Source organism: Chlorocebus sabaeus, chromosome 8, assembly GCF_047675955.1.
Source record: "Chlorocebus sabaeus isolate Y175 chromosome 8, mChlSab1.0.hap1, whole genome shotgun sequence".
Classification (NCBI taxonomy): Eukaryota; Metazoa; Chordata; class Mammalia; order Primates; family Cercopithecidae; genus Chlorocebus; species Chlorocebus sabaeus.
In genome coordinates, this window is record NC_132911.1 from 36,417,542 (window position 1) to 36,705,899 (window position 288,358).

General features: G+C 38.1%; 1 protein-coding gene, 1 long non-coding RNA gene and 1 pseudogene across 2 annotated transcripts; 2 read left to right on the top strand and 1 right to left on the bottom strand.

Moving 5' to 3' along the window:
* Nucleotides 1-32,676: 32,676 nt before the first annotated feature.
* LOC103215615 (uncharacterized) lies at nt 32,677-52,800 on the bottom strand. Its single transcript, XR_490225.3, has 3 exons — nt 52,665-52,800; nt 33,606-33,688; nt 32,677-32,911 (listed from the first exon to the last, which is right to left on the bottom strand). It is a non-coding gene; the product is annotated as an uncharacterized lncRNA (long non-coding RNA).
* Nucleotides 52,801-58,002: 5,202 nt separating this feature from the next.
* KCNU1 (potassium calcium-activated channel subfamily U member 1) lies at nt 58,003-219,905 on the top strand. The gene is made up of 27 exons (XM_073018637.1): nt 58,003-58,312; nt 61,294-61,413; nt 79,394-79,455; nt 80,563-80,653; nt 81,655-81,766; nt 82,728-82,803; nt 84,090-84,165; nt 89,545-89,715; nt 90,965-91,056; nt 93,315-93,425; nt 110,656-110,761; nt 111,888-111,970; nt 113,448-113,517; nt 113,940-114,092; nt 117,622-117,734; nt 118,091-118,162; nt 122,742-122,831; nt 122,967-123,064; nt 141,771-141,888; nt 184,257-184,353; nt 187,862-188,086; nt 189,400-189,589; nt 202,980-203,054; nt 206,574-206,713; nt 214,939-215,133; nt 216,900-217,018; nt 219,500-219,905. The coding sequence occupies exons 1-27, from the start codon at nt 58,118-58,120 to the stop codon at nt 219,903-219,905; spliced, it is 3,456 nt and encodes a 1,151-aa protein (XP_072874738.1). The 5' UTR covers nt 58,003-58,117.
* LOC140712142 (translationally-controlled tumor protein-like) lies at nt 149,653-167,733 on the top strand (annotated as a pseudogene).
* Nucleotides 219,906-288,358: the final 68,453 nt, after the last annotated feature.

The window sequence follows — 288,358 nt, forward strand, 5'->3', positions numbered from 1 at the left end:
ACATTTATAAACCTCCTCTCTCTGCCATTTTTGAGGACCACTGTGGTGTCAGCTCCTGTTATTGAGATGAGTACGGCCCAGTCCCAACGTCTATTAGAATGGAGAATAAAACACGAATCCTTATACTAACTGCAGCTATGCCTGACTTCCCTTTTCTGTTCAGTCTTATGAATCTCTGATAAAGGAGCATTAGTGCACTCTGTTGTCAACTAATCTTCCATATCCCTGCCTGAGATGTCTATCTTTACCCTGATTTTCCTACCTAAAAGACCCCAGTACTTTTGATCCATCCCTTTCTTTAGCAATGTGTTTCTCTTGAACTAATCTCTAATGCTATTATTTTAATCCCTATTTACCCAAAAAGAAAAATCATTTATTGAGAAATCAGGGATTTGTTTGATAAATGTGTGTCTTATTCATAGCACCTAAAAGTGGTGGACACATAGAGGCATTGCAGAGTGAATGCAAGAGTTTTAGGCTTAGAAGCTGCAGACCTTGGTTTAACCCTAAGAGCCAACATAGTCAAACTCATTTTCCTTATACCTAAAATAAGAACTATGGCACTCGCCTTTCAAGTACCAAAGAATAAAATTAAATCACAAAGTTTTTTAAAAAATAAACACAGCTATGAGTACGTCAATTTGCCAACAAGGAAACATGCCATTGAAGAAATTCACTTAGTTGTTTACTAGCGACAGAAAAAGAAATCAGGAGAGTTTAAGTGCTGGAAAGGAGGAGTTAATGGTAGTTATGCTAGTTAAGCTTTGAAGTCTGGCACTATGGATAGAATGAGTCCATGGGTCCAGAACAATTGGTTGAAATGAGTCCCATTGTTCATGGGTTAGAACAGCTTTTTCAGTTATGTCCAGTAAGAGTCTAGAGTACTGGGGTCATTCAAAGGTCATGTCTTCCATTTGCTTTAAGTAGATAGAGTAACTTATGAAATACAACACTGAATTTTAGTATCTCCTAGGAAAGCACCTACTTCAATGAAAAATGTCCTTTATAAAGGCTTATTTAAAAAAAATCTTAAAAGTCAAGTAATTAAAATGTATATTGTCCAGAATATAGTAAACATTTAATAAATTATATGTGGCATTCTTATTGAGTAATATTTGCTCATTAATTAATTCTTAGATTGGTTCCAAAAGGCATGCCCTTGAGTTCTGGTTATCTTTGGAAATAATTTTGAAAATGAGAAGTAAAATTATTTTAATAAATATTATGTTAGCAGCTGTATGGCTGAATTGTGTCCCCACTCCCACCCCCCAAATTCATATGTTTAAGTTTTAACTCCTAGTACTGCAGAACATGGCTTTTTTTTTTTTTTTTTTTTTTTTTTCAGGGCCTTTAAAGAAGAATTACAGTAAAATCCAGTCAAAGGAAGTGGGGGCTAATATAATATGTCTGATTTCCTTATAAGAAAAGGAGATTAGGACACAGACACGTAAGACAGATCTCAAGAACAATGTGAAGACACCAGTAGACAGCCATCTACAAGTCCAGGAGAAAGATCTCAGAAGAAACCAACCCTGTTGACACCTGTAGAGTAAATGTGCCTGACACCAATAATTTAAGCATACCCTTAGAATGACCCTGTATGGCAGACACACTTTAATGTGTGTTCTGAGCTATTGAATCTGGGAGTGGCCAACCTGAAGATTCATTCCTTGTCTATAATAAACATCCTAGCCCCACATCCTGTCCCATGGAACATAAGCCATACAGGGGATTGAGGGAGGCCCTGAGTTTGGGGTTAAGTGAGGTTCCCAGGTGGAGATCATTAGGGGAAGGGTGTTAAGTGAAAATGCTATATAAAGTGCATGACATTTGGAGGTGATTGTGTTTTCCTGTCCAGCTTGCTGCCACCGGGGCATGCGGTAATGTTGTTCAGCCTGCCACCAATGGACCATTTCTATAAGTAAGTTGGTTCTCCTGTCTGGCCTGCAGGCACTGGACTCCTCCGTATGTAAGACCCAGTAAAACCCCATGTCTTGTTTGCTGGATAATGGGTCTCTTCTTAGGCCTCTCAAACCTGGTTTCTTCCCAACTGAGGTTAGTGGGGTTTGGCGCAATACCACCTTGGTGTTGGCTTCTAGCTTCCAGAGCTGTAAGGAAATATATTTCTGTTTAAGCCAACCAGGCTGTCTATCGTTTATTATGGCAGCCCTAGCAAACTAATACAGGGGCTTTCATTTATGATATATATATTTTAACCATAACCCTGTGTAGTAGATAATATCCTCATTTTACAAATTCAGAAGCTGGGGTTAGAAAAATTAGGTACACTGGCTTGTATTTTTACAGTGTCCTAAATGCTGGAGATCTCATTGAATCTTTAGGATCAGGGTTCAGACCAAGTCAAGGCTGGTGAAGCACTTGCCTCAGGCTCAAATTTTAAGGGATGACAAAATATTCATCAATAAATGGGTCTGGTGTAGTGGCTCATGCCTGTAATCCCAACAGTTTGGGAGGCCGAGGCGGCCATCTACCTGAGGTCAGGAGTTTGAGACCAGCCTGACCAACATAGTGAAACTCCATGTCTACTAAAAATGCAAAAAAAAAAAAAAAAAAAAAGAAAAAAGAAAATTAGCTTTGCGTGATGGCACATGCCTGCAATCCCAGCTGCTTGGGAGGCTGAGGCAGGAGAATCGCTTGAACCCAGGAGGCAGAAGTTGCAGTGAGCTGAAATCATGCCATTGCACTTCAGCCTGGGCTACAAGAACAAAACTCCATCTCAAAACACAAAACAAAACCAAAATAATAAATGGCTCAATGCAATATATTTTATATTCGACTTGTTTTGGGGATAATTATAGATTCACATGCTGTTATAAGAAATATTACCCAGACCCTTCATGTACCCTATTCTCAGTTTTCCTGAAGGATAACATCTTCCAAAATTATAGTACAATATTATACCAGAGTATTAATCTTGATACAGTCAGATATAAAACATTTCCATCACCACAAAGACCCCTGGTGTTGCCCTTTTGTAGCCACAACCGCTTTCCCCATCCCCACTCCCTCACCGACTTCTGAAAAGCACTAACCTGTTCTCTATTTCTATGATTTTGTCATTTCAAGATTGTGAAACAAATGAAACCACATAGTAAGTAAGCTTTTGGGGTTGGCTTTTTTCATACAGCGTAATTCTCCGGAGAGTCAGCCAGGCTGTTGTGAGTCTCAGTGGTTTGTTCCTTTTTATTGCTGAGCAGTGCTTCATGGTATGGATCTACCACAGTTTAGCCACTCGCTCATTGAAGGATACCGAGATACTTTAGTTTAGGGTTTTTAAGAGTAAAGCTATTATAAACATTGTATACAGGATGGTTTGTTTCGTTTTGTTTGTCAGAAGATTCTGTTTTTATTTTCTTTTTAAAATTTTTTTCCTAGCTTTATTGAGATATAATTGACTAATAATATAGTGCAAGGCTTTGTGTCATAACTCCTCATTTCTCTGGGATAAATACCCAAGTATGATGGGAGTTGAATGTTTAGTTTGTTAAGAAACTACGGAACTGTTTTGTAGAATGGCTATATCATTTTACTTTCCTACAAGCAACGTGTACGCAATCCAGTTTCTTCACTTCCTAACCAGCATTTTTAATTTTAGCCATTCTGACATATTAAGGGATAGCTCATTGTTCTTTTAACTTGCACTTCCCCAATGGATAATGATGTTAAATAGCTTTTTGTATGCTCACTTGTCATCAGTTTATCCTCTTTAGCGAAATATCTGTTTATATATTTTGTCGTGTTCTAATTGGATTTTGTGTTTCTTTCTTTAATGCTGAATTTTAAGAATTTTTATTAGTCTAGATATTAGTCATTTGTCAGATTTGTGACTTGCAAATATTTTCATCCTCTTAAAAGATCATTTATTAAAAAGTTTTTAATTTTCACTAAGTCCAATTTATTAATCTTTTTCTTTTATAGACTGTGCTTTTGTGTTGAATTTAAGAACTTTTGCCTATTGCTAAATCCCAAAGAGTTTCTTTTACATTTTCTTTTCTAAAAGTTTTATATATTTTCTGTTTTACATTTAAGTCAGTAATCCATTTTGAGCTAATGTTTCTATAAGATGTGAGACAGGCTGAGATCAATTTTTTTGTCTATGGATGTCCACTTTCTCTGAAAGGCTATGTTTCCTCCATTAAATTATTTTTACATCTTTCTGAAAAATTAGTTGGGCATATTGAATGGGTCTCTTTGTTGGTTCTCTAGTTTGTTTCATTGATGCATGTATCCGTTCTTCTGCCAATCATCTACTGTCTTCATTACTATAGATACATAAATATTGAAATCAGTTTGCAAGGCAAGAAACACACTTGCCTTGTTCCTGATCTTAGGGGGAAACAATTTTGTCTTTCACCACTAACTTTGGGGTCCCCTGTAGGCTTTGGGTAGATGTTCTTTGTCAAGTTAAGAAGATACCCTCTATTTATATTTTGCTGAGAGATTTTTTTTTTAGTCAGTTGAATCATGTCAAATGCTTTTCCTACATTGATTGATATGATTATATGATTTTTGGTTTTAGCATTTTAATGTAGTGGATTGCATTAATTGACTTTTTTTTTTTTTTTTTTTTTTTTTGAGATGGAGTCTGGCTCTGTTGCCCAGGCTGGAGTGCAGTAGCGCGATCTCGGCTCACTGCAAGCTCCGCCTCCCGGGTTTACGCCATTCTCCTGCCTCAGCCTCCCGAGTAGCTGGGACTACAGGCACCCACCATTGTGCCCGACCAATTTTTTGATTTTTAGTACAGACGGGGTTTCACCGTGGTCTCGATCTCCTGACCTCGTGATCCACCCGCCTCAGCCTCCCAAAGTGCTGGGATTACAGGCGTGAGCCACCGCACCCGGCCTAATTGACTTTTGAATATTGAATCAGACTTCCATCCCTGAAATAAACCCCACTTGGTCATAGGTATAATTCCTATTATATGTTGCTGATTTATATTTGTTGATATTCATTTACAAATTGTACTAAGAACTATTTTGATCTGAGGGTTTTTTGTTTTTGTGCTGTTGTCAGATTGATGCTGGTTTCATAAAATGGAAAACGTTCCTTTCTCTTCAATTTTCTGGAAAAATGTCTTTTGAATTGGTGTTAATTTCTTTTTAAAAGTTCAGTAGAATTATCTGGTGAAACCATCCAGGTGTGGAGATTGCTTTTGGGGGAATTTTAAAATTATGAGATCAATTTTTTAACAGTTATAGAGCTATTAAAATGTTCTATTTCCCATTTGTGGAATTGTCATAATCTTTTCTGACAAATTGGTTCTTTTCATCTAAGTTGTTAAGTTTACATATATAGAGCTATTTGTAATATTCCCTTACTGTCATCCTAATGTCAGTGAGGTCTCTGACATCCCCTATTTAATTTCTGATTTTGGTAATTTATGTGTTTCTCTCTCTCTCTCATCAGTCTTGCTAGAGATCTTTGTGACTTTTATTGATATTTTCAAAGCGCCAGTTCTTTGTCTTATTTCTTGTTTTTCTCTATTGCTTTTCCATTTTAATTTTATTTCTGTTTTTATTGGTATTGTTTCTTTTGTTCTCCTTGTTTGGGGTTTATTTTGCTCTTCAGTATTTATATTCTTAAAGTGGGAACATAGATTATTGATAGGAAACTTTTTCTCCTTTCCTTTTATTTTATTTTATTTTATTTTATTTTATTTTTTGAGACAAGTCTTGCTCTATCATTCAGCCTGAAATGCAGTGCCAAAATCACAGCTCACTGCAGCCTTGACTTCCCAGGCTCAATTGATCCTCCCACCTCAGCCTCCCAAGTACCTGGGACTGCAGGCATGCACCACCACTCCTGCTTAATTTTAATTTTTATTTTTGTAGAGATGAGGTTTCTCCATGTTACCCAGGCTTGAGCTCCTGGGCTAGAATAATCCACCCACCTCAGTTTCCCAAAGTGCTGGGATTACAGGCATGAGCCGCCATGCCCAGCCCTTTGCCTCTTTTCTAATCAATGCATTTAGTGTTACAAATGTCCCTCTCAGCACTGCTTTAGCTGTGCCCCACATATTTCTTATATGCTGCATTTTCATGTAGTTTAATATATAGTTTGATTTCTTTTCAGACTTTTCTTTGGCCTGTGGATTACTTAAAAGTGTGTCATTCACTTTCCAAAAGTTTAAAGATTCTCCTGTTATCTTTGTTACTGATTTCTACTTGAATTCAGTTGTTGTTGGACAACAATTCAACATAAGCTCATTTTTCTATAAGTTTGTTGAGGTTGAATTTATGACCCAGTATGTGGTTTGTCTTCATACTATATATCCTTTGGGCACTTGGAAAAGAATGTGTATTCTGCTGTTGTTGGGTGGAATGTTCTATGAATGTAGATTAGATACTATTAGTTGATGGTGCTGTGAGTTCTCTTCCACATTCTTACTGATTTTCTGTTTAATTTTTCTATTAATTATTGAGAAAGGAGTGTTGATATCTCCAACTATAACTGTAGTTTTGTCTGTTTCTCCTTTTAGTTCTAGCAGTTTTTACTTCACATATTTTGCAATTCTGATGTTTGATATATATACATTTATATAACTTCTTGGTGAATTGATCTTTTTATTTTACAACATATCCCTCTCTGGTGATTTTTTCTTCTAAAGTCAAATTAATTTGTATACTTTATGCTTGTATCAAAATATCACATGTGCCCCCAAAATATGTACAACTATTATGTATCCATAATAATTTAAAAGTTTCTTAAGTGAAAAAAATAAATTCTAATTTATGTAATGTTAATATAGCTACTTTTGCTTTATTTTATTCATGTTTGCATAATAAATCTTTTTGCATTATTTTATTTTTAATCTGCATATGTCATGTCTAAAGTGAGTTTCTTGTAAACAGCATAAAGTTTGATTACATTTTTTAATCCATTATGCCAATCTCTATCTTATATTTATACCTCTTATATTTAGTGTAGTTATTGTACTATTTTATTTCATTTGCTGTTTTTTTTTTCTTTCTTTTTTTATCTGTTTTGCTTTTCCTGCCATGTTGGGGGGCTACTTTAACATTTTTTAGAATTACATTTGGATTTATTTTTAGTATATCTCTACGGATAGCTTTTTTTTAGTGGTTGCTCTAGGTATCACTTTATTTATATATAAATTACTGGTGTCCATCTAAGTGACACATAGAAAGCTTATATTCCTTTAAGTCCTTCTACCCTTCCTTATATATCATATAGTTTGATTAAATATTTCCTCCTATATGCATTTAGAATTACATCAGATAGTGTTATAATTTTTGCTTCGATCACCAAAAATAATTTAAAACACCGACAAAGAGAAGGAAAAACTATACTACTTAACTATATTTTTGTTTACTGTGTTCTTTCTCCCTTCCTGATATTCTAGGATTTCTTATTCTATCATTTTCATTCTGTTTGAGGAGTTTCTTGTAGACATTTCTTAAGGTAAATGTACTGGCAACAAATTATTTTAGTTTTCTTGTATTTGAGAATGGATTCATTTCCCCCTTATTTTTGAGTAATATTTTTGCTGACTATTGAATTCTGGCTTGATAGTTCTTTTCCTTCAGAACTTGAAAAATGTTGTGCTACTTTTTCCTGCACTCCGTGTTTTCTAATGAGAAATCTGTTGTCACTGAAATTGTTTTCTCCCATACGTAAGGGATCATTTACTTTGACTGCTTTCAAGATTTTATTCTGTCTTGATATTTCACAGCATTTGTTGTGATGTGTTAGTGGATTTATTTTAGTTTATTCTTTTTAGAGTACATTCAGATTTTTGAATGTGTAAGTTTATGTATTGTGCCAAATTAGGGAAGTTTTCAGTCATTTCTTCAAGTTCTTTTAAGCCCCTTTCTTTCTACTCTTCTTTTAAGAATTTTATAATATTTAAAAAGTTCATAAAGTTGCTGTCCATATTTAAATTCAGTTTATTTACTCTCTGCTGTTCCTATGGGTAATTTCCAGTATTCTACCTTCCAGTTTACTGATTCTTTATCTGTCCTCTTCATTCTGCTATTGAGAGTAAATACTGAGCTTTTATTTTGGTTATTGTAGTTTTCAGACAAATTTTATTTCTGAAATTTCCACTTGGTAATTCTATATATCTCTTATTTTTTTACTGAGACATTCTACTTTTTTGCTGAGGCTTTTTTATATTTTTGTTGTTTCAAGCATGTTTGTAATTGTGCACTGAATCATTTTATAATGGCTGCTTTAAAATTATTCTCAGAATTCTAATACCTCTGTAATCTTGATATTAGCATTCATTAGGTCTATTTTTATACACTTTGATGTTTTCCTGGTTCTTAGTATGATGAGAGGTGGTACCCTGGATAGCTTTGCATTATGTTATGGGATTCTGGATCTTACTTAAATCTTCTTTTTTAACTGGCTTTGATTGACACCACTGCAGCAAGAGAAGGGAGAACACTGTCTCATCACTGTTAATTGTAGGTAGAAGTCAAAGTTTCTTACTAGTATACCTTTGACACTGGAAGTTGAAAGGACTTTTTGTTACTGCTGATGAAGAGTATAGTGCTGGTTTATCATGTAGGCTCTACTGATCCCACATTTGTTGAGGATTCATTACTGTTGGGCAATAGTAAAACCCTGACCTCTTTAGCCCTCTTCTGACATTGCCCCAGGAGAGGAGAGAAAAACTGTGTTACTGTCAGTGGGGAATGGGAATTCAGGTTTCCATTATGGTCTTCAATGACACTATCATAGAATGAGACTCAATACTAATCAGTGGGAATAAGAATCCTGGCTTTGGGTAAATCTGACATTTAAGAAGCTTAGAAGACATCACTCTGTCCTAACAACAAATAAAAAACTGAACAAACTGAAAAATACCCAATTCCAGCTCACCCTCACCATCCTATTCCATCTATGAAGAGAGGAAGGGGCTACTGAGAAACACATGTGAAGTACACAGTCCAAAGGCATAGGCTCACTAAATGACTGAGACCTAATTTTAAAACTATAGAATGATTCCCAACACCCAGCCTTTACCACCACATTCCCAAAGGTCTATTTATTACATTTTCTTTTACCAAGTATCATATCCAACTATCAAGAATAAATCACAAGGCATACTAAAAGGCAAAAGCAAACACAGTTTAAAGAGACAGCACAAGCATCACACCACACTTGAATATGGCAAAGATGTTGAAGTTATTAGACCAGAAATGTAAAGCAACTGATTAATATGCTAAGAACTTTAATGAATAGAACAATATGCAAGAACAGACGGGCAATGTAATCAGAGAGATGGAAATTCTGAAATCAAAAAGAAATGCTAGAGATCAAAAATACAGTAAAAACATAAATAATACCTTGAATGAGCTTATTAGTTGACTGTACACAGCTGAGGAAAAACATCTGCACTTTGAACTATCTCAATAGAAACTTCCAAAACTGAAAGACAAAGAGATAAAAGACACATACACACCAGAAAAGACTTATAATGTCCAAGAACTGTGAATCAACTATAAAAGGTGTAACATTACCAGAGCAGAAGTAAGACAGAGATGCCATATTTGAAGCAATGATGACTGATAATTTTCTCAAATTAGTGTCAAATACCAAACAACAAATCCACAAGGTTCAGAAGACATCCATCAGGATAAAAGCCAAAGATAGCTATACCTGGGCATATTATATTCAAGTTACAGAAAATAAAAGATAAAGAAAAAACCTTGTAAGAAGCTTGAGAATAAAACACAAATAAATAAATCTTACCTAAAGAGAAGCAATGATAAGAATTATATCTGACATCTACTCAAAAGTAATAAAAGCAAGAAGAGGATGGATAAATTCTTTAAGGTTTTGAAAGAAAAAAAACACCAACCTAGAATTCTGTACCCTGAAAAAATTAACCTTAAAAAGTGAAGGAAATACAAATACATTTTTGGAAAACAAAAATTGGAGGAATTTGCTGTCAGTATACCTTTCTTGCAGAAATTTTAAAAGATGTTTTTAGAGGAGTAAAGTTATGTAAGCCAAAAGCTTAGACATGCATAAAGAACTCCAGAGTAGGAATAAGTAAAGGTAAAATATAAAATTTTATTTTTCTTATTATTAGTTGATCTATTTTTTGCCACTTTCTCCTAGAACTTATTCTTAATTGATCTGACATATAATAGGTTTCTTAAAAATTATAACAACCATATGTTTGAATACACACACACACACACAGAATTCTGTATGCTTATATATAAATGAAATCACTACAAACAATGACACAAGGAACAAGAGGAAAGAATTAGAATTATTTTGTTATTAAAAGACACTTTCATGACCCATAAAGTTGCATAATATTTAAAAGTGGACATGGATTACTTGTAAATGTGTATTGCATATTCTAGGGCAACCATCAACAAAGTAAAAGATGGCCAGGAGCGGTGGCTTACGCCTCTAATCCTAGCATTTTGGGAGGCCAAGGCAGGTGGACTGCCTGAGCTCAGGAGTTCAAGAACACCCTGAGGGCAACATGGTGAAACCCCATCTCTACTAAAATTCAAAAAATTAGCCAGACTTCATAGTACATGCCTGTAATCCCAGCTACTCCAAAGTCTGAGACAGGAGAATTCCTTGAATGCAGGAGGTGGAGGTTGCAGTGAGCTGAGATTCCACTGCTGCACTCCAGCCTGGGCCACAGAGCGAGACTCTGTCTCAAAAATAAATAAATAAATAAATAAATAAATAAATAAATAAATACTTAAAAGGAAGAATAATATTTCTAAGAAAGGTAGAAAATGAATCATATAAAATGTCCAGCTGAAACCACTGAAGGTAGAAAAAGTAGAAGACAAAAATAGAAACAAAAATCAAGAACAACAAATAGAAAACAGCAAAAAATATGGCAGATGTTAACTATATCAATAATTACTTTACACATAAATGGTTTAAGTACAACAATTAAAGACACAAATTTTAGAGTGGATAGAAAAATAAGACTCAACGATGTCATATGTAAGAAATATTTAAATATAAAGACTCAGGTAGATTAAAAGTAAAGGGAAGAAGAAACATGCTAACAAAAGAAATTATAAATAGCTATATTAATTTCAAACAGCAGACTGTAGAGAAAGCAAAGTCATCAGGGATAAAGAAAAGCATTACATAATGATAAAGGGTTTAATTCTCCAAGAAGACATAACAATTCCTAATGTTTATGCATCCAGCAACTATGCATCAAAATATATAAGACAAATACTAATAGAACAAGGAGAAATCGGTAAATTCACTCTTAGAGACTTCAACATCCCTGTATGAGAAATGAACAGACCCAGTGGGCAGAAAGTCACTAAGAACATAGTTGGACTCAACAGCACCATCAATCAAATGAATATAATTGACATCTATAGACTACTTCATCCAACAACAGCAGAATGTACATTCTTTTCAAGCCTACATGGAACAGTCACCAAAATAGATTACATTTATGTCCATAAAACACATATTAACAAATTTTAAAGAATAGAAATCAAGCAATGCCTACTCTCAGACCATAATATAAGTAAATTAAAAACCAGTAACAGAAGGACAGCTGGGAAATCTCAAAATAAATGGAGATTCAACAACATATATTTCAATAACACATGTCAAAGGAAAAATCTCAAGACACATAAAAAATATTTTGAACTAAATGAAAATGAAACTATAATATCAAAATTTATGGGATTCAGTAAAAGCAGTCATTAGATGGAAATGTATAGCACTGCATACATATATTAGGAAAAAGAAAGATCTAAGATAAATAATCTAAGCTTCTATTTTAACTAGGAAAAAATAGCAAGTGAAATCCAAAGTAAACATAAGAAAATAGAAATTAGAGCAAAAATCAATGAATTGAAAACAGGGAACTAATATAAAAATCAACAAAGCTAACAGTTGCTTTTTTAAAAAAAGACTAACAAAATCAATAAACCTCCAACTAGATTAACTAAGAAAAAAAAAGAAAGATGTAGTGGCTAATGCCTGTAATCCCAACACTTTGCGGGGGGGCCGAGGCAGGTGGATCACCTGAGGTCAGGAGTTCGAGACTAGCCTGAACAATATGGTGAAACCCCATCTCTACTAAAATTACAAAAATCAGCTGAGCGTGGTGGCAAGTGCCTGTAGTCCCAGCTAGGGTGGAAGAATCACTTGAACCCAGGAGGCGGAGGTTGCAGTGAGCTGAGATTGCACCACTGCACTCCAGCCTGGGCAACAGACAGAGACTCTTGTCTCCCACACGCCCCCACCCCGAAAAATAAGAAAAAAAAGAGAGAGGACATAAATTACAAATGTGAAAAATGAAAATGGAGGCATCACTACAGATACCATGGACATTAAAAGAAAAATAAATAAATACTATGAACAACTATATTCTCCCAAAATGGATAACTTAGATGAAATGGACCAACTTCTTGAAAGACAAAATCTTCCAAAGTTCACACAAGAGGAAGTAGACAATCACAATAGGCCTATATCTATTACAGAAATTAAATCAGTAATTAACAACCTTCCAAAAGAGAAAGCAACAGACACAGATGGGTTCACTGGTGAATTCTATTAAATACTTAATGAAGAAATTATACCAATTCTCTCTAATTTCTTTCAGAATACAGAAGCAGAGGAAATACATCCTAATTCATTCTATGAGGTCAGGATTACCTTAATATCAAAATCAAAGACATTACAAAAAGAGAAAACTACAGGCCAATAGCTCTCATGAACACAGATGTAAAACTTTTCAACAAAATATTAACAAATCAAATCAAACAATGTATAAAAAGAATTCTATGCCACAACAAGTGAGATATATCTCAGGTATGCAAGGCTGATACAACATTCAGAAAGTAATTAATGGAATCCATCACATCAAAACTCTAAAGAAGAAAAATCGCATTTTTATATCAGTAGATGCAGAAAAATGATTTAACAAAATTCAACAACCATTCATGATTAAAAAAAAAAAAACCCTTAGCAAACTATGAATAGAGAAAAACTTTATAAATTTGATTTTTTTAAAAATCTATACAAAACCTACAATTAACATAACCCATAATCATAAGAAACTAGAAGCCAGCCAGACGCAGTGGCTCACTCCTGTAATCTGTAATCACAGCACTGTGGGAGGCCAAGGCAGGCAGATCACGAGGTCAGGAGACTGAGACCAACCTGGAAAACATGGTGAAACCCGGTCTCTACTAAAAACACATACACACACACAAAAAATTAGCTGGGTATGGTGGCACAAACATGTATTCCGAGCTACTTGGGAGGTTGAGGCAGGAGAATTACTTGAACTAGGAAGACGGAAGTTGCAGTGAGCCCAGATTGCACCATTACACTCCAGCTTGGCAACAGGGCAAGACTCCATCTCAAAAAAAAAACCAAAATAAAACAAAACAAAAAAACTGGAAACCTTTCTGATAAGATTAGAAACAAGGCAAGGATATCTTCTCTCACCACTTCTTGTTGATATTACTCTGGAATTCCTAGCTAATGCAACTAAGAGAAGAAAAAAATTAAAAGGTACACAGATTAAGGAGGAAGAAATAAAATTGGCTTTGTTCACAAATGACCATTAAAGAACAGACAAAAACTTTGCTTGTAACCAATAAGTGTTTATAGCAAGGGACACAATAATACAAAGTTAATATTTATAAAACTCAGTTTCTTTTCTATATACCAGCAATGAATAAGTACAATTTGAAACTAAAAATACAAAACCATTTATATTAACTCCCACAAAAATGAAATACTTTGGTATAAATCAAATAAAATTTTTATAAGATATATACAAGGAATATCACAAAACTCTCATGAAAGAAATCAAAGAAATAAATAAATGGAGAAATAGTCTATGTTCATGGATAGGAAGACTAATATTGCATGATGTCAGTTTTTCTCAACTCTATCTATAGATTTAACACAGTCTCAATTTAAATCCCAGAAGGCTATTTTGTGGATATGAACAAACTGATTCCAATGTTTAGAGAGGGAGGCAGGTGACCTAGAATCGACAATGCAATATTGAAGGAGAAGAACAAAGTCAGAGGACTGATACTACCCTACTTTAGATCTACTAAAATGTTATGGTAGTCAAGGCAGCATGGTATTGGCCAAAAAAAAAAAAAAAAAAAGGCAGAAAAAGTATTCAATGGAACAGAAGACAAAGCCTAGAAATAGACCCACATAAATATAGGCAACTTGATCTTTGACAAATGAGCAAAGGCAATACAATAAAGCAAAAGATCTTTTCAATAAATGGTGTGAACAACTGGACATTTACATAAAAAGAATCTAGAAACAGAACTTATACCCTTACAAATATAAACAATAAATATCATGAACCTAAATGTAAATGTAAAATGCAAAACTAAAACTTTCCTAGAGAATAACATAGGAGAGAACCTAGATGACATTAGGTATGGTAATGACTTTTTAGATACAACACCAACAGCTTGATCTGTGAAAGAAATCATTCATAAATTTGACTTTGTTAAAATTAAAAATATCTTCTCTGTGAAAAACACTGTCAAAAGTATGAGAAGACAAGCCACAAACTGGGAAAAAGGATATTTGCAAATCACATATGGTAAAGTACTGTTAACCAAAATACACAAAGAATTCTTAAAACTCGACAATAAAAAAAATACAACCCAATTTAAAAAACAGCCAAAAGATCTGAACAGATACCTCACTAAAAAAGATACATGGATGGCAAAAAAAATAGTGTTTAAAAAGATACTCAATATCATATGACATTAGGGAATGGGAAATTAAAACAACATTAAGTATTCTCACACCACTATTAGAACGGTCAAAATCCAGAACACTGACAATGCCGAATGCTGGTTTGGATGTGGAGCAATGGACACTCCCATTCATTGCTGGTCAGAATGTAGAATGACATAGCCATTTTGGAAGACAGTTTGGCAGTTTCTTATAACCCTAAACATACTTTTACTATACAATTCGGCAATGGTGCTCTTTGGTGTTTATCCAAATGAGTTGAAAATTTACATCCACACAAAAACCTACACATCAATGTTTACAGCAGCTTTATTCACAATTGTCAAAACTTAAAAGCAACCAAGATGTTCATAACTGTTACATATATATATATATACACACACACACATATATATGTATATATCCATACAGTGGGATATTTAGTCCTGAATAATATTCCACTGTATGGAATATTATTCAGGACTGAATAGGAATGAGCTCTCAAGCCATAAAAAGACATACAGGAAACTGAAATTCACATTACTAAGTAGAAGAAGCCAATCTGGAAAGACTATATACTACATGTTTCCCACTATGACATTGTGAAAAAGGGCAAAACTATGAATACAGTAATAGAACTAGTGGTTACCAGGGATTAGGGGAAGGAAGAGAAGAATAGGGAGAACACAGAAGATTTTTAGGGCAGTGAAACTACTCTATGATACTAGAACGGTGGATCCAAGTCATTAGCATTTGTCAAACCCATAAAAGATACAACCTCACGAAAAAATCCTATTGTAAACTATGGGCTTTAGGTATCAATGATGTGTCAATGCAGGTTCATCAATGGTAACAAACGTACCACTCTGGTAGGGATGTAGGTAACAGGGGAGGCTGTGCTGTCTGTGGGGGCAGGAAGCATATGGGAACTCTGCGTACCTTGCAATAATTGTTGCTGTAAAACTACTGTAAGAAATGAAATCAATTTTTTTTTTAAACCTGACTCCATATTGGCCTTCTCTGATACAATTCCTGTGAGGGTCTTGGGCACCTTGTTTCATCTTCACAAGTGTCCCCACTCAGTTACCCATTTAATCTTTGCTGGCTTGGGTGGAGTGGAGCCACACTTTTTCTGTAGTATTTGGATAAAGCAGAGTAGCTATTTTCTAAGTTTCCTGTCTTAGTAGACTGCCCCTTTCTTGATCCTTTGACTAGTGAAAGCAACTGTTTGCTGCTGGGACTTGTTGTCTCTGCTCTAATTGGCATTTATGGGTTGCCTGCTTCTTCAGTTACATGTGCAAGTGACACGAGGTGAAAAGAAAATCAAGGGAGTTCACTGCTGTGTCACTCCTCTGGTCCTGAGGAAGCCTTCTGCCTTCTGCTGTCATCACATATAGAATGTATGTCCAAGATTTTTAGTTGTACTTAGTATGAGGAATAGGTGAAAGTATTTGTAATTTATCTTTTCAGGAGCACAAGTCCCAGTGCAATAATTTAAAAAATCAAAATTAATGCAAAAAAAAATGAATGATGAATAAAACATCAAAACTGTAAAGGCAGAATCAGTATTACTAAAGTTTCTTCTTCTCTGAGCCTCCAGTGTGGCCTTGTGCAGCACCGTTATTTTGCCTATATTTAACATTTAGAATTGGCCTTCCTTTAGCAAAGAAAACCACCACCAATGGCTTAAACAAGAGAGGAATGTTTTTTTGTTGTTGCTGTTGTTGCAGAGAGGAAGTCCTGAATCAGCAGCTTCGGGCTAGGAGATGCTCCATGGCTTTATCAGGAATTTGGGCTTCTTCCTGACTATTTCACCGTCTTTAGCCTATGGACTCTTTTTCAAGGTCACCTTGTGGTATTCACGGCTAGTCGAGGCCAGAAGCAGGAAGAATGGCTGGAGAGTATAGATGGACTTATGTTCAGCTGAGACAGCATTTTTCAAGTAGCCTTTCCACAAATTCTACACATTTCCATTCACATTTTCCTCGTAAAGACATTCTTTTGCCTCTTCTAGCTAAACACGAGGGTTGAACATATTCTTCATTTCTGAGCTGCAATATATCAGCTAAGAATCAGGGTTATCTATTCGAGGAAGAAGAGATCAAATGTTGGAGGAAGGGAATTAGCAATCTCTGCCATACATATGCCACTTGGTAAGTGTCCAAAGTCTGAAAGAGACTGGCCCAATTGCTGTATATCTCACGATGCTGTAAATGTTGGTAAATAGAAATAATTTTCTTTCAGGGGAAAAGCAAAGTCAAAAGCAGTAAGTATAAATGCAAGACCTCAAGGTACATGCACACTGAGCACTGCTGGAAAACATCAACACTCACAGTTCCTGTCCTCCCTCTTCCTGGGGCTGACTTGGAAGTTCTCACATATCCTCCTGGTCAATATGAATGGATGCTATTTTAGATCCAAAGGGCAATATGTCCTGTTCGCTGAAACAAAGTGTATGTTTTTATTTCCCAATATCAATCCCATCGCTCTGGACATTTAAGAGGCAAGTTCTCATCAGCATTCGGGATACTGTGGATGGTATCAATATGTTCACACTTCCTGCTGTTAAACTCTCTGTTTTCACTGCTGACAGCTTTATGGGGTGGATATAAAGTTTTCTTAGGCAGCTCATCAGTCCTAGAGCAGCATACCTATTCGAGAAGGAGGGACAGAGCCCCTTATTGTAGCAATTTTGAACAAGGTCAAGAGTTTTTCTGGCATGACCCAATCCAATGCAATAACAGGACAACAGCCCCAAGCCAAGGGCTGAAAGGCAGAATTTTATTAAATCTTCAAGGAAAAGGGCAAAAAAATGCCATGCATCTGCAACAGAAAAATGTGTGTTTTTTCAAAGGCTGAAAATAAACAAACAAATAAAATCACAGAAAAAATATAAAGCACACATGGAATAAAACATACCTGTTCGTCTTTTTAGTTTTCAATGCTTTCTTCATTGCTTTTCATATTTTAGTTTTCATTGTTTTATACATTTTATATAAATGTATGTGTATGTAAATTTTTATATTTACATACCTTTGATATATTTATACATTTATACACAAATATATTTCATTCACATGATTTACAGATTTTAATATAACATATCTTTTTGTAGGTTAATTCAGAAAATATTCTCATATACCTCAACTTGGAAGAGCACGTGAAAAAAAGAAAGACATAACACTTGAAATGACCTTGTCAACTGGAAAACACTAACTAGATATTAGGAAGAGGATTCTGGCATTACCACCATCCAAGAGCTGAGCGTGCAGTCTTACCTCTCAGAGAGATGAAAATATTCTCCAAAGGTTACACATTTAGGAGGAGTCAGAGTCGGGACTCAAACGGATATAAACTTCTACTTGCAAAATACATGCTACCGTCCAGATATAGGGACACAGTAGGCATGAATAGCAGTGACGCAAAGTGCAACAGCCAAGCCATACTAGAGAACAGCTGAGAGCAGGAGTGACCTGGTGCCGGGGTTCCCCAGGGTTCATGAATCCCGACATCACCTTCTGCCATCCACTTAGCTAAGGGTCCTCATGTTTCTCATTTTTTGAAAATGTGATATTCCTGTATTATCCCAGTTCATAACTCTCCAATTCTTTTCTACCCTTCAGCCACACCGAGTGCCTCTGGTGGTGAGTTAGGAGGAAACTGTGCAAAGGATTAAACAAAAATGACCACATCACTTGACCTTAGAGGAAAATGAAGTTAAAGGCCCTTTCCTCCCCTAGGCTGATGATTTCTTACTCTGATTTATGAGGTTAGCAGGAAAAAGCCATTCTGCACCCAACTCCACTTCATTTATTGTAAGACTGCATGCAATTGTACGAGAAGGCAACAATTGCCCAGTTGGTCATTGCAGAGTTTCTGTCTCTCCCTCTCTGACCTACTCACTTCTATTGGCCAAGTGCTCTCAGTATGAGGCCACTTGTCCCAGGGCACTCTTGAAATGGGGATGTGTGTTCCTCCATTCAGTACCCATTTCTCTCACTTGCTCTTTATCTCTCTTCTAGAATTCTCAGGAAAATAGTTTTTAATTCATTAGCAACTTGTTAGCACTGGGTTGCTGTATCAATTCTTAAGAGAGATGTTAAAGTTAACAGAGGAAACTGGAAAAGAAAATCTCCTAATGCTAAGGTAACACTTGCCTGTGAATACACCACTATGGAGAAAATAGGTAGGGATGTTGGAACGTTTGGTCAGTCCCTAGAGACTTCTGCCAGGATCAACCTGCTCCCAAGGGTCGAATTAGGAGCTTCCTGGCAGGCTTCTGACTTGAAGGAAATATGTAGGAGGTAGTCATATCCTTTGTCCTCTGAAGTGCCACTGGTTTCTGTGGGCACTGCAAAAATCCAGAGATTGAGAATGGTTTGAAAAAAAGGTGCTTTTGTAGTTGGGAGAAATGTCTACAGCTGTGACTTTCGCCTCATGGATTCTAGAAGATCTCTTTTATTTTGTAATTCAAGACTGCATGGGTAGCAAAAAAATTATGTGGCATATCAGAAGCATGAAGTAAAATTTAAAATACTAGAATAATGTATTCAGTCACATCACTGCATATAATCCTTTTTAAGAAATGGTTCTTTCCTCTGTTTAACTTAGTCTAAAATTCCATCAGATATCTGAGGCATCATTGTAAGATTTTAAACCAAGATTGGTTCAGTATGTTAAAGGGGAAGAAAATATTTCTCTTCAGAAATGTTAGTAAAAATGGGTTGAAGTGTTGAATATCATTCCTCTCAAATAAAGCTGACAGAATATAAATCACCCTTAATGTGTCTTATCCTCTTTAAAAAATGCACCAGGAGAAAATGGTCTCTGCTCTTCGTATACTTTGAAGGGTTTTAATCCTCATTTCGTTTTCTGACTTAGGTGCAAAACAAAGGACACTGAAGATCAAGGCAAGAGTTGGGTTTTCATACTAAATGAGATTTCTGGTTTATTTAAGATGTTGCCCAATCCAGAAGAAATCATAATCTCAGAACAGCTGCCAAATTAGGAGGCAGTTCTGGGTTTTCCTATCACCTGACATTTTCTGAGTCTGCTGTTTGTCCAGACCCAGAGTTCATTTTCATGTTAATCAAATTTGTCCAGTCACCAGGCAGGCGGGACCACCTGACCTTGTGAAGCTAGCTCATCTGTTTCTCAAATCATGAGCAGTCCATAGTAAGAGGTGATTCTTGTTAAGAAGTAGAAACCCCCATTCGTGACCAAAACAACTTTTAATCAGAAATACAAAAAAAGAGCATTTTCCGTAGATATTCTCTACTTATCAATTAAAACATTAAATATTTATGTTTTAAATTGAAAATAGATTTTAAAAAGCCTAGGACCCTACTGTATTGAAGCATATAATTTATAGGAATAATCCATATATGATTGCTTTCTCAAATTAGAAACACTAATTACCTCAGCAAGTTAGTCTCTGATTCATTTGGTATATAGACTTATACCTTTATGCATGAGTGTTGCTAAGCCAGGATGATCCAAGCAACCTTAAAAAATCTCCTTTATCCACAGGCCTAGGCTGTTTGGGCTCAATCAGTATTCATGAGAAGTGTCCTGGCAATTAGTCGTGAAAGAACAGAGAGAGTTTGATAAACTAAAGCTCAGAAAATCTTTAGCATTCAAAATGGTGAGATAGTTTAAGATAGAAATTGATCACATAGATTTCAGTTCTGGATTCCTAAAAACAGATGTAGCAGAGGATTTCAGGTACAGACTGATAAGCCCTTCTTTCCACGGGTTGCCCAGTAAAGCATGTTATTGAAAATCTGTGGTTAACTTTGACACAGAGAGGAATGATGTCATACAGTTTCGTAAGTGGTCAGCGATAGGCACTCTAGGTTAACATAGCCAAGGCTAAAGTTTTCTATAGAACACATAAGGATACTCTTGGCTAAATTAAGGCTGTATTAAGTTTAATTAGAGCTGTCACAACAGAATCTGTAACAAGGAATCCAGATTCTGAAAACATCTAGGTGTCAAGGTCATTCAGATTTTATTAACCTGAGGACTGAAAAAGGAACTGATCTATGGAGAGCATGGCCGCTGCAACAAGACAAGGTACTCGATGCTTTTGGCAGACATCATTTATTTTCATCTTAACACAGACCTTATGAAGTAGTAATTATGAATCTTTATGTTCACATAGTTTACTAGTTAAGTTATAGCACCAGGTTCAAGTCGAGGCCAGTGTGACTCCAAAGCCCATGCATTTCCCACTGCATTATACTGTTCATGTGGAGGAGGCAGTAGGCATTGGACAGTAAGTAAAATTAAGTCAGCTAAATTACAGATGCATCCATGCTTTCACCTAACCATTCTACCTGGAGTAATTTACTTTGAAAAGATACCTGCAGAAGTCCAAAACATAATTCACAAACTTATTGACTGCTGCATTATTCGTATTAGTAAAAGCCAGAAAAGAACACTAAATGTATCCTAATAAGGGAGAGGTTAAATAAGAAACAATGCAATTATACATTAAATTGCTATGTGGCCAGATAAAAAGGATGAAGAAAATATATACTTACATGGAATAATCTTTAGAAAAAGTTAATTTAAAAACTAAGATGAAGAACACTGTATAAAGGGTTAATATTTATGTGAGAAGCGAGAGGAAATAAGAACATATATGTATATGATTTTATATATTATACACACCCTTAAAATGAGAATCATCAGAAAAAATAACCAAACAGTTTTTAAATGTTCAGCTATAGATGGTAGAGAGCTATGAGGTGAGGAGACAGAGATAGAAATTAAATGTCTCTGAAATTGTTGTTTTGACTTTTAAACCATGTAAACATCATACAATGCCTAAAAGTAAATAATAATAAAACAGAAAAACAAAGGAATAAAAATTTTAAAGTGAAAACCATCTGAAACAAATGAACCTTATAATATTGGCCACATGGAGCAAATAATTATTTTAGTGTCATTAAAAACAGCACTGATGTAACACTGGGATATATTCTAAGACAAAAAAAAAAAATTACGAAAATAAATTTAAAACTTTATCCAGAAATTTTGTTTTGTTTTCCTCAGTGGTAATATTTATTTCCTTGTTTTGGATCATTTTTTTGAATATTGTATTATGCTACAAATAGATAGTTGTTTGTTATTATATTTCAAGATTTCATTTGTAAGGGAACAGAGATACAAATCTAAAGTTCAAGAAGTAAATCTCTTGTTCAAGTTAAAATAAAAACAAAATGATAAATTCATGAGTTTAAAAAATCTATCCATGAAAGGGCCGAAGAGCAATAAAACCTAAGTAGTATTGGGCACCACTTATGTCCAAAATTTGCTTTCTATACACCATTCGTCTCTAAAGGAGACTGTCTTTGTTTCTGAAAATAGTTGTTTCCGGATCTAATAGGGAAAATACAGTGTTGGGACATTTTTTGGTCCCAGAAAGCAAAAAGCATTCCAAGACCAATGGAGTTCTGTCAAAAGGACCCAGGGCCCAGTCAAAAGGGATTCTACCAATCAAAATTGAAACAATCTGAGTGACAAAATAAAGATAAAGGTATTTGATTTAAGCATATCGAATATAAACAATTTCAGACTACAATGATGCACACATACCCCTACACACTCACATAAATAAAAAAAAGCTTCCATTAGAGGTGACAATTATACCAAGTCCTTCTGTGGAAATTGGTAAATTAATGAATTAAACGATTATATTTTTATTTTATTGACCATAAAGTGTCACCAAATAGTCCTAATTGATGAGGAAAAACTTTTATTATAGAAAAACATCGACTAACAATTATAGATGGAATGACAGGGGAAATAACACCACCATTTAATAGCTCCTAATAGGTATTTGATTCCACAAGGATCAGGAATGAATGCTAAAATCATTAACTGACAAGTTGATGATGCTAAAAATACTGCCACACAGATAATCTCCTAATTGTAAAGGGAAAAAGATAACTTTACAATGGAGAAATCTGATTGCTACTATCATGAAAAATGAATCAACCAATCATTTTGTGCCTCCTGATATGATGGAACATGAAGTACCTACCATCACCAATAACTTACTTTGTTAAATTGTGGTTAAATATAAACAACATAAAATGTACTATTTGAACTGTTTTTAAGTGAACAGTTCAGCGGCATTAAGTGCATTCATATTGATATGCAAATATCACCACCATCTATCTCCAGAACTTTCTATCTTCCTAAACTAAACTTACCACCCATTAAACACTAACTTCTTACCTTCTCTTCAAAGTTGTGGTGACCATCATCCTACTTCCTGTCTCTATGAATTCGACTACTGTAGGTACCTTATATATGTGGAATTATACAATATTTGTTCTTTGTGACTGGCTTGTTTCACTTACCAATGCTTCAATGTTGTAGCATGTGTCAGAATTTTCTTCTTTGTAAGGATGAATAATATTACATTGTGTATATTATACTGACCGTTGTCTGAGCATTGGGCCTATTTATTCCTCCTAAAATGATCATTTATGAACCCTCAAAATGGCCACATTTCTCCAATATTCCCTTCCCCTATTAAGATGGATATACAACTATGTGTACCTCATTGGGTCATTGGATAACTACCCTGAAATTCTTCAGTGCTTATGCACATTAAATTTATTTGTATGCTTTTTTCTCCTGTTAATCTGCCTTATTATCAGTTCATTTTTAGTGAATTTTTAGAGGGGAGGGGAAGGATTTCCCTTGGCCCCTACATAACAATTCAATTTCTTAAATAGTTGCAAGAATATTCAACTACCTTTCTTATATTGGGTGATATATATATTATAAAAATTTGTTATATGTTATATAATAAATGTATATATATTATATAACAAATTTGTTTATTCATGTAACCATCGATGGACACTTAGGTAGTGTTCACCTTTTGGCTACCATAAATAATGGTGCTATGACCATGAGTGTATAAAGATCTGTTCTACTCACTGACTTCAATTTTTGGGGGTTTATAACCAGGAGTGGAACTGCTGAATTCTATGTTTAGTTCTTTGAGGAATTGCTTTACTGTTTCCCACAGCAATTGCATTATTTTACATTCTTATCAGCAAGACAAAAGGGTTCCAATCTCTCCACATTCTGGCCAAAAATTACTTTTTCTGGTTTTGTTCATTTGTTTGACAATAGCCATCCTAATGGGTGGTAATTGGAATCATATGATGTCTCTCCTGCTGTTATTGTAGATCTGCCTATTTGTCCCTTCAATTCTGTCAATATTTGCTTCATATATTTAGAGCTCTGATGTCTGGTGCATACAAATTTATATTTGTTATATCTTTGATTAACTGACACTTTTATTATTATACAAGGTCTTTCAATATATCTTGTAATGGGTTTTGACTTAAAGTCTATTTTATCTGATATTAGCGTAGGAACCTCTGCTTTCTTTTAGTTAATGTTTACATGGAATTTCCCACCCTTTATTTTTCACTTTCAACCTAGGCATATCCTTAGATCTAAAGTGACTATGTGGTAGATAGCACATAGCTAGATCCGTTAAAACAAAAATTCACTCCATCAATCTAAGCCTTTTGTTGGAGACTTTAACCCATTTATAATTAAAGTAATTACTGAAAGAGCAGCACTTACTTTTGACATTTTGTTATTTATTTTTCATACATCTTATTTAATTTTTTATAGTGACATTCTAACTACCTTCTCATTTTGTTTGTGTATATTGTACAGATATTTTCTTTTTGGTTAACATGAGGATTATATTTAACCTCCTGAAGTTATAATAATCTATCTTAAATGAATACCAACTCAATTTCAATTGCATACAAAAACCCTACTCCTTTGTAGCTGTGCCCCCTTTATGTTATTTATGTCATAAATTACCTCTTTATATATGTGTGCCTGTTAACAGATTTATAATCAATTTTATGCATTTGTCTTTTAAACCTTATCAAAAATAAAAGACTGAATTAAAACCAAAATTACAATAACAATTTTTAAAAATGTCTTTGTACTTCCTTTTATCAGAGAACTCTATATTTTTGTATGGCTTTTGAGCTACTATCCAGCATCCCTTCATTTCAACTTGAAGGACTACATTTGGAATTTTTTGTAGAGCAGAATCAGTGGTTATTAACTTTCACAGATTTTTGTTTATCTGAGAAAGTCTCAATTTCTCCCTGTTTTTGAAGAACAGTTTTGCCACATATAGAATTCTTGGTTGATGGTTTTGTTTTATTTATTTTTTTCAGCTTTGTATATGTATCAATCCACTGACTTCTGGCCTTCAATGTTTCTTCTGAGAAATCCACTGATAATCTGGCCCCACACTGATAATATAGGGAAATTCTGTGATTTACTCATGACATGAATAGTCATTCTGCTGTTGTTCTTTTCAAGATTCTTGCTTTGTCTTTGACTTAGCAATTTGATTATAATGTGTCTCACTGTGGGTCTCTTCAAGTGTGTAGATCGTTGAGCTTCTTCCACTTGTAGAACCATACCTTTCCTCAAATTTTGAAAGTTTACAGCAATTATGTTTTTCAAGTAGTCTCTGTACCCTTTTCTCTCTTTCTTCTCCTTCTGAACTCATATAGTGTATGTATTTGTCTGTTTAATGGTACCTCATAAGTTCCTTAGGTTCTGTTCACTTTTCTTAATTCTTTTTGTTCCTCACACTAGATAATTTCAAATGTCCTGTTTTCAAATTTTCTGATTCTTTCTTCTGTCTGCTTGAGTCTCTTGTTGTATACCTGTATTAAGTATTTTAATTCAATGATTACATCTTTCAGCTGTGGGACTTCTGTTTGGTTATTTTTATTAAATAACTTCTAGCCCTTTGTTGCTCTTCTCATAGTATTCATTTATTACTTTCCTACGTTTCTTTACTTATCTGTCATGTTTTTATTTAGCTCTGGGAATATTTAAGACAGTTATTTTAAAGTATTTTTCTAGTTAACATGATGCCTGTGTTTTTTAAGGATAACTTCGGGAGATGTATTTTCTTCCTTTGAATGTGCCATGATTATTTATATGACAAATATGGGAAAGTGTTCCAATTGTTTGATTTAGGTAGAGGATATATGGGTAGTAATTGTACTATTCTTCCTGCCTTAGAAGATATTTGAAACTATTAAAAATAAAATGCTCAAAATTTAAGAGGTCTAAGTAGAGTAGAACAGGATTAAACCACTTACAAGAGCAGAAACTTGTGGTGGAAACAAACAGGGAGCTGAAGTAGCTAAACACAGTTCACAATGGTTGGAATACTCCTCAGTCCCACTGATTTCTCTCACTCATATTTCTCTAGTACGTATGGGTTAGACAATAATAAGCTGGGGATGCTTGTACCTGTAGATCTCAGATGAGGTTGATACTTTCCTTCTCCATAGATTACAGGCAACATAAATATAGAAGCAGTATTTTTCGTTCCTTTTGTCACTCCTTATAGCATCTACCTGTACAGACACTGCCACGGTTATAAATTACCAAGAGGCTTATGAAAATTTTCAGAGGGGAGTGACAATGATAAACACTATCATAATTTTCTACTTCAACCTTTGTCCACACTTCTGTGCAATGTGACTTTACAGTACTTCCCATCAAAAGGTGGAATCTATTCCTTAATTGTTTGCATCTGGGCTGTGACTTGCTTTGACCAATAGAATGCAGCAGAAATGATATTTGTACCAGTTCCAAACCTACTCTTCAGGAGGCCTTGCGTGCCTTCACTCTCTCTCAGAATCCTCCCAGCCACCATGTGAACCAATACAGGCTAGCCTGTTGTGTATTAAAAGATACTTGCTCAGTTCTCCCCGATACCCCAGCTAACAGGTAGCCAACCTGGCTTACCATAAGCTGACAGATGCATAACTGACAACAGAGCAGAATAACTAGACAGTTGAGCCTAGCCCAAATTGCTGACTCACAGAACTGTGAGCTAAAAATAAAATTGTTATCTTTTAAGAGATGGGGTCTTGCTATGTTGCCCAGACTGGCTACAAACTTCTGTTCTCAAGCAATCCTCCCACCTCAGCCTCCCAGCTGAGACTACAGGTATATGCTGAAGCAAATGTCTCAAATGGTTGTTGTGTTAAGCCGCTCAGTTTGAGGTGGTGGTGCTTTGCATAGAGAAAGATAGATGATGCTAAAGATGAAGGGGGATGATTTTAAAAAGAAAGAGAGAAGGAAGAAAAAAATAAAAGAGCTCCTGAGCATATGTATGACTTCTTTTCATGGATCTCTTAAACCTACATTTTATTTAATCGTAGTTTCTGTTGCATTGGGAGCATTCAGCAAAAACACAAAAGTTATGTTGCGTTACTTCTATTTTCTCATGCATGGGATTTGAAATATTTTTACAGATAAAAGAACTCATTATAATTCAAGAGGGTTTATCTCATTTGCCATTAGTTCATATCTACAGAAGCAGCATCTGTCTTCCAGCAATGGGTAGCTACTTAGTCTCACCTATCAGTTTTTCCTTTGATCAATCCCACAAACCAGAACATTGTTGCTTTCCTGTGTCTGTTACGACTTTACCTTTTTAACTGCTATACTTTTTTAAAGCCGTTAATAGAGTGCTGAGTGAGGTGACACCTCAGACATTGACTAGATTCCAGAAGACACAAGGATTCTGGTCCCCAATTCGAAGCTCCTAATTTCTTCCTCTACCTCCACCATACACCACCTCTGAGTATAAGACAATATACTCGGAAATACGTGATGAATCTTATCCAGTAAAAAATACTGACAAAGACTTTAAAAAAAGATCAATATCAAAGTCTACACTAAAGATATTTATTTGAAATATTTATTCACAATCAAAATGTCAGTGTGCTGTCTTGATACTGTGTAAGGATCTCAAAGAATATCTGTGGACAGAGGAGATTAAAGAAAAAGTAGAAGTAAATTTAGAGAAATATCAAACTAAAGAATCACTCAAGTGCCTACCCTTCTCACTCCGCCTCACGTTTTCCCCCGCTCCATCAAAGGTTTTGAAAAATTGTAAGAAGTCTGGGGAATTTGGAGGCTGAGCAGCGCAGAGAAGCTTATGTTCATCAGAGAATAAGTTGGATTAAAATAGAAGAAGCAGAAGAGACATCTGATCCATTTCTGCTTCTGTAATATTGGCTTCAGCTACCTTTCTCTTGGGTCCTGACCTTCTAATTCAGTGAGATGCTCTGACAGATTGAAATAAAGTGATTAATGCCAATAAATTTAATTAATGGACCTGTCCAGCAGTTCAGCTGCAGTAGTTAATGTACTTCTGTGGCCCTCTCATCCCTCCCCACCTAGGGTGAGAAGGACAGGGAACCAATGGCTCCCAATACACTATGCAAGAGAATTGCCCAGATATTTTAGTGAAAAAGGTAGACAGGCTCTATCCCTGACCCACATTGAAATCAACGTATTTAAGGATGGGGGCCTACTAATTCAAATTCAGAAAACTATCCCAGTTAATTTTCTTGCAGCCATTCAGACGCTGGTTCATGGGTAAAATTTTGGAAATCACTGGAGAAGATGAAATTAAGATCAAGGTTTTATGATGTGATATTTATAGGGGTTTTAGTAGAGTTAGTTGACTTCTATATAATTACTTTGGACACCTCCATAAGTATGCCATTTGAGTGAGACTCTAAAGTAGACAACACAAATATAAATACCTACAGAATAAACAGGCAAGTAGAAAGTGCCAAAAGCTAGAGACTAAAGCCCTCTCCAAAAGTCATAACCGGCCGGGCGTGGTGGCTCAAGCCTGTAATCCCAGCACTTTGGGAGGCCGAGACGGGCGGATCACGAGGTCAGGAGATCGAGACTATCCTGGCTAACACAGTGAAAACCCCGTCTCTACTAAAAAATACAAAAAAACTAGCCGGGCGAGGTGGCGGGTGCCTGTAGTCCCAGCTACTCGGGAGGCTGAGGTAGGAGTATGGCCTGAACCCGGGAGGCGGAGCTTGCAGTGAGCTGAGATCCGGCCACTGCACTCCAGCCAGGGGGACAGAGTGAGACTCCGTCTAAAAAAAAAAAAAAAAAAAAAAAAAAGTCATAACCCATTACTGCCATTTAGAAACGAGGGAACAGTGTAATTGTTCAAATACATATGAACATTAATATATTTTAAAGTGAATTTTCTTAATTTTAAAATCACAACAACTTAGTTTTAAAAACTTAAAATACTGTTTTAATGCCTAACTGGATGCTTCTATGGGTCTGAATGTGATTGCCAGCTCCCTTTAGGTATCTGCAAATAAGTTGTTACCTTTGTATAACTCCAATCTATAATAAACATTCTGAAGTATTCCAAGTATCAAAAGATTTTAAGCACAACAAAAAATTACCCCAAATTGAGTAATGACTAATCTTTACCGAATATAATTTTTCCACTTGGCATGCATGAGGATAGACATCATTCTAAACACAAACTTGTATGGCGCTCAGCAGCACCCCCTCCCCAAATACAAACTCGAACACACACACATATTATCTACCAGGGTCTATCTGTATGATGTTATACACACCAGTTGTTTGTTTTAGGCTGGAGGAGGGCACCTTATTCAGGGATACTTGGGATAATGAGATAATGAAACAACTACTACTACTGTCAGTGCTTCCTGAGCTGTGGTTTTTGACTCCTTGTGGAGAAAGATGTTAAAACCACAGGATAAAATAGCTGTTTCCTTGAGTCTTTATGGGACTCTGAGTACAAGTGCTGCTTGGGGGCCTGGGTGAGAAAGTCAACACAAGCCAAGAGATTGGTATTCTCTACTTCTTTCTGGTTACTCTATAGCTCCAGCACCTGGAGGGCTGAAGGATAGTATAGCTTCATTTGGTGTCACTGGGATGCTGCAGCCTTTATGGAGGTGGAGTTAGGGCTTCAGCATCATTTGGAGTGGCAGCCCTGACCGTGCCAAATGATCGACTTTGAGTCACTTGTGAGCAGGCACCACCTACAAAGAGATGACAGTTGATATAAGCCAATTTGTTCCTGTATCTCAATGAAACTATGCAGGCAACTCCCAGAAAATTGATGCCTCCCCACCACACACCTACCACCATCACCAGCCATTGCTGTACTGAATGTCTTAGTCACCCTAATAATTTCTGTTAAGGATAGACCTAAGCCAATTTAGCCATTCAGAGTCATCAGGTTCTCCTTGGTAAATATTGGTTGCCTCCAGTGACTAGTGATGGCTGCAGTTAGTTGTTTTCTCTACAATGTTATTGCTAGATGCTATGTTAAAAAAATACAAATTCTGAAACAAGTACCAATATGTATTAATGAGCAGGCATCAAAACATGCAAACAATGAGGTCTTGCAAACTTGAGGAACTGCTAGCTCTCCACCCTTCCCACTCTTCTCTTTTGCACACCACAAGGCCACTAATAGCTCACACTGAGACAACCCTACAAATACTCTGATGGCAGAAAAGCAATGTTTCTAGTCTCATAGAGCAAATAATTCTCCATCAGGTGAGAAAGTTGGGAATAAGGGGAGTTTTAGAGCTGAGGTGTTACTCAAAAAATATTAGCCTGCTGGGATCATAGAGGATTGATCATGCAAGAGTAGATTTTTCTGTACGAACCTTTCCAGACAACATTTATTGAATGCTATTTATTTCTCCAACAATATATTTTTAATATTCCTTATGTCAGTTAATAAACCCTCTAGTACTGAATCAGACTGTGATATGTGAAACACATTGTGTGTAGCTACTTCTGTGAAGTGTGAACTGTGGTATAAAGTTTTCTAAATTCTAAACAACCATCTCTGAAGCATCCTGAAATGGAAATTACTGGGTAACATTCTTTACTTATGTGATCATCCCTGCAGTAGATTCATGTTAACTTGCACACACATCCACACCTCACACTCTCCAGATATATTTTAGATAATAAAATAATATCCCACAGAACACTATTTTTTGCACAAGGAACCTACTTTATAGTGAATTAACATTACAGTAAAGGAGATCAAGCTGGTGGGTTTCACTGATCTTACTCTCTATTCAATTGTCTAGAAGCAGCTGGCTCTGTAAAATAGAATGGTATATGAAAACTCTGGCACAATATTAATCAGGAGAAAATACCACATGAGACAGAGGTGTTGCTCACAGGCTTGATATCCCCTCTAAACAGCAACCAACAAGGGGCTCTTTCCCCCTGGATACACAGGCACAGAATACAACTGGTTGAAGTGAAAGGAGTCCCTCTCATTTTTATGCACATAATGGTCTTCTCACAAAATTTCACCTTGTGCATCAGCAAATATATACCTCCTTGATAAGCAAGATCACTTTTATTGGCCAATATCCCAATATATAAACCTCCTTTCCTCCTGTTGACTTAGTGGCTGGAGAAGCCCAGATTTATCAAGTGGATGTCTCAGCTTCATATACAATGGAAGCATTATTTATTCTCCTGCTGGAAGCACCAGTATTCTCCTGAAATATTAAAATCTTAAAACCATGGGAGCCTAAGGTTTATCTTGTATTGGACAATGAAAAGAGTGGTATATGGCAGTAGTAACACTTGTTGCTTGATCACTGAATATGGTTTGGCTGTGTCCCCACCCAAATCTCATCTTGAACTGTAGCTCCCATAATTCCCATGGGTTGTGGGAAGGACCGGGTCGGAGATAATTGAATCATGGAGGCGGTTTTCCCCATACTATTCTTGTGGTAGTAAATAAGTCCCACGAGACTTGATGATTTTATAAGCGGTTTCCCTTTTCGCTTGGCTCTCTCATTCTGCTGCCATGTTAAGACGTGCCTTTCCTCCACCATGATCGTGAGGCCTCTCCAGCCACATGCAACTGTGAGTCCATTAAACCTTTGTCTTTATAAATCACCCAGTCTCAGGCATGTCTTTACCAGCAGTGTGAAAATACCATTATTTGAATCTCCTTTCAATGTTTGGGGAATTATTGATGAGAAGCACAGCATACCCCACCCCGCCCCAACTATAGAAGCTGATTATTACAGGTAGCCATGTTCCAAGCCTCTTTTGTAGTTAGTGCATGGCACATGGTCTAAGCATAGCTAATAACAAGCACTCATTCTGGAATTTGAGTGAGAAACTGATGAAACAAAGAATTAAGATAGGAGGAAACTTCTCTGCAAGCAGATGAGAGGTGCATCTAGCTTCCCAGGTAACCAAGCCATGAAATGCCAGCAATAGCATCCAGTGATGAGTGTCACAATGAGCCCCATGCCCACTATGGTGCTCAGGGATCATACTAATTTTCTATTGCTATATAAAAAATTATCACCATCTTAGTCCTAAAAACAACACACACTGATTTTCTCACCATTCTGTATGGCAGAAGTCCAGGTGGGTATGACTGACTTCTCCATTCCAGGTTTTATAAGGAAGAAATCAAGGTAGTGGCCAGTCTGAGCTAATATCTACAGGCTCTGGGGAGAATCTGTGCAGAAGAGTAGCTCTTCCATGGTTTCCTGGTGACTTTTCATGTATTTGTGTAGCTCATGCATGCAAAGGCTTGAACCACAGCTTACCTGAGCCTTAGAAGAATGCTTTGTGATCCTTCCAGAACAGGAGAGGCTAGGAGCATGATGAGGAGCTTCTGTGAGACCATCTCCCACTGAACCTACCTCTCCCAAGAGGCTTTCATGAGATGATATGGTTTACTGCAGCTTCCCAGGTTGTGATGAGGGATGGGAATGTCTTCTCTGCTCCCCTGAAAATGGAACTGTAGGATATAAGACTGCTTAGCTATAGTGTAGAGTTAGCTCCCCAGGAACACCATAGCCCATAATCCATATTACAGCCCCCTTCTTTTTCTGTATAATTCTTTCTGGTGTGAGGGATGAGGACCATTGGGAACTGCAGCCCTTGGTTAATCTCCCTCTTGCTGTCTATGTAAGTAAATCAGCTGTTTGAATCTAAAAATCGCTTGTTGTATTTTTACTAGTTTATACAGTAAACGAGTCTTGCCTTGTCTTGGGTGGGCTTGGAGACCTGCTTCCAAGCTCATTCAAGTTGTTGGCAGAATTCATTTTTTTTGTGGATGTGGGCTGAGTCTCCCATTTTTGCTGACTGTCTGCTGGGAATGGCTCTCATCTCATTAGGCTCCAGTCAACCCTCATCATGTTGCCGCCTCCATTTTCACACCAGCAGTGGTGCAAATCTCATTCTTCAAATCTCTCCAACTTCTCCATCAGATCTCTTCTTTCTCCTTTCAGAAAAAGTTCTGTTTTAAGGTTCATATTATAACATTGGCCCCACCTGGGTAATATGGGATAGTTTCCCTATTTTAAGGTTCATAAACTTAATTATATTTGCAAAGTCCCTCTTGTCATGTAAAATAACAATGTCACAGGCTCTGGAATTACGGTGTGGATATCTTTTGGGATACATTCTGCCAATTAAAATTGGAAATGATGTTGGCATCTCATCAGACCAGATTTACGGCACAATTTTGAGTCTTGCTATGCCTAGATGGCTTTCAAGCTTGGTTCTACAGCACTTCCAGCTACTCAAGCTACTGTGAGCTACTCAATATCTCTCTATAAATCCCTCTCCTGCTTGTCAGAGTCAACTTTTATTTCTTGCAAGTAAAATTCTAATTGATACCGATCCACATCATTTTTAGCACTGTTGACAAATATTGGATGACATTTCTTAGGGCTTAAAAATTTTTGCCAAATGATCATAGCCCATAGACTGGGTTACAAATATATCCTTTACGACTTTCTAATAACAATGACATCTTGGCATAAAAAGCTTCCTTTTCTTTTTTGAGACAGTCCCCTCTGGGGCTTGTGGTATCAATGTCTGTTAACTGTCTTATGAAATAATTCCTTATTCTCGACTGACCATTATTAGAGAAAACAATTGAGAAAGTAGCCACCCAAAGACCAACACCTTACCTCTCACTCCCAGTAAGAATCTTCCATCCTACTCTCGCCTCCCTCAGTCTTATTCTCAGTCAAGGTTATTACACAGACATCATCTGAAATTGCAGAGGAAGCAATCACTCCATATCATTTAACTTCTTGCAACTGTACTTTGAACTAATTGTTCCCCTTCCTCTAGGAGCCATCAGAGGTAACCCCACAATGTCTTGCATCCCTGCTGACCTTAGGTACCACCTGCACTCTTGTCCCCTTCCTGCTTGGAACCCCTCATAGTCTGGTCCATTGCCTTCCCCTTCCTGCCCATGCAAAGTCTACACTATGCACATTAGATGGCCTCACCTGGAAACAACAAGTCCATCTTCAACAGTTGCTGATTGTGCCTTTACTGAAAGCTGGTTTTCCCATTTCTCCAAAACTCCCCCAGTTGGAGGCCTTTTATCTCCCTCTCTCATTTCCCCACACTGCAGGGCCATGAGGCAGCATAAGGGTTCTCTGTGCTCCCTCTTGCCTCTTCCATACCCTTTCTCCTTCCTCCTGCAATATCCCAGCTCCTCCGATACTGATGCCACCAGAATATACCAGAAATGCTGCTCCCTCCTTGCTATCATCTGCAGACATCTCGTTCTTTCTCATCTCTTAACTGAAGAGGTTACCAAGTAAAATGGCTTACTCCTAGATGCACAGGAAGCCAATATTATATCCCTGGGTTTTTGAGAAAAGAAAAGCATTTTTTATTGCAAGTCAACCAACAAGGAGACTAGAGTCTAGCTCAAATCTGTCTCCCTGTACTGGCTCTAAGGTAGTCATTTTATTAGAAAAGGTTTAGGGGGTGAATTCTGAGATTAGTGGGTGATTGGTGGGAGGAAAGAGGAGGACTAAAAAGTTCTCAGGCATGCACAGGTATCTCTTCACTGCCTTCTCATGAGTCAGTCACGTGTGCACATTTGATGGGCATTATTAGTATGAAACATGTGATCGAAATTTGGGCTGTGACATCAGCAAGCCCATTCTGCACAGACGCAGTTGGTCATATTTGTTCCAATCAATTGTAATCAATGTTTGGCAGTCTTTGAAATCTCATGAGTTGGGGGAGCTTCAGCATTTCAGAGAGTCTTTTGTTGTTGTTTAATCTGCCATCCTACAAACTCATGAATATCTTAGTCATTAGTTTCTTTAACTATTTTGGGCACAGTTTCAATTCAATATGGTTTGGCTGTATTCCACCCAACTCTCATCTTGATTTGTAACTCCCATAATCCCCACAGATTGTAGGAGGGACCTAGCAGGAGATCATTCAATCTTGGGGGCAGTTTCTCCCCTATGGTAGTGAATAAGCTTTGTGGTAGTGAATAAGTCTCACGAGATCTGATGGTTTTATAAGAGGTTTCCCTTTTTGCTTGGCTCTTATTCTTCTGCCTGCTGCCATGTAAGATGTGACTTTGCTCCTCCTTTGCCTTCTGAGACCTCCCCAGCCATGTGTAACTGTGAGTCCATTAAATCTCTTTTTCTTCTAAATTACCCAGTCTCGGTATGTCTTCATTAGCAGCATGAGAACAGACTAATACACAATTCTTGTGGTCTCTGCTGATTCCAACTTCTTAAAGGAGCCTTCCATGCCACCCCATCTGAAGTCACTTTACCTCCACCTCATTTCTTCTCTAGCCCATCAACCTGCTCATTTCCTTCAGAGCATGTATATTCTGAAGTTTTTAAAATTACTTTATTCATTTCTTTAGTGTATGTTTATCCTCATTAGAATAAGAAAGGTCCTCATCTTTCTATTTCACAGATATAACCTCAGTACCTAGAATAGTGTCTGACACTTTTAAGAAAAATTACCTACCTGAAATTAAGTCATAGTTACATGAAGTTCTACTTTCATGTTTTATCCAAAGAGCCAATTTTCCTACTGCTATTGATAGAATAGTATGCTTTGCTCCTGCTAACATGCAATGTTTTGTGATATATTACATAGCAATATTGGGTCTGTTTCATGATTTTCTACTCTGTCACTTGGATGCATTTGTCTGATTTTTCTGGCAAAGCCAAACTGTTTTAATTACTGTGACTTGATAAACTTGGTAATAACTAGTAGGACAAGTTTCTCCCCGCCACTTTTTTTTTTTTTTTTTTTTTTTGACAGAGTGTGGCTCTGTCGCCTAGGCTGGAGTGCAGTGGCACGATCTCAACTCACTGCAATCTCCACCTCCTGGGTTCACGTCATTCTCCTGCCTCAGGCTCCCAAATAGCTGGGACTACAGGTGCCCGCCACCACGCCCAGCTAATTCCTTTTTTTTTTTTTTTTTTTTTTTTTTTTTACTTTTAGTAGAGACAGGGTTTCGCTGTGTTAGCAAGGATGGTCCTGATCTCCTGACCTCGAGATCTGCCCGCCTCGACCTCCCAAAGTGCTGGGATTACAGGCTTGATCTTTTCCCCTTTTAAGCTTTTCAGAGGAAGTCTCTTTTATATGGACATTAGAGTTCAACTTATTAGGGTACTTTCAATGTACAATGACAATGGAGTAAATCATGAGTGAAAAAAAAATAACTTAATTTGATTATATAAAAATATAAACACTTTGGGAGGCCAAGACAGGCAGATCATCTGAAGTCGGGAGTTCAAGACCAGCCTGGCCAACAAGGTGAAACCCTGTCTCTACTAAAAATACAAAAATTAGCCAGGGGTGGTGGTGCACGTCTGTAATCCCAGCTACTCTGGAGGCTGAGGCAGGAGAATCACCTGAACCTGGGAGGCGAAGGTTGCAGTGAGCCAAGATTGTGCCACTGCATTCCAGCCTGGAAGACAGAGTGAGACTACCTAAAAATAAATAAATAAATAAATAAATAAATAAATAAATAAACAAACAAACAAAACAAAACACAGAAAGAACTTTAGCATGTTGCAAAACACCAGAACCAAACTTGGGAATAAACAATATGTAGTAGTATTTGTGTTGGGGTTAGACACAGGCTATGAGTCCTCTTAAGGAATCAGGTCATACCATCCTCAGGACCAGCCTCAACCTGCCATCAAGCTCCCAAAGGCCCCACCACCACAGAATGCTCAGGGACAGGGAAGGGATACTGCACACAGCCAATCACTTGGAAATATCTGGGAGCCAGTAAGAAAGAGAGAACAGCAACCCTCAGCATAATCAGGATTTAAATGTGTCCACAGATCTGACAGATGGACTGGACAGAGAGCAGGAAATGGAGGAGTGTGTCTGGAAGAAAGGGCTTGCTGCTTGATGCACTGGAAGCCAACATCATGGCCTTGGATTTCTGAGCAAAAAAAAAAGCTTTTTATTTTAGAGCAACCAACAAGGAGAGTGGAGTCAAGCTCCAACTCTCTCCCAGGGCTGGCCTGGTATTTTTATTAGAAAAGGTTTAGGGGGTGGATCTGGGGATTAGTAGGTGACTGGTGGAAGGAAAGGGAGGTCTGGAAAATCCTCGGACCTGTGTAGTTGTCTCTTCATGCCTACTCCTGGGTTGTATGCATAAATTCACAGGGAGTTAGTATGAAGCATGCAACCAACATTTGAACCAGATTGTTCTGTGCAAACTTCAGTTGGCCATATTGGTTCCAACCAATTTCAGCCAGTTTTGTTATTTTATAAGCAGAGAGAGTTTTAGCATTTCAGCAAGCTGATTTTATTTTTTATAATGTCATCATGTAAACTCAATAATTGGCCACTCGTTTCTTGACCTCTTTGGGGCACAGTTTCAAAAGTGTCAGAGCCTAAAGATCAGGGAAAAGGAGTGTGGGAAGCTGGCCTGGTCATGCCTGTTGCAGCCCCTCTATTCTTGGAGTCCTCTGCTATCTGATAAGGAAAAACCTAACGCAAGAAGGAGCAGATGGAATTCTGTTTCTAAGAACCCAGTGAACTGCTGCGGAAAGCCCTTTCTGAAGAGCTGGTCCTGCCAGTCAGTCACACAGACGATCCCCTTGTTGGTTCAGGAATGTGGAGAACAGCATCAGGCTGATGGCCAAGGATGATGAGACAGAAAGAGGAGCCATCACGGAAAGGAACAGATGCCTGATTTTCTTGCCAGTTCCTCCCCTTTCCCTAACTAAGTTCTAGGGAATAATGGGGTGAGGGGAACCCTAGTAGAGTTTGATTAGGAGGTGAAGACTCTAATTTGTGGAATTTGGAATTGCTAAATATTTGTAATCACTGGTAGGTGAGGTCAAGACACCTATGAGCTATAAATAAGAGAACCAAAGGGTTAATATTATCCTCAATGGAAAAGATGTTCTTAACTCAAATAAAGACAGGACTGGCTTTCCAATGGAAAAAAAAAGTCAAATATATACATACACACACACACACACACACACACACACACACACATATATATGTTTTGAGACAGAGTTTTGCTTTGTTGCCCAGGCCTCAGTGCAATGGCACAATCTTGGCTCACCACAACCTCCACCTCCTGGGTTCAAGCAATTCACCTGCCTCAGCCTCCCAAGTAGCTGGGATTACAGGCATGCGCCACCATGCCCAGCTAATTTTGTATTTTTAGTAGAGACAGGGTTTCTTCATGTTGGTCAGGCTGGTCTCGAACTCCTGAACTCAGGTGATCCACTGCCTCGGCCTCCCAAAGTGCTGGGATTACAGGCGAGAGCCACTGCACCCAGCCTATACTTTTTAAATATTAAATATAATAATATGGGCGAAATGGAAAAGACCTAGGAGTTCTAGTAGGCATAAAAATATTTCAAGCTTTCTAAGAAGAGATTTGGCAACAAATATCAAACACTTTAAAGGAGCTCATTGTCTTTAAAATAGTAATTTTATTTTTAGGACTCAACCCAAGGAGCTCACTGGAGATGGAGACAAATATTTACAAAGATGCTTATGCAGCATTTTTAATCATAAAAACATTGGAAAGAGCTTAAATATGTAGGAGATGGCTAAATAATTAAGATAATGTAATAAGCATTATGCAGTCATTCAAACGATGTCTTAAAGTAATGTTACTGACATGGAAAATACTCAATATATAATGTTCAATGGAAGAAAAAAAAGATGCAAAACGATATAGTATGATTACCTACAAGCCATAAAATCACTGAACTGTACCTCAGGCATTACCCAGGCCACTGCGATCATTTTATGGATGAAGGAATTAAGGTTCAGAAAAAAAATTAAAGATCGGAGAGGATAAACGACTTCCTCAAAGTCACAGAGTTAGTTTGGAGCAGAACCAGGACTAGAATTCTGAAGTCCCTGAAATCTCCACTGAATGTTTCTAAAACTGGCTCATAAAAATTTTTCTTAACCATAATATGCATTTATGCATTTTTTTTTAAAAGGGCTTCCAACCTCCTACCTATATCACTACATTTCTCTCTCTCTCTCTCTCTGCCTCCCACCCCCTTTTTTTTCCATTATTATTACTCTTATCAATCTATTATGACTCTGGCTACTAAAACTGCCTTATCTCCAAATCCTTATCTGACTAGGTAAAGGGAATTCTTTTTTGTTCTTTTCATCAGATCATTAACACTTTAAGAAACATACATTGATGTCTACAGCCATACCACACTGAACACACCCGATCTCATCGGACCTCAGAAGCCAAGCAGTACTTGGATGGGAGAAATATACATTCATGAGGGGAATGTCCCTAGGCCTTCTCAAATTTGCAAATCTGAAAATACCCCTATTACACATCATTTTTCCATAAAATGCTATATAAAGTATAACTTAAAATTTTAAGTGACCCCCTTAGACAATTAATGATTCTATAAATTCAATACTGAAGGCTTTACACAGCTATTAAAATAAATTCTGGCAGAAATAGTTCCACAGATTGCTCACTCTCGTTTCTCTGTAGAGTGCATGATAATTCTGAGTTGAACTCAGCATTTGACTCTATTTTTTTTTTTTTTTTCTTTTCTGTCTAAGAAGTATAACCTTCAGAACCACTTAACTTTTATCCCAAACTTAGCTATGGACTTCCTTTTCCAGGTCATTTTTTCAAAAGAAATAAATGTGTGTTTTCGTGTTTGGTTTTTTGTTGTTGTTGTTTTGTTTAATTCAATCACTACCTATAGCCAAGAGACAGTGCTGAGCAGAGAACAGAGTTACGTCTAGATTTAGATACAGGGAAGCCAGTTATGTTCCCACCTATTAAGATCACTCTAAAATACTAAATTCGAATTCATAACGCTGTTGTGGTATTGGGTGCCTATAATCCCAGCTACTCGGGAGGCTAGGCAGGGAGAACTGCTTGAACCCAGGAGGTGAAGGTTGCAGTGAGCCGAGATCAAGCCACTCTGTCTCAAAAAATAATAAACAACAACGACGACAAAAATTCACGATGCCCGCAAAATTATTAATTACTATGTTCCAAAATAATTGAAATCTTAAAGGTTATCCCAAATGCCAAGTTTTGTTTTCCTATAGCGTTTCATTCCTAGTAAGACACTTTATCACCTCGAGTTTATTTTTAAATATTTTCCTTTGCCTACCTATCCCGCTTCCAATTAGCTGAGGTGGCTATTGTGTGTTCCTAACCTCGTCTATAGCCCAGTGATAAACACTTTACCAGTTGCTCAGTACTTACCTGTTTGTCTGACAAAAGATCTGCAAACACTTCAGTCCCAGATTGTTGGTAGGATGGAAGCAGAAAAAGTCTAAAATGCATGCTCTTGGGATACCCCTATGGTCTCATACAGCCCAGTCTTTGATTCCTACATTATCCCAAAGCAAATGTTTTGCTCTATTAAAACAGATTAAAATCTGCCATGACCTATCAAGTCTTTTCTTTAATGAAAGTAGAATGAGAAATATATCAGCTAATACAGTAAATGAAAGGGGGAAACTGCATTGTAAAAGTATGGTTGAAGAATCAAATTTCACTGTCCCTTGCATGAAATAAAATACAGAAGGACATTCTAATAGTCATGTTCTTCTTTCCTTACCTAGAAAATATCAGCCATCTCAGAATTATTGGATAAGTGTGTCAAGACAAAGTCTGGCCTCATCCTGCTGACAACCATGAAGGGTCTAGAATGTGGCCTAACGTGCTGGAAGCCCAGACTTCTCACCGGTGACCTAGGGACAGGCCCTGTTCATTATTACATACATATTTGGGACTTTGAACAATTCAATTATTTTTTATTTATACTTAATCTTGGAATATCTTTCTGTTACAAATTCACTTTGGTTAAGGGAACATTATAAAGGGCGTTTTTCCCATAATTATGATAAAGCTCACCAGCTGTTAGCAACTCTTTGCATCTAGGAAATAAATCTCAATTAGATTTCACATGATAAATACTAGTGTGTCTTACGACCATTCCCATATGCAGTCATAAACAAGTCATCACTATTTTACTCATAAATATCTGTCAATTCCACCCACCCTCCTCTGTTTGACCCTCATCCACTTCCACGCTGTCCTATGATAGTGCACTGACCACGCTTTTTCATTCTGGTTCCCCAGCAATCTCTTCTTCTCATTGCAGAGAGAGGAAAGATTTAGAAAATGTAAATCTGTTGTCAAATCTAGGCTTAAATGCTTCAAAGGTTTTCCAGTGCTTTCAGGAAAATAAATGCACAGGTTAAAAATGCAGGACCCAGAAGCCTCGCACACTTTGTCTGACTCTAGCCATGTCCAGTTCCATTGTCTGCATCTTCTCCTCACCTCAGCCCAGTTGTGCTCCAACCACCGGGTTGAAGGGTATGTCACCTGGAGAGTAAGACCTGGGACGGAGGAGAGAAGGGTGGGGAGCAAGCTAGGGATTGTCGTCTGTTAAGTGTCCCAGGTGATTCCAATATCAGAGTTAAGAACTATTCCTGTCAAGTAGTTTGGAGCAGGTTACCTTACTCTGAATTCTTTTTTTTTTTTTTTTTTTTTTTTTTTGTGATGGAGTCTCACTCTGTCTCCCAAGCTGGAGTGCAGTGGCACAATCTTGGCTCACTGCAGCCTCTGCCTCCCGGTTTCAAGCGATTCTCCTACCTCAGCCTCCCAAGTAGCTGGGATTACAGGCATGTGCCACCATACCCAGCTAATTTTTGTATTTTTAGATGGCCAGGCTGGTCTCAAACTCCTCACATCAGGTGATCCACCGGCCTTAGCCTCCCAAAGTGCTGGGATTACAGTCGTGAGCCACTGTGCCCAGCCTCTGAATTCTTCTAGAAACATATCCTCTTCATTCATAATACTTATTTTCATTTGTAATTTTACACTGGATCATACACTTGAAAGTTCCTTGGGAGCAGGGACTCTGTGCAGCATAGTGGGCAAGTGCCTGCCACCACATAGAAGCTTCTCTGTAATGACTTGTTCAATGAATGAATGAATAAAGGAACAATGGCAAGCTAGTTGATTATTTTACTTAAAATATGTACCATAATACAGTGCATTTTCATTTTAAAGACAATAAAAAGTGTATTTTAACAATTTTTTTTACTTTTTTTTTTTCTTTTCTTTTTTGAGACAGGGTCTTACTCTCACCCAGGCTAGAGCTTACTAATATGCTCACAGCTCACTGTAGCCTCAAGAACTCCTGGGCTCAAGTGATCCTCCCACCTCCATCTCTGGAGTAGCTGGGACCACAGGCACACGCCACCATGTCTGGCTAATTTTTTTAGTTTTTGTATACAAGGGATTCCCATTATGTTGTCCAGGCTGGTCTCAAACTTTTGGGCTGAAGTAAATCTCTCACTTCAGCTTCCCAAAATAATGGAATTACTGGCATAAGCCACTGCGGCTCGCCAAAAATATATATATTTTTTAAATCCCTATATTTTCACACTAAAAGATAGGAAATGACCCTATATTACATTTCCTTCTGGTCTTTTTTCTAAGCATACAAATTTCAATATTATAAAGATAATATTGTACATTTAATGTTGCTACTTAAAAAAAAAATTTAATATTCTTTTGTCATAATTTTCCATACTATGAATGGCAAGATAATCCACCAATGGATGTCTTTATTTATTTTCTTTTCATTTAATAATTAGGTACTTGCTATTATTTTTCCATTAAAAACAAAAATTATTCTTTTGAAGTTTACTTTGAAGTTCTAATTACTTCTTGAGGATAGATACCTTAAAAATGAGTTACTAGGCCAAGCTCAGCGGCTCATCCATGTAATCTCAGCACTTTGAAAGGCCGAGGTGGGTGGATCACTTACAGTCAGAAGTTTGAGACCAGCCTGGCCAACATGGTGAAACCCTGTTTCTACTAAAAATGGAAAAAAATTAGCCAGGTGTGGTGGTGCATGCCTGTAATCCCAGCTACTCTGGAGGCTGAGACAGGAGAATCAATTGAACCCAGGAGACAGAGACTGCCATGAGCCAAGATTACACCACTGCACTCCAGACTCCAGTCTAGGCGACAGAGTGAGACTCCATCTCAAAAATAAATAAATAAATAAGTTCCTCAGTTAACAAAATAAATATTTTGATACTTCTGCAATATTTACATTTTTAACAGCTGTATATGAGGTAACATTTTTGTGCTCATGACAAAGAAGACTTTCTTTTATATGACTATTCACATCATTATCAAATATTAGCTGTAGTCTTCATCACTGAATGTTAATGTTTCTTTTCATTTTTCCAGTACTGTTCAGTATTGCTTACAAATTTTATGAGTTATTTATAAGAGGTACCAAATTTTGTACCAATTATTTGTTGTAAAAATGTATTGCTTGGCTTTAATTTTATGATGTTTATGAACTATAAAGAATTCAATTGTCATATAAGCAAAGAAATCTATTTTTGATTACTTTTTTCATTCTTTTTATGCTTAGAAAGTCCTTTCCCCTACCATATCATATAAATAGTAACTGGATTTTTTTTTTTCTGGTTTTAATTTTTTTTTCCTTTTGAAAGACATTTATTAGTAAATCACACTCTAAAATTAAGAGGAGACATCATATAAGGGAAAAAAATCCATGCTTTGGGATCACAAGATTGGGCCTTCTATTCCTAATTAAGTCTGTGATCTTAGGCACATCAACTCACATCCTAGAGTTAATTGGGTATCATAACACTCATTATCTAGGACTGTTATTGTAAAGGAAGTGTAAAATGGCTAGATCCCAAAAATGTTATTTCCTCCTCCTTCCCTTTTCACATACGTTCATTCTTACAGTTCCTGACATTTTCTCATCTGGAATGACTCTGTCTCCTTTATCCTCTAAATTCTACCTGGTCATTATTACCGTCTCTTCCTTAAAAACAGTACCAGATCTCACATCCCTCCTTCAGGTTGTACTCTTGAGGTTATAATAAAGTACTAAATTTATTTTTCATAGTTTTTCATTACGCGTGTGTGTTCACTCTCATTGCATAGCTCTCTCTTCCAGCAAGCTCATTGTTTAAAATATGAACAGATTTTGCAAGATGTTGTGGAGGCTGCAAAAGAAGATCTGAAACTCTCGGCTTCCTACCCTACCCAAACCAAGGAGATAGTACTTTTAAAATATTAAGAGAAGGGACAAACTAATCCCAGATATGTACACCAAGCAAGGAATGGCGAATGATGTATCATAGGTTATACCCTCTTCCTGATGCATTTCAGAACTCTGGAGCTATTCCCAGTCTCCATAGTTCAGACCTCAAACTGAAATACTTCTAGATGACCTTGGTTCCACCTGCTAGAGCCCACTTCTTCCTGTCTCCTAGGGGACAACATTTCCTGCAAAGAAACACACCCTCCTCATCTGGCTGCTCCTCAGGACAGCTCTTGTCTGTGCAGGCTGCAAATGCAGCTAATTAGGTGTGGTGACTGGCTTCAGCCTTCCCTGTATTTTTCCCTTTTCTCCCACTTCCACCCCCTTTTCTTTCTCGTTAGACTGAAGAGGTCTCCTTAGATAGAGCATGATTTCCAAATCAGAGTAGTGGAGGCAATCAGGAGTTACCTAAAGCCATTAAAGATCCTTCATTAACATGGAGTGCCCCTTTGTAATGACCCATGTGGTCAGAAAGAGGAAGGAGGTTTAACCTCTTTACAGAGAAGCAGTCTCAGATGCTGAAGGTTTCACTGTCCCAGATACAGACAGCAGCTTGCAACAGATCTGTCTGTAAAGCTTAATAGTGAGAGCAACGATTTTGAAGCCTGCTTGACTGAGCTGTGAGTCAAAACCACCACTTATTGGCTCAGAGACCGTGGGCAAATCAATGAGTGTCTCTGCCCCTGAAATTTTTAATCTCTAAAGTGGATCAATGTATGTCTACGGTGAACCCCAAATATCTAACTCAGGTCTCTGGTCAATTTAGGAAGTTTATTTTGCCAAAATTAAGGACGCGCATCTGTGACACAGCCTCAGAAGGTCCTGAGGACATGTGCCCAAGGTGGCCGGGGTACATCTTGGTTTTATACATTTTAGGGAGACAGGAGACCTCAATCGATATATGAGGATGTACATTAGTTTGGTCCAGAAAGGCAAGACAACTGGATGCAGAGAGGGAGCTTCCAGGTAACAGGTAAATAAGACACAAAAGGCTGCATTCTTTTGATTTCTCATTAGCCTTTCCAAAGGAAGTAATCAGATATGCATTTATCTCAGTGAACAGAGAGATGACTTTGAATAGAATGGGAGGCCAGTTTGCCCCAACAGTGCCCAGCTTGATTTTTCCCTTTAACTTAGTGATTTTGGGGTCCCAAGATTTGTTTTCCTTTCACACTACTATGCACTTACTGTTGAGATGATTTAGTGAGGCAGTCTGCAAAAACTGTTTAATATAGAACTCTGTGCTCAATAAATAATAGCTATTATTATAGTAGTCCCCCTTCACCCACAGGGCATATGTTCCAAGACTCTCAGTGGATGCCTGAAACCCAATACGTGCATACAGTACAACGATTTTTCCTACACATGCAGAGCTACAATAAAGTTTAATTTATCAGATATTAACGACAATAACTAATAACAAAATAGAACAATTATAGCAATATCTTGTTCACAATTTCACCGATATAAGATTTGCTCTTACTATATCTCCTAGCAACCTCAGCATACAATTTCTTTTCTTTCCTTATGGAGAATTTTCACTTTTTCACTTAAAAAAAGCACTTGATGGCTTCTCTTTGGCAGATCTGAATTGCCAGCATCACTAAGGTTGCATTTGGGGGCCATTATGAATAAGTGAAGCCGTGTCATTTGTCTGGGGTAATACCTGCGGTTGCTTGTCCCACAGTCATGGAAAACTAGGATTTGGATACACCAGGGTGAGGTTCAGAGCAGAAGTTCAATAGGCAAAAGAAAGAGAAAAGCTCTTTAACTGCAGAGAGGGGTCCCAAAGAAAATGAGTTGCCAGTTCCTTGGTGAAATGCACAGAGTTTTACAGACTACCTTGAGGAGGTGGTGTCTGATTTACATAGGGGACAAAGAATTGTTTGGACCAGATATGCCATTTACATAGTGTGCAAAGAGACTGACTGCCCTAGCCTAATGTGTTATTATGCAGACGGGTTCTCTACCTGGCGGGTGCCATGTTGCCTGCTTCTTTATTGTACACGTGGCAACAAAGAAAAGGGAAGATGGAGCCTCCATGTTGAACATAACTGGCTTTCAGGTAGCCCTTTTCTATTTGCACAGCTGCTGGCAGTCACCTGTGCAATCTTCCAGCTTGCTTATGTCTGTAGCTCCATTTTTCAGGCTGCTGTTTGTGAGAAAAGAAATAATTTGGGGACTGCTTTTTATTAAAAGGGAAATTCCACTGAGGACTCTCTTACCCTCACTATCTGCCTAAATAATTTCTTTTTAGCTTCTGTATCATAAGGGTGACTTGAACTCAAGCACTACAATTCCACGACAGTCGGTTTAATAACCAGGAGGGCTCCTAAGTGACTAGTGGGCCGGGAGTAGAGACAGTGTGGGTCCCCTGGTTAAAAGGATTCATGTCCTTCGTGGAGGTGGAGCAGGATAATGTAAAATTTTATCACACTACTCAGAATGGTGTACAATTTAAAACATAGACATCTTTTATTTCTGAAATTTCATGTTTAATATTTTCAGATTACAGTTGACTAGGGGTGGCTAAAACCATGGAAAGTGAAGCTGTGGATGATGGGACTACTGTATTATTATTGAGTGCCTGAGTGCTGTCACACAAAAGAGCTTTCTTCATGGTGCCTAACTTGACCTCATACTGTCTATGAGGCTTCAGGGTAGGGTAGGTATTTTATCTCCATGGATTCCACAGGTTTTTTTTTTTTTTTTTCTTTTTTTCCCCGGATCTGATAAGTAGCAAAGCCAGCACTCAAAGCCCTCCCTAGAGGATTCAGGGCACTTTTCCCCTGGCCACAGACCCTCTTGCCTTTCCGGTAGAGGAGCTCTAATTTGTAGACGCCATGATTCCCCTGTGAATAATGAGCTTCTAAACAATGAACAGGGGTTTGTTTGGGTTGTTTTCATTCCATCTACTGGAATCAGTCAGGTAGTATTGAAGCCCAGAAGCCTCACTACTGTGTGCTATCAATTTGTTCAACGATTATTCGAGGAGCAGGTGATTTCCATTAGATGATCCATTAAATGGGAATGTGTGTTTTTCAAACTGGAAACCCTCAGCAAACAGAGAAGCAGAGCCGGCTGATCTGCCTCCCTGGGAGCCACTGTCCTTAGGCTGAGCTTGGGCGGGAAGGATAACAGTGTGGTTATCTGGGTGTTGTGTGGTCAGGCCAGGTACTAGACTCTGAGTATATCCACTGCCAAGTGTTAACTTACCCAGCAGTGAGAAGGATATGAGATGGGTCAGGGAGGGAAAATGACAGCCAGTGTGTGACAGACAGGTTGAGAAGAAGACTCCAGAAACCAAAAGAGCTCTCAGAAGCTTATTTTCTAGCTGCAGAAGGGGTTAGGGATAACTCACAAAGCCAAGAAAGAAAGTCCTGGATGATCCTTCTAACATCCCCACGATCTTTCTGGGGAAAATTAGTTAATTACCTTCTACCTTTCTGTGTTTTTATTTTGTATGGGCACATTAAATGGGGAAAATGGTTAAGACTCTCCCACTTACATCTTGATTTCTGTGTTAGACCTTGATAATCTATGGCTGAGATCATCTTGTAACGTGGTCTTTACTGCAAGAAAAGTCCATGCTCAGGAAGACATTTTGAGTGGAGATGCAATAAACGAGTTTACTTTTTAGTTCTTTCACTAAGTTAACTAATCCAAGGATGGTGATCCAGGACAAGAATGAACTTTGCAAACCTAAATCCTCTCTGGATTTTCAGATGTTAATATACTTCTTAAATATAAGACTCAGAACAAGTTTCTTATGTTCCCTGAAGCATAGTTTTCTCATCAGTGTAAAGAAGAGTCTGAACTGATCTCTGAGATCCCTTCTGGCATTGACATACTACCAATCTTTTATTCTATAATCTTAGATTATTTCTGTAATAGACTGTAAATACCTTACCATATTTCTAGAATCTGACCTCATTCTCCAAATGGACTCTTTTAAAAAATGAACAGAGTTACCTGTGTTACATGCAACCACCCTGCCTAGTTATACTAGTGAGATTCACATCTATAGCCCCAAACATTTGTCCTTCCAGTTTCATCGAAGTGAGCACCAAGGTAATTGCCAGGAAAGTCGCCAAGGGCTCTCCTGTATCTCATTGTTAATCAGGACTGCATTTCTTTCCCCCCATTCTGATCAGGGACTGCAAAGATGTGATTTCTGAAGGGTCTATTTGGCATACTCCTGGGGAAAACACACACACACACACACACTTTTCCTTAAAAAGGGGGTGGAAGTTGTAGAAGTTGGTGGGGGTGTTGGCAGGTCCCTAAGAGCAAAAGTTAGACAGTGTTGCCCTCTGGTGGCAAAATTTCCCAACAGTGACCTTTGCTTTGAAGAAACTGCAATGACACTGGCTCGTCAGGGACTGGACACAGGGCGCTCAGGACACAGCATACATGCGGATAGGAAGGGGTCACTTGCTCAGAGATGGCCATTCCATAGAGAGTTGCTACCTTGACAAGCAAATAAAATCTTGCTACCAAATTGCTATGCTCTCTCCTTTCACTATCTCTCTTGGCCACAAAGGATTTGATCTTTATCTTATCTGTAGTACTCCCTTTTCTCCCATCAGTTCAATGCTTGTTAGAAATAAGATTAGAAGATATTTTAAAACTCAGAGGATTTGCCAAATCAAAGGTTTTGCCAAATAAGCTTATCATTAGTCCTTATGACTGCTTGACATCATAGGGTTTTCTTTTATTCTGCGAAATACTATGCGTGTGGATGAATTGGGGTAGCTCTGCATTCATAGTTTGAAGAACAAATTCTTCTGCCTGGGTATCAGTTTCCTCCTTTCTAAAAAGAATGAACAGGAATAAGTGCTAAACAGATTTAATGCTCACTGATTCTTGTACCCCAATATTTATCTATATAGTTTTTGCATTTTATATTCCAAAGACCGATACTTCGAGGACATGCTGAAAAAAGAAAATAAATGTATTAATGCAAACAGCTCCACATCAAGGGCATTGCATAGAAAGGCAGTTTTTAGACAAATGCAATTAAAATCACAATACTGATGAAGAAAGTCAGAAATACCAATAAGGAGGGCAACATGACCCTTTGATGGTAGAAAGAACAAAGCTGGGTGAATAAGTAAAGCTCTGCATAAGAATATGTTAATCAGTTTCAGGGTATTTCATTTGCCTCGTGCATGCATCTTATAGCATTTGTTTGTATTTTCTTGTAAATATGTGAATTAAAATAAATTTTATTATGGAGAGCTATTTTATCCATGGCGTTTTAGTTTCTCCCTTAATTGAAAAACTACTGGGCTATCCTCAAACCAAAGATGGATCTAATGGCCACTCCTTTCAACTCCTGCCAGAGCTTACAAGGAGACAGAAGGCTGTGGAAAGGAGTATTTTTGCATGAACGTGCCAATCCAACGAGATCTGATACAGAAAAGATGGCTTTCATCTCCTATGCTGTTGTGGGGTGACAACTGTTTTTTAACCTAAGCCTCATGTTGGGACTCAAACAAATACACAGTTCATTGTAATTAGGATTTCGGAAACACGTTCACACAGCACCCACGGAAATAATGCAACCAGCCACTGGGCCAATGCCTGGTGATTTGCTTTAGTCTTTTAATGACAGACCACTAATTCCAAACAGGAGTGGTGGAGAGGATGGGCAAAGGGCTGGCATCAGAAGCTTGGCCAGAGTTGCTAGTCAGAACTGCCAACAGTGAGCCTCCACTGCTGTCTCCTTCACTCCGCTTTGTGGTGGACATTAAGCATTCCAATAAAATCACCAGCTTGATGCTCAGCTGGCCTGATTGCTGAAGAGACTGATTGCATTATTCATTCTCATGAAAAGATTTTTAGGACTCTCAAGGATCTATAGAGATTACATTAAAAATAAAAAAAAAACTCCAGAGTTATCAACAGTTTAATTTATCCTCCTATTCTCTCAAAAGGAAAAAATCACAGAAGACAATAGACAGAGCCTGAACAGAAAACAGGTTTTTGCTGAGGTTGAATCAGTTTGGAAGCCCTGCATGTTATGGGATTGGGTGCCCCTCTCTTAGTCTTTTCTTTTTTCTTTTTCATTTCCCCTTTCCACTTTTATTCCAGACAGATTCCTCTAACTTTTTAAAAACATAAATAAACAGAAAGTAAACAACACCCCCTCCACCAAAAAAAAAAAAAAAACACCAAAAAAAGTCCCAAAACAACAAAAGCTTGCTGCTTGCTAATTCCCTGTGAAATACTTCCATCTACTGGCTGAATGGAGAAGACTCATGTTTTAACTTTTGTTGTTGAATTTGTACCACAATTTATGAACACCACTCTTCAAGTATTTAATACAAAAAAATAGGAATCGCAAATCCAAAAATTAAAGAAACTGAGCAATGTTTTACTTTATATTTAGCAATAGACCCAAGGAATACCCCCAAGTATTTGATATAGGCATGAACATTCAAATGCACTTTGCAAACACCCAAAATGAGGCACAGATCTGCAGTATTGCAGAAAGCAAATTGGTGAGAAAAAAGGAATTGAGAGACTAGGGAGAGCAAAGGTAAGAGATGATCTTTTAACAGATGATCTTTCTGTCAAGTTAGTCAGGATATTTTAAATCAGATCACATAGGGAACAAGGCCGTAGCATTAGAGATGAAATCAGAGACAGTGGCCAAGGTAACCACATTCTCTTTATGAAGAAAAGTAATTCTGTGAGATCTAAAAAGAAACCAAATTGGATTTCAAGTTATGTTATTAAAGAGGATGCCTTCAATAAAAAGCCATTCAGAAATGATGCTTCTTCCTCTGTGTTCATTTTTTAAAAGAGTCCATTTGGAGAATGAGGTCAGATTATAGAAATATGGTAAGGTGTTTACAGTCTATTACAGAAATAATCTAAGATTACAGAATAAAAGACTGGTAGTATGTCAATGTCAGAAGGGATCTCAGAGATCAGTTCAGACTCTTCTTTACACTGATGAGAAAACTATGCTTCAGGGAGCATAAGAAACTTGTTCTGAGTCTTATATTTCAGAAGTGTATTAACAAATTCAACAAAAAATACAAATAAAACTCAGGGTTTCCATATGGATGTTAAATGCATTATATTGTTTGTAATATTCTTTCAAGAGTTGTTAGTTTCTAAAAGCAGATCCATATGCACAACAGAGCATCACAGACATCCTGTTATTGGGTTAACATTCACATCACAGTGGAACGTCTTGCTGCGGTTTGTCCATTTAGAATACACAGGGAACAACAGACTGCAGAGAAAATACAGTGCCTTTTTCAAACGGTAAGTCTCAATAGGTCATGGGGCTAAATAAAATACGGATTGAATTATGTTCCCTCATTAGCTGGGCGTGGTGTTGTGTGCCTATAATCCCAGCTACTCAGGAGGCTGAAGCAGGAGAATCACTTGAACCTGGGAGGCGGAGGTTACAGTGAACTGAGATCGCACCACTGCACTCTAGCCTGGGTGACAGAGCAAGATTCTGTAGAGAAAAAAAAAAAATGTTCCCTTTGAGGGAACTTCTCTAAAAGTAATTAATATGTTATGTACCCTGTTGGTGAAATGTAAAAAGAGGGGTCAAACCAAAAATGAATCCTTAAGGAGGTTTAAGGTAAAGACGTGGTAACTTAAATAACTCCATATACACATCTTGAGAAACTGAAGCTCTAATCTTTAAGTCAATTTCCTTAGTGATATATATAAAAACTCAGCAAGGAGAGAGTTCCCCAGAAGTAGCTGGCTGTGATGGGCTTTCGCCATGACTCTAGTGCTCTGTGGCATTACAGCCATTTCCATCCCCAACTTCAGACCTGCTTCTGCCATTGACTGGCCACACGAATTGAGGATTGAGGCTTAGCATTTCTCAACATTGCAATTTCCCAATGGTATGAATGTGCTCTGAGGATATAAAAAGAAAAACTCTGCTTGTAGAAATAGAGAAATGTGGGGGTATAGCATTAAGTGCAATGGATAGGCACTTAAAAGGCAACATTACAATATAATTTATTACTTCCGGACGCATTGCAAACACACACACACACACATTCATGAGTGCTGTTATCTACACTTAAAAAATGTAATTCTTACTTTCCTTTCCCAGATATGGCATGTTTCTTAAGAGAGTAAATTTTTAAAATTAAACATTTATTCAATCCCATTACAAAGTATAATTTTCCAGAATATTTGAGTGCCCAGAGGCAAATTACAGAAATGTGTACAAAATGAAGCAATTTTTCTAATCAAATCACTGACATGTTAAAAAATTCATCTGAAATAAAAAAAAAAAGAAAAAAAAAAAAGAATAGATTCCGTAGCACAGTCTTCATTTCTTAGATTTACTATTAAAGGCATAGCAGTGAAAAGCCCCCGGAACCACCCAGAGGTATCACTCAGAGACCCAGGATCAGCTTTGATGCTTCCTGGCCCTCACGTCCCAAATGCTGACTTCCCCATACATCACTCAATCTGCGCACTTGTGTCTCTTCCCACCAGCCTCATCCCATCAGAACTAGCGTTCTGTCAGGGTCGGGACCAGCTGTCTCTGCATGGAAACCAGTGTGACGCTTTCACAATGGAAATGCAATCACTTACCTCCCTTCTTTAGAACCTATCAAATATTTCCTCTTGACCTTAGGATAAAGTTGTTCTTGGTTTTTAGCCTAAGCTGGAACACAAAGCCTTGCATAATCTGGTTCCCTTTGAGACAGCCAGGTTGGAAGCGGTCCCGGAAAACCGCCAACCAACCTGCGCACTAGGAGGAATGCGCACTGGGGTGGAGACACAGAAGTTCGTGCCCTTTGGAGCAGGGAGGAGCCTGGCCCCTCCTCTTCCTGTGTGGAACCTGGGATTCAAGCTGCAGGCGGGAAGCGCCCTAGCAGGTACTCGCCTTGCGAGAGTTCGTTTCCCCCTTTTCTTCCTCTTCACCCACTACAACTCTCTCCTACTCACCATTCAAACCACCTGCGAGCCTAAATTTTCATGGCCATGGGACGGACGAGGACCCCGTCTTTACCCGAACCAAGGAAAAGTCCTGCAACACGTTTATACACGCCCAGCCTTCTTTTGGGTCACTGCGTTTCATCTGGCCGATGATGAATGCCCTTCAGCACTTTGGGAGGCCGAGGCGGGCGGATCACGAGGTCAGGAAATCGAGACCCTACTGGCTAACACGGTGAAACCCCGTCTCTATTAAAAATACAAAAAATTAGCAGGGGGTTGTGGCGGGCGCCTGTAGTCCCAGCTACTGGGGAGGCTGAGGCAGGAGAATGGCGTGAACCCGGGAGGTGGAGCTTGCAGTGAGCCGAGATTGCGCCACTGCACTCCAGCCTGGGCAACAGAGCAAGACTCTGTCTCAAAAAAAAAAAAAAAAAATGGTGCATTCTCCTTCCCAGCCTAAACATGCTTTACCCCAGCCTCCTTAACCCCTTCTGTGGTCCTGGCCTGGGAAGCTTCTCATCCTCCAGACCTCAGCTTCAAACATGATGTATTTGAGGTAGCTTTCCTGACCCCCTCGCTCCTTACTAGATTAGTTTGTTTTCTAAACACTTTTTGCAGTTTGTCATTGTAAATATCTTCCTCAGTTGACTCTATCTTCTGTGAGGGAATGAACTAGATTTGTTTTGGTGACCCTGGTGCTGCCAGTCCTTGGTATAAGGTAGTTGTTCAATACACACAAACACACACACACTTAGACAACAAAGATTCTAGCTTGCAGTTGGTAGTCAAAAAAATAGTTATTGTGTTTTATTCTTATCAAACCATCAAGTACAAGGAGAATACTATCTTTCATTACTGTGAAGGGTATCATTGCTTCAAAGTTCTCTACCTTCCAAGTTCTGAACCCTGAACTGCTACCAAGCTATAAAGGGCTATGCCTAGTCACATGTCCACCCATCACCAAATAACTCACCGAGAATAATTACCAATTTTTTTTTTTTTTAATTTTGAGACGGAGTCTTGCTCTGTCGCCCAGGCTGGAGTGCAGCGGCACCATCTCGGCTCACTGCAACCTCCACCTCCCGGGTTCAAGTGATTCTCCTGCCTCAGCCTCCCGAGTAGCTGGGATTACAGGCATCCACCATCCCACATGGCTAATTTTTTTGGTATCTTTAGTAGAGGGGGGTTTTACCATGTTGGTCAGGCTGGTCTCAAACTCCTGACTTAAGGTGATCTGCCCGCCTTGGCCTCCTGAAGTGCTGGGATTACAGGCATGAGCCACCAAATCCGGCCATAATTACCAAATTTAAATTTGCAAAGATGGTGACACTTTGACACTTGATCCAAATCAGGTGCCCTTTTCACTACACACACACACGCACATACACACACAGTATGAACCATGCATTACACACTATGGGTGATGCTTTCGTCACAAGAACAGTTTGCAGTCAGAAGTGGAGAATATGGAGCAGAGAAGTCTGGATAACTTGGGTTAAGGTTGATGCAGATTCAGTATTTCATTCACCTAACAAATATTTTTGAGGATCAGCATGCATTCGTTCAATCGCCAAATATTTACAAAGTCCGTACATATTCCCAGGCACGTGCCAGGTACAACACTAGATACAGTAATCGGTGATGAGTAAAGCAGAAATGACATCCCGTGCTTGTGGAGCTTACAGTCTTGTGAAAAGAGACAGAAAATAAACCAGGCAACAAGTAAATCACATAACAACAAATCTTGAGTACTATGAAGTGCTATAAAAGAAAGGGTCAGAAAGCCGTAAGAGAGACCAAGGGAGATCTGAAGACCAACAAAATAGCAGCCACTACTGAAGTGAGTGCTCTGGGCAGAGGGAACAGAGGCATTGTGCTGTAAGGGCCTGGGCCAGGAAAAGGTTTGTATGTCCTCATAGCTAAGAGGAGGCAGCAGGATTGGAGCGCAGCATAGATGATGTGTTGTGGGATGCGGGGTGACTAGGTGCTGCAGTTTGCCAGGACAAGGCGGTTTCTCAAGACACTGGACTTTCAGTTTTGAACCTGGGACAGTTCTGAACAGGGACCATTCGTCACTCTAGGTTCAAGATGGGTTTGAAGAGACTGATTTTGAATCTCTCCTGTCCAGACCGACAACTGCTCCAGTCAGTAAGCAGGGCCTGGGCTCCAGCGCTGTCTGGTGTTCCCCCTCTGCAAGTCTTTGTCCAATAAATCTGTGTTGCTGTTGAGCAACCCTCCCCACCACTGTCTCTGTTTCTTTTCTCCATTCTAACAAATAGTAAATAGCAAAAGTGAAGAAAATGAGAAAATTAAAGTGATAATGATAGATTAATCATTACTTAAGAGAGAGAATACTAAGTAAAGGATGTGGATGAATTTTGGCTTAGAAACTCTGATCTTGTCCACATAGCTGTAAGTGTATGTGTGTGTGTGCATGCACACACACACATACGTGAAAGAGATAAACAAGTGATTTCTCCCTTTCTTCCTTCCTCCCTCTCTCCCTCCCTTCCTTCCTTCTTCCCTCCCTCCCTCTCTTCCTTCTTTCCTCCCTACCTCCCTTCCTTCCTCCCTCCCTCCCTCCCTCCCTCTCTCCCTTCTTTCCTTCCTCCTTCTCTTCCTTCCTTCCTCCCTCCCTCCCTTCTTTCTTTCCTTCCTCCCTCCCTTCCTTGTTTCCTTCCTCCCTCTCTCCCTTCTTTCCTTCCTTCCTTTCCCTCCTTCCTTCCTTCCTTCCTCCTTCCCTCCCTCCCTCCCTCCCTCTCTCCTTCCCTCCCTCCCTCCCTCTCTCCTTCCCTCTTTCTCTCCCTCCTTTCCTTTACTTTCTTCCTCCTCCTTTCTTTATAATTAGTGCCATTCAAAAAAGGAACTGAAATGGCTAATGGCATCTTATATTGAGTTTTATGCTTTTCAAAATATGTTCACACTACCTTCTTGAATCCCCACAATAATTCTGCCAAGTAGGTATTATCTTCCACATAAAATCAAAAGACTATGAAAATTAAAATGACTTGTTAGACATCACACAGTAACTTAACAAAAGGACTAGGCTGGAACGCAGGGCTCCTAACTCCTCGACCAGTGTTCTTTTAAACACTGCCCTTTTTATTATTAGCTAGCTCAATGACAGGATTTTGTAGAAATGAAATTTCTACAAAATCCTGTCAGGGGCCGGGCGCGGTGGCTCAAGCCTGTAATCCCAGCACTTTGGGAGGCCGAGACGGGCGGATCACGAGGTCAGGAGATCGAGACCATCCTGGCTAACACAGTGAAACCCCGTCTCTACTAAAAAATACAAAAAACTAGCTGGGCGCGGTGGCGGGCGCCTGTAGTCCCAGCTACTCGGGAGGCTGAGGCAGGAGAATGGCGTAAACCCGGGAGGCGGAGCTTGCAGTGAGCCGAGATCTGGCCACTGCACTCCAGCCTGGACGACAGAGCGAGACTCCGCCTCAAAAAAAAAAAAAAAAAAAAAAAAGGCAGGAAATGTAACTGTGGCAGCAGTTCTAGGAAATGCTACAGTTATCTTCTGAAGCAGCCTGCCAAACAGTGCGGAGTCATGGCGGGCTCCCAAGGACAGTGTGAAGATTTCTCTTGGGCCTCTTCACCTGGTGTTAGGTTATCTTCATAATAACTGGGGTGAACTAGGCCCTCCACTGGGCTCTGACATTTCACCTGCCACTTGTGCACACTGAAAGGCATGACATTTCTTACACCTTTGAAAACATCAGGGAAAATCAAAGAAATTTCTCTCATTCTGAACTTTACCTCTGCTGGGCCAAAAGGTTTGCTACCAGGGCAATAATAAAAGCAAGAGAGGAGAGAGTTCCATAAAGAAGAGAGAAGTGGAACAGATTTATGGGCTGAAATAACAATCAACCAATGACCACACTAGTTAAATTGCCTTCTTCAATACCTGCACTCTATACTATGCCTTTCTTATGTAAAGAATAAACAAAACCCTTTTTTTTCTGTTTCAAGACAATCTTGATTTTCATTGTGTGTACAATGTGATATTCTTTGGATTGATGCACAATAGATACACATATTTTCAAGTCACGTGGGATAATATGTTCACATAATTTGTACAGATCAAGTCAGTGTACTTGGGATATCAATCAACTTACATATTCGTATTTTCTTTATGCTAGAAACATTCAAATTTTTCTCTTCTAGCTATTTTTAAATGTACAATAGATTATCATAAGCTTTAGTCACCTCACTGATCTTTAGAAAATTATGTGTTATTTCTTCTATTAAACCAAATATTTGTACCCATTAATCAACTTCTCTTTATCCCACTTCTTTCTTCGGCCACCCTTCCCGACCTCTGGTAACCACGAATCTACTGTATCTTTATGAGATCCACTGTTTTAGCTTCCACATACGAGTATAAATGCAAAATGCTCTTTTAATATACTTATGCATAGTGAAACAGCGACTGTAGTCAAGCAAATTCACATATCTGTCATCTCACGGAGTTAATCTTTTTTTGTGTGCATGTAACAAGAGCCCTTAAAATCTACTCTTTTAGCAAAAATCCTGAATACAAAATAATTTTATTAAGTATGGTCTTTGTTCTGTAAACTGAATCTTCTAGACTTATTCATTCTGCATATCTGCTCCTTTGTATAAAGGATAAATAAAAACTTCAAAGTACTTCTCTCTTCTGTCCTTCCAAGCCTACTAAGCACATGGCATCCTCCCAGATGGAGAACCAACTCATTTACACACATAGTTGGCTATTGTTTCACTCAAAAAGAGTTGATTTGAAATTATCTGACTGTATTAACTGAACTGATAACCAGCTGATCATTGCTATAGATAATGGGATTTCTTCAAGGCATAGAAAAAGTCAGTAACAATCAGATGTAGAATTATGATTTTTTGACTATTCATATTGTAGGCCCCAGCCATCTCCAGTTGTGTATTCGTTCACAACCCATGAGCTGGCACCAGGGGATTGGCAGACCCTTGTTCCTGGAACCTCCCACTGGTTATCACACTTAACGTTGGAACACTGTGGTACAGTGAACTCTGATTCCTGGAATTGTTACCAGGTGACCACGACGTCATCAAATGGTCTGGCCATTCCTTCTACTGATGTCTCAAACATGTTTCAGACTAAGCTACGAAATGAAAGTTGGGAAGACTCGCAGAAAATGTCCTGCACAACTGAGATCCAAGTAGCATTCATTCTCTCCTCCTTTATGACCTTCATCAGTGGACTCGTCATCCTGCTGATCTTCAGGCTGATTTGGAGAACTGTTAAAAAATGGCAAATCATCAAGGGAACAGGAATTATCTTGGTCAGTTTCCTTATTAGGGATCCCTTTGTGTGAAGTTACAGATAAGTTTGGGGTAGTTTTGTGTTCAGCAAAAGATCTAAGCTTCATTCAGTTTTTCAGGCTAACACAGGCAGCTTCTCTGGCCTGGTGCCTCAGAAAGGGTAGTAAGCCAGACCTCAGGCCACATTCTGAAGCCTGAAGAGACAGGGTCAGGCCTCTTTTCTCTCCCATCTCTGGAAAAAGCAATGTCTTGTATGGATAATGATTAATGTTAGCTCTGGAAAGGGAGGTCACTGTTCTGAAAAAAAGGTTCATAAACATTATGTCCATGACTCTATCTTGAATTTTAACAAGACAATTGTGCTAGGTTGTAGAAAGGAGGTGAAAGGGAACAAGACATCAACGTCAACCTTGCTTTCATAAATTGTTCATGCATAATGCATATGTACCGACATGTGTACATTGTCTTTTGTATGCTATGTGAAGACAACACATTGAGTTGCACATACACAGAGAAGCTCATGCATACATGCCTGTGCTATCCAGGCATAGATGCAAGGACATTTCTTATAACCAAACAACCTTAGCAGGAGTTGATGTTGTTGAATAACAGCTGGCAAATGATGATGATGAGGATAAATGATGTATTATACAGATAAGGCATTGCTTAAGAGCTTGAAATAAAGCTCTCAAATGCTGTGTAATGGATGTTCTATTACCAGAGGTCAAAGACGAAGAGTTTTATTATACCCTGTGTAGTTTGTTTCCATTTTTGCTTCCCAAACTTTCTTTCTCTGATAGATTATAGCAATTTCCATAACACAACACATTTCACCTGTGCATTATAATATTGAAAATTTGCTTAAAACATTTCTTTTAGTGCTAAAACCTACAGAAATATAATTTATAAATTGATAATTTTTAAGATTATTGGTAATATGGAATTTTGTTTTCCATATTTGAAAATTAGCCAATATTGAAGCTTATAGATTTTGTTCCTAAACAAGTTTATTCTATTGATTATTTCTACATTATGGATTTTAGGCAGTGGCACAATAATTGGAGAAAGAATGCTGGGATACTGACATGGGTAAATAGCCTTGATGAATCTGCCTCCTGTTTTCTACCTTGTTTTGTTGTTGTTAATGCACAACTGAATTTGTAGGATTTTTAAATCTTAGTCTTCTGCTCCAGGCAGTGTTCTTCTCCATTATGTTCATTTTCTGTGATTACAAAAATGTGAGAATACATTTGTCAATTTCCTATATTTTTCATTTATTACTTTGGGTGTAATTTATGTCTACACTTCAATCCAGGTGTATCCTTTAATTACAAATATTTAGCAAATGTTACAAAATGTTAAGAAGTGAGCCTGAGCAACCAGAATGCTGTACCGTTCTGCTTTTGAATCTTGAGGAAAGAGTTTGATCAAGTTGAGTTAGTTTTCAATAATTTGTTTTGTTTCATCAAATTAAGAGTGACCTGTTTTTCTCTAAGCCTTTGGAGAAGTTGGACAAATGCAAAAAAAAAAGTCAGAAATCTAGGTGTACTGTGAAGAGTTATTTTAAAAATTATTTGGAGAGTTATAATTTCTCTCCTTAAATGTGCATTTAAAACATTTATTACATCTATAAATATGATTTTATTATATCTTAGGACCAATTTGTTTTTCCACAGAAGGTAGCTCCATTTTATGATGGAATTCAAATGAGTATTCTATATTAATGTCATACCTAGTATTTTTTTTTAATTAATTCTCAGACAACATTTAGAAACAGACATGAGTCGTGTGTATTAGAGGACAAATAATTGATCAGGATGTAAACTTTTATCAAAGAGTTTTTAAATGAGACTTCCCTTCTTATCATTCAGAAAATATGAGTAGAAACATTAACTGATTTTGGAAATCTTGGTTTCATATAAAATGAGCTTTTTTGAAAGTCAGAGGGAGTCATTTAGCTTGGTGTGGGTAGTCCTAGGTGGTTTGTGTATTTCTTTGTGGTGGTTCTAAAATATTATCAGCAAACAATGAATGCCAGCTCAGGCCCCAGCCTTTCCTCATTGCCTGATATTAGGAAAGTCATTTAATTTCTCTATACCTTGGTTTCCACATCAATATAAAATTTATTTAGTCATGCCTAACTTTATCATTGAGATTACTGTAACATTTAAATATAATAAGTGAAGACATTCTGGCCGGGCGTGGTGGCTCACGCCTGTAATCCCAGCACTTTGGGAGGCCGAGACGGGCGGATCACAAGGTCAGGAGATGGAGACCATCCTGGCTAACACGGTGAAACCCTGTCTCTACTAAAAAATACAAAAAAGTCCCAGCTACTCGGGAGGCTGAGGCAGGAGAATGGCGTAAACCCGGGAGGCGGAGCTTGCAGTGAGCTGAGATCCCGCCACTGCACTCCAGTCTGGGCGACAAAGCGAGACTCTATCTCAACAACAACAACAACAACAACAACAAAAAAGACATTCTATAAATGTGAGGAAGGATTATAATTTCAGAATATAATACCAGCCAAAAAAACTAAAAGCAACACAAAATTGCTGAAAACTTCTCCCTTCTCTCACAAAATGCAGACACTTAAGTAATCACCTAAAAAATCAATTTGTAATCTTTTTTCTTTGTCCACATATCTTGATGAAAACTGTTACACTTATACCCAGAGCAGAAGAAAGCATGATGCTGCCAATTCTGATCGTTGCAATGATGTCAGTATGAAGGGTCTGGGACTGAGTATACATGAGAAAGACATAGAGGAAGATTGCAGAATTTCAGCATAAAAAAAGCTGTGCAGAAAACCAGGAAAATGCAAATCCGGTAAAATCCATATTATGAAATATTGAATAAGCAACTTCAGGGTTCCCTGGTTTGGACAAGGTAGAGTGGTTTTCGACTGATACCATCACAAGAGGCTCTATCAACATAAGTAAAACAGATTTCTTTCTCTCAGATCCAGCTCACATTATCAATTTCTTTCTCTCGATTGTAGGAACTGTTCACATCAGGTAGCATTCCTAGGAACCATGTAAGAAGCCTCCACTTCCAGGGACGATTTCGTGATCGTATAGAAATGTTGCTTTCGGCCCAGACCTTTGTGGGGCAAGTGTTGGTAAGTACATTTTCAGTGTTAGCTTGCTAACAAACTTTAGCCATAGGTGTGATTATAGTCAGTATAAATCAATTGATTCTCTAGGTAAACAACTGATGTTCCTTTGGTCGTCTTATCTATAATATCACCACCTCCCCGTCCCCACCTCCCTGTGTCTACCACTCTTTACCCATTATCTTGCTTTATATCTGGAGTGAATATAATTACTAATAATTGTATTATATTATTATATATTAATGTAAATCATATATATTATTAATAATGTTATATAATTAATAGTATATAATACATTATCTGTAATAACATGTAATTATATGGAATAATTATATAATTATTAATAATTATAATCTTCCTAATTATAGTTAATTACTAATCATATTTATAAATAGTAATTGTAATATTATATATTTACTAATTAATGATATATATTTATAATTATATAATTACTAATTATGTATTATAATTATATTTTATATTTATTGTCAGTCTTTCCACAAGGAAGAAAGCTTTGTTAGGGCAATAGTTGTGAGCGTTTGGTTCTCCTTATATATGCAGATGGGTGTGCACATAGATATTTTCAAAAAATGTTTAGTAAACGAGTCAGACCTGAAATATATAGCTACTTTCCTCTCCTTTGATTTCAATAGACCTCTTTATATCATTATGCAAAGTAGCCTTTAGTGTCCCTCTATGATATTTATCCCTCTACTTCCTATTTTAATCTCGGTAATTTGAACATATTAAATCTCACTTTGGGCATCATCTCTTTGGGGCATCCTAAACTTACCTCTTTATTAAGTTAAGAGCTCCTCCTCTAGCTTCTTTAATATTTGTTGAGCATTGCTATTAAAATTATCTGTGCACATGCCTCTCTCTCTCAGAGTACAGTGAGCTCCTGTCCATACTATGTCATGGAACTGTTTATTTCCCATTATCTGGATATAGCAGATGCCCTGTAAATGAAGATTGCGCTGATCATCCTTTCAGTAGTGTGGTTTGATCTAAAATATGAAAAGATGAAATTCATAATTAGGGGTCTGCTGCCATCAGATGGTCTTATAATGGAAGTAGGTTCATGTGAGCTAAAGATTATCCTCTGTTTCTTATAACTAGCAAAAACATGGCCCTTTTCCAGTTACTGTTTAATTCCGATCTCATACATTGCTAACGCTTGGTTGGAAGTATTAAGTAAAACTGCTTTCATAAAAGCTGCAGGGAATGTTGAGTCATCTGGAAATGTGCCTCTCCTTTTTCTGTCTTCTAAAGTTTTTTATCTCTTTTCCTGAAATCTCTGTGGGTATGACCCATTGCAGAAGGATTTTGTAATTCTCTCTGATGATATCAAGGATTTCTTGGTTAGGATTCAATGTTCTTCAAATGTTCAAGTCATGTTTGTGTGAGAAACTTTGGGAATAATGTATTAAAGGTCACTAGGGTGAGGGAGAAGGGAACTTACAACATCCATCATATGAGCATTGCATATGGGAAGTGGGTGGGAAACGAATGATGAAAAATTACCATACCAATAAAAATTACTTATTTAACAAAGGGAAACTGTATTATTTTAACCTATAACAGCTGGTGATTATCTAGTTGGAACAGCAGGAGGCAAGGAGTAAAGCTTAGATTAGAATAAATACTTCAGGCCGGGTGTGGTGGCTCATGCCTGTAATCTAGCACTTTGAGAGGCAGAGCAGGAGGATTGCTTGAGCCCAGGAGATCAAGACCAGCCTGAGCAGCATAGCAAGACCTCACCTCCACAAGTAATTTAAAAGTTAACTCAGTATATTGGCCTGCACCTGTGGTCCCAGCTACTCAGGAGGCTGAGATAGGAGGATCGCTTGAGCCCGAGTGGTCAAGGCTGCAGTGCTGCAGTGAGCTGTGATCATGCCACTGCACTCTAGCCTGGGCAACAGAGAGAGACCCCATCTAAAAAAAAATACTCTAGCATTGAAAGCCAAAACTGAGCCTCTTAGAGATCCCAAGTACAGTTTTAAGAGAATAAAACGGCTTAAAAGGAAGGCTTCCTTCCTTCTATCCTTCTTTCCTTCCTTTGTAATTCTTTTACTTCTTTTTTTTTATTTTAATACTTTAAGTTCTAGGGTACATGTGTACAATGTGCAGGTTTGTTACATATATATATATACATGCCATGTTGGTGTGCTGCACCCATTAACTCGTCATTTATATTAGGTATATCTCCTAATGCTATCCGCCACCCCCACCCACTCCTCACAATAGGACCCGGTGTGTGATGTTCCCCTTCCTGTGTCCAAGTGATCTCAATGTTCAATTCCCACCTGTAAGTGAGGATATGCGGTATTTGGTTTTCTGTTCTTACGATAGTTTGCTGAGAATGATGGTTTCCAGCTGCATCTATGTCCCTACAAAGGACACAAACTCATCCTTTTTTATGGTTGCCTAGTATTCCATGGTATATATGTGCCACATATTCTTAATCCAGTCTGTCATTGATGGACATTTGGGTTGATTCCAAGTCTTTGCTATTGTGAATAGTGCTGCAATAAACATACATGTGCATGTGTCTTTATAGCAGCATGACTTATAATCCTTTCGGTATATCCCCAGTAATGGGATGGCTGGGTCAAATGGTATTTCTAGTTCCAAGACTAAACCAGAAAGAAGCTGAATCCCTGAATAGACCAATAGCAGGCTCTGAAATTGAGGCAATAATTAATAGCCTACCAACAAAAAACATCCAGGACCAGAAGAATTCACAGCCGAATTCTACCGGAGGTACAAGGAAGAGTTGGTACCATTCCTTCTGAAACTATTCCAATCAATAGAAAAGAGGGAATACTCCCTAACTCATTTTACGAGGCCAACATCATCCTGATACCAAAGCCTGACAGAGATACAACAAAAAAAGAGAATTTTAGACCAATATCCCTGATGAACATCGATGCAAAAATCCTCAATAAAATACTGGCAAACCGAATCCAGCAGCACATCAAAAAGCTTATCCACCATGATCAAGTGGGCTTCATCCCTGGAATGCAAGGCTGGTTCAACATACACAAATCAATAAACGTAATGTAGCATATAAACAGAACCAAAGACAAAAACCACATGATTATCTCAATAGATGCAGAAAAGGCCTTTGACAAAATTCAACAGCCCTTCATGCTAAAAACGCTCAACAAATTCGGTATTGATGGAACGTATCTCAAAATCATAAGAGCTATTTATGACAAACCCACAGCCAATATCATACTGAATGGGCAAAAGCTGGAAGCATTCCCTTTGAAAACTGGCACAAGACAGGGATGCCCTCTCTCACCACTCCTATTCAATATAGTGTTGGAAGTTCTTTTAGTTCTTTTACTTCTTTCAGCAAATATTTATTGTTTGCCAAGTACATGCTAGGCAAACACTCTAGGTATAGTGGAGAATTCAGGCAAGAAACTTGCATTTAAGAAACTTAAATTCTAGTGAGGGTAGATATGAAAATTACATACATATGTAAATAAGATAAATTCAGATAAGGAGTGCCATGAGGGAAATGTGAGTGAAGTGTTTGTGAGATATGGTTGTTACAGAGTTAGATCACAGTGATGATAGAAAAAATCTCTGAAAAGGTAAGATTTGAGCTGAAGCATGATGACAAAGAATAAAGCAATTGAAGAATTAAGGGAATAGAGTTCCAGATTGAGAGAATAGAATTGTGGAGTCAAAGAGTGCCACAAGAGTTTACTGCAAGTACCAGAAGGAGGCTCCTATGCTAGGGACTTGAAGGGCAGGGGACAGCGAGGTCTTACAAGAGACTGTAAAATGGCTCAATGTCTTAAGATTCATAGGGAGGAGCTAAAAGACTCAAAGGGAATCACTCTATTCTAAGGTAAAGGGATGTCTGAGATCTTAAAGCATGAGTTGACATGGTCTGATTATATTTTAAGGTTCGACAGGCACTAAAGGCTGAAAATAGAGGAATTGTCAAAAGTAAGCGGAAAATGATGGTAGAAATTAGGAGTACAATTTTAATATCACATAACTTAAAATTCAACAAAATTCAACCATAACCTTTGAAATGATAAATGTAACAAACCACAAAGAAGATATAACATCATTAACATCACTGCACCAAAAATATAACCCCAACATATGTAAAACATTAAAAAGTTATTTTGATAAATGAAAAAGTAATTAAAATAAGTGAACTAAGTATCAAATGCAAAAAGTTAGGGAATAAAAACATTAAATCTAACCAGAATAAATTTAAAAGATAGTTAGAAAATAATGAATTATAAAACAGTTGATTACTTCAAGCAATGAAATAGAGAAATCAATAGCTAGTCTATAAACAAGGAAAAAAAAGGAAAAAGAACAAATATATGAAATAAGACATTTAAATGAGAAAATAAGTACAGATAAAAAGGAAATTGAAAAATATATATATATGCAATTAATTTTGAAAACTAGATGATTTCTTATGATAATATGAATTGCCAAAACTGTCCATAAAAGGAGAAATTCAAACAGACCAGTATCTGGAAAAAACAAAGTTGTCAAAGACCCATAATCATCATCACCCTCCCTTTTTGCCCCTTTGAGGAGAGACTTGGATGATTTCAAGGACTAGTCTATAAAACCATCAAGGAGTAGATATCTCTAATGCTAATTAAACAGCTCCAGGTCATGGAAAAGAAAGCATTACATTTTCTTTTCCAATGAAGACACAGTACTTACATGAAAATCCCCCCAAATAGCAAATTTTATATACCCTAAAAACTAATGCCTTTAACACTGTAAGGGAGAATACATGGGCAACCACTCAATAGAAGTCTAAGAAAAGGAAGAAGGAGGAAGAGGAAACTAGGAAGATGGGAAAAAAAAAAAAGGAAAACGAGAAAGAGGAAAAGAGAAAGAAGGAACGTGAGAAGGAAACTCCAACAGTAAAATTAAAAAAATTCCCTTCAAAAAAGCATGCCCTCTAGAAGTCTTCCTATATTATTAATATTAATGGAATGACAAGGTGTTGATCAACTCTGTAGCATCTATGGGTTTGATGTTTAGTGCATTTATGGGTTAGGTGTGTTATATCAACTACCTGCAGAAAAAAATTTTTCTTCTAAATTTAGTTCCAAATATGATCCTATTCTCAAACAATTATCTTATTCCTTTTTGAGATTTTGTGTTGTGGTTAATTATGTAACTGACTGTAATTCTCTATTGCTTTGTGGCTAGAAAATGTAAAACCAAAATTACGGCTTATTTTTAGCAAGTGTATCTATTTTTAGCATCACCCTAAGCACTACTGTATGTTCACATTCTGTTTTTCTGGCTTCTCTGGCGTCTCTTTTTTTTTTTTTTTTTTTTTTCCAGGTAATCTAGCATTTGTGTTTTTATATTCTGCCTTAAATCCTTTCTGTAAATGCATAACTTTTTCTGTGAACATGTAATCCTCTCTGTAGATAAATTAAGCCCCTAGCAACAACAACAGTTGTCAACCTTAGTATAAAGAAGAACTAAATGCACAAATAAAGCATCATAATTCATTTCGAAATGGGAAAGAATATTTCAAAAATGGTGTTTGGAATGACTAAATAACTTATTTTGCTATTTTTGCTCATTTTCCTAATGTGATGCAACCTCTAGGGAAAAAAATAAGAAAAACATAAAACATATTGGAAAAGATCAGTTTCTTCATATTTTACATGCATTGTTTATGTGAAAATAAAATAAACCTTTTCCACCACCTTGAGATAAGCTGTATCTTTATCTTTGTTTTCTTCCTTTCCTTATTCCATATTTTATATTGAATATACCATCAAGCATCAAGAATGTACTTTGATATATATGATGAGAATACAGTTTAGAGATCGCTATCATATGAACAAAGAAAACACTGGCAGGAAACACTACACTACCTTCCTAGAAATGTTTTTGGCAGATGATTACCTTGTTTATGTTTTTTTCTGCACTGATCATTTATGGATATTATTGTTTATCTTTTCATGCACATGATACAGTATTTTAAAAGTAGAAAGTAAAAACTAAATTCCTTCCTTACCCCTATCCCCAGAAGCAAGTACCTACTGCCATGAGTTTCTTCCTTCAAAGCTCTGCAAATTCTCAGCAACATTGTCAGATTTATTTTATTTAGGTGTTCAGGCCACTTGGGATACTCTCGTCCTCCCATAATTGTATCTACAAATATAAATTTTGAAATAATGTGTTACTTCTTGTGGCACTTCTTTGTGGAGAGTAGTAAAGTGAATGGCCAGTGAAGCCAGTGGAGGTAAAATTAGATCTGAATTCAGGTTAGTCCATAGATCCTGTCTTCAAATAGGGATACACCCCGCGAGAAAGGGAGGGATGCCAACAGGTTTCTGAGGGGTCAGCAGGTGAAACGGTTCTCCAGCTTTCCTTGGTTCTACTTCCTAACATTGATGAAGCTGCGAACTCCACATGCTCACTTTCCTTTCCCCCACTACCATTTCACAATCCGTTTTTCAAGAGAGGCACTATCATTACCTCCTTTTTAAATGAGGAAATTGACACATATCTCATAGAAATATAATGTAAAAATTATACAGTGGGGATGAAAAATGCTATCTATAGATTTCAATAAACAAGCTAAAACATAAGAATGAGTTAACATTGTAATCATTACTGTAGTGTCGTCATTATTACATGAGTTAATAAGTGTAAAATATACATAGGTTGTGCATATAATAAGCATATATAGGTATTGTTATTAATATTTTTATAAAGAAAATATCTCAGGACTTATATCTATAAACATAAACAATGACTAATATTGATGTTGAACCCTGTCTCATTCTAACAATAAGTGATATCTATAAATACCTACATTAATTTGAAAAGTCCATCTCATGGGTGAATGTTTTATAAAATTTTACTTTTTATGTTTTGCAATGATCAGCTTATAATATGTTGTTTAATAAAAATTATCATGACAATTCAATACAGAAAAAAATATACAAAATAATATTTTGAGGCAGATGTCAGGAAATTTAGATTCCCTTTGAGTTTCTTGCACCTATCTTGAGATTTCAAACCTGCTGTCCCATTTTTCCATTTGTTTATTACTGGAAATAATATTTGTTAGAGGCATTAAGCAGTAATTACTAATCAACATGACATTTTATGTTGTAACTAGGATGATCATAAACACAGATTTCTGCTAGTTGTCCTAGTGTAATTGTTAATAGAGCCTCTTTTTTTCTTAAAAATCTATGTATGGCCAGGTGCAGTGGTTCATGCCTGTAATCCCAGCACTCTGGGAGGCCAAGGCAGGCGGATCATGAGGTCAGGAGTTTGAGACCAACATGGTGAAACCCCGTCTCTACTAAATATGCAAAAATTAGCCAGGCGTGGTAGCGCTCGCCTGTAATCCCAGCTACTCAGGAGACTGAGGCAGAAGTATCACTTCAACCTGGGAGGCAGAGGTTGCAGTGAGTTGAGATTGTGCCACTGTACTCCAGCCTGGGTGACAGAGCGAGACTCTGTCTCTTTAAAAAAAAAAAAAAAAAAGTCTATATATTTGGACAATAAATAATATAGTCACCTTGGTTTTAAATGAAAGCAAGTTACAGGTAATTTTCCAAAGAAGAGGAGCCAACAGAGAGAAGACAACTTTGTCTCCTTGACGGCCCCACAGATTAAATTACAGCTTTGATTAGAAAGAACCTTTTTTTTTGCTTTTGTTTGCTATGCCTCTTTTTCTCTAATTTGCACCCTTCTTCCCCTTTCCTCATGGGTCATGTTGCTTCCTTTTGGTCTCATTTAGCCTTTTTGGAGATGTATATGTTTCATTAGTCTCATGAAGAAAAGTAGCTTTATTCATTAATTCTACATAGATGTATGTGTGTATATATATATATACTTCAGTGTGTGTGTACAATTTATACACACACATATATGTGTAATTAATATCTTCCTTAGCCTTCTTAATTTTAATATGTTTTTTTCCAATTTACCTTAATTTTCCTTTTCTCCCCCTCTAGTCAGTTATATGAATGTATCACATGCTACACCACCAGTTCAGGATGAGCATTTTCTCATAAACTTTTTCTGATACCCAAACTGCTTCCTCTTACCATCCAAAAGTCCATCCTGTCCAGGCATGATGGTTCATTCCTATAATCCCAGGACTTTGGGAGGCTAAGGCAGTAGAATCACTTGAGCCCAGGAGCCTGAGACCAGCCTGGCAACATAGTGAGACCTCATTTGTACAAAAAATAAAAATATAATTACCCAGGCATGGTGACGCACACCTGTGGTCCCAGCTATTTAATTGAGAGGCTGAGGTAGGAGGATTATCTGAGCCCAGGAGGCTGGGGCTACAGTGAGCTGAGACTGCACCACCCACTCCAGCCTGGGCAACAGAGCAAAACCCTGTCTCAACAAAAACAAAACCATAAAAAACAAAAGTCCATCCCAAGCTGAGGAAAGGGAAGTCTGGTTGGGCCCTAAGTTTCTTGAGAGGAATCCCCAAATCCATGTTTCCTCTTTGCAAGGAGGTGGGGCAGGGAGAGCTAATTCTAGCCCACAGGGCAAAAAGGATTAATGGGTAATAAACACATTGCTCAACGGTTCTTGTGAAGCTTGCCGTTTAAAAATAACATCCTCAGCACAGGTTTTCAGTGGCAGTGGCTCACACTGTTGGCTTTGGCAGAGGGGCCTGGGCTCCTTCCCCCTGGAGCCTCTACCTGCCTCTGTTACCAGCAGTGACTAGTCTTGGATGTCTCATGTACTTGGCACTTACTCTTAATCACTGACCCTGATTGCAGATACCCAGCAGCTCTAGCAGTAACCCCCCTCACATCTGGCATCCACATTCATGCCTTGTCCATGCTGTCAGTAACCATCTACTTCAAAGCCAGGAAGTGGCTGGTCAATGAGGGGCACAGGGACTTGGTAGAAATGGCCCCCTGGAAGGTATGTACCTGATCCATCCCAGGCTGGCACTTCAGGAAAATTCCTCAGTGGTTGGTGGAAGGTGGTGTGGGGGTTGGGCTGGACACTTACCCCTTCCTTTGCAGAAGCAGCGTGATACTTTCCAAACTTATTCTGTCCATAGTTCCCTGAGTCTGTGTCCTAAAGGCTCTGGCTGTACTTGACTTCCTCCTTCCATGATGATGAATTCATCATCGTGTTGATGAATTCACTGGACCACTGGATCTTCCAACACAGCTTGTGTTCTTGACTGGGGCAGCTTTGATAAATGTCTTTCTGAGATCCAGCTCATCCTTTGCCCTCTGGATGAGCTTGGCCGTGGGCTTGGGTAATTTTCATTGTCAGTCTGGGTATCCCCGTATTCAGGACCAGAGATTCATCATCTCCCTCAACTTAGCCCAGAGGCGCAGGACAGCACCACAAGCCCAGGTTAGGTCCCACTATCTTGCACAGCCTTCACCGTGGAAACAGCCATCTGGGCTGGCCACATTTTCCAGTTTCTTGAGTTGAAATTAATTGTATCAGAATTTTTCTTTGGAGTACTTCTTTGGCTATATCTCAGAGACTCTGGCAAGTAATGCTTTTATTTTTATTGATGCATAATTCATCTTTTAAGTTGTTTAAATTTTAATTTTGATTTCTTGTTTGATTCATGATCTATTTAGAGAAATGTTGTGCTTTCACTTTCCTTGGATGGAGGGGTTTTCGATTGGGGATAGAGTGGCTATCTTTTCTACTTTGGTAGAAATTTATGGTCCAAGAATGTCAAAGCTTTTATGATTTCTACTTCACAGAATTTATGGAGAAATTCTTTGTTGCCTAGTACATGATCAATTTTTATTACCATGTAATGGAATTTTGAAAGACTATATATTATCTGTTTGATGTATAAGCAATACTAATTATGTTATATGTGTTTTCCATATCCTTAATTATTTGCTGAATGATTGAAAGGGACATGTCAGAAAGCTTCATTTATAATTTTTTAGTTTTATTGACAGTCATGTATTTCCAGCAGACTTTGAATGATATATTCTTAAATGATATCCACTGATATACAAAGTCACCTATTGCATCTTCTTGGTTGATAGTGCCTTTTATCAATATGAAATATCCATTTTTGCCAAATTTTGTATTATTTTTGGCTTTGTTTTGCTTTTGCTGGAATATTTTAGAATGCAATATTAGCATGTAACATTGATCCTCCTGTTTTCATTTTATTCCTACTGGGATATCTTTGCCCAGCTCTCTTTCAATCTTTCTTTCTTATTTCCTCTTAAGTATGTCTCTTGGAAGTGTCATATAGCTGGATTTTTGTTCTTGTGTTGATTTAAAAATACATTTATTTTTTAATTTGCCAGGAGAATGTGATCATTTTCCTTTATGGTGATCTATTTTATTGGTCTTTATATTATAATATTTAGAGATGAAATGTACTGCATAATAGAATATCTAAATATTAGTGGCTTAAACAAACAAATGGGAGATCTGTTAGCAAAGAAAGAGAGAACAGGTATTGGACACACACTAGGAGCTCTGCTAGGGTCTGAATTTCCTATCTCACCGGAGAGGCAGAACTGCATGGTGGTTGTGAATTTCAGGAGATTTCGGTTCTCACGCCTCCACTTCCTAGCATGTAATCTTGAATGAGTTAATTTTTCTAAATTGGAATTCATTCACATAATATGAATATAAAGAAGGTTATAATAACACCCATTAGAGTGTTGCAAGGAGAATTCTATCATAATACATGTAAACCACTCAAGGCAGAGTAAGCACTGACCATTGGCTGATATTTACATTTTTACTTTATTTTTTTATTACTTTAATTTATTTTTTGGCATCCTCTAATGTGGCTAATTTAATTTTAATAGACTGTTATACACATTATGTAAATCAAATGCAGAACAAACTATCTGCCCTATATTTCTCTGTGTATCTTTGTGTGTTTATTGTATCTATATGCTCCTTTTGTATGAGAATAATTGCAGGGGAGGCCAGGTAGCATTATACATGTAGTATGATTCCTTCTTAACGTTTACTTAAGTCTAAAATTACACTAAAACCTAATTTTATCAGTTTTATTATGCACCAGTTTTTCTTACATAACATACCATTTCTTTCTGAGTTTTTCTTCTTCTTTTTTTTTTTTTTTTTTTTTTTTTTTAAGAAGTGCCCATATTCATTTGCCATGGGGAAGTGTGGGTAGTATACTTTCTGAATCTTTGAGTGTCCAAAAATTTTTTTTTTTTTTTTTTTGCTCTTACAAGTAAACAACAATGTGGTTGAGTTTAGAATTCTTGGCTTGCAATCTGTTTTTCCTAAAACTCTGTAAAAGCTGCTCCAGTGTTTTCTAGCACTTAAGGCCACATGCCAGGTACTAAGCTATTGTCTAGCAGCTCCCAGTGTAGCCTCTCTCCTCTGTTTTGTGAGGCGGGGCCAGAACTCAGCACGTGTGTCTCTTCTGTAAGCTTGCTCCTAGACTCTGCCAATAGAGAGTACAAGACGAGGCAGGAAGCCTAGAGGTCAGAAAAGGGAGCTGTTTGTTGCTTCTGTGTTTTGTGTCTGTTCCTTTCAGTCCCACCTACTCAACAGATTTTTAATCCAGTTGTTGTACTTGATTCTTGTTTCCATTTTTTTTCTTCCAACATTGCCACAGGCAGCTCACAGCATCACTGCAGAGGCACAATTACCATCTGTGCTGGGATCCTTCCTCTTAGATCTTGAGGACTAAATTCTGATTATTTTATCTTGCCCAAATTCCTATCTAAGGGATGTAGGGAGTCATGCCCTACAAACCGTAAATTCTCATCGATAGGTTTTATTTAACCCTATATATTGTGAGTTACTTTCCAATCTGACTGGCATAACATTATGCCAGAAGAAGAAAGTCAAAATATTTTTACCCCAAAACATGTTTCTTTGCCATGTTTTGAATGGCCCTGCAAAGCTGTCCTTTGTGGGGGAATATTTGCATGTGTAAAGAATCTCTATTAACATAGCTAGATCTTTTTCTTCCAGGCCCTCCCAATCCTAAAGAGCTTAACTAAGAGTCCAGCAAGTTTTAAAGATCTGGATAGGAAACGTTTGTCATCTATTGTCTCTAAGGGCAGCTATCATAAGACTTCAGAAGAACCTTGGTCTCCACAGTCTTTTACCTTAACCTGAACATTTCCTTTCTATCAATCCCAGGTCTCCAGACAAACTCAACCAATTGTCAACCAGAAACTGTTTACATTTACCTATATCCTGGAAGCTCCCCACCACTGCTTTGAGTCCTGCCTTTCCGTACTAAACCAATGTATTTCTTAAATGTATTTGATTGCTGTCTCATGCCTCCCTAAAATGTATAAAACCAAGCTGCACGCTGACCACCTTGGGCACAGGTTCTCAGGATCCCCTGAGGGCTGTGTCATGGGCCATGGTCACACATATTTGGCTCAGAATAAATCACTTCAAATATTTTACAGAGTTTGACTCTTATCGTCGACAGTCTGAATCCCAACTCCAAAGAGCACCTCTTTTAAACTACTAAATTTTGAGAATTCCAATCTCTTTTTTGTTGATCCCCCAGGCACTGGGGTGCAGAAGCTCACAGTGAGTTACGCCCATATTCCTCTTTTTGCCTTTCTGATCCTCCAATCCTACTTAATAAACTTTTAAAATTCAATCCTCTTAAAATGACTGGTATGACTTCTGCTTTCCCTTCCGGATCCTGATTGATACAGATTAGAAAGGAGAATTACAAAGTCAGTCTTACTCTCTTTAGTTTGCAGATAACCTGTATTTTTATATTTTCCAATATAGAAAAGTATAGACTATCTTCAAAATCTGAAATTTCCCCATGATATGGCTGTGTGTGTGTCTTCTTTCAATGTTTCCTCCCTGACAAGTTTTGGTGGGCCTTTTCAATCTAGACTCAGGTTAGTTTTCAGTTCAGGGAATCACCTTTTGCTTTTTTCTTTAGCTATTCTTTTTTTTTTTTTTTTTTCCTTGGGGGGGGTGGGTAGAAGTGTTTGTCTTATCCTTCTAGAATGCCCATTATAGTTGTTTCTCTTGCATTTAACCTCCCTGCCTTTTATTTTTATTTATTTATTTATTTATTTTATGGCGTATCACTCTGTCACCCAGGCTGTAGTGCAGTGGTGCAATCTCGGCTCATTGCAACCTCCGCCTCCCGGGTTCAAGCAATTCTCCTGTTTCAGCCTTCTGAGTAGCTGGGACTATAAGCGCATGCCACCACACTTGGTTATTTTTTTTTATTTTTTATTTTTTTAGTGGAGATGGGGTTTCACCATATTGGTCAGGCCTGTCTTGAACCCCTGACCTCAGGGGATCCTCCCACCTTGGCCTCCCAAACTGCTGGGATTACAGGCATGAGCCACTGTGCCAGGCACCTGCCCTTTTAATTATAATTTTTATCTCGGTTTTTTTGCTTGGTGGTTTTGGAGAATTCCTTTATTCTAGTTCACTTTCATCAGTAGCCATTCTGCTATTCAGTACCTCTATTGAGATATCAATTTTGTCAGTCACATTCCCTCCTGCCCTAAGACTTCTCTCATTCTTTTATTGTTCCTTCTGATTGTAGGCTGCATTTATTTCATCAGTATAATATCCTCTCAAGTCTCACTAGAAACTCTAATTGTAACTTTAAAATGTTAAATCGTAACAGATTCTGTGTTAACTCTTTCATGAAAGTCATTCCATGTACTTTCTTTGCCTGATCCTCCTGTTTTCCTATACTTCTCATAAAACAGGCACTTCTCCATGGTATGTTACTATTCTCAAGGTTTAGAGTACTCCTGGTGCCCTTTTTAAAAAGCATTGCATTTTGTTTCTTATCTGAAGACCCCCACAACTATCCGCTAACTAAACAGGGTTTTTTAGATCCAGTTGTGAAAATCAAAGTCCCAGGTTTCTATGTGTTTCTTCATAAAGATAAGCGTGGGAAATAAGGCTGAGGCCAGCAGCTCTACAAACAAGGCTCTGTCTGGATGAGGTCTCCACTCTTTCAGTTAATTTTTCTTTGATTTCTTTCTAATGTGCTTCCTAGAAAAAGAACTGTTGCCACTAGCCAAGAGGTTCCTCCTCCGGGACTGCTCAGCCTCAGGGTGTCTCCTCTCTGCCACTTTCAGCTGGGTTGCCCATCTCCAATCCATGGCCTCTATGGCTCAGGTAGAGGGCCTTCTACCTGTCTCTGAACAGTCAGCTCTTCCAGATTTTGCTCCTCCAACCCAGTGAAAAATTTACAGCTCTTCTCAGAATTATCTATCACTTCTACCCGACTCACTGAACAGTGTCAGTCAGAGCCCTAGCATCGGAAAGTACTCATCTTGAGAGTTGGTAAGAATGACTGACAACAGTATAACAGGTTTGAAAAAGGAAAGTGTTATTGGAAGGAAAGAAAACTGCAGTAGAGTTCAGCAATGTTCTTCAGCAAAACAGGACTGAGTGTGCAGCAGGGTGCTTCAGCAAAAGAGGACTGAGTATGCTGAGATGGATTTTTCCTTAGGGGTGTTTTGGACCTTAAAGCAGGAGCTTAAGGGAAATTTGAACCATATTAGCCCATAGGTCTGCATAAATGATTACATTTGTAGACATCGTGGTGCCTTGATGTCAACAAGGGTTGCGCAATAAGTTTTGACATGCATGCAATCCAGAGATGTATAGAAATTCTGGTTACTTGTAAATTTGGGGGAAAGAAACACGGAACCAGATGCCTGCTTTTGGTAATAGGAAAGCCCAGTTACTTGTAATTCCTCAGATAAGGAGTTTTGTCTCTGGATGGTCTGCTTGATGGGCATCAGGTGATCTTTCCTCTCCTTAGGGTCCACAAAGCTGTCAGCTCCCAGTGCCTTCTTTTGGTTTTAATATACATTTTGCTGTTGGTTTCCTATGATTTCTGGGTAATGTTCTTTGGGTTTGTGGTATTCAATTCTTAGTTTTGACAATTTTTTTTTTCTTTTTAAATTCACTTACATGTTTTTGTTCATTTCCATGGGTTGGGGGGATTGTAAAAGTAAGGCATGTATGCCATCATCTTTCCCATCATCTTTCCAGAAATCTGTCAATATATGATTTTTACTTGAACATTCTATGGGATTTCATAAGAGAAAAAATGTACATAATCATATGTAAAGAAAAGTAAAAGGATTTCATTAAAATTATTAATAATTATCAATATGCTGCTGTTAAACGTATATATGTGTGTATAAATACACACAAACACATATATATCTCCACTCTCAACAACTTTTCTGAGCTTCAGACCACAGTTGCAACTGAATATCTGCATGAGACCGTCAAACTTAGTACTATCTTCATCAACATTTAACCTAGATTTTTTTAAATGGAACTTACAGGGTCAAGCGCCGTGGCTCACGCCTGTAATCCCAGCACCTGGGAGGCCAAGGCAGGCAGATCACTTGAGGTCAGAAGTTTAAGACCAGCCTAGCCAACATGGTGAAACCCCATCTCTACTACAAATACAAAAATTAACTAGGTGTGGTGGCAGGTGCCTGTAATCCCAGCTACTCAGGAGACTGAGGCAGGGGAATTGCTTGAAATAGGAAGGCAGCAGTTACAACGAGCCGAGATTGTGCCACTGCACTCCAGCCTGGGCAAAAGAGAAAAACTCCGTCTCAAAAAAACCAAAAACAAAACAAAAATGGAACTTACAATAAGAGCTGAGACCCCAGCACTACCACATACAAAGCTCTTGAAAGAAAACCAGTTGAAGCTCCTAACCTCTTACCCAATCACTTGTAAACTAGGGTAAATTTGAAATAGAAGAGCATTTTTGGAAGGGACTCTGCTGTTGGAGAAATGTGAGGGTACTTTCCTCTCATCTCAAACTTAGGACAGGAAACTGAAGAGGGACCACTCAGAAATCTCAATTTGCCTTCCTTGGAACTTTGGGAGCACAGAGGACAGGTCTGTGCCTCCTCTGTGACTCACTGTTGGCTCGCTGCTTTGTGTCAGACGAGTTGCCACCTAGGACATAATCTGTCCCTTCCAGTGTTTGTTGGAGCAAAGAAAACTTAAGAGTTTCCATGGGCCAAACATGAATCACATGGGAGAGACTTCTATAACCAGCTGAATGGGGGATCTGGGAGGATAAGGATTCCTGCAGAAAATAGGAGGGTGGGAAGTAGCGAGAGAAGAGTGGCTGTGAGAGAACAGGCTTCACAGAAATAAGGGAACCACAAATCAAAAAGATTGTCTTCCCTCTTCCCCTTCTTCCCCTTGCATTTTCCCCCTTATTTTGCTTTGTTTTATTTTCAAAGAATTTCACTTCTAACGTATCAGATGATTTGCATATTAATTATCTTCATTTGTCATCCAGGCTGTGATGTCCATGAGGGGGCAGGGATCTTTGTGTATGTTGCTCACTGATGAACAGAAGAGTACTTGGGTCACAAGAAGAGCGAGAGAAATCTTTGTGGAATTTGAACATGAATTCAGTTGGAATCTCCAAAGAACAATGGGACCACCATGAAAGTAAACATTAAAGGCCTTTCATGGCCAGAGAGCCCCAGGGTGTGAGCACCATGATCTAACACCAGTCAGAGAAGCAAGTTCCTTCTCTCATCTCCCTTTTCTGATCCCTCCCCAGATGGAGCTACAATTCTAGAGAGGTCAGTGGTAGCCTAGTCAGCAGAATCCAGGAATAACAACCTAGAAATGGTTAATAGAGATGAAACCAAGTCCTTTCACAGTATACATAGCCCACCCAAGGAATATCTGAGCTAAAATTAAGAGAAGATTTAATCCTAAATAAAAATCCAGAGTTTCATTATTAGAATTACACTGGACTGAACATGTTCAAGAGCTGGATCGTTTGGAAACAAGAAATAACTGGAGGAATGTTAAATTACCTAAAATTAACCTGAAATGTCATGAAGGCCGCCAAAGGTTTTATCCGAACACCTCCAGGGCTTTGAATGGACAGTTTCTAATTGCATTCCCCGAGTTATCCCTGTTTTACCAAGGCACTGGCATGGGAAAAAAATAAAAAGTGCAAAAAACTAGCCGGGCGAGGTGGCGGGCGCCTGTAGTCCCAGCTACCTACTTGGGAGGCTGAGGCAGGAGAATGGCGTAAACCTGGGAGGCAGAGCTTGCAGTGAGCTGAGATCCGGCCACTGCACCCCAGCCTGGGCAACAGAGCGAGACTCCGTCTTAAAAAAAAAAAAAAAAAAAAAAAACCACCTTCTCACTTGCAGCATTTTCACTACTGGGAAAATTCTGGCTATCCTTTAGGGAACACATGTCTGTAATTTTTTCTATAGTATAACCAACAATTCAAATCCAGCGTCTATTTCCCATAACCCCTTCTTTCCTAGCATGTGATAAGTTGCATAATGCCTATTAAGCACTTAATAGATGTTTGATGAGTGAATAAGTGATCACATGATAGGGCCTCTTGAGATCAAAGATTAAAAGGCTCTAGAAGTGCAAGAAGAACAAACTGTGTATTCTGAAGTGTATGCAAGTGAAAATTAGGTAAGTAAAATGGGTGCATATTCATTTTTTTAATAGTCAGGAAAGGTCCAATCAAGTTTTCTTGAATCAGCCAGGCGCAGTGGCTCAAGCCTGTAATCCCAACACTTTGGGAGGCCGAGGCAGGCAGATCACTAGGTCAGGAGATCAAGACTATCCTGGCAAACACGGTGAAACCCCGTCTCTACTAAAAATACAAAAAAACTAGCCAGGCGTGGTGGTGGGCGCCTGTAGTCCCAGCTGCTTGGGAGGCTGAGGCAGGAGAATGGCGTGAGTCCGGGAGGCGGAGGTTGCAGTGAGCCGAGATCGCGCCACTGCACTCCAGACTGGGTGATAGAGCCAGACTCCATCTCAAAAAAAGAACAGTTTTCTTGAACTAATAAATGAATGAATGAATGAATGAATACTAACATAAGTGAATATGTGAATAAATGGCTGTACATACACAGGCACGTAAAAAGAGAAAACAAGCTTTTGTCGATGTTGTTTAATGCAAATGAAGTGGATTTAGACATTTGTCCCTGTTTTTCATTTTCAGGTGATCCTTGTCTTTGTATTAAGCATTGGGTCTCTTATTATCTATTTCATCAATTCTGCTGAGTGAGTACAATGTCCAGTCATGCTTGTCTGCTATATCAGTACATTGCTCGGCTAATTTGGAATTTTCTCCTCAGGAATAATGCTTAATATACTTTCACATACACATGCACGCACACACACAAGCTCATAAAAAATGATGTGTCTGGCCTCTCCCAGTAAGCACTAAGCCCAGCTCTGCAAAATATACAAGAGTTTCCTTGTATCCTGCCACTTTCCACTGCTAGGGGTCAGGGTGATCTGCAACCCCCACCCCAGATTTACTCTGGAGTCTCTGGGACTCCAGCCTTCAGCTTTCTTTCCCTCACTTAGGCCACTCATGAAGATTTTGTACGTCTTTGGTTTCCTTGGGTGTTAGAGCAGAAACTCTGTTGTAGTTTCAGGGTTTCTCATAGGTTTCAGGCAACTTCAGATGGTATTGAGAAAGGAAAATGCCAGCCCTCACCTGCCACAAAGAAGCAAATTGTTGCCTGCTGTCCTCTGAAAGCATCCCCTTCTTATTGCTCAGTGTTAGGGCAGCTATTTTGGACAAAGCCCACTCTACTCTGAATTCCATGTCAATCACCTGGGAATTATATTGGATTTCTAGCTAAAACGGACTTGGGATTGCAGGGCCGCAGAAAGCCAGGCAACTTTAGAGAACCTAGGGAAACTGGTTGTCTTTGCATTGTAAATTCCTAAGAGATATTTTAGGAGATTTTCTTTGAAATTGATTCAAATCAATCCATTTAACCTAGAGTATCTCTGTATCAGAAGAGAATAAAGTCGAAATATACTGACTAGATAGATGATCTTGCAAACCAGGAAGAGCTCCATCATCTCTCTGGCTCTGAATCCCCATTGTTAAAATGGAAATAGAACCAATATATCCTACGAAAGAAATTGTGGGTAATTTTTCTGTTATTTCCAGTGCCATGGGCAGTCCACTGGTTTTGTTCATGCATTCCTCTACTCCCAAAAGAAAAGTTAATTTCCTTGAGATCTGAACTTAAGTATCTGGATTCATGGTGAATAAAGAAAAATTTTCCTATTCTTTCCCTTTAGTTGATCTTATATAGACATCACTTTTAAAATGTTCATCTTCACAAACTGTCCTTCTTTCTTTCCCAGCCCTGTTGGAAGCTGTTCATCATACGAAGATAAAACCATTCCTGTTGATTTGGTTTTCAATGCTTTCTTCAGTTTCTATTTTGGATTGAGAGTAAGTACCTACTGAAAGTGGGAGTGAATATCCAAACACCACAGGCACAACATACAGAGAACTAACTGTGTCTCAGTTAGTCCTACAATCTGCCTGAGTTTTCAAACTCTAAAGATAGATCATCTGTGCCCTAACTTGCTAAATATATACTGATCCCTAAAAACTCTCTCTCTTGCACGTGAAACCCTAAACCAGGTTAAAAGTTCCAACACAACATGAAAGTGATTCTTTTGTTAAATGCCATCATCGTGTTCCCATGGCCTCCTTACTGGCTTCCCATCTTTACTAATACAGTCAAACGAGCAGAACTTGAGTAGCAAGTCTCTGGAGATGTCCTTGGCTCCACTGGTGGCATGCCTGCAATACAACTGTGGAAAATAACTTTGTATCTTTGTTTCATTTTGTTACACTCGTTTGTTAAATATTTCTCTCTCTCTAGAGGTATTTATTAAGACCTTCTCTAGATCTAGATTTCAATCTCTTTATTCATTCCTTGTTTGTGGGAGATTAATGTGTGTATATAAAATATACACATATATGTATGTATATATAGGCATGCTATATATAAAAACATATCTTTTTTTTTTTTTAAAGACAGGATCTTGCTTTGTCACCTAGGCTGGAGTGCAATGATGCATTCTTCGCTCACTGCAACCTATACCTCCCAGGTTCTAATGGTTCTCCTGCTTCAGCCTCCTGGGTAGATGGGATTACAGGTGCCTGCAACCATGTCCAGCTAATCTTTGTATTTTTGGTAGAGACAGGGTTTCACCATGTTGGTCAGGCTGGTCTCAAACTCCTGACCTCAAGCTATCTGCCTGCCTTGGCCTCCCAAAGCATCCACATAACATATAAATATACGTCTCCGTGTATATGTAAAACAGAAGAAGATCAAGGCTTCAGCTGATAAGTAAAATGTAGCTGAATAATGCTGTCTCTTGTGTTCACTTTAAAATTCTTGAGGGTAACAGAATTTGTGTTATTCTGTTTCCGTTTCATAGTTTATGGCAGCTGATGACAAGATCAAGTTCTGGCTGGAGATGAATTCTATCGTAGACATCTTTACCATCCCACCAACCTTTATTTCTTACTATTTGAAGAGCAATTGGCTAGGTAAGTGTGCTGTGGGAACTGGTAGCAATACCTATGAAAAAATAAAAACTCAACATTCATTTATAAGTATCTATTTTTCATTTTTGCTTAATGCCTGACTGTCATTTTAAAAACCCCTCACCTTAATAGTATGGTTTTGCAATACACTTGCAGAAACCTTTTAACTTTAACACTTGGCAATGCAGCAGGCACACAGTAGGTGTTCAATAGGTGTTGATGGAATTGACTGCATTTGTAATGTGAGAGGCAAGGTACCAACATCTCATTCCCCTCATGACACCTTTATGCTGGGATCCCACAGGACCTGGGGGAGGTGAAAAACCTCCCTTCGTCTTTAAAAGCTAATCATCACCTCCATATGTACTATGGCATTTTAGAGAATTATTTAATTAATTGTTTTGTCTTTAAGGTGAATGTGTTGACAGTGCATGGACATTATGTAGCTTTTATCAGTTTCATAAAATAAATATGAATTCCATTCCTTGCTAACATTATCATACCACCTAAAGTAAAATATTATACCAACATTGTGAAGCATATCATAGAGACTGTAATGTCAGGAGTTTAAGTGGTTAAGGGAAAATTTGCTCTTTGTTCTAAAGAAGAGTTAAGTAGAGTAAAATGAATAGTCCCCATAATATGTCAGGCGTGCTTCTACATGCTTGATAGGGATGCTACAATTCTGTGAGGTTGGTACTATTATAATAGTAACATTTTACATTTTACATTCCCATCTTACAGATAAGGAACTAGAGACAGTGAGGGGATTGCCTTAGGTTACAACAGTGTCAGGGCTAGTATTTGATCTATAGCTTAAGCTGCTACACCTATAACATGAGAACAGATTTGAAACGTGTCGAGAAGAAAAAGAATGTAAGCGATTCCAATGATGTTATAACGTAGGCTCCCTCTGGGGTGACCCTCTGATTTTGGCAGCTTTCTTCTTTCCACTGGTTTGTAGGTTTAAGGTTCCTAAGAGCATTGCGGCTGCTAGAACTCCCTCGAATCTTGCAAATTCTACGAGCCATCAAGACCAGGTAAATAGCCCTGACCGAAGTACTGCTTACTTACTAGTTTGGATTAGAAAATGAATGTATTAACTGGACCTTAAACTCAATGCATTTCTTATCAGAATTTCAGTGCAGAGATCATGAAATCTCTCAGCTGCCAAAATATTATTTGTTCACATTCTCCCATTATATTGCATCTTAAACTAGCTGAAAACTTTGCAATCATTTTAAATAGCTGGTTTAGTCTTTGTTTTGTAAAGCTATGGTGTATAAGTTTATTTAGGTTTTAATTCTAGGTCCCTCCACCAAAAAAAAAAAAAAAAACTCAAAACAATTCAGAGGCATTGGTTCCATATATTTGCTTTAACAACGCACGTCTCTCCTGGCTAGGTAAAGGAAAAGAAATAATTCTTCAGGCATTAGAGTATAAAACAATTCCTTGAAGCATATGTTACCCAGTAGCAGCCAGCAGTGAACTATTGCTTGCAGAAATATAGCCACCTAAGTATTTCCGGACAACAAGAACACAATCCAAACTGCCTTTGAGCAGCAATACTTGTAAAGTTTTGAGCAGTTTGGTCTGTTACCCCAGTTTGGTCTGTTACCCACTCAAAATCTCCATGCCTTGACAGTCAAACTAGAAGCATCAAATATTAGAGGCCAGGTGGATTTCATTTCTATGTGTTTATGAATTATGGAGAAGCTGGAGGAGGAAAGGCTGCTCCTGTGTGACAGGTGGTCCTGCCCGAAAACCAGAGAGATCTCAGCTAAACTCTAGGGCTCTCCTTAGGTGACAAGGGCCCCTCTCATCCTTCTTCACTTGAAGACCCTGTTATCAGTTCAGCAGCCTGAGTGACTTTATATTTTTGTGATCTGTTCAGAATTTTATTTTGCAAATCTGCTCCCTGGATTTCTACTCCTTGGATTCCTGGCATAATGCATTGCATATTATTATGTTGGACAATATAACAATCTCTATGATCCACATGCAGCATATTTCAAAAGTGATATGAGGCTAGTGGATATCGCAGCAAAATTCAGACTTTCCAAACAAGTATATGTAACTGGGCGAGTTTTAAAGCTGTGTTTCTCAACCTCTAATGTGTATGTGAATCAAGCAGAGAATCTTGTACCAATGCAAATTGAGAGATCGGGGCAGGGACTGGGATGCTGCATTTCGAATACGTTCTTGGGTAACGCCATTCCTTCTGGTCCATGAGCCACACTTTGTGTAGCGACATCTTAGAGGATGAAGTGTTTATGTTGTTCTGGAATCTGTTAGACCCAACAGCTCTTTGTCTTTCTTCCTCTAGTAACTCAGTGAAGTTTTCCAAACTATTGTCAATAGTTCTCAGTACCTGGTTCACAGCCGCGGGATTCATTCACCTGGTAAGCATCTCATCACAATTCCTAGTGGCGTCTGTTGTTACCAGCATCCGTTTTTTGAAAAATGGAATGGAACCTGCTGAGCCCCTGTCTCCACCACTGTAAGCCAGTTAGAGGTGTGTCTTTCTACTTCCCATTTTCAGGTTTTCTTTACCCTCATATTCTCACAAATATGCATATCCTACAGTCAAGGTGTCTCTGTTTCCTTTTCCAACTTTCAAAACCTACTCTTAGGGAAAGACCGAGTAAGCTCCAAAGGTATCAGCAATAAGTAAAATGTATCACTGTATCTTCATAAGAGTTCTAGCATTAAACAAAATTAAAAAGTGAAGGAAATGAAGCCAGTTACAGGATTTCAGACTCATAAATGCTGGAGACATATGAGGGAGGAGTTACTGTTGCAAAGGGGAGTTTGGGGGCTTTTTTGATCCTCCTGAAATCAATCTGTAAACCTAGCTGCCTCCTTTGCCTATAGGAAAGCCTGGTTCTTATCCCACGTAATAAGAAATCTAGGAAATAGATCTCAACCATAGGAAAGGAACTCCTGGACCTTACTTTTTGAGGACAGTTGAGGAGCAGTCATTAGCAAATACAGAAATTGATGGGAAATGTTAAAAGCCTGCAAAAGCCTTTGAGATAAACAAAACCGAATTCATAACAGGTCTTTTTTATCTGAGCCCTTCTCTCAAAATTAATGTAAGACAATAACAATTTAAAAATACATTAAAAAGTTACCATTGTTTGATTCAACAAGAAAAATGTCAAATGCAAACAAGGATATGAACCTTCAAGAAATCTGAAGCTCTCTACGTCCTCCGCAGCACTCAGGAAGGAAAGAGATTGTCCTGAAGTGTCACAGCAGTAAAGGCTGATTCCTGGATTTAGAGAATTGAACCTTCGAGTCCTGGACCCACCAGGGGACAAGTAGACATTAGTGACCCTTTAGAAACCTCGTGGCCACCACAGGATGCTAAAGGAAAAGTCATTAGGGCTTTTTTCTTTTTCCTTTAATAGCTGTTTCAATGAGAGGCTCGAAGCCTAAATGTGGCCTACAAGCATATTATTATATTTGACCTAATTATGTTTTAATTTTTTGTTTGCTATTTTTTGTCACTTGCTAACTTTTATGAAGAGCTCAGATAAAAATCAGAATTTCTGAATTCTTCAGGAAAATATAAGGTTCTAATAATCTCACTTTCCCAAGGCCACCAACAGCTGTAGCTGAAGAATAGCTTCGTATCACAAGGTCAAGAGATCGAGACCATCCTGGCCAACATAGTGAAACCCCATCTCTACTAAAAATACAAAAATTAGCCAGGCGTGGTGGCATGCATCTATAGTTCCAGCTACTCAGGAGGTAGAGGCAGGAGAATTGATTGAACCCAGGAGGCACAGGTTGCAGTGAGCCGAGATCGTGCCACTGCACTCCAGCCTGGCAACAGAGCGAGATTCCGTCAAAAAAAAAAAAAAAAAAAATCTTCTCCCTATGTACAGCAGGTGCTCTTGGGTTTAACACAGTCTCTGCCAGGCCTACTTGAATCACAGTAGTTTTGCTCCACTTCTCTAAGGATGTGAGCATGTTTCCCTGCTGGGCATCTGGTCTCCCAGGAAAGGAGACCTCCAGCAAGGAAGTAAGCACAGAAAAAAGGAGAAGCAATCAGATGACATGTGAATTAAATGGTGCCACTTCGAGCCATACCAATTTCTAGAACATTAAAAACTTAGAAGAACTATATCCCAGGGCAAAGAGGATAGCAGATTTAATGAGGGGATATTTGAAATGACAAGCCAAAATAAAAGCTATGGTTGTCCTAACTCACCATCTTCCCATTCTCATACTATCCTTCTGCTAAAAGATGATATCATTCAAAGATGAATATTAACTAGAAATGAATCAATATGGCACCTGTGCCTAAATTCTGCTAAAAACAACAAGAAGGTGTATTGGAAAGCAGAGAGAAACATTAGCATAATAGAAGTTACAAAATAAAACAGTTATGAGAGCAACAATTAAGATAATTTGCCTAAGGGAACAAAGGAAAAGTTAAGGGAAAAAGCCCTTTATATTTGAAAAAATAAATAAATTTTTTAGAAAAACTGAAAATGATCCTTCATAGAATATTTATATGGTTTTAACTGAGGGATTATTAAACAATAGAAGTAATTGAAAGTGAGCCAAAAGACATCAGAGAAAAATAACAAGAAGAGTATTACAGAGCTAAAAACCACATTAGAGGGAACCAAAATGTAATACATTTGACAAAATCACATTCAGAAACATGATGGACAGGACTGGAGCAAAAATCTTGACATGGAAAATAACAAAGATACTCAAATGGTTGTAAAAAAGAAACGTGAAAGTGGGACAATATTGATTCAACCTACTGTAAATATCATTAGGGTATTATAGAAAATAGTAAATGGTGCCAGAAAAGTGTTTTAAAATAATGTGTTGAATCTGTAGATTAAAGGATAGACTGTATTCCAGGAAAGATAATTCTAAGATATTAATTCTAATCATATATTGGAGCAGTTACAGACATTCAGGGATAAAAAGATAATCCAAGCAGAACAAAACAAGATTTACACAGGGGGGAACCAATAAGACTAGCTTCAGGTTTCTTGGCAATATAGATCAATACCAGAAGATGATACAGCAGTGTCTCTAAAGTTTGCATAAAAGAAAGTGTAACCTTTCTTGTCATTTTAAGCATGCAAGGGGTAACGCACCAGTGAGCTTCTTTTGAATCTGTATTAATAGCTTATTGATAAAATTCAACCACATAGGAGATTAATGAAAAGAGAATTCAAGAATGGGGAAGCCATGGTAAGAAGTAGTGGTAGTGGCTGGGCACGGTGGCTCACACTTTTAATCTCAGCACTTTGGGAGGCCACGGCAGGCACATCATTGGAGGTCAGGGGTTCAAGACTAGCTTGGCCAACATGGTGAAACCTCGTCTCTACTAAAAATACAAAAATTAGTTGGGTATGATGGCAGGTGCCTATAATCCCAGCTACTTAGGAGGCTGAGGCAGGTGCATCACTAGGGGGCAGCCTGGCTAATGAAGCCTCATCTCTACTAAAAATACAAAAACATTAGCTGTACATGGTGGCATGCACCTGTAATACCAGCTACTCGAGAGACTGAGGCAGGAGAATCACTTGAATCTGAGAGATGGAGGTTGCAGTGAGCTGAGATCATGCCACTGCACTCCAGCCTGGGTGACAGAGTGAGAATCCATCTCAAAAAACAAACAAACAACAACAAAACAAAACCATGATATTTTGGTCAGGCCCCTTGGCTCATGCCTGTAATCCCAGCGCTTTGGGAGGCCAAGGAGGGGCGGATCACGTGAGGTTAGGAGTTCAAGACCAGCCTGGCCAACATGGGGAAACCCTGTCTCTACTAAAAGTAGATAAATTAATCAGGTGTGGTGACAGACACCTGTAATCCTAGCTACTTGGGAGGCTGAGGCAAGAGAATTGCTTGAGCCTAGGAAGTGGAGGTTGCAGTGAGCCAAGATCATGCCACTGCACTCCAGCCTGAGTGACAGAGCAAGACTTCTCTCCAAAACAAAACAAAAAAGTAGTGGTAGTGATTACTGAATGGATATAAAATAGAGCTAAGACATAATCAAGGTAATTATCACTACAGAATAGAATGTAGATGCACAAAGTAAAAGTAATATAGCTAATATAAATGTTGATGGGCAGGTAAGAGAAGATGAGAGAATGTCCTCATATTCTTCTTCCTAGTGTATCTCATCTAAAGTTGAAACAAAGTTTAAAATAATAAGAATTCAGTTTTGAAATATGTGGTTAAAGTAAATAATGATTCAGTCTGTTAACATTAGTCCGTAATACTTTACCTTGACTGTATTTCCCACCTTGGACTGATGGGTCAATGCTAACATGGTTAAGAGGAAGAACAATGTGAATAAGTAGACCCACAGAAGGCTACCAACTCCCTTCTTCCATAAACTAAAGAGATACTGAGGAAGTGGAAAGGGATTTGAAACACCAAATTATTACTCACAAGGATAATGAGTTAAATTTTAAAGCCTTCTTTAAAAAATTGTAAAGGGTATTTCCAGATTAAAATAAATTTAGTTTTACTTTGTACATATTGTGCAGGGATAATATTGAATCCCTGTACTATGAGTTGTAAGAGACACTATGGGATTTTAGCTTAAAGGGAACTGTGCCAATAAATATGAATGATTTAAATCTGTGTGACTTAAATTTGGTTTTCTTGTAATGTACGTCTTGGAAAATAGTGAAGACTCCAGAAGTCAGTGACTTTGCAACAGTATCCACTATCAGCCATAAGACTTAAGAACAGACATATAATCCCATTCTTACTTTGGAGTAGAGTATTATAGGGGTCCACACTCTTAACCTATTCATTAAATTTAAGAAAGGGTCAGTACTTGGCACATCAGTTTTAAAAAGGGAACAAATATCTGAACAAACTGCATGGTTTCTAATTTCCATCCTAGTTCTTGAAAACAAAACAAAAAGCCCACTTCCCCCAGTTAGACATCTCTAAGATTTTATCATCTTTTGTGCTAAATAGAAATGGAAACATCTAGAAAATATGTGAGGTGAGGAGAAAAAAATGTCTAAAAAGAAAAAACAAAAAAAAATTTATTATAAACTATATATATATAAATGTATGTTATATATGTTACATAATATTTTATACATATTTATAATAAATTTATATATGATATAAATGTCTAAGTTACTTCATTTATCTAATATAAAAAAATCTGATAAATTTAGTTTTCTTGAAAGGTGAAGACTCAAAGAAAAAATCAGAAGAAAATATTTTTAAAGGTTTTTTTTTTTTAATCAACAAAAAGACCATTGTGCAAAGAGATAAACAACTTGGAAAATTGGTTTGTTTTTCCATAGACACTAGCATTCTATATGCTTAAGCTTACTGAAATGAAGTGCTCATTTAAGCGCTTCTTTCTTTAATGATAATCCTAATCTGGTTAAAAAGTGAGAATATGTTATAATTGCTCAGTCTGAGAGCCTTTGGAGTCCCCTGGCTCCAGGATGCAATGCTTGCACCTACTTGAAAAGAGAGCACAGAGGCATCTGTGCCCTGTGGAGCTTTTCAAATGCTATGCTGCAGCTAAAAGCCCCCTCAGATTTCGGCAATGATCACAATTAAGGAAACCAAGACTTTACACTCACTACCCGTGATTTACAAACTCTTCCATTTATGTAAACTCTTCATAGCAACCTGAAAGCCATTTGGTATTTCATTTGGATTGAATGAAGTGCAATTAATCTCGTGTTTTGCCTATTCTTTAAAACTCTTCTCTTGGATTCTATTCAGAGACGTTTCCTGAGTCTTCTCTCTTTGGACAGGTGGAAAATTCTGGTGATCCCTGGCTCAAAGGTAGAAATTCACAGAATATATCATATTTTGAGTCAGTTTACCTGGTCATGGCAACAACGTCAACTGTTGGCTTTGGAGATGTGGTAGCCAAGACATCCTTAGGACGGACGTTCATCATATTCTTCACACTGGGGAGTTTGGTGAAGAGTATTTTTAATATATTTTGAATATAGTTACATAAACCAGAAAATATTTGGTTAGTGGTAATCAATGAAGCAATATAGGTTTAAGAGTGAACGTTGCATTACTTGGGGCACGTGTCAAGGGCAAATGAAAACATGCACAAAGCCCGTATTTTCCAAACTGCATCACCTGGAGCTCAGGATAAAATTGCTCAGTTTCCAGGGATGAAGGATGGTAGACAAAAGAAGCAGACTTTCCTGATTAAGCTCTACATTGATTTGAGCAAACCTATCTTCCTTCATAGTTTGCCCATCAAACTAAAGTCTTTCTTCTAGAGGAAGGCTATTTGAGATTTGATCTGAAGAAAATTCCATTCCTCCCAGCTCAAATGAGTAACCTTTCACTAAAACAGCATTTAACTTTAGAGATGTGAACATCTGTGCCTGGCTTACGGGTGTAGCAAAGGCAAAAGCCTTATTTTCTTTTAGTGACTTTCATTTCAATTCCTTAAATTCCACAACAGAGTTCTCCACTCCACTTATTTGATACCTACGCATCCATGGTCTCACATCCCTTTTTTTCAGTCATTGTCTCTTAACCCTCCTCTGTCCCATATGCTTTCATTTTTCCAAGCTCCAAATAGAATAAAGTCAGAGTGAGAAGGGAAGTTTTAAGTGATAAAAGGAAGGCGGCCGGGCGCGGTGGCTCATGCCTGTAATCCCAGCATTTTGTGAGTCCAAGCTAGGCGGATTACCTGAGGTCAGGAGTTCCAGACCTGTTCGAGACCAGCCTGGCCAACATGGAGGCACCCCATCTCTACTAAAAATACAAAAATCAGTCAGGCCTGGTGGCAGGCACCTGTAGCCCCAGCCACTTGGGAGGCTGAGGCAGGAGAATCGCTTGAACCTGGGAAGTGGAGGTTGCAACGAGCTAAGATCTCGCCACTGCACTCCAGCCTGGGAGACAGACAAGAGACTCTGTCTCAAAAACAAAAACAAAAGTGATGAAAGGATAAGACATGTGGAGAAGTCACCTTGCTGCTTTCCTTTGTTTTCATCATTTTGAATACAGAAAAGCCTTATGTTAAATTTTTAAAAAATTCAAAGGCTGAAATAAGGAAGAAAAACGGGGTCCCTTTTAACATGCTATCATGTACTCTTAGATGACAAAGTTTTACGTACCCTCCTTTTCCTTTCTAATCTTGAAATTTTTGGAGTATTCATCAACATAATTGGAACTAAGATTTTATTTGCTCATCAATTTTAGATATTGTTTGCAAACTATATACCTGAAATGGTGGAACTGTTTGTTAACAAGAGGAAATACACCAGTTCCTATGAAGCACTCAAAGGAAAGAAGTAAGTAGTGTTTTAAGTATTTTTACAGTTTAAGAAATTCTATTAGCCACGTATCTCGTTCTAGACATCTATTGTCTGGCTTAGCTGTAGAACCCAAGGTGAATATATCAGCAACATCCTGCATTCACTAAAAAGGATTGTGCTAAACTAAATACCATAAGAAAATGATATTTGCTACTTGACACAAACTGCTACATAGATGCCCGTAAGAATACTAAATCAACTAAAATGACAGATAATGTTGTAATTCACTGTCAATAAATATTATTGATTATGGCACTATTTGTACATTCCTTTTCACTAACTTCTATAGTCATTATCAATTGTCTTACTCATTTTCCTTGTATGGGTAACTTATGGCTAATTTTACATAATGGATAAGATTAAAGCCATGATTCCAGTTTAAAATAATTAGTTTAATTCAGTTGTCTTAGCCAAAGCTCCCCTAAACCATCTGGGGCTCATTTATGGTGAGGATTTGCCCGCCTGAGAAGTTTCTACCCTGTCTTCTGTAGCGCCTCCTAGATGACTGATTTTTTTTCCATACCACAGCCATGTGTTCCCAGGAGGAAAATGGAGTGGAGCCGTTTTTATATTATTTCTTCTTGGATTCATGTTACCTTAGCTTCCATTAGGTTTTTTTCCTATCTAAGACAAAAAGAATGAAATGGAGGTTTTTTTTTTTTTTTTTTTTTGAGACAAGAGTCTCCCTCTGTTGCCCAGGCCGGAGTGCAGTGGCGTGATCTCGGCTCGCTGCAAGCTCCGCCTCCCGGGTTCATGCCATTCTCCTGCCTCAGCCTCCCGAGTGGCTGGGACTACAGGCGCCCGCCACCACGCCGGGCTAATTTTTGCATTTTTAGTAGAGACGGGGTTTCATCGTGTTAGCCAGGATGGTCTCGATCTCCTGACCTCGTGATCCGCCCGCCTCGGCCTCCCAAAGTGCTGGGATTACAGGCGTGAGCCACTGCGCCCGGCCTGAAATGGAGATCTTAAATTAGATGTGATCCTTTTAAAATCTTAGTCCCTGTCTGCTGTTAATGAAAGACGCATAATGGAGATAGACTCCCTCAAAGCAGTCTCTTAATACAGTTGAATGAAAACTATAATTAACCTAGGACTATGAAGAGGAAAGGAAAAATATGATGAAATGAACAAAAAATAAATAGTGAGAAGCAATGAATTTAACTAGATAAGCCAAAATCGGGCCTCATTTGTCTCAGGAAAAGCCTTTGGGGCACATACGAAATCAGTCAATAGGTCTGGGAATGTTAACGTTAACTTAGGCTAAAATTATGTTTTCAGTTTTCTTCAATGAGTAATAGGAGGAAAATAGTTCCTTTAAATGCATTAAACCTAAGAAAATTTTTCACGACAAAAACTATGTGCATAGAGTTCTGCACCTGTCTTCGATGTCCCTCCACTGGGCTCATGTTTTTGTAACTCCTAGATATTTGTAAATGTGGAAGATAAGCTGAAACAATCTGGAATGTGGTGCTTTCTCAGCCATGATATTTGGCTCTGGAAAAATTGATGAACTTTTCTGCTCCTCAAGAAAAAAACAAACAACAACAACAACAAAAACCCTATATCAGACAACTAGGAATCAAGTGAAAAAATGAAGTGAAAAATGTATTATAAGTTATAAATAAATGTGAAAAATCTAGCAATAATAATAGTTGCTCTTGTATTCTTAAAAAGCTAGGTGCAATTTAAATATTTGGAGTCATATTCTACTTGAGATGAGATAGAAGACTGTGGATCTCTGATGCTTCTTTTGTATTAGAAATGCAGTCCTTAGTGTTTCAACGTTTAAAATCTGGGTGAGGCAGGCCAGGCATGGTGGCTCATGCCTGTAATCCCAGCACTTTGGGAGACTGAGGTGGGCAGATCACCTGAAGTTGGGAGTTCAAGACCAGCCTGACCAACATGGAGAAACCCCATCTCTACTAAAAAAAAATACAAAATTAGCTGGGCATGGTGGCGCATGCCTGTAATCCCAGCTACTTGGGAGACTGAGGCAGGGGAATCACTTGAACCCAGGAGGTGGATGTTGGAGTGAGCCGAGATCACGCCATTGCTCTCCAGCCTGGGCAACAAGAGCAAAGCTCTGTCTCAAAAAAAAAAAAAAAAAAAGTCTGGGTGATGTAAATACCATATTTATTGAAAACTAAGTTTAAGCTAATTATTCATCTCTAAATGCTGACAGGAAGGTGCTTGTGTTCCTCGGATGATCCACCTCACCTGTTCTTGCTGCCTAGGTTCATTGTGGTCTGTGGAAACATCACCGTGGACAGTGTGACCGCTTTCCTGAGGAATTTCCTCCGTCGCAAGTCGGGAGAGATCAATACCGAAATTGTTTTCCTGGGAGAGTAAGTATATCTGTTTGGCTCATGGGTTCTAAATTAATACTTAAAATATGAGTGAATATTTTTAATGCAAGAAAATCACCTTCACAATATTTATAGAAAAATTCTATATTGATCATAAACAAAATTAAAAAGAAATCTTTGACCACGCTAATCTCTGCAAATATTTTGGAATATATCTTGTCAGATGTTTTTCTGCATAGGTGCTAATATGATTTAAGTGATTACTATTTCACATTTAGGTTATACTAAACATTATTATCATACATGACTGTAATCTTATGCAAAAGCCTGGTGCACTTGATAACTATTATTCTGTTAATTCTCAGAATTAGAAATGTGACGTTCAAATCAATACAGAAATGATTGTTCTTGATGCCGTTTTTGTCCTATGCAGTCTGTCTTTCCACTAACAGAGCCTAAGTCAAATATTTTGTCGAGCACTGGGAAATACATATTTAGTACAGAAAGATTTTAAGCATAGCTTAGGTATACAAAATGATTTCTTATATTTTAATTTTATAATTTTCAATTTGGTAAGATTGACTAATTTTCTATGTTTTGACTGTTGGCTTTTCTTTTTGAAATTTTTCTGTCTTTCATCCCCTCCTATTAGGTGGATTGATTACCTGTTGCTTTACTGACTTTTCTACTCAATATATGTTGATACTAGTCATTTTGTGTTACTTGTTATACATGTTTTTCTTCCTACTTTCACCTTTTAATTTTTTTCGTACTTTTATTTTCATACAGAAGTGTTTGATTTGCATGCACTCCAGTCAGCCCATTCTTTTAGTGTTTAGATCCATGGAATTGTTTTACCTGATGTGTAGAGAATTAACTTCTTTATTTTTCTCAAATGATTCATCAGTTACACAAATATCATTCACTAAATAAGTCAGCCAGATTTTGAAATGACATTTTGATCTTACGTGGGATTGTATATAGCATCGCCTCATCTTTGGGCACTGTGTAGTTGAGCACTCTGCTTTTACATTATGACATGTTCAATTTACCATAAATCTGGGCCCTCATATATGGAATAACCGATAGCAGTTTGAAGCACTCTACGATGTTACTGACAGCCAAGAATTCTGTTTAAGTAGCATCACCGTGTCCATCTTTCTAGCAATTTGTGCATTATTTAAATCTTTTGTTAGAAAATAGTAGAAACAAAGAGTGCTAAAACTAGGGATTAAAAGCTAATTATTATGATCCAGTTGAGACAGAGAGGAAATCAATAGATGTGTGACATGTTTTACCTGCCGTTGCATTTTTATGAACTAATGTGCGTTGTTGTATGTACTTGCCAAGATAATGAATAATATTTTTTAATGGAGAAAAATGTGGAAAGTATCTATATAGAATTTTATTAATTTCATCTATACTCCGATGACTCCAAAAATTTACATCTTCCCTTAGACATTCTCTGTGGCTTTGTATTTACACAACTAATTGCCTCCTGGATATTTTTAACTTAGTGTTATGAAGGCCCCTCAAGCTCAACATTCTCAAAAGTGAACTCATGATCTTGTGTTCTCCTTTCCAACTCAAAGGCAAACAAACAAAAATAAAAGAAGGAAAGCAAACAACATTTTCTATCCTAGTAAATGAGACCTGATTAATATACTTCCTTAAAACAGAAAACTGAGTATTATCTCTGATACTCCTGTTCCCCTCAATCCCTATATACGTTTTCATCAATACCATTAATTTTGTCTCACATGTAAATACTAATTCTATTTCTACCATTTCTTCTTCTATCACAACCCTATTTGTAGTTAAATCTTGTCTTCCCAAAATTTCTCTAAAGGCCACTTTGTTTGTTCTTTGTGCTCCAAAGCTCTTCTTCTCCCTTTATATGACCAATTTATTCCCATCCTTCCCACTCAGAGAGACAGTCCCTGTCCATTCTGTCTAAATTGGTGTCCTCTAATTTCCTTCTATCTCATTACTTTGTTTTATTTCCTTTAAAGCAATTATCACAATCTATAAAACACAGCTGTTAACATTTCTTTCTTTTATGATATACTCCTGCCCCTTCTCCCAGTTAAACGTGAATTCTCTTTCTTCTTCCTTTGAATCTGGGCTGACTTGTGGCTTAATTTGATAAATAGAACACAGAAGATGTGATACTTTGCTACTTCAGGCCTAGCATTTAGGATGATTGACAGTTTCACTTGGAGCCCTGAGTCGTCATGTAAAAAGTCATACTACCTTGCTGGAGAGAAGACCCAGTCAGCTGTCAGCTACTCTAGTCATATAGCTGAAGCAACAATCGTGTGTATAGCCACTTTGGACATTCCAGCTCCCTGTGAAGCTCCTGGATGAGTGTACCTATGTGGAAGCCGCTAGTCAACAATGCACAGAACACAACAATCTGGCTAGAGACACAACAAAAAAAGAGAATTTTAGACCAATATCCCTGATGAACATCAATGCAAATTCCTCAATAAAATACTGGCAAACCGAATTCAGCAGCACATCTAAAAACTTATGGACCATGATCAAGTGGGCTTCATCCCTGGGATGTAAGGCTGGTTCAGTATACACAAATCAATAAATGTAATCCAGCATATAAACAGAACTAAAGACAAAAACCACATGATTATCTCAATAGATGCAGAAAAGGCCTTTGACAAAGTTCAACAGCACTTCATGCTAAAAACTCTCAATAAATTCGGTATTGATGGAATGTATCTCAAAATAATAAGAGTTATTTATGACAAACCCACAGCCAATATCATACTGAATGGGCAAAAACTGGAAGCATTCCCCTTGAAAACTGGCAAAAGACAGGGATGCCCTCTCTCACCAGTCCTATTCAACATATTGTTGGAAGTTCTAGCCAGGGCAATCAGGCAAGAGAAAGAAATAAAGGGTATTCGATTAGGAAAAGAGGAAATCAAATTGTCCCTGTTTGCAGATGACATGATTGTCTATTTAGAAAATCCTATTGTCTCAGCCCAAAATCTCCTTAAGCTGATAAGCAACTTCAGCAAAGTCTCAGGATACAAAATTAATGTGCAAAAACCACAAGCATTCTTACACACCAATAACAGACAAACAGAGAGCCAAATCATAGTGAACTCCCATTCACAATAGCTTCAAAGAGAATAAAATACCTAGGAATCCAACTTACAAGTGATGTGAAGGACCTCTTCGAGGAGAACTACAATGAAATAAAAGAGACACAAACAAATGGAAGAACATTCCACGCTCATGGATAGGAAGAATCAATATCATGAAAATGGCCATACTGCCCAGGGGAATTTTTAGATTCAATGCCATACTTTTTAAGCTACCAATGACTGTCTTCACAGAATTGGAAAAAACTGCTTTAAAGTTCATATGGAACCAAAGAAGAGCCCACATTGCCAAGACAATCCTAAGCCAAAAGAACAAAGCTGGAGGCATCACGCTACCTGACTTCAAACTATACTACAAGGCTACAGTAACCAAAACAGCAGGGTACTGGTACCAAAACAGGCATATAGATCAATGGAATGGAACAGAGCCCTCAGAAATAATACCACACATCTACAACCACCTGATCTTTGACAAACCTGACAGAAACAAGAAATGGGGAAATAATTCCCTGCTTAATAAATGATGCTAGGAAAACTGGATAACCATAAGTAGAAAGCTGAAACTGGATCCTTTCCTTACATCTTATACAAAAATTAATTCAAGATGGATTAGAGACTTAAATGTTAGACCTAAAACCGTAAAAACCCTAGAAGAAAACCTAGGCAATACCATTCAGGACATAGGCATGGGCAAGGACTTCATGTCTGAAACACCAAAGCAATGGCAACAAAAGCCAAAATTGACAAATGGGACCTAATTAAACTAAAGAGCTTCTGCACAGCAAAAGAAACCAGCATCAGAGTGAACAGGCAACCTACAGAATGGGAGAACATTTTTGCAATCTACTCATCTGACAAAGGGCTAATACCCAGAAGCTACAAAAAACTCAAACAAATTTACAAGAAAAAAACAACCCCATCAAAAAGTGGGCAAAGGATATGAACAGACACTTCTCAAAAGAAGGCATTTATGCAGCCAACAGACACATGAAAAAAATGCTCATCATTGCTAGCCATAAGAGAAATGGAAATCAAAACCACAATGAGATACCATCTCACACCAGTTAGAATGGCAATCATTAAAAGGTCAGGAAACAACAGGTGCTGGAGAGGATGTGGAGAAATGGAACACTTTTACACTGTTGATGGGACTGTAAACTAGTTCAACCATTGTAGAAGACAGTGTGACGATCTGTCAAGGATCTAGAACTAGAAATACCATTTGACCCAGCCATCCCATTAATGGGTATACACCCAAAGGGTTATAAATCATGCTGCTATAAAGACACATGCACACGTATGCTTATTGCGGCACTATTCACAATAGCAAAGACTTGGAACCAACCCAAATGTCCATCAATGACAGACTGGATTAGGAAAATGTGGCACATATATACCATGGAATACTATGCAGCCTTAAAAAAGGATGAGTTCATGTCCTTTGTAGGGACATGGATGCAGCTGGAAACCATCATTCTCAGCAAACTATCACAAGAACAGAGAACCAAACACCACATGTTCTCACTCATAGGTGGGAACTGAACAAGGAGAACACAGCACAGGAAGGGGAACATCACACACCAGGGCCTGTTGTGGGGTGGGGAGAGGAGGGAGGGATGGCATTAGGAGATATACCTAATGTAAATGACAAGTTAATGGGTGCAGCACACCAACATGGCACATGTATACATATGTAACAAACCTGCATGTTGTGCACATGTACCGTAGAATATGAAATATAATAAAAAATAAATAAATAAATAAATAAATAAATAAGTAAAAGAAGAGCAATCTGGCTGAGACCAGCCAACCTACAAAATCATGAACATAGTATATTATTGTTGCTTAAGGTCAATAATTCTAGGATGGTTTGTTTTGCAGAAATAGATAATTGATACAACAAGTGGTACTAGAAGTGGGGTGCTATCATATCGAGAGCCAAAATGTGGGCTTTTCCTTGGAACTGGTGGAGACAGAGGCCAGAAGAGTTTCATGGAGACTCAGTAAAGGCTGGAAGAGCAATGAGGAAATTGCTGTAGGGTGCTGGAGGAAGAAAAGCCCATGCATGGTATTATGTCAGAATTTTGGTAACACTGTCACCAGCAATAATATGGAAGACAGGAAATGTACCTAATGAAATTGTGAAGCTAAGATTTCCCAAAGGAAAGTCATTTACTCTAGCTTAATCATGCATGCTAAGGTATTATTAAAAAAATTGAGGGAAAAAAAAAAGAAATTCTTTAGTTTTTGAGCAGAACTTAGAAGAAATACAGAAGGCCCAGAACAATCTCTCCAGATGGACAAGAAAAGGGAAAAATGACCTCAGAGAGAAAAAATCAAATTTAGGGTGCAATCTATAACATTTTACCTCAAGGTCAAAAATTGAATCAAGGATGCAACTGTAAGATCATTTGGTAAGACCTCAGAAAGATTTAAGGTGGTGACTTACAAAGGCTCTCAGTCAGGCAAAGGGGCTGCAAAGAAGCTTACAGACATTTGTCCCGGAAGCCTGACGTTGTCAAAGTGGAGAGAGATCTGTGTGCAAGGAATCATGGATCTGACTTTTAAAGCATGACATGAACCTGAATTAGGTTTATAGAAACTACTCAATAGAATTCTGCTTTAAACAGAATTTTTCTGATAGCAGCCCTCCCAACTTGAAGTAAAAGGGAAAAAAATAGTTCAAAATGAAAAAAAAAAAAAATGCTTCTGAGCCCAATTTAGCACACACAAGAATCAGGCAGAGAAAGCTACTGAAGTATAAACATAGACCTTTTATTAAAGAAAGGGAAGCATGATGACTCAGGATCAGAGGACAGAGAAAAGAATTACGGACAATAGATTAACTCGTGACCACAGAACTGGGCCATAATTGAGAAACATTCTCTACCCCTAATAATACATGCTCAGATTTCAGAATTTCTGTGGACCCATGATTTCTCAGTGCCCTCCATTACAACCTCCACCACTTTTGATGGGGCTTGTCTATTGCAATTTTCCTATCCCTGTTGGTGTCATCATGGTGAGTTGGCTGTTGGAGTCGGGGTATGCACTTCTGCATTCAGTTCACAGGTGTTCACATCAGGACCAGATGTGTTCAGGAGCCCCCAACCAGATCTGGGCCTAATTTAGATGACAAGATCCAGGACTTTGAGCTGATTCTGTAAAGAGATGAGACTTTGGGAGGAAATGTGAGAGTATTTTGTACAAGGGAGAGATGTGAATTCTTGTAGCCAGGATGCAGACTGTGGTAGTTTAATGATGGCTAATAGCAATTCCTCTTTATACATACAGATAGTCCCTGGTTTATGATGCTTTGACTTAAAACAATTTTGTTTTACTTTATGATGGTGCAAAAGCCATATGCATTCAGTAGAAACCATACTTTGTATACTCATACAACCATTTGGTTTTTCACTTTCAGTACAGTGTTCAGTAAATAATATGAGATACTCAACGCTTTATTATAAATAGGCTTTGTGTTAGATATTTTGACCAAATGTAGGCTAATGTGAGTGTTCTGAGCATGTTTGAGGTAGGCCGGGCTAAGCAATGATGTTTGATAGGTTAGCTGTGTTCAAAGCATTTTCAACTTACCACGTTTTCAACTTATGATGGGTTTATAGGGATGTAGCTCCATCATAAGTTCAGGAGTGTCTGTATTCTGCTCCTCCTACCAAAAGTGGAGTCCATTCTCCCTTCTCTTGAATCTGGGCTAGCCTTTTAACTCATTTCAACCGTAAGATATCGACAAGTGACAGTATGTATGCCAGTTATGCCAGCCCTTAAGACTCCTGACAACATCTGCTTTCAGTATCTTGGCATCTTGAAATATAACTATAAATAAATAAATGCACACATATCTATGTATGTATATATATGCATCATACATATATATGTATGTATGATACATATATATGATACATATATACATACATATGTAATATATTGATAAATACATAAATATATACATACATGTATCATACATATATACATATATAATATATGTATGGTACATATATACATACACATATATACATACATATATATGTATGTATGTATGATGGAGAATAAGGCCCATCCCACTGCCAGTCTTTCCAGCTAGCTCAGTCGAGGCAGCAGACATGTAAATGATGCCATCTTGGATGTTCTAGACCACTAAAGCTCTCCTATAAAGGAAGTCAGTCCTATAAAGGACTCTAACAAAACCACAGGGAACAGAAGTGTCACCCCGCTGAGCCCAGTCAAAACAAGGAATACAAAAAATAATAACTTGTTATTTTAAGCCACAAAGTTCTTATGAGATTCTACATAAGAATACATAAATGATACTGTATTATCATTTTCTTTCTTTGGTTACTTATTTATTGCTTATCTAACATATTATTCTATGAAATATTATGAAAATAAAATATTAACTTATATTTCCGTAAGTCAGACTGCTTAGTTGCACACAAGAAAAACTATAGCTAAATTAAGCAGAAAAGAATATATAAATAGATATTACACAGCTCCTAAAACCATCAAAAGCCAGATAACTAGGCTTAGAGGCTACATAGCAAGGAGCAGTGATAATGTGATACCTCTTTCCTTGAGTAATTTGTTTTATGAGTGGGCACATAAATGTTGACTTCCTTGTCATTCTTTATGCTGACTGCATATGTACTATTTTTTACAAAATTTAAAAGATGAGAGCTTTCTAGGTTTGACAAAAGAAATCAGTTCTCAGATGAGAAGGTACAATAAATCATGTATACTTCCATATACTTGAAATGTGAAAATCAAAACATAGGGAGAAAGAGAGGCCTGCATGTGAGTGTTGTCATAACAGGGGGGGCAGCTAATTCAGCAATTGTTAGGGGATGCGGCAGACCAGAGTATGCATTCAGAAGAAAGTACCATTAAGAAAGTATTTGGTTGGTGCAAAAGTAACTGTGGTTTTGCCATTAAGAGTAATGCAAAAACAGTATATAACCCTAAGTTACACATCAAAAGTAAAATACTTACCATAAAGTGCTTATCCCTTCTTCCCTTTCCCCAGTCCTACTGCTTAGAGACAACTGCTTTCAGTTCTTTCAGACTTAATATTTTCTTCCAATTTTAAGTCTAAATGTTACCACTTTTTTGATTCCTCGGTTATAGATGGTATTTATTAACCATCAGATTTGCAGATGAGAATTGTCAGCACTGTGCATCACTTCTATTATTTCAGTATTATGATCTTAAATCTGTAGTTACATGATTAGTGTTTATATCATTGTGGCAAATAAATATTGTTCCTTGCAGATTCAAGTAAAAATGTATAAAGATAACAGTATATTTCCTTAAAATTTTATTTTTAATCCTCAATGATTGTTTCATTTTATAATATGTTTATCATATATATTATATCATATATAGTTAGTATATATAATAGAGGTACCATATGAATGGCAATAAATATTTTCCAATTTCTCCAGTATGTAATAATACAATAGGACAAAAGTTGACTGAGAAATTTCTAAGAGTTGCACATGGATCATTGGACTATAGAAAAAAATATGCCAGAACGTTTATTCACTTCTAAAATAGCAAGGAAATAATTAATCTCCTTGTTTAAACCTTGTTGTTTTTTTGAGAAGGAGTTTTGCTCTTATTGCCCAGGCTGTAGTGCAATGGTGCGATCTCAGTTCATTGCAACTCCGCCTCCCAGATTCAAGTGATTCTCCTGCCTCAGCCTCCCAAGTAGCTGGGTTTACAGGTGTGCACCACCACACCCAGCTAATTTTGTATTTTTAGTACAGACAGAATTTCACCATGTTGACTGGGCTGGTCTCGAACTCCTGACCTCAGGTGATCCACCGGCCTCTGCCTCCCAAAGTGCTGGGATTACAGGTGTGAGCCACCACGCCCAGCATCTGTTTAAACTTTTTTAGACCAAAATATAATTCAAAAACTCACTTAGAATTAAAATGATTATAAAGTGAACACCCATGTAACTACCACTCAAGTCAAGAAATAAAGTAGTGCCTCCTTATCTGCAGTTTCCCTTATCACAATTTCAGTTATATATGGTCAGTCGTGTTCTAAAACTTAATGAGTATAGTACAAGATGGTATTTTGAAAGAGAGACTGCTTTCACATACATTTTGTTACAGCATATTGTTATTATTATTCTCTTTCATTATTACTTGTTATTGTTAATGTCATCCTGTACCTAATTTATAAATTAAATGTTATTATAGGTATGTGTATATAGGAAAAACAGTACCGTATATACAGGGTTTGGTACTATCTGTGGTTTCAGGCATCCCCTGGGGATCTTGAATGTATCCCCCTCGGTTAAGGATGGATTACTATATTCCATAGCTAGCACACCAACACAACCTTCTGCAACTGAAGCTCCATCTTTACTTCCTAGAAGTAACTACAGTTTGAACATTATATCTTATTATTTTTTGTTTATCTTCTATGTTTATTTAGAATATTATTTGCCTTTTCCTGTTTTCTTAAACTTGTATAAATGGAATATAAATTTCTTTACCTCAATGTTATGTTTGTGAGATTTATCCGTATTGCAACTGGAAATAGTTGTATAATATTTATTTTTATTGCTGTGTAGACAGTATTCTATGAATACACCATGATTTTTCTTAATCCATTCAACCATTGGTGGCATTTCTCCGCTATACTTTGGCTATTATAAAGAATGGTGCGGTGCAAATTTTTGTATATGTATCTTGGTGCCCAAAAATGTAACTGTAGGGTAATAAAGTTTAAATATTTTTCTTAGGTAGAACTGTCAGTTGTACAAAATGATTTGAACAATCTGCACCTTACCAGTAGCCCTGAGAGTTCCTGGTGCCCTACATCCTACTAACACTAAAAGTGTAACTCCACAAACACTTAGAAACAGCAGTTGTTTTAATCGTAGCCATTCTTGTGGGTAGTACTTTATCAAGATGGTGGTACTTCTTGTGGCTTTAATTAACATTTTTCTCACTACTAGTGAGGCCAAGCATCTTTTCATATCCATAAGCCAACTGGACTGCCTCATATTAAATGATGATCCATTTGTCTTGACCATTTTTATGCTGAATCGTTAGTCCTTTTTTATTTGCATGAGGTAATATGTGATTCGAGCCTTTGTCAGGTATATGCATGATTAAGCTTATTTTATGTTAAAAAAAAATCTACAAACAAGGTGTTATGACAAATTGCATTACATTTGCCCTAACATTTAACCTTTTGTTATATTTATCTCTTCTTGCACCTCTACTCTTCCTTCCTATTGTAATGATTTTCTTCATGCCAAAAAGTAAAAAAAACATTGGTATGAGTTTAAGGGGTACGAGTGCAGTTTTGTTACGTGGAAAGATGTGCAGTGGAGAAGTCTGGGCTTTTAGTGTACCCATCACCTGAATAATTTACATTGTACCCATTAGGTAATTTTTCATCTCCCAACCCCCAAATTTTTAAATTTTCCTTAAATGCAGATCTGCCAGTGACTAACTCTGTTGGGTGTTGTTTGTTTTTTTAAATGTAAAGATGCCTTTTTTTTTCATTCTTGAAGGACAATTTCACTGATACAGAGTTACAAGCTGGCAATTTATTTACTTAAGAACCACGAAATCTTATTCCACTTATTTCTGACTTCTGTTGTTGCTATTAAGAAGTCTGTTGAATTACCTTGTTAAAAGAGCTATCTTTTTTAAAGGTCATACATTTTACTTAATACAGATGTATGTTATACTTTTCCTATGATGTGTATAGGTTTGAATTTCTATCAATTTACCACAGTTAGGATGCATAAATCTCCCTAAGTCTCTAGACTGGTGTCTTTGATCATTTCTGGAGGATTCTCAATTACTTTAATTATATCTTCAAATGTTGCTTGTGTCACCTTTTTGTTTCTTCTTTTCTTCCAGGATTCCAATTATAGGTTAACTCTGCTAGCTTTTTTTCTTTTTTATTGTTCCAGTTATATGTCCAGAATTTTTTTTTTTTTTTTTTTTTTTTTTTTTTTTTTTTTTTTTTTGAGACAAGGTCTTGCTCTGTTGCCCAGGCTGGAGTGCACTGGCGTGATCTTGGCTAACTGCAACCTCTGCCTCCCGGGTTCAAGCAATTCTCCTGCCTCAGCCTCCCGAGAAGCTGGGATCATAGGTGCCCGCCACCACACCTGGCTAATTTTTATATTGTTAGTAGAGATGGGGTTTCACCATGTTGGCCAGGCTGGTCTCCAACTCCTGACCTCAAGTGACCTGCCCACATTGGCCTCCCAAAGTGCTGGGAGTACAGGTGTGAGCCACTGCGCTAGGCCATATGACCTGAATTTCTTACCCTCTTTTGAACTTACCTCCTCCCTTTTTATATCTCTGTGTTGCATTCTGGATAATTTGTTTTGACCTAGATTCCAGAACCTTAGCTCTTTTTGTGTGTTTAATCTACTTATAAACCCATCCATTAAGTTTTCGATTTCAGTTATTATTCAGTTCTAGAATTTACATTTGATTCTTTTTTAAAAAAATTAACTTTTATTTTGATTTCAGGGGCACATGTGAAGGTTTGTTATATAGGTAAACTTGTGTCATGAGGGTTCGTTGTACAGATTATTTCATCACCCAGGTATTAACCCCAGTACCCATTAGTTATTTTTGATTATTTATCAAACTGTCCTGTTTTTATTTTTACTTCTTGCATGTCTACCTTACCTTTTGTATATTTCAACAAAATAAGCATAAATATGCTGTAGCTAGTGTCCAATAATTGAATGCCTCACATCTTTGATTTTACTGACTGTGGCTTCTGCTGCATGTTACACACACTGTCTTGTTTTCTTTCTTTCTTGGTTGTGTGCCTATTGTCTTACATTAGGCACTGATTCCTGTATTGCACAATTACACATGGAAACATTGTTAACTTAGAAAGATGATGTTGCCTTCCTCAAGAGAGTATATTTCTTTACTTCTTTGAAACACAACAGGGCACTTCTGCCTCAGGACCATCTTAATCCAAGCTCAATGCTTGAAACTCTCTGTACTTCCCAGGTGACAAACTCAGGATGACAGCCTATTTATAAGCGAGTCTATTCAATTTTACCCTTCTTCTTTGCTTCTGTGCTTTTGTTATGCCAGTTTTTATTTTGGAAAAGATATCAAACCCTTCATTTCGTATGTCAGGTGAACTGCACTTCTTTGTCCTTTGACTTGTGTGACTACCAAATGTTATCTCAGATTGGTAGCTGCTTCTTCTGAATTATAAAATGCCTTCAGGGCAAGAAAATAGGACCTAACCCCCTGGTTATTGATTTCTCTCAGGTTTTGGCCTGATAACTCTTCATTGTTTGCTTATATCATTGATGATTTCTTAGCAGACATTTTTAATATTTCATCCAGTTTTTTTATATATCCTCAGGAGGGAGTTGGCTGAAGTTACCTAATTTATTATTCTTGTAAGTAGAAGCTCTCAGTTCTGTTAATATTGTAATGTATGCAAACATAAGCAGAGCTCTCACTTTTCCACATATGTTGTTGTTGATGGTCATGTGTCACATATTGAATCCAAAGTGTTCTAAGGAAAAGGGGGAAGTTTCACTCATAAGGACTGATAATTTCAGAGTATTTGAAAAATATTGTAATTGATAGTGGGCCTGATAATAAAGTTGTATTGAGTCCATTGTACCATTGTAGAGACTTGGCTTTAAGGAAGGTAATTTTCTCTGTGTCAGTTGTGATTGTTGGAGTACTTTGAGTAGAGGGATGACATGATTCTTCATCAATTATGAGAACTGCAAATTTCTTCTTCAGGTTTGTAATTTGCCTTTTTACTGAAAATTGTGTATTTTTCATATTTAAAAGTTTTTAATATTATCTCAAAGATAGAATAATTTATATTATATTAAATCACCTCTTGTTTTTTGTTTAGAAAATCTTTCCCTATCCCAGTGTTTAAAACATGTTGAACTACATTTCCTACTAAGATTTAGTTTTCTTCTTTGAGTGTTAGAAAATCAGGATTAGATTTATTATAATTCTTAGTCATAACATTCATAATTGGTTTACACATAAGCCCATTTTGGTTATTTATGTTACTAGTTCTTTTTAATAATGTTGTAAGCACCAATGTGTGAACTCACTGCCAAGGTGAAACGTAGGACAATAATCTATATCTAACCGTATAATCTTCCCCATATTTCAACCTATGGCTAGTTTTTTAAAATATCACTACCATTCTTTCTTTCTCCTATGTTTTATTACATCTATATTCACATCTAAAATGTGCATATTACTTTAGACGTGTTTAACTTTATAGAAGGAACACCATACCAATGTAATCTTTGGGGTTTTATTCAGTTTATATTATGTTAGTAAGATGCTTTCATATTTTTGAGTGTTGCTGTAATTAATTGGTTGTTCTTGTTAGTGATATTCATTTCCCTCAGTTCCACTCTTCTTTTGGTGTGATTGGGGTTATTTCTATATTTTGCAATTGGAAATAGTTTTGTTATTAACATGCTTGTATATGGCTCCTGGTGGACACATGAAATAGTGTCTCTGTGTGCATGTTTGTGTGCATTTGTGCTTGTACATATGTGTGCTTAATAGTGTCAAGTATGTGAATATTCATTTTTAGGCCATTGATCATTTTTTCCAAGTCTTTGAACCATTTTGCAAGCCTATCAGGAATGTGTAAGAGACTTCATATATATACACACACACACACACACACACATACACACACACACATTCTTCTCATATATACATATATATACACACATTCTTCATATATATACACACATATACATATATACACATTCTTTCCAACAACTGATATGGTTATATGTTTTAATCTTTGCAATAAAATCAATGTAAAATGGAACCTTCTTGTGGTTTTGATTTCTATGCCCTTTAGCTCTACAGATGTGGAGCTTCACCATGTTTACTAGCCACACATCTTTTCTCTTTCCGTGACATACTCATTCGTGTGTTTTGCCTATTTACTTTTTTTACTTAACCATTTTGTGTGGTTTTTGATATTTAATTTTAGGAATGTGTAATATATTATTTGCAATAATTCTTCATCAGTTGTGGGAACTGCAATTTCTTCTTTCAGTTTATAATTTGCCTTATTACTGAATAATACATATCTTCTGATGCTTAAAAGTTTTTAATATTATTATAGTCAAATATTGAATGTTTTCTATTACGTTAAAGCACTTATTGTTTTTTGTTTAGAAACTCCCTATTACATTGCTTAAAATATGTTGAACTACATTTCCTACCAATAATTTAAAATTTTTGTTTTTGTCATTTATGTCTCTAATTCATTTAGAATTTTTTATAGAGTAAGATACATGTATAAAGTTTTTACCTTATTCCATATGGATATAACTATTTTACCAGTGCCGGTTATTGAACAAACCCTTCCCTCTCCTCACTGATCTGGCATGTGACCACTGTGAGTAATGTACTTTCTATTTTAAAGACAAATTTTATATATTAATCTTGTAATTAATTTTGTATGTTAATCATATCTAATCACATAAATTTTATTTTTTTCTGTAGTAATATTAGGGATTTCCATGTAAATAATTATATACATAATTAATAGTATAATTATTTATATTTGTGTAATTATAATTATTTGCATTAAACCAATTTATGTTTATTATCTTTATAATAAAATAAATTTAAATCAAGATTTATAAATCTGTATAAATATTTATCAATTTTTCTATTACTGCATTAATACTACACTTTTAATTACTAAATCTTTATAACTAGTTCTATCTATCGCTAGAGCAAGTCTTTTAACCTTTTATTTTTTTTTTATAGTAGACAAGTTTTACCTGGCCCTTTATATTTTATATAAATTTTTAAATTATTTTATCATGTATATTATTTTATTATGAAAAACTGCAGAAATTTAATGTGAATCTAATTGAAACTTTAGATGCGGCATTGACTGCTTTATGCTACAAACTTTTTCCAACTTTTACTATACTGGGGTTACTCATTTATTTAGTTCTCATTTAGTACCCCTTAATAATACGGCATAGTTTCCCAGGTAGAGAGCTTACTAACTTTTATTTCTAGGTACTTGGTATTTTCTGATATTAGTTAAAGTAATATCTTCCAGTTGGGTTTACTAGTTGTTTGCTCTTAGTACAGGAAAAACACAATTAAATTTTGTATATTAGTCTTATATCTAACCACATAAATTTTATTTTTTTCTGTAGTACTATTAGGGGTTTCCATGTAAATAATTATATTTATATTATTTATATTTGTATAAGTATACTTATAATTATTTACATTAAAACAATTTATTTTTATTTTATCTTTGTAATAAAATAAAATAAATATTAATCCAGATTTATAAATAAAATAATTATTTATAATAAAATAAACATAAATTGTACACATAAGAATTGGAAAGAAGGAAATAAACTATTTGTCTGAAATAATATAATTATTGCTGAGACATCAAATACAATGGTGAAAAAGAGCAGTGAGGATATCTCTACTTCTCTTTTTTAAAAGCACCTTTAATATTTTTTCATTAAAGATATCTTTTTTATTTTAAAGATATTTGTTGTGTTAAAAATATTATCTTCTATTTCTAATATACCACGAATTGTATTTCTTAACTCTGAAGAAATATTTCTGGCAATTTGTTTCTGCATCTGAGGTGATTATATAATTGTTGTTTTTTAATTTGTTAATGTGGTGATCTCCCTGATATTTTTCATAACATAATCATTATGTCTTTTTTAGTATTGGTTAGGAACTATTTCCTATTTTTACTTTAAAAGGCTTTGTATAAAAATAAGATTATGTGTTGCTTTAAAGTATGGTAGAAGTTAAATGTGGAAACCATGTAGAACTAGTGGTTTTCTACATTTTATTTGATGGGAGTGTGTGTATGTTTGGGTGTGTAGGTTTGTGTGTGTGTGTGTGTGTGTGTGTGCATGTGTTTGTTGTGTTTTGAGAGATTTTAAGCCACAGTTTCAATTTCTTTAACAGCTATAGAGTTATTTAGGCTTTTTATTTCTTCTAGGGTTAGTTCTGGTAAGATATACTTTCAAGTAATTTGTTCATTTTGTCTAAGTTTTCAGAGCTGTTGACATTTAGTTATTTGCTGTCTACTTTTGTTATTTTTTAGATCTACTTTGACTATATGTATTATATCTTCTTTATTCAATATTTGCATCATTTTTGTCTTTTATTTTTTCTCCATTAACTTTACAAAACTTTTGCCTATTATGCTAGGTTATTTTTCAAAGAACTGACTTTTGATGTGGTTTATCTTCTCTATTTTATCTTTTTGTTCCTTTTTCATTGTTTCTTATTCTTGTTTTTATCATTTCTTTTATTCTTATTTCCTTGATCCTATTCTAATATGTCTCCAAAACTAAATTATTCCTAAAGCATTGCTGTTGTTGTATCCCAAAGCATATATATTTAATATTTTCAACATATTTCTAAGAATAATGATAAAGAATTGTTGCAATTTGTTCTAAGCCCATAAAATTTTTAGCAGTCTATTTTTTTTTAATTCCTAAATCTAAAAACTATTTTTATTTGTGTTTTGGTTAACTTCTAAGTTCATTGTATTGTGATCAAAGATCATTATATATAATAACTATGTTTTTGTAATGTGTTGAGGCTTTCATTTTCTGTCAAGTAAAGTATCATTTTGATAAATATTTGTGTGTTCTTTATAAAAATTAGTTCCTCTAAATGTTATTTGCAGAATTTATAAATATTAAACATGTGTGTTCAAAATCCATGATGATTGTTTTCTGCTTGCTCTATCAATAGTTTAAAAAGATATGTCAAAATCTCTCATGACAGTGGCAGATTCATCAATTTCTCTTTCTAGTTTTTTTCATATTTGCTTCCTATATTTAAAAGCCATTTTATTAAATGTATAGTTGTTTAAAATGTTATGCCTGTTTCAGTAATTCAATTTTTTAAACTAAATAGTGAACCTCTCCATCCTTAGTAATTACATTTTTTAAAAAAATAGCATTAACTTGATTTGTATTTTTTCATATCACTATGAGGGATTCTACTAAATGCACCAAATAAGTTATAAAAACCTCTAAACGCAGAATCAGTCATCTTTTTTACCTCATTGCTGCCACGTTCTTTTTTGTTGAGGAGCCCTCCTTCTTTGGAACTTGAAACCATATTTAAATGCTACTTGGCCTACACAACATTCATTTCTGGATCTGCAATGAAGTGGGAGGATCTGAGGCGAGTTGCGGTAAGATCTAGTTGTTTTAGTTCCTTGTAGTTTTCCTAAGTTGCAACAATTAAAATTACAAGATATATTGCTTTTGGAAAAGATATTATTTCAGCTTCTTTAACTGGAGGAAAATATAACTTCCTCAGCTTTAGAAACAATTGTAAAGGAAGTGTAGTAATTGACCTCCAAATCTGATTTCACAAATGTCAAGCAGACCTCACTGTTTGCCAACACTTATATTTAAATTATTTATTTCACAAAATTCTCTCTCTAAATCAGTTTTATGTTATCAGCCTAAGAGGTCTGTAAAAGGTATGGATAGCAAGGTGTGTTTGATCTTACCACACAAATAGAATTCTTACCAGAAGGCAGATCTCTGAGTCTGTCAACTTTAATCAACTTCTCCTCCTAAATGCATGAATATCCTTTCCAATAGGAAAAACATAAAGAAAAATAGTAGAAATCTCATTAAAGTTGTGACTAAAAGTAATGAGCAACAGCCAACCCTCTAGACAGGTTTGGCTTAAGATCAAAGGCAGCTTCCTGTCATGTTCTTAGTCTTGGAGAATCAACAAACAGAAAAGTTTCTGTTTAAAGCCAAGATCTATAGAGTAAACATGAAGAATTGACAGACCCAGAAAAATCTTTCTCTTTCCTGCAATTTAGTACTGTAAGAGCCACTTCAGTAATTTTCTAGAACATTGAAATTCACACGCCACCATTATTGAATAACTGTTTACTTTGAGCCAAGTGGACTCCCAGTTCCTCTGTTCTTTACTGTCCTGAAAGACAAATAAATACACAGGCAGTTGCTTATAAAGGACTTACGGCTTATCACTAGGCATCAAACAATGATGATGGATGGTAGGAAAAATATAACTTTGTATTTTACCCACTTGAAAGCAATCTTTTACCTATGTCAGAGACCCTGTGTCCTGGACCATCAACTGCAACCCTTGCCTTTTGCGGCATTTGCAGGACAGCAATCCTGATGTAAAGACCTCCTCATTACAACTCATTCCCAAGTGTGTCCTCTTTTTTGTTAGCAATTTTATTACAAAATTCTAAGAAAACCCAAAAGGGGAAGACCAGAGCATTTCCCACATAATTAACACCATGGCTCCTGTCCAATCTTGAAGGGTAGGTGGAATCTGCAGAGGCATGCCTGATTATAGCCAACCCTTTGTGCAGTGATTCCCATGCTGAAGATATTTCCAACATTATGAGGTAAGAATCTGGTATTGTATTTTGTATGCTGTAATGATTATTTTTTTCTATCTCTCTTAAAGTAATGCCTGGTACATAAGCATAAACAGGAGAAAATGCCATCTATCATATCACTAGATTCATCGTATTCCAAGGTTCTGCCTACTTTTTGCCCCCTCCCCAAGACTGTGCAGACAGTTGCAAAAGAAAATGAAAATAGAGCATCCTGAGTGTGAATGTGCTTCTCCATATAATTCCCTGAAGTTTCATATGTATAGTAGCCATCTGAATTTAAGAAGCAAGCATACAAATAACTGATTATTGTTCAGATAGCACCATTATAACTAATATCCTCTCCTCAAAAATAAAGATGCAATTTTATCCCTGTTAGTACACTTTATTTATTGGGATTTTTCTCTAGTAGCTATGGTGAAAGATTATGTATGGTCCGATATGATGTACTTTTTGACCATCAGTAAGTATTTTCCTTCTTTTTTTTTTTTTTTCTTTTCTGTCTTTTTTTTTTTTTTTTTTTTTTTTTTTTTTTTTTTTTTTTGAGACAGAGTCTCGCTCTTTGTTGCCCAGTTGCCCATGCTGGAGGGCAGTGGTGTGATCTCGGCTCACTGCAACTTCCGCCTCCCAGGTGCAAGCAGTTCTCCTGCCTCAGCCTCCCAAGTAGCTGGGATTACAGGCATGTGCCATCACACCAGGCTAATTCTGTATTTTTAGTAGAGATGGGGTTTTACCATGTTGGTCAGGCTGGTCTCGAACTCCTGAGCTCAGGTGATCCACCCACCTCAACCTCCCAAAGTGCTCGGATTACAGGCTGAGTCACCACGCCTGGCCTGACCATTGGTGAGTATTTTCAAGATGCTATCACATTAAACTGTGAACTCTGAGCAAGAATGTAACTTGTGATAACAAAGTTCTAACTGTGATTATGATGGCAATGGCATTTTGGCTAATCCAAATGAACTTCCAATCTCCAGAGTAAAATAAATACACATAGCTGAAGGTGACATTATATATAGCAAGAAACAGCTGAAAATTTGTACCATGCATAATACAGTAAATATGAGGTAGATCTTAGTTTCTTAATTTGTAAAATGAGGAAGTTGAATTAGACAGTCTATGAGCTATTTCAAGCTATAGACAACTATCAAATTTCTATTTTTACCTGTAATAATTAGGTTTGGGTTTGAAGGCTAAAACATGAAACTGTTGATTTCCTTCTCAAGAATTGGTCTCAGAAGAACACAGTCTTCTAATACCAAGAGATAATCATTCCATAGATTTGGTTGGGAAAGTCATGAAAACAATGACGCTTTTCTGTGTAGGCTACTAAAAACATTTTTCGTAAACAACATAACAGTGAACTTTATTGTATGCCAAGTTTTTCTATGCTTACCTACATATCAGTTTAACTCTGAATTAAATTATATTACAAAGCCCTTTGGCTATGACACATGACTAATGAGAGTGTTTGGGGTTTATATAGGGTGCTCTCTATCAAGAACTATGACTCTACCACCAGAATCATCATACAGATACTGCAATCCCATAACAAGGTATACTAACATTCCAGCGTATTCAGTCTCCTCCTTTTATCTGTATAGCTAGACTAACTTTTTTATTTTCTAATGGATGTGTAAATAAAAAGTTTTTGCTAATCACAGGTAAAATTTGGAGTTTCATTAAGATGGATAATCACTCAACAGTGTAAATTGGGGGCAGAATTAGAGGTTTAAGCCATTTGACCTAATTTTGCAACTCTGTTTTTGTTTCAAAGAATGAGAGCCATTGACCACTAACCACCTTCAAATGCTGAATTTGTTCTTATCATTTTCATTGACCTGGGCACCACTTTTATGTGCAAAAATAAAGAATATATGATTGCAAGAAAATTTTAAAAAGAAAGACATCCATCCACAAGAGCTTTCTTGAGGTGTGTTTATTCCTAATACTTGACCTGCTTTGTACTATGGAACAGGTTTATCTGCCAAAGATTCCCAGCTGGGACTGGGATGCCGGAGACAACATCATTTGCTTTGCTGAATTAAAGCTTGGATTTATCGCCCAAGGCTGTTTGGTGCCAGGCTTGTGTACCTTCCTAACATCTCTATTTGTGGAGCAAAACAGAAAGGTAACCTTGTAAATTAATGTCAATTCTTGGCTCTGTCCCCATGTCCTACATATTAAGATCAGAAATAGAAAAAAAAATTTGAGAAAAGCATCAAGGCCCCAAGAAATGAGATTTGACTTCTGCTTGAGCTGGGAAAGGATTAGAAGATCTGGATTTAAAAGTCCCAGGTACCACACTGACCTTGAAGAAATCATTTATTTTATTCCTGCCTAAGAATATTTATCTACAAAACAGAAAAATTATAACTCTGCTTCCTACCTACAGTCCAGTATGTTTTAAATCAAAGTACATTCATCAAGGTAGAAGCATTGAGTTATTGAAAGTGAAAATATAAATAAAGGTTATATTATTAATGAAAGATTCATATATTTCAATATAAATTAAATCCAAAATAATTGGTATAATAATAATTATATTCATCAAATAGAAATAATGATCAAATAGTAATTCAAATCTAATTTTTCCAGGTTGTTTTAGGAAGAATTCCATGCAGGAATAATAACAGTAACCACATAATAAGTGCCTACTGTCTTGTGTTTCCCCTCAATAATATGTTAAGTTAGTAACCCAGCAGTGAGTTGGTGAAGCTAACTAACTTGATCATACAGTAGGTTAGTGAGCCACGGAGCTAGGACTGTCTGGTGCACAGTGTTGTTACCATAGTGCTCTATGTCTCTGGTGTTATTTCCACACAATGTCTCACATCAAGATTTTTGATATTTTTGTCTGAGACAAAGTAAGGGGCTAAAAGTGACTCTTGGGATAAATTTTTGTAGCACAAAAGGTGGTCTTCCAAATATCATTTCCATGAAATGCTCCAGCCAAGGCGTGCTAGCCCTTGGCTGGACCTGGTCTTCCTTTTCTAAAGCTCTTGCAGAGAATGACCTTACTGTCTGTTTAATTCTGAGTCCATGCTTGCCTTTCATACACTTGACTTCCCTCCTGACCTCTCTTTGCTTGCTCTTTCCTCTGTTCTCTTTTTCCTGTGTTCAGTACAAATGTTTGCATCTTTTTCTGTTTCTTCCCTGGTGCTATTTAAGGAAAAGCAAAAGAAGTAAGAGGTGCTCTGGCCAGCTATATGCTAACTGCAACAAATGGAAAGCTTCTGTAATTCCTTCTGTGAATGTAAAGAGATATAATATACAGATGTAAATAAATAGCAGTCAGGGTGGAGGGAATGAACCTTCATGCAGCTACAACACACAAGCTTTTACTTTCATGTAGTGTTCACTGTATGCAGCCTAGAAAATGGTTTATAAGGACATTGTCTTTGTGTTGTATATTTAGAAAGTAGCAGAGAACTTCAATATTTCTTGTGATTATTGCACTTTCAGTCTCCATGGCTGGAGAAAGTAAATGGAAATAAATGGAATGTGAACTCTATATGAAGACTTATCCTCCTTCATGAAACTATAGAAGATAGAGATATAAAAACATACTATTGTATTTTTTTTATTTAAAGAGTTGTGGCCAGGTATGGTGGTTCATGCCTGTAATCCCAACACTTTGTGAGGCTGAGGCTGGCGGATCACTTGAGCTCAGGAGTTTGAGACCGACCTTGTCAACATACTGAAACCCCGTATCTCCTAAAAATATTAAAAAAAAAAAAAAAAAGTTAGCCAGGCATGGTGGCATGAGCCTGTAGACCCAGCAACTGGGGAGGCTGAGGCAGGGGAGTTGCTTGAACCCAGGAGGTGGAGGTTGCAGTGAGCTGAGATCATGCCACTCCACTCCAGCCTGGGCAACAGAGTGAGACTCTGTCTCAAAAAAATAAATAAATAAAATAAAAATAAGATCTAGAGTTGTAACCTCCCCACTGAGGATGATCACCTGTCATTATTTATACAAGATGGATTTTGGCTTACAGGAATTGAGAGATATTTGTGGTCTACTTAATGATTTTTTGAGTGAAATCTGAAACCTACTTTCAGGAATCCTTACTGAACAGCATCAGGCAAGATGTGTGAAAGCTGCATTATTCTTTGGTGCTTTAGGTTCTAAAACAAACTATCGACTTTGGTTTAATGGCTGGGACTCCAGAGTTTTATGACCAATTTCTCTCAGAGTAGGCCCTTACTTTCTCTGACTGTCAGTTTCTCTACCTATAAAATTAAAGTTATTAATCTCATAACTGGGTTTTTCCAAGTATTGAGTTAATATTTATAAAACTTCTGAGAACTCAGACTAAAGGCCTTGAATCAATGCCATGTGTTTTAATTATATTGATCATATTGTGAGAAATTGAAGCTCGAAGAACATTTCCGGTTGGTCCTCGGTTCAGAGCATGGCCTTAAACTTAAATTTGCATTAGATCTGATCCAACTGGCTTACTTGAGTACCCAGATTCTTCTATCCAAAATCCTCCTGTTTTCCTTTCTGATCTTTTTAAATCTATCTCAGGAAGTCTTCTCCATCCCCATGCTATCGTTTTTTACCTTCTTTCAAACATCAAAACATTTAGATTAGAAGCACTAAGCCAATTTCTTTAGTTATTGGAAATTAGTGGTATGAACCACCTAATGATCAGAGCCCTCCTCATGAGAGGACTGTAAAAGTAGGAAAGGGCAAAAGATTCATTCAGCTGAATCTTGGTGGTGGAAGCAGGCACTGGATTGCCTGAAATAGTCTGTCCTTTTTAGTAGGGCAGAATTGTTTGTCTATGTGTTTGGTTTTGTTTTGCTTTTTTTCCCAAACTGCATGATGACCATCTGAAGAGAATTTCTGAACCAGCCATAACTCTCCACAGCAATAGTGCTCCTAAATGTTGAGAAATTCAAGATTTTTCATCTGAGATTCTGGGCTTTAAGAAGACTGTCTTGCTATATCAGAACAGTGTGGTGGTGATTCTCTTGGCAGTAGGTGGAGAAGGATGAGGAGAGGGTCTTACACAAACGTCAGCCACAAGTTCCTAACAGCCTTTCTGTTGGGTTAGGTGCGTTTAGCGGTTTTGAGATATCTTTCTCCTTTTACATCTCCCATTTTTCTGGAAACCTACTGTTTGCCTTGATTTCTCCATTCTCTCTTCCATGTATCAGGATGGCCCTTCAAGTTCATTTGAATTTATGAAGGGTTCTGATACTAGACAGAAGCCATGAGTATTTTCTTCATTGAGGTATATGGTTAGTAGAAAACTAAAATATTTTAAAACAATCTTGAATAGTCATATCCAGAGAGAGATAATTTAGATTCCACATTAACTTTCCCATCTGATTTTTACTAACTCAAAAGCTGAAATCAGGACTTGGCGATGGAGAATTCTCACTGCCAGCAAGGAAACTTGAACGCCATCTGGAAAGAAAATAAATAATGATGTGTCTGCCTCATCCTGAACTCTGGTGAAAATAGTTAAGATGGAGTTAGCTTTTTAGTTATTCCTTTAACATTCTCTAGTTAGGCACTGTGATAAATCTCCTTTTAATGACTTCCATGCAATAAAGACTCATTTGCGCTTAGCAGAATATGCAATGTGAATTCTAACGTTCCACATTCCTTGTCATTTTGCTTCATGTGGCATGATTATGTATTCCAGGTTACACCTAAACAGACCTGGCAGAAACACTTCTTGAATAGCATGAAAAACAATATTCTGACCCAACGACTCTCTGATGACTTTACTGGAATGAGCTTTCCTGAAGTTGCCCGGTAAGTGAAGTGAAATTCTTCCCTCATTCTTCAGACAACAACATTCTTTCAACAACGTTCACTGAGGGTCCACTATAGGCCAGGCTCCATTACAAACTGAAGATCTAAGAAGGGACAGCCCAGGGTTCCCGCAACTAAGCAGTTCACAGTTGGGGTGGGGCAATTTCATCTCTGTCCCAGTTGGTGCAGTGGCTGTTGGTTACTTTAGGTAGTTTCACTTACAAGGGATCATTCCATATTGGGAGTTCTTTCCTCTAAGATGTTGGTTTCCTCCTAGGCTGAGAGCACAGAGTGTTAGTTATTTTTTTGTTCACTGACCCCTTGCTCTCCTTATGACTCCTTGTCTTCTTTCCCAGGCTCTGCTTTCTGAAGATGCACCTCCTGTTGATAGCCATTGAATACAAGTCCCTCTTTACAGATGGTTTCTGGTACCAATAAGTCTGCTCATCTCTTCAGTTTTGTTTCTTTCTTTTTTTTTTTTTTTTTTCTGGAGAATCTTTGTGATTAAGACTTTTTCCAAAGATGCAGCTATAACTAAGCTTTTTCCCTTTGGCGGATTGGCTGAGAGGCAGCCTCTGGGGCTCCCTGGCTCCTCTGCTGTGCTGTCTCTGATGGCACGGGTTAGGGTGGTGACCCTCTTGGATAAACACTTACCTTTTGTTCCTCAGACCCTACCCCAGTCCTCTCTCAGGAGCAGAGAGGAGAAGAAATGGTCACCTTCTCAGAACTGTTTCTTTTAATATTGCTAGATCTTGACCATGAAATAATACCACAAAATTGAATTATTTGTAATAAAAATGTTCCCACAAGCACTGGCCATGAAAAGTCAAGGACAATGCTGGGCATGGTAGCTCATGACTGTAATGCCAGCATTTTGAGAGTCCGAGGTGGGTGGATCACTTAAGGCCAGGAGTTCGAGAGCATCCTGGCCAACATGGTGAAACCCAGTCTCTGCTAAAAATATAAAAATTAGCAAGGCATGGTGGTGCACCTGGGCCAGTAATCCTGGCTACTTGGAAGGCTGAGGCATGAGAATTGCTTGAACCTTGGAGGCAGAGGTTGCAGTGAGCCGATATCATGCCACTGCACTTCAGCCTAGGTGACAGAGCAAGACTCTATCTCCAAAAAATAATTTTTAAAAAAGTAAAGCACAAAATATGCCAAAATAGGAATCTGACCAGCTGACTGCACAAAGGCTTTTGTTGATAGAGTAGATAAAGGAGATGTTACATCACCAGACATCAGCATTTCCCAAAAACCCATAAGTGAATAAATATGAAAGTAAGAGAAGTTATCACGTAATGCGAAATAAAATTCAGAGCAAATGAAATATACATAAACAAATGGGAGAAAAGGGAGAAAAGAAAGACAAATACATACTATAATATAGAGAAAAAGATCTGTAAAAAAAAGAAAAAAGAAAAAGGGTGGGGCTTAAATGGGATGAGGGCAAGAAAGACTGTGTGTTGGCTCATGTGTACTTTTTAGTGAAAAATTAACTTGTGCTAAATAAGAATTAACAGACTAGATTCTGATCCTGACTGATTTGCTGGCCCTGTGGCTGTGGAGAAGGATTCATCATTTGTAGAATGAGGAAATAGAGTTAATGAAACTCTAACAGACCTTGCTGTTCTAAAATTGACATTACCAGAAATTGTAAAATTATAGGAAAACATTCAAAATGAAATAATTTTCAATTATATCAGATGGACTATAAAAGAATTATTATATGTGAAAAGTTTGGAAAGAAGCAAAGACCTGTCTGAGTTGAGAGGTTGTAGAAGGTCTCTGGGTAGAAGACATCAGTGGGATATTGTAAAAAGCAAATCATTAATAAGAGAATAACAAGTAGTATTGTCTGTCTGCCTAAGTTCTGTTTTAAAATCCTGCTGTGCTCAAGAAAATATCACAATCAAAACCTCTGAATGTAAACATCTGCATAAATGGGCCTCCTACTAGAAACAGGTCATAGTAAAATGGGTAGACTCGGAATCATAAGCCAGGTAGTTTGGGTTTCAGACTGGCCCAAAATTTTATCAAGTTTCAGTAACAACTTTGGCTTTCAACCACCTGGCTTATATGTCAGAATTACTTGCATAAGTGTTTTTGTTTTTGTTTTTGAGATGGAGTTTCACTCTTGTCGCCCAGGCTGGAGTGCAATGGCACAATTTCAGCTCACGGCAACCCCCACCTCCCAGGTTCAAGCGATTCTCCTGCCTCAGCCTCCTGAGTAGCTGAGATTACAGGCATGTGCACCACGCCTGGTTAATTTTTGTATTTTTAGTAGAGACGGGGTTTCACCATGTTGGTCAGGCTGGTCTCAAACTCCTGACCTCAGGTGATTCACCCACCTCAGCCTCCCAAAGTGCTGGGATTACAGGTGTGAGCTACTGTGCTTGGCCTGTTTGCATAAGTTTTAAAGACTTATAGATTCCAAAACCCTACTTTTGACTGCAAAACCAAGGGTGAGCCTGAGAATTCTTTCTCAAGTCTCCATGATATATTTGGTTTATTCACTGGAATCTGGAAACTACAACCACATGCCCTTAAGATCCTTTTCACCTCTTAACATTCTAGATTTCTGTAAACTTCATTAAGATGATGGTTAGGACATTACAGACCAGAAACGTGAATATTTATTTAGCAACTAATCTCACGTAGATTTAAGAGGTCCTGTTTGCTACCTAACACACATATACCCCAATGAAAAGGGGATTTACGGAAACAGAGATTTAACTTTACCTTCTCACTTGGAAGTCTGGTGAATCAAAGGGATTTAGTTCTTATTTGGCAAATGTATTGATAAGAACATTCCCTTACATGATTGATACTTTGTGACCAACACTGCTATAGACCTGTTACATATGTTAACTCTTGAATAATCCTCACAACAGTGCTGTGAGATGGGTACTATCATTATTAGTCTCATTTTACAGAGGAGGAAGCTGAACCCCAGAAAGCTAAATGATTTTCCCAACCTCACACAACACCCAAGTGGCAGAGCCAGGATCTGAACTCAGGTCCTCTGGCTCCAGGGCTGTACTTCTATAACCATCCTGTAGTAAATTCACTGTTGCCATTATTGGTAGAAGGAACACAGAACGTTTAAATAGTTGGACTTTAAACAAATATATTGAAATTCTGAGGAGAAAACCTATCTTTTCTCACCTTTTAATTCCTCTTCTAATTGGCAAGTTTGAAGAGATTGTAAGACTTGCAAAAGGCTTCGAGAATTATAAGAATTTTTCTTAGGGAATTATATGTCACCTGCTAACAGATGAAGCTGGATCTGACCCCAGTCACATACTGTAATGATTTTGTTTCAGAAACAAACATTCTCTGATAGAGCAACTGGCCAAATCATAAAGAGGGAATCAACTAAAAACACATTAGGGAAGTGTTTAAGAGAGGCTCACCTCTTTTCTCAAATACAGTCAAATATATGTTTTATTGTGACAGCATCTTCGTAGCTAGATATTTAAAAAGAGTTCAGAGAAACCTCTCTCCTTAAAAAAAAAAAAGAAAAATAGGAGCGGCCGGGCGCAGTTGCTCACACCTGTAATCTCAACACTTTGGGAGGCCGAGGCAGGTGGATCACCTGAGATTAGGGGTTTGAGATCAGCCTGTCCAACATAGTGAAACTCTGTCTCTACTAAAAATACGAAAAATCAGCCGCGTGCGGTGGCATGCACCGTAATTCCAGCTACTCAGGAGGTTGAGGCAGGAGAATCACATGAACCCGGAAGGCAGAGGTTGCAGTGAGTCGAGATCGTGCCATTGTACTCCAGCCTGGGCAACAAGAGTGAAACTCCGTCTCAAAAAAAAAAAAAAAAAAAAAACCAAGGCTGTGTAAGACACAACTAAGCATGCATCTGCTACTTACTGAGCATCAGCCAATAATATTTAAGGGGCCACAGTTGTATTTTCTTTTCCTTCCAAAGTTAAGACCAATTATTTCACTCATTAATATAAGTCAGTAAATACTCAGAAAAGGCCATCCGTTGTCTTAGGTAGTAATCTACCTGAACACAGCTATACAGCCTGGGTCTGTTCTTGGCATGAGACTGAAAAACTTTGGCTGTGCAAGCTCATTTACTTTTGTGAAAGGTGTGAGTATCCCAACAACAGAATAAGCTTTGCCAGAATTAAAACTTCACCTCATTCCAATGTGAATACAAGAGGAGGGATGATTTTTAGAGGAAAGAAGAACTTCCATTCTGCAAAAAGTGAGAGGAATTATAGGGTTGTAAGACCTCACCATAGACATCTGAAATGAAGGAAATAAAGGTAGGAGATCCTGATGAACAGGGAGAAATGTGGGTAATTTGAAAAGCATAGCAGAATACTGCATCAAAGAGTATCATGGACAGAAAATTATAATACAATATTTTCAAACACATAAACCACAAGAAAATAGAAAATCAAAAGGTTCAAGTAAGATAATAATAGAAATAGTTCACATGGTTCCTGCTCTCAGAAATCTGGCAATCAAAATAAACAAAACTGAAGTCAAAAGAAATGCATAACCTCAAAAGATGCATACTTGAATACAAGAAACTTTTGAATCCAGCTGGTTAGTTAAACATTAATTTTAAATGGCAAGTGGCCTAAAGATGAGCACTACTAGTATGATGCTAAGCCTGGAAACTGTGTGGTCTCAACATATTTGTCATTTGATAGGTTAAATCAAAAAGATATCATGCACCTGAGTGGTCGGACCATCTCAGATGCGTGACAGAATCCGGGAGAGGCTTCCCCGCAGGTCCACTGTGTGTTCAGCTCACTGATCAAGTTGTTCCCTGGCTCCCCTCTGCATAGTCAGCCCCAATCGAACAAAGAATCACAGATGTCAAATTCACACTCTGCACTGTGTTTAGCAGTAAGAGGAGGTTGAATACGATTAACTTAGCAACTTAGAGAATCCATTGATCATAACAGAAAGAGGCACCAACTATTGCCACTGAAATCAGAGGGAAACATTACTGTGTGTTTATTTTTCGTTTCCAGTGGTCTGATACTAAATCCACCTGCACAAGTTAGGATACATAAGAACACACTAGGGTTCTTTATTGCTGAAACTCCAAAGGAAGTCAAAAGGTAATTTTTTTATTACTTTATGGGGGAAAAGCACTAAAGCAACTACAGCTTAGTGGGAGGCCCACTGAGTCAGCACCATACCTCCTTTGTGTTAAGACTCACATAAGTCATTCTTGGTTTTCTTTCATTGTCCAGAGCCTTGTTTTACTGTTCGGTCTGTCACGATGATGTGTTTATTCCTGAGCTAATTACAAACTGTGGCTGCAAAAGCAGAAGCCGGCAGCACGTCACAGGTAATTGCACTTTATTTCTGGCCGTCCTTAGCCCAGCCTCTAGGGAGCTGCCTGAGGAAAGAGAAGAGGGTTCCATCTCTTAAAAGGCAATGTCCATTTGAACTTGGCCAGGAAGTGGCAGACATTTCCTCACTGGCCACATGAGAGGTGAGAATCAGTGTTTTAGAGCTGGAAGAAACCTAACTAGTTATCTAATTCAATTCCTTTAAAGGCAGGCAAATGTGTTTTAAGAGATCCAGTCACTTTATTCCAAAGTCACATAGCCAGTTAGTGGCATCACCAAACTCAATCCCAGGCATGCTGACTTTCAGCCCATTGCTTTTTCATGATTTCACAGTTTTTCACAACTTCAGACTGAAAATTCAGCCTATATCTGACCACTTGGTTGGCCATGAGGATGCTACTTCATGACCATACCTTGAGTACTCTGTTTCCTTAATGGATAGTAAGAAGTTTAAAGTTTACTCATCCTGACATGGTGCCGAGGGAATGTAATTTTCTCTGTTTTCTCTAACTGAAATCAGCAGTTTACCAACACCCTTTTCCATTTAATGGCAGAAATGGAAAAATTAATCTCAAGCATTCATAATCACTTAGTCCCTTCTGGTTTAAAATTTAGTCTCGGGCGGGCACGGCAACTCATGCCTGTAAACCCAGCACTTTGGGAGGCCAAGGGGGATGGATCACAAGGTCAGGAATTCAAGACCAGCCTGGCCAAGATGGTAAAACCCCGTCTCTACTAAAAATACAAACATTAGCTGGGTGTGACAGTGTGCACTTGTAATCCCAGCTACTTGGGAGTCTGAGGCAGAGAATTGCTTGAGCACGGGAGGCGGAGGTTGCATTGAGCCAAGATCATACCACTGCACTCCAGCCTGGGTGGCAGAGCGAAAAAAAAAAACTTAGCTTCGTCCAGGTACATTCAGACTCTTTGTGTAAAACCCCAGTGTTTCAGAATTTAAACTTAGTCCATTCAAAATATGAATTTTCTATCAGGACTATTTTCATCCCTAAGGTTCTTATTCTCTCCTTCTTCTCAGAAAGCTATTTAAATGCGAGAGTAAGCTGGCTTAGCATCATGAGTGTTCTTGCAGTGAACCGCAAGGCTTCACTGATTCCTCCTGAGGTTCCTCATTAACTTTGGTCTGTAGTTGTCACCTTCTGTCACCTCTGAGTCAACAACCAATGAATCTGCTCCTCCCAGCTTTGGGTCAGGCTCTATCACTTGTTACTGAAATCCATTCTCCTAGTCTTGAAGTCTGCAAAAACTCTTTTCAGTAATCCTTGTCTTTTCATTCCTTTTTAAATTTTTTTTCTGTTACTTTTAGTTCACATGTAATACTTGCATATATTTTTGAAATACAGAGTGATATTTTGATATAGATATACAATGTATAATGATCAAATCAGGGTAATTAGCATGTCCATCCATCACCTCAAACTTTTGTCATTTTCGTATTGTGAACATTCAGATTCCTCCCTGTTAGTCTTTTGAAAATACACAATAAATTGTAGTTAATTGTGAAGGACACTAGAAATTATTGCTCCTGTCCAGCTGTAACATTGCCTTCTTTAACCAATCTCTCCCCATCTTCCCTTCCCTCTTCCCTTCTCATCCTTTAATAATCACAAGTCGAGTCTCTACTTCCATGAGCTCAATTGTTTTTAGCTCCCATGTATGGGTGAACATGTGGTGAACCTAATGTCCTCCAGTCTCATTCATGTTGCTGCTAATAACAGGATTTCATCTTTTTTAATGACTGCATAGTATTTCATTGTTCATATGTATCACATTTTCTTTATGTATTTATCTTTTGGTGTACATTTAGGTTGCTTCCATAACTTAGCTATTGTGTATAGTCCTACAATAAACATGGAAGTGCAGATACTTTTTTGATACACTGATTTTTTTTTATAGATACACAGTGGTAGAATTGCTGGATCATATGATAGTTCTACTTTTAGTTTTTTTTTATGAATTCCCATACAGTTTTCCATAGCAGCTATACTAATTCACGTTTCTACCAACAGCGTATGAGTTTCCTGTTCTCTACATCCTTGTCAGCATCTATTGTTTTGTTTTATTTTTTGTCTTTTTCATAATAGTCATTGTGACTGGAGTAAAATGATAACTCATTGTAGTTTTGATTTGCATTTCTCTGATAATTAATGATGTTAAACATACTTATATACCATTTGTATGTCTTTTGCAAAATGTTTATTCAGATCTTTTTCCTATTTTAATCAGATTTTTTTTTTTTTGCCATCGAGTTCCTTGTATATTCTGGATATTAGTCTCATGTCAGATGAATGGTTTGCAAATATTTTCTCCCATTCTACAGGTGTCTTTTCTGTCTGTTGATTGTTTTCTTGGCTGTGCAGGTTTTGGTTTAATATAGCACCATTTGTTTATTTTTGGTTTTGTTCCCTGTGCTTTTGAAGTCTTAGCAATAAAAATATTTGCCTAGTTTAAAATCTTGAACCATTCTTTTCTTCTAGCGGTTTTGTAGTTTTGGGTATTCCATTTAAGTATTTAATCCATTTCGAGTTAATTTTTGTATGGGGTGAAAGAAAGGGGCCCAGTTTCATTCTTCTGCATATGGATACCCAGTTTCCCCAGCACCGTTACTGAAGATAATCCATTCTGCTTGGTGTGTTTGTGGCACCTTCATTGGCCTAATGTCATTTTAGTCTCTCTGCTGTTTGGAATTTTTAACTCTCCTCCTGTATATGCATTTGTATGTCAGGATGTGGGAACCTCAGTGGGTTTCTCTCCACATTTCTCCCTGCTTGCAGACACTATCATGTTTCTTCTTCTGTGATCCTCTTGCGTTGTTGCTAGACACTGTTTCAGGAGCACCCCACCGAGAATCCATATGAAAAGGGAAGCATCTCTCTCATTTTTCTGCTTGCACATCACACAAATATCATATTTTCCTGGCCTAGTCACCCCTTATCAACCTGAAGCACTGTGGGGAGGGGGTGGAGAACTGGGTTCTTTCTCAGAGATCAGGCTCTGTCCTATCTTTACAACATCTTTATTCAGATATATCTCAAATACCATGAAATAAATATATATCCATTTACAGTGTACAATTCAATGAGTTTCCTTATACAAATAGAGTTGTGTCGTCATCACTACAATCAATTTTAGAACATTTTCCTCACCTCAAAAAGAAACCCCATACCCAATAGAAGTCACTCCTCCTTCTGAACCCACAGCCCTGGAAAAAAAACACTAGTCTATTTTCTGTCACTGTAGATTTTCCTATTCTGGTCTATTCACACACAGACACACACACACACACACACACACACACACACACACACACACACAAGATCCTATAGTTTGTGGCTTGTTGTGTCTAGCTCCTTTTATTCAGCCATGCTGTAGCATGTATCAGTACCTCATTTCAGCTGGGCACAGTGGCTCATGTCTTTAATCCCAGCACTTTGGGAAGCCAAGGTGGGCCGATCACTTGAAGTCAGGAGTTTAAGACCAGCCTGGCCAGCACGTTGAAACCCCATCTGTACTAAAAATGCAAAAATTAGCTGGGTGTGGTGGTGCGTGCCTGTAATCCCAGCTACTTAGGAGGTTGAGGCAGGAGAATCTCTTAAACCCAGGAGGTGCAGGTTGCAGTGAGCCAAGATCATGCCACTGCACTCCAGCCTGGGTGACAGAGCAAGACTCTGTCTCAAAAAAAAAAAAAAAAAAAACACCAAAATTCTGTTGTGTTTTTATTGATGAATAATATTCTGTTGTATAGATCTATACCTCATTTTGTTATACATTTATCTACATTTTTCTATTGATGGACATTTGGGTGGTTTCCGCCCTTTCCATATTGTATATAATGCTGCTGTGCACATTGGGGCAAAAATATCTGTTCAAATTCCTGCTTTCCATTTTTTTAATGTATACACCTAGAAGTAGAATTACTAAATCAAATGCAAATTCTATTTTTCATTATTTGCAGAATCACCACACTGTTGTCCACAGCAGTTACACCATTTTATATTCCCACCAGAAATGTAGAAAGGTTCCAATTTTTCTACATTCTCATCTACACTTATTTTTCATTTTAGAAAATAGTGGTCATCCTAATGGTTGTAAAGTGGTATCTCATTATGGTTTTGATCTAAATTTTCCTAAATGGCATTTTTTCATGAGGATCTCATTGACCATTTACATATCTTCTTTATAGAAATAACTACTTAGATCCTATTTTTAAATTTGATTATTGTCTTTCTACTATTGAGTTGTATAAGATCTTTATATATTCTGAATATATAGGCCCTTATCAGATGTATGATTGGCAAATATTTTCCCCCATTCTGTGGTTTTGCTTTTCATTTTTGTTACATACTTTGAATCACAAAATTGTTTAGTTTTGATGATGTTCAATGATGTATTTTTTATTTTGTCACTTGTGCTTTTGTGCAATATCCAGGAAGTTTTTGACCAACCTAAGGTCAGCAATATTTACTCCAAAACTTTCTTCTAAAAATTCTGTACTTTTGGCTCTTACATTTAGATCTGTGATTTTTTTTTCCTTTGAGACAAGGATTCACTCCATCACCCAGACTGGAGTGCAGTAGTACAGTCATGGCTGACTGCAGCCTCGACCTCCTGGGTTCAGGAGATCCTCCTGCCTCAGCCTCCAAAGTAACTGGGACCACAGGTGCACACAACCACGCCCAGCCCTGCATTTTTTGTAGAGATGTGGTTTTATCATATTTCTCAGGCTGGTCTGGAGCTCTTAGGCTTAAGTGAGCCACCTGCCTCAGTCTCCAAAAGTGCTGGGATTACAGGCACGAGCCAATGTGCACAGCCTCTATGATCTGTTCTGAGTGATCTTCGTTTATGGAATAAGAAAAGGATCCAACTTTACTCTTTTCATTGTGGCTATCCAGTTGTCCCAAAATTCATTTATTCAAACACTATTCTTGTCAAAAAACAATTGACTTTAAATATCTGAGTTTATTTCTGGGTCTCAATTGTATTCTATTAATCCATATGTGTAACCTTGTGCAAGTACCACACTGTCTTCATTACTATAGTTTTGTAGTAAGTTTGACACTGGGAACAATGAGTCTTCCAACTTTGTTATTCTTTTTCAAGATTTTTTTTTTTAATCTGGATTTCTGCATTTCCATATGCATCAGGATCAATGTGTTAATTTCTGCAAGGAAGCTAGCTGGGATTTTAACTGTGAGCCTATTTAATCTATAGATCAATTTTGGAAAAATCTTAATTATATTAAATATTCTGATCTGTTGATATGGTTTGGATCCGTGTCCCCACCCAAATCTCATCTTGACTTGTAATCGCCATGAGTCAAAGGAGGAACCTGATGAGAGGCGATTGATTATGGTGAGGTTTAGATCCTCTTTAATTTCTTTGAACAGTGTTTTATAGTTTTCAGATCATAGGTTTTGTACTATTTTTGTTAATTTGATTAGTAAGTATTTTTATTGCTATTGTAAATAAAATTGTTTTCTTAGCTTTATTTTCAGATGGTTCACTTGTAGTATATAGGGGTACAATTGATTTTTGTATATTGATCTTATATCCTGCAACCTTACTAAATGTGTTTATTAGTTGTAATAGTTTTTTGATTGTCTCTTATTTCATTTCTTGCCTAATTGCCCTGACAGAACCATCAGTACGTTGTTAAATAGAAGTGGTGAGAGCTTGTATTTTTACTTTGTTCCTGACCATAGCGGGAAGGCATTCAATCTTTCACCATTAGTTATGATGTTGGTGGTGAATTTTTCATAGTTGCTCTTTATTTGGTTGTGGAGGTTCTGTTCTATTCCTAAATTGTTGAGATTTTTTTCTCATGAAGGGCTCTGATATTTGTCAATTTTTTTTGCTTTATTGCGATAATTGTGTGTTTTTTGTATTTTATAATATTTATGTGACATATTGGGTTAATTGATATCCAAATGTTAAACCCACCTTGTGTTTCTGAGAGAAATCTCACTTGGTCATAGTATAGAATCTTTTTTATACATTGTTGGGTTTGATTTGCTAGCATATTGTTGAGGAATTTTTAATCTGTATTCAATACAAATTTTGGTCTTTAGGTTCCTTTTCTTATATGTCTTTGTCTGCTTTTGCCATCATGTTAAAACTGGCCCCATAGAATGAATTGGAAATTCCCTCCTCTTTTATTTTTTGAAAGGGTTTGTGAAGGATTTGTGTTAATTCTTCTTTAAGCATCTAATAGAATTTTACTTGTGAAGCAATCAGGGCCTAACTTAACATCTTTTATTATTAATCAAACTCTTTACATGTTATAAGTTTTTCAGGTTTTCTACTTCTTCCTAAGACAGTTTTGGTAGTTTCATCTTTCTGCCAATTTGTTCATTTAATCTACATTATCAAATTTATTGACTTGTATACATCTATTCTTATGAGTCTACATCTGATCATATAAGTATACATGTTGTATACTTATGTGTACATGTGATATACATAAGTATTGCTTTATATTTCTTTTATTTTTTCAGAATGGTAGTAATAATCTGTCCTTCGTTTTTTACTTTGGTAACATGAGTGTTCTCTTTTTTTGCAGCCAAACTTGCTACAATGTTTATCTATTTTATTGATCTTTTCAAAAAGAACAACTTTCCTAATGGATGTTTTTCTAATTTTTTCTATTCTATAATTTATTTATTTTCATTCTAATTTTTATTATTTCCTCCTTTCTTCTAGATTTGAGTTAACTTGCCTTCCTTTGTTCAGTATCACCTAAGGTGAAACATTAAGTGAAGTAATTGATTTCAGATTTTTCCTTTCTTTAAAATAGGAAAAAAACTAGGCTGCCAGCTGCGGTGGCTCACACCTGTAATGCCAGCATTATGGGAGGCCAAGGCTGGCAGATCACCTGAGATCAGGAGTTCGAGACCAGACTGGTCCACATGGCAAAACTCCTTCTCTACTAAAAATACAAAAATCAGCCACGTGTGGTGGCACATGCTTGCATTCCCAGCTACTCGGGAGGCTGAGGCAGGAGAGTCACTTGAACCCGGGAGGCAGAGGCTGCTGTGAGCCAAGATCATGCCACTGCATTCCAAGCTAGTTGACAGAGCAAGACTTCTCTCAATAAATAAGTAAATAAATAGGCATTTATATCTAAAAATTTCCCTCTAAGCACCTTTAGGAGCATGGTTTATTTTTAATGTGTTATGTTTTTATTTTCATTGATTTAAAGTACTTTATAATTTCCCTGTGTTTTCTGTTTTCTTTTTTTTTGTATGGTTTTGACCCATTATTTAGAAATGTGTTGTTTTTACTTTCACATGTTTGTGAATTTTCCTAATTTTCTCTTTTATTGTGTTCTTATTTAATTCCATTGTGGTTGGAAAGCATACTTTATATGACAAATTCTTATAATATTTTAAGACTTGCTCTGTTGTCTAATACATGGTCTATCTTGGAGACTATTCAATATATACTTGGAAAGATCATGTATTATTCTGTTGTTGGATGGAATGTTATATGAATGTCTGTTAAGTATAGTTGGTTTATAGGGTCTGTTAAGTATAGGTTGGGGTGTGTGTGTGTTTGTGTGTGTGTGTGTGTGTGTGTGATTTTTATTTCTTCTTGTGGATTTGAATTACTGCCTAATGTCCTTTTATTTCAACCTCAAGGAATCCTGTTAGTATTTATTGTAGGGTTTGTCATATATCAACAAGATCTAAGTTCTTGTTAATCTTAAAAATGTCTTAATTTATCCTTTATTTTTGGAGGATAGTTTTGCTAACTATTAAATTCTTTGTTGGTAGTTGTTTCTCATTCAACGCTTTAAATATTTCATCCTACTTCTTTCTGGCCTTTATTGTTTCTGATTAGAAATAGCTTTCAATTTGATTGGTCATCCTTTGTACACGATGAGTCACTTCTGTCTTGCTGATTTGAAGATTCTCTGTCTTTGAGTTTCACGTTTTTGATTATGATGTGTCTCCACGTGTCGATCTCTTTAAATTTATCCTACTAGGAATTTATTAAGCTTTTTAGTTGTGCAGATTAATGTTTTTCAACCACTTTGAGAAGTTATTGGCCATTATTTCTTCAAATACTCACTCTACCCCTTTCTTTACTCTCCTCCTGTATCTATCATTAAATCCTTTGGTACACTTGATAATGTCCCAATGTCCCAGCAGTCCCTTAGGCTGTCCTCATTTTTCTTAATTCCTTTTTCCTCTGTGCCTCAAACTGGATAATCTTCATTCACCTATCGTTGAGTATGCTGATTTTTTTTTTTTTTTTTTGCATGCTCAAGTCTGATCTTTAGTTCTTCTTATAAAGTTTTTATTTCAGTTATTGTACTTTGAACTCCAAGATTTCTACTTTAAAAAAATTGTAGCTATTTAATGATAGCCTCTATTTTGCAAGACATCATTCTCATATTCCTTTTGGTTCTTTATATATAGGCTTTTAAAGGTCTTCAAATATATTTAAATTAGCTGATTTTAAAAGTATTTGACTGGTAAGTACAATGTCTGAGCTTCTCTCAAGGACAGTGTCTATTGAGAGCTTTTCCCTGTGTATTTTTATCTTTCTTGTTTCTTTCCAAGTCTTATAACGTTTTGTTGAAAATTGGACATTACACAGGTTATAATGTGTTATTTATGGAAATCAGATTCTCCAGTAGACTTTCCCAAAGTCTACATCTCTGTCATTTGTGGCCATTGGACTTTCTACTCTGTTAGTTTAGTGGTAAGCTTATAATTGGACAATGATTTTTGTTAAACACCTGGAACCAAGAAGTTTCTCAGTCTTTGTCAAGGGATTCTGTGTTTGTGTTGGGGCATGCCTTCAATATTCAGCTGAAAAGTTGACAACTCTGTTTAACCTTCATTTTCTGCTTTTGTGAAACCTCAAGGTCAGTCAGAGATGACAGCTTTGGAACTTCTCTGTCCTTTCCACTTTTGCATACTACTTTGCAAAGTTCTGGGCATCTTCATTGTCATTTAGATTTCCAGTAACGTTCCAGAGTTTTTCAAAGTCCCTTATAAATAAGAAGACATTTTATTCTTCAGTTTTCCTTTTATGCTTTTATTTGGTCTTCAATTTGCCCTGCTATGTGTTGCCTCAGACACATGTGATGTTAATATATTTGATAACACTCCCTGGGGATAGGCTTACAGCACTAGACAAATGCAAATGAGGTTACAAAAGACAAGTCATTCAAGTAGGGTTATCCAGGGAACCACCAGACAAGTCCAATAATGACTCTTCTTTGGAAATAAGGCTTTTGAAGAACTGTATTTCTGCTGTACTCCCTCTAGTGTCAAGAATATGGAGTATTACATTTTGAAAGCTATCGATGAGCTGTGGAGCTAGAGATGAAACTAGTGTAAATTACAACAACACAAATCTTGTATCTCTTACTGCTATCTATTTATTTATCTTAACTAAATGTTTCCATGGCTCCTGTTGGTTAGTTTCCAGAGTTCTGAAAAATAAAATAATTCTCACAAGTTTTGCCAGTTTATTCTATTTTTATGCAGGGGCAGCCTATCTCAGGTCCCTCCTCTACCTTTTTATTCTGGTATCTTGTCTTAATCTTTTGTTTTTGTTTTTGTTTTTGTTTTTGTTTTTGTTTTTGAGACGGAGTCTCGCTCCGTCACCCAGGCCGGAGTGCAGTGGCGCAATCTCAGCTCACTGCAAGCTCTGCCTCCCGGTTTCATGCCATTCTCCTGCCTCAGCCTCCCAAGTAGCTGGGAATACAGGTGCCCGCCACCACGCCCGGCTAATTTTTTGTATTTTTAATAGAGACGGGGTTTCACCATGTTAGCCAGGATGGTCTCGATCTCCTGACCTCATGATCCACCTGCCTCGGCCTCCCAAAGTGCTGGGATTACAGGCGTGAGCCACCGCACCCGGCCTTGTCTTCATTTTGTAAAGGTAGTTTTCCTGGGTATAAAATTCCTGGTTGGCAGTTTATTTCAGCACTTTTTTATAACATCTTATTGCCTTCTAACCTCCACTTTTTTCTGATAAGAAGTCAGCTGTTTCACATGAAAACCACATTTTTCTCGTGCTGGTTTCAAGATTTTTTGTGAGGTAGCACACAATTTAGTCCACAACAGTCACATTTCGAGGTTCTGGGTAGACACGTATTAATATTTGGGGAGACAGTCTCCAATTTATTAACCCCTCTAGTGAATAATTAACATCAGTTAATGTACTTTTCAACTATAAAACTTCTATTTGGTTCTTCTTAAAATTTTTATTCATTTATTGATAATGTTTCTTTAGGGAGACATTGTCATCATGCCTTTATTTAATCAGGATTTCCTTCATTTCTTTTGACATATTTAGAATATTGACTTTTAATATTTTTTTGCTGACTCTGACATGGACTCTTGCACAGAAAGTTTCTTTTGCTTGCTTTCCCCACCCTGTGTATAGCTCATGCTTGCCTGTTAATTTGCATGTCTCATGCTTTCCTGTTACTTTGCATGTCTCATATTTTGTGTTGAAAAATGGATATTGTAGATAATTATAGCAGCTCTGAAACCAAGGCTTGTTGTTGTCACTGGTTGAGTAATTAATTGGTTAGTGACTTGGCTGAACTGTTTTATAAAATCAGTTTCCCCTAAGTGTGAAGGCTTTGATGTTGCACATTGGAGAGTGCAGCCTTGGACTACAGTAGTTAATAACCATTGGGCTGATGGTGGTTTTAGCAGGCTCATTTTAATTATCTCTTTCCTCGATCTCTATGGTAAGCTCTCTGCCTCTGTTGGTATCACACCCAGTTCCTAGACTACACTAGCAGGCTGCCTATTATTGTTTCTTACTATGCCTGAGGCATCTGTCGCTCCATGGTATTATGCAATTAAATTTGGGCCCCTTTGCAAGAGTGGTTTCTAAGACCAGTCTTTGCAGTTTGTTCTGTCCCTAAGAGAACAGTTATTAGCTGTATTTTTTCTGGTTCACTATGGTAAACTCTGACTTATTGTTTGTCTTGTTGTTCTCAAGGAGATGCCAGCCTCCAATTAATTGTTTAACACCAAAATCACTGTTGTCAAAAAGCACCCTTGGGCTTGAAATTCTTGATACTCTGTTCCAAGTAAAGTCAATTCCTTTGGGCAGAGCTTCAGAGCTCTTTGTTCTTATGGCCTGCCTCTCCTCCTGGGCAAAATCTCTGAGCCATTGCTCCCAAGCTTGCAGAATGGTGAGTGGTGTTGGAAAAGAAGTCTGCTTCTGTTGAAGTGACACACCTGTTTTATGAGTAGGACACTAGTAGTAGTGTCTGCTAGCAGTAGTAGCCTGGCCTTCTTTGTTTGCCTCTCCCACTATGAAACCTCTGCCATGAGGGTGAGCTGAGGTAAGGAAGATTAATACTTCATTGTTTTCATCCTGTGATACCTAAACAGAGCCTCACCTATAAATGAGAGCTGTGAGGAGTAAGAGAGTCTCTATCCCTTAGGCTGCACTCACCTGAAACTTAGTTTCTGCAACACAGAGTGGGAAGGGGATGAGAAATACTGACGCTGTGTCCCTCACAGGGACATAGCACAGCCTTTGACTGGGAGCTGGAGGGAGGGGAAGCACTGCATTCTTGAGCACACTTGTCCAGAATGAAGCTTTTATCACACCTAGCTGGGTTTGGAGGAAAGGAAGCAGTTTGTGGTTCAAGTGCCAAAGATTCTTGATGCCCTTATTAAGATTTAGTATATTTTACTGAATACAAGTTTTTGTGTTGCTGTTGTTGTTGTTGAGATGGAGTCTCACTCTGTCCCCGATCCTGGAGTGGAATGACGTGATCTCGGCTCATTGCAAGCTCCACCTCCCAGGTTAAAGTGATTCTCTTGCCTCAGCGTCCCAAGTATCTGGGATTACAGGTGCCTGCCACCACACCTAGCTAATTTTTGTATTTTTAGTAGAGATGGGGTTTCATCAGGTTGGCCAGGCTGCTCTCAAACTCCTGACCTCAGGTGATCTACCTACCTCAGCCTCCCAAAGTGCTGGGATTGCAGGCATGAGCCACTGCACCCGGCCACAAGTTTTCTTCATTTGCTATATGTTCACAGAACAATTTCTAGAGATTTTCAATATGTGTGTGTTTATGTTTTGATAATTTCACTAGTTAGTGCTGTTTCACTAAGGAGCAAGTTTATGAAGCTTCTTCTACTGCTATTCCACACCCAAAACTAAAGGCTCTGTCTTAATGTTATCTTAACGTAAGATTTTCTGTGAATCTTTCTACTTCCCCTTGAAAGTCTTAAGACAATTTCTAGGATGGCCACAAATAAATAAATAAATAAATAAACTGTTCCTATGTAATTTCCTGAAATCCCTATTATCTACATCCTGAAATCCCTATTGTCTACAGGGTAATTCAACTGAATGCTTGAGTCTGAAGAATATTGTTTCTTGAAGTGTCTTCAAGACTTTATTTTGGGACTGGAAATTTAAACATGGACTCCTTACATTCAATAAAAATGTGAATCTTTTTTGAAGCAATGGATGAGTCTGACTAAATAGGAAGAAAGTCCCATTAAAGGAAGGGCCCAAAAAAAAGAACAAGATAATACCCTAAAAAGGATAATCTCATTACACATGTCATCCTATTATATGTAAATTTAGTATAGTTCCATGCAGTATACATATGCCTTTAAACACAGTGTACAAACCAAACTTTCTGAAAAGAAATTACACATACAAGCACATACATGCATATACTTCTGTCATTCTGCAAACAAAAATGCTTTATAAAAATAAATAATCATCCCTTTTTAGCTGACTTTTGTGACTTTACTATAAATGTTAAAATATTTCTGTATAAAAAGGAAGATTCTGCCTTCATATTTGTAGACCTGACAAATTTTGCCCACTTCTATGACATGTATTTTATGATGTCTAGGGATAAGTTAATGAGACTTTAAATTTACAATCTAATTTCTTAGCTTCGATGTAGTCTTCATACTCTTCAGAATCTTTCATTACTCTTAGAATAATTTCTTTTTCCTACCCTATACGGATCCTCAATCACCAGTATTACCAAGTCCATTCCACTCCAGCCAGAACTCTATTAATCTGGTACTGAGATTCTGAAGTAACAAGCAGGCAACGATCAAGTGTTACTGACTTCAATTTGCCAGATGATGGCAGCAGAGTACCATGAAATGCTCACAGGTCAATGGATTGTTGTGTGAATTTGAATCTGCAGATCCTGGTTCTAACTAAAATGTGCCGAAAGAGAACATCATTTTAGAAAGGTGTTGCTTGACCACGTAGTTTTAAATGTCATGATAATATCTGGGCATTCTCTTAGAGAATTAACTTTCAAAAAGAGCTTAGGAACTTATCAATAAATGACAACGTAGAAACCTTACACTGACTGAGTTAGGACAATTATCGCATTGAATACTTTATGGGTTTAGAGCCAGTTAAGAGTATCCTCAGTCCACTCCTTTCAAATAGTTATCTCTTTAATGAGTTCATTAAACTTCCTTGGTCCCACCAGTTTCTCCCCGCTACCATACTCAGTGAGAACTCAGAAGACTTGAGTTGTGATCACAGCTATTACACTGATTACTGTGGTTGGTGAAAAACATGTTAGCTTTTGGGGTCTCAGTGTAATCACCTCCAAGGAGGGGAATTCTCACTCTCTATGGCCCTTTTCAACTCTGGTGTCTATAATTCTGAATCCCTCTTTTTTTGATTACGTCCATTTTTCTAAACTAGAACCATACTAGAGGTTCTCCAATTAAATTCAAAATCAAATATTTTACAGAGGCAGAATAGAGTGCTGGTTAAGAACATGAATTCTGGATTGGCCATTTACTAACTGTGTGACTTCAGGCAAATTATTAAAATTTTCAAGGTGCTTCAGAGTTTTTTGAAATGTTGACAATAACATTGCATATCTCAGAAAGTTAAGTGGGAATATCAGTATATAAAGAAGATACAAATTGATTATATTAATATAAAAAGCATTAAGCTAGGAAGTTCTGCATATATAATAATTATTATGCCACCCATGGGAGCACAAACTCAAAAGGAATCTTTTTATTTTTTTCAATCAATGAAATACAGATAAAATAAGAATTGAAAGAGAATTCCTAGTAGATTATATTTATTTTAACCCATTACCTGATTTTTTTTCTTTTCTGTGTTTTTTTTTTTTTTTTTTTTTTTTTTTTTTTTTTTTTTTTTTGAGATGGATTCTCTCTCCATTGCCCAGGCTGGAGTGCAGTAGTGCCATCTCAGCTCACTGCAGTCTCTACCTTCCAGGTTCAAGCAATTCTCCTGCTTCAGCCTCCTCAGTAGCTGGGACTACAGGTGCCCACCTGCCACCATGTTCGGCTAATTTTTTGTATTTTTAGTAGAGACGGGGTTTCGCCATGTTAGCCAGGATGGTCTCAATCTCCTGACCTGTTGATCCACCCACCTCAGCCTCCCAAAATGCTGGGATTACAGGTGTGAGCTACCACACTCGACCCATTCCCTGATGATTTTTGCGTTCACAGCATAAACACAAGTAGGGCTAAGCCTTCAGAGTAGGAAGAACAATTGTCTTTCTGACCTTCTTCTTAATGGAATTAGATAAGTTATTGGGCATGAAGTTTCCTAGCCTCAACTCTACCGTTCACTACCTGCTATTTCTTCATTGCAGTTTCTAACACCTAGGATAGTAGTATCCAACCAAGGCAAGGAGGGGTACATAAGAATCTTTACATGTGATAGAGTAGAAGGAATGGGCAATTTGAAAGTAGCCCTTAGGAAAGTTGTGCCCAAATTCTGCTAATCCTCACCCCTTGAGAACTGTTTCAGAGTCTGCATTAAAATGCTAATATTCTGCAATACAGTCAAATCTAATGGAAAGCAGAATTCTGAAAAGGAAATTGGAAAGGGTGCAAAAAAAGTTAGGGACAGGAAAAAAAAATGACAAGAAATGAGCTGAGTAGGTGGTCCAAATACGGATTTATTTTACTTTATAGTTTTCTTTTCTTTCTTTTTTTTTTTTAGTAGTAGAGACGGGGTTTCACCGTGTTAACTAGGATGGTCTCGATCTCCTGACCTCATGATCCGCCCGTCTCGGCCTCCCAAAGTGCTGGGATTACAGGCTTGAGCCACCGCGCCCGGCTTATAGTTTTCTTTAGGTTTGACCCTGGGTCACCTTTTTTTTTATATAAACATTCCAGACTATTAATTGACCTTTTTAAGGAGGAACGACCCCAGCCAACGTTTCCTAGGGAGGAGAACTCCAAACTCAAAAGGTAGAGATTTAGCTACCCTAATGAATATACCAGCTCATCTTCCCAGTTTAGCTTATTTAAGCAGCAGTGAAGAACAGTCAGAGATCCCAATGGTCTTAGGTTAGGTAGGAGAAAGAATAGGAGATGGTTCCTGCATATTTTCTTCTCTAAGAGTTCAGGACTACATGTCCACCAAATTTCAATAAAAAGAAAAGCAACTTGGTAACAAACCTATAAAGACCCTACACAGATATATTGCACTCCTATATTTGTGTCAGTTGCAGTTATTCTTCTAATGGTACAGTTGAGTATGGCTTTCCGTGATTTCCAGTTGTTAGCATTATTTCTGCCGCAGCTGAGGCCTTCTTTCTCATCCTAGTGACTACAATAGCTTTCTTCTTGGCTTCCCTGGCTCTGGTCTCCTTTCATGCCAATCCATGCCATTTTTGATAGCTGTAATAATTTTTATGACATTCTGATCATGAATGGATACATAAATAAATAAGGAATAGATGGGTGACTGTTACCCCACTTCTGCAAGACTAAGGCATGGGCTTGCTCTGTTGCCCTGTTGCTTTTTCAGCTTCTAAAAGTAGTGGTTTTTAGCTAGAATATGTAATATCACTTTTTAGGCGTGTCACAATCAGTGGTAAAGTACTGCATTTTATAAATAATTGCAACAATTTAGCTATTTAGTAAAGTGGAGAAGATTTGGGATAATCTGAATAATATAGGCATTATTTTCACTCATTTGAACTGTGATAAAACTTCTTGAGGGAGATAGAAATAAGTGGAATTATTGCTATCCATATGAGGCATTTCTTAAAATGCAGTCCTATCATGTATTCCAGAAAAGGAAAGATTTGCTTGTTGCTTTCAAGGGAATTACCTTTTGAAAGAGAAAGATAACCAAAAATGTTGCCCATGTATTTAGAAGAACTTTCATTTTTTCTAGTCATTTACAGGTCTCAGATCCCATGTTTTTTTTTTAATTTTATTTTTTAATTTTTATTTATTTATTTATTTATTTATTTTGGTATCCAATGCTTTATCTAGAAATCTGTAAGGTATCCATAGGGAAGTCATGGTAAGTCATGACATTAACAGTTTAGCTAAAGTGTTAGGAAAAATCTATTTCAACTTTCCTTGCCTAAAAGAGATTTAAAATATATTGCACACTGTTAGCTATAGGTAGGTAGATAGGTAGGTAGGTAGTTAGATAGATAGATAGATAGATAGATAGATAGATAGATAGATAGATAGATAGATAGACAGACAGATAGAAGAAATATAAATAAAATGATCAAACAGAATGAAATCAGAGAAACTTCATTGCTTATCTACTGCCTTGAGGAAGGGACTTTGTCTTCTTAGTTTTTTCTTAAAATTTTTTCCTCAAATATTTGAAGCAATATTGAAACTGGGGATAAACTGTTGCAATTTCTTTATCTGCCCTATCTTGCAACCTGGTAAATAAACAATTTTCAACTTCCTTTTTGAACGCAATTAGAATTATAGAATTTAGACCTGGAAGGAATCAGAAGAGATGACTTGGGCCAGTTTGTCCTTGACCTTCAGGTGGTCAACACCAATCAGAAACGTCAGCAATCTCCATACAAGCTGTTCTGTCCGCCCCACACACATGTACATTCTTCCATAATTACGAAAGCTTCCAAAATTATAAAAATCATTAATGCGTTTTCAGATGAGGTTTTAAGAATGATTCAAGGAAAGATTCAAAGCTTTAGCAAAGATTTTGAGAGTTTTACAGAGAGCACTCACCCCTCCCACTTATCCTTCCCCCAACCCTCATTTTTTAAGAGCTGACAAATGTTATTGGCTGGAGATTTAGGCTTTGAGAAAAGGAGAGACTTCCTAAAAGTTCTATAATTCCTAGGCCAGTTCAGGCATGTTGTCTTAGACATTCCATAATTCAGTTTCCATCACAACCAGCCAGCCTTTAGAGACTGACAGTTGGTAACACAGCTAGTCCTTCCTCAGATTTTACTTCAGGTGTTCCCTTCCCAAGCCATTCCCCCCAGGGCAAAATGTAACCTTGAAATACGGAAGCATCAGTCAAGTGAAGGCTTCTGAGGATTACAGGTAGGGTAAACTTATTCCAAACCCATCTCTTAGCACACCTGGGTGATGCAGTCACTGCCAATTTAAGTTGAGAAATCACATATCCAAAGGATGTCCTTCTTTCAGAAGTGTGTTTTGACTCAGTTGATGTTTTTATGGATTAGAATGGTTCAGAAAAGAATTACATCAAAAGAAAGAGGGATGCCAAGGCATCTTCATGGCTTTTTCTGTCTGCCACTGATCAAAATGAGGTGATAACTGGGATTAAGGGCTTGTCCCACACAAACTCCCCACTGTGGTTAGTCTAAGTACAGAAATAATGCTTATGTTGAGACAGTAGGAAAAGGTCACGTCTGCTTTCTGCACTTGGGTGGGCAGGGGAAGAGGAGTATCAGTGATGACTGCCCCTTGATGTGGTCCACCTCCTTAGGAACTTCTGCTCAGACAATCTCTCCGTCTCCGATCACCAAGCAATCAGGTTCTGGCAAGCGGATTACACAGGCTCTTTGAAAATTGAAGAGAAGTATTTAACTTGCAAAGCATTGCTTAGAATATGTTTTTTAAAAGTCACAACAGCAAGTGCAAATTCTTATTGTGTGACAATGCCTACCTAGCCTAGGTGGTTGAAAATGATTCTTGGGTTGAATCTGGGTTCCAGGACAAGAACAGCATGATTACATATCAACATATAGGTGCAGGAAGAAGTATTGGCTCACCTGTCACATTTTTCCATATTAAAGTGGCTTCGTGGTACTCATTGAATCTATTAATTTCAACATTCTTGCATGTATCCTTATAATCACTCTTCATAAAGTCATGGTAGTATCCCTATACGGCAGGAGAGAAAATTATTTCCTTTTGTGTTATTTCCAGATTTGGAAATACACAAAGGCTTTGATATGCATCTACTGTAAGATCGAGATTCTTCAAAAGTCAAAATTAATAATAAAGAAAGCCTCAAAGAAAACATAAAGCAAAAGGAGGTGATGTCCAAGCAGAATGAACTGCAAGTCTGGGCAGCATCTGCAGGAAGGAGACAGGATTTTTGTAGAGTGATGCTTTCTTAGCGTCCTAAGGTGCCTCTAGACATGCTGTAGCAGGAAGGCTCCTCAAATGCACTTGGGTGAAATGGGAGGGGTGATGGATTAGAAAGGTGCAACAGCTACTCAGTAGATACTTATTTTAAACACACCATATGGAATTGAAATCCTTTCACACTCCCTAATTCTGTAGAAGGAAACCAAAGAGTTTGCTACAATTCATCCTCTTAGAACTAGGCTGTAGCTGAGACTCCCCAGCCTTTCCTTAGTCAAGGGTCTATAAATGACTCAGCCAAGGGGAATAGTCCAAAAATCCCTTGTGAAGAGATGTGCCAACTCACTGAGTTTCTATCCTATTGCAGTGCCATCGGTAAAGATAGTGAAAAAATGTATGAAGGGACTCTCCTCTCGTATGGCAGGGCAGGATTCTCCTCCAAGGGTACATGCAAGCCCTTCAAGAGTATCAGACTTCACCACCAGGTAAGAGCTGCAGAGAACCCTGGTCTCCTATAGTTTTTCTGAGAATCAGTGGGAGATACACACACACACACACACACACACACACGCACGCACATATATATATATGGGGTAATATATTGTATTTAAACCATTGTAATATATTGTATTTATAAACTCCTATATTGACCAATGGAATCATTCCTCCCAAAATGAAATCATCTCCACCTCGCCCATATCATTAAGCTAATCAAATATACCTCTTTCTTCCATTGCTGAAATCATCTGTACCTATAATAACCCAAAAGTTAAATACCCAACTTTCTTTCAGACCACCTTTCAGGCACTTTAGAAATGTAAGTTAGAGACAAATTTTAGCAACTCCAAATAGCTTTTCTGTTGTTAATCAGTCCCCCATTTCCAATACATTCAAGATGTGATTGCCTTAGTTTTTGCATCTGCAAAATATTGGCAATAAATCCCTCCTCCCTGCCCTTTTCCTTGCAGCTTTTTAGTACACTGAAAGCTCCACTAACCAGAAAGCAGAGTTGGAGGAGGGTGATCTACTTAGTTGATTTTAATTAGAGGGGCAATCCAAATGTTCTATCATTCCAAACTTTAATGAAAATAACTCTGTAATATCTTGACAACATTTCAGTTTATTAGGGATAATATACCAGGAAGATCTTTGATGATTAAAAACTGTGATTATCTAAGGGTAAATATATTATCAAAGAGTCATTATACCCTGGCATTACACGATGTTATAAATATTTTGTAGGTTTTTTATAGTGATTAAATGAGATCAGGTATTTAAAGCACTTTGCTGCTGCAGCCAGTATGGAAAATAATATGCAAGTTCTTCGAAAAATTAAGAATAAAACTACTATATGATCCAGCAATCCTACTTCTGGGCATTTATTCAAAAAAAACAAAATCAGTATTTCAAAGACAATTCTGTACTCCCATGTTCATTGCAGCACTATTCACAATAGCCAAGCTATAGAAACAACCTAAGTGTTATTCAGAAAATGAATGGAATAGGGCTGGGCATAGCAGCTCATACCTATAATCCCAGTGCTTTAAGAGGCTGAGCTGGGAGGATTGCTTGAGCCCAGGAGTTCAAGACCATCCTGGGGCAATATAGAAATACCCTGTCTCTGCAAAAAAAAAAAAAAAAAAAAAAAAAAAAAAAAAAATTTTAAATGAGTCAGGCATGGTAGCACACAGCTGTAGTCCTAACTACTTGGGCTACTGAAATGAGAAGATTGTTTGAGCCTGGGAGTTCGACTCTACAGTGAATTGTGTTCATGCCACTGCACTCTAGTCTGGGTGACAGAGCAAGAGCCTGTTTAAAAAAAAAAAAAAAAAAAAGAATGGATAAAGGAAATGTCATACACACACACATACACACAGAATATTATTCAGTCCTAATAAAGAAGGAAATTCTTCCATTTGCAGGAACATGGATGAACCTAAAGCACATTATGCTAAGTGAAGTAAGCCAGACACAGAAACAGAAATACTGCACGATCTTCCTTATATGTGGACTCTAAAATAGCCAAACCCATAGGAACAGAGTGGAGTGGTAGTTTTCAGAAGTGGTGGGTGGGGGAAATGGGGAGCTGTTGATCAAAGGGTACCAAGGAATCACTTTGCTTGATTCCTGGCTGCTAGTATGTCCTCATTAAATGCTTCTTATTATTGCAATGATCAATTCTTATAGCCAGGAAGATGTATGAAATTGGGCCGAGAGTGTAATAAGTGCAGAGCCTTCCAATGATGTAGATTTCACAATAAATCTTTTACTCGTACTTGGTTTTGATACAATTTACTTATTTCTTTTAACACACAGTTCTCTTCTGTTTACCTGAGGATTCTGGATTGTTGGGTCTGGTTAATGGAAATTTTCCTGTATCCTCCCAAACGTGGGGTGGGAGTCAAACGTCTGAGCCACCAATTTTCCCTCCCTTTTATGCACTTTCTAAGAGCAATATAAAAGTCTGGGAATTACAGTTTGTGCCATTCCTGCCTTCCATTCCCAGATTTTATAAAGTGGATGAGATAGCCTATGGGAAAAGCACTGAGAACTAGTTGAAGGAAAGGTCTTGGGGCATTTCAGGGACCCAGATTTTGCCTGGCTATTTCCAACAACAAAACAGTCACAGATGAGCACAGGGATCTGCAGATGCTTTTTCTCCAAAAATAGTTGGTGAATAGGCATTTATTGAGTAGCCTGTACGTGCTAAGTAGGCACCATGCTTGATGCTTTTGTAAATATAGAAATCATGTTTCAACTTCCATGCTGTCTAGATGGGTAAACAAGATGAATTCACATAAAATGAATCAGAGGCCAAAGAAAGAATAAGTGCTAGTTTTTGACAGCACAGTAAAGTGACTATAGTTAACAACAATATATTGCATATTTAAAAAGTACTGAAAGAGAAGATGTAAAATGCTCCCAGTGCAAAGAAAGGGTTCATACGTGAGGTGATGGGCATTCTAAATACCCTGACTTGATCATTACACATTCTACACACATATCAAAATATCACATATACACCATAAATGTGTACAAATATTATGCATCAGTACAAATATACAGAAAAGATAGGTTGATTTTCTTCCCTAGAAAGTACAAGGGAAAAAGTTGGAAAACTTACAATGAAAAGTTTTTGCAGTTCAAAATAAACATATAATAAGACCCAATCAATCAATCAGAGGCCAAATAAAGTGGTACTCTTTCAAGTGCTACATTGGTGGTTCTGGCAGAAGGTAGGGGAAGACAAGGTCAATGAGGGCTGGAAAGATTGTTCTAGAAAGCTTCCTGTGGGGGGTGGGAATTGGAAAGGTGGGAGATAGTGGGAATCTCAACTCCTGTGAATAGTGTGACATGGATAAACCCTGGGGGGAATGTGGCATTTTCCATGTAGCAGCTAGCCAGCCTGACAAGAGGAGAGAAAGCATGGTAGAGTGTCATGGGAAAGTCTCAAATTTATCAAGAACACAGTCTTGGATTTTGGTATTGTGCATGCATGCATGTGTGTGTACACTATGTTTATGTTAATGCAAAGTTGTCATGAAAACATGATTCAAATTTGAAAATTGTTTGTGAACACATAAACACAACATATGTGATAACACAGAAAATGCTCCAATCATGTTTGTGCTTTTGTTTATTCTCTCCCACGTCTTCTCTGTGATGGTAAAGGGTTGGCAAGCCATGGATAATCAAACACCACAGAAAATTCTCAAATGTAGTTTTACCCATTCAGTTTCACTGGCTTTTCTTTTTATTCTTTAGCACAGCTGTTAAAACAAAAATAATTTAACATATCAGAATTTTTCCCATTGGTTTTAATTCCCCTTGTCTGTAATAAACAAGAAAATGGTTTAAAGCAGGCGTCTAGAAGAAGAATGGATCCAGATAACCTGGTTCATCTGCAGACCTGGTCTGTCAGCCCTGTTTCTGGTTGGGGATCCCTAAATATGCTTTTGAACCCAAGTAGACCAGAGACTGTGATAGTAACCCATGCAGATGATTACTAAAGCTGATGATTAATTCCCTTGCACTTCTTAATTCAAAATCAAGGTATGTTTGCATGAGTTAAAGAGCTTTAAATAAATAAACAAAGGCCACACTGCATAATCTTTTAGATGGTGGCATATCCTTGAACAAATATGTTCCATTTGAGAGTAAGTCTCTGTGATATTTCATCAATGGGGTTGGTTAGCTCGGGTGAGTTACATACTGTGTTAACGAGTCAGTGGTATAGTACTCCCTCTTAGTACCATAGAAAAGAGTTTGTGTTTGTTTTGTGTTTATGTTGTAGGGCAAAGGGAGTTCCAGCTAGCAAACTGGCAACATGTGTCTAGTGGATCTATGTTTGCCATAACAACAATGAGTGGTAGAATAAGCTGGATGGCTTAATAGAGATTAGTAGGCATTTTTGGAAAAAAAATGTGAAGTATGTGGTATGTGCTATTTGTGATCCATTTTTTCTGTGTTAATAGTCTTGCATTCACAAATCAAAAGCAACATAATATTATTTATAGTTTTGCTGACAATGAGCTTGATATTTTTTAAAGGCCACCAGTGGGTTTTCCAGTAAGTTCAGAAACTACTATTTTCTATTCTTAGTACTTAAAGCTCTACAGACAGCTCTAACTTATACAAAAGTTATTGTCGAATATTTTATGGTATCCCTGGTGTCTTTCTTTTCCCATAGAATAAGCAATGTTATAAATAGCAGCTATGTTGTCAGGCTAGCACACAAAAGACTGTTTAATAGATGGTAGTTAAATATATATTTGTTGAATGAATAAGTAAACAAACATTAGCTCTATTCACTTGCATTTTATGTCCTTAAATCAAGGGATCGCATGATATAAGAGAGAGAAAGTATTTCCTGTTTTTTTTTTCAGGGAGATAAAGTTAGACCTGTGCAGTGTTTCATTGTAAGTGAACATGAATCTCATTCATTTCCAGTGCTCCCTGGTCCTAGCTTCCAATTTCTTTACCTTGGGCATTCCATTTGGGGTGAGTTAGGACAGTTTTGCCCATTCTACCTATTACACAATTATTTACTATTCTCTGCTTCTTCTCTATCAAAACTCTCTTCTTTAGTAAAACTGATTTTAATTACATAGTAGAAAGAAAAGGTTTAGATACAACTAATTTGTATGATATTGTGACTAATAACACCATAACCACAATAAATTATCCAAGTTTCTAAAAAGTAGATGTGAATAATCTCAATTGAATGGTGAAAGATATGATATTGGTGAAACAAGGCAGAAATTTCCAAGCATTGTATAACAGACCTGGGCCAGGAGAGGGAAACATTTTTAATAGAAATACTTGTTTTGTTTGGCCTTGTCAGTCTTTCCCTGGAAATTCTCCCCACTGGGTCTGCTTAAGTCACCTTATGGCCCATATTGAAATCTAAATATTTTTCCATATAACATCCCTTCTCACCATGCCTTAATGGTATCTGAATGAGATCACATTTATAATATCAACGTCATCTCCATCCTCTCTATGTTCTTTTACAGATACCAGGGACCATAAATGCTATTTTTTTCTCTCTTTGCCAATGTCCAAGCCAGCCTTAGTTCTTTCAAGGATAAGTGGTCCACAAATATTAGCCATGAGCAATAGCACCTATGGCAGACATGAGTTCCAGATCGCCATCTTCTTAGCCTGTAAGCCTCAGTTTTCTCATCTGTAAAATGACATAGTATTAGAATCTAATTGAAATGTTGTAAGGATTGGTTGAGACAGGACTGATTCAATTCGTAAGTAGTGCCTAATATACATAGTGAAAATACAGCAAGTGAAAAATGTTTCATTCTGTTGTTGTCATTGTATTTCCTGTCACCCTCTGCCATCATGTCTCTGGTTCTTAGACTTCTACGTTTTTGCTACCACTTTCTTTCACATTTTAGAGGAGAGGTTACAGAGTTCAAGACCTTGCAAGATTTCATTCACTGTCTACAATCACCATCTATAGACCACCAACCTGGCAAGCATACCAGCAGGGTTTTCAGTGAAGATCTATGATGCAGTAGTTCCCATTGGTAAGGTCACTTTGCCATGTCCAAGTCTGCCTATAGCTTGCCATTCTCCCTCCAGAACATTCTTTTCCATGGCAATTCCAGCTCCTTCCTTGGCTATTTTCCAGTGCCTTCCAGTCATCCCATGGCAGTCTTTCATTTCCAACCAAACGGTAGTCCATCCAGAAGGACTGCCAGGATAGCCTTTGCCAAGCTGGAAGCTTGCTAGTAAGTAGTGCGCTGATCATAAGGGTATAAGAGGATCAATCCAATTGGGAGAAGTTGTCTGTTTCTTTTCTGGCACATCTGTTTTCTGCCCTACATAATTTATGCCCAGGCCTGACTCCTGAGACACCTTTTCCTATGACCTCTCACTTTCATGCCTCCTCTGCCATACATACCATGTTGTCTCAGGAAAAGAAGCCGAGCCCTTCCTCCCCTTTTACTCTCAGTTCTGTACACTTTATCGAATTCTGTGTCCCAAACTATTCAGGCAAGAGAATCCCCATCTTTTAGCCTCAATGATGTCTGAACTCCTACTGAGAGCCAGGCTCTGAGTCCACCTGGGGGCGGGGGGCAGAAGATCGGATACGAATCACCGTACATGGCTCTTTTCATGTCATTTCTGAGCTTTTGACAGAAACTGTTCAGATGAGATTATCTGAGCAATTCCTTTTATCCCTTCTTATTTCATATTAAGCTTCTAAAACTACTTTCCCTCCAGACAAGCATAGACTTTCCCATTTGAGTGTAATGTAGCCCATAACTAAGAAATCACACGCATTCTCTGGTTCTTTCATTCATATGTGCCTGTTGAGTGGTACCTTTACTGTAGCATTTCAAATCATGTTCTGGAAATCTACATTCATGTAACACTATATGGCCAGTATTTCATCTTCCAGAGTTACCTTTCCCCAAGAGTCCAATTGGCACTTATGTTTCCCATTATATGGTTTTCCACCTGAGATTCTAGAACCCCTAAAATATGCTTTCTCTCATTTTAATTGATGGTGTAATTTGGGACCACCAGGATCCCTAGCAGGGCTATGTGTCTGCAATGAAGTTTAATAAATATCTTCATCAGGTCTCAATAGCAAGACCAAAGAAGATAGCAGGACAAAATACATTCTCATATAATTATGGGGATATTCTAGGGGTAGGATTGAAAATAAACATACACATATACGTATAGAAACTATACTTTTAATCACAATGAGCCTGAGTTCCAAAAACAGATGAAAGAGTTAGGGTGGCAGGAAATAAGAATTTTGAAAAGATGACTTGATATTTTCCTTCAGATCCTCTAAATACCTCTTTTCTAGTTCTTATTTTGTATTCATAGGCAAAAATCCCATTTTTGAGAAGCAATGTGCCACAATCCTAGCAAAGTACCATATATATATATAGAGAGAGAGAGAGAGAGAGAGCGCGCAATAATTTATCAAGTATGTATTGAATAAACTGATTCTTTAGATTAACAAACAACATTTTATTGTTATTGCTTAAAAATAGCAGAAGAATAGCTTTAGGCTTCATAAAAGCATCAGAACCGTACCATGGAAAACTCAGCATATCTCTTCCATTACTCTCATCTCCCTCATCCTGCCTAGCTTAACAGACTATAATAAAGGAGGGACAAAGCATTTTGTAAATATCTTTGTGAGTCTGTGGACAGGTCTTTTAAAAAACTAAAAACCAATTCTCCTGGAATTATGAGTATGGAAATGATTTGGCTGGTTGCTAACATGAGGAAGTGGCCCTCAGATCATTGCAATAAAAATTACGATGGATGACTGATCATTTACTGAGTGCATATATTTATTTGCATTAGTTAACTAGTATTTGCATGCTTTTATTCTTCATCTCATTTATAATCTCCTAAAAGGCAGGAATGAGACCTTGTCTGTTTAGGGTCAGATATAAAAGACCGACTCTATAAGACAAGGTGAAGATTATGTGAAGCTTAGTCACTGTTTCTAAGTAAAACTCTCGTCAAGGCCTTGAGACATGACTTGCATAGTTTCCAAGGGAAAAAAAATGTGAAGTAGGGAAATGTCACTGATTTTCAGTTTGTGTTATTTGCCCTCCGAGTAACACCTTATCATCATCTTTCTCAGGGGCTCACAGTCCCCAGACACTTAAATGTCCTCATCAACATCTATTGTCTAAAACTTCATTTGCAAAAACAGAAGAATAAAATATTAACCCTTCTGGGGCAGCTTCCCTTTCATCATGGATCAGAGACTTCAGCTAAGAAACAAAGCCCTAACAGATTTCAGGTATCACCATAAAGGGGAGGTATAATTGTAGGCAACCTCCAAGAAGAGTCTTCTGTGTATGTCCAATACCACATCTTGAAGCCTATCTCATACTATGCTATGTTAGCTTTTTGGCTTCAGAATGAGGGATAAAGGGGGACACTGCCTCGCCCTGTAACTATGGTGGGGGCTCCAGCAGTAAACTGTGAAGTGTCAGATCACAACTCTGTGATGCTCATGCTCTGTGACCATGAGCAAGTCACTTACTGTCCTGTGGCTCAGATCCTCCACTCAGTAAAATAAGTAATACCAATCTCATAGAAATTATGAAAAGATGAAGTATAAGACTTTGAGAGAAGTTCCCAGCATTGAATAGTAAGCATTAAATAAATGCTAGCAATTATCGCTACGCAGGAGGCAGGAGTGTCCCATAAAATAATTGAACCCAAGGTCTGGACAGTCACTGCAAAGCAGCTTTCTGCTAAAATTATATTAAAATTCTGCATCTGTGCTAACACCAACAGTTTGAGTAGGTAAGACAGAAAACTTAGAGATAAATGTTATTTCAATTAACGTCTTGGGCTGGGCGCGGTGGCTCATGCCTGTAATCCCAGCACTTTGGGAGGCCAAGGCAGGTGAATCACCTGAGGTCAGGAATTTGAGGCTAGCCTGGCCAACATGGTGAAACCCTGTCTCTACTAAAAATACAAAAAATTAGCTGGGTGTAGTGGCTCACACCTGTCATCCTAGTTACCCGGGAGGCTGAGGCAGGAAAATCGCTTGACTCTGGGAGGTGGAGGTTGTAGTGAGCCTAGATTGCACCATTGCACTCCAGCCTGGGCAACAAGAGCAAAACTCCATTTCAAAAAACAAACAAACAACAACAACAAAAACAACAATTTACATCTTGTGGGGGTGGCAAAGTGGCAGCAGAATTCACTTTTAGTAGTAAGAGAGGTAGACCCTGTCTCATTCTCCCCAGGGAGCAATGTGGTCCTTGCCTACTAAGAATAATTACTTTCTTTCTTTCCTTCCCCTGGCCCCCACCCCCACCCCTTTCTTTAAAGATAAGAGAAATAAGAATTCTCCACCTGTATTAGACCCATGCTTGGCTCCTAAAGACCACGCCACTTTTGATAGTGAAAGTCAAGGACACAACCATAATTGTCCTCCTCAACTTAGCATCAAATATAAAGGCTGCTTACCCAACACTATAGATTATTGGCTTATCCAACACAGTATATTATTGACTTTTACACAATTATTTATACCTTTTAAAATAAACATCAAGAACAAGTGAGTGTGGAGTCTGTAATAGTTCCCATTTAATTGGGAAAAATCTTTCTTGCTGAGAGAGGGTTAAGAAAAGGCACCTTTAACAAATTCTTCTCCTTGAACGCCCTTTTCTCACCTTGCTCTCTGTTCCACAGCTGGCTGACGACTGCAAGCACAAGGCAGGCAGAACTTCAGGGTTGCTGGGCAGCTTTACAACTTGGCAGCTCTCTTCAGCACATGCGCAACGATCAGGACAATAAAATATTGTTCATTGCTTCTACCCCACAACCAATTAGGTCAGCTGTAAATATTGGAATTGCTTGGTAAACATGCTGGAAGATTGTGCTGACTTGTTAATATAAGTGAAAATGTAATTAGATTTATAACACTTTTTTTCCAAGCCATAATTTACAACAACAACAACAGGAGGAAAAAAAAAATGTCTTGCAACCTGCTGAAATATCATTATTAAAATGCACATGAAAAGTCAATTATGCCAGAGGGAGGTATTTAAGAGAAGTGAGTTTCCATACCGTGGGATTACACCGTGGGGATTACATATTTCTTATTTATTTTTTTCCCTGGATCTTTTCTGCTGCCAAATGAAAAGGAACAGATATTTTACTTATTTCACTCTGAAATATTGCTGAAGATAGTGCTAAGAAGTAAACCAAATAACCTGACTCCCTGGAAACCTACTCAATTCTCTTCAAAGCCCCAGGAAAAGCTGAGTAGTCACCATTCTTTTTTATTTATAAGCCCATCTCGCTTTAAGCAATAGTCATGTTCCTTAAAACATGTGGAAATGCTTTTTTTTTTTTTTTCCTAAATGCTGTTCTGTTTTACACTCTAAATGAGTGGATTATTATATAGAATTCTGTGAGGGCAGTCCTTATGTAAAGATAAGAACTAAGCCCTCATTTTCATTTTAAAATCTGGCATTTCCTCTGCTCACAGGGTGATAGTGAGAGCGCCACTCTATCCTCACTGAAAGATGGTACAGAGTGGCAGGATATTCATGTGACATCCCAGCCACAGGTGCCACCACGTGCCCTCGCTGGGTAGGAGATCTTGGTGGCATCATCCCTGAGCTGGGCTTCATCTCATGAGGGGTGTTGGGGTATCTGTGTGTCAGGTGAGGACACAACCATCATTGTCCTCCTCAACTTAGCATCAAATATAAAGGCTGTTTACCCAACACTATAGATTATTAGCTTACCCAACACAATATATTATTGGCTTTCACATAATTATTTAGACCTTTTAAAATAAACATCAAGAACAAGTGAGTATGGAGTCTGTAACAGTCCGCATTTAATTGGGAAAATCTTTCTTACCGAGAGAAGGTTAAGAAAAGGCACCTTTAACAAATTCTTCTCCTCGAACGTCCCTTTCCCTCCCTGCTCTCTGTTCCACCAGAGGGGTTCTGTTCCTTCCTTAGAACCGCTCTCTTCCTCCCAGAGGGGTTCTGTTCCTTCCTTAGAACCCCTCTCTTCCTCCCAGAGGGGTTCTGTTCCTTCCTTAGAACCCCTCTCTTCCTCCCAGAGGGGTTCTGTTCCTTCCTTAGAACCCCTCTGTTCCTCCCAGAGGGTTTCTAAGCCCAGTTCCAATCATAACCCAGCCAGATTGCTGCCCTTCTGCTTCCTGGTTTCCTCCTAATGAATGTAGGTGGTATTATATCTTATTTACATTTGAGGTACCAGTGGGGAAAAAGCTAGTTAAAAAAAATCATAAGGACATGTGTAAGTATGAAAGAAGCTGCCATTTTCAGTCTGTCCCAAACTTCTAAAATGTTCTGTTTAGATAATGGAAGAAATCTTTTAATGCATTTTTTTAGAATTGCTAGTGCACATATTGCAGATATATTACTCTTTAGGGGAAGATTTTCGTGTTGCCACATAAGAAACAACCAAAATAAATCACATGTATGTGTGTATATATATACACACATATGTATGACTTATTCATACATGCCAATACTTACATGTGTTACATATATACATTACAGATATGTAATATATATTACAGATATACTATATAATGTATTGTATATTTTATTATATATTATGTTATATATAATATATAATAATAACATATACTATGTTATATAGGTTGTTATATATTATATGTATAACATATTATATATAACATATACATTACAGATATATACACACACACACACATTACAGATATATTATATATATATACTGGGAGATCTAGAAGAGCCAAAAATAAGGAGTGGCAAAATTTACAGACTTTGATTCAAAGTAGCCTTTTAATCCAGTGATATGACTTTGTAATTGACAAATGCAAATGACCTTCCAAAATAAAAATGTCCAGTTTTTGTTTACTTATTGCATGTAATAATTATGATTAATACCTTTATATTCACATTTTATTACAAATAAAGAGCACATTAAAATTTCTAGTTCATAAAATAATTTTTTTTATTATACTTTAACTTCTAGGGTACATGTGCACAACGTGCAAGTGTTTTACATGTGTATACATGTGCTATGTTGGTGTGCTGCACCCATTAACTCGTCATTTATATTAGGTATATCTCCTAATGCTATCCCTCCCCCCTCCCCTCTCCCCACAATAGGACCCAGTGTGTGATGTTCCCCTTCCTGTGTCCAAGTGATCTCATTGTTCAGTTCCCACCTATGAGTGAGAACATGGGGTATTTGGTTTTCTGTTCTTGCGATAGTTTGCTGAGAATGATGGTTTCCAGCTGCATCCATGTCTCTACAAAGGACACGAATTCATCCTTTTTTATGGCTGCATAGTATTCCATGGTGTATATGTGCCACATTTTCTTAATCCAGTCTGTCACTGATGGACATTTGGGTTGATTCCAAGTCACTACTATTGTGAATAGTGCCACAATAAACATATGTGTGCATGTGTCTTTATAGTAGCATGACTTATAATCCTTTGGGTATATCCCCAGTAATGGGATGGCTGGATCAAATGGTATTTCTAGTTCTAGATCCTTGAGGAATTGCCACACTATTCTAGTTCATAAAACAATATTTTTAAGAAAAATATTTTCATGCAGATTAGCTGGCTTTGCTTTAACTGAAATATTGCTTGATTTTATACTCAGTCAAGCCAAGTGCCTGGATTTTACACTGTTTAGGTATAAATATAAATATGCAGAGATCTTTCTAAAAATCCCTGGTTTCAGCTGTTGCCCACAGCATAGTTATCTACTGCCAGGATCATGGACAACGTGCTTTCTTTTTTCTCACTTGACTTCTGTTTTATTCTTTTCAGAAATTCTTTAATGAATCTTAAAACTTGGAAACCGGTTTTAAGAGACTTAGAGATAACTGAGAGGCAAAAGACAATTTGAAGGGATTTTCAGGGCCAGGTATCTGCTTAGCTTGTGAGTTTAGTCTTCCAGGAACAGTTCCAGTATCTCCTTCCCACAGCAACCCAGGTCCCACTCAAACTAATTGATTTCCATCATGCATCCCGTAGGGCCACCCAGGACAAGTTCTGAGCTAGGCATAAATAAATAAATATATAAAAATAAAAAATCTATGAACCCACTGGCATAAGGCTTTGACTTCTCTACATAGATGCTATCTGGGTTTCTTTAAAGCTAACCAGGAAAGATTTGAGTGAATGTATTAAAAAAGAAAACAGACAAGGAACCATCCTGGGTAGCTTTTACATTTTTCTGTTTTTCAAAGTCAAAGAGCTATGTCAGAGGACTCTCAATCTTTAGGGAATCAGGAATAAGATCGCAGAAGAAACATCTTTGTATAATTATACAAGCAGATCATCTCTGTCAACCCTGATTCTATCCCTCCTTCCAACAGTCTTTCAAGGTCTATCTTCCCACCTAAAACCATCTTCTTTCTTGGAGACAGGGCAGGGTAGGCATTCCTAATGAGGTGCTCTGTCACCAGACATTCTTACCCAGAATCTTACACCAGATTCTTACCTCCAGATCTGTAGAGCTGCCTCAAGTTCTCCTTCTCATTCCCCTTCTTCCTCCTTTCCTCTTCTTCAGTTCACCTTACAGCCATTACATTTGGTTCTAATATTTTTTCAAGCCAAGAAATAAGAGTAGAGAAGAGATGAAACAGTACTTTCCAAGGTGGGTGTGTATGTAGGTATGGATATCGAAATGTCAGGGGATAAGAGGCTTCTTCAAAACCTTGTCTAATAATACACCCCCTAGCTGGTCTGTTTCCACCCTAAGAATCACAGTACATACACAAGGCCAGATGTTGGTGATGGGAGCACTGAAGCAGAAAGGAGGTGAGGAGACAAGAGAAGAAACAGAGAAGTAGGAAGAGCAACTGGATTCTGGAAAAATAATTTACTATACCAAATTAGAGAATACAATTATAAAATCAACACTTTTCCCAAACACCTGATTTCTCTCTAACTTTCTGTTACCTGCACTTAGAAACACACTCTAAAATAAGCAAAAACAAAGGGCAAAGCGGACGATCAATGTGAACCCAGCAGGGGCTGCAGATTGTTCACACCTGGGCTAGCAGGTGGGGTAAGGGTTCATAGAATCAAGTGAGGAAGATGTGAGAAGGGTTTCTCTCCTCAGTTCAGTCAACCCTCTTGCTTTCTCTATTTTATTCCTAAGAATTTCTTGAATCTCTAGTTTTTCCTTTTTTTTTTTTTTTTTTTTTTTTTTTTGTTTGTTTGAGACAGAGTTTCACTCTTGTCGCCCAGGCTGAAGTGCAATGGTGTGGTCTCGGCTCACTGCAACCTCCGCCTCCTGGGTTCAAGCGATTCTCATGCCTCAGCCTCCCAAGTAGCTGAGATTACAGGTGCCCACCACCACACCCAGCTGATTTTTTGTATTTTTAGTAGAGATGGAGTTTCACTGTGTTGGCCAGACTAGTCTCAAACTTCTGACCTCAGGTGATCCTCCTGCCTCGGCCTCCCAAAGTGCCGGGATTACAGGCATGAGCCGCCACACCTGGCCTAGTTTTTCCATTTTTAATTCTAATCCCAAATCAAGCTACCATCTTCTCTTCCTAGACAAACACTGAAATATCCTCTGGTGTGGTCTTCCCATATCTATACTTGTCCCTTCTTCTCTGTTTTTATATCACAGCTTGAGGGATGCAGCAAAAATGAAAATGTGAAATACTGCTTCCCTGGAATGGTTTTTCCATGCCCTTAAGAATGAGATCAAAATCCTTAACAATGCCCTTTATCATATAGTTTCTATCTCTCAAAGCCCTCTTAACTCAAACTATATTCTACCCTCTCACTTGTCCAAATATGCATTATACTTCTCATCTGCCTTCGTCCTGTGTGTATACATAGAATGTGTTTTCTGTCTTCCCATGTTTGCCTAATAAATTCTCCCTGCATTCCAAGGATATTCCAAAACTCAATTCTAAATACCCCAGATTACCAAGATGAAAAGGATTTTGTATTTTATCAACATCCCCAAAATATCTAGCTTCTCATTATAAGGAATGATCTCTTTTCAAACAAAAATGTGCCTCTCATGTCGTATTTTAAAAAGCTGATTTAGCAATAAAATATAAATATTTTAAATAATGCCCAATTAGTTGCAAGTAAGATAAACCAATTAAAAATAAAGACAAGAAAATTTCTGATAAGGAATTTCAGATCAGAAAAACTCTAAGGGAGAAAGTGATGTTGGCCTTCAGGTGAGACTGGAACCAGGAATGGAAAATCTGTGTGCCCCACCCAAGGAGGATGCCCTCTCAGCTGCACTCTGCCATGGGTCCACGTGAGCTGTTGTGTAGACCTCACACTGCACAAAGACTCTCTTTACCTCTGTAAAGCAGCAGGTGGTTGTCCCTGTACTGAAGTCATATCCCTGCTCACAAACTAGGTGACTAGCTTCTCAGCTTCTCTGTTTCTTATTACGAGAGTATCCAATTGACTCAAGTCAAGTCAGCTTTCTATGTTATATCAGGAAGTGGAGACATTGGGAACAAACTTGACCATTGGGTAGGGGATGAAATAGTTCTCAAAGAAGTAAAGAAGTGCAGACACGGACTTGGAAGAAACGCCAAAGGATTTATTCCAAATAAACACAAAAACAATGGCCATAGTAAAAAAAATACTTTTAAGCATTATCACATCAATTAGGCCATATGTGTATATTTTATATATATAAAATATAATTATACATACATATCTGCCTTAATTGACAGTATAATGCTTAAAAGTATTTACATATTTTATATAAGATATATATTTATATTGTATATGTATATAAATATATAATACATTTTAATACATTATATATGTTTTATATATTATTTATGAACAATTTTATATATAGGGAAATGTAGACTGGCTTTCCCCCAGGTGAAATTTACCTAGCAACTATGATAGTCAATCATTGGGACTTTGCTGAAGTCACTTTCTCAGATCTTCTGGAAGGCCTACATTGAGTGGGCACTGTAAAAGATTGGTTTATGGCTTGGGTATTTCTTGCATTTTAATAAGGCTTGGAAACTTAGATGTTATTCACTGCAACTGCCAATCAAGTACTTGTGCAATTCAGGCATGTGTGTGTGTGTGTGTGTGTGTGTGTGTGTATGTATATATATGAAATATATGAGATATATAAAAATATATTTTTATGTTATATATATACACATAATATGCTATAGTTTTGTATAAAATTATATTTTTGCTATACCTACTAGGTACACAGTGGTATAACACACACTTGTGGTATAAATCTAACCTTGAGAAGTATGTGTCTGGTATGCAAGAAAAATTAGCCATCAATTAATTGCAGAATCGATTGAATAAATTAATGCAGAGCATATTTCCATCTAATATTTGTTGAGTGCCTTTGATATGCATTGTGCTTTCGTGAATTTAGGAATGAGAAAGCTGTGTTGAGGGATGGGTCAGGTATTGTGCTACAGATCAGAAAAATAGTGAAATTAATAAGGAAGGCTTCCTGCAGGAGGCAGATCTTGAGCTGCTTTTGAAATGCCGAATGCTTCAACAGCTGGCGTACTGTGATCTGCAGGAATAAGAAAAAAAATTAGTACAAAGCAAAGCAAACCTGATTGAAGGAAAATGCAGATTGGCTTTCCCTCAGGTGAAATTTACCTGGCAACTATAATAGTAAATCACTGGGACTTTGCTCAAGTCACTTTCTCAGATCTTCTGGAAGGCCTGCCTCGAGTGGGCACTGTAAAAGATTGGTTTATGGTTCGGGTATTTGTTACATTTTAATAAGGCTTGGAAACTTAGATGTTATTCACTCCAGCCGCCAATCAAGTACTTGCGTAAAAGCAGGACAAACATAACAATAAATGCTGAGCACTCCAGTGTGCAGCAACTCTGGCAGGATGTACTGCAGGCTTTATGAATGTATGAGAGTGAATATACAGAAGCTTGGGAAAAGGTCATTGGTATTTTTGGAGCAATAAATCAAGTATGGAAAGATTTGCATTTTGGCTGTATAACATGCAGGACTGGATTAGAGGGAGAGAATACTTTGAAGTAATATTTCTCTGCTGACTTGTTTTATTAGCTTCTTTTAAACATGTTACATTATTGCTTATAGAATTTCATTTACTCGGATTGGCAGCTTGATAAATACGTCTATTGGCGATGATTTGGATTGCTCTGGGCATTAATATTATTAAAACCTGTCACAAGGAAATGTCTGAAAGATGACTTACTGTAAAGATTGCAGCATGAAATAAATCATCCAGTGGTATTTGTTACCATTTATGGCCTCTTGGAGCTGAGTCAATCCCTTTTTATGTTGCATTATTTTTCAAGTTTTTATAGCCTTACATTATATATTGCTGTCAGAAATGAACAGATGGGGTGTCGAACACAGGCTTTCTGAATAATTCCCACCCTCCAGTTATTGGTATGAAGGACAAGTGCAAAACTGTGCATTCTCAAGCAAAAGGGAGCGAGAAAGAGGTGGGGAAGTTGCTGTTGAGGAAAGGGATCCCTTTGTCAGATGCTTTAGGCCAATCCCACCAGCTGGTTGGAATTCCTGACTGGCAGTCACCCTGTTTGGGTTTCAAGCAAGAGATGAGGTGGCTGTATCTGGCACCAGCAGCCAAAAATTGCAGTTTTCAAATGCATTTTTTTCCTGAGTGCCTCTTGCTGAGACACCCACCTCCACATTTGGAGGTAAATGTGTCATGTTACTTTTTTCCTAAAAAGCTGAGAAATTAAAAAAGAAAACCTGGTAGAACAAAAAGAAAGATGCACAGAAATAATTGAATATTCTTTGAGTAAGTGACTAATACTGCAAACATCCTGTTGTTGGGCTTGGGGGTGGGGCATGAAGGATTCTGAGGAATGTGGATTGCTTTGCAGGGCCCTGGGCATCAATATAAAATAAATAAAAGGAGCACCCCTGGAGGTTCTCAATATCTCACAGAGGAGGCAGGAACATGGTGCTCCAAGAGTTCCTACACACTGAAGGCAGTGTGCCTTTAGGGGTCATTAGCTGCCCCCACTGACAGGACCAGGCAGCCACCAACCCTTTCGGGAGCCCTTCTGCAAAGTTCTGAGGCTTTGTGACCATTGGAGGAGGAGAGAAAGTTAACTCACTAAAAGGCCAGCCAACTGGTTTTTTGTTTTGTTTTGTTTTGTTGTTTTTTGTTTTTTTTGTTTTGTTTTGTTTTGTTTTTTTTGAGAGAGGGTCTTGCTCTGTCATCTAGGCTGGAATGCAGTGGCACCATCACAGCAGGCTTGAGCAATCCTCCCACCTTAGCCTCTGGGGTAACTAGTACAACAGTCATGAACCACCATGCCCAGCTAATTTTTAAAATTTTTGGTAGGGATAGGGTCTCACTGTGTTGCCCACTTTGGTTTCAAACTCCTGGCTTCAAGTGATCCTCCCACCTTGACTTCCCAAATCACTGGAGTTACAGAAGTGAGCCGTTTCACCTGGTCAAGCCAACCAACTTTTTTAAGGGGATGGGGGAAACATGAAATTTTCCTCACCTAGTCTCCACACACACTACTACATTCATTCTGAGTAGTTGTACAAAGTACTAGCATATTATAGAGGAACATATAATAGACACAAAGCCTGAGTGTCTGGAATTCAAATTCATTGCTCACCATCTTGGGACTTTGAATGAGTCACTTAATTTCTCTTCATCATAAAATGTGGATAAAAATATTTTTTCCTGCCTACCTCGTGATGTTGCTGGGAAAAGTCAAATCACACACACATACACACACACACACACACTCACACACATACACATACACATTCAAGTTTACTGGCCCCAACATTTGTCAAAGATAGGTATTTGAGTCACCATGTTACAGCCAGATTCTTACCTTCCCTCCTATAAAGCTCTGCATCTTCACGAGTTTATCAATCTCTGTTACTCATCTCCTCATCCCCAGATCCCTAAATATTCAGTCCTGTCGCCATCATCTCTTAAAAGTGCTACTTTACTAGGAGTGATTTGCAGACAGTCATCTACAACCTCTCCACAAAGAGACCCATTCTCTTTTACCACACCTCTTGACTCCCTTGTCTCAATCGTTTCTTCTTTTATGTCATTTCCAAAAGGACCTTTCATATGGGTTTCTCTCTGTCTCATTCATGTGAGGATATCATTTGGATAAGCCCATTTAAAAGTCCATATTTACCAGTCACACCTGAAACCGGCAGGGCTGTGGAGGACTGTTTCTTTCCAGGCAAAGTTCACAGCATTGCTCCTTCTCATTTGAGATCTCATTCTTGAGTAGCACAGAAAGTTTTCTGTCCTTAACCCAGAGAGAGAGAGTGTGTAAAAGTGTGAATTTCAGATAGTTGAGTTTACAAAGGCAGTCAATTAGTTATGTATACAGAGCTAGAATTTCTGTATTCCTGTGAGAGATACCTCTTGCCCCTTCTCTGCTTCTTTTCTCCCATTGCCTCTACAAAGGGACATTTGCATAAACCCCATGGTCCTCCCCAAATTGGCAGCACTGAGCCCCCATAGGCTAACTGATACATAAACATTTCACTGTTTTTTTTTTTTTTTTTTTTTTTTTTTTTTTTTTTTTTTTTTTTTTGAGATGGAGTTTTGCTCTTGTTGCCCAGGCTGGAGTACAATGGCATGATCTCGGCTCACTGCAACCTCCTCCCAGGTTCAAGTGATTCTCCTGCCTCAGCCTCCTGAGTAGCTGGGATTACAGGCATACACCACCACATCCAGCTAATTTTGTATTTTTAGTAGAGATGGGGTTTCTCCATGTTGGTCAGGCTGGTCTCAAACTCCTGACCTCAGATGATCCTCCCACCTCGGCCTCCCAAAGTGCTGAGATTACAGGCGTGAGCCACCAGGTCCGCCACATTTGTTTAACTCTTATATATAGAATCAAACTATAAAATATGCATTTCTCTTTTTTTCTTTCTTCTCCTTCCCTTCCTTTTCTATCCATCTCTTTTTTGTCTTCCTTATCTTTTGCATTTTATTTGCTTTTACTTATCCAGAGATATATTGAATGAGTCATCAAAGTTCTTAGCATCTTCTGAATAAGCATCATGATATCTGTGTTTCCACATAGTTATTTTCTTGTCTCATGAGAGGCTATAATTCACCAAGCTGAACAATCAGTGAATTATCTTTTCTTTCCTCTGAACATTTAGCGTGACCAGCCATCAAAGTTCTCAACATACTGAGAAAGTTGATGCTCACCAATTTCCTCATCAGTTGGTTGCCTATCACGCTTTAAAGAAGAGACACATAGCACTAGGCTTGATATCTGGCTCTCTTAGTAACTGGCAGTCATTTATTCTCTCCAGGCTAAATCCCCTATCTGTGAAATTAGAGAGAAAATGAGACATAATCATCTAAGCTTTGAACTTTATCATTTATTCCTGTTCCAGCTGCCATATCCAGAAACAACCTCAGGGTAACTAATTTCTCCTTGTTGTGCTTTGCCTTTTCTGGGAAGAAAGACTTCCACTGGCTGGGCACCATGGCTCACGCCTGTAATCCCAGCACTTGGGAAGGCAGAGGTGGGAGGATCACTTGAGTCCAGGAGTTCAAGACCAGCCTGGGCAACATGGTGAAATCCTGTCTCTACAAAAGAAAAAAAAAATGCAAAATTTAGCCAGGTGTGGTTGCACATGCCTGTAGTTCCAGCTACTTGGGAGGCTGAAGTGGGAGGATCATTTGAGCCCAGGAGGTTGAGGCTGCAGTAAGCTGAGATGATGTCATTGCACTCTATCCTGGATGACAGAGCCAGACCCTGTTTAAAAAACAAACAAAAAAAAGATTTCTGCTGATTATAGTTGCCAAATATCTGTGTCCAATCAGTTGCAAAATACTACCTCATACAGAGTTCATAAATCCTCTTCCTTCTCCTAGCTTAGCTTTCATTTAAAAAAGTTATCATAAATTCACTAAAACCATTAAATCATGTATTAAACTATCTTAAAGGTAAGGATGCATCTTCCGTGTGTTGGGTGTGGGGTTGGAAAGACATGCAACTTTGACCCAGAGTGACCTGAGATAATGAAGTTTCATAGTAATGGCTAATTACTGCTACCCACCTCTTTATTATTAATTCCACAATTCCGGCACATAAAATAACTTAATCATTTTCAGAATTTGCATGACTAATGGAGTGAGTTCTGATAGAATAAGGATAAGTTTCATAATTAGGTTTTGCTGGGAACTTGTGCAAACCAGTCTATTTATAATTTGGTCAGCTCCTGATTTTTAATGAGGACATTGAGAGGGACTGAAGCCTCTGGCAGCATTCACTTCATATTTTAATTACCCACAGTAATTCTGACAATTACACATATGTCATAAATCACATCATAATGACCCGTGAAGAAAGTGTATTTAATTACTGAAAGGGGAGTTTTCAGGTTAAACGCGTGGCGGAGGTATGCTATGATGTGAACCACATTTGAAAACCAATACCTGGGCGCGGTGGCTCATGCCTGTAATCCCAGAACTTTGGGAGTCTGAGGCGGGTGGATCACCTGAGGTCAAGAGTTCCAGACCACTCTGGCCAACATAGCAAAACCATGTCTCTACTAAAAGTACAAAAATTAGCCAGGTGTGGTGGGGCAAACCTGTACTCCCAGCTACTCCGGAGGCTGAGGCAGTAGAATTGCTTAAACCCCGGAGGTGGAGATTGCAGTGAGCCGAGATTGAGCCACTGCACTCCAGCCTGGGAAAAAGAGTGAGGTTCCATCTCAAAAAAAGGAAAAAAAAAAAAAAAAAAAAAAAAAAAAACAGAAAAAAACAAACAACAACAACAACAAAAAAAAAACAGGGGGAAAAAAAAAGGAAGAAAACCAAGCCTTCTGTTTCTGTGGCCTAGGAGAAGCAGTCTTAGTGAATAAGGAAAGCTGTGGTTGAATTTCCAGTTTTAACTCTGACTTGTAAAGATCTTTGAAGTCATTACTCCTGTCCTTACAATAACAAAAAACTAAACAAACTGAGAAATTAGAGACTTTTCATGGCCCATCAGTGAAACTGAAGTTATAGGGCAAAATCCAGAAATGTGCAGAATCACAGCTGAGATCTGTTCACTGGGGAAAGCACTGAAGCTGTAAGCTAGTAGGAATATTTACATGATAACTGGGACAAATTACTACAGGTTGAGTGTGGATAAGGTATAGAATGAGAAACTCCTGGGGGCACACTTTGGGGGGTTTTGCCTTCAGGAATTCTACCAAGTTCCAGGATTTTCCAGTGAAAGGCCTAGAAAAATTCCCTCAGAGACTCTGGCAGGGTGAGAGAAAGAGTAACCATTGTGAAATACAGCCAGAGGCCAGGCACGGTGGCTCACCCCTATAATCCTAGCACTTTGGGAGGCCGAGGCGGAGAGATCCACCTGAGGTCAGGAGTTGAAGACCAGCCTGGCCAACATGATGAAACCACGTCTTTACTAAAAATACCAAAATTAGCTGGGCATGTTGATGGGTGCCCGTAATTCCAGCTACTGGGGAGGTTGAGGCAGGAGAATCACTTGGAGCCAGGAGAATCGCTTGAAGCCAGGAGGCGGAGGTTGCAGTGTGTGAGATCACACCACTGCACTCCAGCCTGAGTGACAGAGTGAAACTCTGTCTCAAATAAAAAAATTTTAAAAACCTGAAGTCAGGAGTTTGAGACTAGTCTGGCCAACATGGCGAAACCCCATCTCTACTAAAAATACAAAAATTAGCTGGTCAGGTGGTGGGCGTCTGTAATCCCAGCTACTCTGGAGGCTGAGGCAGGAGAATCGCTTGAATCCAGGAGGCGGAGGTTGTGGTGAGTCAAGATTGCGCCACTGCACTCTAGCTTGGGCCACAGAGCAAGACTCTGTCTAAAAAAAATGTAAAAAGAAATAGAATCGGAACATTCTCCATTACAAGGGCCTGCTCTCCAGAGGAAAAAAAATACCTTCCCAGGGCTTTGCCTCAGCTGAGGGAATGGCATGTCTCCTACTCTACCCCTGTATCACCTGAAGAAGAACGGAGAAATGTGGGGAGTTAAGATCCATGCTGATGGTCACAGCCTCCAAAAACAGACCCACTAAAAATCTGAGACTTCATCATACAATCATATAAACTTCCTGTATCCCACACATTACCACCACACCAATAGGGCTTCAGTATCACAAAAGTGAATTATAGTTGAAAGAGGTGCAAGGTACAGATTATTCAAGAAGGAGTTCTTAGGAAAACCCGAAGATAACAAAGTAGACAAAAGCAATGACACTAGAGGAATTTGGAGCCACTGAAAACTACAGCTACAGCAAACAATAGTGCAATTCCCAGCTAGATTAACATAAAATCTCACACTGAACACCTATTTACCTCAGTTCTTATTATCTAATACAACATATCCCACTGTAAAACAAAGTTGTAAAGAATGCAAAAAGCCAAAAATAAAACAAAACACTCTCTGAGATGTTCAGTTTAAAATCACACAATTTATAAATTCAGAAAGGAGACTTTATTTCTTGTAAAAGGTTACAGCCTGTAAGGTGGCCATCCCACAAGCTGGGAAGTGAGCCTTCAGGAAAAAACAGAGACAGGAATTTCAAAGGAAAAGGGGTTGAGCTAGGAGCTTTATGTTGAACAGGTTGGCAAAACATACGTATTCAACAGGTTACAGGAAAAGCTATGAATGTGCGTGCAACATGAGACCCATGTTTACCTTGGGGTGGAGACTTAATAATTTTTTAATGTCTGCTTTAGGGGGACAAGTGGTTTTTTGGTTACATGGATGAATTGCATCGTGGTGAAGTCTGAAATTTTACTGTACCTGTCACCAAAGCAGTATACATTGTACCCAATATGTAGTTTTTTATCTCTCATCCTCCTTCCAGTGTCCCCCTTCTGAGTCTTCAATGGCCATTATACCACTCTGTATGCCTTTGCATACCCGTAGCTTAGCTCCCACTTATAAGTCAGAACATACAGTATTTGGTTTTCCATTACTGAGTTACTTCACTTAGAATAATGGACTCTACTTTCATCCAAGTTGTGACAAAATACATTATTTTGTTCTTTTTAACGGCTGTGTAGTATTCCATGGTGTATATATGCCACATTTTCTTTATCCACTCATCAGTTGATGAGCACATAGGTTGTTTCCATATCTTTACAATTGTGAATTGTGCTGCAATAAACATATGTGTGTAGGTGTCTTTTTGATATAATTACTTATATTGCCTTTGGGTAGATACCCAGTAGTGGGATTGCTGAATTGAGTGGTGGATCTACTTGTGGTTCTCTGAGAAATCTCCATACTGTTTTCCATACAGATTGTACTAATTTCCATTCCCACCAACCATGTAGAAGCACTCCCTTTTCACCACATCCATTGTTTTTTGACTTTTAATAATGGCCATTCTGGCTGGAGTAAAGGTGGTATCTCATTGTGGTTTTAATTTGCGTTTATCTGATGATTAGTTGAGTGTTTTTCTGAAAATGTTGAGCATTTTTTTCATCTGTTTATTGGCCATTTGTATTTTTTTTTTTTTTTGAGAAATGAGACATTTAAATGTATCACAACTAGGCCTTAAACATCAAAATTCCTTTTCAAGGCATGAACGCATGTAAGAGTGTAGCTTCTGGAAACTGGCCAGAACCAATCCATGGTTGATGATCTTCTTATCTGTAGAAAGTGCTGAAATCAGTCTCTTGTCCCATAAAAGCTGTAGTTATGGCTGGTAGAACAGGGATCAATTAGTCAGAATATGGTGGTGAGCTACAAATTGTTTTAATATTGCTTATCTTAAGGTCAGTGCTTGTTTAGCTACTAGAGAAACAAACCAAAAGCTTTGTGGCAGTTCGAATGTCATTTATTTCTTAAGGGTAGGGTACATGACTTAACCCTTGCCTAGAATGGCCTTAAGTTCTGTTTGTAATTTGGTATCTTATTGCCACAAAGGGTCTGTTCTGTCAGTCTTATAATCTCTATTTTAACATTAATACTAGTCAGTAGTCATGTTGAAATGATAGAAGGGAGGAGGTATCATGAGGCTCATCTGATCTCTTCTCCTGTCGTGGCTGGGAACTCAGTTTTTAAAGATTTTTCTGTGGTGCCTTTGGCCAAGAGGGAGTCTGTTCAGTTGGTAGGGAGAAGGGGGATTTAGGATTTTATTTTTATTTTATAGAGGAGAAAAACCAAGTAACAGAAACAATCTAAGAGATGATACCAATTTGGAATTATCATAATTTGAAATAAGTAGGATTGATATGTTAAAGACTCTGAGAGAAAACATAGACAACATGGAACAACAAATGGACAATGTAAGCAGAGAGGTAGAAATCCTCAGAAATAATCAAAAGAAATACTAGAAATCAAAACTACAGTAACAGAAATAGAAAATGCCTTGATTGGCTCACCAGTAGACTGGACAGCACGAAAAGGAGAGTAGCTTTTCCTCCCACTCCTCCCTCCCCCACACCACCATTCTGGCTCCAGGCTTCTGCTAAGCTAGTGCCACCTTCATCTCCCTTCAGCCCCATCACGATTACCTTCCAGGGCCTCATCAGTCACAATGAGATGTTCTCTGACATTTACAAGATCTGGGAGATCACAAATGGGCTGTGCCTGGAAGTGGAGCAGAAGATGGTCAGTAAGACAACAGGGAACACTGATGACTCACTCATTGGCAGAGATTCCTCCTCTGAAAGTATTGAGGGTGAAGTTACTGCAAGTACGATAATCACTAGTGTTGATATTGTTACAAACCATCACTTGTAGGAAGCAACTTCACAAAAGAAGTCTACCAGAAGTATATCAAAGATTACATGAAATCAATCAAAGAAAAACTTGAAGAACAGAGACCAGAAAGAGTGAAACCTTTTATAACGGGAATGAAGAACAAATCAAGCACATCTTTGCTAATTTCAAAAACTACTAGTTCCTTTTTTTTTCTTTTTGAGACAGGCTCTTACTCTGTCACCCAGGCTGGAGTGCAGTGGCACAATCACAGCTCACTGTAATCTCTGCCTCCTGGGTTCAAGTGATTCTCTTGCCTCAGTCTCCCCAGTAGCTGGGATTATAGGTGTGCACCACCATGCCCAGCTAATTATTGTATTTTTAGTAGAGACAGGGTTTCACCATGTTGACCAGGCTGATCTTGAACTCCTGGCCTCAGGTGATCCACCTGCCTTGGCCTTCCAAAGTGCTTGTATTACAGGCATGAGCTACATGCCCAGCAAAACTACCAATTCTTTATTGGTGAAAATCTAAATCCACCTGGCATGGTTGCTCCACTGAACTACCATAAGGATGGTCATTGTGACCCCATATATGATGTTTTAAAGAATGGTTTAGAAATTAAAGGATGTTAACAAATTTGGTAGTTACTTTGGATCTATCAGCTGTCATCATAACTGGCTGCCACTTGTCATCGACACAACACCAGAGATTAAGACAAATGAGACTGATGTCATCTTGAGCTCTTTAATTGTTTTGACTGTGACTTATTTGGCATGGAGGCATTACTTTTAAGGAAAAAACTTGTTATGCAGATTGTCTAAAAATAAAATGCATTTAAACTAAGAAAGAGAGAGAATAAGTACTCTTGAGGATACATCTTCAGAAATTTTCCAAACTCATACAAAAGGGCATAAAGAAGAGTAAAAAATAAGAACAATATAAAAGAAAAGTGCGCCAAATTTAAAATGTGAATATATGCATAACTGTAATATGAGGAGGAGAAAGAAGAAATGGAGAAGAAATGTTTGAAGTAGTAATAGCTGAGACCTTTCCAAAATTAATAATGCTAACCCACAGACCTGGAAAGTTCTGAAAACAAGTAGGATACATAACAAAATATATACAACTATGCATATCATATTCAAACTGCTAAGAAAAAAAAGAGAAAATTATGAAAGAACCCAAATGAAAAAGAAGTCATCTTGCCCATGGAGAAGCATAGAAAATAATTATAGTTGTCTTTTTGTCAGAAACCATAAGTAAGAACAGAGTGGAGTGAATTAAAGTATTGAAAGAAAAAACGCCATCAACCTAAAATTCTATTTGCAGTAAAACTTTTCTTCAAAATTGAAGGAAACAGTCAGACTTCCTCAAACAGAAACTGAGGCAGTTTATCACCAGCAGGCTTACCCTACAAGAAATGTCAAAAGATGATAAGAAAGTCTTCAGGCAGAAGGAAAATTATATAGATCAGAAACTGAGATCTATATAAAGAATATTCAAGATAGAATAAATGAATTAAAATATTTCATTTTTCTTATTTTTAATTGACTTAAGATATAACTCTTTAAGGTATTAATAGTAAAATTGTATGAGGTGACCAATATACCTAGATACTTGAAATGGATGACAGCAGCATCATAGGAGATGGAAAGGATGAGTCGGAAATAAGCTATGTGCACTACACGTCAAGCAGTGTAGTGTTACTCAAAGAGAAACTTAAATCAGTTAAAAATATATATTGCAAATTTGAGGTCGACTCCTAAATAAAAAAAATAAATATAAGTGTTGTATTATGCTACAAAAAGAGATAAAATGAAATCATATAAAATGTTCAATTCAAAACCAGAGAAGATAGGAAAGAAAGAACAAATGTAACAAATTAGAAAACAGTTACAAATGTGGTAGACATTAATCCAACCATATCAATAATCTTTTCAATATGAGTAGCATAAATATAACAATTAAAAGACCTCTATTGTTAGAGTTGATAAAGAAACAAGACTCAACATGTGCTGTATATAAGAAATCTACTTTTAATATAAATATTTGGACAGATTAAAATAAAATAATGAAGAAAGATAAATCATGCTAACACTTGTATTTAGTACCTTTATTCTTGATGTCTGTCGTGTTTATTATTAGTATGACTACTACAGTTCTCCTTTAATTACTATTTTCATGCCATTATTTTCCATCCTTTTACTTTCAACCTATTTGTGCTTTGAATCTAAATTCTTTCTCTTGTAAATGAAATATATATTTTATGAATATTATTACAACCTCTGCCTTTTTATTAGTGTAATCTATTTACACCTAAATTGATTATGAATAATGAAGCATTTAAGTCTGCCATTTTGGCATTTTTTTATATGTCTCTTGTCTGTTTTTAATCTATTCTGCCATTACTGCCTTATTTTTTTGTTAAATAGATATTTTCTATTATACCATTTTAATTCTCTTGTGATTTCTTTTAGAATATTTTTATTTTATTAGTGGTTGCCTTGGAGATTACGATTAACAACTTATAGCCACATAGTTCATATTAATACCATCTTATTTTCACTAGTACACAACTATTTTACTTCTATGTAGCTCTAATTCTTTGCCTCACCCTTATACTATGATTATCATACAAATTACATCTTGATAATATTATAGGTTCATCAACACAATCCTATAATTGCTTTGCAAACTTGTATTTTAAGTCAGACAAGATAATACAAAAGGATGGATGGATGGAATAATGGATGGATGGAATAATGGATGGATGAATGGACAGATGCATAGAGAGATAATACTATCTTTCCTGTTTACCTATGTAATTACTTTTACTGATACTCTTTATTTCTTAATGTGGATGCAAGTTAATGTTTGTCATCCTTTCACTTCAGCCTGAAGGAATTGTAATACTCTTTAGTATTGTTCATAATAAAAGTTTGCAAACAACAATTCTGGCCATTTTTCTTTATCTGAAAATGTCTCCATTTCTTCATCATTTTTGAATAATACTTTGTTGGATATAGAGTTCTTAATTGATATGTCTTTTTTTTTTTTGAACTTTATATATGCTCTTCCACTGCCTTCTGGTTTTCATGGTTTCTGATGAGAAATTAGCTGTTAATCTTATTAAGGGTCCCTTGTAGATGCTGAGTTGCTTTTTGCTTGCTGCTTTCAAGATTCCTATTTGCCCTTGGCTCTGAACAATTTGATTATGATATATGCAGGTGTGAATATCTTTGAGATTACTCTACCTAAACTTCCTTTAGCTGCTTATATATGTAAGTTAATGTTTCCATTAAATATGTAAAATTCATGTCCACTATCTAAGTATTCTTTCTTCTTTCTCTCTCTCCCCTATTTCTGGAACTCCCATTTTGTGTATGTTGATACACTTGATGATGTCCCACAGTTTTGTCAAATTTCTGTGTATATTTCTTCAATAGGTTTTTATTTCTATTTTTCTGACTGCATTATCTCCATTGACTTATATTTAAGCTCATTTATTCCTTCTGTCAACTCAGATCTGCTGTTGAGCTCCTCCACTAAAATTTTCTTTTCAGTTATTGTACTTTTTAACTCCAGAATTTCCATTTGTTTTTTTTTCTTGTAATCTATCTATTGGTGTTCCCACCCCCCACCCCACCTGCCAGGTATGGCCCATACTTCCTCTGTCTTTGTGTCTCATAATTTTTTGTTGAAAGCCAGGCATTTTAAATAATATTATATAACAACTCTAAAAACTATTTTGCTAGGCTTTATTGTATATTGACACTTAAATCTCTACTCACTTAGCTTTATGGTCAGCTAATGATTGCACTGAGATTTCGTTAAATGCCTTCAACTGATAAATCTTCTTATATTTGCCAAGGGACTCTGTGTGCATGTTGAGGTAATTCCTTTGACATTTTAGCAGTTTACATCTTTGCCTTAGCCTTCATTTTTGGTTTGTGCAGTCTCAATATCAGCCAGAAGAGATTAGGAATATCTCAGGTTTTTTTTCCCTAGGTGTATTTACAACTCTGCACATGCACATGATTTAATTTTATTTAGTTTCCTACAGTGAATGTTTCAAAACCTTTTAATACCCTCTATAAGAAATCTGTTATTTTCTTTTGTTTTGTTTCAGACAGAGTCTTGCTTTGTCACCCAGGACAGAGTGCAGTGGCACAATCTCAGCTCACTGCAACCTCCACCTCCTGGGGTCAGGCAATTCTCCTGACTCAGCCTCTCGAGTAGCTGTTATTATAGATGTGAGCCACCATGCTTAGCTACTTTTTTTTTTTTTTTTTTTTTTTTTGGTGGAGATGAGGTTTCGCCATGTTGCCCAGGTTAGTCTTGAACTCCTGGCCTCTGGTGATCCACCTGCCTCAGCCTCCCAATGTGCTGGGATTACAGGCATGAGCCACCACACCTGGCCCTCTCTGTAGACTTCTAATTCTCCAGCTTTTTCTTTTGAAGATTTTTATGCGTCTTTTTTTTGGCCACATTGTTAACTATAACTCAGATACTTGCAATTTTAAAAAATTACTGCTGATTAGTTTTTTAAAATGCCTCAGGAAAAAATTCCACTGAGGAAGCTCCCAGGCCAAATAAAGATAAGCCCTGCAAGTGGGCATTTCCAGGGAGCTGCTAGAAAGCTCAAATAGTAACATATTCTGTGAATAAGCATATTTAACAGCTTCAGATCTATTATTTTCTCTCTCTGGTGGCTGTTAGACTGCTGGTTTTCAGAGCTACTGTTATTGTAAGGCTTCTGATCTTGAAGGCTGCTGTTGAACTAAAGAGAGCAGAATGGGAATAGCACTTCTCAAAAATACCATGAAACTTATTGTTCTTACCAAGATCTCACCATTTTTCTTAAACAAATACTCCTCACATTACTTCAAGTCTCTGGTTTATTTCCAGAACTCTGAAGATGTTGATTTTGATAATTTTTTTGTCAATATTCTCATTGCTTGTGTAGAATAGTGAATATTCAAAGGCCCTAACTCTGCCATTCTGGAAGAATGTCCCTTGTAGTTACTTTTTGTATTTATTTTTCATCTTATTATTAAACATGTAATGGTCTCTCAAGCTGGTTTAAGACTGTCTCTTTGCAGCAATGCCTTTCTTCATCTCTAACTTGACACTTTTAGTCTGCAAGCCAAAAATCCAAAAATGTTAGAAATATAGATAATTCACAAAAAAATTTTCCATTAACAAATGCCACTGAGTATTTGTGATATCTTTGGTCTATGCAAATGCTATTTTAAAATGGTGTCAGTCTGCTTTCTAGATTAGAAGTCAAAATCCACTTCGCTACCTGTTTTTATATGATTTGCCGTACAAAGCATTGTGTTTCATTTGCAATGAAAGTATAACTGTGGTAAAAGAATACAATATATGCTGATATTATCAAACTTGGCACTTAACACAATATTCCCAATTCACAGTGAAGCCATGGTTATAAAAATTATAAAATTTTAAAAGAACATCTTAGCACAGCAGAATTTGCAACCAGAGTTTGTTTCTGAGTGACTCACTTGTTAACCAAGAAAGAGAAGTCATTTACTGATGGCGAGTCAATTAAATTGTGTTTGATTGCAGAAGACCAAAAAATGTATCCAGACAAAATAAAACTGCCTAGTACTATTAACCTTTCAGCAAAAATCATTGCTGGAAGAATTGAAGACATCAGAAGCAATATCAATATCACTTACAAATAAGGAAAATAGTTGTGAGTGGTTTCCCTCAGCTTTTAATATGTTAACATACATTACTGATACAGCTTAGTTATTGTTTATTCAAGGAGTCAGTGCAGAGTTTGAAGTGCCTAAATGGCCTCTGTGAATAGTTTGCATGGCACAACTACCTGTGAAAATATATTCAAAGAAGTTGAGAAAATATTAATTCAGTATAATCTGAAGCAGAATCTGCTAAGATGTAATACACCTGATACAAAAGTACATGTGGACCAGAAACAGTCCTAGTTAGACAAATTTACAAAGTTCATAAAATGTAAAACGCATAAAGACTATAGTCCTTATTGTGTTATCCATCAGAAAGTATTTTGTGAAGAATATATGAATTTATCATGAATTATTGAACCAGAAGTATCAATGGTAAACTTCATTAGCTCTCATAAACTTTGCCATTTTTAGTTCCATAAAGTTTTGTAAGAAATAAAAGCTGAATATCCTGACTTACCATACCACACATCAGTTTAAGAACTTAACAATAGTAAAGTTGTCTGTGGGTTTTCTTTTGAAACAGTGTCTCTCTCTGTCACCCAGGCTGGAGTGCAGTGGCACAATCTCAGCTTACTGCAACCTCTGCCCTCCCCACTGCCCCAGTTCAAGTGAGTCTTCTGCCTCAGACTTCCAAGTAGCTGGGACTACAGGCACTAACTGCCACACCCAGATGATTTTTATATTTTTAGTAGAGGTGGGGTTTCACCATGTTGACCAGGCTGGTCTCAAACGCCTGGCCTTAAGTGATATGCCACCTTGGCCTCCCAAAGTGGTGGGATTGCAAGCATGAGCCACTGTACCTAGCATTTTGTGTTATTTTTTAAACCTGGATCAAGATTAAAATGTTTCTGAATAAGAAGAACTGTGCTGTCAACCACTATTTCAGAACACTAAATGACTTCAAAACTTATTATTCACTGCAGGTTTCATCATCTCTATTAACAAATTTAAAATTGAAAGTCAAAGCAGAGCTAATATGTGAAACTTGCTCTATCATAATTACAATGACAATCATCAATCTTTGAATCACAACTAATATCATGCTTCTTTATATACTTCCCATGCTGTCAAAAGTTAAAGTAAAAAACGAGATTAATATTTCCACACAAATTTCTGTAGATATATTTTCTGATCTCAATTTCAGCATTGTCATTTTAGACCTTGATGCAAGTGCTAAAAAAATTCTATATTTCAAAGTTTACTTAACAATGCAATTGAGAAGATTCTACCTAAACTTTCATTGCAAGTGATTAATCTGCAATATAATGACATGCTAAAAGGCAAATATCAAAAGAAGAATCTAATAAAATTCTATAAATGACTTCTAAGCAATAAATATGTTCAATTATTATAGAATCTTATGCTCTTGGAGCACTATCGGTATTTGATAGTACCTATCTGTGTGAAAAGACATTTTCAAAGATAAAATATGTTAAATTTTGTTGGTGTCAACATTAACATGTGAACATTTGCAATTAATTTTGATTATAGAGAATATTAACATGAACGCCAATTTTTAAAAATTCCTTAAAAATTATTTTGTTTTCATTAATAGACCTATAATTTAAGAAATTTAAATTACTAAACTATTATATTTTAAATACTATCAATGAATATTTATAAAAACTTTTTTCTTTCTTGTTATGTAAGTACCTACATGATACCAATTTAGCCTCTTGACTTGAAGAGCTTAAAATATTTATTATCTAGCCCTTTGCAAAATAAAATTTGTCAATTCTGTTCTAGATAGTTAAAATGAACAGTATCACATCAGATGTCTGCAAACAATAAAGATTAGATTTATGATAATTTGACAAAGGCAATAATTTTCATTCCAAACTACTAATAAATGTTTTGAGTTTAGATTAATAGGTTGTTGGAAAATTGGGAAAAGTAGGGGTAAATAATACTTTTAAAGAGATGTTGACTCAATTATATAAGCTTAATTTTCCATGGAAACAAAAAATAATAGTACAGCAGATAAAGGAATCAAAGAATAGAATGTGATAATCATTAAGACATCTAAAATTTGGTGTAGTTACTGTTGGACTTTTATCCCTGAAACTCTGAGAAAGAAGGTCTGCTCCTTTGAGATGATCAAACAGAAGAGTTTGGAGGAAGATTTCAGAGAACATGCACTTTATTTTCTTTTTCAAACAGTAAAAACAGCTGAGACATGATTGGGAATTTATTTCAATGGAGTTTTTGATACGAAAGAGAAAGAGATAATAGGAAAACATTTTTTCTTGCAAAATAATCAAGAAACTGATCACCAGGAAGTGAGATATTATTTATATTTGTATTAAGATAGCTTCATACATATGCCAGTTTATTCTAGTCTATAAAAGACAAGGTTGCTTACCTAAAAAACTTTAACAGTACACAATTTTGCATCTTCCATTTACTCCACAAGATCAGTAAAGAGAGAAATGTATGTGCTTCTGCATGAGTTATAACTAGTGGTGAACCATGAGGTGATTTTGTTCTTGCTATGGGACAATAGCAAAAAGGGTCTGAGTCAAAACTCACTTATCAGCATGCACAGTGGTTCCATTGTGCAGACATTTTGATTAGACATAAGACAGAATTTTATTGCCAAAAGCTGTGTGTATGTATATGTTTGGTGGTGATTTTTAAATTGTAGAGAAATTCCCATAAAATTTACAGAATCTCTCTCTCTCTCTCTCTCTCTCTCTCTCTCTCTCTTTCTCTGTCTGTCTGTCTTCCTCTCTCCCCCCATAAATGGCTGCAACTAAGTAAAAACATTTACAAGGAAATAAATGACTTCCAGTATTTCCCTCTGGAGCCTTAGAATAAGAAGTGGAACATCTAGATAGTTTCTTGGTGCAACAGGTCTTAGCTCCAAGGAATCCAAATATGAATGTGACAAAGAGTCACACATCAGGAAAGCTGAGGACTTACTGACCTTTAGAAACTTCATTTCAAATTAGAGGTGAACAGAGCAGGGTGAATATCCTCCTCCTTACCCCCTTCCATTTTCATTCACCTTTAATTTAAAAAACTAAAGCATAGGAAACATCTAAGTATGAGTGCCCCTGCCTTACTGAGGCTATCTCATCCTGCACTTCTTATACAGCCCACTAAAAAACTCTGATGCTTACCTTTCATCCCTAGTCACAGCCCTACACTAATCACATCTTCTTGTTAAAGAACACTGTCCATAACCTTTTCCCTCCCACAAGAGACTCCTAATTTTAACTTTTCATCTTTAATCAAGGCGTGCCTCCATTTAAAAATAGCCATTGTGTAACACACAGACCGGGAGGACTCCATGTCGTGAGTGATCCCAAATGGCCTCCATCTCCATTATCTCCATTGCTGCTTGACAGGTTGCTGGTACTAAGTAAAATGTTATAACACTCAGGATGCCTGTATTCACAGGCTTTCCTCCAGTGATGGCTTCCAGATGTGAGGAAATTTTTAGTCTGTGGTCCTCAACACATCATTGGGTCCTTCCAATGTTTTCAAAAATCCATAATCACCAGCACACTATGTTGACTCCATTTCAACTTTCAGCCACAGGGATTTCAGAGAAACTAAGCAATATGGATAAGAATACTTCACAAATAACTTCCCATTTGTAGAGAAAATACATTAAAATATCCACATACCCTGCAATTATTTTAATTTCCTCTGCAGCGTTTGATACCTACCCCCTGTATCCTTCTCTCACACACATAAACTCATGGGCACCTCACACCAGTAACATTTTGATGGTTGCTATCTTTTTCCAGTCCCAATTCCTTTTGGGGGATATTAATGTTAATAATTTTCCAGGCCAAGCCTCCCAACCCACTGCATAAAGAAAGCATTTATGTCATGTTGAACCCTGACCTGAACTCAATCCCATAAAACCTTGGGAAGTGGATCAATACAATGAAAAGGGAAGTAGTTTTCAGATATCTCATGCTCCTACTCCCCATCTCCATACCCCACCAAAATGGAAAAAAGAAAAAAAAAAAATACAGTCTTGTGTATGAAATTTGCATTTGTTTCAGTGATGCATTTTAGGATTGAAAGTGTCAGAGTAACTGACTTCATTGTTCAGTTCATTGTCCAATACACAAAGAAAACTGTATGCCATAACTGTCTATGGGAGGGAAGTTGTTTTTTTTGTTGTTGTTGTTGTTTTGTTTTTTTTTTTTTTTTGAGACGGAGTCGCGCTCTGTCGCCCAGGCTGGAGTGAAGTAGCGCGATCTCAGCTCACTGCAAGCTCCGCCTCCCAGGTTCACGCCATTCTCCTGGCTCTGCCTCCCGAGTAGCTGGGACTACAGGTGCCCACAACCTCGCCGGGCTAATTTTTTGTATTTTTTTAGTAGAGACTGGGTTTCACCGTGGTCTCGATCTCCTGACTTTGTGATCTGCCCGCCTCGGCCTCCCAAAGTGCTGGGATTACAGGCGTGAGCCACCGCGCCCGGCGGAAGTATTTTTTATTTAGGTCAACCTCTACACTTACTATGCAAGTTGATATTTAGAAAGTGTTGGAGAGTGTGGGAAAGAGCACCTAAAACTATAACCTTATGCTGAAAAAAATTGGCTGAGGAAATGGCTCCTATGAGGGTTGCCATGAGCCCGAGGCTTGTCGAGGGCACAGACTCTGACTTTTATTAAAGGAACCTGCTGCTCTGGGTCATATCTCATTTGTCCTCATGTTATAGAAAATCCCAAATGCAATATCCATGAAATGTAAAGGGATTTAAATGAGGGTTCATCTGTAGAATGGGTGAGAAAGAGGAAAATTGCCTTTTTATCTTACTCTTTTCGTCTGGTAACAATTTATACTCAGAGATGCCTACACAAGTGTTTTCACAGAAAATGCTCTGTGGAAAAGCTGTCAGTTTTTACTCATCAGAAATAAAGCAAAGCTTAACAGAGAGAAGTTCAAATATCGGCTCAGATGTGGGTTTATCTAACAGAAACTCTATCCTGGTCTTGCCTCACCTGGGCTGAGGCCACTCTGACCTTGGATCTAACTTCTAAGCTAGAAGATAGAAAAAAAAGCCTTTGTGGAGATTTTATATTGTAAACATTGAAAACAGAGGCCACAAGTTTGATAGAGCCCATCTGTAAAGCAGCATTTAAAGGCAAACAGAACACTCCGCTCACAGCTGATCTGGTTTACCTTAGAACACAGTTTACATTCTCCTACGTAGACTGAAATTAGATTATACTGAATAGAAAGATATCCTGAATTTTTATATACCTCCTTTAAAAAATTACCATTTACAGATGTTTTAAAAATCATACCTATTGTCTCTACTATTAAAGTTTATAATTTAATAATGACTTCATGAAGACTCTGTATGCAAAGAATCAAGAGAGACCAGGAAGTGGAGAGAGGTTGAAGATACAGAACCTATTTATCTTAAAACATTTCAGGGCTATTGGCCACCTAACTGTCTTCTCTGTCTGCTCTTCCATTAAACATCAACAGAACTCATCCATAAACACAGAGGTGTAGAAAGTTTTCTGCACAACGTGGAAGGCTTTCTAGGCATGATATTTCAAGTGTTTTATTCTTTCCTCTTCTTCCTCCCAGGGAGCTTTTCAAATTAGCTCAAAGAAGTATCTCCATTTGGGCAACAGAGTGACCAGTTTTAGCCCTGAAAGTCTCCATGTCCTGGGAAACCCAAGCAAAGCAGAATGGCTGGTAGACAGTGGGTTTATTTTCCTCTTCTCAAATGGTTTCCTAAGGTTTTCCCAGATGGCAAGCAAGGGGGCTTGGTGCTTTGGAAGTAACCAGGCTGTTGTCAATGTATGTCACATCCCATGAGACTTCATGGCAGGTCTTTATAAAATTTTACCCAGTAAAGGAGTAACAGCAAGGATTAACTGGCCAAGCCGGATGCAAGACACAGAGCCTGGTGCCCATTTCACTCCTCGTAGGAAAGGAAGGAGTCACAGAGGCCTTTCTAACAGGGAGGGTGAATTATGTCCCCAGTTGCTTGGTCTTGAAAGTTTCTTGGCACTCACAGGATCTCTTTTCAGCTTGCTCATACACAGGTTCCTGGGGAAATGAACTATATAAAATTATCAATTTTTTTAAACTTTAAATTTCCCTCTAAGGTAAAATAAAATACCTCGTAATGAATAAACAGCAATGAGATGAAATCCAGAAAAATTAAATCATAATGTGGCCATAAAGATTAGGCTCAGATTTTAATATTTGACTACAATATGTGTATCGCTGTGGGAGGGGGTATGTGAGTAGGATCAGGTGGGAAGCACTGATTATGTAACCTGTCCTTACATTCCCCAATTTTTGGTGATTTTTTTCCCCATAACATGCAGAATTCATCAGAATTGACAATAAGTGAGTGTTTCCAAGTCAGGTGTAAACTGAATAGCCTTGCTATATTATATATAAAGTCATTGGAGAGAGGGCACATGCGGCCTTTGATATACAAAAATCTCAGACCCATCAAAGGCATCCTGAGACACAGGATTTTTTTCTTGAGTTTTGGCGAGAACTTGACTATTATATTCAAGAGACAGTCACAATGGAGTTTTCAAAAGATTGAACCAGGAAAGCCACTCAAACTGCTGGACACACAAATGCTCTTCCCTCCTTCTCTCTATGCTAGAACTTCATGAAAGTTGTTATTTCTGTAAAACTCAAATCTTGCCCCAAAAATATATTACTCTGCATCCAGGCCAGAAAACTCTCTCTTAAGAATTTACAAGCCATCTGTAGGGTTTTAAGGAAATTTCAAGTAGAATGGTCATAAGCCAGGATTTCCTAACATAGCCGAAAATGAGGTCTACAAAAGAAAAAAAAAAAAAGGAATTGTAGAGGCTTTTTGAACTTTCTAATAAATATTGTGAACAGTGGAAGATCTCATTTTTTTGGCAGATCACCTTCAAGAATCATCTGAGTCAAATCTGTAAGTTGGAGAAAATAATGATAACAAATTTACATTCTTGGAAACCATGCCTCCTGACCTGGCACAATGAAACCTAGTCCACCTTCTTAATAGAAGTTTTCTTACATGGTTTGGTCTGTCTTTCATCAGGTGCCACCACTGGCAACCAAAGGCACAAGGTTGATTTATTTTTTCCTTTAACTGATAGGATTTATACAGGATAAGTTGCTAGGAACATGAGAGAATAGAAGTTCTATTCAGAATGGTCACAGAAAACAGAGCTGCCTTTCCCTGCTGGAATATGTTCAAGTGACACGTTCTGTTCATGAGGCAACACATTCTGCTCATGAGACACAGTCTTCATGCATATCAAAGCAATCCAAAGAAAAGCAATCATCAGAAAGGAACGCTGATTTGCGTGCTGCTCTACACAGCCACAAGTGGACAGGCTGCAAAAACTGTTCTTATCCAGCAGCTTCCAAAGCTGAAAGCTGGAGATGGGACTCAGACATTTCAAGGTTCATTGCTTCCTGGATGCTCCCAGGCAAAAATACAACACGCTGTTGCTTGGGCAGTAAGAAGCAAGATATGCGACCAAGGGAACCAACCCCACCATTATCCCAAACACATCCTGCTGAAGGCCACCCCATAAAACTCCCACCACATTTCTTCCCAGCCTCTCCTATATACAAAGCCCCCTCGACCTTGGTCAGACTTTGACAGGTCTTTTTTTGACCTGAATGGTACCCCGTGGCTACCTTTTCCTCCTATAACATAACCTTTATGGTCTATTCCTTGCTTCCAAGTTCTAAGACTGCTGGTGCTGAACATTCTCATAGATGATTTATTAGTCTCTGTAGGACAGTATGTTTCTGTGAGGATCATGACATTTGCAAAGCATATGGCAGAAGGGAGCTTCAGTTAAGGGGTGGTGATGTAAATTGCATTCGGTTTTGCTTTGGCAAGGACACCAGATGGATGCCTTTATGATGAAGTGGGTTTCCTCCAGAATTTTTTAAATATCGGTCTCCAACAGGTGTTTCCTTTAAGGCATGTCTGTTTTTCATAACATTAGAATGAAGAAAAATGTTGCCTGTGACAGCTTGTATACATATATCACACTTTTATTTTGATAAAAATGTACAGTGATTGATTCCCTATTCTGAGTCATGTTAAAATGTGCTTGGGAGAAGATCACCTTAAATTTGCCAAAAGGGCATTTAATTACCAGACCAAAGACTCTTCATTTGTCATGAGGGTGGAGAGGGTGGAGAAGGAGGGGAAGTAGAGAAAAGCTGAAGAAAGTGACCAGAAGGAAAGTAGTAGTAGCAGCTGTAGACTTGAGTGCTGAGGGCAGACAGCAGGGAACCACCTCCTAAAAGGCAACATAGCTATTTCCAAATTGTTCTCAAAGAGTCCCTGAAAGACAGTCACTACCAACTTGGTCATAATGTGTAAACACATGTTCTGAGGAATCCTAGGGAGAGTGTCTAGGAAGCGACTCATAGAGAAAAAGAGGTTCTATGGATGAATAATATCATTCATCAATTCTCCAAATCCTGATGAAAATCAAGACCAGACTCAGGTATTAGCTGTGTTTGCTGGTGAGTCCCATTAAGAAGCTTGCCATAAGGCTGTCATCAGGGTCCTGTCTGGTACAATTAAGAGAGCCTGTGGGGCTTTTGGAACTTGGTGTTGGAGCTCATGGCTTATATATATTTAACTTGCCAAAAGATATGTTAATCTGAATGAACAGGGTAACCCATTTTGGTCAAGCTGACCTTGAAGCCTATATGTTACATCGTCTAACTAGGCAAATGATTAGAATTCACTAAACCCACTAAGTTTATAGGTAGTTCTTAAGTGCAAGAGGAGATTAAGGATTGCATCAAGACCTTGGCCACTCTTGTTAGGAATTATCCTCTCTGACTTTCCAAACCTGTTTCTAGTATCCCATTCCCCCTATCCTGGCTTCTCCTTCTAGGTCCTCTCTGTCCTATTACTTTGAAGTATGACACTTCAATCTAAGTTGGAGTAAGTTCTTTTGTCTGAAAAAAAAATAAGGTGTAAGATATCAATTTAGAATCTAGCCTGCTTGAGGAAAGCAAAATTGCTTGTCATTATGTGGAGGTCTGAGTTTGGGGGCTAGGCGTTGAATAATAAACTGTATTAATTCACAAGGAAACCCCATAACCCTGCAGCATGAAGGGGAATAGATTGTATTTCTCCCACGATGTTGAGTAAAATTGCATGGGAGAACATTGTCATCAGTTACATCTGAGATGAGCACGACTGAATCTGTAATGTGACACACAGTACAGTATATTCCAAAAGACATTAGGGGATAATAACAGATACTTTTAAATAAATAAAATAAGTAAACGTGTAAGTAAATAGTAAAAGCTTTTGTGGTCAGATAAGTTGTGAAACACTGGGTTATACAATTTTTAAAGGATTTCTATATTGCAGAAATCCTTTTATATGCTGTTGTCAGGACCTTTCACAGGCCAAAGTGCACTGTGACTACATTATTCTGTTCTCACACTGCTAATATTTGAGACTGAGAAATTTATAAAGGAAACAGTTTTTGTTGACTCACAGTTTAGCATGGCTGGGGAGGTCTCAAGAAACTTACCATCATGGCGGAAGGGGAAGCAAGGAAGTCCTTCTTCACATGGTGGCAGGAAGAAGTGCAAAGTGAATTTTGGGAGAAGCCCCTTATAAAACCATCAGATCTCCTAAGAACTCACTCACTCTCATAAGACTAGCATGAGAGTAACCATCCCCATGATTCAATTACCTCCCACTGGGTCCCTCCCATGACACATGGGGATTATGGGAACTACTGTTCAAGATGAGATTTGGGTGGGGACACAGCCAGACCATATCAGTGACTGTCAAAGAGGGGCCATTGCTCTCAAACTCTGGTTACTTCTAGGATGTCTCCAGTTACTAATATACCATGGAACATGTGTTTTGCAAAAGGAATTGGTGTTAGAATGGGATGGACTTATGCCCTGATAATAACTATGAAATCTCAGTGGCTGAGCATAAGAAAGGTTTATTTCTTGTTCACATTACATGTCCAGCATAGGTCAAGCAAGCCAGGGCACTCAGCTCAAGGTGCCCACTGGAGCAGCCAGGCTAGGAGAGACCCTGAGAACTTCACCTGAGAGCTTCTCACTGCCTGACCCATCTCTTCTCACATTTCATTGGACAGAACTAGTCACATGGCCCCACCTACCTGTCCCTACACTCAGGAAGGAAAGCAGCTGGATATGGTGAGGTTGGTAACCTCAACTTCAGCACTCTATTCAAATGCTAGTTGTGCACTTTGTTAGTTCTTTGACTTTTATGCATAAAATAAGGGCGGGTAGTCTTTAAAGTTTCTGGCAGAGACAGAAATGTTTACTGAACAATTTAAGTTACTTCCCATGTTCTCCAGACCTCTTAAAGTCAGCAGAAGCCATGTGACTAATTCTGGCCAATGAGATGTGAGGAGAAATGAAGGGAGTCACCCTGGACCAAAGCAGTTAGAGGCCTAGGCTTGGTTCTCCAGTTCCTTTCTCCTCCCTTGCCTGGTGACTGAGGAGTATGCATGTTCCAGATGTTGAGGCCATAAGATGGTAGAACATCTGTCCCCCAGGTTCTGGCTGGCTGTGTGGAGCAGAGACATCTTTTCACCTGAGTAAAATATATAGTGTAGGTGAGAAGAAGTAAGTTGTGTTGTGTTAGGCCCTGGGGATGTTAAGGTTGTTTCTGCAGTGTAAGCCTAGATTTTCGTGGCTAATATAGGCCTTTCTAATCCTCGATTTTCTGTAATTTGACAAGGGTTTTCTTATTCTCTCACAAGCAAATATGCATTCCTTAGGATGAGAGTGAGATTTTTCAAAAGAACATCCAATCCTGTCATGGATTGAATATATTATGAAACAAACTTGTGTCTAACTGCAGTGTGGGGTGACCACGGGGATGGCATTGCCAAGACTTAGATCAAGATCAAAGCAAAGTCTAGGCAAATGCAGACCAGTGATGAAAGCTTTAAAGAAGGCAAAAAGTATTTACTAAATCAGAATGTTTCAACAGGGAGCCATTCAGAAAAATATATGGAAAGGAGACGGGAGGAAAATATGCTAAGAAGAGAAATATCACCCACAATTGAATCTCTCACAGCTATGTAAATTCTATATTCAGGTGCCCAAAACACTGCTCATGATATCTGCCAATGAATAACAGTATCATACAGTATCAAAATTAAAACCAGAAATAACTATCTTCAAGGTACATATAATCTAAGGAAAAAAAAAAAAAAAATCCCGATGTGGCTTTTGCCCAAAGTGTGTCTTCAGCTATGATACAGTTTGGGCTCTTTGTGCTCTTCACATCTAAGCCTTTATTCTACAGTCTTACAGACCTGTGGTCATTCTACTTATGCTATTCTCCTCTTTGATCTCAAGGCTCTAATGAGTTTTACATCTCGGCTTTGTTACAGAGGAGCTCCAAATAGTCTCAAACTAACTCTCCATTCTTCCTATTTAGGACTTTTCTACATGATGTAGAACAAGATTCTGACCAGCTTGATAGCAGTGGGATGTTTCACTGGTGCAAACCAATCTCTTTGGACAAGGTGACTCTGGTAGGTGATCTTGCATCATCAAATCTCAAATAAGATAAAGCATTTCTTAGGGTACATGATGTTCCTATGTTAGTCATAAGCACCTGTCACTTCTCTTTGTAAACTATGAATTTGTCAAAAAAAAAAGAAAAAAAAAACCCATATCCCTCACCAGCCATATGAATAATATACAAAGTAACACATGAGGCATTTGACAAAGCCTACATGAGTAATATGCTGGAATTTCAAACAATTATATGTCTTCAACTATTTCCTCTCTCCTTTAACAGTTTGGCTGACTCAGTTATTCAGAATAATGTTCTTGAAATTTTGCTGTTTTCCTAGTAAATCTAATTAATTTAAATGCACCAGGGAAACCTACTGTTTACAAGGACTCTGCAGTCTTTTTTTTTTTTAAGTAAATAAGAATTTTTCTAATGTATTGGTTTTGAAATTTGGATTTTCTGTAGTGGTTTTTCTTAAAGCTGGCTCTACTTAGATTTAACACATTAGCCACAAACATGCCTCCTAAACACTCCATACAACCAGGTTGAATCTTTGTAGATATTACAGTCATATCCTTGTCTCTCTTCTCAAACAGACAAACTAACTCAACTCACAGAAATACGTGCAACTAAGATGGAAAAAGTCTTGTATCCTAACCCAGGGTCTGGCACCTGCTTTCTAGATGCCTACCTACTGTAATTTTCTGGAGTTGGAAACTGAAGTATAATCTTAGTGGTTTACTTTACAAGTAGTAGCTGATAAATTTAACTAATAAAAATGATTGTTTGCATGCTGTATGAACCCTATATATTTTTTAATATATGACTAATTGATACTTATGTATATTTTCTTGCTTTCCAAAAGAGTTTAGTTCACTTTTTTGATAGATGCACACATGCATACATACACATCTTTGTGGCTCAGTGCCAATGTCCTGACAGAATATATTTCAACTTTTGTAAAAGCATGATCCATCATTTGTTCAGAAACACAAAACTGTCAGAGCTGTCATACCAACTGGAAGACTATTAGGGTTGCTGAAACTCACCATTTTAGCAATTATGTCTTATTCTGAACTATACAAAATAAACATCCGTTGAGCAGGAAGACAAACATATTTTCAGTGGGAGGCAAATCTTTAGAAAGGTTAGGAAGTTGGTTGCAGATTGAGACATTTGAGACCAAAGGATGGAAATAGCAGAAGTTTTATTAGATCGTATTTATTAAGAATGCAGACAGGTTGCCATGATTGATATTTCCCTTATGATACTTGATATGGAATATAGTTCAGAATACCAACTGGGTCTTTTGTTAACTTTAGGATGCCTTCTAGTTTTAAAAATGCTAAGACATTTGAAATGTGTACCCCTAGGAAAGAAATATCTGGATTGCAAAATTCAAGGAGCCTTTAAACTTGGTTTCATCTGCAAAAGGGTCAAGTAGAAATGATCAATTTAAGTTACTTTGAACAAATAGGACATCCTCCCCTTCCTCCAATAGCCACCATCTTTCTTAATCAGGAGACAGTTTTGTGCCACAGTTTCTTGGAGAAATTGCCTCTCTAGCTGTGCCCATTAATGCACTCTGCCATGTATCTTGTTCCTAATTGTTTAGTTCTACTCAGAAGAGCAATTGTTGGACTTTAGACATGTTACATTAAATACAGTTAGAGGCTTCATTATTCAAGTTAAAACTAATCGGATTAGCTAGAGACAATTATTTAATAGATTTGGTTAAGATTCATATCACTCTAGGAAGACTCTCCAGACAAGTAGCTTTATTTCCCCTCGCAGGGAGATCCCTCTTGGAAGGAGGGTAAAGTACAGTATTCCCAGTATATGCTAATTTGGTAAACTTTTAATTGTTGAAATGTCAGATGCTACTTGTTTATCCTGTTAAGTTTCATCAGTGCCTGTTTCATAGAAGATTGCCATTTAACCGAGCAAAGGATTGGCATAAAGAAGAATGATATATCCATTTGAAGTATTCTGAGTCTTTGTGTGTCTAGGAATATAGGAAATGCTCATGCTGAAATTTAAATACACTTAACTTACTCTGTACCAGCTTCTAAGTGTCCTCCTTTGAAAATATAGAAATTCAATAACTTTTAAATTTGATTGATAGTTATTGAACAACTTTTAGTGAGTTAAGAAATAAACACTTTCAATATATTATGTACTACAACAAAATTAACTCTTTGTTTTATTTTTTTTTCCATTTTAAACACAAAGAAATTGAGAACCAGAGAAGTTAAGTAATTTGCTCAGTCATATAGCTAACAATAGAACCAGAATACAAAATCACATCTTCTGACTCCGAGTCCAGGGTTCTCTCTGTCACATCTCAGTGCTGTTAAGAGGAGACATTAGCCGTACTCTGAAAGAAACCACACATAGGCTTAAGATAAGTTTCCCACAGGGATATCATTCTTTAAAAGTTACATTTATTGTTTTTATGGGTCTCTATAACTGTGGGAGAAACCTAAATATATTCCATACATATTCATTTGTTTTCAACTTAGAGACACAGGGACAATGTTAACAATTGGCAATACTGATAGTAGTATGAGACATATTCAAATGTTTGAGATCAAATGAAATTTTTTGTTATACTTTAAGTTCTAGGTACATGTGCACAATGTGCAGGTTTGTTACATATGTACACGTGTGCCATGTTGGTGTGCTGCACCCATTAACTCTTCATTTACATTACGTATGTCTCCTAATGCTATCTATCCCTCTCCACTCCCCCAACCCCACGACATGGATGAAGCTGGAAACCATGATTCTGAGCAAACTATCGCAAGGACAGAAAACCAGACACCGCATGCTCTCACTCATAGGTGGGACTTGAACAATGAGAACACTTGGACACAGGATGGGGAAATGAAATTTTTATAATATTTCTTTTTCTTTTATACATTTTGTTTGATGAATTTCCTTGATGCGGGAGTCTATAGAACCAGTTCAGTGTATTCAGCTGAACCATATGAAATTGCCACTGTTCAACCATTTTTGACCCATAAAAAGGTAAATTCATATGGTTCAAATTAATGAATGAAACCCCACTGAATATGCAATATGTTATACAGCTTGCTGTATAACATAAAAGACATAATTTAGCATTGAATTTGGATTCTTAGGTTTTCACCGAATTTTACTGTGGCACATATAAGGCTAAAAATATGTAATAAAAATCAAGAAATACTTTCTCCATTTGGTCCAATGATTTCACACCCTGAAGAATGATGCTAATCTGAGTTTTAGTTGATGCACTCCAAGCTAATAGAAAACTAAAAAGAGAGTGAAATAAAAAAGAAATTCCACAAAAAAAGTAAAAGGTGTAATTGCACCACTTACGCATGAGTTCTGTTTTTTATAAACAATTTGCAAAATTCTATTCACCTTATGAAAGTAGGGCTGTGGATGTACCTAGAAGAATTGGGAGGAGGAGCGGTGGTTCATTTGGAGGGATTCTCATCTTGTTTATAAAAATGACCAAACTCTGGAATCCTTATCCTTAGAAACGAAGTCGCAAGTTAAAACATAAGTTTCGGAACCACATTGTAGCATGTGTATTTGGAGATGCCCAATCAGCCCTGATAGGGCTTCGGAACTTTGTAATGCCCTTGAGAGCCAGCAACTATACCAGGAAGGAGTTGAAGGACATAGTGTTCATTGGGTCTCTGGACTATCTACAGAGAGAATGGCGATTTCTCCGGAATTTTCCCCAGATATACATTCTGCCTGTAAGTATCATATAAGGAATAGTTAATAATTATAAGGATTTCAATATTAATGGGACTAGAATTAATAATGATAATAATATTGCAGTTCTACAGTGCTTGCCAGATGCCAGAAACTGTTCTAAATATTTTCCCTATATTAATTCATTTAATCTCAAAACCACCCTATGGGTAGATGTTAAATTTATTGAACTTTAAGCATGGGAAGAGTAAGTGACTTGACCAAGATTGCACAGCCAGTAAGTAAGTAACAAAATTAGGATTTAAATCCAGATGTTGTGGCTCTTGAGTTAATGTTTGAATCACCATGTTTTATGGTCTTTGTACAAATAAGTTTCTCTGCATTTCTGAGTCTGATTATAATTTAATGGCTACACCTAAGCTAATACTGGCCAGCCTTTGTGCTCTAACTTTTTCATCTTTTCTGGAGACATTTTATATGAACCATATAATGCCACATGGTCCCTGATGGCTGTATGGAGAGGAGGGATTTTGCTTATGTGGTATTGTGGTTGCAACTATATTTTCCCAGAACTTACGTATATCTATGTCCCACTCTATGCCACCATTTTGCTCATTGAGGAGTCCATTATGCGCACCGTGAAATGCACCAAAGCATTTCATTTTCATGAGATATGCACCAAAGCATTTTCATAATGCTAGCAACATATTTGAAAGTAATGGCAAAAACCATGGTTATTTTTGCACCAATCTAATGTAAGAAATATTTTTCAAATTTCAAAAATAATTCTCTCAAGAAGCAAATTGCATTTGCTTTTTTAAAAAGCCACTGTAAGGTTCCCTGTACTACCTCTCCTGTTTAAGTCCATTGAAAGGCAGAAAAAAAAAAGCAAATCTGATCCAGCTAGTGTTAGGAATTACCCTATATTAGACTCCAACTTACCGGAAGACAGTACCAGATTGATCTCTGTTTTCCCACCAAAGAAAGAAGCAACTGCCACCTTGCTAGTTAACCCAGAGAGTAAAAGTAGGGCCTCATCAGTTACCCTGACCCTACTCTCTTCTTCCACCTGAGTCAGTGGCATGGACTTTTGTTCCTCCCTCCCCACTCTCCTCTGTCTCATCCAAACTTGCTTTCAGGAAAGAATCTATGAAACTTATTCACACTAAAATATTAATGTTTGATAAGGTTAAATATGTCAGATATGAGGTAACTAAGTTTTAAAATCAAATTAGTGAAGGTTGGAGCTCAATGCTGAAAAATTACATCACTCACAAAGAGCTACCACCATGAGCCATGATATAGCATCCTTCCATCAGACAAGTGCCTCCTCTCTCTGTTTGCCTCTCATTAGGGATGCGCACTTTATTCTGGAGACCTCCATGCGGCCAATATAGAGCAATGCTCCATGTGTGTTGTCTTGTCCCCCCCATCCAAGCCATCAAGCAGCCAGACTTTGGTAGACGCAGAAGCCATCCTGGCGACCCTCACCATCGGATCTTTGCAAATTGACTCCTCCTCTGACTCATCACCCTCAGTGTCAGGTGAGAACAGCACCCCTGACAAGAAGCTAGGACGTATGGAAAAAGAAAAGAGAATTAACTCCTCTTTGAAGTATTTTAATTATGGGGAGCAGGAGGGTGGACCAGATGTCCTCTGAGGTCCCTTCCAATCCTGAGAATCCTATAGTAGAAATAGCCCACAGTTCAGGGCTCTGGAATTTCTAAGTCAAATGGATAATGGTATGCATCTTCTAAATGGAATGCACTTAACACAGGTTTTTTATTTTTTCATTTTTAAGGAAAAAACACAATTTTGAAGTGTTATCATTTTTGTTGTTATCAGTGAACATAGCATGTGGGATATTATTTTAATTAATGAGGTACTAGTATAGTTATTATTATTATGAAATTCTCATTGGATCTTATAGATCTAATGCAATCAAGTTAAAATTGTTAGTTTTGTGGTTGAGAGAATGAACTATGATTCTCTTTTCCTTTTTGAGATGGTTTCATATATGTATTTTAGAAGACTAAGATCTTTTCTAACATCTATAGACTAAAACTATCATACTTCAACTTCAGACTAGAAGGAGATGGTGAAGGAGATACAAGGGTCTTTCCAGGATGGGGATCGTGTCTTTTTTCCCTTTGTATTTCTCTCAGTGCCTATTGCAATTACTGTCATTTGGTTGATGTTTAACAAATACTCGTTGAATTGCAGCAAATGAGCCTGTGACACCTGAGGTGCTTCTGCACATTTCACTATGCCCAAAATGTGCCTAGGGTCAATCCCCGTGACAAAATTGTGATTTTCCTTCTCCCTCAAAATGGGAAAAAGCTTATACATTAGTCTATTTCTAAAAATTGACTACCATCCCCTCAACCTAATCTAAAAGTACTATTACTAAAGAATTTTCTGTATCTAAAACAGATTTCCAATTCAAGAAATAAAAGTAAGTCATGATTGGAATCCCCTAGATCCAACTATGTTCCTTGGGGACAATTGATTCTCTGTATCAAGATCAGGTACTCAATCCTTGGGCCATGCAACCTCTGACCACAGCTGTCCCACTTTGCGTGGCACTTGAAAAAGTTAGCATTGAAGGCATTGCAAGGCTTTTCATAATAATGGCTATGGATAAAAATGTTCATGATTCAAACTGGGAAACCAAAAATCTCTCTCTGATTCTGAGACACTGTTGTTATGCAAGAAAATATAAGGTTATTGGCACAAAGGAATAAAACAGTAATCTAATCTTTGGTGGGCAAACTGAGCTAGCTGTTAGACAGACCTTCACTAAGCAACCAATCTCAACCCAGAGACCAGGGTTTCAGGGTGTTTTCCAAAGCAGAGCTAATAACAAGGCACTTCATGAATATCAAAGTGCCGTAAACAGCCAGGCTCAGGAGGGGTGAGCCCTACCGCTGCTGAGCAAATCTGAAGTTCCATAAAAGTGCTGTTCTGTTCTGCCATAGGAATCCTTAGCTTAGCAGTTAGGGTCACTCCTTGGATTCACTCATCATTTGTTTGTGTGTGTGTGTGTGTGTGTGTGTGTGTGTGCGCATGCTGGTAACTGTCCATAATTGGACAAAGAACAAGTATTCACTTTAAAAGCAGTATAGGCAGGGCGCTGTGGCTCACGACTGTAATCCCAGCACATTGGAAGGCCGAGGCGGGGGATCACGAGGTCAGGAGATTGAGACCATCTTGACCAACATGGTGAAACCCCGTCTCTACTAAAAATACAAAAATTAGCTTGGTGTGATGGCTCTTGCCTGTAATCCCAGCAACTCGGGAAGCTGAGGCATAAGAATTGCTTGAATTCAGGAGGCAGAAGCTGTAGTGAGCCAAGATCGTGCCACTGAACTCCACTCTGGTGACAGAGCAAAAAAAAAAAAAAAAAAAAAAAAAAAAAAAAAAAGTTTATAAATCCATATACAATGAAAATGCATGCTTTAACCTTCTTTAGGGACTAGAAAAAACATAAACCTATGATTCTAATTTTAGTTTCCTTTATATCTAGTGATTTCCCTACATTATTCGTTAAATCAACAAAAAAATTGATTTTTTAAATTTTTTTTTTATTATTATACTACAAGTTCTAGGGTACATGTGCATGTTTGTTACATATGTATACTTGTGCCATGTTGGCGTGCTGCACTCATCAACTCATCAGCACCCATCAACTCGTCATTTACATCAGGTATAACTCCCACTGCAATCCCTCCACCCTCCCCACTCCCCATGATAGGCCCCGGTGTATGATGTTCCCCTTCCCAAGTCCAAGTGATCTCATTGTTCAGTTCCCACCTATGAGTGAGAACATACGGTGTTTGGTTTTCTGTTCTTGCGATAGTTTGCTGAGAATGATGGTTTCCAGCTGCATCCATGTCCCTACAAAGGACACAGACTCATCCTTTTTTATGGCTGCATAGTATTCCATGGTATATATGTGCCACATTTTCTTAATCCAGTCTGTCACTGATGGACATTTGGGTTGATTCCAAGTCTTTGCTATTGTGAATAGTGCCACAATAAACATACGTATGCATGTGTCTTTATAGCAACATGATTTATAATCCTTTGGGTATATACCCAGTAATGGGATGGCTGGGTCATATGGTACTTCTAGTTCTAGATCCTTGAGGAATCGCCATACTGTTTTCTATAATGGTTGAACTAGTTTACAATCCCACCAACAGTGTAAAAGTGTTCCTATTTCTCCACATCCTCTCCAGCACCTGCTGTTTCCTGACTTTTTAATGATTGCCATTCTAACTGGTGTGAGATGGTATCTCATTGTGGTTTTGATTTGCATTCCTCTGATGGCCAGTGATGATGAGCATTTTTTCATGTGTCTGTTGGCTGTATGAATGTCTTCTTTTGAGAACTGTCTGTTCATATCCTTTGCCCACTTTTTGATGGGGTTGTTTGTTTTTTTCTTGAAAATTTGTTTGAGTTCTTTGTAGGTTCTGGATATTAGCGCTTTGTCAGATGAGTAGATTGCAAAAATTTTCTCCCATTCTGTAGGTTGCCTGTTCACTCTGATAGTAGTTTCTTTTGCCGTGCAGAAGCTCTTTAGTTTAATTAGATCCCATTTGTCAATTTTGGCTTTTGTTGCCGTTGCTTTTGGTGTTTTCGACATGAAGTCCTTGCCCATGCCTATGTCCTAAATGGTATTACCTAGGTTTTCTTCTAGGGTTTTTATGGTATTAGGTCTAACATTTAAGTCTCTAATCCATCTTGAATTAATTTTCATATAAGGAGTAAGGAAAGGATCCAGTTTCAGCTTTCTACTTATGGCTAGCCAATTTTCCCAGCACCATTTATTAAATAGGGAATCCTTTCCCCATTTCTTGTTTTTCTGAGGTTTGTCAAAGATCAGATGGCTGTAGATGTGTGGTATTATTTCTGAGGACTCTGTTCTGTTCCATTAGTCTATATCTCTGTTTTGGTACCAGTACCATGCTGTTTTGATTACTGTAGCCTTGTAGTATAGTTTGAAGTCAGGTAGCGTGATGCCTCCAGCTTTGTTCTTTTGACTTAGGATTGTCTTGGCAATGCGGGCTCTTTTTTGGTTCCATATGAACTTTAAAGCAGTTTTTTCCAATTCTGTGAAGAAAGTGTTTGGTAGCTTGATAGGGATGGCATTGAATCTATAAATTACCTTGGGCAGTATGGCCATTTTCACGATATTGATTCTTCCTATCCATGAGCATGGTATGTTCTTCCATTTGTTTGTGTCCTCTTTTATTTCACTGAGCAGTGGTTTGTAGTTCTCCTTGAAGAGGTCCTTTACATCCCTTGTAAGTTGGATTCTTAGGTATTTTATTCTCTTTGAAGCAATTGTGAATGGAAGTTCATTCATGATTTGGCTCTCTGTTTGTCTGTTACTGGTGTATAAGAATGCTTGTGATTTTTGCACATTGATTTTGTATCCTGAGACTTTGCTGAAGTTTCTTATCAGCTTAAGGAGATTTTGGGCTGAGACAATGGGGTTTTCTAAATATACAATCATGTAGTCTGCAAACAGGGACAATTTGACTTCTTCTTTCCCAACTGAATACCCTTGATTTCTTTCTCTTGCCTGATTGCCCTAGCCAGAACTTCCAACACTATGTTGAATAGGAGTGGTGAGAGAGGGCATCCCTGTCTTGTGCCAGTTTTCAATGGGAATGCTTCCAGTTTTTGCCCATTCAGTATGATATTGGCTGTGGGTTTGTCATAAATAGCTCTTATGATTTTGAGATACTTTCCATCAATGACGAATTTATTGAGAGTTTTTAGCATGAAGGGCTGTTGAATTTTGTCGAAGGCCTTTTCTGCATCTATTGAGATAATCATGTGGTTTTGTCTTTGGTTCTGTTTATATGCTGGATTACATTTATTGATTTGTGTATGCTGAACGAGCCTTGCATCCCAGGGATGAAGCCCACTTGATCATGGTGGATAACCTTTTTGATGTGCTGCTGGATCCAGTTTGCCAGTATTTTATTGAGGATTTTTGCATCAATGTTCATCAGGCATATTGGTCTAAAATTCTCTTTTTTTGTTGTGTCTCTGCCAGGCTTTGGTATCAGGATGATGTTGGCCTCATAAAATGAGTTAGGGAGGATTCCCTCTTTTTCTATTGATTGGAATAGTTTCAGAAGGAATGGTACCAGCTCCTCCTTGTACCTCTGCTAGAATTCAGCTGTGAATCCATCTGGTCCTAGACTTTTTTTTGTTGGTAGGCTATTAATTATTGCCTCAATTTCAGAGTCTGCTATTGGTCTATTCAGGACTTCCACCTCTTCCTGGTTTATTCTTGGGAGAGTGTAAGTGTCCAGGGAATTATCCATTTCTTCTAGATGTTCTAGTTTATTTGCATAGAGGTGTTTATAGTACTCTCTGATGGTAGTTTGTATTTCTGTGGGGTCGGTGGTGATATCTCCTTTATCATTTTTCATTGTGTCTATTTGATTCTTCTCTCTTTTCTTCTTTATTAGTCTTGCTAGCGGTCTATCAATTTTGTTGATCTTTTCAAAAAATCAACTCCTGGATTCATTGATTTTTTGGAGGGTTTTTTGTGTCTCTGTCTCCTTCAGTTCTGCTCTGATCTTAGTTATTTCTTGCCTTCTGCTAGCTTTTGAATGTGTTTGCTCTTGCTTCTCTAGTTCATTTAATTATGATGTTACAGTGTAAATTTTAGATCTCTCCAGCTTTCTCTTGTGGGCATTTAGTGCTATAAATTTCCCTCTACACACTGCTTTAAATGTGTCCCAGAGATTCTGGTATGTTGTATCTTTGTTCTCATTGGTTTCAAAGAACATCTTTATTTCTGCCTTCATTTTGTTATGTACCCAGTAGTCATTCAGGAGCAGGTAGTTCAGTTTCCATGTAGTTGAGTGGTTTTGATTGAGTTTCTTAATCCTGAGTTCTAGTTTGATTGCACTGTGGTCTGAGAGACAGTTTGTTATAATTTCTGTTCTTGTACATTTGCTGAGGAGTGCTTTACTTCCAATTATGTGGTCAATTTTGGAATAAGTGTGATGTGGTGCTGAGTAGAATGTATATTCTCTTGATTTGGGGTGGAGAGTTCTGTAGGTGTCTATTAGGTCTGCTTGCTGCAGAGATGAGCTCAATTCCTGGATATCCTTGTTAACCTTCTGTCTCGTTGATCTGTCTAATGTTGACAGTGGGGTGTTGAAGTCTCCCATTATTATTGTATGGGAGTCTAAGTCTCTTTGTAAGTCTCTAAGGACTTGCTTTATGAATCTGGGTGCTCCTGTATTGGGTGCATGTATATTTAGGATAGTTAGCTCTTCCTGTTGAATTGATCCCTTTACCATTATGTAATGGCCTTCTTTGTCTCTTTTGATCTTTGATGGTTTAAAGTCTGTTTTATTAGAGACTAGGATTGCAACCCCTGCTTTTTTTTGTTCTCCATTTGCTTGGTAGATCTTCCTCCAGCCCTTTATTTTGAGTCTATGTATGTCTCTGCAAGTCAGATGGGTCTCCTGAATACAGCAAACTGATGAGTCTTGATTCTTTATCCAGTTTGCCAGTCTGTGTCTTTTAATTGGAGCATTTAGTCCATTTACATTTATGGTTAATATTATGTGTGAACTTGATCCTGCCATTATCATATTAACTGCTTATTTTGCTCATTAGTTGATGCAGTTTCTTCCTAGCCTCGATGGTCTTTACATTTTGGCATGTTTTTGCAATGGCTGGTACCGGTTGTTCCTTTCCATGTTTAGTGGTTCCTTCAGGGTCTCTTGTAAGGCAGGCCTGGTGGTGACAAAATCTCTAAGTATTTACTTATCTGTAAAGGATTTTATTTCTCCTTCACTTATGAAACTTAGTTTGGCTGGATATGAAATTCTGGGTTGAAAACTTTTTTTTAAGAATGTTGAATATTGGCCCCCACTCTCTTCTGGCTTGTAGAGTTTCTGCCGAGAGATCTGCTGTTAATCTGATGGGCTTCCCTTTGTGGGTAACCTGACCTTTCTCTCTGGCTGCCCTTAAGATTTTTTCCTTCATTTCAACTTTGGTGAATCTGGCAATTATGTGTCTTGGAGTTGCTCTTCTCGAGGAGTATCTTTGTGGCGTTCTCTGTATTTTCTGAATTTGAATGTTGGCCTGCCCTACTAGATTGGGGAAGTTCTCCTGGATGATATCCTGAAGAGTGTTTTCCAACTTGGTTCCATTTTCCCCCTCACTTTCAGGCACCCCAATCAGACGTAGATTTGGTCTTTTTACATAATCCCATACTTCTTGCAGGCTTTGTTCATTTCTTTTTCTTCTCTTTTCTTTAGGTTTCTCTTCTCACTTCATTTCATTCATTTGATCCTCAATCGCTGATACTCTTTCTTCCAGTTGATCGAGTTGGTTACAGAAGCTTGTGCGTTTGTCACGTATTTCTCGTGTCATCGTTTTCATCTCTGTCCATTCATTTATGGCCTTCTCTGCATTAATTATTCTAGTTATCAATTCTTCCACTCTTGTTTCAAAATTTTTAGTTTCTTTGTGCTGAGTATGTAATTCCTCCTTTAGCTCTGAGAAGTTTGATGGACTGGAGCCTTCTTCTCTCATCTCGTCAAAGTCATTCTCCATCCAGCTTTGATCCGTTGCTGGCGATGAGCTGCGTTCCTTTGCAGGGGGCGATGCGCTCTTATTTTTTGAATTTCCAGCTTTTCTGCTCTGCTTTTTCCCCATCTTTGTGGTTTTATCTGCCTCTGGTCTTTGATGATGGTGACGTACTGATGGGGTTTTGGTGTGGGTGTCCTTCCTGTTTGTTAGTTTTCCTTCTAACAGTCAGGACCCTCAGCTGTAGGTCTGTTGGAGATTGCTTGAGGTCCACTCCAGACCCTGTTTGCCTGGGTATCAGCAGCAGAGGCTGCAGAAGATAGAATATTGCTGAACAGCGAGCGTACCTGTCTGATTCTTGCTTTGGAAGCTTCCTCTCAGGGGTGTACTTCACCGTGTGAGGTGTGGGGTGTCGGTCTGCCCCTAGTGGAGGATGTCTCCCAGTTAGGCTACTCAGGGGTCAGGGACCCACTTGAGCAGGCAGTCTCTGTCCCTTCTCAGATCTCAACCTCCGTGTTGGGAGATCCACTGCTCTCTTCAAAGCTGTCAGAGTCGTTTGCATCTGCAGAGGTTTCAGCTGCTTTTTTTGTTGTTGTTGTTGCTGTTGTTTAGCTGTGCCCTGTCCCCAGAGGTGAAGTCTACAGAGACAGGCAGGACTCCCTGAGCTGCTGTGAGCTCCACCCAGTTCGAGCTTCCCAGCGACTTTGTTTACCTACTTAAGCCTCTGCAATGTTGGGCGCCCTCCCCTAGCCTCGCTGCTGCCTTGCCACGAGATCACAGACTGCTGTGCTAGCAATGAGGGAGGCTCTGTGGGCGTGGGACCCTTCCGGCCAGGTGTGAGATATAATCTCCTGATGTGCCCATTTCGCAGTATTGGGGTGGGAGTTACCCGATTTTCTAGGTGTTGTTTGTCTCAGTTCCGCCCGCTAGAAAAAGGGATTCCCTTCCCTCTTGGGCTTACCAGGTGAGGTGATGCCTCGCCCTGCTTCAGTTCTAGCTGGTTGGGCTGCAGCAGCTGACCAGCACCCACTGTCCCGCACTCCCTAGTGAGATGAACCCAGTACCTCAGTTGAAAATGCAGAAATCACCTGTCTTCTGTGTCGTTCACCCTGCGAGTTGGAAACTGGAGCTGTTCCTATTCGGCCATCTTGCTCCGCCCCAGGCAAAAAATTGATTTTTTTATGATACGTCGCGTACTCTGTTACAAGCAAGAAGGTTGCCCTTAAAGGAGAAGCTGACTGGTTTTGGGGGAAGGAGGTTGAGAAAAGAAAGAACAAAAATTGGAAAAGCAAAGAGAAAAGAAATGGAAGGAATGTCAAAGTATTTGAATCATTATGAGTATGAGTGTGCTTAAGCAAAAAGATGAAAAGATAAGGTTAGAGAAGAATGTGCCAAGTTGGGCTTGTTTGGATGGGATCACACCCATTTGTGTGATGGGGAAACATAGATCCAGATAGGCTCTAAGGACCCACCTAATGAAGGCGTCAGGTCTGCTTATCTGGCACTGTCACATCAGTGAGGTCACATTTTAAGAACATTTTGAGGCAACCTGTGAATAGCAAAGGGCTCTTACCCAGAATCTTCCCCAACTATTCTGGCATCATAAGTCTCTATCTGGAGTTTGTATTAATAATATAGAAATTCCCAATCTTCACAGAAGCCTGTTTGGCTTTCTTAATCATTCTTCTCATTCCATAATAATACTCCTCTTCCACCATATGTAAGAGGTAGAACCAGGAACACACACCCCCAAGAACTGAAATTATAAAGGATTGTGAGATTCTACCAGGAGGCAGAAAGCATCATCCACAATGAGCACTAAAATAAGATTTGCTGGTAGGAAGTTTTCTATCACTTTCACTCGGGGATAGAGGGTTTCTCAACCAGTGGCAATTTGTCTCCTGAGGTCACCTTACAATGTCTGGAGGCAGTTTTGATTTTCACCACTGTGGGAATGCTATCACCATCTAGTGGGTATAAGTCAAAGATGCTGCTAAACATCTTTCAATACAAAGGACGGCCTCACACAATTAGAAAATGTCAACAGTACCAGGTGGAGAAACTCTGCCCTAACCTATCTGGTGAGCCCTTTGAGGGATCAGTGGGCATTTCCACATCTTCATAGTCATGATAAACATAAATGTGAAGCCAAGCTAGGACCACCAAGGCTATTCCCTGCAGAAATTCACCCAGGAAAATTGGATGGGGCAGGGAGGTTTGGGGGAGCAGCAGAGTGAAGACTTTCTGAAGGATCAGTGAGAATGCCAGGCCTCCTGGACATCTCCATGGGAAATTTTAGGTTTTTCCATAATACACTAATTACTGCCCTGTCACATCACAAGGAGAACAGGCTGGCAAACCTAGGTACTAAACTAAATAATCTGTGGCATAATCTAAACATACAACGGTAATTAAGCCTGACAACTTAATATGCTACTGAAATTTAAATGTACAGAAGTAATCTACAATTAAGCAATCTTTTGTAATAGCACCCTGCCAGGCTGGAAGATTTCAGGTATAATACTGTGTACTATTAGGTAGCAAAAATATTGACATTAGTAAAATGTACCCAGGCTATGATATGACACATTCAAATTAACCATTGCTAGAAAAGGAGATGGAGTTAAGGTGGAAATTCAGTTGCTGTCCTTCAGCCGGCATCAGAAGCAGATTTTCATACAGCTGCTTCAGCTGATGTGAATGTGTCTGTACCCAATTAGAACACTGGATTCTAAACATCAGGATATTTCAAGTCCTTTATTAGCAGAGAACTGGAATCAGAAAGTGGGGTTCAAAGGAGGATTTCCCCATACAGAGGTTTCCCCTTTGTAGAAAACTGATTTCAATATTTTATTGAAAATTCCAGTCAAACCTTGTATATCTTAATAGGGCTACAACTTAAGTAGGTACCCTGAAAAAGAGTATGGGCTTTGAAGTTGGTACTGATCAGGCTGTGAAGCTTCCTCCATTATTTACAAGCCATGTGATCTTGGGCGTGGTATGTAAATCCTGGTGGCAGTTTTCTCATTGTCAAAGGTAATCTCACTATAGTTAACTCACAGAGTACATGTAATAATCATGTAATTCTTATCTCTTTACAGTATCTACTGCTTACAGCAGCCAGAGATCTTTTACACATATTCATTGGATAATCTCATTTCCTTACTTTAAATTCTACAATGTTGACCCATGGCAATTAAAGGAAAATCTAGGATCTTGCAAGCCAGCAGGGAGTTTTGATTCTCTCTTCCTTCATCCTGTTCACACTGGCTATTACCCACCATGGGTTCTTTATCATAACCCTTCTGCCAGGATGACTTTTCCTTTTTCCTCAGATTCTGTCCCAATGTCAGAGAAGCCCCCCTTTGGGGCCTTATCTAAAGTCCTGTCTCCAAACTCAATGACTATCCTCTGAAATTTGGGGTTTTCTCATACTCATCAATATCTGAAAATCTTTTGTATTTGCAACATGTGGTATGTGACTGGGGCAAGAACTGTACATAGTTCTAGTATGGAGTAGATACTTCAAAATATTTATAAAGGAAGAAAGGGAGGGAGGAAGAAAAGAGGAGAAAGGAAGAAAAGGAAAGAAGGAAGGAAAAAAGGAAGGAGGAAAAGAAAAAAGGAAAAAGAAAAGAATGAAGGAAAGGAAGAAGGGCAAAAGAAAGGAAAGGAGAGGGGGAAAGGGAAGAAAGAAAGAAGAACAGGAGGAGAGGAAAGGAAGGAAGGAGGGAGGGAGGGAAGGAAGGAAGGAAGGAAAGGTGGGAGGGAAAGGAAGGAAAGAGAAAGGAAGGGAAAGGAAAGAGGGAAGAAATGGAAAGAAGGAAGAAAGGAAGGAAGGAAGGAAGGAAGGAAGGAAGGAAGGAAGGAAGGAAGGAAGGAAGGAAGGAAGGAAGGGAGGGAGGGAGGGAAGGAGGGAGAGAATGAGGAAGGGGAGAAAGAAGGGAAGGATAAAAAGAAAGGAACGAAATTAGAAAGGAAAAAAAGGAAGGAAAGGAGGGAAAGGAAGAGAAGAGAAGGGAGAAGAAAAGGGAAAGAGGGTGCATGAAACAGATAAGGCATCTTAATCTGAGAATAAAATAGAACTTTAATTCCCCCAAGTCTTCCTGCATTATGGAAATCTCAGACATATATTTAAGGAAAAATAATTTCAGGTATTTAGATCCCATCAAGAGTAAGAATTATCAGTGAATTAGGATCTCTAACCAGCCATGTAAACCTTCCTCTTTAATAGCTGTGTGAATCCAGTTAGCCCTCTGCGCTTCCATTTCCTCACCAAAAACTGAACAATTTTGTGAAATCCTGGAGGTCACTGATGGTTCTAGACATAAACAAAATGTCTTGGGTTCTTCATGAGGAGCTTCAGTTTTTATCCTACATACATTACTCAGAAATTTACTAGAAATCAGAAATATATTCAGCTCTACTCTGCATTAACAAGAAGTGGTTCTTTTCCATCTCAGTAGCGAGATGGGAAAGGTGTGAAATATTGTAGTATGTAGCATTTCCTCTGGAAACAAACCTCTCTTTGGATTTCCCCTTTTCCTGGTCTCCACCTCAGTGACTCCATTCCCTGTCATCTTCCCATTGTCTGTTTCTCAGAGGGCCTAAGCACAGAGCTCACCTCCAATCATTCCACTTCTTACCCCTACCAATTACCCCACTCGGGGAACAAAGGACCTTCCAAAGATTTCGCTCTCTTCTTAGCAGCAAGGAATCTTAATTACAAGTAGATCTTGAAGGTTTACAATATTTTTTTCCTCTTACATCCTCAGAAAACTTTAAGAAAGTAACCAACAGTTGTAAGCACAACAATGCCATTATAGTGTTTTTCTTTGTTTTTCTTTTTCTTTTTTTTTTTTTTAATGGTACCCTATTTTCCCATTTTCCCCACCAACCTTTTTTTTTTTTTTTTTTTTTTTTTTGAGATAGGTTCTCGGTCTGTCGCCCAGGTTGGAGTGCAGTAGCACGATGATGGCTCACTGTAAGCTCTGAACTCCTGGGCTCAAGCAACCCTCTCACCCCAGCCTCCTATGTAGCTGGGATTTCAGCTGTGCACCACTACACCCAGCTGATTTTTAAAAAAATTTTTTTAGAGAACGGGTCTCTCTATGTTGCTCAGGATTGTCCTGAACTCCTAGACTCAAGTGATCCTCACGTGTCAGCCTCTCAAAGTGTTGAGATTATAGGTGTGAGGCACTGCACCCAACCTTCTATTCCGTTTCTTTCCTCTTACATTTTTAGTTTAAGTTGGAGACTAAACCTCTGATGTCATACTTCTTTCTGAAACTCACCGTGTGATAAAGCTCTTTCAGGCCAGTGCCGTGCATCCCTGTTTTGGGGTCGAAGCTCACAGAGGTTACTGCAGTGCCTTATCTCCGAAGACAGGAGGGAACCGTGTCTACAACCTGAGCACAGAGATCAAGGGTTCTGAGTGACATCCCAGCCCAGTCTTTAAGAAACCCCACAGCTTTCCATATGGAGACAGGCAGGCAGCCAGTTCTGCAGAGACAAAGCAATGCCTCAGCCCAGGGAGGAGCTAAAGAAGCAGAGAATACCCGGAGTCAGCAGCCACTCATAATGTGTCCTAAAGCACTCATGGGGACAGTGCCACCCATATATTTGCAGTTTCCTTAAAATACTACAGGCAAATTGATGTGGTTTGAGCTACTGCCTGACTGAATTGTTACCTAGCACAGCCACTCAGTGGAGAGTAAACGTATCTTAATTGTGACATCAATAAACAACTACTGGGAGAACTTTGCCTTTTTGTAAGTCATTTGAAGCACCATTTAGAAAGAACAGACATAGCCAGGCATGATGGATCATACCTGTAATCCCAGCACTTCAGGAAGCCAGGAAAGGAGGATTAGTTGAGGCTGGGAGTTTGAGACCAGCCTGGGCAGCGTAGCAAGACCCCATCTCTGCAAAGATAAAAATAAAAATAAATTAGCTGGGTATGGTGGCATGTGCCAGAAGTCCTAACTCCTCAGGAGGCTGGGCAACAGGATCACTTGAGTTCAGGAGTTGGAGCCTACAGTGAACTCTGATGGCACCACTGTAGTCCAGTCTTGGTGATGGAGCAAGACCCTGTTTCAAAAAATGCAAAAAAAGAGAAAAAGAAAAGAAAGATCCCCACACACACACACACATACACACTCTCCTCCCCACATTTATCAAAAGGAGATGCTGAGGAGACCCACATCATAATTTTTTGTCTAAACATAGTAAAGGATTTGGGATTTGCACATGAAAGTAACTTTGCTAAGATAAAGCACAAAGTTACATGATATTCTTCTACATTTTTGACGTTTCATAAGGCATTGTGCTTGCATTTATCACCTCTTTTCTTCTTTGCAGAGGAGACTGCAAGTTACACAAATGGACATAATGAGAAACCAAACTGCCGAAAAGTCCCTATCCTTATAGAACTGAGTAAGTGGTGTTTCGAGGGCAAAATTCAATGGAGAAATTTTTGTGATATATAACTGATGTTCCAAGGATCTTTTTAGAATGCACAAAGGACTCAGGAACCAGAATGGGACTCAGAGCTTCAAGTGCTTTCCCGGATGTTACATTTGGGCTTTGATCCAACTGGGGACGTCAGTGTATCTGGTGTCAAGGTTCAGAAATGACATCTGCCTTTTCCACTCTTCTAGTTACCAGGAGAGGAAGGGGGACCAGCAACTGGCTTAGTCTTATTCAGAGGGAGGGGCCACGGATTTGAAGACTGCTAGAAAGAATCTCCCTGTACTGACTAGTCAAACCCATCACAGGACTTTAGGTCAGATGCCTTCCTTTCCAGCAGTGACACCAGCACTGGGCCAGTGTAATGCAGGAGAGGCACATGGGGTACAGACTTAGAGAAGGTGCTCACCCTTGGTGTACCCAAATTTTGTGTCCCCTGTATTTCCCCCCATCACCTTAATCCCAGCCCTGAGTGATACTTTCCTAAAATAGAAAAAAAGAAAGAAAGAAAGAAAAAGAAAAGAAAAACTCTTGAAGAATTAACAGAATATGCTGTTATCTGTCACCAGCACCTGTACAAAACTTCCCTAGGCACAAGGAGCTCTGGGAACAGAAGACAAGGGAGGGAAGGCAGGGAAGGGTAACCAAGTGCATTTGGTAAGGTGCATTGCTGGGGCACCAGGGGACACACTGGGATTTACTACTGAGTATAGTTGAAGAGAAAAGGAGAAAATCCCAGGCAAGAGGAGAACGGTGCCATTAGTGCAGATTGAACCAATTCAGAGATGATCACTAAAAGCTGCTCCTAGCTGTGATTTGACCTATTTTACTAACCAGAAAAATGCATAATTGGCATTTTATGAGCAAGATTACCAAAACCAGTGGGATTTATCCCAAATTAGATGAACATCTAGAGCTCTTAGTCCTGCAAAGTGGGAGAACTTAGAGAGGAATCAGTAGGTGTCACTGCCATGTGAGCTGGGAGTGAGTGTAGAAGGTGAGACGTGAGTCACTGCTTCATTGCTACCTAGCATTCCTGGCCATTTTATGGAGCAGAGGCTGTTGCAGCTCAGCTCTGAAGATCCTAGATCCCTGAATCCTAGTACCTGCCTGCCTATTTGGAACCACCTTGAAGCTGTCTGCTGCAGTTTTTAATTATATTTTACTTTTTTCCTCCCCTTTGAACCATCTCTAACTGTTGAGCTGTATACAGTTGGTTCTCTGTATCTGTGAGGCATTGGTTCCATAACTCACTCTCCACTCCTCCCCTTGCCCTACTTCCTGCAGACACCAAAATCCATGATGCTCAAATCCTTTATATAAAATGGTATAGTACCGTCAACCCTCTGTATCCATGGGTTTCCATCTGCAGTTAATTGAATCCTTGAATGCAAAACCTGTGGAAATGGAGCACCAAATGTATACATCAAATGCATTAATTCAAAGAAGAGTGTAAGTTAGAGTTGTTGGGAAGAAATCAGCCAGTTTCTCACTGACCCAGAGGTGCATCTGGTCACTCTCTGGGGACTTACAGGCTTTGTTTCTGGCACCAAGTAGCCCTTATCAAGTTAACCTAACAACCCACCTGCCAGCTTGTCCAGGTTCTTGTTGTCTAGCTGACTGGAAATGGTCACATTGACATGGGAGCTGCAGGTCTGATGTTCTGTACCACTTTGTTACAAAACGGATGGGAATCTGAAGGAAATGGTCAGGAAAGCTGAGGCCGCTAGTTTAGGATGATACAGCAGGATTTGGACAAAGGCTCATGGGATATTTGTGTGTGTGTGTGTGTGTGTGTGCGCGCACCTGTGAGTGTGCGTGTGTGTTTGTGTGTGGAGTGTTCACAATGCAAGAAGAGGAACTTACAAGTGCACAGGAGATGTGGGTTGATATTAGTCATACTTTGCTCATCTTTTATAAAAATAATGCTGTTCTCAGAAGAAAATGATTCATTAATATTACTTCATTCATTAATGTCACTTCCCCCAAACATACTGAGGAATAATTTAAGGCATTAGGGGATAATCCAGACATAGTAAGCAATGGATTCCGAGTTGTGTGTCCAGCATATTTGTTTGGATTGGTCATTTCAAGAAGCGTAATGTCAAGAACTGTGGAGAATCTAAGGCTATCCTATTTGCAAACCAACAGGTGCACCTACCCCAGTCTCATGGATGCTGGCAGAAGATATAAGACTCCTGGATCAGAGAACAAAACAAAACCAATCAGTTTATTACTCAGAGTAATAACAGCAGCCAGAGTATCCTCATTTTTGTGTTGGTTGCCCAAGCCCTGCTTTCCACCGGGTGACATGAAGAGTAACACCTGTACCCACAGTGTATTGCTCTTTAGGATAGGAACCTGAGCTCAGGAAGCCAGAGTCTTTTATAACAGGCAGTAAGCATGCCTTCCCTTTGCTCCTGTGGGAGACATCATCTCTATCTTCCAATGCTGTTCTTGAGACAAACATTCTTGAAGCAAGAGTCTAAAACAAACTTTGGGAGGCTGAGGTGGGTGGATCATTTGAAGTCAAGAGTTTGAGACCAGCCTGGCTAACATGGTGAAACCCTGTCTCTACTAAAAATACAAAAATTAGCTGGACATTGTGGTACATGCCTGTAATTCCAGCTACTTGGGAGGCTGAGGCATGATAATTGCTTGAATCTGGGAGGCAGAGGTTGCAGTGATTGTGCCATTGGGCAGCCTGGGTGATGAAATGAGACTTACTAAAAAAAAAATTATTTTAAAAAGAGTCTAGGAACAAAGGCAGCCTGTGCCTCTCCTCTCAAGGACCACAATGATGCCTGTATTCACCTCAGAGGCTGCCTACAGGGGTCTGAGTTGGAGCCTGGGGCCAGTACAGACATGCTGATAGATAACTTGGCTACTGCTATACTGGCCTCAGTTAGGATGATTCCCTAAGCCCTTGCCACACAGAGTGCCATCCATGAATTGGCAACCTCAGCAGCATCTGGGAGCTGGCTGGGCATGTAGACTTTCAGCCCTCACCCTAGATCCAGTGAATCAGAATCTGTATTGCAACCAGATCTCCAAGTGATTCATATGTGCATTAAATTTTGAGAGGCACTGGGCTTAAGTGACGGGTGACCATGTGTTCCTATTCATTCCTATGATACCAGGGCAGTTTTTGAGCATGCTCCCTTTTGCTCCCCCAAAATATCCTGGTTTGAAAGATGAATTATACGAGGATGACAATCAGAACACTTCTTGAGAAACTGAGCCTGTGCTCCAGCAATGTCCCCTTGATGGTGAATGTACCCAACAGAACTATGTCTTTTGTGGGAAGGAAGATATTTGGAAAGGAAAGAAAAAAAAATGTACTGAAATAGGGGTAGATCTGACAGAGACCCCAAAGAAGACATCAGATCTTTTGATCAAGTGGTCGCCCCTTGGCCTGCATGGATGGCAGTTCTTATATTCTTAACTTGATCTGATTGTCTTTCCCTTTTGCCTCTTGCCTTGCAGAAAATCCTTCCAACATTCACTTTATTGAACAGCTTGGTGGACTGGAAGGGTCCCTCCAAGAAACAAATCTGCATCTCAGCACTGCCTTTTCTACAGGCACTGTTTTTTCTGGCAGCTTCTTGGATTCTCTCCTGGCCACGGTAAGAAAAGTTAAGCCACGGAGCCCACAAAACCAAGCCCTCTGCAGAGAAGTGAGCAGGTGGCATAGAGCTGAGTAGATGATAACACCTCTCAGTTCTAAGTTCTCTTTGATTTTCAAAAACAAGCTTGTTCCCACACATTAATTTATCTTTTCTGATAACTACTTGGTGTGGGAAGCAACATTTTCACATTTTCAAGATTCAAAACATGAGGCTCTTGGAGCCAGAACCCCTGATGCCAGGAAAAGTGAGTGCCGGCCTCTCAGCTTCGAAGGCATCACTGCAGACCAGGCCCCTTGGGATCAGAGCTCAGGAGATACTACTTTCCCTTCTCTCTAAAATCCTCCCAACAGCTCATGTGGAAATTGGCCATAAAGGGATCCAGAGTTTCAAGGAAGAAGCTCTGGCCTTTGCTGGTGAGTTTTGTTCAAAGCTAAGTCAAATCTCCCTCCATGTTCCTCCTCTCATGGGGAGCATTGTTGACTACATGGTTGTTCTTTAGTTTTCAGCACCTCTTTAGCCACCTGGCAAATTTTTTCCCCCTGGATGGAATTAATTCATCCTACAAATGCCCACTGAACACCTACTCTGTGCAGGGCACTGTTGGGGGGTGGTGCTGGGGAATCTGCAGCTTGAGAATGACAAAAGCCTCACCCACATGGGGCCTGCTGAGTGGAGGGTATTGACATATGCATCATAAATAAGTAACACAGAGGGATGCCAGTTACACGGGCTAAGATGTGAGATAGGAAATGTGGAATTTGGGGAAGGAATTGCAAGATTCAATAACATGCTGAGAAGGTGGCAGGTGAGCCCAGCTCTGGGGGAGAGAAGAGAACACAGGATTCAGAAGCAGTGAGGTGGGAGCTGTTAAAAATAGATAATCAGTGCCATGAAGAAAAGTCAACATGGAGACGAAAGATCTCTCAGCAAGGCAATCTTTACTGTCTGCAAAAAGGGTGCTCAATGGCAGATGGAACAATGGTGAGAGCACACTTGAACAAAGGAAAAGCAGACATATTTATCCCTTACGCATTTGGGTCATCCTTACTGCTGTGTCCTGCATTCATTGGCCGGAACTATCATCACAGTCTTAAACTGATACCCAATTTGCTAATAACCTAAAACTTTCCTAAATAGGTAAGTGCAAGGAAAAACAAAGAAGAAGAGGAAGTTGCTTACGACAGGTTTAAGGAAGCAATAGCATTTCCACATAAGGAAGGTACAGAAACTATGAGCTAAGACTTGCCTGGGTCTGTCCAGGCATGCCTGAGTAAGCCAAAACAACTAACTGGAGGAAAATGTAAGAACTAATAGTTGATAGGAGGATTTAGAGTAAGGAGCTATTATTCCTAGTGTCTATTATTTTATTTTTAAACCAAGATGAGCTTTGAAGAGGAACTTTTCTACTTTCTACAGAGTACACCCCAGGGTGTTAAAGGAGTTTCAAATTGACTGAGACTCATGAGATCGGTGTGTAGCCATTGGTGAATGACTTGCAAGAACTCTTCCAAAGGAAAGCCACACAACCCACTGCTTCCCACACTCCGCCTACTCGGGATTTTCAAGGGAAGAGCTGCAGAATGGCTGGATGTCAATATGCAGATGCTTATATGCAGAAGAATCTGAGCACAGTTGATGAACTTGCTGTCTTCTGGAGGTCCACATGAAGAGGCATCAAGCCTGAATTTCAGGAATGCCTCAAGGCATAGTTTGCAAGTTTAAGGGAGCATGGCTGGGCATATCCATCCCCTTCCTAACATCAGTGCCATTTGGCATGAGATTGTGTTGCCCTGGACTCTGCCTGTCTAAGCCATGGTAGGGGTCTCATACACCCCATCAAGCTCTTAGAGAGAGAATACCACTTAAATGATAGTTTAACATTAAATAAATTAGTAGAGTGCAAGACTCCTAAAGAGTTAAGCAGCTCAGCCTTCACTGAGCCAGGGAGGTACTGGAGGAAGTCAAGTCAGGTTACTTTTCTGAGAAGGTGGCTCTGTCAGAGAAAGTGTTAATCACTGTCTGTCACTGATACGTCAATTAACTCGCCTGGAATTAATGACTGGAGTGTCAGGCAGGAGGTGACTTTCGATGAACTTGACCTGTCTGCTGATACATTTCAGATGGGTTTCAGGTCCTAGTTCTCTTCAGAGATCCTCAGATGTCAGGCAGCTTCATGCCTTAAATTAAAATTGAGACTTAATTAAACACCACCAGCTCACGCAGGGAGGAACAGAGCCACAGATTCTATTTAGAATTGGTCGGAAGGGCAAGATGGACAGGGAAGGGCTGGAAGAGTAGGGACAACAACAAATGAACACACAAGCACAAGCCAGTATGAGGAATACAGATTTGGTCACGAGCCTAATTCCTCCCACCACTCAGTTCCTGATCATGACATTGGCCTTGGGTGGTCTAAAGAGTGCAGCTTCTTCCCAGGCTGCCTTCAGATATTGGGTCAATGGGCTTCACTTGGTGGAAGAGGAAGATTCTTGCTGGAAAACAAAATGTGCCACATAGAGAATAAAGGCCACACAGTGTGACCTGAAACTGCGGTCATCACATGAGGTCACAACACACAGTGGATCAACAGCTTTGCCTTCAGAACTCTTGGTAAGTACTTATTTTAGGACTGGCATTTGTTCAACTGAATTTGGGCAGGGGTGGCAATGCAGCATCAGGGAAGAAGGCATCTTCTATGTCAAGGGTGCCAACTGAATCTTGAACCTCTAAATCTCTACCTAGCAGTTTTCTGCCCCAGCTCTTGAATCTTTAATAATGTACGCCACAGCAAAATGAACACACTGTAACATTATTTAATGATGAGTTGAACTAGGCCATTGAAAATAATTGTGAATGCTGATTATTTTTGTTTTCCTTCTCTTGTTTCCCTTCTCTCTGCACCTGATTCTACTGGTTCTATGTGCCCTTATCAGTGTGGGGGTGGCTTTCCATCACCAAAGAAAGACCCAAGGATCAAGACTGAGCCTCCAATCTCATTGTCTCCTTTATTCTGGGGACCATTTGATCTTGGGTGGACTCTGGATCTTACCACCTGGTCACATGGAAATACCCTCGGAGAGGAAGAGAACATTTATCACCTTCCAGTAACAACATCTGGAGTCACTATAGTGGCTCCTGAATACATTCTCAAATACTTCACTTATTCTCTGTATGTGCTGGAGCATCTCCTGGTGGAGGGTTGGTAGGAAGGCAATGACCTCGATCTCCCCATTAACTTAGAAAGGCAGTTGTGGGTCCTGGAGCTATGACCTCCACAGACCCCCAAGGCAGACATTGCTGATGACCACAGTTCTCCTCCCCCAGATCATACCTTTATCTATATAGGTCTCTAGGCAATTTATTTTGATGAGTTTTCTTGTTGAGATAATATCAAGAATAATAGCTATTGATCTTAAGAAGAGTAACATCTTTCAAGCACTTACCCAGAGCCAAGGAGTTCACTAAATGCATTACCTACATTATCTGGTTTAATTCTCCTGTCAAATATGGAAGCTTAGCTGAGTAAATAATCTGCCAAAGGCTGCATCATTTACAAGTAACGAGTTGGTTTTCAGATCCAAGTGTATGTGATCCCAGAGTCATTCCTTGTTGCCACAATCAACTGCCCCTCCAGAGATCTATTTCTGTAATGATCAGTGTCCTTGCAACACAGGGATTTTCAAGTTTAGGTTAGAGGGTTCCTTCCCTGACAATGCTCTGTGCAGAGAGAAGGAGATGTGCCCACCCTGCCTTGCCCACCCATACCTCTCCCCTCCATCAGAGCAACTCCACTTTCATCTGTGGTATATTAGAGGTGCCTGCATAAGATTCAATTGCACAAGAGACGTTTGTTATTAAGAAGATTTTGGAACTCATTCCCTTGAAGTTAGGATGAAGGACCAACAGAGAGGCATAACATAAACAGAATCCTATTCTCCTCTATTCTGAGACAGTTTTCCAATTTCCAGCCAGAAGTCTGGTGTGGGAGGCAGGAGTCAATCATTTTGCCCCATTTTGCATGTCCCTTTTATCCATAATATCCCTACACAAAGACTGTATTCTGGGTTTGACACTTCCAACCTGCAGCCCAGCTTAATGCACCAAGAGATCTGTGTCCCATTGCAACATACAGGTTACAGAGGTTACAGTTAGACTCTCAACGTTGGTTTCCCTGATACCTATACTACACAGAAGGTCAAGGCTAAGAGCAGATGCATTCAGGACAGGCTCCCTGAATGTATCTGCTAATGCTTTAGCAGTTTATGAAACAAGATGAGAACACCAGCCATTACTTCAATCCCAGTGAACTGTATTTTCAACCGGATATTAAGGGCCCTCTTCCTTCCCATGTGTACTCAGACACCTCCATAGTGCTGTTCCACCTTTCTCTCTCCACTGCCCGTAATAAACACCAAGAATAAATGTGCGAGTCCCAAGAAGGCCACAAAGCCCACAGTCATGTGCTGTGAACTTGTCACTGCTTAGAAATACTAAGGTTTTGTTTAAATTTTCATGCAATTTAAAAAATTCTATCCCTTGATAGACCTGTGGTAGTTTTTTCAATGTAAAATGATGGGTTTTTCTCTGCAACCTTCTGATACAGTTGACATTAGAATGGCTTCAAGTACCCCTGGTATACTACCCTAAACTCCTGACTAGCTGAAGAAATATGCCTATAGGATGTAATTCAGATTTGCTTTTAATCCTCTGTCAGTTCAATGCTATAAAAATTCAAATATGGTGAAGCAGCCAGGCCCATATGCAGGACTCCTATCTGGTTCTACAATCAAAGACTTTCAAAACTAGATGTGAACTTGGGGAGCACTTTCCTTTACTTGTAAGGAAATTGAAGCCCACACAAATTATTTGACATTCTTAAGGTCACTTGGCTTGTTGCAATTTTCCTACCCTATAATCTCACTCTTATATTAGAAGTTATTTCCTGAAGAATGTTTGATCTTAAGGTCTTTGAGAATTCTCAGAATGAAAAGCAGCATTTGGCTAGGATGTTAGCATCTACACCATTAGGTAATATTCTAGGTTATGACAGGGACCATAGCATTCATAGTAGCTAAAAGTTACAACATTATGGGCATCAACATTTTCTAACATTGAAAGTCCAGGTTCCAGTAAACAAGACGATATTAGAAACATTGGCCAAATTTGAAAGTCTGAGATATTTCAAGTGCCCTTGAACTTGCGGATTTTCTTGTGAAAGACAAGAGGGATGGAGAGAGAACAAGAGGGGGAGTGAGAACTAGAGGGAGGGAGGGAGGGAAGGAGGGAAGGAGAAAGGGAGGAAGGCAGGGAAGGAGGAAAGGAGAGAGGAAAGAAGGAAGGAAGGGAGGGAGGGAGGCAGGGAGGAAGGAAGGGAGAGAGGGAGGGAGGAGAAGGGAAGGGAAGATAGAAAGAAAGAGATATTGAGAAAGGTCTGTGCCAGAAACCCCAAATAATAAGAATAGGAGATGAGCTCACAGAATATGGGTGACATGTAAATCCCATTATTTTTCTCAGTATAGAATTATAATCCTTTTGGTGTCAGAACTGAAGAAATGATATATTCAAAAGCTAAGCCTCTCTCAGTTAAATATGTAAAGCACATGTTTCCCTAGAGTTATTGACACCAAGATAACCCTAGAATTTACACCTTTTCTTTAATCAGTGGAGAATTATTCTAACACATTATGTTTGATCACTCTACACTATGGCCACATGTTCTTAAACGGATTGTGGTTCAACCTGAATTTATGTCCTCCACTACCCCCCCGCCCCCCGGATGTAGCAAAGAAGAAACATAAGGAAGAAGACATCACTCAGGGAATTCCTTTAGTCTGGGGACTAGGGTGAAGTCATCTTTTAACCTAAAAAATACTGTAGAAGTTATTTTTATTATCTTCTAATTCATATAGATTATATTATTCCTTAAGTCAACTTGTCCCAATCACGTCTACATTTTACCAGCAATATTTATTTGTTAAAAATTACCTATCCATTGAAGTCAATATTCTTATAGCTTTCAAACACACGCCTTGTTCAGTGCACTACTGAGGATATGAGTGTTATATAGACATAGCCTATCTTCTGAAGGAGCACATCGTCTTCAGGAATTATTGCTCAGTCTGATCTGAGGACAACCAGTGTCAGAACCACTCAGGGTGCTCTTTAAATTCTGATTCCCACTCCTGTCCATATATTCTGATCCAGGAGATCTGGGATCCCAGAAATCTACACTCATTAATATCACTTCAGATGATCCAGATACACAAGAAGCAATGATAAAGAAAACAGAATTTAGCAATGTGTGCATTATATTTTACTTAATCCTGCAAGCAATGCTAGAAGGTAAGTATTGCCATGTCAGCTTTAGAGATTATAAAACTGTTGCTGACAAAACAATCAGCCAGACACAGTAGCTCATGCTTGCAATCCCAGCACTTTGGGAGGCCAAGGCAGGTGGATCACTTGAAGTCAGGAGTTTGAGACCAGCATGGCCAACATGGCAAAATCATGTTTCTACTAAAAATACAAAAAAAAAAAAAAAAATTAGCCAGGTATAGTGGTGCATGCCTGTAATCTCAGCTACTTGGGAGGCTGAGGCAGGAGAATTGCTCGAACCCAGGTGGCAGAGGTTGCAGTGAGCCAAGATCGTGCCACTGCACTCTAGCCTAGACAACAAACAGAGTGAGACCTTGTCTCAAACAAACAAACAAAAAACAAAAACAAACAAACAAAACACATGAATTGCCCAAAGGCACCCAGCTGGAATACGGCAGTCCAAGATTCAAATTCAAGTGTGTTTCTAACTGTAAAAAACTGTAAAATATAGAAGAATGAAATTAAGTAAAACCCAGTGCCCAGGGAATCCCAAAGAAAGAGAAATTTCATTCTGCTTAGAAGACCCAGAAAAGAGTCATGAAGCTGATGAACCAGAGGTTCAAAAGCAAAGGCATGAAGTGGTAAAAGAACGGCTTAAGTACCTGTAGATAGACTAGCGTGCCCCAGAGGGAACATGTCATGGAGGAAACAGGCCTGGGAAGAAGGACTACATCAGATCCCAAAGGTTTTGAAGGCCACGGTGGAGACAGAGGGCCTGGTGGCCTGGTTTTATGTGAGGATACTAAAAGGTTGAGGAGGTGGAGGTCATAATCTGATTTGTGTTTCTGGGAATTGCTGTGGAAGCATTGTAAACAGTGGGATGCAGATGAGAAGAAAATCAAGGCAGAACAAGAAGTAAAGAGGTTCCTATGATAATCCAGGTTTCAGAAGATGGATCCCTGATTTTGAAAGTAGAGAAAATAAATGGTAAATGAATAATAATTGAAGTTATTCCTGATGTTTATTTTAAAAACAAAATGATTGCATTTAGATAATATATATAAATAGAAATTCTCATTTTTAATAAAGCAAAAGTCTAATTTAGATAAAATGAAGAATGAAAAATAAAGCCTAGTGGGTAATATATTCCAATGACTTTTCCATGTATGCTAATGCCTGATCCATACTGAATGTGGTAGCAATCCTGGAGAAAGAGACTTTATTAAAATGGCTGGGATTATTCAGACTCAAGCTCATTTCAAAATAAGAAGTTTGCCACGTCTTCCTCTGGTTTCATTTGGATGCCAAAGATTCTGAAATCCTATCCATTTAATTATTAAACACCTATAATTTCTAAAGTATAATGAGAGCTATGGGAAATCCAAATACTAATAAGACCTATGTTGATATGTGTCCTTAAGTAGGTCACAAACAAAAGGATTAAAAGTAGATTTACATCCAGAAGGCTCAAGTATAGATGACAATAATATCATTAGTTCCCCACTGGAAAATCTACAGATTGTCTCAGTAAATATATGTATTTTTAAATATACATTGATGATGATTAGGGTATCTGTGGCCTGACATATATACCTCCTCTGGTCATTCTGGGAAGAGGGGAAACCCTGGTGTCAGTATCATTATCCAATTTCTTCTTCATCTGCTGTGTAATCTCCAAGGAACAGGAACTGGGTCAGTATTGTTTTCTCTGCACTTGGCCTAACCTAGCACAGTTAGGTTAAACTGCCATCCTTCAGCTGCATTAGATAACGATAATGAGAAACACTGTTCCACACCATCAGGTCCATGTTAAACAGCAATGCCCGCTAAATCTCCAAGCCTATACCCCTCCGCAGTTCACATATTGGCTCTTCTGACTTTGTATGTGGCTTGTCCTTGTTTTCCAGGCCTTCTACAATTATCGTGTCCTGGAATTGCTTCAGATGCTGGTGACAGGAGGAGTAAGTTCTCAGCTGGAACAACATTTAGATAAGGATAAAGTCTATGGTGTGGCAGATAGCTGCACGACGCTCCTGTCTGGAAGAAACCGGTGTAAAATGGGGCTTCTGTCCTTACACCAAACCATTTTATCAGACGTTAACGTGAGTCTACTCTTCTCAGAATTCAGTTTTTCACTTCCTTTCCTCTCTGAGCTTCTGAAAATGGTCCAGGCTATTTGGGTTCATAGATGTCCCACAGCACAGAAATAATAACAATAAAAATAACAAAAAAAGAATACAAGTTTATATTATTCATAGAGTATTTTACAAATCACAGTGTGTTCATATGTTGTATTTATTTTTTATAATAATTATGAGAAGTAGATAACGCAGTTGTTATTATCCCCATCTTCTAGATAAATAACCCGAATCTACAGGGAGCATCAGAGAGACCTGGCAACTTTGTACCTTGACAAGGGTATTCATAATAATTATAACAGCTAATGTTTATTGAGTATTTTCTCTGTGCTTGTCTTTTTTAGTATTTTTTCCACTTAATCTGTCCATGGATTTATATGGTAGGCATTATTATTAATTCTGTTTAACAGATCAAAAAACTGGAGCTCAGAGAAGCAAGGACTTGCCAGAGACCACATTATCAATCAGTGTCAGAGCAGGGACCCAGCTATAGCAGTTTGACCCTGGGCCTGCCTACTCTCCCCATACTTAAAATGCTAAAGAAATCTGATAAGGTCAGCTGAAATCAGGCAGAAGACTTTTGTACATGGGTCTAAGAATCTGGCTGCACTATCCAGTGGAAAATGCTTGCATTTTCTTAGCCAAGGGAGCTGGTAAACAGTAGATTACAGCAAGGGAGAAGATAATAATTCTGGAAAATTCCAACAGGGCGTCCAGGCATTTGGGAATCACAGTAGGGTCTAGCCAAGAAATGAGAAATCTACGTGGTACCTTCTGGTTTGGTTTTCATTGGCATTGCATTCAGTTGTCCAGTGTTAACTGCTAGGGGCAGGCTTTTCCAAGGAAACATCTTTTGTTGATTCAGAGGACATTAGCAAAACCCCTGGGTAGAACACTATACCTGGTGCATGTCGATGTGTGCTGCCAAAAGGGGCAAGACCCATGTTCTGTGCATTAGCATTTCAGGTGTGAACCACATTCCAGAAGTTCCTTCGATGTAGTCTGGTCCTTTACATTTCCGTAGTCCTGGGTTGCTCACCTACAGGTAGACTTGTAAGTGTATATAAGCCCAGGAAACTATTGCTAGCAACTTCCTGTTGGCATCAAAGAGGATGGTAGACTTGTCCCCACTCCTCTCCCTCCTCTCTCCATTTATGCCATGTCCTCCCTTTGTTCTTTATCCTGAAGAATTACAGAACTGGATGGATTGATCTCTTTTGACCTTGCTGAGCCCATTTACTGCTGCAGGGGCTTGAAATTGTTGTCTATTCATAATGATCTTGTTGGGTATAGCCTGAGAATAAGGTCCAGATGAGTGTTTGGGACTGTGATCTGTTTTACAGTAGGATAAGATGACTCTCAAGAGGTCATTTAACATCTCAACTCATTATATATCTCAAAAGCTCCATTTTCCAATCCGTGGCTCATTGTTAATTCATAGTGGTTACCAGAATGGCAATGGTAATAAGGACAAGCACAACAGTATGTCACACCACACCCACCAGAAGCTCTTGAAAGAGCCAGAATGACAAAAACAATTGCTGGGATTAGAGTTTCAGAACTGATCATTCTCTTAATTACCTATCCACCTGGCAGTGCTGCCACAAAGATATTAGGAAATGACTTTCCAAGCTTCTACTACCAGGTAAAGCAAACGACACTCCAGTGAGTGCTTATAATTGCTTGATCAAAGTGCCCAGCAGACATATTTTTGTCTCTTCTCTCCCCAGCCAAGAAACACCTTTGGACAACTGTTCTGTGGCTCATTAGATCTGTTTGGAATCCTGTGTGTTGGCTTATACCGAATAATTGATGAAGAGGAGCTCAACCCAGAAAACAAAAGGGAAGTGTGCTAGATTAGAAAGCACCATCCACCCATTCAAGCATAAGAACCAAAACTACTTTATTCAATGTGAAAGAGAATTCCAGAGCTCAGGGTCCATAGTTGCAAGGAAGGGTGCATGGGAAATAAAGAACTATGTAAGAATAAGAAGGAATGGGTATAAACAAGAGGGACCTGAATAATTAGGGTCCAATTAATATTGGCCATGTAAGAAGAACGGAGTCTCTGTCCCCTAGTGAAAATTGAAATGTGGAGCTAGATTTTAAATCAGCTCATTTCAATTTTGTAACTTACTCCTCATCCATGTCTGTACAACTTTCTAAAGCTGAACGCCACTATCCACATTTGAAAGATGTACTTGTTTTCTGCTGGACTCATTGGGTAAATATTGATTGAGATCTACTTTGCTAGCCATGGTGCTTTTTACATATAAATCATGGGGGTGATATGTTCGACTTTCAATTTAAAGAAAGATCACTCTGACAGCCCTGAGTAAGACAGAAATGTATGTGGAGGGGAAAGGGAAAGGAGAGGTTACAGTCTAGAGACAACACAATCGTGTATGCCCAGACTAAGATCTTCACAGTGGGAATGGACAGGATTCAGTAGGGAAGTAGAAACTGAAAGGAATAGGGTGGAAATAGATCAATGGAACCTGTTCCAGGAGAAAGGAGAAGGAAGCCAAATTACTCAAAGTAGAGCGGTCTTGAATAGAAAATAACAGCAATGATATTTTTGGCCCACAGAAGAAAAGGAGGAAAAGAAGAGATGCCAAGGCAGATCTAGCTCTAGGTGAGGGCTGTGTTTATGGGAATTTTTATTTTGCACTAGGATTTCTCAGTGCACAGTCATTGCTGAGAGAAAGATGGAAGAAATATTATCAGGAGTTGAGAAAGGAGTCAATGTTTAGATTAACTGCTGGGAGGAGTGGAAGAGGAAGCTTATTGTGGATTTGTGAAGAAATCCTAGACCATACAGTAAAAGAAGAAAGATTGGAAATCTCAATGCATTGAATAGTGGATGTACTCAGAGTTAAGGGAGTGAGAGAGAAAGTATGATGAGAAGTTGTGGTCAGCAGTGATTTATTGAAATGTAACATTTTAGAAGTGGAACGATGTTAGGAATTAAAACAGCTAGGACATGGCCAGGAAAGTGGTTTGGAGGTAAAGATCACTGGGTACTGGAAGTCATAGCAATGTGTCTGAATGCTGGAGTTGTAAACCACATAGACACTGCAGGCATGTAAAAAGATAGCTGCACTAAAATTTGAAAGGAAGAGCATGTCAAGTGCCAAATGACAAAATAAGCGTGGAAGTCTACAGATGACTCTGATGGATGGGGAAGGAAGGTGCCATGGCTTTATAGCACCCACCACCAAGACAATGGGGGAGGACTGATGTTCTGGAAATAGCTCTCTCTCTCCCTCTCTGCCTGAACTCCACTCCTCCCCCAAACACCTCTGTATAGCCCTTGCAACATGATAACTGGGAAAATATACAGCTTATATTAATACTTGACCTCAGGGGGAAAATTGATATTTTTGTTTTAAACAGAATATGTCATCTTGTTCAGCATATTTTTTTTAAGAATAGAATTGAGGTTACAGAGGACTCAGTGGGAAAAAGATAAAAGTGATTTTATAAAAGGTCATTCAGTGAAGGAAGTTCAGTGGTACCTTGAGATCTATGCTAGGAAAGAGGTGATCATTTGAGGCACTAGTGAGGCAATGCGGGATGAAAGTCATACAAGACTACCCTGCCTCAATGTTCCCACATAAGCGCTGTTGCACTCATTACTTCAGCTCACATTTTTGGGCATTTGCTGTGTACCTGATGCTGTGTTAAGGCTTCTGGGTATTCTTTAGGGTTCATTGACATTCGCTATTTGCTTGCCAGTCAGGTTTCAAATGAAACTGTTTTTTTCTAATGCTTTTCTCCATTGGCCAGGCTACATTCTGTGTGAAAGTTGGTGGCATAAGCATTAGGTTAGAGTAGGTCTAAGTCAGGATGAAAATACCTGAAATATATGTCATCTTTCTGTTGACAAAGCTTGGCTATGAGGTCAGTATTGTGCCAGCTGAATTCATGAGCATAGTGTCTTTTAAAAGAAAATAGACCTGTTTTTAAGGCCATTAGACATCAATCAGTCCAAACCACAGTCTTCCCCCTCTTCCCACTGGAACAAAAGATGAGTGCAGCAAGGCCCAGAGAAGGAGGACACCATGCCCAGAGTCAGAAGTGGTTGGGTTCAGAGGCAGGGATGAAAGCCAGCCCCCTCATTCCTACTCTAGAACCTCTCCTCTTGCACTGTGCTACAGGAGTAAGTACTAAATAGATATTTACTATTAATCAGAAACCCATGAAGCAAAGCAAAACAAAAACGTTTCCTCTTTGTGCCCAGCAAAATGACCTCTTTATTTAGATCACTGCCTGTCACCACACTGGCCAGATGCAGAGGCTCAGCATTTATCTTTGACTTGTCTTACAGGTTTGTGATCACCCGGCCAGCCAATGAGTTCAAGCTGCTGCCCTCAGATCTTGTGTTTTGTGCCATACCCTTCAGCACTGCTTGTTATAAAAGGAATGAAGAGTTCTCATCGCAAAAGTCATATGAAATTATAAGTGAAGCATCACAGACAACAGAGACACATTCAGACACAAATTTTCCTCCCACCATTTATTCAGTTGATGAGACATTGTATTCACCAGTCTATCCTTACCAGTCAAGAACTAACTCTGTCTCTTCTGCTAAGCAAACAGCATGGAATCAGATTAGAACAAACAGTTCTATAACATCCCAGAAACCTTTAGGTGACAATGCAAAAGAAAATGGAAAGAAAATCTCAGATGAGATTTCTGATGAGGACCCCTTTGCATATTCAGAGCCACTATAGACCTGCCCATATTCTTCACGTGCTCTTAACTTGCTGCTTACAAATCATCTCCCGAGATACTAATTTTGAACAAAGAAAATAAAAATGGAAGCATGTCATTTTTCTGCCCATTGCTTAGTGGTTCATGAAGGCCACACTGTTTCAGATGAGACAAAAGTCTAATCCCACTGGATCTTGTGTGATAAATAAAGAAATATATGATCAATGCTTCTGTAAGGAAAGTTCATTGCTCCATTTCCCTTGAGTAGAAAATATGCTAATTTGCACTGCATTAAGGAAGTCCTCCAGTACTTGCTGGATTCCCCAGATGAGGAAATACAGGTAGTCAAGATAAAAATGAGAATTACTCAGACGTAGGAAAGAAGTAAAGAGACCCCCTTCAATCAAGAATCGTACATTTTATTTTATCCCAGAACAGGCAAAGAGTAAACTAGTGTATATTTCCTTCTTTCTCTCCCCATCGTATTTTTTGTTATTCCATTGTATTTTTTAAGATATTTAAAATATTTGTTTTTTATTTTATTTTATTTTATTATTATTATACTTTAAGTTCTAGGGTACATGTGGATAACATGCAGGTTTGTTACATATGTATACCTGTGCCATGTTGGCGTGCTGCACCGATCAACTCGTCAGCACCCATCAACTTGTCATTTACATCAGATATAACTCCCAATGCAATGCCTCCCCGCTTCCCGATCCCCGCTCCTTGTGATAGGCCCCAGTGTGTGATGTTCCCCTTCCCAAGTCCAAGTGATCTCATTGTTCAGTTCCCACCTATGAGTGAGAACATGCGGTGTTTGGTTCTCTGTTCTTGTGATAGTTTGCTGAGAATGATGGTTTCCAGCTGCATCCATGTCCCTACAAAGGACACAAACTCATCCTTTTTTATGGCTGCATAGTGTTCCGTGGTGTATATGTGCCACATTTTCTTAATCTAGTCTGTGACTGATGGACATTTGGGTTGATTCCAAGTCACTACTATTGTGAATAGTGCCGCAATAAACATACATGTGCATGTGTCTTTATAGCAGCATGATTTATAATCCTTTGGGTATATACCCAGTAATGGGATGGCTGGATCATATGGTACTTCTAGTTCTAGATCCTTGAGGAATCGCCATACTGTTTTCCATAATGGTTGAACTAGTTTACACTCCCACCAATGGTGTAAAAGTGTTCCTATTTCTCCACATCCTCTCCAGCACCTGCTGTTTCCTGACTTTTTAATGATTGCCATTCTAACTGGTGTGAGATGGTATCTCATTGTGGTTTTGATTTGCATTCCTCTGATGGCCAGTGATGATGAGCATTTTTTCATGTGTCTGTTGGCTGTATGAATGTCTTCTTTTGAGAAGTGTCTGTTCATATCCTTTGCCCACTTTTTGATGGGGTTGTTTGTTTTTTTCTTGTAAATTTGTTTGAGTTCTTTGTAGGTTCTGGATATTAGCCCTTTGTCAGATGAGTAGATTGCAAAAATTTTCTCCCATTCTGTAGGTTGCCTGTTCACTCTGATGGTAGTTTCTTTTGCCGTGCAGAAGCTCTTTAGTTTAATTAGATCCCATTTGTCAATTTTGGCTTTTGTTGCCGTTGCTTTTGGTGTTTTCGACATGAAGTCCTTGCCCATGCCTATGTCCTGAATGGTATTACCTAGGTTTTCTTCTAGGGTTTTTATGGTATTAGGTCTAACATTTAAGTCTCTAATCCATCTTGAATAAATTTTCGTATAAGGAGTAAGGAAAGGATCCAGTTTCAGCTTTCTACTTATGGCTAGCCAACTTTCCCAGCACCATTTATTTTTTTTATTTTTTTGTTTGTTTGTTTGTTTGTTTGTTTCTTCCTTTCCAACTATTATTTCTTTTGTTCTTTTTTTTTTTTTAATTTATTTATTATTATTAAACTTCAAGTTGTAGGGTACATGTGCACAACGTGCAGGTTTGCTACATATGTATACTTGTGCCATGTTGGTGTGCTGCACCCATCAACTCGTCATTTACATCAGGTATAACTCCCAATGCAATCCCTCCCCCCTCCCCCCTCCCCATGATAGGCCCCAGTGTGTGATGTTCCCCTTCCCGAGTCCAAGTGATCTCATTGTTCAGTTCCCACCTACGAGTGAGAACATGCAGTGTTTGGTTTTCTGTTCTTGTGATAGTTTGCTAAGAATGATGGTTTCCAGCTGCATCCATGTCCCTACAAAGGACACAAACTCATCCTTTTTTATGGCTGCATAGTATTCCATGGTGTATATGTGCCACATTTTCTTAATCCAATCTGTCACTGATGGACATTTGGGTTGATTCCAAGTCTTTGCTATTGTGAATAGTGCTGCAATAAACATACGTGTGCATGTGTCCTTATAGCAGCATAATTTATAATCCTTTGGGTATATACCCAGTAATGGGATGGCTGGGTCATATGGTACATCTAGTTCTAGATCCTTGAGGAATCGCCATACTGTTTTCCATAATGGTTGAACTAGTTTACAATCCCACCAACAGTGTAAAAGTGTTCCTATTTCTCCACATCCTCTCCAGCACCTGTTGTTTCCTGACTTTTGAATGATCGCCATTCTAACTGGTGTGAGATGGTATCTCATTGTGGTTTTGATTTGCATTTCTCTGATGGCCAGTGATGATGAGCATTTTTTCATGTGTCTGTTGGCTGTATGAATGTCTTCTTTTGAGAAATGTCTGTTCATATCCTTTGCCCACTTTTGGATGGGGTTGTTTGTTTTTTTCTTGTAAATTTGTTTGAGTTCTTTGTAGGTTCTGGATATTAGCCCTTTGTCAGATGAGTAGATTGCAAAAATTTTCTCCCATTCTGTAGGTTGCCTGTTCACTCTGATGGTAGTTTCTTTTGCTGTGCAGAAGCTCTTTAGTTTGATGAGATCCCATTTGTCAATTTTGGCTTTTGCTGCCGTTGCTTTTGGTGTTTTAGACATGAAGTCTTTGCCCATGCCTATGTCCTGAATGGTACTACCTAGGTTTTCCTCTAGGATTTTTATGGTATTAGGTCTAACATTTAAGTCTCTAATCCATCTTGAATTAATTTTCGTATAAGGAGTAAGGAAAGGATCCAGTTTCAGCTTTCTACTTATGGCTAGCCAGTTTTCCCAGCACCATTTATTAAATAGGGAATCCTTTCCCCATTTCTTGTTTCTCTCAGGTTTGTCAAAGATCAGATGGCTGTAGATGTGTGGTATTATTTCTGAGGACTCTGTTCTGTTCCATTGGTCTATATCTCTGTTTTGGTACCAGTACCATGCTGTTTTGGTGACTGTAGCCTTGTAGTATAGTTTGAAGTCAGGTAGCGTGATGCCTCCAGCTTTGTTCTTTTGACTTAGGATTGTCTTGGAGATGCGGGCTCTTTTTTGGTTCCATATGAACTTTAAAGCAGTTTTTTCCAATTCTGTGAAGAAGCTCATTGGTAGCTTGATGGGGATGGCATTGAATCTATAAATTACCTTGGGCAGTATGGCCATTTTCACGATATTGATTCTTCCTATCCATGAGCATGGTATGTTCTTCCATTTGTTTGTGTCCTCTTTGATTTCACTGAGCAGTGGTTTGTAGTTCTCCTTGAAGAGGTCCTTTACATCCCTTGTAAGTTGGATTCCTAGGTATTTTATTCTCTTTGAAGCAATTGTGAATGGAAGTTCATTCCTGATTTGGCTCTCTGTTTGACTGTCACTGGTGTATAAGAATGCTTGTGATTTTTGCACATTAATTTTGTATCCTGAGACTTTGCTGAAGTTGCTGATCAGCTTAAGGAGATTTTGGGCTGAGACAATGGGGTTTTCTAAATATACAATCATGTCGTCTGCAAACAGGGACAATTTGACTTCTTCTTTTCCTAACTGAATCCCCTTGATTTCTTTCTCTTGCCTGATTGCCCTAGCCAGAACTTCCAACACTATGTTGAATAGGAGTGGTGAGAGAGGGCATCCCTGTCTTGTGCCAGTTTTCAAAGGGAATTTTTCCAGTTTTTGCCCATTCAGTATGATATTGGCTGTGGGTTTGTCATAAATAGCTCTTATGATTTTGAGGTACGTTCCATCGATACCGAATTTATTGAGCGTTTTTAGCATGAAGGGCTGTTGAATTTTGTCAAAAGCCATTTCTGCATCTATTGAGATAATGATGTGGTTCTTGTCTTTGGTTCTGTTTATATGCTGGATTATGTTTATTGATTTGCGAATGTTGAACCAGCCTTGCATCCCAGGGATGAAGCCCACTTGATCATGGTGGATAAGCTTTTTGATGTGCTGCTGAATCCGGTTTGCCAGTAGTTTATTGAGGATTTTTGCATCGATGTTCATCAGGGATATTGGTCTAAAATTCTCTTTTTTTATTGTGTCTCTGCCAGGCTTTGGTATCAGGATGATGTTGGCCTCATAAAATGAGTTAGGGAGGATTCCCTCTTTTTCTATTGATTGGAATAGTTTCAGAAGGAATGGTACCAGCTCCTCCTTGTACCTCTGGTAGAATTCAGCTGTGAATCCATCTGGTCCTGGACTTTTTTTGGTTGGTAGGCTATTAATTATTGCCTCAATTTCAGAGCCTACTATTGGTCTATTCAGGGATTCAACTTCTTCCTGGTTTAGTCTTGGAAGAGTGTAAGTGTCCAGGAAATTATCCATTTCTTCTAGATTTTCCAGTTTATTTGCGTAGAGGTGTTTATAGTATTCTCTGATGGTAGTTTGTATTTCTGTGGGGTCGGTGGTGATATCCCCTTTATCATTTCTAATTGCGTCGATTTGATTCTTCTCTCTTTTCTTCTTTATTAGTCTTGCTAGTGGTCTGTCAATTTTGTTGATCTTTTCAAAAAACCAACTCCTGGATTCATTGATTTTTTGGAGGGTTTTTTATGTCTCTATCTCCTTCAGTTCTGCTCTGATCTTAGTTATTTCTTGCCTTCTGCTAGCTTTCGAATGTGTTTGCTCTTGCTTCTCTAGTTCTTTTAATTGCGATGTTAGAGTGTCAATTTTAGATCTTTCCTGCTTTCTCTTGTGGGCATTTAGTGCTATAAATTTCCCTCTACACACTGCTTTAAATGTGTCCCAGAGATTCTGGTATGTTGTATCTTTGTTCTCATTGGTTTCAAAGAACATCTTTATTTCTGCCTTCATTTCGTTATGTACCCAGTAGTCATTCAGGAGCAGGTTGTTCAGTTTCCATGTAGTTGAGCGGTTTTGATTGAGTTTCTTAGTCCTGAGTTCTCGTTTGATTGCACTGTGGTCTGAGAGACAGTTTGTTATAATTTCTGTTCTTGTACATTTGCTGAGGAGTGCTTTACTTCCGATTACGTGGTCAATTTTGGAGTAAGTACGATGTGGTGCTGAGAAGAATGTATATTCTGTTGATTTGGGGTGGAGAGTTCTATAGATGTCTATTAGGTCTGCTTGCTGCAGAGATGAGTTCAATTCCTGGATATCCTTGTTAACTTTCTGTCTCGTTGATCTGTCTAATGTTGACAGTGGAGTGTTGAAGTCTCCCATTATTATTGTATGGGAGTCTAAGTCTCTTTGTAAGTCTCTAAGGACTTGCTTTATGAATCTGGGTGCTCCTGTATTGGGTGCATATATATTTAGGATAGTTAGCTCTTCCTGTTGAATTGATCCCTTTACCATTATGTAATGGCCTTCTTTGTCTCTTTTGATCTTTGATGGTTTAAAGTCTGTTTTATCAGAGACTAGTATTGCAACCCCCGCTTTTTTGTGTTCTCCATTTGCTTGGTAAATCTTCCTCCATCCCTTTATTTTGAGCCTATGTATGTCTCTGCGTGTGAGATGGGTCTCCTGAATACAGCAGACTGATGGGTCTTGACTCTTTATCCAGTTTGCCAGTCTGTGTCTTTTAATTGGACCATTTAGTCCATTTACATTTAAGGTTAAGATTGTTATGTGTGAACTTGATCCTGCCATTATGATATTAACTGCTTATTTTGCTCGTTAGCTGATGCAGTTTCTTCCTAGCCTCGATGGTCTTTACATTTTGGCATGTTTTTGCAATGGCTGGTACCGGTTGTTCCTTTCCATGTTTAGTGCTTCCTTCAGGGTCTCTTGTAAGGCAGGCCTAGTGGTGACAAAATCTCTAAGCATTTGCTTATCTGTAAAGGATTTTATTTCTCCTTCACTTATGAAACTTAGTTTGGCTGGATATAAAATTCTGGGTTTAAAATTCTTTTCTTTAAGAATGTTGAATATTGGCCCCCACTCTCTTCTGGCTTGAAGAGTTTCTGCCGAGAGATCTGCTGTTAGTCTGATGGGCTTCCCTTTGTGGGTAACCCGACCTTTCTCTCTGGCTGCCCTTAAGATTTTTTCCTTCATTTCAACTTTGGTGAATCTGGCAATTATGTGTCTTGGAGTTGCTCTTCTCGAGGAGTATCTTTGTGGCGTTCTCTGTATTTCCTGGATTTGAATGTTGGCCTGCCCTACTAGGTTGGGGAAGTTCTCCTGGATGATATCCTGAAGAGTGTTTTCCAACTTGGTTCCATTTTACCCGTCACTTTCAGGCACCCCAATCAGACGTAGATTTGGTCTTTTTACATAATCCCATACTTCTTGCAGGCTTTGTTCATTTCTTTTTCTTCTTTTTTCTTTTGGTTTCTCTTCTCGCTTCATTTCATTCATTTGATCCTCCATCACTGACATTCTTTCTTCCAGTTGATCGAGACGGTTACTGAAGCTTGTGCATTTGTCACGTATTTCTCGTGCCATGGTTTTCGCCTTTTCATTTCGTTTGTGAGCTTCTCTGCATTAATTACTCTAGCCATCAATTCTTCCACTTTTTTTTCAAGATTTTTAGTTTCTTTGCGCTGGGTACGTAATTCCTCCTTTAGCTCTGAGAAATTTGATGGACTGAAGCCTTCTTCTCTCATCTCGTCGAAGTCATTCTCCGTCCAGCTTTGATCCGTTGCTGGCGATGAGCTGCGCTCCTTTGCCAGGGGAGATGCGCTCTTATTTTTTGAATTTCCAGCTTTTCTGCCCTGCTTTTTCCCCATCTTTGTGGTTTTATCTGCCTCTGGTCTTTGATGATGGTGATGTACTGATGGGGTTTTCCCAGCACCATTTATTAAATAGGGAATCTTTTCCCCATTTCTTGTTTTTCTGAGGTTTGTCAAAGATCAGATGGCTGTAGATGTGTGGTATTATTTCTGAGGACTCTGTTCTGTTCCATTGGTCTATATCTCTGTTTTGGTACCAGTACCATGATGTTTTGATTACTGTAGCCTTGTAGTATAGTTTGAAGTCAGGTAGCGTGATGCCTCCAGCTTTGTTCTTTTGACTTAGGACTGTCTTGGCAATGCGGGCTCTTTTTTGGTTCCATATGAACTTTAAAGCAGTTTTTTCCAATTCTGTGAAGAAACTCATTAGTAGCTTGATAGGGATGGCATTGAATCTATAAATTACCTTGGGCAGTATGGCCATTTTTACGATATTGATTCTTCCTATCCATGAGCGTGGTATGTTCTTCCATTTGTTTGTGTCTCTTTTATTTCACTGAGCAGTGGTTTGTAGTTCTCCTTGAAGAGGTCCTTTACATCCCTTGTAAGTTGGATTCCTAGGTGTTTTATTCTCTTTGAAGCAATTGTGAATGGAAGTTCATTCATGATTTGGCTCTCTGTTTGTCTGTTACTGGTGTATAAGAATGCTTGTGATTTTTGCACATTGATTTTGTATCCTGAGACTTTGCTGAAGTTTCTTATCAGCTTAAGGAGATTTTGGGCTAAGACAATGGGGTTTTCTAAATATACAATCATGTCATCTGCAAAGAGGGACAATTTGACTTCTTCTTTCCTAACTGAATACCCTTGATTTCTTTCTCTTGCCTGATTGCCCTAGCCAGAACTTCCAACACTATGTTGAATAGGAATGGTGAGTGCCCACTTGATCATGGTGGATAAGCTTTTGATGTGCTGCTAGATCCGGTTTGCCAGTATTTTATTGAGGATTTTTGCATCAATGTTCATCAGGCATATTGGTCTAAAATTCTCTTTTTTTGTTGTGTCTCTGCCAGGCTTTGGTATCAGGATGATGTTGGCCTCATAAAATGAGTTAGGGAGGATTCCCTCTTTTTCTATTGATTGGAATAGTTTCAGAAGGAATGGTACCAGCTCCTAGTTGTACCTCTGGTAGAATTCAGCTGTGAATCCATCTGGTCCTGGACTTTTTTTCGTTGGTAGGCTATTAATTATTGCCTCAATTTCAGAGTCTGCTATTGGTCTATTCAGGGATTCAGCTTCTTCCTGGTTTAGTCTTGGGAGAGTGTAAGTGTCCGGGAAATTATCCATTTCTTCTAGATGTTCTAGTTTATTTGCATAGAGGTGTTTATAGTATTCTCTGATGGTAGTTTGTATTTCTGTGGGGTCGGTGGTGATGTCCCCTTTATCATTTTTTATTGCGTCTATTTGATTCTTCTCTCTTTTCTTCTTTATTAGTCTTGCTATCGGTCTATCAATTTTGTTGATCTTTTCAAAAAACCAACTCCTGGATTCATTGATTTTTTGGAGGGTTTTTTTGTGTTTCTGTCTCCTTCAGTTCTGCTCTGATCTTAGTTATTTCTTGCCTTCTGCTAGCTTTCGAATGTGTTTGCTCTTGCTTCTCTAGTTCTTTTAATTGTGATGTTAGAGTGTCAATTTTAGATCTTTCCAGCTTTCTCTTGTGGGCATTTAGTGCTATAAATTTCCCTCTACACACTGCTTTAAATGTGTCCTAGAGATTCTGGTATGTTGTATCTTTGTTCTCATTGGTTTCAAAGAACATCTTTATTTCTGCCTTCATTTCGTTATGTACCCAGTAGTCATTCAGGAGCAGGTAGTTCAGTTTCCATGTAGTTGAGTGGTTTTGATTGAGTTTCTTAGTCCTGAGTTCTAGTTTGATTGCACTGTGGTCTGAGAGACAGTTTGTTATAATTTCTGTTCTTGTACATTTGCTGAGGAGTGCTTTACTTCCAATTATGTGGTCAGTTTTGGAATAAGTGTGATGTGGTGCTGAGAAGAATGTATATTCTGTTGATTTGGGGTGGAGAGTTCTGTAGATGTCTATTAGGTCTGCTTGCTGCAGAGAAGAGTTCAATTCCTGGATATCCTTGTTAACTTTCTGTCTCGTTGATCTGTCTAATGTTGACAGTGGGGTGTTGAAGTCTCCCATTATTATTGTATGGGAGTCTAAGTCTCTTTGTAAGTCTCTAAGGACTTGCTTTATGAATCTGGGTGCTCCTGTATTGGGTGCATATATATTTAGGATAGTTAACTCTTCCTGTTGAATTGATCCATTTACCATTATGTAATGGCCTTCTTTGTCTCTTTTGATCTTTGATGGTTTAAAGTCTGTTTTATCGGAGACTAGGATTGCAACCCCTGCTTTTTTGTGTTCTCCATTTGCTTGGTAGATCTTCCTCCAGCCCTTTATTTTGAGCCTATGTATGTCTCTGCATGTGAGATGGGTCTCCTGTATACAGCAAACTGATGAGTCTTGACTCTTTATCCAGTTTGCCAGTCTGTGTCTTTTAATTGGAGCATTTAGTCCATTTACATTTAAGGTTAAGATTGTTATGTGTGAACTTGATCCTGCCATTATGATTATTAACTGCTTATTTTGCTTGTTAGTTGATGCAGTTTCTTCCTAGCCTCGATGGTCTTTACATTTTGGCATGTTTTTTCAGTGGCTGGTACTGGTTGTTCTTTTCCATGTTTAGTGCTTCCTTCAGGGTCTCTTGTAAGGCAGGCCTGGTGGTGACAAAATCTCTAAGTATTTGCTTATCTGTAAAGGATTTTATTTCTCCTTCACTTATGAAACTTAGTTTGGCTGGATATGATATTCTAGGTTGAAAATTCTTTTCTTTAAGAATGTTGAATATTGGCCCCCACTCTCTTCTGGCTTGTAGAGTTTCTCCCGAGAGATCTGCTGTTAATCTGATGGGCTTCCCTTTGTGGGTAACCCAACCTTTCTCTCTGGCTGCCCTTAGGATTTTTTCCTTCATTTCAACTTTGGTGAATCTGGCAATTATGTGTCTTGGAGTTGCTCTTCTCAAGGAGTATCTTTGTGGCATTCTCTGTATTTTCTGAATTTGAATGTTGGCCTGCCCTACTAGGTTGGGGAAGTTCTCCTGGATGATATCCTGAAGAGTGTTTTCCAACTTGGTTCCATTTTCCCCCTCACTTTCAGGTACCCCAATCAGATGTAGATTTGGTCTTTTTACATAATCCCATACTTCTTGCAGGCTTTGTTCATTTCTTTTTCTTCTTTTTTCTTTAGGTTTCTCTTCTCGCTTCATTTCGTTCATTTGATCCTCAATCGCTGATACTCTTTCTTCCAGTTGATCGAGTCAGTTACTGAAGCTTGTGCATTTGTCATGCATTTCTCATGTCTTGGTTTTCATCTCTATCCATTCGTTTATGGCCGTCTCTGCATTAATTATTCTAGTTATCAATTCTTCCACTCTTTTTTCAAGATTTTTAGTTTCTTTGCGCTGGGTACGTAATTCCTCCTTTAGGAAAGAAGTTTGATGGACTGGAGCCTTCTTCTCTCATCTCATCAAAGTCATTCTCCGTCCAGCTTTGATCCATTGCTGGCGATGAGCTGCATTCCTTTGCAGGGGGAGATGCACTCTTGTTTTTTTGAATTTCCAGCTTTTCTGCTCTGCTTTTTCCCCATCTTTGTGGTTTTTGTCTGCCTCTCGTCTTTGATGATGATGACGTACTGATGGGGTTTTGGTGTAGGTGTCCTTCCTGTTTGTTAGTTTTCCTTCTAACAGTCAGGACCCTCAGCTGTAGGTCTGTTGGAGATCGCTTGAGGTCCACTCCAGACCCTGTTTGCCTGGGTATCAGCAGCAGAGACTGCAGAAGACAGAATATTGGTGAACAGCGAGTGTACCTGTCTGATTCTTGCTTTGGAAGCTTCCTCTCAGAGGTGTACTCCACCTTGTGAGGTGTGGGGTGTTGGTCTGCCCCTAGTGGGGAATGTCACCCAGTTAGGCTACTCAGGGGTCAGGGACCCACTTGAGCAGGCAGTCTCTGTTCCTTCTCAGATCTCAACCTCCATATTGGGAGATCCACTGCTCTCTTCCAAGCTGTCAGAAGAGTCATCTGCATCTGCAGAGATTTCTGCTGCTTTTTGTTGTTGTTGTTATTGTTTAGCTGTGCCCTGTCCCCAGAGGTGGAGTCTACAGAGACAGGCAGGCCTCCTTGAGCTGCTGTGAGCACCACCGAGTTCGAGCTTCCCAGTGACTTTGTTTACCTACTTAAGCCTCAGCAATGGCGGGCGCCCCTCCCCCAGCCTCGCTGCTGCCTTGCTGTGAGATCACAGACTGCTGTGCTAGCAATGAGGGAGGCTCTGTGGGCGTGGGACCCTCCCGGCCAGGTGTGGGATATAATTTCCTAGTGTGCCCGTTTGCTGAGACCCTTGGTAAAGCACAGTATTGGGGTGGGAGTTACCCGATTTTCCAGGTGTTGTTTGTCTCAGTTCCCCTGGCTAGAAAAAGGGATTCCCTTCCCCCTTGTGCTTCCCAGGTGAGGCGATGCCTCACCCTGCTTCAGCTCTCGCTGGTCGGGCTGCAGCAGCTGACCAGCACCAATTGTCCGGCACTCCTTAGTGAGATGAACCCAGTATCTCCATTGAAAATGCAGAAATCACCTGTCTTCTGTGTCACTCGCACTGGGAGCTGGAGACTGGAGCTGTTCCTATTTGGCCATCTTGCTCCGCCCCCATTCCATTGTATTTTTATTTCATTTCTTTTTATAGGAGGTAAGAAGCACCAGATGGGGACATGTGACTGTAATTGGAAAACAATTTGTCTATAAGACCTGGGCATATGGAACATAGTAGAGGTTTCATAAAAATGAATGTAGAGTATCCTGGGATGGGGTGCCTGAGTGAAATAAGATAGATTAAAGTATGTAACCTTCCAAAATCTCTAATTCAAGAACAGAGACATCATTGCATAAAAGGTCGGAAACCTTTCCCTATTTCATAATCCAAAACAAACCTATCCACTGCTCTATAAACCTTATCTTACAATTAAGTCATTTCACCTAGAGGTTACTCTTTACATTGTAAATAAAAGTTCAGGATATCTAGGATGTATTCAATCCCAATTGGTTGCCTTACAATGATGAAATTTGTAAGCAAGGTCCTTGCATTATCAATACAACACAGGTAGAAGGGGGGTCGGGGGAGAAAGAAAATAATTAACCATTTCTCATAAATTGTTTTACATAACATTTATAACATCCTTGACATTTTTAACAATATATTTGCTGATTTGGTATTATTGCTTCTGTTTTATAGGGCAAGAAACTATGTCGCAGATAGTGTTGCCAGATCAAACAAACATGTCCAGTTAAATATGAATTTCTGATAAAAGAACAAATAATATTTTTAGTATAAGCATGTCCAAATTATTCCATTCAGCTAGTAAGTGATTGAATCAACATCCAGACCTGGTTTATTTCACTCCAGCACTTGTAAACATTATACTTTGAAATATACTAATAAAGAAAGTAAAACAAACTAAAGAAACACAAAAATATCCATCCAGAGGAAATACAATTTTGCATCAGTTAAACTTTAGTTGTAAAGAAATCAACTCAATCTATGTGGAAAATAGAGTAATTGTAAGGAAATTTGTCAGGAACCAAGGAAATTCAAAAAAAATTTTTGAAGTCTACCAAAGTCATCTTCATCCTTCCCCCTTTTTCAGATAGACTTTGCTTTTCCATATATATGGCAAGATATATCTTCCTGCAATTCCAAATTTATAGGTAGAGTTCTAGGCATATCAAAGTTTTAACTGACTGTCTCTAAATCTCAATCCTAATTTTTAAAAGTATTTGATGGGCTCAGCTTTGGCCACTCCATTCCAACTATCAAGGGCTGAGGATGAGGGTGCCTCTGAATGAAGGACTGTGCTCAGGGAAGGGAGGAGGGTCCATGGCCTGGGATGAAGTGCCACCAGAATCTATTGCAAATACAGTATTAGTCCCTTTTCCCCATTTCCCTGGCCAGTCTGTATACATATCAGGTTTAGTAGAGACAATATGTTCCTGAGAAAGAAAGTATGGATTGGCCCTATGGATATTCAAAATCTAGTATTTTAGGGAAATGAGTACCGCAAATCTGGCTAAGGAAATATCTGTTGCAACTATGGCCAGTGTGTAAGTATTCATATTGTCAGCCTTGATAAAGGTAGTTGGCAGAGTACCCTGAAATTTATGTGCCAAGCAATTCTATAGCTCCAGAACCCAACTATAACTCTATTCATATTGTCAGCCTTGATAAAGGTAGTTGGCAGAGTACCCTGAAATTTATGTGCCAAGCAATTCTATAGCTCCAGAACCCAACTCTTCACCTATAAGTGACAACATTTTTTAATACAAATCACAAACACCAGGTTCTTTGGCAATATGGTGGATATTTAATTCATAATAATTGTTTGATTCTTGTTAATAGAAGAACTGATATGAAAACAAGGGAAAACATACAAGGAATTTAGTTCACAAACAATATGTGGACCAGAAGTTCTTAAGTTTTTTGTCACTTTATTACTTTCAAAATTGGATGACAGCTACAGACTTCCTCCCCAGAAAAATTTATATATGCATATATTTCACAAAATTCCTCATGTAAGTGGGAAGGAGGACATGGATCACTCTATAGTCTATTTATTATCTTTCAAAATCCCTAATACAGACTTTTTATGATTAGCAGAGTAGTCACCAGATAGAACATAGGAGAGGGAAGTCAAGAGACCTGAGTACATGCTTTGGATATCTCATTACAGATTTTTTGTTTGTTTGTTTTTAATATTGGGCAAGGTCTTAAAACCTTCCTGAGCTCATTTTACTGTTTGCAAAAGGATAAAGTTTAACTAGAAGATGCTGAGCATTACTTCCATCTTCGTTTATTCAACATATTTTTTTCACTTACTATGTATCAGGCACTGTGCTAGATGCCAAGGATAGAGTAGTAACCAAGACAAAGTTGCTTTCTCCATGAAGCATACATTCTAGTTGAAGGAGGCAGAAAATAAGAAAGAAATCTAGCATTGTTAGAGCATAGTGAATAAACCAGAGGAAATGTTACATGAGATGAGACTGGAAAGATAGGCAGGACCTAAGTAATAAAGACTCTATAGACAAAAAAGACTACATTTGATTCTAAGTGTGATGAGAAGCTCTTTAACAATTTGAAATACTGGAGTGAGTGATGTGATTTACAGCTGATCCATGAACAATACGAATTTGAACTGCATACAGCTATTCATCCTCTCTTGAGACAGCAAGACCAATCCCTCTTCTTACTCCTCCTCAACCTACTCAACGTGAAGATGACAAGGAAGAGACCTTTATGATGATCCACTCCCACACAGTAGTAAATGTATTTTCTCTTCCTTATTATTTTCTTAATAATATTTTCTTTGCTCTAGCTTACTTTATTGTAAGAATGCAGTACAAAATAGATATAACATATAAAAATCTGTGTTAATGAACTGCTTATGTTTTTGGTAAGGCTTCCAGTCCAGAGTAGGTTATTAATAGTTAAGTTTAAAGGGAGCCAAAATTTATATGTGAATTTTTGACTGTGTGGCGGGTTGGGGCTCCTAACCCCTGTGTTGTTCAAGGGTCAACTGTATATTTTTCAAAGATCAGTGTGGCATTTAGGGTTTCAGAAGTATAACTAACTGGATTCAAATAGATTTTCTGTCTGCTAGAAACACTCAGAAATGCTAGGTAAACTATAATAACTTTTAAATATATATATATATAGCAGTTCCTTGTTTGTTTGTTTGTTTTTCTTTTGAGACAGCATCTTGCTCTGTCACCCAGACTGGAGGGGAGTGCAGTGTCACAATCTCGTCTCACTGCAACCTCTGCCTCCCAATTTCAAGCAATTCTCCTGCCTCAGCCTCCTGAGTAGCTGAGACTATAGGCACATGCCACCACACCCAGGTAATTTTTGTATTTTTAATAGAGATGGTGTTTCACTATGTTGGCCAGGGTGGTCGAACTCCTGACTTCAAGTGATCTGCCCACCTCAGCCTCCCAAAGTGCTGAAATTACAGGCATGAGCCACTACACCTGGTCTATAGTAGTTATTTAAAAAGAAAGAAAACTCCCAGGCAGAAGCAAGAGGGGTCATAGCCAGGGAGGGTATCTGTAAGAGATACAGGACTAATATGTAAGACTGTTTAGTCAATGGCTGGGATTATGATGTCATGGAGGAGCCATAAGATGAGATGGGAACTGAGAACCAATATAACTTTAAGCCGGGAAGGACCAGCCCATCTGAGCAAGAAGCAATAGAAAGCCTCCTTCCACTGGCCAAAAGAGGACCAAGAACATTTATCTTTGCTTAGGAATCTGGGTATGAAAAACACCTGTCATGAGAAATTGAAGTCCCAAGCTCATATCATGTGCTGATGCAATATTCAAATTTATGCCATGTGTGACAGAAATTTGAAACTGAAATGTAATAAAGAAAAATCCAGTTCCAAATGAGTAACACTCTTGAAATGACATGAAAAAACAAGGAAACATGACACTACCAAGGAAACAAAATAATTATCCAGTAACAGGTCACAAATAAAAGGAAATATACAAAATGCTACAAAAGGAAATCAAAATAATAAACTTAAAGACATGCAGTAAAACACCAGAGAATAAAGATATACAATTTGATGAATCAGGGAAAAAAATCCATGATCTAAATGAGAAACTCAACAGAGATAAATACCATAAGAAAGAACCAAACAGAAATCTTAGTGCACAAGAACTTAATGAATAAAATAAAAATGTCCAGAGCTTATATGAAATACTAAATCAAGCAAGAGAAAGAATTTCTGACCTGGAAGACAGATCTTTTGAAATAACACAGGCAGATGTAAAAGAAAAAGAAAAAAAAACTTAAAAGAATGAAGAAAACCTATAGGATTTATGGAGCACCAATAAGCAAACAAATATTCATATTATATGAGTTCCAGAAAGAGAATAGACAGGAAAAGGCATAGGAAGCATACATAATGAAATTATAGCTGAAAACTTGCCAAGTCTAGGGAGAGAGATAGACATCTGTTTGAGAAACAGCAAAAATCTCCAAATACCTTCAACTCAGACAGATCCTCTCTGAAGCATGTTCTAGTCAAATTTTCAAAAGTCAAAGAATTCTAAAAATGGCAAGATAAAATGTGAAGTCACATATAAAAGAATCTCCATTAGACTAGTGCAGCTTTCTCATCAGAAACCTTACAGGTCAAACAAGAATGGGATTATACAGTCAAAGTGCTGAGAGAAAGTAAATCTGCCAACCAAGAACACTGCATCCAGCAAATCTATTCTTCAGAAATGAAGTAGTGTTTCCCAGACAAACAAAGACTGAGAGAATTTATCACCACTGGACCAGTCTTACCAGAATCACTTAGGAGAGTCCTACATTTGGAAGTAAAAAGGCAATAGCAATCATCATGAAAACACACACACACACACACACACACACACAATCTAAAGCTCACCTGCAAAGCAGATACAAGAAAAAAGAAAAAGGAATCAAACCTTATTATGATAGAAAAACCACCAAACCACATGATAAACAATAATAGAGGAGGAAATTTTAAAAGGATATACAAAACAACCAGAAAACAATAAAATGATAGGAGTAAGTCCTCCCCTATCAATAACTTTGATGTAAATTGATTTCCCAATTAAAAGACGTAGACTGGCCAAATTGGTTGAAAAAATAAAAAGACAACTATATGCTGCCTATGAGAACTCAATTCACCATACAGACATGAATAGACTGAAAGTGGAGTGATAAAAAAAGATATTTCTTGGAATATCAAATGGGTACCAAAAGCAAGCAGGAGTAGCTACATTTATGTCAGATAAAACAGACTTTACATCAAAAACTGTAAAAAGAGACAAAGAAGAATATTATGTAACAATAAAGGGATCAATTCAGCAAGAGTATATAACAAATGAAAATATATAAGCATTAACACCAGAGCACCCAGATATATAAAGCAAAATATTATTAGATCTAAAGAGTGAGAGAGATTCCAGAACAATAATAGTTGGGGACTTCAACATCCCACTCTCAGCATTGGACAGATCATCGAAACAGAAAATGAACATAAAAACACCAAATTTAAGGTGCACCATAAACAAAATTGACCTAACACATTTATAGATCTTTTCACCCAATAGCTGCAGAATACACATTCTCTTTCTCAGCACATGGAATATTCTCCTAAATTAACCATATGTTATGACACAAAACAAGTCTCAAAAATTAAAAAAAAAGTTAAAATCATACCATGTATTTTTTTCTGACCATAATGGAAAAAAACTAGAAATCATTAACAAGAATATTCAAAAATATACAAATACATAAAAATTCAGCACCATATTTCTGAGTAACCAATGAGTCAAGGAGGAAATTAAGAAGAAAATTTAAAATTTCTAGAAACAAATTGACATAGAAATACAACATACAAAAACCTATGGGGCACAAAAAAGCAGTATTAAAAGACAGGTTTATAGTAATAAATAAATGCCTACATTGAAAAGTAGAACTATTTCAAATAAACCACGTAAGAAGGCACTTCAAGGAACTAGAAAATAATAACAAACCAAACCCAAAATTAGAGAAGGAAAGAGGTAATAAAGATCACAGCAGAAATAAACAAAACTGAGACTATCACATTACATAAACAAAACAAAGAATAAAAACCACATGATCATCTCAATAGACGCAGAAAAGACTTTCAATAAAATTTAACATCCCTTCATGTTAAAAACCCTCAACAAACTAGGTATAAAAGGAACATACCTCAAAATAACAAGAGCCATCTATGACAAACACACAACCAACATCATACTGAATGGGCAAAAGCTGGAAGCATTCCCCTTGAGAACTGAACTGAGACAAGGATGCCCTGTCTCACCACTCCTATTCAACATAGTATTGGAAGTCCTAGCCAGAGCAATTGGGTAAGAGAGAGGAATAAAAGGCATACAAATAGGAAGAGGGGAAGTCAAACTATCTTTCTTCACTGATGATATCATTCTATACCTAGAAATACCCATAGTATTTGCCCAAAGGCTCCTAGAACTGAAAAACAACTTCATTAAAGTTTTGGGATACAACATCAACTTACAAAAATCAGTAGCATTTCTATAGATCAATAACATTTAGGCTGAGAGCCAAATCAAGAATGCAATTCCATTCACAATTGCCATGAAAAGATTAAATACCTAGGAATACAGCTAACCAGGGAGGTAAAAGATCTCTCCAGGGAGAATTACAAAACACTGCTGAAAGAAATCATAGATGACACTAACAAATAGAAAGTCATTCCATGCTTATGGATAAGAATAATCAATATTGCTAAAATGGCTACACTGCCAAGGGCAATTTACAGACTCAATGCTATTTTCATTCAACTACCAGCATCATTTTTTTCACAGATTTAGAAAAGACTATTCTAAAATTCATATGAAACCAAAAAAGAGCTTGAATAGCAAAGCAATCCTAAATAAAAGAGCAAAGTAAAAGGCATCACATACCTGACTTCAAACTATTCCACAAGGCTACAGTAAACAGAACAGCATGGTATTGATACAAAAACGGACACATAGAAAAATGAAACATGTTAGAAAAGCCAAAAAATAAAGCTGCACACCTACAATCATCTGATCCTGAACAAAGTTGACAATAACAAGCAACGGAGAAAACACTCCCTATTCAATAAATGGTGCTAGAATCACTGGCTCACCACATGCAGAATATTAGTAATGGACCCCTTCCTTTTACCATATGCAAAAAATCAATGCAAGACAGATTAAATACTTAAATGTAAGACCTAAAACTATAAAAATCCTGGAAGCAAACCTAGGAAATACCATTCTAGACATAGGCCTTGGCAAAGATTTCACAACAAAATCCCCAAAAGCAATTGCAGCAAAAACAAAACTGGGCAAGTGGGACCTAATTAAACCAGAGAGCTTCTGTACAGCAAAAGAAATTATCAGCATAATAAACAGCCTACAGAATGAGAGAAAACATTTGCAAACTGTGTATTAGACAAAGGCCTAACATCTAGAATCCATAAGAAACTTAAATCAACAGGAAAAAAACAAGCCCATTTAAAAATGGGCAAATAAAATGAACAGACACTTCTCAAAAGAAGGCATACATGTGGACAACAAGCATATGAAAAAAAATGCTTAACATCACTAATCATTAGAGAAATGCAAATCAAAACCACAGTGAGATACCATCTCATACCACTCAGATGGCTATTATTTAAAAGTCAAAAAATAGCAGATGCTGGCAAGATTGCAGAGTAATAGGAATGCTTATGCACTGTTGTGGGAATGTAAATTAGTTCAGGCACTAAGGAAATAAGTTTGGGGATTTCTCAAATAACTTAAATCAGAACTGCTATTCGACCCAGTAATCCCATTACTGGCTATATGCCCAACGGAATATAAACCATTCTACCAAAAAAAATCATAAATCCATACTTTATTGCAACACTATTTACAATAGCAAAGACATGGAATCAATCTAGATGCCCATCAATGGTGGGATGGATAAAGAAAATGTATATATGCACCATAGAATACTATGCAGCCATAAAATAATAAACTCATGTATTTTGCAGCAACATGGATGCAGTTGATGGCCATTATCCTAAGTGAATTAATTTAAGAACAGAACACCAAATACTGCATGTCCTCACTTATAAGTGGGAGCTAAACATGGAGTACCCATGGACACTAAGATGGGAACAATAGACACTAGAGCCTGTTTGAGTGGGGAGGGTGGAAGGAGGATGAGGGTGGAAAAACTACCTATTGGGTAACTATGTTCACTATTGGGTGACAAAATCATTTGTACACCAAACCCCAGTGACATGCAAGTCACCTATATAGCAAACCTGCGCATGTACCCCTGCACTTAAAAGTGTAAAATAATAATTTAAAAAATTTTTTTTGAAAATAATTGAAAAATCTTTAGCTATACTAAGAAAAAACTCAAATTAATAAAATCAGAAATGAAAAAAAATGTTGCAACTGATACCAACAGAAATAGAGAGAATCACTAGAGGCTATTACGAACAACTACAGAACAAAACATTTGAAAATCTAGAGTAAATGGATAAATTCCCAGATACATACAACCTACTAAAATTGAACCAAGAAAAAATAGAAAACTGAAACAGACCAATAATGAGTAATAAAGTTGAATCAGTAATAAAAAGTCCACAAAGGGGCCAGGCATGGAGGCTCACACTTGTGGTCCCAGCACGTTGGGAGGCCGAGGCGGGCGTATCATGAGGTCAGGAGATCCAGACCACCCTAGCTAGCGTAGTGAAACCCCGTCTCTACAAAAAATACAAAAAATTAGCCGGGCGTGGTGGCAGGCGTCTGTAGTCCCAGCTACTTGGGAGGCTGAGGCAGGAGAATGGCATGAACCCGGGAGGTGGAGCTTGCCATGAGCTGGGATAGTGCCACTGAACTCCAGCCTGGGCTACAGAGTGAGACACCATCTAAAAAAAAAATTTAAAAAGTCCCCAAAAGAGAAAACCCAGGACCAATGGCTTCACTGCTGAATTCTACCAAACTCTTTTTAAAAAACTGATACTAATTCTTCTTAAATTATTCCAAAAAATTGAAGGGAGGCTAATTCTTCCAAACTCATTCTGTAAGGCCACCTTAACCCTGATATTAACACCAGATAAAGACACAACAACAACAGTACAGGCCAATATTTCTGATGAACAGAGATGCAAAAATTCTCAAAAAAATACTAGCAGATTGAATTCCACAGCACGTCAAAAAGACGATACACGATAATCAAGTGAGATTTATCTCCAGGATGCAAGAATGGTTCAACATATGCAAATCAATAAATATGATATAACTCATCAACAGAATGAAGAACATAAACAATACAATCGTTTCAATAGATGCAGGAAATATTTGATACAATTCAGCATTCTTTCAAGATAAAAACTCTCAATAAATTAGGTATAGGAAGAATGTACCTCAACACAATAAAGGCCACATATTACAAACCCACAGCTAACATTATATTTAAAGGGGAAAAGATAAAAGCTTTTCCTCTAAAAACTAGGACAAGGATGTTCACTCTCACCATTCTGATTCAACATAGTACTAAAGGTCCTAGCCAGAGTAATTAGGCAAGAGAAATAAATAAAGAGCATCCAAATTGGAAAATAGGAAATAAAATTGTTCCTGTTTGCAGACAACATAATAATATATATAGAAAAACCTGAAGACTCCACCAAAATACTCTTAGAACTGATAAACAAATTCAGTAAATTTACAGGACACAAAAACATTAACAATCAGTAGTGTTTTTATACACCAACAAACTAGCTGAAAAATAAATCAAAAAAGCAATCCCATTGACAGTAGCTAAAAAAAGAAAAACCTAGGAATAAGTTTAACCAAGGAGGTGAAAGGTGTCTATCAGGAAAACTATAATACACTGATAAAAGAAATTAAAGATGTAAGCAAATGGAAATCCCACGTTCATGAACTGGAAGAGTTCATTTTGTTAAAATGATCATACTACCCAAAACAATCTAGGGATTTAATGCAATCTCTATCAAAATACCAATGACATTTTTCACAGAAATAGAAAAAAATATCTAAAATTTGTATGGAACCACAAAAGTTCCCAAATAGCCAAAGCAATCCTGAGCAAAAGGAGCAAAGCTGGAGGCATTATACTACCAGACCTCAAAATATACTACAAAGCTGTGTCTGATAAACAAAAAAAGCATTGTATTGGTATAAAAATGGATACATAGATCAGTAAAATGAAATATATAACCCAGAAACAAATACATGTATTTACAGCTTATTGATTATTGACAATGGCACTAAGAACATTCATGAGGGAAAGGACAGTCTCTTCAACAAGTCGTGTTGAGAAAACTGTATGTCTATACGCCTAAGAATGAAACAAGACTCCCATCTCTTAAAGAAAAATCAACTCAAAATGGAGTAAAGACTTAAATGTAAGACCCAAAACTATAAAACAACTAAAATAACAAAGGATAAATGCTTCAGGACATTGGTATGAAAAATGATTACATAAATAAGACCTCAAAGGCACAGGCAACAAAAGCAAAAGTATAGATTATATCTATAGTTAGATAGATTATATCTAACTTAAAAGTGTCTACACAGCAATGAAAACAATCAACACAGTGAAAAGACAACCTGCAGAATGGGAGAAAATATTTGCAAACTATTTATTTGACAGGAGATTCATATCCAGAGTATATAAGAAACTCAAGAGAAAAAAAAGTCATCAGGTTAAAAATACAGCAAATAATCCAAATAGACATTTCTTAAAAGAAGACAGGCAAATGGCTAACAAATATATGAAAAATGCTCAACATCACTAATTACCAGGGAAATGTAAATCAAAACTTCAATGAGATATCATCTCAACCCACTTAGAATGGCTACTATCAAAAAGACAGAAAACAACAACAACAAATGCTGGTGAGTGTGGGGAGAAAGGGACCTCTTATACACTGTTTGTGGGAATATAAACTAGTATACGTATTATGTAGAACAGTATGGAGATTCCTCAGAAAATTACTAGTACAACAACCATATGATCCAGCAATCCCACTGCTGGTTATATATCCAAAGGAAAGGAAATCAGTATGTTGAAGAGATGGCTGCACTCCCATGTTGTTTGCAGCACTATTCACAAAAGTCAAGATATGGAATCAACCTAAGTGTCCATCAACAGATGAACAGGTAAGGAAAATGTGATAGATATACACAATGAAGTACTCTTCAGCCATTTTTTTACAAAGAATAAAATCCTGTCATTCATGGCAACATGATTGAGCCTGGAGGGCGTTAATTTAAGTGAAATAAACCATGAGAAAAAAAATACCTCATGTTCTCACTCAGATGCAGAAGTAAAGAGTAGAATAGAAGTCACCAGAGGGTAAGAAAAAGAGGGGGTGGGAGTGGGGTAGAAAGGAATTGGTTAAAGATACAAAATGACAGCTAGATAGGAAGAATAAGTTATATTGTTTTATAGCACTGTAGGATGACTATAGTTAACAGTGCATTATTATATACTTTCAAATAGCTATAAGAGAGTACTTTAAATGTTCCCAACACAAAAAAGAAATGATAAGTGTCTGAGATGATGGATGGGCTAATTACCCTAATTTAATCACTATACATTTTATGTACTGAAACATCACTTTGTAGACCATGAATTGTGCAACAGGCAAGGTGGCTCACTCCTTTCATTCCAGCATTTTGGGAGGCTGAGGTGGGAGGATCGCTTGAGCCCAAGAGTTTGAGACTAGACCAGGCAGCAAAGCAAGACCCTGTCTCTACAAAACAAACAAACAAAAATTAGCCAGCTGTGGTGGTGTGCACCTGGTGTGCACCTGGTGTGGTCCCAGCTACTTGGGAGGCTGAGGTGGGAGGATTGCTTGAGCCCAGATCAAGGCTGCAGTGAGCTATGATTGCACCACTGCACTCCAGCCTGCACAACAGAGTGAGACCCTGTCTTTAAAAAACCAAGCAAGCAACAAACAGAAAATAACAAGTGTTGGGAAGGACATGGAGGAATTGGAACCCTTGTGTACTGTTAGTGGCAATGTGAAATGTTGTAGCCACTATGGAAAACAGTGTGGAGGTTCTTCAAAAAGTTAAAACTTGAAATACCATATAATCCAGTAGTCCCACTTCTGATTATCCAAAAAAAAACAAAACAAAACAAAACAAAATGAAAACAGTATCTCAAAGGGATATTGCATGTGCCCATGTTTATTGCAGCATTATTCACAATAGCTAAGAGGTGAAAGCAACTTAAATGTCCAGCAGCAGATGAATGGATGAAGAAAAGGTGGTATAGGCATACAATGAAATATTATTTAACCTTAATAAGAAAGAAAATACTGTATCCATGCTACAACGTAGACAAACCTTGAGAATATTAAGCTAAGTGAAATAAACCAGCTACAAAAAGACAAATACTACATGGTTCCACAAATATATGGTATCAAAAGTCAAACTATTAGAGAGTAGAACGATGGTTGCAAGTGGCTGGGGGAGGGGGTAAAGGGGAGTTTGTTTAATGGGTATAGAGTTTTAGTTTTGCAAGATGAAAATGTTCCCAAGATCTGTTGCACAGCAATGTGTATATAGTTAATAACACTTTACTGTAAACTTAAAAATGGTTAAAGTGGTAAATTTTATGTTATGTGTTTTTGACCACAATAAAATAAATTGTTACATGTATATAAATTAGTAGAAAGAAGTGAATTTGTAACTTTACATGCATATGTAGGAATAGATGAAATCTTAAAAATTAATAAGCTAGTCGTTCAATTTATTATAGTAAATTAGAGAAAGAATGGCAGAGTAAACTGACAAAAGTCTACAAGAATTTTGCATCAGTCTTCACATTTCCCAACATACTTGTGTGGAACAGGAAACCAGAACACAAATCAAGACTCCGCTTTGCTCAATAGCTAACCATTTGTTATTTTGAGAAATAGGGAAAACATCCTCTATCAAATGAATTGTTTAAGTAGCCTAGAGAAATACTGGAGCAACGTTTGAACAGAACTGAAGAGTAGGGCAACTACGGTAAGATGAAGAAGCTGGAAGCAATACGTAAAAATCTCTTTAAGATGTGCTGTTCAAAATATAGTCCCCCAACCAGCAACATCTATGTTACCTGAAAGTGGGCCCCATCCCTGGCCTATTGAATCAGAATCTGGATTTCAACAAGATTGATAAATGATTTATCCATTAAAGTTTGAAAAGTAATATTTTCAAGGGATATATACATGTGCATGTACGTATGCAACATATGCGTGTCATATAATATGCATGCACACATACATATTAGTATATGCATACATATATAAATACAGACACACACACAGTGGTTTCTGAAAAATTAAAGAGATCTGGAGGTTTGGTTTCAATGAAAACTACCTCATCATAGTAACATATACATGTGAATGTGTATATGCAATATATATGTATCATATAGTACACATACACATACACAAATATACACAAATATGCATACACATATAGATACAGACGCACACACAGTGGTTTCTGAAAAATTAAAAAGATCTGGAGGTTTGGTTTTAATGAAACGACTTCCACCAACATGCTGCTATTTGGCATGTTAACTTCTGTCTAAGACATATAGCTTCCAACACCTCCAATTAATTATGAAATTTTCAAGCTGCACACCTTCAAACCATAAAGGAGTTAAGGGAGGTTAAAATTCAATCAGGTTGATGTATATTTTCCTGGAGGAAAAACAACTTACAGCTCAAAACTTAAGAGTTGTTTCTTCCAGGCCAAAGAAACACAACAGCCGGAGCTCTAAAAGTCATCTCAAGTCAGTTCCTTGATTTGCATGCACAGGGCGCTTTGAACAGTGAGAAGGAAAGGAGGGAGTGAGAAGAATGAAGGGCTGCTGGGGACAGGAGGGAGCCAGCGAGGAAAGGCCCTAACACTAATTAGGTTTGAAAGACTACAGGATGAGGCCAGCCACGGCATGCTGAGAAGAAAGGAACCTGAGCAGCTGATGCTAAGTTCAGACTAAACTAGCTGCAAGTCCCCTGGGGACGTCCCAAGGTAAACCTGATCGTCTCTGTCATTTACAATCATTATCAGGCAGGCTGCCTCTGTAATTTTACTGGGGAGCCAATTAACAGATCCCTGAAGCTAGGGGGGAAATGTCCCAGCCCTCCTCTTGTTTTTGAAAAGAAAAAATAAGGCAGTCCCTGTGCTGCTGTCTTCTGAGTGCTGCCTTTTTTAAAGGCAGGAAAGATGACTTCGCACAACACAGATGCAGTGACTCCTCGGGTCAGGTGGATGGTGGGAGTCAGTCTTTTTTCTGCCTTAATTTACTCTTTTCTCTAGCAAACTAAATTAGCCACCAGATAGCCCAGCGAGCCTTGCTTCCTCCTTTATGGAAATGCTGACCAGCTCTTTTACTCTTCTTTGCCTTCAAGAAAATGTCTTTGCAGCATTTCATCTGGCAAAAAAGTGGGAAAAGCCAGCTAATGTGCTGAGGAGGCAGTAAAGAAGGACCACTCTTCTATTTATAGCTCAGCGACACGTATTTTCTCCTGCCCCTATCCTTTCTCTTGCCTTCCCGTCACGAACTTGGTAACTAGTTGTCTACATTCACTACTTTATTTCAACATCTCTGATTCACTACTCAAACCACCCAACTTGGCTATACATCTACTAAGAATGCTGTTCCTAGGATTACCAATGACTTTTATGTCACTCAGGATACTAGAATATTTAGTGCTAGCCTGACTTGAAGCCTTAGCAGGACTCAATATGGTTGATCCTCCTTCTCCAACCTGAAACACTGTCTTCCCTCGACTTCCATGATATAACAATTGTCTAGTTTTCCTTTCATTTCTCTGGCTATGCATTCCCACATTACTTTTGATTCTCCTTTTCTACAACACAATTAGGTATTGGAATCACTCAAAGTTTCATGCACCCTCTTCTTTTTTTACTCTCAGGGATCCCTTAGTTAGGCAGACAAAAAAAAAAAAAATTACTGGAGAGCATATAACTGAAATGAAAAGGACAGGGGCTACTTGCCTCTAGCCATTGCTGTCATGCAAGAATGCGGGCTTGGTGTTGATAGATTTTTTTTTTTTTTTAATTTTTAAGAGAAACTGGCAATTCTGGCATTTATATGACTTCATTATCCTTTTAAAGTTTAGATGATGGCTGTGATAGAATAGCTGTAGCAGACCAACCCTCACTTCTAGAAAAATATTAGAACTAGATAAACATTTTTTAAATTATCTATTTGAAGTAATCAGAGAGCAACAAAGTCGGTAAGACCTTGAAAGGCTACAATCCAAGAAAAAAGAAAAACTTTGAGGTGAGCGCACCATTTTCTGCCTCTTTTTCCTTAGGGTATCTGCCAATTAGTACGTGGTACTGGACAAGAGGTCAGGTTGAACTGTAAGGCTCTTAGTTTTCAGTGGACTCATGGTCGTGGGAGAAAGAAAACAACTGGATAGTGGGCTATCAAGGTAGCCAGGTTTTGAGGGGACTAGATTCAGGAGAAGAGAACTGGAAAGCAGGTCCTGTGCTGCTTTTCTCCTTGAGGAATTTGTTTATTCCCAATATGTTCAGAATGAGAGGCTGAGCACCTAAGAAGAAAGCATTAGCTAAAAAGCTGGAAAGCTAAGCAGCGCTTTTGTCCTTCTCATAGTGCTAGAAAGATGAAAATTGGCATTCAAATCCTGGAAAGGGGAATAGACCCCCAAAACCATCTCTTGTTTTCACTGGGGTGCTTGAAAGGCCCTGCTTTAGGATTACATCAAACTAGGAATGGAGCAGTTCTCACAACATTCGAAATCCAGTTCAATGTCTCCTGTTCCCTGACTATATGAAGGTGATCAGTCCCTACTGTAACTGCCTATGAGAAAAAAAATAAGATAAATTCTCTCTGCTAGAAGTTAACATTATTCAGAGCTTTTCTATGCTCTGTATACACAGTATCAAGCGCTCAATAAAAATGGTTAGTCTCAATCTTATCTCTGCCTTTACTTTTTAGGTAGGGCGGCAAGCTTTGTTTTTTTCTTTTCTGAGTTATAAAAATGTTGACCATCTCTTATTCCTTTTTTGCCCCTGCAAGAAATAAATAAGTAAATAATTATCATGAATGGCAGCAGCAGATAAACTCAAAAAAATAATAATAAACCAGAAACCAAGAAAAAATAGGTAATGGAGATGGCCCACAGGCGATCTAGATATCACACATAAGACATGGACTTTAAAGTCACCTTAATTACCACATTCAAGACCTTGGATGACAAGATGGAGAAATTTACCAGAAAATGATCATTTATCCAAAAACTATTTTTAAAAATACAAGAAGTAAATTTATAAGTGTAAGAGACACATTTAACAGTTGTCTGGGTAAAAAAGAAGGTAAAATTAGAGAACTGCAAAAGATGTTAGCAGAATAAAATCAGAGTATAGCATGAAGAAAAAAAGAAAACATGCATAAATATGCATAAGAGACATGGTGATAATGTCTGAAATGGAATTAGAGCCCCAGAAAGGCAGAAAAGAGAGAGCAAGTGGGATAGAATTTTATGGAAACACTAACCAAGAATTACTCTAAACTGAAGACATCGACCCATGCATTCAAGAATCTTTTTGTACCTCAAACGTGAAAAATAAAAAGAACTCCTAAACACATCATGGTAAAATGTCTTCGTATTAAACTAAAATAAAACATCTTAAAGACATCCAGACAAAATATACACGTTATCTTAAAAGAAGCTATGATAAAATGTATAGCTGACATTTTAATTGAAACAATGAAAGTCATAGGTCAGTGGAATAAAACATTTAAAGGTTTGAAAAAGAAGAAAACTAACTGCCCAGCGTCCTATACCCAGTGAGACTATCCTTTATAAATAAAGGCAAAATACAAACATTACCAGAAATACAGAAAGTGAAATAATTCATCACCTTCAGACTTATACTATAAAAAACACTAAAGTGAATTATTTAATCAAAAGAAGAGACCATAAATGGTAATATGGAAATACAGTACTGAATGAAAAGCAAAAAAAGTGTTAAATACAAATTAATACTGACCAAGATAAATTATAGTAATTATCTTGTAAGATTTAAAATAAAAAAAATAGGAGTTGCTAAATGGAGGTAAAGATATCTAACGTTTGTGCATTGCTGGAAAATGATTGAACACTGGTGAAAATGCTAATTCATAGTAACTTTATTAAGTGAAAGATACTCATTATAATTCACTGGGTAAGCATTAAAAGAATAATAAAAAGAATACATAATGAACTATAAAAAACTAAATGGAAAAAACTGTGATTGATCAAAAGAAGGCAAAAGAAAAAAAGAAAAAAGAAAAAAGCTACTAATCAAATAGCAAGATGGTAGGCTTTAAAAATAAAAATAAACTATTTACTCAAAAAATAAAAATTTTCAGATTGAATAAACAATCCCAAGGTATATAATGCCGATGAGACACAGCTTAAATATAGGGCACAAAAAGATTGAAAAAAAGGATAGAAAAGCTTATACCATAAAAATAATAGAAAGAAATTTGGCATAGTATAGTAATAGCAAATAACACAAACTTGAAGGTAAGAAACATTAATAAAGATATTCAGGGACATTTTGTAATAATAAATATGTTAATCCAATGAGAATGTTTAAAAATTCGAATTCTAAATTATATTTACCTAATAATATGTTCTTAAAATATTTAAAACAAAAAATGACAGCAGAGACAGAAAAACTAAATAAATACACAAAGTAAAACATTTTAACAAACATGTCCTGGTAACTGATAGATTTAAGAGAAAAACTCAGTAAAGATATGTAAGGTTTAAGTAGCAAAATAGAATAAATCAACCTAATGGAAAAATATAAAGCATGATATGCAACAATTGCTGAATAAACATTTTCTCCAAGGGCACGTGGGATATTTACCATTTGATCATATTTGGATCATAACAAACATCTCAATGAATTTCTAAGGACTAAAATTATTTAAAGTACATTTTCTGAGCACAGTAAAATTAAACTAAAAATCAATGTTTAAAAAACTAGAAAGCCTCTGAAATGCCTTGAAATCAAGCAATATACTTCCAAAAATCCATAAACACAAGGATAAAAGAAGAAATTAGAACACATTGGGAATTGAATTACAATGAAATATATGCAAAATTTAAGAAATGCTGCTAAAGCTATATTTAGGAAATTTATCATTTTTAAATAGCTACATTCAAAAGAAAGGTTAAAAATTAAGAGTCTAAGTATCTTTCTCAATAAGTTATGAAAAGAAAAGGTATTCAATACCAAAGAAACTGATAGTAAATAAATTATAAAGAATAGATATTAATAAAATGAAATTAATACAACAAAGAAATTTTCAAAGCCAAAAGTTATATCTTTGTTAACATTAATCAAATTGGTTTACTCTATCAAAACTGAGTAAGAAAAACATAGCAAAGCCATAAATGATCAGTATTAGAACTCAGAAAGGAAACATTGTATAGATCTTACATATTAAGGAGATATGAACAAGTTTATATAATGAATTTGGCAACATGGATGAACCGGGAAAAATTCCCTGAAAAGTGTAATTTATCAGAAATTGTGCTTTCAGTATAAACAAAACATCTGGAGGTTTCTTGTATGAGTCAGAGTCCAGTAGGGAACGGAAATCTTACCCCTAACTTAAAAAGAGATTTAATAAAATAAATTATAAACTGATACCAAAGGATTAACTGTTAAGAGGGATAAAGAGAAGTCTGAAGAATAGAAGAACAGTATATTTAGGAAGTAAGCATTACCTGACTCCTAGGTCTGAGGAGAAGTTCACAAGACCCCCCAAAGCTGAACTGTGGGCATCATTGGGTGTGGCTGTGGCCCACTGGGTGCCAGAGAAGTTGTTAAGGTGCCAACGGGTGGAACTTGTGAGCAAAAACCACCTCCTTGAGTGCAGGTGAAAATCACTAGAAACAAACCTACTTGGGTGAAGTGTGACTCTCTGGGAAGTCACCCACTTGGGTGCCAGCACAACTCCCTGGGATGCCACCTGCTGAGGGGCTGATACAATTTCTAGGAAGCCACCCTCTGAGTTAAGTGGGAGTTAAATAGGTATTACTAATCCCTACTTCATTCGAGCTCTTGATTATGGCATTAGCTTCTGCAGCTCTCTCAGAGATGAGGGATTATTCCCGCTTTACTACTTTGGTAGGGAGAGAAAATTCCAGAGACTTTCACTTAGCACTTTTTACCATGATAGCATTCACACCCATGGGTCCAGAGTGCCATTGAGCAAATTCTGCCAATTCTCAAGTATGTCTGTTCCAACTACACACACAGGAACTACATGTGGGGGTGAGTCAACATGCCCACTGGGGCCAATGAGAGAGGGACTCTGGCTATTACCTTATCACTGTAAGCCTCCAGGTTGGCCAGGGGACTACAATGGCATTCTGGAGCCTTAGGAACTAGAATCAAAGCAGGGGCAAAGGCTAGTAATTTTTTAAAGGCCTGAATATTTCCTTTTCCCCAGGGTACAATCATTTTAATAAATGGCCTGTTCCTATCCAGTGTTAATGTTTGTTTAAAAAAAAAAGTGACATAAGCCTACATATTAATGGAGACATTTAGAGATTTCCAAGGAATAATAACATTTAAAGGAAGGCCCATGAAAGAGAAAAAGAGAGAACAAAAAGAACATAAAAAGACTCCAGGCTTAGGAACCACACTTCGAGACTGCTGTTTTCATAGAATCTTTAATTTATTATGATTTTAATTTTGAGGAATAAAATCTTAGAAATAGTACAGAAAACACTTACATTTCCATCATTTGTAAGTGATTGTTATCAGCATTTTGTTGTACTTCAATTTTTTAAATAAAAAAAGATATTACAGATAAAATTTTAAATTTTATTGGATCCTTAACCTAATCCCAATCTGTCCTCCTAATAAATGTGTATAAAGGTAACCATTACCACGAATTTAGTGTACTCCCTTCTAATTTATTTTTAACTTTTACACACGTATATATTTGTGAATTATGTATACTTGTCAGTGTTTTTAATATGCAAAAATGGAATTTTACTATTTTTATTAAACATAGATCTATTCATTGAGACATATATAAATGTAGTCTATTTCTCTACATTGTATCATGTTTTAAAGATATTTAATACATTTAAAGTAGTATAAGTGATATGAGTATTATGAAACACAAAATATAGTCAGCATCCTTGAGCCTCCCAACCAACCCAAGAATTAAAAAATTTTAATAACTTGCATCTATTTCTGCACAGCTTTTATACAATTTTATCACATTTAAATGTGTATCTGAAATGGTTTTTTAAATTAGTTTTGGTGGGTTTTAAACTCTATTGTGTTGTTTTAACACTTTCTTTTTTCTCTCAACATTATGTTTCTAAGACTAATTTGTGATGTTTTATTATTTCTTATTCATTTATGCCAGTGGCTGTATAGTATTCCAATGGCTCAATATATCACGATAAAAATCACTTCTCATGTCAATGGACATTTAAATTTCTGTTTTGTTTTATTCATCATTGTAAACAGTTTTATACATTTTTACTGATGTGGTACACATGTGCAATAATATCAAAAGAATATATATCCAGAAATCAAAAATGTAATAGCAGGATTATAGAATATGTGAGTGTCCATCATTACATGATATTTTTCCTTAAATTTTCTTCCTCTCTGGCTGCTTTTAATATTTTCTATTCGTCACTGGTTTTGAATAATTTTATTATGAAATGTCTTAATATAGCTTTTTTCCTGTTTCTTGTAATTGATGACTCATTGAGTCTCTCATATCTGTGAGTTTAGAGTTTTTTTTCCAATTTAGAAAAATTTTAACCATTATTTCTTGAATTTTTTGTTCTCTACCTCCCTTCAGGGACCTTGATGAAGTTTGGGGACCTTGATGAAGAAACCTGTTGAAGTTTCATTACCATGATATACCCCTTCATTTATTTCACTCTTAATTTGTCTCAACATTTTTTTGTAGTTTTTAGAGTACAAATCATGGCCATGTGTATCCCCATGTATTTCATAATTTTTGATGTAGTGGTAATGGGTACTTTTAACGTTTGAATTATAGGTTTTTTGTTGCTAGAATATAGTACTATTGATTCTTGTATATTAACTTTGTATCTGCGACGTTGTCATACTCACTTATTAGTTATATTAACATTTTCCAGATTCCTTGGGTATTTTTACATCAATATTTATGTCATCTTTGAATGAAGCTTGGTTTACTTATTCCTCTCTAATGTTTACACCTTTTTTCTTTAAGGCACTGTCTGGGACATCCAATACAATATTGGAAAGCAAAAATAACGTTTATTTATTTAATTTCAGTATTCTAAAGACATTGTCTTCAGAGTTTCATAGTTTCTTATGGGAAGTCCGCTGTAATTTTTGTTTGTGTTCCTCAGGATATGGAGTTTCTTTATTCTCTGGCTGCCTTCATGACTTTATTTTTGATTTTCAGCAGTTTAACTATGATGTGACTAGGGGTTTGTGTGTGTGTGTGTGTGTGTGTGTGTGTGTGTGTGTGTGTGTGTTTACCCTACTTGTAGTTCTCTGAAACTCTTAAATTTATAGTCTGTTGTCTTTCATTAAAGTTGGAAAATTTCAGCCATTATCTCATCAAATATTCCTTTTGCCTCGTTTTCTGTTTTCCATTCAGTATCCAATTACATATATGCTATTTATCTAATATTATCCCTCAGATTTTGGATACTCTGTTAGTTTTTGTTTGTTCGTATATTTTTTATTTAACTATTTTTCTCCTTATGTTTCAGGTCAAATCATCTCTTTGGTCTCTTTTTTAAATTCCCTTATTCTTTCCACTCATGTATCAAACTTTTGATAAACCAATCACTGAGTCTTTTTATCTTTCGTATTGTGGTTTTTTAAATTCTAGCATTTTTATTTGACTCCTTTCTTTGGCTTTCCTTTTTCTATTGACGTTTTCTATCTGTGTACAATGTTAATCTTTTCCATGAGTTATTTTAACATATATATCATTGTAATTTTGAAGTCCTCATCTGATAGTTCCAACATCTAGGCCACCTCTAATTGCTTTGACTGCTGTATCTTTTGATAATTACTTTTCTTTTGATTATTTTCTGTCTCAAAATAATCAAAGTAATTGACTGAATGCCAGACATTGTATTTAGAACAGCAGAGGCTGAGGCCTATGTGCTAACTTTGTGTTGAAAATTATTTGCAAAAATTTTGTGTTGAAAATTAGCACATATCTTTTTCTTTCAGGTAAAGAGTTTGGAGTTTAGTTAATTGAGTGCATTTGGGTTTTGTTGTTGAAATAGTTACTCTGAAAGCCCTATGGACCTCAAATTCCTCCAGCAGCAGCTATTGTAACTTTGCAGTCAATGTTGGGCATGGGGTGTAATTTTGTGGTCAATGTTGGGCGTGGGGTGTTGAAGGATTTTTTTCTACTTCAATTTTAGTTTTTTGTAGGTCTTGTTTCACTCTACCACATAGAATATTTCTCTTTATGCTGTCTTTCTCCCAAGCAGTACTTTCCCCCAAGCAATGCTACTACTGGTTAATAGGTATAAGATGTATGGAAGGAGCAGAGATTCTGGATTCTCTTGCTTCAGCCTCAGTTTTAATCAGGTACTGCATATTTGATATCATGGTTAGGGTTTTCTCAGTATGACTTTCCCTTCCTTCTATGGCTGCCAAACTTTGCCGGCTACCTATGGGGAGATCTTGGGCAAGAGAGCACTTCCTGCCCCTCCCCAGTGGTCACCAGTCTTTGGTTTGCAGCAGTGCAACATCCTCAAACTCAGCAGGTTTTTCCACCTCCCAATGGAAAAGAGTTCTTTCACTCTTCCCTCAATGCATTTCCCTTTGCCTCTCACTTATTACTCAGCACGAGGATTGTGTTTAAGGATATTTCCTACATCTTCCTTAGGAGCATACAGGTTTGACTTCTCTTATCTCAGTATCAGTTCACCTTTTCCTGGGACCCTGGACAGGAAGATCTCCTAGCCTGTTTACCTAGAGTCAGAAGGCTTTTTTCCCCTGCTCCTACCCCAGAACAATGAATCTTTGCTTAGGCCTTGTGGGAAAGAGATTTTTCTGCTTTCCCTCAAGCAGTTAAAGGTTTGTACTTTGCAAGAGAGAAAGGGACTGGAGAATGAGGAGAGGTCTCATGCCTGTGCACCTCCAAGGAGTCTCTCTCAGATCTCCGCTCTGTCCACAATCTTTTGAATGAGCATCTGATGAAGGACCATAAAAAATAATTTTGTAGTGCATGTGGACTCCTCTTGTGTCTGAGGTTCTCAGGAATTTTCAATGTTATTCTGCCCCCCAGAATTACAAAATGTGGATGTTTATTCTTACCTACTATTATGTGGGTCACTTCTTCCTTCTGTGCTCTGCAAAGATGAAAAGATCTCTGTGTCCTGTCTTTGCTGAGAGGGTCTTGTCAGATTTTGGAATTTAGGGCACTAAGGTGCCTTGCAAACTTAGCTCCCCATGGGTTTCTTGAAAAGTGATTGTTTTGTAGATTATCTGGGGGTGGTTTATGCATTGTTATTAGCTTGAGATTTATTTTTGTTTATGGCTTTCTAAATTCTAAGATAAATTCTAATAAGTCTTTTCTATAAACATCTCAAATCATCTTTACGATAATTTTATAAAGACGATGTTTTTGGATTTACTGGAGATTTAACATTTTATATTTGCGTTGTATCATCTTTTTTTAATTATGGTAAGAATATTTAACATGAAGTATACCCTCCTAACAAATTTTTAAATGGACAATACATTATTGTTAACCATAGGCACAATGTTTTATAGAAGATACGTAGAACTTAATCATCTTGCATAACTGCAACTTTATACACTTTGAATAACAAATCCCTATTTCCCTGTTTCCCCAGCTCCTGGCAACTGCCATTCTACTTTACACCTACATGTTTGAATATTTTATATACTTTATATAAATGGTATCAGCAGTATTTGTCATCTGTGACTAGATTATTTCACATAGCATAATGTCCTCAGGGTTTATCTGTCTTGTCACATATGGCAGAATTTCCTTCTTTTTTAAGGCTGGGAAATATTCTACTGTATGTATATACCATTCTTTTTATCCATTTATTTACCAATTGACAATTTAAATTGTTTCCACATCTTGGTTATTATGAATAATGCTGCAATAAACATGGGAGTGCAAATATCTCTTCAAGATCCTGTTTTCCTTTCTTTTGAAATTGAGGTAGTGAGATTGCTGGATCATATGGTACTTCTATTTTTGATTTTTTGAGAAGGTGCCACACTGATTTTCCAAAGCAGCTGCACTATTTTACATTCCCATTGACAGTATACAAGGATTCCAGTTTCTCTACATCCTTACCAGCATTTGCTCTCTGTTTTTTGAATTTTTTGTTTTTATAATAGCCATCTTAACAGAGGTGAGATGACATATCATTTTGTTTTGATTTGCATTTCCCTGATGATTATTGAGGTTGAGCACCTTTTCATGTAACTGTTGACCATTCGCATGACTTTTCTGAGGAAGATTTTATTCAAATTATTTGCCCATTTTTTTATCTTTATAATAGAATTATTATTTATTTATTTATTTATTTATTTATTATTATACTTTAAGTTCTAGGGCACATGTGCATAACGTGCAGGTTTGTTACATATGTATACTTGTGCCATGTTGGTGTGCTGCACCTATCAACTCGTCATTTACATCAGGTATAACTCCCAATGCAATCCCTCCCCCCCTTCCCCCTCCCCCCTCCCCATGATAGGCCCCAGTGTGTGATGTTCCCCTTCCTGAGTCCAAGTGATCTTATTGTTCAGTTCCCACCTATGAGTGAGAACACAAGAAAAAAACAAACAGCCCCGTCGAAAAGTGGGCAAAGGATATGAACAGACATTTCTCAAAAGAAGACATTCATACAGCCAACAGACACATGAAAAAATGCTCATCATCACTGGCCATCAGAGAAATGCAAATCAAAACCACAATGAGATACCATGGCAATCATTAATGGCAATTATTAAAAATTAGTTAGAATGGCAATCATTAAAAAGTCAGGAAACAACAGGTATTTGCCCATTTTTAATTGGGTTATTTGGTTTTTTGTTATCAAATTGAAGGAGTTCCTTATATACTTTGGATATTAACCCCTAATCAAATGTATGGTTTGAAAATATTTTCTGCCATTCAGTTGATTTTCTTTTCACTCTGTATTTTGTTTCCTTTACTGTGCAGAAGCTTTTAAGTTTGATTTAGTCCCATTTGTTTATTTTTGCTTCTGTTGCCTGTGCTTTTGGTGTCATATTCAAGAAATCATTGCCAAATCTAATGCCATGAAGATTTTTTTCCCTATTTTTTCTAAGAGTTTTATAGTTTTAGGTTCTATGTGTAAGTCTTTAATTCATTTTGAGTTATTTTGTGTGTGATATAAAGTAAGATCAAAATTTATTCTTTTGCATGTGGATATACAGTTTTCCTAACACCATTTGTTGAAGAGACTATCATTCCCCTAGCCCCCACCCCACCATTATGTATTCTTGATATCCTTGTGAAAGATCAGTTGCTTATATATGCATGGGTTTATTTTCAGGCTTTTTATACTATTCCATTGTTCTACATGTCTGTTTCTGTCCAAGCAACATACTGCTTTAATACTGTAGCTTTGTATTATATTTTGAAATCAGGAAGTATGATGTCTCCAGCTGTATTATTTTTTTCAGCAACCTTTTTTCTATCTGGGTTTCTTTGTCATTTCCCATAAATTTTAGGATTTTTTTTTCTGGTTTTGTAAAAAATATCACTGGGCTTTTGATAGTGATTACATTGAACCTATAGATCATTTTGGATAGTAGGTCCACTTTAATATTATTTTTTCAAATCCATGAATCCATGAACATGGGATATCTTTCTATTTATTTGTATCTTCTTAATTTTATTTCATCAACATTTTAACATTTTTAGTGTATAAGACTTTCACCTCAAGTTCATTGCTAAGTATTTTAGTCTTTGTGATAATATTAATATTATAAATGAGACTATTTTCTTAATTTCCTTTTCAGAAAATTTATTATTGGCTCATAGATATACAACTGATTTTTTTTTTCTTTTTGAAATGGAGTCTCACTCTGTCATCAGGCTGGACTGCAAGGACGCGATTTCAGCTCACTGCAATCTCCATCTCCTGGTTGCAAGCTATTCTTATGCCTCAGCCTCATGAATAGCTGGGATCACAGTCACGTGCCACCACATCCAGCTAATTTTTGTATTTTTAGTAGAGACGGGGTTTCACCATGTTGGCCAAGATGGACTCGATCTTCTGACCTCGTGATCCACCCGCCTCAGCCTCCCAAAGTGCTGGGATTACAGGTGTGAGCCACCATGCCCAGCCTTATAACTGACTTTTTTATGTTGAGTTTATATCCTGCAACTTTACTAATTTCATTTATTAGTTTAACAATGTTTTTGTCTGTGTGGCATACTTAGGGTTTTCTACATGTAAGAGCCTGTCATCTGCAAAGAGAGATAATTTCTTCTTTTTCTAATTTGGATGATTTTCAATTATTTATTTTTATTATTCTATTTTTTCCTGTTGTTCTGACTTGGACTTTCAGTACTATGTTGAGTTAAATTGGTAAGAGTGGACATCCTTGCTTTGTTCTGAATCTTAGAAAAAAACCTTTCAGTTTTTTTACCGTTGAGTATAATGTCAATTATAAGCTTTCCATAGGTAGCCTTTCTAGGTTGAGGTAATTTCCTTCTATTTCTAGTTTGTTGAGATGATGTTTTTTTTAAATCATAAAAGGGTGTTGAATTTTACCAAATACTTTTTCTGCATATATTGAGATGATCATGTGATTTTTATCTTTTGTTCCATTAATGTGGTGTATCACATTAATTGGTGGGTTATGTTGCACCTAGGGATAAATCCTGCTTTGTCATGTTATATGACCATTCAGTGCTGTTGAATTCAGTTTACTAGTATTTTGTTCAGTATTTTTTGTGTTTGTGTTCATCGGGAATATTGGCTTATGGTTTTCTTCTACCGTTTTTGTCTGGTTTTGGTATCAGGGGAATGATGGCCTCAAAAAATCAGCTTAGAAGTGTCTGTTCTCTTCAATTCTTTGAAATTAATTAAAAAGTACTGGTGTTAATTCTTTTTAAATGTTTGGTAGAATTCATCGGTAAAGCTATGTAGTCCTGCACTTTTTTGGTTTGTTTGTTTTTTGTTTTTTGGTTTTTTTTTTTTTTGAAGATTTTGATTATGGATTTATTCCCCTGAGTAGTTATAGGTCTATTCAGAGTTTCTATTTCTTCATAATTCAGTTTTTGTAAGTTGTACATTTCTAAAAATTCATTCATTTCCTTTACTTTCTCTGTACCACCTCACCTTGTATCTCAAAATACTTTCCTGTAATAATGTTTCTTCTTTCAGAATTGCTTAAGAAATTTTTGTAGCAATTTTCTGGTGATAAATTCTATCAGTTTTTGGATCTCTGTAAATATATGTCTCATCCTTATTATTGAAATGAATGTTTGTGATTATAAAATTCCTTGTTGACAGTTATTTTGAACAGCAAAGACCAATCACCTTAATAGTTTAACAATTCTCCTGAGTGGTCAATTGATTTTACACATGGCTTTTACCTGTGTTTGGTGCTTGAATCTGCTGTAAAAGCCTCCAAGCAAGGATATCAGTTGACTCAGAGTCAGGTGATGAGAGTCCAATCAGCACAATGCTATCTAGAGTCACGATTAAAATTCCACAGTTAATAGAATCTCCTAGTTTCTTAAGTCATTCCAACAATTCCCAAATATTCTCCTCACTGTATAGCCATTTTATTATTGCCTGTTATTTTATTGAAAAATGGGAATAGAATGAACAGATATTTGAGAGCTCTCAGTACTTCTTGTGAGGTCATCCTCATTCTCATAAAATACAAAATAAGCAACTACTATCTCAGCTGACTAAATCCCTGAAATTATGTTGTTCTGGACCCCAAAATAGCCTTAAAATAAGTTTTATTTTGGCAGTAAATCTACAAAATGCATACTCAATAAGCCCTGGGCTTTTTCCAAAGAAACATCCATGATCATTGTCCCCTGAAAACTCCTGCTTTGCCCACTTTCATGATACCTCACTTTTCTGATTTTCTTCCTTTCTCACTTGTCACTCCTTCCCAGACATATTGGATAGATCCCATTATCTAAACTCTAGAGTTGGAATGTTCCACAGATCAGAGCAAGGCTGACTCTTCTTCTCCATATTTACTATCTTCCTTGGTGATATCATCCAAGTCCATAATTTTAAGTATCTTCTAAATGCGAATGACTCTGAAATTTATATTTCAGCCCTTACATCTCCCACTGAGTTCCATGTGTCCATATGTCAACATCAACATCATAATGTTGGGCGCATCTGAAATTCAATACGGTCAAGAAAAAAACAATGAATTCCACCATTTCCTGGGCCCTAGGCTTCATCTTCTCTGTTACTCTGTGTTTTAGTTAACTCCACCCTCATGTACCCAATTGCTCAGGCCAAAGGAGAAAGGCCTTATCCTCTCCTTTCCTCATGTCCGTATCCAATCTATTAGCAAATCTGTCACTTCTATTTCTCAAACATATTCTGGTTCTGTAAACTCATTGCCCCTCTATTAAATTGCTACTACCTCTTAGTTTACTCAAGTTTATCACTTTACAACTGGGCAATTTTCCTGGCCTTCTAACAGTTATTATTTTAAGTTTTAATTGAGTTTTTTTTGAGGTGGGATTCTGTAAAAGACTCATTTGTGCCATTTGCTATCGTATTCTTGATATTTAGAATAGTGCGTATTAGATGCTAAATAGATATTAGTTGAATGAATGAATAATAAATGTGAGGTTTCATACCAAAAGAGCACTTTTCATGGTTTTACAAATTCTCATTTAATTCACCCATAAATTTATAAATTCTTTGTCAGAACATGTGTCCTGAAGTTTTATACCACTGAAAACATGAGCAAAAGCAGTTCAGGATAATAGCAGCTCATTATTTTGTTACTATCGAAGATACTCCATTTGAACATCTTCACTCATGGGGTTCTGATTGAAGACTCAAAGGAAATCTTACTAGTCTTCTGCCAAAGGGAGATCTTACTAGTCTTCCTCAAGAAATTAGTACTCCAAGAAGTCTAAGAAGAATTATTCTTTTGAAGATATTCTTCAGAACTTATGCCCTTTATTAATCCATGCATTTAGAGCATATTATTAAAATTCCACAGTTAATAGAATCTCCTAGTTTCTTAAGTCATTCCAACAATTCCCAAATATTCTCCTCACTGTATAGCCATTTTATTATTGCCTATTAATAATCCCAAACCTAAATAATCTCATCTAACCCCACTGGGAAAACATCACCTTCCTATTAAGGTGATAAAAATCTGAGTACCAGAAATGGGTAATATGGAAGATGAAGAAAAGAAGCTGGTTGTAATGTCAGAGAGGCCCAGGCTCCAGGTTTGGCTCTGTTGCTTTGTGGGGCATGAATTTGAGGAAGTAGCTATTCTCTGCAAATCTCATTTTTCCTACCTGAGAAAGGCTACCAATATGCCTGTCCTGCAAGATCCTTGTAAAGTGTAGGCATAATCTACCTGGCCGAGCACACATGGGAAAAGTTCAGTCCCCATGCTTAGAGCTAGTTAGCTTTTTTTCTTTTTTTTTCAGAGTTTCACTCCTGTTGCCCAGGCTGGAGTACAATGGCACAACCTTAGCTAACTGCAACCTCCACCTCCCGGATTCAAACGATTCTCCTGCCTCACCCTCCAGAGTAGCTGGGATTACAGGTATGTGCCACCACGCCTGGCTAAATTTTTTTGTATTTTTAGTAGGTATGTTGGCTAGGCTGGTCTTGAACTCCTGACCTCAGGTGACCTGCTTGCCTTGGCCTCCCAAAGTGCTGGGATTACAGGCGTGAGCCACCGCACCCTGACACTGCTAAGCTCTTGAAAACTCTTCTGTGTCATCCTTCCAAGGGCTGTCTTTTGGCCACTGTCAATCAGCTGTAACTGACTACTATAATGAACACCAGTGGCAGGGCCTACCTCTTCCCAAGATCCAGATAACTTGGGGGAAGTAAGAAATGGGGAGTCCTGAGACAGTTGTTATAAGTCTCATTCATTAAATTAAATGTAGGTACTCAATCTGACTTATACAGTCATGCAGGAGATGATCAATAAACAATCAAGAATGAGTTAACAAATGAAGATGGAGGTTGTTCTTCATCAGTTACTTCCTAGATAGTAGAGCCACATGTTTCGTTGTTTTGTTGTACTTTACAGTTCAGAAACATTTGGACTTAGCAGATGGTACAAAAATGAGTGCTGCTGTGTCAAGGGACTCAGAAGCAAGGAGGGTGGGGGGTGGGGGGAATTGTGAGTCAAGGGAGAGCAGAGATTTGATTCTGAAGAGCAAATCCTTACTGGGTCAAGGCCGTTTTTGCATAATTCTATTATCACCAAGAAGAAGAGAAATAATCATATTAGGTGTGTGCTATACTGCTCAACATGGCTTGTCTTACCTTACTTTTTGAAGTCACACAGGTTTAAGTGCTTTGTATGAGTGAGTTGTTCAGAGGCACCTGATCAATAAGGCATGTGCTGTCAGAGTAAAGCAGGGAAGTTTTTGATGTTGACAATGACATACATTCTCATGCAGAAAGGTCACAGTAATAAAAAAAAAGTTGTATGTGTATTGCTTTAGAGAACAGAGACAGTGCCATCAGGGAAGGCTGCTTCCAGGCAAGCCAGTCACAGGACACCAGCATGCTGGTGGGTCAGCCCATGACCAAGAGGAGGACTTTATTGCACCTCCCTGTCCTCTGTATGAAAAAATGGGCATTTGCACAAGCAACTGCGTAGTGTTACTGAGATCATTGGCTCCCCGCATCTTCTGATTACAGAGTCCGGGCATCTCATTAGGTAGCATTGAGTTTCTGCCCAGCATTGCTTCTTCCTGAAGCCCAGTGCAGTTCACAGCAAGACCTGTGCCCATCCAGGCACTGCTGGTTCCGGGTGGGGCTTGTACAAAGCCTCCCCTATGGTGGACCAGAGGTGGCCAGGGAAACATTAGCGCTTCCATCTTTCCAGCCCATAGCTCTTGTTCCCTTTCTTCAGATGAGGTATCTCATCTGGCAGTGGCCACCTGAAAACGCATCAGAGACAGTCTAAAGAAGAGAACATCAAATAAGGAAGGTGTCAATCTTTTTAAAGGTGCAAACACTCTCCATCGTTGAACAGTGTTGGCTTCGTAATGAAATGTCCTCCTTTCTAAATCCTCTATTCTACCTCAGCCTCTATGAATGATGCCAGGCTTGGCACAAGATGCTAAAACTCTTGTTTTAAAGAGGAAAAAACCTATCTCACCTCAAGTAGCTCCCAGCTTATGGTGGAGAAGCAGTCTGCAAAAACAAGCACAATGCAAAGGGGAGGTAGCAATGAATAGTGCCTAAAAGTATGGGCTGTAGAAACAGGCACTTCTTTCCTCCAGACTCCACCTTTCCATCTATTCACTGGGTATGTTTACTTACTTAGCCCTTCGGTACCTCCAGTTGTGTTACTTCATACCTGTGTAATGAGGACAAAATGGGATCATACCTGTGATCCTTAGCATGATTTGGGCATTTAGTTGATTTTTAATAAATGTTAATACTTTAAATAATAATTACCATGGAGAAATCTCTGTACTGTGTTCTTCAGATGCACAAAGAAGGGAGGGGTCAATTCTAATTAAGATGGTAAAGAAAGCCTTCCTGTAAGTGAATTCTGAAAGATGATAATGGTTATGATTTTTATTGTTACAATTGTATTTTAAAGCAGTTACTGTGTCCTTGTCTCTGTGTTAAGTACTTACAGGTGGTGTCTTCTGTGTTCACAAAACGACCATAAAAATTAACAAAACTGCCCTTACTCCCATTTTATGGATGAACATAAGTGAGTATAGTCTGATTAAAAACAAATAATCTGTGAATGCATAGAGAAAATAATGAAATATTATTCGGCCTTAAAAAGAAGGAAATCCTGCCATTTGCAACCACAAAAATGAACCTGGAGGTGATTATACTAAATGAAATAAACCAGGCAAAGTATATGATCTCACTTAAATGTGAAATCTAAAAAAAATTAGAGAAGCAAAGAGTAGGAAGGTGGTTATTAGGCAGTAGGAGGTGGGGGAAGTCAGGGCATATTGGTCAAAGGGTCTAAACTTTAAGTTGTAAGATGAACAAGTTCAAGGAATCTAATGTATAGCATGGTGGTGATGGACATGTTAATTAATTCGAGTGTAGTAATTATTACACAATGGATACATATATAGAATAATCACATTGTATGCCTTGTATATATGCAATCTTTGTCAATTAAATATTTTTTAAAAACTAGTAATAAAGTTCAGAAGATGGAACTAAGAGCTTCCAAATGTGCCCTTATAGAGCAAACACAGACTTGCCGTATATGTACAAAGGGAAAGCAAACTTTATTATCAATTGTCACCTCTCTGGCCCCTGTGGGAAGGAAGGAGAGTCCCCTGGCGCTGATAGGGTAATTGTTTTCACCCCTGCAGGCAGGGCCCAACACACACTGATCCCAGAGTTTCAGTTTCAGCCAAGAGGGAACTGGGAGTCCATCTCTCCAGATGAGAAGAAAAAAGAACAGCACAGGATAGAATGTAGTCCTGTTGTGTTCAGAATGTGTCTATGCGTGTTCAGAAAAGACCAGCACACTTATTTCAAGAGGCCAACAGAAGTCACATCATGGCCCTTGATAAGAGCAGCCAGGCCTTTGCAGACCACTCACATTTATGCAGATAATCCACAAGTCCTCCCAAACCACAGGGCATTTGCAGTGAAGCTACTGAACTATTACAACATTGCATTCTCTTGCTTAAATCGTAAGACTTACAGGCTTCAACTGGTTTAGGCAAGAGTTTGGTGAGCAAAGGGAACGGTCCTTATTAAAAGCTAAACTGTTTAGAGCATCCAGATAACTCCAGAGATTTTTCTGGGGCTCATTCCTGTGGGTATTCTTCACACAGGAAGAACATGAAAGAACACACCCAAAGCGGTCTTAGGAGGGTAAGAACAGGCACAGAGTTGTGGAAAAGCATGGTGTGTATTCAGTGCTCATCAAATTATTCGGTATGATTAAGGCTTAGAGTGTTGGGAGAGGGTAGAAAAAGTTAAGGCCAAAGAATTATGCCTAGGCCAGTATGGAGGACTTTGTACTTTAGGCTACTGAGCTCTGGCTTTGTTTTGTATGCTTTCAAACTATTTTATAGTTGTTTAATGACTCTTGTATTCACATTAGCACTTACAGTAGCTGGAGTAAAAATATGTATCATAGGCAGCCACTGTAGTTTTCCATGCCCATGGCAGACATTACTAATTGATCATAGCACTCTCTCCCTGAGCCTGAAGGCAATTTAAGAAATTCTTCATTGGAGCCCTCTAGACAGCTATTAACAATTGATCAGAGTTTTCATGACTTAAAACCTATTTTCCATCCGAAGCTCATGAGGAAGCCAAGTGCATATGTGACAGATAAAGGTAGAGTCTTTCTGGCTGAGGCCCTGGGATGGTCAAGGAGGTGGAGTCAATGGTGCACTAGAGCTGACTTCACATTTCTTGTAAAATCTCATGGTGCTGGTAGCTTGAAATTGATCACAGTGGGAGTGTCTGTATTATAGAAACTAGCCAAATCTACAAATAAGGATTTTGTGGGAGGTTTTTGTTTTCACTTTTGGGGAGCTGGTTGTTAAACATTTGCCAGCACAATACTAAGCTAGGGGCTGGGGGCAGAAAAAGGATGTCTATACTTCAAAGCCCTAAATTGCCTTCTCTCCCCACCTTTCCCTGCAAACACTTGAGCGAACCAATCCTTCAGGGTGACAACCATGGTAGGAAGTGACCAGCCACAAAAACTTTTGAGTGTGCTTTTGTTTAAGACCAGATTTGTACTTTAGAAAGGCAACCCTGGCTGCAATGTATTGGATAGACTGAAAGGGTGTAAAGTCACAGAAAATATCAGAGGCAAGAATGCTAGAAGGTAATCTAATGTCCTTGTTCAAACAAAGGTTAATGAGTCCTGAACTAAGGCAGGAGCAGAAGGAATAAAGAAGAGAGGACAAATATAATAGATGTTAGTGAAACAGAGATGATAGGACTTATTGGTTGATTGAGTGTCAAAGTGAAAAAAAATAAAAATATTCAAGTTTCAAGTGATCTTGCTATTTACCATGACAGGGTATACAGGAGCAGCAGATTTTGGTGGAAAATTGATGGCTTAGGTTTAGAGCAAGTTGAGATGCCTGAGCAGTAGGTAGAGGAGGCTGAGGCTCAGAGGCACAGGGTTAACCAAAAAGGATTTTCAAAGTCAGAAGATGGTGGGAAATTGACACCAGGTGATTAGAGGGAATCGCTGGGGGACAATATGAAGTAAGATGTCCAAAGAAGAAACGTGGAAACATGATGTTTAGAGGGCACACAAAGAAATGAGTCAGCAAAGGTCAGAAGGATTGGCCAGTGGAGGAGGAGGAGAACTGGAAGATAAACAAACGGAGTTCGAGGATCAGATGGCCATGGATGCAAAATGCTGGGTCGAGGTCAAGGAAGATGCAGTCCAATGGAAAGCAGGATTGGTGTAGCTGTGAGAAGACTGCAAGAGCCTTTTGCCAGAGCAGTTTCTGTGGAGTGCAGGGAGAGAAGGAGCCAAACTGCAGTTTGTTTGAAGAAGGAAAACTGGGAGGTGGACAGATGGAAAACAAGTCAAGAAGCAAGAATTTGTAGGCTTGGATGGTAAGAAAAGAAAAGAAAAGGAGGTGTAGGATCAGGGGAGGACTTTAAGATGGACAACATGCTTGATCATAATTTTATGATATGAAGAAGGAACCAATCCAGATGGACTTGCCCATTTGGGAAGGAGAAAGGGAATCCCAGGTGCAACAAAGTCCTTGGGGTGATAGGAGCATTGTCAGTCAAGGGTACAGGTGGAGGGAATGGCTTTAAACTAGAGAAATAACAGGTCTTCCTACAAGACCTGAAGGAGGGCGTGAAAATGAATGCAAATATGAACAGCTTTTCAATGGTTGGAGATTGAGGGTGTTTATGCCTGATAATTTCAGTTGCCTCTTAAAGTCTGAAAAAGTTTAAGTAGAGGAGTAGAAGTTTGAATTAAGCACTGTTGGGAATAGAACAGGTCATAACACTCTGCTTTAAACCTACATTACATTTTAATGGCATAATGCCCATACATGATTTTATTGTACTGTTGTGTTTTGTCTATTTTGTGTCTCCCTGAGTAGCTGTACCATCACAGTCATAATAGCATGGCTCACACAGCATTACTAGTGCTTATTTGATTACCTGCTTTCCATGTAGCAGTAATCCTAGATAGGGAAGGAATAGTGTGTCTAGCCTAGCAAAGCGCCTGAAATATAATTAATCATTAACAAATGTTTGTTGAATGGATGAATGATTAAGCTGTAGATGTCTAAATTAGTCCAGTCTTTCCAACTAAACTGTTAACTCCAGGGTGGGGATTGTGTCTTAAACTTGGTTGGATCACTCAGCATGTTTGGTACAAAGGAACTACACAATAATGATGCATTAAAATGAATCAAAGGTCAGGTGCAGTGGCTCACACCTGTAATCTCTGCATTCTGGGAGGCCAAGGAAGCTGGAGGATCGTTTGAGCTCAGGAGTTCGAGGCCAGCCTGAGCAACATGGCAAGACTCCACCTCTACAATTTTTTTTTCTTTAATTAGCCAAAAGTGGTGGTGCACACCTATGGTCCCAGCTACTTGGGAGGCTGAAGTGGAAGGATCGCTTGAGCCTGGGAGTTTGAGGTGACAGTGAACCATAATTGCACCACCGCACTCCAGCCTGGGCAACAGAGTGAGACCCTATCTCTAAATAAATAAATAAGTAAATAAATAAATAAATAAAATTGAGCTACATAAAGACCAAAGTGTGAATGTGAGAAATCAAGAAGTGCCTTCCAAAGGAGGAGCTTGAGATGAGATGAAATGATGGAGGAATGAGATTCAAAACTAGCTAAACCTTTAGAAGAAAATACAATCTTCTTCTTCCCGCAGCTTTCTGTCATTATTATGTAAGTTTTAGGTAAAGGATCCTTCGAACATCCCAGTGCTTGGCATTTTCCATTTCTAAGTGTAATGGTCCAATCATTACCAGAATCTCTCATCCAACCTATTCTCTGGTTTCTTGGACCTTAATCCCCATGGTCTAGAGACTGAGGTCCAGATAAAGGAGCCAATTATTGACTATTTCCCTGCTTTGTGGTTTTTCTAGTTCTAAAACTGTGCTCCCAACTGCCAGCCCTCTGTAACAATGAGAGAGAAACCCTTCAGGCAGGCAAGGAGAAGCAGCTTCTCTCTGCTTTGCTCTGAAGGGTCCCATAGCAAATGACAGTGGCAGGGAAATGTCTTAATAGAGCCTGCTGTTTAGCATAATTGATGTTCAGATGCAGCCTTGGTAGAAACAAGACCAGTTAATTGGTCTCTCAACCTACATTAGCTGTTGCATTGCAGCCAATTAGGCAGGGGCCAGAGGGCCCTCTGCTCGGTCATTAGAGCCCTGCACGCTGAGGTGGGGAAGGGCAGCAGTTAGGGAGCGAAGCTGGTGTGAAGGGCTTTGATGAGGTGTGTGTGCAGCTGCACCACGGCCGGAGCCATCTGTCCATTTAGGAGTGCGAGACCCTCAACGACCAATCTTAAAGGTGACAAAAGGAAGGTGACATTCAGGAGAGGGAAATCTGGGCACTCCCTAAGGGGTGAAGTGCTAGAGGAAACTTTGAAAATCATAGATTTGAAGAACATTGTCCTACAGTAAATATTTCTGATGAATGAAGAGTCCGTGTCTATTCTCTGAGCCTTGATGTTACGAGGAATGCCCTGGATATAAAAAGGAAGGACCAGGCCGGGGGTGTTGGCTCACAATCCCAGCACTTTGGGAAGCTGAGGCAGGTCGATCACCTGAGGTCAGGAGTTCACGACCAGCCTGGCCAACATGGCAAAACCTGGTCTCTATTAAAAATACAAAAAAAAAAAAAAAAATAGCCAGGCGTGGTGCAGGCGTGGTGGTAGGCACCTGTAATCCCAGCTACTTGGGAGGCTGAGGCAGGAGAATTGCTTGAACCTGGGAGGCGGAGGTTGCAGTGAGTTGAGATCGCACCCTTGCACTCCAGTCTGGGTAACAGAGGGAGATCTGCGGACCAGTGGCACTACAATCATCTAGCAGTGTCCTAGGTAGACAGGCCTCAGGCTCACTCCTGACCTGCTGAAAAGGAATCTACAGTTTAACAAGCTTTCTGGGTGTTTCATATGCCCATTAAAGTCTGAGAAGCCGTGCTCTAAGCCAGGGGTCAACAAACACCTTTCATTGGCACACAACCATATCCATTCCATTACCCATTCCTCATGGCCGCTTCCACACTTCCATAGAGGAGCAGAGAATTTGCAACAGAGATCTAATAGCCCACAAGCCTAAAATATTTACTCTCTAACCCTGTTTTACAGAGAGAGTTTGCCAACCCCGACTCTAGGCTGCAATGACCAGGATGGCAGAAATCTCTGTAAGGAACCCATGTGACAAACATTTCTGTTCATCCTCAGAAGGTAGGCTAACCTCAGATATTTAATTTATTGTTTAAATATAGTCATAGGGGCTGGGTGCATTGGCTCATGCCTCTAATCCTAGCCCTTTGGGGGGCCGAGGTGGGTGGATCATTTCAAGTCAGGAGTTCGAGACCAACCTGGCCAACACAGTGAAATCCCGTCTCTACTAAAAATACAAAAATTAGCCAGAAATCACTTGAACCCGGGAGACAGAGGTACAGTGAGCCGAGATTGCGCCACTGCACTCCAGCCTGGGCAACAGAGAGAGATTCTGTCTCAAAAAATAAATAAATGAATAAATAAATAAATAAACAAGTCATAGCTGTGTTGTGTCAAACCCTTATTAACCTCAATAGGGAAGGCACCAGGTTTGAGAGGCTGAAGAAGAGACTCAGAGACATGGGATTTTATTTTGGGTTTATATAAGGAGAAAGAGTCCAGTGGTGGTGGACTGGACAAGAGATCCACCTTCTTTGGTCCAGGGACAGCAGGCTAGCCAAGAAAACCATGGCCACCTGCAAACATCATGCAGTTTCTATGGCATTTTTACTTCGCACCCTCCACCCAAAGACCTCTACCTGACAATCTTTATTTAACCCAAAACTGGGGACCTCAATCCCCTGTATAGAATGTGTTCCACAGGACAGGTGCGGGGCTCAGATGTTTATCAAAAATAAGGAACAAATCTCTGGGTTGGCCACTCCCACATTCCCTAGCTCAGAACACATATGCAGGTGCATCTGTCCTAGGGGGTCATTCTAAGGGTCTGCTTAAATCATTGCTAGCAAGTGCATTTATCCTATGGGATCCTATGGACAGGTAGAGGAATATATGTTAGGTAATAAATAACCTCAATTTCTAGAGGCTTAGAAGTTCATAAAGACTTCAGCAAAAGTTGGCAAAAACTTTGAACTTCCTGCTACCACGAATGAGTCAAATAGTTTTCAGAATTCTTTCCTTCACATAGAGAATAAAGAAAAAATGATAAACTGAAACTAGTAATAAAACAATCACCAATTTTCTATATTGTATCATTGAGAGCATGTTTATTGTGACTAGCAGTATTTGCATTTTTCCCAAATTTATCAAGAGGTGGCTTTGACTTTATTGCTAGAGTTTGGGGATAATTTTACAACCAATGAAGTACCCAAAGAGACCACTTTCTTCCCTCTTGTTTTTCTGCAGTATGAAATGTTATAGAGACATGGACTCTTTGAATGTTTGAGGTAGGTGTGGTGGCACACACCTGTAGTCCTAGCTACTCTGGAGGCTGAGGCATGAGGATCCCTTGAACCCAAATTCTAGGCCGTAGTGTGCAAGGATCGTGCCTGTGAATAGTCACTGCACTCCAGTCTGGGCAACATGCAAGACCCCATCTTTAAAAAAAAAAAAAAAAATAGGCTTGGCTACTCTTCTTTATATGTAGCAAAAGAATTGTTGGAAATATGCCTTCCTTAGCGTATCCGCCCGTAAAGAGAACTAGACTCCACAATAACCAATGATTAGGAAGAGGCCTACTAAACCAACATTTCTGAAATGGCTGAAATATTTTGATAGAAGATTCTGGCTTTGAGCTTCTAGAAGACATGCACTTTTAAGAATATTAAAGAGACACCTCACTGTTTTCAAAACCCTTGGAGTTTTTCCAAGCTCTAGCTACCCAAGTCTGTCTCTGTCCCTCAGTCTCACACGCATGCCCGCACGCACATGCACACACACACACCGCCAACAAAAGCCAGGCTGCAGCCTCAGACTCCAGACGCAAGCATCAATCATCATTGCAGCACCGCCGGCAGTCATGTAACTGCTTAAAGACCTCAACAGCCTTCTGGCACTTAAAGGAAAAAAAAAAAATCATCTAATTAATCACAGGTGAAACAGCTTGGACTGTCTCCAAAAGCCCCTGAATTTACTGCCAAGCTTTGATGCTAATTTTCTTTCTAAGTAACCCCCTAAAGAAATTTACGATTAGGTAATTAAAGTAATGAATAAAGAGATACTTAGGTGGAGGGAAATGAGGAGAGGAAAAAAGTCTATATTTCCATCCTGCAATAAACGCCTCTGGGTATGCATCATTTGTGAACCCCAACTTAAAGGTCCCCAAGTGGCTTTCTCCTGAAGAATATTTTAAAAATCAATATTTGAAAGACCAAAATGAGGCACATAAATGAAGTTAGGAACAGGTCATTTGCTAGGGCCTGTTAGACAGGGAGGGAAAGTTGTCTTCTGCTGGATACTTAACTCTTGACTTAAAAAAATAATAATAATGTCATAGGTTATATCCTTTGGGAAGGTTGGTAGTGGTTTCTCTCTGTGAGCTGATTGGATAACATCACTGGGTTTGATTTAGAGATCTCATCCTCCACCTATTCCCCGTGTCCCTGCTGGGATGAACTCTAGATTTCTGGTTTTAATTGGTTGAAAAGCAATTGCTCCAGCCTTTTGTCCTTAAAATTGGAAATGTTCAGGGAAGGGCTTTGGGTTTTATTATTCCAGCCCTGATCCTTCCCTAGGTCTCTGACACTTAATATTGGAACACTCCAGGAATAGGGAACTTTAGTTAATTGGTTACTTTAGATTACAGAATTAAACAGAAATGCTCATGTTTAAATAATTCATCAAACAAGTTTCTGCTAAACTCCTAAACACCTAGAGCTTCACCTCCTGCTGAAAAATCTTGGTAGCAACTATTTTTCTGATTTAATAAATACAGTGTAATAAGCATAATGCTTTCTTAAATAATTCAGAATCTTGAATTTTTGATTGAAAAGCTCTTTGCTTTGATTTATGTGTACCCTTTGGGATCGTTTACAAGCTTCTGCAAGGAGAGATCAAAGCAGGTCCCCATGTTGTCTCTTTCCCACATCTAGCAGAGCATGAGCGCTCATTATTTATTACTGCTCGATGGTATTCCAGTTTATGCAAAGAGAGTGTAAGAGTTTTTACTAAATAAACACTGACTCAAAGTGTCATGGCCTGAAAATTTAGGGTTTTTCTTTTTCACTAAATTACCATGTGAACTTACATATTTAGTTTTGTACCCCTCCTGAAAAGAGAAGGGTGAAAATTGTACATTTAGAATTTTGATTTGGAAGTAAGAGTGGCGATTTTATAGTCTGAAACTTCATTTCTGAGCTGAGGACATGGAGGCTTAGAAAAGTAGGATGATTTGGCAAAGACACACAGCCACCTAAGGGGTTGTGAAGATCATACACTCTAAAGCCAGATGAATCTGCATATTGTAAAGCACATCTGCTACTTACCAGCTGTGGACCTTGAGAAACTACACGCTTTATTCTGAATTTCTTTTTCTGATCCATACAATGAAAATAATAATGTTCTGAAGATTAAATGAGCTAGTATAAGAAAGATGCTTAGCATCATGCCTGGGATGTGATAAATGCTAAAAATCACTTAGCTCTTATTAGTTTTATTTATTCATTATTTATTTATTTTAAAGGATCTTGTATTAAATTATAATTTTATATTTATTTAAGAAATTTATTGTCATCATTCACAATCCCTTACATCATTTGTAATGATGTAAGTGAATTATTTTCATCATTCACAATCCATGGAAGGTAAGGTCTTAGTCAAAAGTGGCGCTTTGGTTGCTCACAGCGAGATGGGCATAGAAATTCAGGTTTGTGGGAGCTGGACCAGAGCTCAAGTGCTCTGCATAAGAAAAAGCTACACATTTTCAGCCGGGCATGGTGGCTCACGCCTGTAACCCCAGCACTTTGGAAAGCTGAGGCGAGTGGATTACTTGAGGCCAGGAGTTCACGACCAGTCTGGCCAACATGTTGAAACCCCGTATCTACTAAAAATACAAACATTAGCCGGGCGTGGTGGTGCACGCCTATAGTCCCAGCTACTCAGCAGGCTGAGGTAGGAGAATCGCTTTAACCCATGAGGTGAAGACTGCACTGAGCCGAGATGGCACCACTGCACTCCAGCCTGGGTGACAGAGCGAGTGAGACTCTGTCTCAAAAAAAAAAAAAAAAAGCTACACATTGGAGTTCTTTAATTCAGTGCTTTTTCTTCTTCCTAACTGATGTAGAACAATATGAGATTTGAAACTTATTCCTAATTGAGGACTGAAAGATCCTGTCCCCAAATTTCAGAACATGGATGAGCCTCCATAGAGAGGTGGAATGTAGGGGCAGGGGTCATTTGAGGATATGGGTACCTCTCCATTTCTCCCGAATCAACCACAGTTGAAGGCCACCATTCAAGCTGCCTAATCTCTCTGCTCTATTTCCCAGTCCTAGGAGCCTCAGGCTCTCCTCTGAGCCTTTATCTGAAAGGCTAGAGAAGTTGGAGAATCTTTCCAAGTAGGAATTAAAAATGACAAAACAGCTGATTAGATCTGAGGTGACAAGAATGAGAAATAAAAGCCATTAGAGCCCATTTGCAACATGCCCTCAGCGAGTCAAGTTTCAAGGTATTCCTCCAAAGATTATTAATGATGTGACAGTGTTTTCCGTGCGGGAATCTGATACATGAAATAACACCGGTGCACACACGCTGCATTCTGGATGGTAAGAGGGGCCTGCCCTCATTTATTTAGTTTCATGGATTTGAAGAGACACCCTAATTCAGCTGTCAGGGTGAGGGTCAGTGTAAGCACCCAGCACTTGAAGGAACAGATTTCCATGGTAAATAGTTTTCCTGTAAAGCAGGGGTCCGTCACCATGGCCCAGAGGCTAACCTGGTCAGTTGCCTAATTTTTGTACAGACAACGTGCAAAGAGTGTTTTTGCATTTTAAAATGGTTGGTACAAAAATCAAAACAAAACTAAGTGATGACCCATGGAAATGTTGTGAAATGTATGCTGGTGTTTATCAATAAAGTTTTATTGGAATATAGTCTCCCTCACATGTTTGTGTATTGTCTACGGCTGCTTTCACACCACAACAGCCGTGTCGAGTGGTTGTGACAGAGATGGTGGGCCTGGAAAGCTTCAATTATTTACTATCTGGATCTCTACAGAAAAAGTTTGCTAACCCACCTTGTGTAGGATATATTGGCCATATTGTTAACACTGCTTTTGCAAAAGGAAAAGTCGGCACAGCTTAGAAAAATACCAGAAGGGTTTCCTATAGCAGGCTATAGCCTCAGCTTAGAATCACAGCACAGAAATCAATGTATCCACCACTGTCCAAGGCCAAGCCACCTAATCCCAAAAGCAGCAAGTTCCAGATTTTGTAAGAAGTCATTGGACTTTAGGTCCTCCAGGCCCCTGGTGGCCATTCAGTTCTAAGAGAAGCCAACAGCTCCAAACGGCATTGTAAACATCTTACTCTTTCAGAAGTCGTCTCAGGCTAGTAATCAGGAATCCTGTTTAGTTGGTTACCTTAGAAGTTACTTGCATTGGTAAGGGATAGGTGAGAGCTCAGAAGAGAAGACGTCAATTCTAATTATTTTCATCTCCACCCCTGCCTCAACATGCATCGCAATTTCATTTCTATGCCTAGACTTTTTTGCAAGATTTAATAAAAATGGAATTTTACTCCCTTCTACATTATTCCCCGCCTCCTGACAAAAACTAGCTGTGTCCCTCAATTAGTACTACCAATTGTGTCCAAGATACTTGTTATCCTAGAGTGACTTATTGCTTACAATGTCACTTTCTGATACGTTTATTATTATTATTTATAAATAGGAGCAACGTGGTAATCTTGAGATGAAGAAAATTGTTGCTGTTGTTTGGATGACACCAGGGATGAGGATTGACCACATTTACCCTAGATGCCTCAGATGCCAGTTTGCGTGAAACCACTCATGAAAACTCTCCCTCCTCGACATGCTCAGAGGGCTTTAGGAGCCAGTGACCAGTGACTTCTTATCCAGCAGGACAGACGCAGCCCAATGTTGACAAACAATACAGAGGAGAAGGTAGTCCATGTCCAAAAGGAAGGACTCACAACAAATGGAGAGGCCTTACAGGGAAAGGGCACAGCACGTGGCAACTTAACAAAAAGAGAGTTGGAATTGAGTGGAGGAGAGGGGTGGATTGCACCAGTTGGGGGGAAATTAAAAAAGATTTTAAGATGAGAAAACTCTTAAACACTGAGCCATTTAACATCTTAATTACAGTGATAACTTCATCCAGTAGGGCTGCTATAACAAAATACTTTAGACTAGGTACTTTGTAAACAACAGAAATGCATTTCTGACAGTCCAAGAGGCTGGGAAGTCCGAGAGCAGGGTTCTGGCAGATTCAGTGTCTGTTGAAGACCTATTTGTCACAGTCAGTGCTTTCCCACAGCAGCCTCATCAGGTGGAAGAAGCAAATTTGCCCACCAATCCCATCTATGAAGCTGGAACCCTCAAAGCTAATCAACTTCTAAAGGCCCCACCTTTTAATACTATCAAATTTGTGGTTAGGTTCAACATAGAAATTTGGGTGGAGACATTCATTCATTGCTATTCAAATCATAGCAAGTCAGCTGGTCACAAAGCCAGACTCTTGACTTTTTAATTGAATGCTCTTTCAGAAAAGAGTAGACAAAGAACCTTTAACTACTGTCTCAATTGCTAGAGGTAGGAAGATTTGTAGTACATGCTTTTTCAAACGTACAATGCTACTTGGGTAGTCCTATCTTTGGTGAGGTGTAGGGAGAAAAAGTGATTCAAAATCTCAGCAGACTTTGAATTCTGCTTTTTTATAAAATGAGATAAAGTTTGAGCACTCTCACCCCTTGACTAATGGGACCACAACAGCTTCAGTCTGGGGGGCTCCCCTGCAGGATAAATAATCTATAAATTGAATTGTGATATGCAGGTCAAGGGCTACCAAAAAGAATTCTGAACCAAGTTCAGGAGCAAATCATAGAAATGATGTTTCTTCTCCTTCAGTCTTTAATCATTCTTTTCCATAGGTCTTGCGGTATTTTTTTCCTCTTTCATAGTGAAGAATCTCTTATCCATAAATACTGAGGTTTCTTTCAATCAAATCTGGAAGAAAAACCTTATTTTGGATTGTGATCTCACAAAGGTATAGATGAGAGGGGAAGTATGGGGTTAATTTAAATGACTTCAAAGGGTCTTTTTTGTTTTCTCTAAATGTTTCTCTTTTAAGCATGTATCCCTGAATTATAAGCAGGTGGTCACATCAAACTGGATAGGAATTGTAAGACACTCAAATTAATGGTCTTGCAAAAAAGTAGGTCATAGGGAAACCTGATAGAAATTGTATCTGAAAGTGGGAACTATGACATAATACCCAATTCACAAATAATATCACAATCACTTCAAAGCATCATAAGAAAACAGATATCCTATGAACAAGAGGCTCCATTTCAGCACTGGCCCCTGTGGCCTCCCTCTAGGGGTTGCCAATAGTTAAATTATCGAAGGTTGAAATTTTATATGAACCAAGTCCCTTTCCCAGGTGTCTGTACAGCTTTGCCTATGCCATCAAATTCCTGTCCTTTGAGAAATACAGAGGACTGTTATTGTCAGTGGGTTATGCCCAGTGCTTCAGGGTAAATTTCCTAATAATTGAGACCCCTGCCAGGCCTCCCACCTGGTCATCCAGCTAATAGAAGGGCAGCCTCGCCAGAGACTTGGCAGTGAACACCTTGTTCTGCTCATTGCCTTCCAAATAGCTTGTATAAATCTTCCAAGAGGCATGAGACCACCTCCAGCCCAGAAAATACCAACAGGGAAATGAAGGTGAAAACAATTGCTCTATTTAGGCAGAAATGTATATTTCTATATATAGAAGCCAAGATACTCCTCTCCCATTGTGCAGCCATGAATGCATAAGTGTTGTGTAGGGGAACTATTCTTTAGGGGGAAAAACCCACTAATTGGCAGTATGCTATTATTATAATTAAAAGCCTCTTTAACCAGAACAAAGTTTATTCCTGCAGAAACTCCGAAGAGGGCAAGATGGCTGCAAGTTCCACCCAGAAGTGTCAGCAGGCCTGAACTCCCCTTCCTCCTCTTCTCTCCTCTGACAGTCACAGGAAGCCTGAAACCCTTTTGACACTCACCTCGGCAATGACAGATCCTCCCTGAAGACTCAGTGGCAAACAAATGCATTGTTCTCCTTGTCAACTCACTATTGAAAGGTGATCCACAGCGAGCTGCAATTGGCCTCATTTGTTAGTGTTAGCAAGTGCTAGGCTGAAAGCTCATTACCCTGAGAAAAGCAAAAGCCAAGAACAAGTTCCTGATATCGGGCTGTAGAATCACAGACCTGTCAGGGAGGTCTGAGTGAAGGAAGGCACCACCTCCACTGGGTGAAGGAGCCCATCTTGTCCCCACCTCGAACATCTCCAGAAAATTGAAACACAGGGGTATTGCACATCGGGAATATGAATGTCAGTTTTCTTCTCCACTTTTCTTTTCATCACTACACATGGCCTCCCTATGGAGTGAGAGAACCCATGGACTAGGACTCTTAGGAGCACCTTGAACATGTGGCAGAAGTGATTGCTCCATCATCTGAGTCCCCATAAATCTCGAGCCCTTACCCATTTCAGCATTGCACATAGAACTGCATTGTGCAATGTATATGGCTGCTGAGATGTTTGTGTGTCAGGCTATCTTTCTGAAACTGTGAACTCCTTAAAGAACGGGGTTTTGGGCCACTCGCGGTGGCTCATGTCTATAATCCCAGCACTTTGGGAGACTGAAGCAGGTGGATCACTTGAGGTCAGGAGTTCGAGACCAGCCTGGCCAACATGATGAAATCCCATCTCCACTAAAAATACAAAACGTAGCTGGCCATGGTGGCACATGCCTGTAATCCCAAGTACTTGGGAGGCTGAGGCATGAGAATTGCTTGAACCCAGGAGGTAGAGGCTGCAGTGAACCGAGATTGTGCCACTGCACTCCAGCCTGGGCAACAGGGCAAGACTCTGTCTCAAAAAATAAAATAAAAGTCAGGGGTTTTGAAGACAGATATGGGAGCATGGACTTTGGCCTGGATTCAAAAGCTGGCTCTACCATATCCTCAAGGTCAACTCTCAGATCTTTCCAAGGTTCAATTTTCTACTTACACAATAAAGAAAAGAAGTTGTCTGAATTGTGTCCTGCACCTAAAATTCATATGTTGAAATCTTCACCTGCAGTATCTCCGAATGTGACTTTGCTTGGATATAGGGTCTTTAGAAACATCGTTAAGGTTAAATAAGGTCATCACGGTGGGCCTTAATCTGACATGACTGATGTCCTTACAAGAAGAGGAAATTAGGAACCAGACAAGCACAGAAGGCGGACTATGTGAAGACATGGGGATAAGAGGGTCGTCTGCAAGCCAAGGAGAGGGGCCTCAGAAGAAACCTCCCCTTTCAAGACCTTGATCTTTAATTTGCAGCCTCCAGAATGGTAAGAAAATGAGTTTCTGTTGTTTAACCCACCCACACTGCAGAACTTTGTTATGGCATCTCTAGTCAATGAATACAGGAATGTGTGAGCTAGGGCCCCTTCAGCCCTAATAATCCAGGCTTTTTGTTTATAACTTTGAGGATCACACACCCCTTTGAGAAGGTGCTGGAGGCTAGGGACCCTCTGGGAAAATTCGCATACAGATAGAATTTTGCAAACCATTCAAAACCTCAGTGATCTAACTATGGTTCTTAATACCCTAAGGCTCCTGGAAACTTGATTGATGATTGAGAAGTGGAAAGGGAATAAAATTTCAGGTGATAATGAGATGTTTCTGAAGAGATAGGCCCTTCATGGTCTGGTCAGGAGAAAGAGTTAAAATCTGGGGGAATAAATAATGCAGCTCTTGTTTCAACTCATATTCCCTGAAAGGTACTTGAGTCCTTTATTTTAGGGGAGAAAAAATTTGATTCTCAGATTCCTCAGATTTTTAAATTATTATTATTATCTTTGGAGACATTAGAAAGAAGAGCCCCTCAGGGCATTTTTCTTACTTTATCAGCTTTGCTTAAAAACACAAATAAAGGAGCCAAACTTGATGTGCTATGATATTCAGGGACATAAGGGACATTTTTCTTTTCTGCCCACATCTGAAGAATGAAAGCATTTGGCCATCTCACTTTATTTGGAGGAAAATGGTATGTGATGGGCAAGGAAATGACATGACTTAGATCATAGTTCTAAAAATGTTTAGCCTTTTCAAAGTCACGGCACTTTCAGAGAGAATTAAAGACTCAGACTTTCACTAGAAAACTCTAAGTAAGACTTAACATGTTTCCTCTTATTTTTCCCACTCTGGTCACTCACTAATGATTTAAAACTTAACATCACCACCTGTACTGGACATTTCTGTATTCTCCTTTTTCCATCTCCTCCTTCCCCATTTCTTATTATGTAAAATCAGCAGGTTGAAAAGATCTCTATGGCCCCTTTCAGCTAAAACAAAATTCTATGATTTTATGATTTTCTGAATCCCAGTGCCGCGGTAGCTCTAATTTCAGGCTTGTCTTTAATTCTTTGCTTTGCTTCACAGAGCAGGAGAACAGTTTATGTTGCAAAATGCATCCCAGAGAGTAGCACTCTAGAGACCAAGAACAGGGCGAATGCAGGCATAGCTCACACAGCACTGCAGCCTGACAGGCTGGAGGAGGAGGGAGGGAGTCTTGTATGTTGATTGTGAAAAGCTTTGCTTGGCAATTTGGCAGTGCTGGTAATTATGGGAGGGAGGGTGACAGGGAGTTAAGTGATGGTGAAGATTTCGGTTAAGAGAGCTCTTCCGGGAGTTTCTCCCTAATTTACCGCTACTGGAGAATTGGGAGAGCTGGCAGAGCCTAGGATAAACCTTGCAGGGAGCAATTCAGCTTCCTTACCTGCCTAGTTTTAGGAGATAACCCATGATGTCTGAACACATTGCTTTTTTTCCTTTTTCTTTTTCCTTTTCTTTCTTTCTTTCTTTCTTCTTTCTTTCCTTCTTTCTTTCTTTCTTTTTTTCTTTCCTTCCTTCCTCCCTCCCTCCTTTCTTTCCCTTTCTTTCCTTTCTCTCTTTCTTTCTTTCTTTCTTTCTTTCTTTCTTTCTTTCTTTCTTTCTTTCTTTCTTTCTTTCTTTTTTCTTTCTCTCTTTCTTTCTCTCTCTCTCTTTCTTTCTTTTTACAATACTGGACGAGAGCTTTCCATGAAATGGAAGGTCACGGACTCACCCTTAACCCTTCTTGTAACATGTCTTCTTAGGCAATACTATCGGACAGAACCCAGGATAAGGCATGCATAATTTAAAGAACTTCCATAGGAATTAAATGAGATAACATAAGTGAATGTGATTTAAAAATTGTCATATGTGAATCCACAAGGCAAGTGGTAGCAGAAGCAGCATTGGCTCTGTAGACAGAACTGGCTAAGATCTGGCTTTGCGTTTAGCACCTAGTAAGACCTTGCAACCAATCCTCTTTATGTCATACTTTCCCTAACTTTAAAGCAGTGTAAATGTTGTTATTGTAATAACAATTACAGGGTGACTCAGGGGTGGTATTAGTAATAGGAGTAGTAGTAATAATAATGATTCCCCTTCAAAAGGAAAATGAACCACACTCTCCAGAAACTTCAGCTTTATCCTTGGCACTGATGGATTTTCTCCCTGAAGGCCTCTCTCCATGGAGTTGGCTGGGTCAAGAGTGTTCTGGTCACAATAGCTGCAAATGATACCTTCTAATTTCCAATACCGAACCCTGTTGCCACCTTTAAAATCGTTCATATGAAGAATCACCCACCCTGAGCCACCAAGGAGTGATTTACCTTTTTTATGGCTCCAGAGGGCATCAAAAACAAACTTCTATGAGGCTCCCACAAAAATAATCTCAACACTAGCAGAAGTACAAATACTATATTTACAACTGTTATGGACATATAAATCCAAGTTATAAAAACACAGTAGGTATCTCTGGGTGATGGAGTTGTGGATGATTTTTGGCATCTTTTCTATATTTTTCCTTATTTTTGACTTAAATGAGCATAACATTTTTCTTTGGAAGGGATCAGAAACTATGTAAGGGCCAAGTATTTTATCTTCCCTATTTATGAAAATTAAGAAGACCCAAGAAGAAGCATGCACACACATGTGCACGCGCACGGGAATGCAGGCACACACGCAAATTGAAACACACACATCTGATTGAGGCAACTGGTTCCTTATGCCTAATTTTTAAACTTTCTTTCATGAGATAAAGGAAAACTAGAGCCCCAACTTTCCGGGCGGCTAATGGCCTTTTTCTAAATTCCGTGCTTTCCCAGTGACGTTATTTATTCTTTGGGTTAAGAAAAGAGAGAAAAATAGAAAGAAGAAAAAGTCCATAACAATGCCCACGCCTGCTTCAAGAAGCAACTGGACCCTCACTGTTAACAGAGGAGGTGCCTGCGTGTCCAACTCTCCCTGAAAGCCAGCCCTGTTTTCTGTGCCTCTTGGCAGACACATGAGTGATTTATTGCTCCTAACGTCTCTTAGTTTGTAATAAAGTTTTCAGCAGTTCTTTTTAGCTGCTGCAACCTCTGCCCCTGAAAACACTCTTTCTCTTTTTCTCTCTCTCTTTCACACACACACACACACACACACACACACACATTCTGACTTCACTTCGTTCTTTTTTCACATAATGTCAACTCATAAAGCTTTCATCAAGTCAACCAGGTGGAAAAATCCCTTTTGCTGAAAGAAGCCTTCATTCCGGTCTGGGTGGTGAAGGAGAGTCACTGGGCAGGAGAGGGGATCAGCAGACAAGGTGGGGAAGAGAAGAAAGTGTGCTGCTGATGGGAAAAGTTTTATGTGTGACGAGGTGAATGTGAGCTTCACAGGGGCGTGCCCTCTTGATGAAAGGGCTTCTCTCCTACGCTTTCCCTGGTTGCCAACATCCACAGAAGCTGACAAATCTGTCATTGCAGGAATAGGGGATGGAATTCATAATATATATATTCAAAGAAGTAGAGCTTTGGACCTAATACCTAATGATGATAAGATGGTATAAGCAAAGTCAGGAATTCTTCCTTTGCAGTACAGACCAGCCTCTTGTGAGGAGGTTGCCTTCCCCTTCATTCCTCCCACGATTGTCTAACGCCCTGGTTTCTATCTTCAGCCCTGCTACATCCTGCCAAGGTCACCCCTACTGCCAGCCCCATCCTGCTCCTTAGAGCCTTCTCAACCCAATCATTTCATATTGGCTCTTAAGTACCCTAGAGCCATGTGGGAAGGAAAAGTGTCACCAGAAGAATAATATACTTGGAGAAGGAAAGACCCAAAGAGATCAAGACTACAAGGAAAGGTAGAGTAAGATGTGTGAGGTCCTTTGTTTTCTCAAGAGCCAGTGTCAATACATAGGAGTTTAAGATTTGGGGAAAGGTTGAGTATTGCCAGAGCCCAGATCTCCTGATTTTCCTTACAAGAGGTTAATTTGACAGATACTCCCTGAATTCCTGCAATCGTCATGAAAGCTCCGTGGTATTTTATACATGGAGGGCTTCCAGTACTCCTGTGAAGCATGTGAACATTAACTTCACCCTTCCAGAGATGGGATGGAGAAGACTCTACTGTCCAATCTCTGATTTTCCCCTCCCTTACTCATGGTACTTAGTAAGAGCAGAGAACACCCACTGCTACGTAGCAAATTAACTTTTTTCCCAAGTCAGATCATAAACAGAAAGCAAGATGCAGCGAAGCGAACGCATGCAAATACCAAGAGATGCAGCTTGCACTAATGTGCTCAGAAATTCTGTGTTCTCTCTCCCCTCTCCTTGAGTCCAGTATTGCAGCAAGATTTCCAATGCTGATGTACATAGCCAAACAGCATTCTACTTTTGTCAGAATTTTCTCCTTTCCTTTGATTTCAGTAGTTTCATTATAATGTGTGGTAATTTTTTTTGCAGGGGGAGGGCGTTTTTATTTATTCTGCTTGGGGTTCATTGAACTTCCTGATCTGTAAATTTATGTCTTTCATCAAATTTGGCAAAGTTTTTTTTTTTTCTTTCTTTGTTAGAGGGAGTCCCTCTCTGTCACTTAGGTTGGAGTGTGCTGGCATCATCTCACTGCAGCCTCTGCCTCCCAGGCTCAAGCGATTCTTCTGCCTCAGCCTACCACACCTGGCTAATTTTTTGTATTTTTAGCAGAGACGGGGTTTCACAGTGTTGGCCAGGCTGGTCTTGAACTCCTCACCTCAGGTGATCCACCCGCCTTAGTCTCCCAAAATGCTGGGATTACAGATGAGAGCCACTGAGCCTGAGCAAATTTGGCAAATATTTAAATCATTATTCCTTCAATTTTATTTTCCTGCTCCATTCTCTCTCCCCTCTTCTGACACTTCATTTTTGTTAGACCTTTTGATATTAGTTATTTTTCTTCAAGTTTTAATGAAAGCCTGTATATAAGATTACTTCATTCCTGCATCTTCTCAATTGTTTCTGCCTTGTGTTTGCCCATTTCCTTTCCTGCTTGGTGAGATTTGGTTTTCTGTTCAAGGATCTTTTTCTTGTATTTGGCCAGTTTTAGCTTAGTGATGAAGTGTTGCTGGGGCGAATGCCTATGTGTATAGTTGAGCTGTCAGCCTTTTCCCACTGCACCCTTTCAATGTCGACAACATATTTCTTCCTGTAAACTTGTACTATTTTGCCCATTTGTTGACCTTTATAGTGTCCTGGTACAACCTGAACTTTGTCATCCTTTCAGATGGGCATGGATCAAATGTTGCATTTCTGTCTCCTGTCTCAGCTCTTTGGAAAGAGGGGAAGACATAATCTTCCTGTGAATGTGAGAAGGTGCATTGAAATGCCTTTGGTGGTTCTTGCTTTGGTCAGAAGTCACAAAGGGATTGAACGTCGTTTTGGCTGCTCCCACTTTGGTGATGGCCGCAAAAGGGAAGAGAGCCACACGCTGTGTCCGGTTCTATGCATTTATGAAAGATTTTGGTTTGGGGATTTTTTTTTTAACTTTGTTCTTCAGATTGTATATTTCCTACTGCTCAGTCTTCAAATTTACTGACACTTCTGACATCTCCAATTTGTTCTTCAGCCTCTCCAGTGATAAACGTTTTTATTTTGGAATAATTTTACATTAACAGAAAAGTTAGAAAAATAGTAGAGGCTTCCCTTGTGTGCTATCACCTTCCAACCAATTTATCTCATTGTTAATATCTTTCATTACCATGGTACATTTGTTAAAACTAAGAAATTGACGCTGATACGTTACTATTAACCAAACTCTAGAATCTGTTTGCATTTTAACATCTTTCCACTAGTGTCCTCTTTCTGTTCCACACCCAGTCTAGGGTACGACTTGACATTTGACTGTCATGTCTCCCCAGTTTTCTCTGATCCATGATAGTTTTTCATTGTTTTTCGTTTTAATGACCTTGACAGTCTTGAGGAGTACTGGCCAGTTAGCCCATAGAATGCCCCAGTCTAGGTTTGTCTAGTGTTTTCTTATGATTAAAATGGGCTTTAGGGTTTGGGGCAAGATACAACAGAGAGGAAGTATCCTTCTTGCTGGATCATGCCCGAGGGTACATGGTATCTACACGACACCACTGGTAGTTAACCTTCACTACATCGGTTGATGTTCTGTTTGCCAGGTTTCTCCACCTTAAAGTTACTACTTTTTGCTTTTCCTATTTTATTATATCCTTTCAAAGACAGTGACTAAATCTAGCCCACCCTTGGGGATGTAAGGAGGAGTAAGCTCCACCTCTTGAAGGAGAGATTTTCTACATGCAGTGTTTGGAATTCTTATGTAAGTATGATTTGTCTCTTCTCTCTTGTGCATTTTTTAATTCAATCATCTATTTATATCAGTACGAACTCATGGATATTTATTTTGAATTTTAGGTAACAACTCAATACTACTTTATTTGTTTTGTTACTTAAATTGTTACTGCTTTGACCAGTAGGTGCTCGTTCAGTGGGCTCCAGTGTTCTTTTGAAAATCTTCATCCGTGTGTGTCTGTGTGTGTGTGTGTGTGTGTGTGTACACGCCCTTCCTTACTTTCTGATGCACAAAATGCTCCAGGCTTACATTGTATTTTCTCTGTCCTAGCACTAGAATCAGTCATTTCTCCAAAGAGCCCTGGGCTTATGTTTATTTATTCATTCATTTTGGAAGAATTATATTTCATAACCAAGATCTGAGTGCTCTGTGTACTTATTGCTCTCCAGTTGATATTTTTTAATTTCAGGTGTTTATTTTTTAATTTTAGAATCTCATTTGTTTCTTTTTATATTTTATATTTCTCTGCTGAGATTTCCTATTTATTTATTTATTAAAAGCATATTTTCCCTTACATCCCTGAGCATAGTTGCTTTAAAATCCACCATTTGGTAATATTAAGGTTGGCCTCTAATGATTACTCTTTTTCCTCTTTTGAGTATGGGCCATGTTTCCCTATCTTCACATTTCATAATTTCACATTTAGCAATGTTTGGATTCTATCCTGAACATTGTAATGATATGTCACAGAGATTGTAGAACTTTTATATTTTATATTCCTTGAAAGAGTCTTGATTTTTTATTGTTGTTTGTTTGTTTGTTTGTTTTGGTCCTAGCAGACAGTTAACTTGACAGGAATCAAACTCCAAACTCTGTTTCTCTATAGTAAAAAGCAGCTGATATCTCTGTTCAGTTTTTGATAGATTTAAATGCTTGAAGTTTGCCCTGCACTTACGTAGTTCAGTGATGAACCAGATATTTGGGTCATTTTTGCACAGAATTTAAATGTCTTCTCTCTAAAATATACTCCCTTACTTTCCAATTGCTGTGGTCATTCCTCTGGTTCTTCAGTCAGCAAAACTACAAGTTTCCACGACAGTTTTAGCCACTCCACATGAGGCCAAACTAAAGCCTACGCCTAGTCAAAGAGCCATAAAATCAGGAAATTCACCCAATGCCATTCCCCTCTGCCAAATGTTGCCCTGCACTCTAGTTTCTATGTTTCAGGTCATTCTTAAGTGCTTTTAGGTGACTTTTGTTTTTGGTGTTATGTCCAGAATCAGTAGTGTTATTTCTGAAAGAATTGGCCCAATTGAACCTACTCTGCTATTACGAGAAGCAAAATCTTGCTACTGCTTTTTAATACTAGGATCAGGGTCCACTGACCCTGCTATTATTACACTTCGGTTGTCTAGAAACAGTTTTAAACTTAAAAAAAAAAATTCTATACTCTATGTGTTCAATAAAACACAAAATTTTATCAAGAACTTATTTTCAACATTTGTAAATTTCACAGGAAACACATTGTACCTATGGCCTAGAACTCTCCATCTCCCTTCAGGAGAACACAGTCCAATCAGAGAACTAACTTGACCACAACATATAAATAGCAGCGTGCAGCAGCGTAAATAAATACCAACCAAGTGATGTGATAATCAATACTGAGCAGGAAGAGTTCTGACTGGGCTCATTTAGATCAGGAAGTCCTCCTAGACAGGGCAAAAATTGAGATGATATTGAAGAGCAAAGACTTAAATAAATAGATAAGAAATAGCATTTTCTATGAGGAGAATAAAAATATGAACAAAACGCATAGTCTGATTTAGGGACAACAAGTACCTAATTAGGCTGCAACAGAGAGTTCAAGTAAGGAAGTAATGTGATACAATGTTAGAACAGATGACAGAAGACCAAGACTCCAAAGCAAAGGTACTTGGATTCTATTATCTTATAAGGGATAGAACTAAGATTCATTATATACAGATTATGCAACTGAAGAGCTCAGGACAAGACATAATAGATGTAACCTGCAGTTTATGTTGACTGTGTCCTGATGTTTTACATCAGTTTTTACATTACAGTTTACAACGTAAACTATCAAGAGTAGCCCACATCCCTTTGGTTGAGGGTGGAGTCTCTACTTGAAGTGAGTAGACTTCCTTAATGTCAAGTATTTGTGGAAGAGCTGGGAATTAGGAAGGAATCTGGAACCAGCCTGAAATTACCCAGGACCTTTCCTTGGTCCTCACTCTCTTAAGTCTCTACTTTTCTTATGTTTCTGGGAGGTGAAATTACCCAGGACCTTTCCTTGGTCCTCACTCTCTTAAGTGTCTACTTTTCTTATGTTTCTGGGAGGTGAGAGAAAGATGAACCCTACCACAAATAACAGGTTGGTACTGAAGCAAGGAGATGCTCTGATTATAAGCTCCATGAGATCAAAGACTCACTCATTCATGTAACTCAATACCCAGGGGCTTGCAACATCTAGTAACCAGTGAACACTGAATAAGATTGGTCATATGAATGCAGATGAATGAGCTAGAAATTATAAGTGGATTGCCTGCTACTCTTCACGCTTAGTTCTTCTACCCCTCTCTTTTTTTTGTGGGTGTGTCATTTTAAAAGTATTTTAGCCTATAAGTTTAGATTTGTGCTTTAATTAAAAGTGAACAATGGTTATGAGGGTACAAATTAGTAATAAATCCTTGAGGAAAAGGTAAATAAACCTCCAGAGACACAAATTTGAACCTTAGGGAAGTTCTTCCCCACGTAAAATATTATTCTATAATGTAAAATATGGAGTATCTGGGTTTGCTTGCATTATGAAGGTGGAAAATAACCCAATGGGTAATTCAAGCTATTTTTAAAATTTTGTTATTACACTAGCCCTGCAAATGCAGTATTATTTGCATATTAAATACAAGAAACATGAGGTCCAGAGAAGTTAAATATCTTACCCAAATAAACACAGCTTAGTAGGTAACAAAGCCAGCAATTAAAACCAGATACCTTTAAATGAGACATCAATTAGCACTAAGGACTTAGGTTAATAAGCTGATTGTGGTGTCATGTTAATGATACAGTCTACAAATGAAGAGAAATCCATTTGCCGAGTAATGACGGGAGGAATAGGCTTGTGATATATGCCCACGATGGGGCAGAATTGGGGTTAAAGATGAGATTAATAGCATCACATCTTTCTCCTCTTGACACAGCCCATAATCAACAGTCAACAGAGAATAGAATATGACTAAACCAGTGAAATTCAGACCAACCTTTCCTTAATCACCTTGGTTATCAGAGCTTATCATGGGCAAAATTAGGACTATAAAGAGACCTTAAGCTGTCATGATTAAAAAAAAAATTACTACATCTTCTTGTTTGGAAATTCTACATTCCCTGCTACTCCTTTCTCCATAGTCTTCCCGAAGTGCCCCAAGTTAAAATTAAGGCTAAAACTCAGTCCAAAAAATCACG

What these genes read in the sequence shown, in the direction of transcription:
- KCNU1 (XM_073018637.1), top strand. Translation starts at nt 58,118, where the DNA reads ATGTTTCAGACTAAGCTACGAAATGAAAGTTGGGAAGACTCGCAGAAA. An exon ending in GAAATTGTTTTCCTGGGAGA is followed by an intron (nt 93,426 to 110,655) that starts GTAAGTATATCT and finishes TTTTTTGTTGAG; the next exon opens with GAGCCCTCCTTCTTTGGAAC. An exon ending in CCAGAAAACAAAAGGGAAGT is followed by an intron (nt 217,019 to 219,499) that starts GTGCTAGATTAG and finishes CTTGTCTTACAG; the next exon opens with GTTTGTGATCACCCGGCCAG.